The sequence below is a fragment of the Martes martes genome, assembly GCF_963455335.1.
Source record: "Martes martes genome assembly, chromosome: 2".
Lineage (NCBI taxonomy): Eukaryota > Metazoa > Chordata > Mammalia > Carnivora > Mustelidae > Martes > Martes martes.
This window is the reverse complement of record NC_137889.1, coordinates 88,451,767-88,740,124: the sequence shown is the minus strand read 5'-3', so window position 1 is coordinate 88,740,124 and position 288,358 is coordinate 88,451,767. Positions and strand designations below refer to the sequence as shown.

Genomic DNA, 288,358 nt, shown 5'->3' with positions numbered 1-288,358 from the left:
TATTTATTTAATTATTTATTTATTTTAAAGATTTTATTTATTTATTTGACAGACAGAAATCACAAGTAGGCAGAAAGGCAGGCAGAGAGAGAGGGGGAGACAGGCTCCCTGCTGAGCAGAGAGCCTGATGCAGGGCTCGATCCCAGGACCCTGGGATCATGACCTGAGCTGAAGGTAGAGGCTTTAACCCACTGAGCTACCCAGGCACCCCTATTTATTTATTTTTTAAAGATTTAATTTATTTATTTGACAGACAAAGATCACATATAGGCGGAGAGGCAGGCGGGGTGGGGGAGCAGGCTCCCTGCAGAGCAGAGAGCCCGACATGGGGCTCGATCCCAGGACCCTGAGACCATGACCTGAGCCAAAGGCAGAGGCTCAATCCACCGAGCCACCCAGGCACCCCTAGTTTTTTAAAATTTATTTGAGAGAGAGAGAGAACCCGGGAGGGGCTGAGGGAGAAGGAGAGAGAATCTCAAGCAGACTCCACAATGAGTGTAGAGACCGAAGCAGGATGACCTGAATGAGTGAGAAGACATTCCATGCCTTTGGGTTGGATAACTTATTATAAAGATAGTAACTTTCCCAAATTAATCTATAAATTCAATGCAAACTCCATCAAAATTTTAGCAGAAAATTTTAAGGAACTTGATAAACTCACTCATAGATAAGAGTAAAAGTCTGTAAATAGCTAAGTCAACCCTGGAAAAGTTGAATAAAAAGTAGATCTTTCTTTATCAGATATTAGGGCATATCACAAAGAAATAGTAATAAATGCTGGATGTTGTTGACATAGAAATAAGTAAGAAATGAGACTGCCATATGGATACAATAAAACTGGATCCCTTCCTATTATTATGTACAAAGGTAAACTAAAGATAATTTAACAGCATAGATATGAAAGATAAAAAATATATTTTAATAGAAGTAAAAGTAGAATTTTTTTGGAGCAAGGAACTTGGAAGGTGAGAGCTAATCATAGGCAGTGGCTGTGGGGACGTAAGGGTCAAGATATTTAGGAGGTTACCACTGACAGACTTCTATCTTTCTCTGCCTTATATTGCTGTTTCAAAGTTTGGAGGAGATAGCTGAAGTGGGTATAAATTATAAATGTATACAAATATACATTGCTTTATATTATATAGTTATGTGTGGTAGTTTTATGGCACAGTGTTACAGAGGCTTGGTGTAAGAAGACCTGAGTTCAAGTCATGGATCTGTCATTGACTTAGTGTGACCATGACCCTTAGTTTTCTTAGCTCCATAAAGTAGATGGTCAAAAAAAGATAAAAGTTGTTACGTACTAACTAAAGAGCTCAACCTACCAATACCCTGTTTTTCCACTTGGACATCCTCCTTCCTATTATAGTTGATCTTTGGTGTATGTCTGTATCTGGGAATATTCTTTCTTTCACACAATAGATAGCTCAATTCAAACAGGACTTAACAAAAAAGACAAAAAGGGGAAGGGGAATTATTAGCTCTTGTAGATTCAAAATCCATGAATAGATCTAACTTCTAACATGCTGAATTCAGATGCTCAAAATATATTTCAGGAAGCTGTCCCACTTCATGTCCTGGCTCTGTTCTTCATGGGTTAGGTATGTCCTGTCTGCTGTTCCCAGGAGTTTCAGGCTTTTATTTCCATAGTTCCAAGATGGAAAGAGGACTTTTTGCAGCAAACTCTCCCAAAAGTTCTGGGATATACGCTGTTTGGGTTAACTTGATTCCGTCTTTCATCCTTGAGTCGGTTGCTGTAGTCAAGCTGGTGGTATTTTTGTTGATCAGCTTATGCCAATGTCATGTGATCATTCCTAGAATCTGGGGTGGGGTCAGGTGCACCCAAACTATGAGTACTAGAAGTGGGATGGGAGTGGTTTCCAAGGAAACACAGGACTCTATAATAAAAAAAGGAGAGGAGGAGGAGGAGGTGTGTGGGAGAGAAAAACAATATTTATTGAATCTTTTCCCTTTTCTCTGTCTTTAGCATTCATTTTGACAGGAAAATGTCTATGAAAATGTTGCAGGAACCAGAGACCTGGTGATGAGCCCTTGGAGAGGAACCTGACTTGAATTCAAGGACAGCTGGGTATATGAGAGACAGGGTTGTGCAGGAGGAGTAACTTGGAAACTGATAAAGACCCTTCCCTCACCTCCACAGCATACAGAGAGTGTCTTTCTTTAATGAACTTATTCAGATATGGTTCATACCAATGGTTCACTAATTTACAATGCACAAGTCAACAGTTTTTTGTAATATACAGAGTTGTGTGACCATGATCACCATCAATTTTAGAACACTTCAGCATCCCCAGGAGAAACTCTGTATCCTTTAGCTATCATTCCATCTCCCCTTAATTCCCCCATCTCCACCAGCCTTAGGCAAACATTACTTTTTGTCTCTATAGATTTCCTTATTCTAGACATTCAATATAAATGGAATAATATATATGATCTTTGGTGACTGGCAGCTTTTATTTAGCATGATGTTTCCAAGTTTCATGTATGTTGCTGCATCTATTAGTACTTAATTTCTTTTAATGGTTCAAGAATAGTCCTTTATATAGATATACCGTATCTTGTTTATTCCATTCATTAGTTGATGCATGTTTGGGTTGTTTCCAGCTTTGGGTATTGCTTTTGGGTGGAAATATGTTTTGATTTCCCTTAGGTATATATTTAAGGGTAGAATTGCTGGGTTACATGGTAACACTGTTTAACTTTTTGAGGAACTGCCTGATTGTTTTCCCAAATGGCTTTATCATTTTACATTCATAACAAGAATGTAGGAAAGCTCCAATTTCCCCACATTATAGCATGATCTCTCTATTATCTGTGTTTTAAAAAAATCACAGCCATACTAGTAGATGTTATAGTTTTGCTTTGTATTTCCCTAATGGCTAATGATGTTGAGCACCTTTTCGAGTAATTGTTGGCCATTTGTATATCTTCATTGGAAGAAGGTCTGTTCAAATGTATATATATATGATATGTATATATATATATGATTTGCAATTTTTTCCCATTCTGTGGATTGTCTTTCTACTTTCTCGACAGTGTCCTTTGAAGCACAAATTTAAAAATTTTGAAGTCCAATTTATCCATTTTTCCTTTTGCCGCTTGATTTTTATTTTTATTTATTTTTTATTTTTTTTAAAAAATATTTTCTTTATTTATTTGACAGACAGAGATCACAAGTAGGCAGAAAGGCAGGCAGAGAGAGAGGGGGAAGCAGGCTCCCTGCTGAGCAGAGAGCCCGATGCTGGGCTCGATCCCAGGACCCTGAGATCATGACCTGAGCCGAAGGCAGAGGCCTTAACCCACTGAGCCACCCAGGTGCCCCTCGAACTTGATTTTTAACATGCCACACTGCTTTTTTGTGTGTGTGTGTGATTTTTTTTTATTTGAATATAGTTGACTTCAGGTGTAAAACTTTTTAGTATTTATTTATTTATCACCCTTGCTGCTTTTAAACCTGATCCTTTATACAAAAGCTAATCTCTGTTTCTTTTACACATAAGATCTCACAAGTACTTAGGTGAATCCTAAGAATGTTAAAAAAAAAAAAAAAGACTCATAAGCATGGGACATCAAAGCCTGAATAAGGTGAGAAGGATATCCACCCAGGGGTGGCCAGATATGAAGGGTCAGACAGAAGCTAGGAGGACATCCATGTATGGGAGTGTTTCAGAACTGGGTGCTGGACCAAGAAAGGAAGGCATCCACACACACAGGAGCAGCCTGGTGGTGGAGTCAGAACCTGAACGTGCAATGAAAGTCATTCATGCTGGGGAGGGGGGGCATCTCAGTGCACTTGAGAGCCCAAACGGTGGGAGAGGGCTTTCATACTGAGGGTGGAATAACCTGGAATAGAGCATGGACTACAAGTGAGATAAACAGGGTATCTGCATGGGGGAGAGGGTGGTGGAGGTTTTGGGACAGTGACTATATTCAGGAATATTGATCAAATATTAAGGATAATAAGGGGCAGGTTTTTCACTATTGGAGAAGGGATTAAAAATATAGAAAGGAAGAAAATTGGAATGAAATTTGTGGTGGATTAGGATTGGAGGTATTGGTTTAAACTCACAGTTTTTGATATATAGAGATCAATACACAAATGTAGATATAAATACATATGCCTGCATTTACATATATGTATTCACATATACATGTCCATCCATGCATAACACATATGTACACACATGTATTGATGAGATATGTCTCCTGAAAGAACTTGGGAGTAGTGGTGTCCCCATAGCTATGAGCAAAACCAGTCCCCAGATACTGGTCTCTAAATACCATTTTGAGAGCAGGTGAAGCAGCTTGCATAAGGATAAAGCCAGGCATTGACTATTGGGAAACTGTTCATTCTAGGAATGTAGAGTGGAGCTGCTCACAGTGGGAGCACAGGGTCCTATAGTTGTTTGGGGACCAACTTTGGATCCGCACCAAGACTGAGCTGGATCTCAGCTTTGGATTTATCAGTTAAATGGTGTATTGACAACAGCGTTATCTTTAACATTTCCAAGCCTCAGCTCTTCATTTGTAAATAGGACACTATAAGCATAGAAAGGGAAAAAATAAGTCAAATGTCTGGTAGGTTATTAGCACTCAGTATTCTTTTTTTTTTTTTTTTTTGAAGATTTTATTTATTTATTTGACAGAGAGAGAGAGATCACAAGTAGGCAGAGAGAGAGGAGGAAGTAGGCTCCCTGCTGAGCAGAGAGCCCGATGCGGGGCTTGATCCCAGGACTCTGGGATCATGAACTGAGCCGAAGGCAGAGGCCTTAACCCACTAAGTCGCCCAGGTGCCCTGAGCACTCAGTATTCTTAATGAGAACACCAGGAAGGCATGCTGCAGCAGTGAAAAAATAAATCACAGAAATAAACAAAAACAAAAGGACTCTGAAAACTTTCCAAAATCTTCATCTAAGCTCAGAAGGCCAGGAACTTAGTGGAGTTCTAGGGGCTTTTCAGTCCCATATACCAGCTATGAAATTAATCTGTAATGCTTTTATGTTAATTAAGCCTATTAATATAAAATTTATGGTAGGAGATCTGACCTGTGTGTTGGATTGTCCCAAGAGTGGGGTGTCAGATGGGGTGGGATAAGAGGAATTATTCCAGTTTGACTTTATTCCATAGAACTAATGAGCTAGGGAAATTCCTATGAAAATGGGCTGACCCTGGGATCTTGCTACTGCTCAAAACAAGAGTTTTCTCAGCTTCCTCCCTCCCTCAGTAGTGCTTACACCCAACAAGTCACCGAGCCTTTCTCCTCAGTTTCCCCACAGTTCTCCTTCTCTTCACCTCCACTCTGGTTCCAGCCTTCCCTTCTGACTTGGTTATTTCGTGCAAAACTTTCTAACTGGTCTTCCTGCCCCTGGTTATTGTTTCCGAATCATTCTCCATCCTGCCACATAGTGATTTCCATTTTCTCAAGGATTAATCTGATTGCACAATGTCCACAGTAAAACTCCTTATATCCTATTTCTTCCATGATAAATTTTGCCCTCCTTAGATGGCATTCAAGGACCTCCTGCCACATAAACAGCTACAACCAATAGAGGTCACTCACTCCCTGTCCTTTGGGACCATATTTCACATTTCTTTTTTAAAAAGAAATTATTTATTTATTTATTTATTTGAGGGAGAGAACATGAGGTGGGGGTGTAGAAGCAGAGGAGGAGGGAGAGGGAGGGGAAAAAAAAATCTCAAGCAGACTTCTGGCTGGGTGGGGAGCCCAATGCCGGGCTCAATCTCACCACCCTGAGATCACAACCTTAGCTGAAACCAAGAGTCAGACACTTAACTGAGGAGCTGCCCAGGAGCCCCCATATTTCACTTTTTTAAAAAATATTTCACATTTCTACCTAAACTTTTTGCCTAAGCCTTCCTTCCTTTTCCTTTTGCAGTGATTGTTTTTTTATATCCTGTCATTAGAATGTTTTAAATCATAGTTTAAAATGCCCACAGCAAAACAAAGAATATAAAAATCGTGATATAAACATCAGTCTCCTATGTATCACATATCCTATTTCTTGGCGACTACAACTTTTATTCCTGTGGTTATTTTCATATCGTCCTCCATATTTCTAAATAAAATGCTTATGTTGTTACTCAATTAAAAAATTTTCAAACAAACAGAGGTCCAGGACCAGACATCTTTACAAGGGAATTCTACCAAACATTTGAAGGTTATTTATTTATTCATGAGAGACAGAGAGACAGAGAGAGAGAGAGGCAGAGGCAGAGGCAGAAACAGGCTCCCCGTGGAGCAGGGAGCCCAGTGCTGGACTTAATCCCAGGACTCTGGGATCCTGACCTGAGCTGAAGGCAACACTTAACTGATTGAGCCACCCAGGCACCCAAAACATTGTAGGTTTTAAACTCTACCAAACATTTATTTATTTATTTATTTATTTATTTATTTAATTTTATTTTTTTAAAAGATTTTATTTATTTGACAGAAATCACAAGTAGGCAGAGAGGCAGGCAGAGAGAGGAGGAAGCAGGCTCCTCACTGAGCAGAGAGCCCAATGTGGCGCTCGATCCCAGGACCCTGGGATCATGACTTGAGCCGAAGGCAGAGGCTTTAACCCACTGAGCCACCCAGGCGCCCCAAACATTTATTTATTTTTTAAAAAAGATTTTTACTTATTTATTTGAGAGAGTGAGAGCATGAGAGGGGGAGGGTCAGATGGAGAGGCAGACTCCCTGCTGAGCAGGGAGCCTGATGTGGGACTCAATCCGGGGACTCCAAAATCATAACCTGAGCTGAAGGTAGTTGCTTAACCAACTGAGCCACCCAGGGACCCTCTACCAAACATTTAAAGAACAGTTAATATCTATTCTTTTCTAACTATTTAAAAAAAATAGAAAGGAAAGAAAATTTCCAAATTCATTCTATGAGGCAGCATAACACAGATATCAGAAGAAGATAAATATACCACAAAAAAGAACTATAATCCAACATCTCTGATGAACATGGATACAAAAACCCTCAACAAAATACTAGCAAACTGAACCCAAAAATACATTTAAAAAAATCATTCACCACGATCAAGTGGAATTTATTTCTGGGATGCAAAAGTGCTTTAATATTCACAAATCAATCAATGTGCTACTCACATCAGTAAGAGAAAGGATAAAAACCATCTGATCATTTTTTGAACCATATGATCATTTCTTTCTTTCTTTCTTTTTTTTTTTGGTTAAAGATATTATTTATTTATTTGACAGAGAGAGACACAGCAAGAGAGGGAACACAAACAGGGGGAGTGGAGAGGGAGAAGCAGGCTTCCTGGTGATAGGGAGCCAGACCTGGGGCTTAATCCCAGGACCCTGGGATCATGACCTGAGCTGAAGGCAGACACTTAACCAACTGAGCCACCCAGGCATCCCTGATCATTTCAATAGATGCAGAAAAAGTACTTGATAAATATCGATCTGTTCATGACAAAAACCCTCAACAAGCAGGTTTAGGGAGAACATATCTCAACATAATAAAGGCCTTATACGAAAACCCACAGCTAATACCATACTCAATGAGGAAAAACTGAGAGCCTTTCCCCTAAGTTCAGGAAGAAGACAAGGATGTCTATGCTCACCACTTTCATTCAGCATAGTATTAGAAGTTCTCGCCACAACAATCAGACAAGAAAAGAAATAAAAGGCATCCAAATAGGTAAGGAAGAAGTAAAACTTTCACTATCTGCACATGACATGATACTATACAGAGAAAACCTTAAAGATTCCACCAAAAAAACTGCTAGAACTGATACATGAATTCAGTAAAGTTGCAGGATACAAATCAATGTAGAGAAATCTGTTGCATTTCTATACACCAATAATGAAGCAGCAGAAAGAGAAATGAAGAAAACAATCCCATTTGCAATGACAACAAAGATAACAAAATACCTAGGAATAAATTTTACCAAAGAGGTAAAAGACCTGTACTCTGAAAACTATAAAATATTGATGAAAGAAATTGAAGACAACACAAAGAAATAGACATTTCATGCTCATGGATTGGAAGAACAAATTGGTTAAAATGCTTATATTACTCAAAGCAATCTACAGAATTAATGCAATCCTTCTAAAAACACCAACAGTATTTTTCATAGAACTGGAACAAACAGTCCTAAAATTTGTATGGAATCATAGAAGATCCTGAATAGCCAAAGCAATCTTGAAAACAAGAACAAAACTGGAGGTATTGCAATTCCAGACTTCAAGTTATACTACAAAGCTGTAGTAATCAAAACATTTCATGGTACTGGCACCAAAATGGACACATAGATTAACAGAACAGAATAGAAAACCCAGAAACAAATCCATGATTATGTGGCCATTTAATCTTCAACAAAGCAGGAAAGAATATCCAAAGGGAAAAAGACAGTCTCTTCAGCAAATGGTATCGGGAAAACTGGACATGCAAAAGAATGAAACCGGAACATTTCCTTACCCCATATACATGAACATTTTTCCAAAGAGAGATATGGCCAACATGAAAAGATGCTCAACATCACTTATCATCAGAGAAATGCAAATCAAAACTACCATGAGCTATCCCCTCACTCCTCTCAGAACTGCTGAAATTAAAAAAACACAAGAAACAACAATCGTTGGTGAGGATGTGGAGAAAATGAACCCTTGTGCAATACTGATGGGAAAGCAAACTGCTGCAGGCACGTGAGAAACAGTATGGAGTTTCCTCAAAAAATTAAAAATAGAAATATAATGTGATCCAGTAATTGTACTACTGGGTATTTACCCCCAAAACACCAAGACACTAATTCAAAGGGATACATGCATCCCTATGTTTATAGCAACATTATTAAATAGCCGAATTATGGAAGCAGCTCATGTCCATTGATAGATGAATGGATGAAGAAGAGGTGGTATATATATATATATGAATTTATATATATGAAATTAAATCGTAAAAAATAATGAAATCTTGCCATTTGCAACAACATGGAGGGAGCTAGAGAGTATAATGCTAAACGAAGTCAGTCAGAGAAAGATAAATACCATGATTTCATTCTTATGTGGAATTCAAGAAACAAAACAAATGAATGAAGGGAAAAAAAGAGAAATAAACAAACCAAGAAACAGACTCTTAACTAAAGAGAACTGATGGTTGGTTACCAGGGGGGAGGCAGGTGGAAGATGGGGGAAGTAGGTGAAGAGGGTTACGAGTATACTTATTACGAGGAGCACTGTGTAATGTATAGAATTGTATATATGCAATTCTAAAGTACAGAATGAATGTAATATTGTAGGTTAACTATATTGGAATTAAAGTAAAAAAATAAAAAAATTAGGTATCTATGGACTTTCTACTACTGAAAATTTCACTCTTCTTTCACACACACTCACATTTTTCCCAACTTTCCTGTCCACATATCCTGCCAGGTGCTAAAGGTGTTTTCCCCTTATAGAAGTGCCCTCAGAGTTTGCCCACCATTACCTTTCTGGGACCTTTCCTCACTTCCCATGATGAAAGTCTTATTTACTTACAGTACCTGTCTTCTCATGACGGAGGTCTGGTCTTTTCTCCTGGATTCTATGTCTTTCTCTTGTGATGGTTTACTCCTTTGTTTTGAGAAGCACATTCTTTCTACTTTCCTATAAAGAATTCAATGTAGGTATATATTTGAAAACTTCTGTGTATTAAAATATCCCCATTCTACCTTCATACTTAAATAATAATTTGGCGGTGCACCTGGGTGGCTCAGCCAGTTAAGTGTTTGCCTTCAGCTGAGGTCATGATTCCAGGGTCCTAGGTTGGAGCCCTGCATTGGGCTCCCTGCTCAGTGGGGAGCCCGCTTCTCCCTTCCCTGCTTTTCCCTGCTTGTGCTCTCTCTCTCTTTCTGTCAAATAAATATTAAAATATTTTATTTTATTTTATTTTTTATTTTTTTTTTTTAAAGATTTTATTTATTTATTTGTCAGAGAGAGTGAGCACAGGCAGACAGAGAGGCAGGCAGAGGCAGAGGGAGAAGCAGGCTCCCTGCTGAGCAAGGAGCCCGATGTGGGACTCGATCCCAGGACGCTGGGATCATGACCCGAGCCGAAGGCAGCCGCTTAACCAACTGAGCCACCCAGGCGTCCCAAATATTAAAATATTTTAAATAATAATAACAATAATTTGGCAGATCTGAAAATTCTGTATTGGAAAACCTTTTCCTTTACAATTTCATGATCTAGCTTTTGGGGTTGTTGTTAAGTCTTATTTCATTCTGACTCCTATTTCTGTGTATGGAATCTCATCTGCTTGTCTTTCTAGCCTTAATTTCTACTATATTCCGTTTTGTTTGATTTGCCTTCAGCAGCAAGTAAATGAAAACTGTGGTTTAAAACATAAGATTTATCTCATATAATTAGTTTATATAATTTACATAATTATTTTATATTAATTTATATAATTAGTTTAAATGCAGGATGGCTCCAAGGATAGTTAATTCACTGATGAATGAATGAATGAATGAATTGAACCCAGTCTGTCCATTTTCTAGCTTTTCCCTCCTCTTTTTTCCTTAGATTAGCTTCCTTATGTTCATGAAATGGCTACAGCTATTACAGGTGTATCCAATATCCAGATATTCAGAAGGTATAAAGGAAAGGTAATAAAGGTATAAAGGAGGTATAAAGGAAAAGGTAATCTCTTCATCAGTATCTTTTCTAGGAAAGAAGAAACCTTTCCCCAAAACACCCAGTTGATTTTACCTCACGTCTCATTGGTGAGAATGTATCACCTGCCCAAGCCTATGTGAGAGATAAAGGGCATGGCCCTACACTGATTGGCTTAGATTAATCAGGGTTCATCTTCAGGAGCTTCGGAAGCAGCTGGCATCCACACACACACATGACCAAGTGGAGGAGCAGAGACCCCTGAACAAAACCAGAGCTCTAAGAGTTAAGAAGAGGGGAAACGGTTTTGGAAGGGAATCAACAATGTGTACTTCAACTCCTGGACATATTTTGTTTCAGTAATCCTGACTTTATTACAGTTTCCCCAATGCTCCTATTTTTAGGCCCCTACTTTGCATTGGCTCCTGCTGTTCTTGTCACGGCAGGAAGCTGATTTCTAGAGTCTCCCTAGGAAGCTATTTATCTCCGTACACTTGACTAGCATTAGATTAACCTTGTCCTCTCTAAAGTCCGAGTGTTGAAACGGGGTGCTTCCTTACCCACTGAGATGGGGTCCTGGTTGCAGGTTTGTACTGAAGTGCTCCTGTTCTCCCATCACCACCAAGGTTAACTGGATTAAGGAGAGACTACTGAACCCAAGTTTAACTAAGCAGATTCTCTCCCTATTTGCTGTTAGGACTGAAAGAAAGTCAGTCTCCATTTGATTCAAACTATCCCTTCAAACTCAAGAGGGGCAGCCATATTCCATCTCGTGCTTTGAGGAACAGAGAAATCTTGGCAGGGAGAAGGAGCAAATGCACAGAGAGAAGCAGGAATGAGATGGAGTGAGTGTTCCTGGCTTCCTACTTCTTGAATTCAGCCCCTGTCTGGAGGCTGGCTGCATTCCTTGTGTCTTGTGAGACAGGCAAGTATCCTTGTTTTAAATTCCCATTTTGATTTAAACTCGTTCCCTGGAAGTTCTGTTATTTTTAACTACATCATCTCAACTTAAGGAGTTATGACTGATCCTTCTGGACTAGGGCTATGAAACCTGAGGGCTTGTGACTTTATCTTGTAGCTCAGGGTCTCTTTCTCCCTTATCATCAGGTTTTATTTATTGTAAACCTTGTGGGAGATCTGGTGTGTTCGGGAAGGGGAGCTGAGGTGTTCTAAGCAAGAACCGGTAGAAGGGCGTGTGCTTGGTTCATGCAGCGACTAGTAGGATGTTTCAGTTTTCTTCCATGCAGCATAAAGCAAGCATTAATAAATATTTGAACAGATAAGCAGTCTATATCTCATAAATCTGAATCTGATAAAAAATTAAATCTTACAGTAATTGTTAATAGCTTTTGTGTCACACTGAGAGAAAAACTCAGTGGTCATCTGTAATTGTTGCACCTGTGGTCACTGTGTTGGGGTATCAGACTTACATTTTATAAGCTGACTTCACCTTCATGTTATGCAACCAGTTCGTTGTAGGTAGGACAAGTCTAGTGTTGACACAGGAGACCACACTTAGAGTCTGGAGGAATTACAAAGGGCTTGGGATCTGAACAAGCACTTTTGCTCAGAACCTTTGCATTGTGTCACCTTTAATCATGCACTGACCTCTCAGCCAACTGTCATCCCTTCTTGACCCAATTCCTCATATGTATGGTGTCACTTTGGACGAACTGGAACTATAGTTCCCAGAATCCCCTTCCTTGCGTGATTTGCCTTAGAGTTGAAAAAAATAGCCCAAGCATGAGATTTGGTAGGTAGTAGAGAAAGAGCAGTCATGCTCTGGAAGAAACACACAGAGAGGTTTGTATATGTTGGTTGTCCCCACTCTCCCCTATACCAGTGGCGGGTTCTGTATGTTCTTGCTCTTGCCTGGCCCATACCTGGCTCTTCTCTCAAGTGCAGGCCCTGCTGACCAGCAGTGACTCCTGGCTGGGCCGTTCCACCCCCACAGCTGAAGCGCCTGGCTTCTCAGTTGGCTTTGTAAGCTCCATCTTGTCCACCTCTGCCAGCACTAAAGGGGGGGGGGGGCGGTGACTTTTCCCTGATCCTTCAACTTCTGCTTTTCCCTTAATTCTCCTGCTTCTTCAACAATAGTAGGTAGAAGTCATTATCGCTTTTAGCATATAATGAATCCTCAATAAACATTTACTAAACAAATAAAATCCTAAAACAAACAAACAAACTAAAAGGGGCGCCTGGGTGGCTCAGTGGGTTAAGCCTCTGCCTTTGGCTCAGGTCATGATCTCAGGGTCCTGGGATGGAGCCCCGCATCGGGCTCTCTGCTCTGCAGGGAGCCTGCTTCCCCCTCTCTCTCTGCCTGCCTCTCTGCCTACTTGTGATCTCTCTGTCAAACAAATAAAATTTTAAAAACAAAACAAAACAAAACAAAACTAAAATAAACATTTACTAAATGATCTTTTGTTTACAGAAAGAAGTAGAGAAAGAAAGAAACTATTTGGGGCATCTGGGTGGCTCAGTTGGTTAAGCGTCTGCCTTTGGTTCAAGTCATGATCCCAGGGTCCTGGAATCGAGTCCTGAGTCAGGCTCTCTGTTCAGTGGTGAGCCTGCTTCTTCCTCTCCTTCTGCTGCTCCTCATGCTTATGCTCTCTCTCTCTCTCTCTCTGTCAAAATAATAAAATAAAATAAAATAAATAAATAAAATAAATAAAATATTAAAAATAAACAACAAGAAAACCAACTCATTGAACTGGCCTAGATGCCAGATGGTGGAGATTCTCTTCACAATTTTGACTAAGAGGAAAAGGTGCTTTCCAAACTCTTATTACTTATTTCTTAAAATAATTCCACAAGGCATATTCCTTAAAATAAGAAAAAAAAGAGGCACAGTTGAAATAGAGAAATGAAAGTAGCATACTTAAGATCCTGGGGCAAAAGAGGAAGTAAACCAAAATTAGAACTTGTGGTTATGTTTTCCCGAGCTTACAACTGAAGTTTGGTTAGCAGCTCATTAAGATTTATCTTCCCTACTTTATCACACCCACTTTTGTTCACCATGACCTCTTCTGCACCTTGCAGAAACATATGTATGTTTCTCTAAACATCACCAGGAAAAAAATATATCAAAGTTTATGGAAGTACTTGTTGAAAGTATGGTTCTTCAAAGAGGAATATATTCAAGTCAATTTAAAAAATATTTATTGAGCATCTACGTGTAAGAAAACTTAGACTGCAGGCCAAGTAAGGATGAATAGAGAGTCAATGTGCTGCGGTGTTCCCATTGGAGAAAGATTATAAAGATTCTTTGGTGTGGAACCATTGTTGGTTATTACTCAAATCCTGTTCTCAGTACCCTGTCTCTTTCTCATTCCTTAGGTGAGTCTTGGGGTTGTGGTTTTCCATGAACATACACCCAAAGTAGCTTAATGGGATTTAGCAGAAAGAGGTCCTCCAGGCCTTGCCCCACCTAAGAGAATATTTTATTATTTCCTAGGCAGGTAGTTCTTAAAATTTACCACTAAACTTTCACCTGGAAAGCCTCTTTAAAATGTGGAATCCAGGTTGCTGGGGAAGCATGGCTGGGTTATAGACACCAGGGAGGTATGTGCTATGGTGAGTGCTGTGAACTGTGTAAGACTCATGATTCACAGATCTGTACCCCTGGGGCAAACAATACATTATATGTTAATAAAAAAAAATACATAGTTATGGAATAGAACGTGGGGAGGATTGGAGAGAAATTAAGAAAATTTTTACTTATTTATAATGAAATTTTGAAGAATGATAATAAGTCAAGGTATCGTAATGTAGTGGTATAATATATTGGGGAAAACACCAAAGTAAAAATTTTGCAGAATTTGTTTCTATCCATATTTCCTAATAAATAGCTGAGTGATCTTAAAAAAAAAAAGTAGAATCCAGGGGTGTCTGGCTGGCTCAGTTGGAGAAGCATGTTACTCTTGATCTCGGGGTCATGACTTCAAGTCTCATGTTGGATATAGAGATCACTTAAAAATAAATAAACTTAAAAAGGATAAAATAAAATGCAGAATCCTGGGCTTCCTTCCTCACACTTCCCCAACAACTCTGCTCCTGCTGATTAAAATTCAGGTTATCTACAGAATTTCTATTTTTCATAAGACTCCAGGCCCTCATCTGATGCAATGGTCTCCAGGCCAGTTTCAGGGAAATGTCCAAAAACACCTGAAAGAGAATCAGCTGGGCACTTATTTTTTTGAAAGCTGATTCTCGATCCCTCTGAATTAGAATTTTGGTGGCAGGGCCTGGGAATATTCATTTTAAATTCATCTCCCACTTGATTTTTACGAATTCCCAGATGCCCTTTGAGAAGAATTAGTAGATCTCCTACTTTATATTTAAAGCCCAGTTTAGATACAAAGTCCTCTGGAGAGAGAAACAGAAAAAAGAGAAGGCTTTCCTTGCTAGTAAACATTGATTTTAGAATCATTCCTTCCTAGCCCTTAGAATCCATTCCCGGCTTATTGCTATTCTAAGTATTTCCTGGGAAAAGTCTGGGTTCCCAAGGTCAGGCAGTTCTTATACCCTCTGAGGTAGGCAGGACTGCTGGTGGGCTCATCTGAGGCAGCCCTGATTTGCAGATCAAGCACAGGCAGGCCCATCAAACAGTAATGGGAGCCACAGAAACACTGGGGGTTGTTAGGCAGTGCCTTCCTAAAGAATGGGGCCAAGGTCTTTCTGGGGCCAACATCAGGACACCTGCCTGCTTCCCTGACCCATCCCATTCTGACATTCCTCATTCCCAAAGCCATGTCTAACATTCCAGATGCCAGTTCTGTAAAACAGGCACTTATCATTCAGATCATTTGAAAAGGGTATGAAGTAGCCGTGGGGAGTGAAACAAGCATCCTGAGATGGATATGGGTTTGAATCTTGGCCTCCCCTGCTTAGCAGGCCTGAGTGTGGACCAGCTACTGAGCCTCAAAGGTAACTGCTGGGAGGGGCCGTGTGAAGTCTGGAAAGCTGGTGTGTGAGAGCAATTGAGAGGGACCGGAGACATGGGACATTCCTCTCTTTCTGACTCCCTAGTTCCTTTCATCCTCATTCATTCCTCCTTATTCCATCTCTCACCCTCCCTGCTCCAGACAGCTGGACTGGCTTGTAAATTTGAGAAGGCTTTCTTCAGCCCCTCCCCTCTTCACGTTGTGGAGGACTCTGCTTAGGCACTACTTGTTCTCACTAGCCTCCCATAACCAGAGCAACTTCTTGGTCATCTTTGCTGTACCCCAACCTGCTCCAAGGACTGACAGGGAACATTTGCCGAGCACCAGGCAAGTGCCAAGTGCCAAGAACTGAAGACACTATAGGAAAAGTGCTTAGGGCAGTGGCTGGCTTATTTAGTAAATTATAGTTATTACTCACCATTGTTTTGTTTCTCAAAGTGAGCCTGGCTGGGGCGCCTAGGTGGCTAAGCCGGTTAAGGGTCTGCCTTCAGCTCAGGTCATGATCCCGGGCTCCTAGGATCCAGCCCCACATTATCAGACTCCCTGGTCAGTGGGGAGTCTGCTTCTCTTCCTCTCGCTCTGTTCCCTATGCCCCCTCCGTGTGTGTGTGTGTGTGTGTGTGTGTGTGCACTCTCTCAAATAAATAAATAAATCTTAAAAATAAAAACGACAAAAAAAAGAGAGACTGGAGAGTAGGTCCTGACTGCTGTTCTGCTCTTTATAGGTGAAAAACCTGAAGCCCAGAAGAAACTAAGTAACTTGCTCCCAATCACATAGCTATGAAGTGGTGGAATTAGAATTTTAACCCAGTCTAGAGACAGCTGCAAAATCCATACTTTTTCAACTGCCATTATTAAGATCTCCGTATGAGGTCTTACATTCAGAACAAATATGGGAAAACTTCAGAAAAAGCTGCTAGCTCTGGAGATGTACACATTTTCATTTTTTTGTGTGAAAAATTAAAGTGCCTTATAAATAACTTCAAAAAAGTCACACAGTATTTGTGGGGAAAGTGACAACACTAAACAAGAATGGAAATCCATTGATAAGCTGCTGACATTGGGTGATGTGTAGATGGAGATTCGGTATGCGCATCTCTTTGCCTTTGCATATTTTTGAAATTTTCTTCATTGAAGAGTTAAAAACCAAATTCATTTCATGTCTGTCCAAAATATGGTGATTGTGTATGGTAGCAGATTATCCGCTACTCTAAATTTGTAGTTGATAGACTTCACATTTTGTGAGGATTCTGTGATTTTTGAAGATTTGGAAGACTAAGTTTTTAGTTTTTAAACTCTCAAAATATGCGAAATTATATTTGCTGTATATTTGTTGTATAAAATAATACAAAATATTTATATTTGTTGTATAATAATTTGTTGTTTAATATAATTTGTTGTATAAAATTTGTTGTGGCCATGACAGCTCTATGGGGAAAGTCTAATTATCTCCATCTTGCAGATGAAACATTGCAGCCCTGAGGGAACTCCCTGGCTGGAGGACTCTTAGCTAGGGGGAGGGGTTTCTGAACTCAGGTGGAATTCTCAGGTCCACACATATTTTGTTGTTTGCCTTGAGGGCACCATGAATACTTATTCATTTTAAGCCTCAGTTGGGAATGATTTTTACCACAAATACGGGAAACCATACTATAGCTTAAGTGGCTTAATCAAAAAAGAGCATTAATATTCTCACGTAATAGGAGATTGGAATGAGGCATTTCAGGCGTGATGCCACCCCTCAGACATGCCTCGGTGGCTCTAGGTGCTTTCCGTCCTTATGCTCAGTCACCCCTGTTGATGCTTTCCCATTGTTACACCTATCTTCACATTGGCAGGAGACAGTGGCCTCACACAACTTTTCAATGCACTTGTGACACAGGAAGAAAGGTCAGGGGCAGTGCTAGGGAATTCTTAAGGGTTTTTCTCTCCTTAGCAGGAAGCAGAATATTTCACAGAGACTCCCAGTAGACTTCCCCTTTGTCTCATTGGCCAGAGCTTTGTCCGTGGTCACTCCTAGTGAGAAGAAAAACTAGGAAATCGAGGATCTAGTAAAGAAGGATAAAATTACTGGGGTTGAATTTGATAAGAGGTTCGTGAGCCTGAGGACACATTAAATCACTGCGAAGTTGAATTATTGCTATTATTTAAAGATATATAGATCTTTACTTAAAGTTTTTTTAGGAACACAGGGGAGAGATTTATACCAAATACCACAGCAAAGTTTCTGAAATACACATTTTAACATTTCTCTATCCCCAGAGTCTCGCTTCTTATATCAGTTACCCTAGCTTCATACTGTCTCTCCAAAAACATGAACACCTTTGGAATTCTTCTTACTACATTCTCTTTCTATTTCTTTCTCCTCTTAACTCTTAATCATTTCCAGATCTTTCCTTATACTTCTCTTTATCTCTTTCTCATGTAGGAGTCATCTAGCCTATTGTGTTAATTACCTATTGGTGTAACAGATTAGTCCCAATTTAGTGGCTTAAAATAGCCAGGTTATCTCACAGATTCTGTGGGCCAGGACTTTGAGGGCAGCTTAGTTGGATGTCTGTGGCTCAGTGTCTCTCATGAGGTTACAATTAAGACGTGTGCAAGGGCTACAGTCATCTAAAAGCTTGACTCAGGATGGAGGATCCCTTTCTAAGATGGCTCACTCATATAGCTGTTGACTTGAGGCCCGACTTCCCCGCTCCATGGCCTTTCTGTAGGTCTGCTCAACATGGTGGCTGGCTTCTCCCAAAGACAGTGATCTGAAGGTAGCCATAGTGCCTTTTCTGACAGAGTCTCTGTGGTCTACACTGTCACTTTTATTTTATTCTATTTGTTAGAAGAGGGTCGCATTCAAGGAGAGGAGACTTAAGCACTCTCACTACACACACGCCCCCCCACACACCCCCACACAAACCATGTTAATTATTAACTATGTTGGGTGGTGGATTATCTCAATCTTGGTAATCATTTTATTTTATATGAGTTTTTAAAATTTTTTCAAATATTTTATTTATTTGAGATAGAGAGTGGAGCGAGAGAGCAGGAGCAGGAGAGTAGAGGGAGAGGGAGAAGCAGGCTCTCTGCTGAGCAGGAAGCCAGATGTGGGGTCCAATCCCCAAACCCTGGGATCATGACCTGAGCTGAAGGCAGAGGGTTAACTGACTGAGCCACCCAGGTGTCCCTTGGTAATCATTTCACACTGTGCATGCATAGCAAATCATTACATTGTACACTTTATTTATTTATTTTTAAAAAGATTTTATTTATTTATTTGACAGAGCGAGGTCACAAGTAGGCAGAGAGGCAGGCAGAGAGAGAGAGAGAGGAGGAAGCAGGCTCCCTGCCAGGCAGAGAGCCCGATGCGGGGCTCGATCCCAGGACCCTGGGATCATGACCTGAGCCGAAGGCAGAGCCCTAACCCACTGAGCCACCCAGGCGCCCCTACATTGTATACTTTAAATATATATAGTAATATTAGCCAATTTTCTCTCAATACAATAAAAAAAGAACTTATCTTGGAAAATCAAGCAGATGGAAAAAGAATTAAGGAGTAAAATTCACAGACAGTTTTATCATTAGGAAGTCAGTGTTTAAGCAAGTCCAAGAAGTTCTACACTTTGAAATAATTTCTCTTAAATCCTGAATTTAAGTAGATTGTGATTTAATGTCTATGGGGGCTTATAGACATTCTCATTTTAGATTTTGGCTTAAAAAGGGCATCTTAACTCTTTCAAGATGACTTTAACAACTGACAGAAAGGGTGGTGATAATTTCTTTTTCCACATTTCTCTAAGCTGAGAATGTATATTTTTCATAATTGACGTACATCTTCACGGGAAAAGAAAGCTTTACTTGTTTTACTTTTTGTATTGAACAATAACTGACATACAATATTGTATTAGTTTCAGGTGTGCAACTTAGTGACTTGATATTTATATACACTAAGAAATGGTCACCATGGTACATCTAGTTACTATCTATCACCATATAGTTTTTACAATATTATCGACTATATTCCCATTGTTGTACTTCTAATCCCTGTGGATCATTTATTTTATAACTAGAAGATCATTAACCTTCCTCTCTTTTTTTGTTCACACCCCCTGTTCTCTTCTTCTCTGGCAACAAACAGTTCATTCTCTATATCTGAGTCTGTTTCTGTTTTGTTTTGCTTCTTCATTTGCTTTATATTTAGATTGCACATATAAGTGAAATCATGTGGTATTTGTCTTTGTATGAGTTATTTCACATAGCAGAGTACACTTTGGGTCTTTCCATGTGGTTGCAATTGACAAGATTTCATTCTTTTTAATGGCTGTGTAATATTCTATTTTTTAATGTATACATATATATGTATGTGTGTGTGTGTGTGAGTATACATACCACATCTTTATCCATTCACCTACTGATGGACACTTAGGTTGTTTCCCTATCTTGAATATTGTCAATAGTGCTGCAATAAACATAGGGGGTGCATATGTCTTTTTTAGTGTTTTCATTTTCTTTGGCTAAACATCCAGAAGTGGAATTGCTGGATCATATGGTATTTCTATTTTTAATTTTTCGAGGAACCTCCATATTGTTTTCCATAGTGGGTACACCAATGTACATTCCCACAAAAGAGTTTCCTTTTCTCCTCTTCCTTGTCAACACTTGTAATTTCTTATCTTTTTTCCCCCTTGTCTTTTTGATACTAGCCATTCTGACCCTTGTGGGGTGATACCTCATTGAGGTTTTGATTTGCACTTCCCTGATGGTTAGTGATATTTAGTATCTTTGTGTCTGTTGGCTATCTGGATGTCTTCTATGAAAAAATGTGTATTCAGAGCCCCTGTCCATTTTTTGGAGAAAGATTTATTTATTTCTTTATTTTAGAGAAGTTGGAGGGAGAGAGGGAGGGAGTGAGAGTCCCAAGCAGACTCCACCTTGAACGCAGAGCCCAACACGGGGCTTGATCTCACAACCCTGAGATCACAACCTGAGCCGAAACCAAGAGTCAGATGCTTAACCAACTGTACCACCCAGGTGACATTTCTGTCCATTTTTTAATTGTACTGTTTGTTTTTCTGATATTGAGTTCTATGAGTTCTTTATATATTTTGGATGTTAGCCGTGTATGGGATATATATAATTTATAAACATCTTTTACCATTCAGTAGACTGTCTTTTTGTTTTGTTGATGGTTTCCTTTGCTTTGCAAAAGCTTTTTAGTTTGATGTAGTCACAATAGTTTATTTTTGCTTTTGCTGTTTTTGCCTCCGGAGATAGATCCAAAAATATATTGCTAAAAGTGATGTCACAGAGTTTACCTCCTATGTTTTCTTCTAGGAATTTTATGGTTTCAGGTCTTACATTTAAGTCTTTAATTCATTTTGAATTTATTTTTGTATATGGTGTAAAAAAGTGGTTCACTTTCATTCTTTTTGCATGTAACTGAAAAACTCTAAAAGAGCTTTTCTTACATATGGGGGGAGGGGGAAAGGAGGGACAAATTTTAGACTATGGGGTCAATCACAAAGCTTTGCATACAGAAAGTGCTCAATAGAGGTGTGTTAAATTGGCTTGAATCTAATTGAATGAAAGCTTATGAAGAACTATGAACCACTGAGATGAATAAAATTAAAAGGGCTATATGGATATCATAAGCCAGGGATATAAATCTTTAAAAAAAGAAGGATAGGGCAAATAAACTTTATATCCTATATGAACTTTAATGAATTCTTTTCTGTTTACTTATTTTTAAGTAATATCTCTGCCCAACATGGGGTTTGAACTTCAGACCCCACGATCAAGAGTCACATGTTCTACCTACTGAACCAGCCAGGCACCCTGAACTTTAATGAATTCTTTACATAAATATGTCAAAATACGAAATAGGTAAATTTATTAAAAGTCATTTGCTAACTAATTAACACTGTTAACTAATTAACTAATTAGCACGGTAATTACGTGAAAGATTTAGATTCATGCAATCAATCATAAAAATATTTTGGGGTATTACTGGTTTGGTTTCATAAATGACACAAAGGCTTGGACACTTTTCATATTTTTTCCTTTTTTTTTAAATTTGACAGAGAGAGATCACAAGTAGGCAGAGAGAGAGAGAGAGAGAGGAGGAAGCGGGATCCCTGCGGAGCAGAGAGCCAGATGCGGGGCCAGATCCCAGGACCCTGGGATCATGACCTGAGCTGAAGGCAGAGGCTTCAACCCACCGAGCCACCCAGGCACCCCAGACACTTTTCATATTTATAAAGGGTCTCTAGCCTAGGTTTTCTTTATTCCTAGTTAGACCTCTTCTATCAAAGCATATCACCTCTTCATCTGGTATGTATTTCCTCAGGAAAAATCTCAATTGATTAGATTTATTATTTACCTGAAAAGTCAATAAAATGTGACTAATTTTAACAAATATTTAATGAATAACTGGAGATCTCATCTTAATTTTCTAATTGTTCCTACTTTCCTAGTTATTATAAGTTAGCATGAAATTGAAATCCAACTGGACTAAAGTAGATAAATCCTTTGTTTAAATTAGTACTTTGTAAGGTGACATTGTAACACTCCAAAGCCCTCGTATATTATGATGTGTAAAGAAATACCTTTCTTCCTGTTCTTACAACTTATGCCTTATGCCTGTACAGTGGAGCAATTCCAGTGTAGCTGTCGGAGGCTAGCTATCCTGATGTGACCTGCTCCATGGCAGATGCAGGTTCATGGTGTCTGCCAGGGAGTCAGTCAGGAAATCCTTACTGCTCTAGATTTTGTCCTGGGGAGAATCCTAGGCTGTAAATCTCATGCCATAGTCTTGGATTAGGGAATAGATTCTGACCTGCTTTGCCTCCCAAAGAACAGGAGTTTATCAATTGGGCACCTGGGAAATTGTAATTTATATCTCTAAGGAGAGCAGAGGAGTCTGGACAACTAGCTGTGGCTATTATTTTCTGTATGTACAGAAACCTACTCTGTTGGGGGGCCTGGGGGGCCTGGGGGGCTCCAGTCGGTTAAGCGTCTATCTTTGGCTCAGGTCATGGTTCCAGGAGCCTGGGATGGAGCCCCAAGTTGGGTTCCCTGCTCAGCAGGGAGTCTGCTTCTTCCTTCCCCTCTGCTGCTGCCCCTGCTTATGCTCTCTTTCTCAAATAAATAAATAAAATCTTAAAAAAAAAAAAGAAAACTATTCTCTCAATTTCAAATAAAATGGGCAGGTTGTCAATGTTATTGTAAAGATGCAATGGACATTTCAGAGACAGAGGGATATATAATTCAATCAGGGGATCCAGAGAACTCAAAGGAGGTATAGGTCAGGAGTGAAATTGACCTGGGCTAAATTAGGTTCTGCAGTTTATTAGTTGTGTAATTGTAAGCAAGTCATTTAGTAGCCCTATAAACCCTTTTCTTCCTTAACTGTCCTAGGGAAACTATTATCTTCTTCTCCATTAAACTGTGAGGTTCAGATTGCAGGGAGAAGAATGATTGCTGGCATGTAGTAGGTGCCCGAAATATTTTGTTAATCTATGTATGATGAGAAATTAAAAGAATATTTGAAAAGGGCAGTTGCAAAAATATTTATAAGTTTATATCTTAAAACCTTGCCTTAATTACAATTCTGGGAGAATGTACAGTATGGTACAGAGAAAAATATCAGAATTGCATAGTCTTGGGTCAAGTTCTGTGACTTTGGAAAATTTTTCCTGCTTGAGGTGCCTCAGTTTTTACTTCTCTAATATCCCTAAAAATCACACCATTAAATTTATAATAGCATCTATGGTTGTGATAATTAGGTGAGGCAATGTGTAGGAAGTACCTTGAACAGTGCCCCAAATGTAGTAAACACACTACTATTGCTTTTCTGTTGTTACAAGATTGTTAACCTCGTCTCTTTGCATACCTGTTTGTACCTCAGTTCTAACAGTAGGTGGCAGCAATGCTCTCTTAACCAATTTGAACGAACCCTGCCAATTTTTTGGAATAATTAGTGAAGGCTCACTGTGTGTAGGGCACCAGAAAAGCAGGGGGATAGAGATCATAAAGAAAAGAATGGAAGGGAGGAGGAGGAAAGAAGTAACAGGGGGTGGATGGGAGACAAAGAAATGTTTAGAAATGATGTGATAATTCGAAAGAAAATACTAAAGTAGTCTTTATGGGGGTGGAGCAAGAACCAGATCTCTATTGGATATCTTTCTACCTTATAGGATTTAATGTTATTTTTTAAAAAATATTTTATTTATTTATTTGACACAGAGAGATCACAAGTAGGCAGAGAGGCAGGCAGAGAGAGAGAGAGAGAAGGAAGCAGGTTCCCTGCCGAGCAGAGAACCCGACGTGGGACTCGATCCCAGGACCCTGAGATCATGACCCGAGCCGTAGGCAGAAGCTCAACTCACTGAGCCACCCAGGCACCCTTGTTATTTTTGTTTTTAAAGACATGTGGGAGAGTGGTACTTACCACATATTTTCTGTGTTGACAATTTTTAAGTCTCTCTTAACTGGTCCTAGATGAGATTTTAGCTGCCCAGAAGGAATCTATAAAGCATAAGATGTTTTACCCTTCATTTTTATCAAATTATTAATCTCAATTATAAAAATATGGCTATTTTCCTCTGTGTAAAATACTCCTTCTACAATAATACACTTAGTGTATATTAGTTATCTGCTGCTCTGTAACAAATAGTCTAAAGGTGGGTGGCTTAAAATGATAAGCATTCATTTTCATATTTTCTGAGGGCCACGAATCCTGGAGTGGCTTAGTTAGGTGGTTCTCACTCAGGGTCTCCCATGAAGTTTCAGTGAAGACATCAGCTGGGGCTACAGTCATCTGAAAGCTTGATGGAGGCTTGGAGGATCTGCTTCCAAGCAGGCTCACTCACATGGGTGGTGGCAAGAGGCCTCAGCACCTCACCAGTTGTTGGCTAGAGGCCTCTATCCCTTTGCCTGTGAGTTTCTCCATAAGGTGACTTGAGATTGCCCTAACATGGCATCTGATCTCTTCTAGGGTTAGTGATCCAAAAGACACCACAAGAAGGGAGCCACAATACCTTTTATGACTTGGTTTCAGAAGTCATACTCTGAAACTTCTACTGTATTTGTTCAAAATGAGTCACCTAGGAAGTAACTAAACACCATTCTCAGGAATCATACACATATACAGGAAGTGAGGTTCAAAAATGGAGAAATCACAGGCTGTCTAATCTCTCTCAGTGGGGCCCTGGACATATATATCATCCTCTCCCTGGAGCTTAATTTCTTCCTCCATATAAAGAGAACAGCCATAGCATCTTGAGCCACAACTCTAAAGTGGCCCATCTCTGCTCCATCTAGGTGTGATTTCAGTTAACAACTTGGTCTCTATTTTTTCATCTCTAAAATGAAATGATCTTAGACAGTGGCTTTCACACTTTTTAGACCCATTGTGAGAACTATATTTTATATTGAAACTGCATACATGCAGGCAAGAAAAAGAGTCTATATGGATAACAAAAAAAGTAAGTTCCATAAAACAATTACTTATTCTCATGATGTAGTCACATTCACTAGCCTCTGCCCCATTCTATGTTAATTTGTTTGAAAAAAATTCAGTTCAAGATCTACCACACTGATGTTATAGCCCATTGATGGGTTCAACATTCCTTGTGTTAAAAGCTAACACCCACTCTCACTCTTTGAGGCTCCTTTTTCAATGGTATTAGAACAGAAATGTTAAAGAGTGAAGGAGTTCTCACCTTCTAGTTTTGGGGAAGCAAAAGCACCTTCAAAGGGGGTTCAAGCCTACCAGCCTATCCTAATTGGACAGGAGCTAGTATCAGAGGCATCTTGTTAGGGTGGAAAGGGTATGGTGTTTAGCTTCAAAAGCTGGCCCTGTGACTCATGAGCTCTGCCACCTCAGGCAGTCCCTTAACCTGAGTTCATTCCTCCCTTCCATAATTGGAATAGTAAGTATCCCTTGCCTATCTCATAAAGTTGTTAGTAGGCACAAAATGAGACTATTAGTCACTTACCATGTTGGCAGAGAAATGACAGACATGATCTTTAATCCTCACAAGGACCCTGCAAGATACAGAGTATGACACTTGTTTTACAGATGGAGAAATTGAGGATTAGAGAATTTACACGGGCAAGACCTTAAAGTTAGCGAGTGGCAGAGTGCCAAGCCCGTTCTGACTTCCAAGACCTATGGGAAGGAGGCAGGCTATCTTCATTTGACGTTTAAGTGGTGGCCATCGGACGTATTAAAATATAGATTCATCCTGAATCACCTCAGTGTAATGACTTCAGAAACTGGTCCATGAGTCTACCTTTTCTAATCTGTCATGTCCTGACTACGACAACACGTAACTTATCACAGGTAGGCTTGGGGCTTTTTCGCGTTTCTAGCTGCCTTGACCCACCAGGGACAGCGAACATTGACAATACCGCCTCGCTCACACTGAACACGTCAACACTGAGCACATTTCTTTAAGCGGTACCCCCAAATGGTCCCCACAACTAATTCCCGGGTCGCCTCAAACTCCCTGACATTTAAAAGTGTCATTTTCAGAGAAAGGCCTAGCTTACATCTCTTTCGCTCCTAAGTTTTGTTCCGTCAAGGGTGTGCGAGCCTTGGCCGCTTAACCCGAGGGCCTCCGCAGGACCCCGTCCCGGGCTTGGCTCCCCTAGCCCCCGGCGGGCGGGACTGGCACCACAAAGCCCTTTATTGAGGCCTCTGCGTGACGCGAGGCACCCCGCTCCTGGGCGCTGCCCGCAACTCGGGAGCGAGCAGGAAGAAGGTGTGTGCCCGCGGCGCGGGCCCGCAGCTGTGCGCGGCCATGGGCGCCTAATCGGGCGCGCGCTCCGAGACCAGCGAGAGCGGATAATCAGGCGCGGGCGCCCGCTCCCCCTCCCCGGATCCCAGAGACCCGCCCTCAGGCCCCGGCTGACTGGGCGTGCCGGCCGCGCGTCGGGTGGGGTTGGGAGGAGGGGCGGGGCGCCGGCGTGGGAAGGGGCTCTGGGAGGGCCCGCTCCTCCGCCCTCCGCCTCGGGCTCTGCAGGCGGCCGAGGCTCCACAAGCTTCCTGGAGCGGAGTCCCGCTCCGAACTGCGCCCCGGGGCGGCGGGGAGGCTTGCCCCTCCGAAGGGTGCTTGCGAGGCGGGTGGAAGGGGTTCGTACGGTGGGCCGCTTCCGGGTAAGCTGAGATTTCGGAAAAAGGGAAAACCCGGGAAGGTCAGCATTCCTTTAAAGGGCTCGGGCGGGGAACGGGAAGTTCCCGTGTCCGCAGAGCTTTTCGTCGCTTAACGTTGCCCAAGTCAGACACGTTTGGGTGCGGTGTTGGAGCCAGTTTGGCAGGTTGGGCAGTGACGGAATGCTTTTTCTTGGCTTTTTCTCCGTCCTCGGTAAGAAAGGACCAAATGAGTTCATGGAAAATGAAAGAGAACACGGTTGTACCTTAGGGGTTCAGCTTCAAGGAATATTTATTTGTTAGGAATGTTCTGACATCCAGAAATGCTCTTTCTAAATCTTTTTATTGTGTGGGTATTAAAGTGAAAGCCATTAATTCTGTCAGTTGCAAACATTACAGGTAAAGCGAACAGAGTATGCCAGTCATTCCATCAGGCACCTATGTTAGGAAATTGGACCGTGGTGATTCACCATGGCTTACGGCTTGCCAAGAAAGAACACAGTGAAAACCATATTGCGGGGCAGTTGTTATAACGTGTAAGTGTTTTCATCACGGTGAGCATTGACTGGGGGTCGGGAGTGTCCTTGGTAAAATAAAAGTATCGGAAGCCTTATGTTCCCCATTAGATACTGGGCTAGGCGTTTTCAGTTATCTGAATAGTGATTTTTTTTTTTTTTAAAGGGAAATGCCTTTTTTTTTTTTTTTTTAAAAGATCTTTACTTTTTTATTCGACAGAAAGAGATCACAAGTAGGCAGAGAGGCAGGCAGAGAGGTGGGGGGGAAGCAGGCTCCCCGCTGAGCAGAGAGTCTGATGTGGGGCTCCATCCCAGGACTCTGGGATCATGACCTGAGCCAAGGCAGAGGCTTAACCCACTGAGCCACCCAGGCGTTCCTAAAGGGAAATGTGTTGTTGTTGTTGTTGTTTTTTTTTCAAAATCACACAGTCATGAAGTAAACATGTGACAGGGATGGAAGTCTGTGTTCTTACTCGGAAGCAATATCTACTACTGTCAGCTACATTAAAATTCCTCTGTAGAGAGTGTAAATCTACCTAAAAATGTCTTCGTGTCAGGTATATCTTTTTCCCCCTCCTTAGGATTTTTTTTTTTTTTCAAATTATTTACTTGAGAGAGAGTGACAGGGAGAACGATGGAGTACAAGCAGTGGGGAGCTATGAACTTTGCTCCCTCTCCCACCATATCTTGTGTAGCCTAATGGGTAAGACCTCAGATTCTAGAGTCTGACTTTCTGGGTTCAAATCCTAAACCCATGAGCACAACAGCCTTGTGATCTTGAGCAAGTTGTTCTACTCCTGTTTCCTAATCCTTCAAATGAGCATAATAATAGCACCTGCCTACCTCACAGGGTTGCTGTGGCAATTAAAAGTGTTCATATATGCAAACTGATTAAAATAGTGCCCAGCATACAGTAAATGCTAGATAAAAATTAGGTGTTTTATTCCTCATCTTTCAAAATCAACATGTAAGGATAAACCTCATTCTTTCATTCTGTGTATGTACCACAGTGTGTTTAACCAGGCTCTTCCTGATAGACATTAAGGCTATTTTGTGAGATTTTTTGGACAAAGAATGTTTCAGTGAACATTCTTATAAATACATCTTTGTGCCCTTGTTCAAATGCACTTATAAGAATTGTAGACTTCAAGTCCCTCCTTGAAGTTAGATGATGAAGTGGCAAGGAAGCTGGAAGAGGAAAACAAGTAGACCCATGTACAGAACACTCTCATTTCCCTGATTTGTACCAAAGCAGGTCTTCTACCTTTCCTAGTGCGTATGAACTCATATAGACTCTATGAGATGAGAATCATGTAGTTGATATTTTAAATTTCCAAACTAGAACATATAAAACAAATCATTTGAAGTTCATGGTGATTATTTTTAGTATTATAGTTTGGGATTTCCTCCCCTTCTCCAGTTTTCTGAGGATTCTCTTGGTACTAGTGCTTCTAAATAACTACTCCTAGGCTAAGTACCAGCTCTGGTTCTTAATTAACTTCTGAGTCTCTGTTTCTTTGTCTACCTGCATGGTGGTTATAAAGATTGAAATAAGATCACACACTCAAAGCCTTTGTGTATGTCAAGCACCCTGCTCAATGCTTGATTCTTCCCCTTTTCCCTTCCCTAATATGACCCTAGTAGTGATCAGCCATAAAAGACTAGGAGCGTACAGTTCTTCTCTTTTTTTTTTTAATTTAGGATTTTATTTATTCATCTGTCAGAGAGAGAGAAAGAGCACAAGCAAGGGGAGAGGCAGGCAGAGGGAATAGCAGGCTCTCCACTGAGCAAGGAGCCTGATCTGGGACTCAATTCCAAGATGCTGAAATCATGACCGGAGCCCAAGGCAGATGATTAACCAACTAAGCCACCCAGGCATCCCTGAGCATACAGTTCTTAATCACATCCTCTTAAAAGAGATGGAAAGATTGGACTGACTGCAGGGAGGCTATTTTTGAGCAAAACTTCCTGCCATAAAAATTCATAATTTTTCAATATATCTCTATGTTTGAATATATGTATGTATGTGTGTGTGTGTATATATATATATATATATATACATATACATATTACATTATACATTTATTTTATTTTTAAAAAGATTTTATTTATTTATTTGACAGAGATAGAGATCACAAGTAGGCAGAGAGGCAGGCAGATAGAGAGTGGGAAGCAGGCTCCCCACCAAGCAGAGAGCCTGATGCGGAGCTCCATTCTAGGACCCTGGGATATGACCTGAGCTGAAAGGCTTAACCCACTGAGCCATCCAGGTGCCCCTACATTATACATTTAATGTAAGGCTCTTTCTCCTGGCTAAATATGCAACTCTGGAAAATCCTGAAATCTCCCCTTAAGCGAAAATGTCTAGTGGAAAATAGAACTGAGAATTAAGATATCTTCTGAATATCCCACAATAGATGCTCAGTAAATACTTTTTGAATGAATTAATGAATTTTTGCTCCAGACAGGAACCTTGGGAACTTGCGCTGCTTACAGAGACCTGGTACACGAACCTAGCCAACATCAAGGTGCCATTCTTGGGAGAAATTTCATTTGGTAGTCCTTTACACCTCAAAAAAACTAAAACCATTAAGAATGCTCTGCTTCCTTCTGCAGAATGTAAGTTCTATAAAAGCTACTTTAGCAAATAGCAAATTTTATGTGTTATTTTGCTTATTATCAGAGAAATGTTTAAATGTACTCATCTACACCATATCCCTCATCTATGTAGCCCTTCTTGTTTAGTATCGAAGAATGTGGATTTTGCCGTGTGATTCAGTGTTCATTTTTAACAATATTATGTCTGGTGAAAAAGGTCGTTGGATTGCTCCATATATTTTATTTTCCAGCTGTGAAACTTGAAAGGGAGTATGAAATGAAGCGCTTGAATCGCCTGAAATGTCAGGAGAATGTAGCTGAGGAAATTCAGCTTTCCCTAAGGGAAAGGCAAGTTGGTTTGAGAAGACCTCTTCCACCTAAGTGATATCATCTTGTAATTGAACCTGTACTCAGGGCTTTCCACATCCAAAGGCAATGAAGGTCTCCAGCCTTTTGCTGTGTGAAGTTGGGTGCAGACCTACAAATGTCCACTGGTGGACGAGCCAGCTCCTATGGGTTGGTGGACAGCTCTGACGGATCTTCTGTGTTCCTGCCACTTACTTCTTCCTTTGTACCACACGTGACAACACTGTAAGTAGATGAAAAAGTAGCTGGAATTAAGTTGTTTATGTGATTAGTCATTGTGATTTTTGTAAAATTGCACCAAGGGAGGAGGAAACTCCTTGTCAGAGATGTTATTTTGAATTTGCATCTTTGAGACACCAAAAAGGAGAGAGAAAAATTCTGTTTTTTGTTTTTTTTTAAGATTTTATTTTTCAGTAATCTTCATATCCAACATGGGGCTTGAACTCACAACCATAAGATTAAGAGTCACAGGTTCCAATGACAGAGCCAGCCAGGCATCCAGAGAAAAATTCCTCTAAACATGGTAGACTGAAAAATTTTATTTGGTTAAGAAAAATTTTAGGTTTCATTTCAGTAACTCTTTAGTTTCCAATGTTCAGTAACACATCAATTACTATTCTCATGCCATACTTTATTTTTATTTATTTATCTATCTATCTATCTAGGCTCCATGCCCAGCATGGAGCCCAGTGTGCAGCTTGAACTCACAACTCTGATATCAAGACCTGAGCTAAATCAAGAGTTGGAGACTCATCTGACTGAGCCACCCAGGGACCCCTCTCATGTGGTACTTTTAAAGTGGCAAGTAGAACTTACTTTCTGCTTGCGTTTTCCCAAAAAACCGTCCTTTCGCTTTTGGTTAATTTCGTGTTGTCTCTCTGGGATGTCCTTGGAGCATGTGAAACACACACAAATATATGCAGATGACATGAAAATGCAAAGACCTGATTTTAAGGAAAATGGTTATTTACAGAGAGGTTAGAGAATGGGGACTTAATAAGCTGAAAAATGTTGGACTAGCATAAACCAGTTTTCCTAGAATTTGAATCCAGCATGGCACAGTTGGATATGAAAGTTATATTTGAGAGGTGCCTGGGTGGCTCAGTCACGAAGCGTCTGCTGTTGGCTCAGGTCATGATCCCAGGGTCCTGGGATCGAGCCTGCATCAGGCTCCCTGCTAAGTGGGAAGCCTGCTTCTCCCTCTCCCACTCCCCCTGCTAGTGTTCTTTCTCTCACTGTCTCTCTCTGTCAAATAAATAAATTTTTAAAATCTTAAAAAAAATGAAAGTTATATTTGAGCACAATTTAGTGTTTGTTAGATAAATCAGTAGGGGTTTTGTGTCTTCTGTTATCTTAGTCTCATTCCAAAAGGTCTCATGGCCTTGTTAAGAGTTCATGCTTGACACTTGGTGGCCTTCTTCAGCTCTCAGCTTGGCTGCTTCTAGCGTTGTGACCTGGGGAGAGTTGCTTTATGTCTCTGAGTTTCAGTTTTCTTTCATGTAAAACAGGAATGTTACTGGTACCTACTACACAGTTGTCTTGAGGATTAAATGGAAACTGGTCCATGGTGAGAATTATTCCAGTAGTTATTCTGGTAATCACTGTGAGCATCACTGCCTTTTTACTGCTATAATCTCTGAGTATCAGCCTGACTTTGTTGACCTTTGTGGAGATCAAAAGTCTTGAATTTTCAAGAATTGGGTTTTGTTCTTGTCAATGTATATATACTCACCAGACCATACATGAGCTGATTTTTTAGTTCAGAATCTGGCCACTGTACCTATGGCATCTCCTGATTATTTCTGTTTAAAAACAATAATCTCTGATGATCTGTTTGTCATTTCTGTCTTTTTTTTAGTAAAGATTTTTTTAAAAAAATATTTTGTTTATTTATTTGACAGACAGAGATCACAAGTAGGCAGAGAAGCAGGCAGAGAGAGAGGAGGAAGCAGGCTCCCCGCTGAGCAGAGAGCCCGATGTGGGGCTCGATCCCAGGACCCTGGGGTCATGACCTGAGCCGAAGGCAGAGGCTCCAACCCACTGAGCCACCCAGACGCCCCTTTAGTAAAGATTTTTTTTTAATTCAATTCACAGAGAGAGACGCAGCAAGAGAGGGAGCACAAGCAGGGGAAGTGGGAGAGGGAGAAGCAGGCTTCCAATTGGGCAGGGAGCCTGATGTGGTGCTGGATCCCAGGACCCTGGGATCATGACCCGAGGTGAACGCAGACACCAAATGACTGAGCCACCCCGGTGCCCCATTTTTTTTTTTTTTTTAAGATTTTTGTTGATTTATTTGACAGAGCACAAACACAAGTCTTGTCTTGCTTTACCCTGAACTGTTTATTTCCACACGGTTACGTAGCTCCCTCTGATTTCTATGTTATCATCATGGGTATTCACTTCACACTCTTTGACATCGGTGCTCCTGTTTCTTCTGTGTCTGACCATCCTCTTTCTTGGTTTATTTATTTATTTTTATTACAGTGGAGCATATCCTCCAGTGGTTACCTGAGAAAGGGTGCATGTGAGGAAATTTTTTTGAGGTCTTATTGTCCAAAGTTTGTATTTTATTCTCAGATTTCATTGATAGATTGGCTGAGTGTAGAATTGTAGGTTGTAAATAATGTTTCTTTAAAATTGTGGAGGATTTGTGTGTTTCTTTTTAGTTTTTGGTATTGTTAGTGAGCATTCCAAAGTCATTTTTACTTTGGATGCTTTCCCTGAAACCTTCTTTTTTCTCTTTGGAAGCTATGGCATTTTCTAGATCGCACTGTTGTGATAGGAATCATGGTGTAAGACTAATAATCCGATATAACATGGTCATGTAGAGCCCTGGGCATAGAGCACACACCACCGGGATTGAATGCTGGTTTCACCGCTTATTAAGCTGTGTTGTCTGGGACAAATTATTTAATTTTCCTGTGCTTTAGTTCCTTCCCCTGTAAAAGTCGGTGGTGATAGGGGCGCCTAGGTGGCTCAGTCGATTAAATGTCCGACTCTCGATTTTGGCTCAGGTCATGATATCAGGGTCGTGAGATCTAGCCCTGCATTGGGCTCTGTGCTGGATGTGGAGCCTGCTTAAGATTCTCTCTCTGCCTCTGACCCTCCCCCAACTCACGTGCTCTCTCTCTTAAAAAAAAAAAAATTAAAAAGTGGGTAGTGTTAGTTGTGACAAGTAAATGAGTTAAATATGTGAAGCACCTAGGACAGTGCCTGGCACAGAGTAAACACTAACAGATAGCAGTAACTACTCTTACCAGTACCTGTTGTGCTTGTTACTACACAGGCCCTGCAATCTGAAAATTCATTGCCTTCAGTTGTGGGAAATTATATTAATTTTTTGGTACATATTTCTACTTTATCATTTTCTCAACACATTCTAGAAGTACTATTAATATATGCTACATCTTCTGTACTGGCCTTCTAATTTTTTAATTTCTCTCTTGTTTTCCAACCTTTTGTCTTTTGCTTCAGTTTCTGGAAGAAGCTCTGAGTTTTATCCTCTAACCATTATAAGTTTTTAATTTCTGGTCTCCTATTTTTTTCCTCTGAAGGTTTGCTCCTCTCTTTTTTAAAAAGTAACCTTTTTTATTCATGATTGCCTATCTTCCCTTAGCTCTCTGAGGACATGAGATAGATTCTTCTCCCTGAATTGTATGTGTTTCCCCAACACTGTTTTTCTGTTAATTTTTATTTCTGTCTTTCACGTGAAGAGCTCTCCCAGTAATCCAGGTGTGACTATGCGTAACTTAAGGAAATAGAGGTGGCATGGCTACTATAGGCCTGACTCAGGGGTCATGGAAGAAGTAGAAACCACAAGATAGTGTCATTGATTGGATGTGGTTGAGTGAGGGGATGTGGGTGAATGAAAGAGAGGAATTTAGGGTGAATTCCAGACTGTGGGTTTGGGAAGGGAAGAATTGTCTTGGGTGTGTAGGAGCTATGTTAATTTTAGGTAAGTTGGTATTGGAAGTTCTTGGTAGACATGAGTGGTGGGTTTTACAGGGAGGAGTGGGTATAGGGAAGAAAGGTGAAACCATGGGTATCTTTGAGCTCATCAGGAGGAGTACGAAGAATGAACAAAGAGTGGTAGTGAACGTTCTGAAACTTTGGTTGGCAGTGTAGAAGACACATACCTTTAAGGGAAAATAGCTTAGATACTGAAACCCTAGGTGAATTGCACGCTGTATTTTATTTTATTTATTTTATTTTACTTTTTAAAAGATTTTACTTATTTATTTGACAGACAGAGATCACAAGTAGGCAGAGAGGCAGACAGAGAGAGGAAAGGAAGCAGACTCTCTGCTGTGCAGAGAGCCCGACGTGGGGCTCGATCCCAGGACCCTGGGATCACGACCTGAGCCGAAGGCAGAGGCTCCAACCCACTGAGCCACCCAGGTGCCCCTGTATTTTATTTTTAATGAAAAATATTGTAGTATAGAATTTTAACAGTAAATAGCTGAAATTTTTGGAAAGAATCTTCATTTTTTTCAGTTGATAAAAATTGTCTTCAATGAAAACATTTTATCAAGGGTCAGAAGAGGAGGAGAGAGAAGGGAAAGGAGAAAAGAAAAAAACCCATATAATGAAATCTTAGATGTAGAAACTCTTTCAGTTGCTCTATTTATATCCTGTAGTCCTCACAATGACCCTGCAAGAAAGAAAGGACAATAACAAAGCAGAGCAGAGTTCTAACATCAGAGGGGGAAAGTTTGTGGACGGGGCTGGGCCAGGATCTTGATGAGGCGGAACTTTCACCAATGGCTGACAGGGCAGCAAGCATAAAGGGGAAAAAAAGAACTCTCCCTTTGTTCACTATCTTTAAGTACTATATTTATATCCAGTGTAGAACAGATTTAGAGCTTTAGGTGTAGGGCATGGACCACCCAGGACTGAATACCAGTCCCACCCCTTAATAGCTGTGTCATCTCAGATAAATTATTGGGCTCTTGCTTTCACTTGGGTTCTCTAGCCTCTTTTTATTGTGGTTTTAAGAATGGTTATCTTCTTTTTCGTTCCAGTAAATGGTGCAGTTTCCATTCTGTTATGTAGGCCAAAAACCTAGTGTCCCTTGCCTCCTCTTTCCTCCCAGTTCAATCCATCTGCAACTCTTGTTGGGTCTGTCTTCAGAAAATATCCCACATGTATCCATTCTTTCTCTACCTCTGTCACACTTATCTACCCCTCCACCGTCTCTTGTTTGGAACACGGAACCATAACTGATCTCCTTGCATTTGTCTTTGGCTTTCTTTAGTCTTCCCTTCGCAGCCATAGTGATTTTTTTTTTTAAGATTTTATTTATTTATTTGACAGAGATCACAAGTAGGCAGAGAGGCAGGCAGAGAGAGAGAGGAGGAAACAGGCTCCCTGCCGAGCAGAGAGCCATCCCAGGACCCTGAGATCATGACCTGAACCGAAGGCAGAGGCTTAACCCACTGAGCCACCCAGGTGCCCCAGCCATAGTGATTTTTTAAGGGCACTCATGCAGAGGTCCCTGGCTGACTCAGTCGGAAGAACATGGACTCTTGATCTCAGGATCATGACTTTTGAGCCCCACCATGGATGCAGAGATTACTTAAAAAACAAACAAAACTTAAAAAAGTAGCATTCATATCATTGCCGAAAAGATCACCTCTTTCCCCCGAGTAATACCCCTTCCTGCGTCCTATGTTTGTTATTTGATACTTGCTTTCCTTTTGGACCTGTTCCTCCCACTCATCTCTCAGTCCTACTGGGTGCAAAACATTAACCTAATTCTGTATCTGACATATCAGACTTGTTTCTGCCTTGGAACATTTGCTCTTGCTGTTTATTTTCCCCAAGGTTGTCTTCCCTCAGACTGTCACAGATGTTCCCTAACTATTTAGGGCCCATTCAAATGACATCTCTGGAGGGAGGCTTATTATGACCACCCCTCACCCCTGATAAATTGGACTTTCTTTTTACTCAGTCACTTTCTGTGATGGCACTCTCTTTTAATTCCTTTACAGCACTCATGCAGTTATCTGCAATTATTTATTTGGTTACTTGTTTGTTATTTCTCCGTGGTGTCTCTGTTGTCTACAATAGTATCTACCCATAGTAGCCATTTTATCAATATTTCTTTAATGAATGAGTGTATTACCTTAAAAATTGTTGAAAAGGTGTCACTTTTGTATATGTGCTGCCAAAGCGAGCATGAAAAGGTGTCACTTTTGGAGAGAGTGATCAGATTGACTTCTGCTGTTTCCTCCCTATATCCTTTTTTTTTTTTTTTTTTTAAAGTAATCTCTAGGAGCACCTGGGTGGCTCAGGCAGTTAAGCCTCTACTTTGGGCTCAGTTCATGATCCCAGGGTCTTGGGATCGAGCCCCATGTAGGGCTACCTGCTCAGCGGGAGTCTACTTCTCCTTCTCCCTCTGCTCCTCTCCTCTGCTTGTGTTGTCTCTTTCTCTCTCTCAAATAAATAAATAAAAATTAAAAAAAAAAAAAAGGTAATCTCTACACCCAATGTGGGGCTTGAGCTCACAAACCAGAGATCAAGAGTCACATGCCCTGCTGAATGAGCCAGCCAGGAGCCCCTTCCTATATATGCTTTGACACACATTTTTTTTTTTTTCAGTTTTATTGGGTATGATTGGATATACCATAAACTGTACATATTTGAATTACAAGGTAATGAGTTTTGACACCTGTGGGATCATCATCACGATCAAGGTAATGAACATAGTCATCCCCTCAAGAGTTTTCTTGTGCCCTTGTAATCCATCCCTTTTCACTGCTCTTCTCTCCTCAACCCCCACCCTGCATGCCCCCCACCCCCACCCCAAGCAATCACTGATCTAGCTGCGTTCAGGCACAATAGGTTAATTTGTGTTTTTGAGGATTTTATATACATGGAATCGTACAATATGTACTTTTTTGGAGTCTGGCTTCTTTTACTCAGCATATTTGAGAGTCATCTGTGTTGTCGTACATGTATTCCTTTTCATTGCTGAGTGGTATTCCATTGCATGGATATCCTACCCTTTGTTTGTCCATAAACTTGTTGATCAGTTTCTAGTTCTGAGCCCTTATAAATACAGCTTCCGTGAGTGTTGTATGGGCATGTTCTTTCGTTTATTTTGAATGAGCACCTCAAGGAGAGGAATGGCTGGGTTGTATGCCAGGTACATGTTTAACCTTGTCCATTTCCAGATCCCTCTTTTAGTTTTGAAGGAATCAGGGGTTAGGTGAAGGATTTGTAACCTCCCTATGGTGACACAGCTTTAAAAGAGGCGGAATTGAGATGGAATTCTAGATCCATGTGAATTCAAAGTCTAACCTTTTTCCCAAGACTATGCTTGGGGTGCCTGGGTCGCTGAGTTGTTAAGCATCTGCCTTCGGCTTGCGCCATGATCCTGGGATCCTGGGATCGAGCCCTGCATCAAGCTCCCTGCTCAGCAGGGAGTCTGCTTCTCCCTCTCCCTCTCCTCCTCCTTGTTTCCTCTCTCAATATCTCTCTCTCTCAAATAAATGAATAAAATCTTTAAAAAAAAAAAAAGACTATGCTTGGTCCACCTTTGGCCCAATGTCTATGGCTTGTTGAGAAAGTGAATATTGGAAAATATGGCTGGTATGGGGCAAGTAGGTCCTTTACTAAAATTTGGAGTGAGGGATGAGTTTAGCTCAATGGTTTGCCATGAAGAGTGATTTTTTGCCTTCCTCCCCCCTCAGGACATTTGGCGATGTCTGTAAACATTTTTGGCTAACTTAACTATAGGGTATCATAAAGGCATCTAATGGGTAAAGTCCAGGGATGCCACCAACAACTATCCTACAACACACAGGACATCCCCCCCCACCCCGACAACAAAGAGATTTCCAGCCCCAAATGTCAATGGTGTCAAGGCTGCGAGACCCTGATTTAGCTGATTGGTTTAAGCTACTCAGGACACATTGCTGAAACAGAAGTTTGGGTCAAACTGCATGGCTGAGAATCCTGAGGTGTGGGGGTATTTCCCCAAAAGAAATGCAGCCCATGACAAGAAGAGGAGGAATGCTGGACAGCAATTAGCATGAGCTAGATGTCTCCAGTTCTCTTTTGGCTACTTACATTCAATCATACTCTTCTTTCCATATTATAAAACCTCAAATTATAAAATTCTCAAAATTGTATCGAGTTATACAACAGCTCTGCGTCCAGAATTTCAGTGGTCTTGAGTCTGGATCTTGCAACCAATGGCTAAATAATACACCATTAACCCTAACACAATTGATAACACCATGATGGAGAGAAGACAGGATGGATATGTATAAAGATAAAGTTTGGCCCTTTAGTCTTCGAGGAGATCGTGGGCCACAGACCTGGCGTTCCTTCTTCGGTATTTGGGGACAGATGGCCAAGGGGTTGCTGAAACTATTCCAACTTCACTGAGTCATCAATCCATCATCAGGGACCTCAAGTTGAAATTCAATTATAGTTTTCTTTTGCTTCATTTGGGAGATAAAGGGGAAGGGATCAGGCAATAGGGGCATTGATAGGGAAGTTTATGGATGTTTTCATTGTACCTCAGAACTAATATAACCTATGAGAAGAACCTAGGAATCTTGGCTTACTTTATTTGAAATTATGGGCATCATATAGTAGTCTTAATTAGTCCCTAGGGAAGGCAATGTTGCCAACGTATCCGGAGTCTCAGGCTCTGTTTTCGAATTTTCTAGTAGGCTTCTGCCTTCCATTCATATTTCCTTTCAGTTTCAGTCCCTCTCCTTCTCCTTGAATTATCCGTCTCCACTCTACGGACTTGTTCTGCACCTTGCAACTTTCACAGCATTGAAATGTGGGTGTCGTCACCTCCCTGGGCTGCAGTTGGCAGGTGGCATTTTTTTTCTTACGTGGAATTACATTTCTGTCAAAGCAAATCCTTCCCAGTTCCAGAAGCAGACTTCCTCTCTCAGGTTTCAGAGTTTGCTCACAAGAGGACTATTTACTGTTGGCATTTATTCTCCTGCTTTCCACCACATACGTAGAACAGGTAAGATAAGCACAACGTGAACCCAACACACAACTGTATACTGGGCCGCCTTCCCTGCACCACCTCCTTCCCAGAAGCTCTGTCGTATCAGAGCTCAGGTGTTCCCAGGAGGCTGACCATCAGAAAGCTAGCAGGGCAGTTTAACAACAGTGAAATTGCTTCACACGAGTCGTGGAAATAGCTAGCATGATTTCCTTCAAGATAAGAGGAGGGTTATTTCCTAATTTTGGTTTTATTTTCTCATGCAGTCACATGACAAGTATATATATATCTTTTATCCCTTATGGCTCTCTTAGTATTTGAAAGAAATTTTCTAAGCTGTAACAAAAGGTTTTGAAAAACAAATCAGAAAATTGGAAGCAGGAGCAAAGGAGAATTTATTTATTTTTTGATACTGACATTGTTATTTTTCTGGGTGAGATGCAACAATGCTATTGATAATAATAACCAACACAATAGCTAATATTTATTGAGTGCTTCGACTGTTCCAGGCACCGTAGCTAGAAAATATCAGATCAAAAAGCTAGAAGTTCAGACCAGATGCTTGCCATTGAGGCCTGGTTTTCCTGTAAAATGCAGATGCTTGAGCTCAGCAGCAGCCTTTATTTTGATTGATTTCGGCTAGAGTACTAGGTGCATGGCCTCTGGCTTAGCAATGGAGGGTGGAGAAAAAAACACTTCTGATCCTTTTCCAGCCAAGGCTTGAGGGCTTAACCTCTGTTGAAAGTACATAAAAGTATATAAAGCATATAAAGAACCCTTTTCAGCATTACTGAAAAGTATCTTGCTTTCTCTGCTCCTACCTTTCTTCCTGGGGGTAGTTGGGGTATATGGTCAAGGATCTGTTTTGCTTATATATTCTTTTAGGGAGGCTGCTATGAAATAGCTTACAACCTTCAGCGAATGCTAGGTCAGATTCCTTGAATTTAGAATCCTGCGTGTTTGACTCAGGTAGCTACTTCAAAATAAGAGTTGCTCAGCCGTGGGAATTAGGACGTTCCTCTCTTTGGCATGGCTGTTGTTCTTTCACAATGTCAGTCAACACCTTTTCTGTGCACCTGCTGCCTCATCTGAAAAGGCACATGAGTTAAGGGTTTAGGAAGGTGAAGAAGAATGATCACGACGTAACATATAGTTTGAGTGGCAGGAATAATATTTTATACGAGTGGAACTCGTGAACTCTCATGATTTCGTCTATTTTTCATGTATGGTATAGACCCCAAATTTGACTCCTGTGATCTCGCCTTATCATTTCCTAGCTTAGCCCCTGGAAGGTTGTTTAACTTCTATAAGTTTCTCCCCATTCCTGAGTAAATGAGGGTAATAATGGTACCTGAGTGATAAGATTGTTGGGAGGATTAACTGAGATTTTTTTTTTCTTCCCCATCTTGGACTCTGTAGCTGGGGCCCTGTAAACTAGACAAAAAGATTAATGAGGGAAAGGAAGTTTATTAACATGTGCATTGCAAATACACATGGGCACACTCAGAGATGAGTAACTCAAAGAGTTAACTAACTCTAACTTACAGAGTTAGAATTTGGGCTTATATAAAAGAACAAGAGAGAAGTGACAAGACAAAGAAAAAGGACTTTGAGCCTGTAGGGGTGGCAAATTGTGGGAAGGCAAATATATGGGCAAACTAACTGTAGATAAGGCCTAGTTTTAGCAAGGTTTTTTCTGTAGATTCCTCTGGGATAGATTTCTCTGGGCTAGTAGGGTCTAGAGGGGTCTCTTGGGGTTAGCTTCTGTCCTTCCTGGTAGAGAGGGAAAGGGAGACACCGGTACACATTAATGTCCTATTTCCAGGCATATAGAGGGAGGGCAGGGAGCTGTGTTTGTATCTGTTTCTTCTCAATTGTCTTCTGCTCAAAATAATCCTTATGCGAAAGTGGCATATTTTGGGGTGGCGTGTTCTTCCACCCTACACATATAGAGACCTATCACAGGGCCTGGTACATAGGAAAGACTCAATACATGCTAGTTGGTTTTACTGTTATCATCACAGAAAATCAGTATCAGTTATTTCTCCAATGGCTGACAAATCCCATTAATCTTACCCATTACAAGATTTTCTTATAATTCTAGGGGTCAAACACTCTGAAAAAATTTTATTTTATCTTTTTTAAAGATTTTGTTTATTTTTTTGACAGAGAAAGAGAGATAGTGAGAGAGGGAACACAAACAGAGGGAGTGGGAGAGGGAGAACCAGGCTTCCTGCTGAGTAGGGAGCCCGATGGGGGCGCTTGATCCCAGGACCCTGGGATCATGACCTGAGCTGAAGACAGACACTTAATGCCTGAGCCACCCAGGCGCCCCCTTCAAGTTTTTTTTTTAAGATTTTATTTATTTGAGAGAGAGCGAGAGCAAGAGCACAAGCGGTGGAGCAGCAGAGGTGGAGGGAGAGAGAGTCTGAAGCAGACTCTGCGCCAAGCGCAGAGCCCGGGTGGATCTTGATCCCAGGACCCCAAATCATGACCTGAGCTGAAACTAAGAATTGGATGCTTAGCCGACTGAGCCACCCAGGTGCCCCAACAGTCCATGAAAATTTATGGTTGTAATCTCTCTCTCTCTTTTTTTTATGGTTATAATCTTTTTTTAAAAAGATTTTATTTATTTATTTGACAGACAGAGATCACAAGTAGGCAGAGAGGCAGGCAGAGAGAGAGAGAGGGAAGCAGGCTCCCTGCTGAGCAGAGAATCCAATGTGGGGCTCGATCCCAGGACCCTGGAATCATGACCCGAGCCGAAGGCAGAGGCTTTTAACACACTGAGCCACCCAGGTGCCCCTTATGGTTATAATCTTAATAATATCTGATCTGACGAGCTGAGGCCAGAAAAGGTTGTTGGGAAAAGGACCACAAATACTATTATAACTAGCATGCCACCTGTGCAGGTAAACACATCTTTCCAGTTGATTCCAGGTGCTTCATTTTCCCTTCTGGTTATTTTATTCTGAAGGTGGAGGGGTGCTGTTTCAGGGTAAACACTTTGTCAGCCCTCTTTTCTATGTCCTGACTTGGCCCGTCAGTTCTTCTCACGCCCTTACATTCCATTTTCTGCAGGTATCTCTTACCTGGAAGCTTTGGTATTTGTGAGTCTCCCTTATAAAAACCTAAGAACAAAGGCAGTGATTGAGTCATCTCAGCAGTCTGGCTCCTCAGAGTCATCAGGCTCTTATCACGTTTTAGGAGCTTCTTGAAATAACCACAACTTTGTCTGTCTCTGTTCCTTTTTCCTTAATTATAAAACAGTAATTCATGGCCATTTTAAAGGTATGACATAGTACCGAAAGTATAATGAAAAAAAAATCATCCATAATCCTACATACAGAAGCAATCACTGAATTTTTTCAGTTGAATTTGGTCTCTTAATGTTATTATTATTTATTATTTTAAGTTTTCGTTTATTAAGTATTCTCTACATCCAATGTGGGACTCGAACTCACAACCCCAAGATCAAAAGCCCGATGCTCTTCTGACTGAGCCAGCCAGGTACCCCTATGTGCTTATTATTTTAACATGGCTGGGAGCATTCTATCTGTACCTATCTATATCTTTTTTTTTTTTTTTTTGCTTTACCTTCTAATATAAACATTTCTCATTGTCAAAATATTTACATTTTAAATAGCTCCACAGTATCTCATTGTATCATAGTTTACTTAAATTAGTCTCACTTTGGGAATTTAAATTCCCAGTTTTCTGGATCTATAAATAGCAATGGTAATATAAATAAGAATGTATTTATAAATAACAACGTTGGGGCACCTGGGTGGCTCAGTCTGTTAAGTGTCAGCCTTCAACTCAGGTCATGATCCCAGGGTCCTGGGCTTGAGCCACACATCAGGCTCCCTGCTCAGTAGGGAGTCTGCGTCTCCCTCCCCTGCTCCCCTTGCTTGTGCTCTCTCTGTCAAATCAATCAATCAATCAATCTTAAAACAAACCAACAAACAATGCTATTATGGAATCATTTGCCCCAAATGGAATCATTTGCCCCAATAAATTTCTGCCAGTATTGAAGGTTATTTATGAAGACAGGGTTTTTAGACTTTCAGTGACAAAGGCTCTGTGACATAGTGCCATACTTTTCCCTGAAAGTTTACATGAATTTTCAATCCTACCTACAGTATATGAGAATATACTTTCACTCAACTTTTATCAACAAGGAACATTCACCTTTAAATCGTTTTCTTAGTTATAGGCAACATGTATTATCTTATTTTAATATACTTAAAAATTATTACTGTTGTTGATTTCTATGTTTTTTCACCCTATGATTGTTAACTGCTGTTTTGTGAATTTTCTGTTCAAGTACTGGGCTGTTTTTTTCCCTGCAAGGTGATAGCATTTTTATTTTTGAGGTTTGGCTTTTTAAAAAAATATATAGAATTAGGTTTTTTACCTTATGTCATGTAACAGTCTATTGTCTTACTGACAATTTCCTTTAATTTTGGGTTGGATAAATAATTAATTTGGATTAAATTAATAATAAATAATTAGTTTGGATTAAATACATAATTTCCTTTTGTTTTGGATCTATCTCACGAGTTTACCTAAGCTCTTGGAACCTATAGGATCTTTTTTTTTTAATATTTTATTTATTTATTTGACAGAAAGATCACAAGTAGGCAGAGAGGCAGCGGGTCGGGGAGGGGGGGAGCAGGCTCCCTGCTGAGCAGAGAGCCCGACTCGGGGCTCTATCCCAGGATCCCGGGATCATGACCTGAGCTGAAGGCAGAGGCTTAACCCACTGAGCCACCCAGGTGCCCCCCCCCTTTTAAAAGATTTTATTTATTTATGTGACAGACAGAGATCACAAGTAGGCAGAGAGGCAGGTAGAGAGAGAGAGGAGGAAGCAGGCTCCCCGCCAAGCAGAGAGCCTGATTCGGGGCTCGATCCCAGGACCCTGAGATCACGACCTGAGCTGAAGGCAGAGCCTTAACCCACTGAGACACCCAGCGCCCCCCCCCCCGCCCTTTTAAAAGTAATCTCTAGCCCAACATGGGGCTTGAACTCAAGACCCTAAGATCAAGAGTTACATGCTCTACAAACTGAGCCAGCCAGGCACCCTGGAACCTATAGGATTCTTTATGTCCCTCAAGCATCTAGATGTTTCCCCTTATGCTAATTTTCAGAGTTTGCTGAACAATTCCTTAGCCATGTTGAATTACCTTTCATTTTGGCACATTCCCTTCAACCTTTATATTCCTAGACAGAAGAGGCTGGCTTTTCAGTTTGTTCTTGAAGAGTATCTTTCACTTTAATTCTATTTGCAGAGAGTAGAAATACAGGAAATATTTCCTGTGGTTTGTATAGCTGGATCTCAAAATTAAGGTGTATATATGTGGCACAGATTCAGGTACATTTTAAGCTTGTGAGTACGTGAGATAAATTGAGAAATTAGGGATTAGTTGGTTTATTTCTCCATGTTTATTCCAAATTGTGATATTTTATACCTCAGCTATGTTTAACTGATTGTCAGTTTTTTCAGAATGATTCTGTTATCGACTGCTTTCATTGCTTCCCATCAATGTATTCCCGGGAAATGAGGATAGGCTGAGAATTAGCCTAGGATTTTAATCCTAATGTTAATTGACTTGTCTAATAACTCTGGACAAATTATAGGACCCTAGTAGACCTTTGTTTCCTTATCTGTGAAGCAGGAATGGTAGTAGTTACCTCTTAGAATGGATGTGAAGATTGAATGGGATCTCATGAACTGCTTCACTAACTTAGGGTATAAATTTGGTCATTCCTTTTAAAAATTTTTAATCACTTGAATTCCTATATGCCAATTACATTTAGGATCCCCTATTTAAAATCTCCTTTACAATTTTTTAAAAAGATTTTTATTTATTTATTTTAGAGAGACAGAGAGATCGTGAGTGGGGAGAGGGATTAAGGGAGATGGAGAGAGGGGCACCTGGGTGGCTCAGTGGCTTAAGCCTCTGCCTTTGGCTCAGGTCATGATCTCAGGGTCCTGGGATCGAGCCCCGCATCGGGCTCTCTGCTCAGCGGGGAGCCTGCTTCTTCCTCTCTCTCTGCCTGCCTCTCTGCCTACTTATGATCTCTCTCTCTGTCCAATAAATAAATAAGTAAAATCTTTAAAAAAAAAAAAAAGGGAGATGGAGAGAGAGAATCCCAGGCAGAATTTGCGCTGAGCTTGATCCCAGGACCCTGAGATCATGACCTGGAGCTGAAATCAAGAGTCTAATGCTGAACCAACTGAGTCACCCAGGTGCTCCTAAAATCTCTTTTACAAACTGACAAGAACTCCAGGGGCTTACTCTTTCAAGGGAGTTTCCTTCCCAGGATGGGGACAAACTGGGAAAAACCTGGCATCCACTGGTAGGCCCTGTTTGCAGCTGCTGCTGCTTTGTTGGGACCTTTTCTTTCTTTCTTTCTTTTTTTTTTTTTTAAGATTTTATTTATTTGCCAGAGAGAGAGAGTACACACAAGCAGTCAGAGAGGCAGGCAGAGGCAGCGAGAGAAGCAGGCTCCCTGCGGAGCAAGGAGCCCGATGCGGGACTCGATCCCAGGACCCTGGGATCATGACCTGAGCTGAAGGCAGCGGCTTAACCAACTGAGCCACCCAGGCGTCCCTGTTGGGACCTTTCAATCAGCTGTTTCCACCCAGTCGGATGGTCTGTTGCGCACTGCTGCCTTGCCCCTTCTAGTCCAGATCTTTGCATACAACATGGCAGTGCAGAAGCTTGACCTCTCAAGGTTACTTTTTTTTAGGTTATATCCACATACTCAGTCACTGTGCCCTGTATCATCCTGTGATGTCTGTACCAGGATGACTTGATCTAGAGGAAATTGTCCAGACACCCCTTGCTTTCATGGTGGGTCATTGGACTTTAGTATCTTTTCCTGACAGTGGACCTCAGTTGAAACCATCCTAACTCATTTGAGAAATTCTGATAGCACTTTATTTCAAAGGGTAAAAGTCCAAGGTCACTTTCCCTTTCAGGAAGCTCCTAACATCCACTATGCAATGGAGCCCCTTTCTTCCCAGCTATAAGAGCTGAGTACCAAGCAAAAGTTCCTATCAGATCCTTGATGATGAATGTCTCATTAAACTCAAATTTGGTTAACTAAGAAGGGCCTTTGAGTGACTTCCAGGAACAAAGAGGGTCTGTCAAAGGCCTTTTGACATTATCCAGACAGAAATAATGTGATACCTTCTTTCACTAAAGTAAAAACCAAAAAAGTTCTGCTTCACTAGACACAGACACGTATGTGTGAAGGACCCAGCATACCGTCACCTAGTAGGTGCTTAGAAAATGTTCTGTCTTCCTCCTCCATTCTTCCTCAGCTCGACCACATCTCTGCCCCCTTCAGCTGGAAACACAAAGCTTTCCAAAGACCTAACTCATTCCTAACTGTCCATTTCTCTGCTGAGATTTTCACTGATATAGCACAGGTGGTTCTGGGTTGTCTTCTTTTTTTTTTTTTTTTGTTAAGGATTTTATTTATTCATTTGTTTGTCTATCAGAGAGAGAGAGAAAGAGAGAGCATACAAGCAGGGGGAGCAGCAGGCAGAGGGAGAAGCAGGCTGCAGGACTCGATCCCAGGATCCTGGGATCATGACCTGAGCTGAAGGCAGACGTTGAACTTACTAAGCCACCCGGCGCCCCCTGGGTTGTCTTCTGACAGGCTCACCAAGCTTGGTGTAAATGCTGGCTTATTCTTGGGCTTGAATCAAGAGTTGGTGGCAGTAGGTCCTCATGCTGACCTCTGACGGCTTCCAGCGAGTTTCTATGTTCAGAGCTGCTTTTACGGTGTCTTTGCCTAAGCCAGTTTATACTCTCCACTTTCTTCAAATAGTCAGATTTTTCTTAAAGATTTATTTCTTTATTTTAGTGGGCGAGGGGCAGAGGGAGAGGGAGAGACTCTCAAGCAGACTCCCCGCTGAGTGTGAAGCCCCTGGTTCAATCTCACAACCCTGAGATCATGACCCGAGCTAAAACCAAGGTTTGGAAGGTCAACCAACTGAGCCACCTAGGTGCCCCTCATATTGTCAGATTTTATTTCACATTTGTATTTAATTTGTATTTTTTCAAGATTTTATTTATTTATTTGAGAGAGAGACAGAGAGCACAAGCAGAGGGAGGGGCAGAGAGAGAAGCAGACTCCCCTCTGAGTGGGGAGCCTGTTGTGGGACTTGATCCCAGGACCCCAGGATCATGACCTGAGCTGAAGGCAGACGCTTAACCAACTGAGCCACCCAGGTGCTCCTTAATTTGTATTTTTATGTAGCAAACATGCTCAGAGCATTTTGTCATGGAAAATAATTTGCTAATCCAAAAATAAACAATGCATAGCTAATATTCCTCTTAAGACAGGTAGAGGTGTTTTATAAAGTGTACCTTGTCACCAACCATTACCCCATACATAAACTTTCTGCTCTCTGTGAGAAAGGGTGTGGCATCTGCTCTTTTGTAGGTTTAGTTTCATGGAACCATATTTTCCTTGTCTGGTTTTCCAATGAGGTGTGTGTCTGTGTGGTTAAGACAAAGAGAAGGGCCCCTGGGCCATTGCGGTCAGAGGCTGGCCTTCGACTATCCCCAGCCTTCAAGACAAGCTCTTTATTACATTCTCTTCCAGAATTCCCAGACCTCATCACGAGACCCAGGGGTGTGGCATCCTAAAGCCGACTCTGTTCTCCAAAAGAAAGTGACAGCTTCCTTGTATTATTTTGGGTACAGAAATGAGTTTCCACATGTTCAGTGAAACAAATTAGGTGTTTAATACCATATTATTCATACAGGTGTTTAATTACTGGCTTCAGATACAAATTCTAGTGGAAAAAGAAGACAAACTGAGGGGTGCCTGGCTGGCTCAGTTAGTAGAGCATGCAACTCCTGACCTCAGGGTCCTGAGTTCAAGCCCTAGGTTGGGTTTGGAGCGTACTTTAAAAAAAAAAAAGAGAGAGAGAGAAATCAATAAAGAAGAAAAATTGAGACCAATTCTGAAGCACTCCTGAAATGATCCTTGCTCCCTCCTGACATTTTCTTAACTGAACTTTTGCTTTAATATTTTCAACAGAAATGTTTTGCTAATGCGAAGGGGAGTGGCTTTGGCTTAGCGCCTTTGTTTTTTCCAGTTAGCCTTCCTCTCCACAAAGCATTGCATCCTGGTTCTTTGAAATCTCCATTGAATTTGGACAAATTATGCCTTGGCACTCAACCCATTTTCCTGGAACACAATGTGATGCTGACGACACAGCCTAGTCACTCCACTTGACAATAAATTTGCTTGTCTCATTTCACTTGAATATTCTGTGGTGAGTAAGAACAGAAGTGGAAAGCCTTACTTACTGCAGTTTATTATATGTTTTCGTGCCCATGATAATTACTTTTATAATGCCATTCATGAATGCATTGATCAGATTAGGCTGAATCACCTGGCTGGCCAATAAGCATTGGAATGATTCTCCATGCATGACTTGGTTGCATTATTACAAAACGTGGCCGAGACCTGCCCAGCCATCGCTGCAGACGTTCATTTGTGATGCTGCCTTAAGGAGATGAAGAGATGAGAGCCAACTGTTCCAGCAGCTCAGCCTGTGCTGCTAACAGTTCAGAGGAGGAGCTGCCGGTGGGATCGGAGGTACATGGGAACCTCGAACTCGTTTTCACAGTGGTGTCAGCCGTGATGATGGGTCTGCTCATGTTCTCCCTGGGATGCTCTGTGGAGTTCCAGAAGCTCTGGGCACACATCAGGAGACCCTGGGGCATTGCTGTGGGACTCCTCTGCCAGTTTGGCCTCATGCCTCTCACAGCCTATCTCCTGGCCATCAGTTTCTCTCTGAAGCCTGTCCAAGCTATTGCTGTTCTCGTCATGGGGTGCTGCCCTGGGGGAACCATCTCTAACATTTTCACCTTCTGGGTCGAAGGAGATATGGATCTCAGGTAAGGTACACTAAGGGAAGGCCAGAAGTCTCCCCCGATAGCCCTGACACCTTTGTGTTTAAATTCTGCTGATCTTTAGGTAGAGGTTCCAGTGGGCAGTGTTTCATGGACTCCAGTCCTAGAAAAAAAGAAAGGACTTTCCTTTCTGAGCTTAAAATGTGCTGGGCTGTGTTACTGGCAGCTGCTTCTCTGAGTAGTAGGGCTCGGTTCATGTGTAATAGTGGAGGCAGGTTTCCTCCTCCCCCGATGGCCCGTCCTAGGCATGAACTCATTCTCGCCCACACTGGCAGTGTTAACAGTCTTGGTTCCCAGTCTCCCAGGACATAGGCTGAGCATCCCAGAAAGCTCATGGCAGGGGTCTCTTTGGTGGTGGTGGGAGTGGTGGTGGCAGAACTGGAATGACACCCCTGTAGCTCTAGTCAGCAGGTGTTACCTTTACATCTATTTTATGAAGCAAGTGTTTGGGGGCACTGGGTAAAGGAGCTTTTGGGGTATGTGATAGACATAGCCTGTTTTAAGTGCTGCTGGAGTTAGTTGAGTTGACCTGGGGAACAACATAAAGACTTTTATGACTGAAAATGTTCTTGTTGGTTTGCAGACTGAACATTCATCATTAGCGTCTCATTCTTTTGGGTTAAGCCAGGGACCTTACCCGGTTGTGTAAATAAATGCTCCCTGGGAGACACTAGGCTTTATTATTCATTTACACTTTAATGAGGATGAAATAATCACATATCTTTGGGAGTACCTCTTTTGATGCTGAAAAAAGGGCATTTGAAGAAAGAATAGAGGGAATGCTTGGGTGGCTCAGTTGGTTAAGCATCTGCAGCCTTCAACTCAGGTCATAATCCCAGGTCCTGGGATCAAGCCCTGAGTTGGGCTCCCTGCTCAATGGAGAGAATACTTCTCCCTTTGCCTGCTGCTCTCCCCATTTGTGCTCTCTCTCTCTCTGACAAACAAACAAAATACTTTTTTTTTTTTCAAGAGAAAGAATAGAGAAGGCACAGTTGGGAAAATAAAAGCAAAAAACAGTGGTCTTTCTAGATTCTTTGTTTACTTACGAACTGTTTCACCTCCTGTGCAAGGGGAGGATGAGTTATGAATGTAAATCTTTGCTCGATGTGTATGTCATGTAGTTGAGATTTATTATGCACTGCACGGCGAATCCGAGGTGCTGGTAGTGCTGGGAGTTGGCATCAGTGGAGCCCCTACAGGTCTGGGTTTCCAGTTCCCTGCATGTGCTGAATGCTTAGCAGACAAACTGTTTCACCTGTGAATTTTAATGGGTTCATTCCACGCGGAAGAGTCAATTTTCATATGACAATGCTTTGAGTTACTTATTGGGGGTTTGAAAAGAATCACTAATTCAAAAAAATACATTAATATGCACTGCTAATGCTGATTACATAAAGTTGATCATTAACATGAAAATTGGAAGATGATAAGTATTCTTTACGCAGTCTACATATCAGTGGTAAGTTGTGGGACCTAAATATTCTTGGAAAGGAAAAGGACATTGTACGAATTGAGTGAGTATGTTGTGAGGCATGAGGTAGATGCTTTCTGTACTCTTTCTCTTCTTTCGTGGTTCTCATAATAACTTTGTAAGTGACCCTCTCTTATCCTGAGTGTTAACAGCTGAGAAAATGGGGACTCAGATTGGTTAAGGAGTTTGCCAAATGCTACAGCCAAGTATGGAAGAAGGCAGATGGGAATTTACATCTGTTTCTCATCAGCCCGAAATTTAGGCATTTTCTTCCATGCCATTTATTAACACAACTCAATCTTCTCTTCTGAGTAGGAGCATAAATCTTAAAGCAGTGTTCTCAAACACTTCTGCTCTGGGAAAGAGAACATTTATTAACTTCATCTCTTATTAGTCGACATTGTAATAAAAGTACCAGTGAATAGGAAGTCTATAAAAGATAAAGCTCATTTTACTTCCTTTTGCCAACTCTGTCCTTAATTAGCTTCATGTTAGTCAAATTATTTAACCTATATACCTCATCTCCTCATTTGTAAAATGGGTTACAATTACCTATTCTCCACAAGACTGTATTTTAAGGAGGAAATATACATTCAGGGTGCCAGGCACATGGTAGATATGTAATAAATATTAACTACTTCTCCCCCTTTTTAGAAATTTTGACCGTGAACCTCACAAACAAAAAATAAGCAAGAAACAAAACAGAACCAAACCCTGTAAGAAATGAAATTTTAAAACGGTGACTAAACATTAGATTTTCAAAAGCTTATTGATAACGAGTAACAAAAATCTTAATTCTCAGTGAAAATTGCAACTAGGAGAAAATTCAGTGTTCTTGATTGAGTGTCCAAGTTCATTACATTTCTTCCCACTTGATTACCAACAAAAATAACTTTCAAGACAAAAAAAAAATCGGATAGTCCTTTTTTTTTTTTTTTTAAAGATTTTATTTATTTATTTGTCAGAGAGAGTGAGCACAGGCAGACAGAGAGGCAGGCAGAGGCAGAGGGAGAAGCAGGCTCCCTGCTGAGCAAGGAGCCCGATGTGGGACTCGATCCCAGGACGCTGGGATCATGACCTGAGCCGAAGGCAGCCGCTTAACCAACTGAGCCACCCAGGCGTCCCCGGATAGTCCTTTGTAGCAATTCTGTTTTCATGCTAGATAAAATCCATAGGACTTTAGAAGAACATCTTTGTTTCACAAAAGAGGAAATTGAGGTCTAGCTTTGTGCAGATCGCCCAAACATATTTCTCATGTCTTAATTCTGTACTTCATTCAGTCTACCTGCAGTTCTCCAGGTGTTCACCCCAAGCAGGGCGTTTCAGAATCAACATGTATAAACCAGTTTCTGCATTCTGTGTGTGAGACGATAACACCCATCGCTGTCTCAGTCACCTGGGCTCACCACCTAAGCATTCCCCTGTGGCTCCTTTCATTCTTCAGCTCATTCACTCAGTCCGTTGTTTAGACCTGTGGCCCGTCCTCTCGCTTGTCACTCACAGCCAATGCTTCCTCCTCCTCTCCACTGCCAGTTCCTTAGGGGAGGCCCTCATAATTCCTTTCCTGGCCAATTGTAGCATCTTCACAGTCTTCTCTCCATCTTGGGTCTCTCCACCATGGTTTTAGAGTATGTGGATGAGGCAGCTCTGGGGTCAGACTGTCTATATTTAAATCCTGACGTGGTAACTCTTTCCTGTAACTGGAAATAATAACACTTCCCTATGGTATTGTAATCAGAAATGGACATGTTATGCATATAAAGGCTTCTCAACACCTAGAGACCTGGGTAGACATTAAGCCAGGTCTAACCTACTTCTCGGGGTTTTTTTCCCAATAAGCACAAACCAGTCTGTAGTGAAAATGGACTACTCACTGTTCTCTGAACATATCCCACACTTTCCCAACTTCCATTCCCTCAGCCTGGAATGCCTATTCGGTCCCTTCTAGTCATAATACTGTTCTTCATTATAATTGTTCTGGAAAGCAAGAGGCTGGTGTATATATATGAAGAGCCTAAAAAATTACCCCATTCCTGGACTGAGCTCAGCTTGTCTTGGCTAGGTTCTATTACATGTGTGACGACTGGATAAATGTAGATTGGTCTTGGATGGCCTCATCTGGGACTACTGGATTCTCTTCCACAAGGCCTCTCATTCTCCAGCAGGCTAGCCTAGACCTGATCATATGATAGAAGCAGGGTTTTGAAAAAGAGGAAGCATACAAGGTCTCTTGATATCTGGGCTGGAAACCAGTTCGTCATCATTTCTACCGCATCCCATTGGCCAGTGCATTTTGCAAGACCAGCCCAGATTCAAGGAATGGAGAATTAGTTTCTGCCTCTTGATGGGTGAGGTGCAAGGTCAAATTGCAGAGGGCATGGCTAAGAACGGGGTGAAGAATTGGGGACCTTTTTTTTTTTTTCTTAAAGATTTTATTTATTCACTTGACACAGAGAGAGATCACAAGTAGGCAGAGAGGCAGGCAGAGACAGAGAAGAGGAAGCAGGATCCCCGCTGAGCAGAGATCCTGATGCGGGGCTCGATCCCAGGACCCCAGGACCCCAGGACCATGACCCGAGCCGAAAGCAGAGGCTTTAACCCACCGAGCCACCCAGGTGCCCCACTTGGGGACCTTTTTACAATCTACTGTACTAAAGATGGACAGAATTCTTGCCTTTGAGGGTAGGATGTGAAAACTAGGATTTGGCATTATACTGTAATGGTTAAGTGCACCCTGTGGCCAGCAAGCAGAGCTGTCACTTACTAACTGGGTCATCTTGGCAGATTATATAAATTCTTTATGCTTCAGGGGCACCTGGGTGGCTCAGTTGGTTTAAGTGTCCGACTTGACTTCAGGTCATCATCTCATAGTTGTAAGAACTAGCCCCGCCTTGGACTCCACGTCCAGTGTGGAGCCTGCTTAAGATTCTCTGTCTCCCTCTGCTCCCCCTCCTCACTTGTGTGCTCTCTCTCTCTCTCAAAAATTAAAAAAAAAAATTCTTTATGCTTCAGTATCCTCACTTCTAAAATAGGGGGAAGCATAACCTGCCTCATGGGTGGTTCTGAGGGTTGAATGAATATATATGAAGTGCTTAGAATCTCAGCTGGCACGAAATGCTATGCGTCTTTGTATGGGGCCGGCAAAAGAGCACCGTGTCAGGGTCTGTGTTTTCGTCTCTGCTCAAGAAGCTGTGTGACTTTGAATAATTACTTCTGTGGACCTCAATTTCCTCTTTCGTAGAATCAATGCATTAGACTCTCTGAGGTCCTTTTAAAATGTACAGAACATAAAGTCGACCATTTTAATCATTTTCAAGGGTACAGTTCAGTGGCATTAGTCCACTGCCTTTGCTGTGGATCAGCAGCGGCCATCTCACCATAGTTCTTATCTTCTCAGACTGAAACTCTCTACTCATTACACGATAACCCTCTTCCCCTTCAGACCCTGTCAACCACAAGCTCCCTTCTGTCTCTTTGAATTGGACTACATGTCTCACCTAAGTGAAATCGTACAATATCTGTCCTTTTCTGACTTATTTCACTTAACATAATGTCTCCAGCGTGCATCCATGTTGTATCATGTGTCAGAGTATCCTTCCTTTTTAAGGCTGTATATTGTGTGTATAGATCCCGTATATACATATGCATGTGCAGATCGCCAGGTCCATTCATCTGTCCACGGACACTGCGTCGATTCCATCGTTTGGCTTTGTGAATAATGCTGCTATGAATGTGCATATCTGTTGGAGTTCCTGCTTTCAGTTCTTTTGGGTATAAAGCAAAGTAGATCTGAGGCCTTTTTAAAGTTTTAAGTATTTTGGACAATAGGAAAAGAAAAGCAGTTTGTAAAGTCTGTGTCCCTTGCCCCCCACCCCAGTTTTCAGTGTTCTTTCTGAAACTATTTGACAGAGATGCCTGCCCTCTTTGTCCCCACAGCACCAAATATGTACTACTACTACTACTTCTTTTTTTTTTTTTTTAAGATTTTATTATTTATTTGACAGAGAGAGACAGCAAGAGAGGGAACACAAGCAGAGGGGAGTGGGAGAGGGAGAAGAAGCAGGCTCCCCGCTGAGCAGGGAGCCCCATGCGGGGCTCGATCCCAGGACCCCAGATGCTCAATGACTGAGCCACTGAGGCCCCCCCAAATATGTACTGCTTGTGATCTGTAGGAGGGCATGGCATGCCCTAAGCTACTCATCTGCCTGACCCATGACTTCTGCGGTCTCCTTGAGGGCTTGCTCACCTCTGCATGCTCAGTGCCAGCCTGGTGTGGGAAGGGCTCCACAAATGCCGAGTGAACAACTGAAGGGAACTTTCTGATTGCCTGTGTGTGATATAAAAACCCCTCTGGAAATGCGGTCTGTTTACTGGTGTAACTCAGGACCACCCACACTGTCTTTAGTTCGACAACTTTTGATATTCAAGGTCCATTCTTCCCCAAGGATTTAGATGTGTCCTGGAGCCTGAGGGGTTCAGTGGCCAGTTTTGGCCTTTGACCTTTAAAGTAGCTCTTGGTCCTTCAGCAGACACCTGAAAAATAGAACTTTGGATTCTTCAGGTCAGGCTGATATGGTCTGGTAGGGAACTGAAGATCATCTTAGGAGACAGAACTTCGGGGCGCCTGGATGGCTCAGTTGGTTAAATATCTGCCTTCAGCTCAGGTCATGATCTCAGGGTCTTGGAATGGAGTCCTGCATTGAGCTCCTTGCTCAGCAGGGAGTCTACTTTTCCCTCAGCCTCTGCCTCTGTTCCTCCCCCCTGTGCTCTCTCTTTCCCTCTCAAATAAATAAATAAAATCTTAAAAAAAAAAAAGAGGCAGAACTTCGATTGAATCCATATGACTCCATGGACATCCATGATCTCAGAGTCCTGAGATTGAGCCCTATGTCGGACCCCTAGCTCAGCCCAGAGTTGGCTTAAGACTGTCTTTCCCCCACCCTACCTCTACCCCTCCGTACTTCTAAAATAAATAAATAAATCTTAAAAAATACCTATTATATGGTTACTGTATAGATGAAAAGGGAACATATACCTAAAAGCATGAGGTATAATACTTAGCAGGTGATGCTCAACAAATGCTAGTTATTGTTATGAAGAGGCAGTAGACAGGAATAACATTTAGATTGGGGGATAGAAAACCTGGCCTTGAACTCTTTTCTAAGGCCAAGTTGGTTGACCTGAGCTGAGAGCATACTCCATGTCCATTTGCCTAGCCACATGGTTTTTAATTTTTTTCCACTAGAGAAGCAAGTGTGTACTTTCATAGTTTTGAATGTTAGAATTCCTAATTTTATTAGTTTGATACAAAAACAACCTTTACATAATTTAAATCCAATTGCAAAATGGTATGCTTATAGACACTGTGTTTTCCTATACTGCATATATATGTCATTTCCTTGTTTTAATGGAGGGGCAGGATTTACCTGTTTGTCCAGACTTGCTGAAGCTGTCTCATTATTCTCTGTAAGGGTTTGGGGAGGGTGATACCATTCTTCTCAGCGCAAGTGGAATCTTGTTATACTGAAGTCAGCTTTTGCCAACAGTTTTCCTAAATGTGAACAGCAAAGAGACCCAGTTAGCCATATCCTCCATTTATGCTACATTGGGATTTCATGGCAGTAAAAGGAAAGGTGTGACTTCTACTGTACTCTCACATGTTCACTGTGTGCTTTTACAGCTTTGTGGGTATTTCTTTTTTTTTTTTTTTAAGATTTTATTTATTCATTTGAGAGAGAGACAGAGAGACAGACAGAGATCACACAAGCAGGGGAGGGGACTGAGGGAGAGGCAGAAGCAGACTCCCCACTGAGCAGGGAGACCAACATGTGGCTCAATCCCAGGACTGGAGATCATGACCTGAGTCCAAGGTGGACGCTTAACTGACTGAGCCAACCAGGTGCCCCATTATTTTTTATTTTTTATTTTTATTTATTTATTTTTATTTTTATTTTTTTAAAGATTTTATTTATTCATTTGACAGACAGAGATCACAAGTAGGCAGAGAGGCAAGCAGAGAGAGAGGAAGGGAAGCAGGCTCCTCACTGAACAGAGAGCCTGATGCGGGGCTCAATCCCAGGACCCTGAGATCATGACCTGAGCTGAAGGCAGAGGCTTTAACCCACTGAGCCACCCAGGTGCCCCAGGTGCCCCATTTTTAAAAAATATTTTATTTACTCATTTGAGGGAGAGAGAAAAAACTTCGTGGGTATTTCTAACAGTTGGCAGAGCACCATCTATCAAGCACCATGGGCTTGAACATTTGTGTAAAGGACAGAAGCAGAAACCTACGTAATCAGGGATAAAGATTCAGTCTGATAGAAATCTCACATTTGCTTCCCACAGTTATGAATCTTGCTTCTCTGCTGTTTGTGCCAAAGCAATTCAGTGGGAAAGTGCTATGCAACTTCTCCAGAAGTTCAAGATTAAAGCGATGTAATGTGGAATTTCTTTCAGGTCTTGGTAATATCAAGAGCCAAGGAATGTGGCATTATCAGAGGTTAAGAATTTGGAAGAGCTTCCCTTATGCCCTCTTTGTGGATAGAGTTTTGAGAGCTGTGGCAAATTGCTTTTCTTCCTTTCTCTGTTCTCTAGGTAGGAAGAAGTCTGCTCCAAGTAATCTTTGTTAATAGGATAAAATAATTTTAAACTTCATATAGAACAAAAATATATGCAAAAACTGCTAAGAAAAGTTTGAAAAGAAATATTTAAGTGGAGGGGCGCATGGGTGGCTCAGTGGATTAAAGCCTTTGCCTTCGGCTCAGGTCATGGTCCCAGGGTCCTGGGATTGAGCCCCCCGTTGGGCTCTCTGCTTGGCGGGGAGCCTGCCTCCCTTCCTCTCTCTCTGCCTGCCTCTCTGCCTACTTGTGATCTCTGTTTGTCAAATAAATAAAATCTTAAAAAAGAAATTTAAATGGAAGTATTTGCTCTAGTATATGTGAAAACACACTATGAAAACACTGTAATTAGGAGTCTGGTATTTGCTTAGGAAAAAAATACACTGAATACTTTTGGACATTTAACATATAAGGAGGTTGGCACTTCAATTTACAGGAGAATTATTTATTTAAAGAATAGTATTTGACATACTTGCCCCTCAATATAGAAGACATAGATTAGCCTCAGACCTTTCACCATATAAAATAAAAATGTTAAATGAGCTAAAAATATAAATATAAAGTATCAACCTACAAAAAGTAAGAAGTGGGGACAACATTTGAATACCCTTAGGATAGGAGGAAATCTTTAACAAGAGAATCTCAGAAGCCATTAAAAAAATGGACAGAGGGCGCCTGGTTGGCTCAGTCTTTAAGTGTCTGCCTTTGGCTCAGGTCATGATCCTGGGGTCCTGGGATAGAGCCCTGCATCAGGAAGCCTGCTTCTCCCTCTCCCACTCCCCCTGCTTGTGTTCCCTCTCTTGCTGTTTCGCTCTCTGTCAAATAAATACAATGTTTTAAAAAAATGGACAGATAAGAGTATCTCAGTGTATTGCCATGAGTGTAGTAAAAAATATACAAGTTTGCAGAAGCTATTTTGTATTATACATGATGATACATAATCTAATTTTAAAAGAGCTCCTACAAGTAGAGAAGAAAAAGTCAGACAAACAAAGCTGTTTACAGAGGACATCCAAGAAGTCAGTAAGTATGAAAGAAAGCACAAGCTCATAGAGAAGTGTATAATAAAATAACAGGTATATTTTTCTTTTTTTTTTAGATTTTATTTATTTGAGAGAGAGAATGAGAGAGAGAAAGCATGAGAGGGGGGAGGGGCAGAGGGAGAAGCAGATTTATTTCCCACTGAGCAGGGAGTGAGATGCAGGACTGGATCCTGGAACTCCAGGATCATGACCTAAGCCAAAGGCAGTCACTTAACCAGCTGAGCCACCCAGGCCCCCTAACAGGTGTATTTTTCAATGTTCTCATGAGAATTAAAAGGGATTGATTGTATCCAGTACTGGGCAAGATTGTGAAATGTAACAGTCTTTTTAGAGAATAATATGGTGGTATCTATTGAAATAAAAACCAGACCTTTGACATAGCAATTCCATTTTGAGGAATCTATTCTACAGAAATAAAAGAATTATTTCAAGTGAAATACATATAAGAATGTTTATCATAACTTTCTTTATAGTGGAAAAGCACTCAAAGCAATTTATTCATCACTAATGAAGTGATTGAAGACATGGCATATTTAGATTATGGTGTACTCTGCATTCTTTAAGTGAAAGAATTTAAGCTACATGTATTGCCCTGAAGGGATATCTATGATTAAGGGGAAGAAAAAAGCAACCAAGCCACAGAGTAAGGTGTACTGTGTGATTGCTTTAAAAAGAAAAAACAAAGCTAAAAAGAAAGAAGAAAGAAAAAGCCTCTATTCATTGAAACAAGCAACTATAAAATAGGAGTGTGTAAAAGAAAAACTTAAGGAAACAAAAAACTAAAGAAAATAGAAGGACTGATTAAAAGAAATAAGAGAAGGGAAATATATATTCACTTGTGAATTACCTAGGTCTGAGTTTCTTTTTTTTTTTTTAATTAAAAAATTTTTAAAGATTTTATTTATTTGAGAGACACAGAAAGCATGAGTGGGGGGCGGGAGGTGAGAGGCAGAGGGAGAAGGAGAAGCAGTCTCCTTGCTGAGTAGGCAGCCCCAGAGGGGACTCAGTCCCAGGACCTGAGATCATGACCTGAGCCAAAGGCAGACACTTAACCGACTGAGCCACCCAGGTGCCCCCTAAGTCTGGAGTTCTGAAAAGGGTACCCATCAGCTAAATATTTGCTCCTTAAAATGTTATTTATATTTGTAATTGAAAAAGCTTGATTTTAGTTATTTAGTAGAAAATCTGTCTTTTTCTGGATTACTACTGAGAGGTTTGCCACTGCAATTCAGTGTAAAGGGATCATTTCACTAAGATTTTCAAGGTTCACTTTCAGATACATGACATAGGAGGAAGGCAGAGAGAGCATTGTCCTAGCACCAATGTACTGACACATTGGTTCTTTCTTTGATTCATACATTTATTCAGTAATTATTTAAAGAACTCCTCCAGTGTGCCATAGCATGAGACTGCCAGGTTCAAAGCCAATAAGGTCCTTGTCCTCAAGCAACTCACAGTTAGCCAGCCTGCCACACATCGACAGGTAACAAGCACTGGTGTAGGGTATGGTATATGAGGTAAGGCCAATAAAAATGTCTAGAGGGCAATGCCAGCTGTTCCTCCAGGGTGAACATTCTAAGTGCAGAGAGCTACACCATGGCACTGAGAAAGGATAAGCCCATGGCCAGCCAGGTTTGGGTGGAAAATGCTTTCAATATCCCCAAGCCATGTATGCATCATACTATATTTACAGCAAAGCCCCTCAATGTAGAATCTGATAGAAAAAATCCTGAATCTTCAGACTGGGAGCTGTGCTAATCAGTTTCCCATAAAGGTGCGCTCCTGAGGTGGGCTGGAAAGTGGTGTGCCTCTCAGTCTCTTGGCCATTTGTGCCCAGGACGCAGAGTGGGTGTGTACTCTGCACAAGGCAGTCTGCGGTGAGCACTCAAACAATGACTCTTCAAAGGTTTCCAGACTCCCGGATCCGGAGTTGAGGTGGACAGACTCTAGCTCTACCCCCGGGTTGTGTTATGTGATGCTCTATTTGCCTCACCTCATCAAACAGAGCAGCATTAATTGTCTAGAAACAGTTTGTATGTGCTTAGACAGGTTGTGTAATTTTGCCCTGCAATAAAAAATATTTTATTGGCCTGGAGGACATCTGATTTCCATTTACCTAGTTCCCCTAATTTTAATGACTCTTTCACTGGTTCCGTCACCCAGAGGGGACAAAGGACAGCCCATGCTTGGGAGTTGGGAGCGGAGGTGAAGGAGGAAAGGATGGTTCTGAGGTGGAGGCACAAAAAACTGGGGGAAGGTTGGATGGTCCCAAATCCACTTCTTGGGCTCTCATCCTTTTTGATCTTCTGTTGGCATTTAGCTTTCATTCAAAGGCTCTTTTTTCTCAGCTTTCAAGAAGCATGTTCTCCTAGCTCTCCGTCCACTCCTCTGCTCTTTCTCTACATGCACCGTGGCTCCCCTCCCTTGCCCCTGTCCAGAGTAGGGGGTCTGCTCCCTGAGCCCCTAGTCTCTCATTATGCATGCTTTCCTCCTTGCACGAAGCTGTGCATTTTACTGTGTGACTAATTCCTGTTCTCCAGTTAGGAAATGTAAAGACTTAGAAAAATAAGACTTTATATATTTGGAAAAAATAGAAATAACATATTATAAATTTATGAAGCAATAGCATTCTGTACGATGCAATAAAACTGTGGTAGTCAAGAGTTTTCATAGGTCATGATCTCAGGGTCGTGAGATTGAGCCCCACAAGGGCTCAACACGGGGCATGGAGCCTGCTTATTCTCTCCATCCCTCTCACTCTGCCTCTCCCCGTCTTCTTAAAAAAAAAAAAAAAGAAGAAAAGGAAAAAGGATCTTTAAAGGTTCTAAACTAAAGGATTTTTACTCCTATATATTAATGTACTTGCAAATCCTCAAGACTCACAGTACTAAATTTGTTATCCTTTTCACTTGGAGACAATCTCAATCACAACAAAGAGAAATGAATCGTCTACCAGAAATCATTCCAGCTTTGGGGTGGCTGGGTGGCTCAGTCATTAAGCGTCTGCCTTTGGCTCAGGTCCTAATCCCGGGGTCCTGGGGTGGAGCCCCACATAGGGCTCCCTGCTCGGCGGGAAGCCTGCTTCTCCCTCTCCTTCTCCCTCTGCTTGTGTTCCCTCTCTCACTGTGTCTCTCTCTGTCAAATACATAAATAAAATCTTAAAAAAAAATAAAAAGAAATTATTCCAGCTTTGTTTAACCAAGACCAAAACTCTGTTCTGATTATTGTCATTTTTTCCCCAGTAAAGCTGTGTGGCGTGGCTGTGGTCAGGCTGTTTGCATTTGGTTCTTTCAGCTCCTGCACCTACATTTCACTTCCCAATATGGTCAGATTCCCAAGTCTAGTGCTGACAGCAGCTGTGGTCCTGAGTTTTCCTTTGCCCACCCAGGATATTTCTGATGCATGTCCTGTTGTCATCCCTAACTTAATGTGTACCCCCCCCCCCCAGGTTGTTGCTAAGTGACCAGTTCTTTTGTCAACTACAGCACCACTTTGTAGTCCAGAAATCTTACTTTCGATTGCAACGCACCACTCCAATTCCTCTTTCTAATCATGGGATTATACAATGTTAGAATTCAAAGCAGACTTCTAATTGAGTCTAGCATCCCACATCAATTCTTTCTTGCTATGGTTCTGTAAATTCTCTGGCTCTGTCCAGCTTGTTCTGTCTGAGAATCTGTGCTGGGGGGTCCCTTTTGTGTCCCTTGGAATCTTCTTGGTGCATGCGGTGTTTGGGTAACTTCTTCTGACAGATATTTATAGCACTTCACGCTGGGCAAATGCTTAGCCTTGTGGCAGACTTGCCCTATTTCCATTTCGTGGTAGCAAAATTAGACAAAGAAATTATGCAAGCACAAAGCTACAGACCAATATTCCTTATGAATATTTATGCAAACTTCTAAAAATACAAACATTTTAAAAAAAGATTTACTTATTTGAGAGAAAGAGAACAGGGGAGGCTGGAGGGGGAGAGAATAGCCAAGCAGACGGCTGCTGAATATGGAGCTCTACATGGGGCTTGATCCTAGGACCCATGAGATCATGACCTGAGCCGACGCCAAGAGTCGGACGCTCAACCGACTGAGCCACCCAGGCGTTCCTAAGGCAAACATTTTTAACAGGACACCTTCATGGATTGATGGCAGGTGTGTAAAATGGTGCAGCTGCTTTGGAAATAGCATTTCCTGAGCAAGTTCAGCTGTGCTCCAGCAGTTCCACTCCTGGTATCCACCTGAGAGAACTGAATTCATGTCTGCACAAAAAATTGTGCACACATATTCATAGCTGCATTATTCATAATAGCCCAAAATTGGAAACTCCTCAAATGTCTCTCAGTTAATGGAAGGGCAGCAATAATGTGGTCTACCCAAGCAATAGACTATTACTTTATCATGAAAAGGAATGGCGTGCTGATACATGCTAAAATGTGGCTGAGGGGCGCCTGGGTGGCTCAGTGGGTTAAGCCTCTGCCTTCAGCTCAGGTCATGATCTCAGGGTCGTGGGATCGAGCCCCACATTGGGCTTTCTGCTCGGTGGGGAGCCTGCTTCTCCCTCTCCCTCTGCCTTCCTCTCTGCCTACTTGTGATCTCTCTATCAAATAAATAAAATTTAAAAAAAGAAAAAAAAATAAAGTGTGGCTGAAGCTCAAAAAATTATGCTAAGTGAAAGGGCCAGACACACAAAAAAGGCCACATATTGTATGACAGTATTCATATGAAAGGTCCAGAATGGGAAATCCTATAAAGACAGAAAGTGGATCACTGGTTGCCAGGGACAAGGAAAAGAAGAGCATGAGGAGCAACAGCTAAGGGGGTGGGGTTTCTTTTTGGGTTGATAAAAAATTATGGAAATAGAGAATGTTGCACAGTCTTGTGAATATATTAAAACACTTGAAATAATGAATTTTATGCTTTATGAATTATAGCTCAATAGGGAAAAAAACTGTATAAAGCAAAAACAACAACAACAACAACAACAACAACAACAAAAACCCTTATGGTACCTACCAGAACACTGAGGACGAGTAGGTTCTCAAATAAATATGGGTTAATGGATGAGTGTCAAATACTGCTGGAAATCTCTTTATAGACCACAAATACAGCTGTCATTTGTTGAGTCACAAGACAGGAGTGAGCTTCAAGTAACTTGCCCCATGAAATCTCTAAGGTGTGCCCTGGGTGTTGCTTTTGGTCAGGACTTAAATCCATCATTTCAAACTCTTCCTCTTTTTTTTTTTTTTTTTTTTTAAAGTAGGCTCCATGCCCAGTGTGGGGCTTGAACTCATGACCCTGAGATCAAGAGTCACACGCTCCACTGACTGAGCAAGCCAGGCACCCCTCAAACTTCTTTTAAGCATCATTTTAATTTCACTTTCAGCATCACCATGACAACCTGTTCCACAGTGGCCGCTCTGGGAATGATGCCGCTCTGCCTGTATGTCTACACCTTGTCCTGGAATCTTGAGCAGAATCTTACCATCCCGTATCAGAACATAGGTCTGTATGGGGCTGATGGAACAGAATAGTAATAGTAATAGTAATGGTGATGGGAATGATAAGAGCTGGCATTTGTTACGCGTGTCTTCTCTGTGGGTTTCTAAATGAACACATTCTCCGACACTTCTATATAGATTCTATGACCGGTTCCACTTCCTAGGTTTTTAGGATCATAGAATCTGTTAAGTAACCTTACCAAGTTTGTGCTGCTGATGAGTGAAGAATTGAATTCTGACTCAGGGATCTGATGGCAAAATCCAAGCTTTTAACCTTACAAGAGTTCCCATCTGAAAATAAAGAAAGAGAAGTTACTTATTGAAAGCACGCTTATATAGCGCACTACAAAGCCATTGGTCTTGTTAAGATCCAAAGGTTAACTGGATCACAGTGGGTCTAATGAGACCTTACTTCCCCAAAGTAAGCCTGTGAGCCTTGACATTTTTACTGATCCAACATGAATGACTCCTTTCTATTATTAGAGCGCATCCTCATGCCACAACCATACCCATACTTCTTCCATAGCTCCTTTCAAAACCGTCATTTCTCATTAAACTCTGTCCCCCATTTTAAAAAGATTTTAGGGGCACCTGGTGGCTCAGTGGGTTAAGCCTCTGCCTTCAGCTCGGGTCATGATCTCAGGGTCCTGGGATCAAGCCCTGCATCGGGCTCTCTGCTCAGCGGGGAGCCTGCTTCCTCCTCTCTCTCTCTGCCTGCCTCTCTGCCTACTTGAGCTCTCTCTCTCTCTCTCTGTCCAAAAAAAAGAGAAGACTTTGTTTATTTATTTGACAGAGAGTGAGAGAGGGAACACAAGCAGGGGGAGTGGGAGAAGGAGAAGCAGGCTTCCAGTAGAGTGGGACACCCGACACCGTCCTCGATCCCAGGACCCGGGGATCATGACCTGAGCCAAAAACAGATGCTTAAAGACTGAGCCACCCCGGTGCCCCAGACTCTTCCCTTTTTCTAGAGATCTCAGTTGACTTACTAGCCTGGGAAGAAAGCCTTGGTAAAATGATCTGGTTATTCTCCTTTGCTCAGAGTCTTTGGAGAATTGGCTGAAACTGTGATTCTTAAAATTATCTTGTCTGGAGTCTCAAATAATCACTTGGAGAGCTTTACAGCCCAGGGCCCACAGTTCAAAAACACAAATAGAGCCATGTTCTCCTAACCACTGGAGCCTACTGAGTTTGTAAAATTTGAGTGAAATATTGGAAATCATAATTTTATGCACAACTTTTTCCAATTAGTAAGTTGTTTACATATTCCGTTTAGATAATATACTCTAAAAGGCACTTGTGAACAAAACCCAACATATTAGGAGCAACTCATATAACTTTGCAGCCAGTTTTTCAGGCATTTGGCCAGATTTGGAAGCAAGTGGATCTCTGCTCTTCGGAGCCTGCCTTCAATGCTTTTATTCACTTGCGCTAATTAGAAGGCATTTCTTTCCCCGCCCACCTTTGGGTTACTTGGCTACACTTGCAGAATATGAGAAATTGTTTTGGTATGTGGAATAGACGCTGTTTTTATATCTGCAATAGGTATTCTTTACTTTGTGAAACAGATGACCCGTTGGCTTTAAATGGGGAAGTAGGAGCTGTGGTCATAGAGGGGTGACCCCCTGCGTAGCAATCAAAGAAGTTTGCTGACTCCTCCTGTTTTCTAATTTTTACATTTCTGTTCATCTCTAAAATTCCACGTCGTCATCAGAGGGATTTTGAGAGAGAAATGATGGGACATGAACAGTGGCATTCAGTCATAATGTATACCCTTCAAACACCGTCTTCCAGAGGTTTTTTTTTCTTACTTTACATTTGGAGGCAGATCCAGAAATAAAATGCAGCATTAATTAAAGCTTTTATCTAATGGAAATAGAAATGGTTGAGGACTGGGCAGTCCAGGGGAGAGGGGATACCGTCTGATGGATATTTCTTCTCCCCAGGAATCACCCTTGTGTGCCTGACCATCCCCGTGGCCTTCGGAATCTATGTGAATTACAGGTGGCCTAAGCAATCCAAAATCATCCTCAAGGTAAGCAGCTCCCGATGGTGGTAAATGCATCCTTACACGCAGAGACTGGAAAGACGGATGGAGACAGTGACTGAACAGACGGGCCAGTCGGATAGAGCCCCACCCCCAGCAATTGTCCTTACGTGTCCTGTATTTTTGGGTCTAGCCTCCCTATTTCTTCCACTCTTGTCAGCCATGCTCTGTCATTCCCTTTGGCCCACACACTGAGGCTTAGGACACACTGGCGAGTGTGGGACTCTTGCTTTAGTGACTATAAAGCTACGGCGTGTGTGTGGCCAGAGAGAACCCAGAGCCCATGTCTTTACCAGGCTCCACATGAGTGCTGTTGAGGTCAATGCTGGTCAGGTGTGCAGGGGTGGAGGCCCAGGGTGAAGAGTAGGGGTGTTTCCATGAAAAAGGGGGGGGTTTCAGAAGCATTCCCAAAGAAGCTTCCGAGATTGTAGTTTGTGCACACAAACAAGGGCTGCTGACCACGTGAACAATTGTCAAAGTGAAATTGTGCAGAATGCACTGAGGAGTCTGGCCATGGAGTGATGGCAGCTAGAACCTCCTACCTCTTCTTGACTTCCCAGCATTGTCCTCTGTCTGCTGGAGGAACAGGCACATGCCTTGTGTGAAAAAGATCTCTAAAATAACTTTTAAAAATACCTAAAAATGACTTCTAAGAATATAAGAATAGCTTTAAAAAATGTTGAGGCATTCTCAACAAATGTGTCAACAACCTAGGGTGTTTTCAATTTTTCCAAGTATGAATCATTTTGGAGGATGTAAAATTGTGTCATGTGCTGCTTAATGAAGATTTTTACGATGCCCTACTTACATTTTACATTTCTAGAGAAACAGACATTTGGGGCTAATTGGAGGTTCAACGAATACATCTCAGTTCATTTGAGTTCGGGGTTTATGATTTCATTCTTGCCCTGTAGCCCCACATGCCTCTCCATGTACCCACACCAAAGGCTGCTGTTTTCTCCTTTCGGCACAAGACGGAACAACTCCCACGATTCCTCCAGTGAGATGAAGTGGGGAAGAGGAGTTGACAAGCAGACAGAGAGCTGGAGGAAGGCTTCAGTGTTGCACATTTGGATTGCATTTGAGTGTGAGACTGTTATTTCAGTGGGAGAGAATGGCCAGCGTGGTAGTGTATGCTGTAATTTTGTTTGCAAAGCAAGAGGACGGAGTGTGATCATGGGAACCTCTTACTTTTCAAATACTCTATTTCTGATAAAGTACTATCACGTACTCTGTTTTGTTAATTTTGGTGTTTCCAGATCCTCTGTTAGTCCCTTAGTGTCAGTGGAGAAATCACGTAAATTTTCTGTAGGTGACATTTATTGTATGTAAAGAGCAGATTTAAAACCCCTTTCTTTTGCCTATTTCATAGGCTGTGTGGCAAAAAATATTTAATAATATGCATAAATATTCTGGAGCACCTTAGTAGAAAACTAGGATAAGTTAATCATTATTCTGATATAGTTTCATTTTCTGTTCTTGGTCCTTTGTTAATTTTAGATATGACATATTTTCTGAACACATTGCTCTTGGTAAATTTTTAGACTTTGAAATCCTTTTATGATAGAAAGACAAAGAGGGATTCTAACAATCAGAGGACTTCTTTGTGTGTTCTAGCATCTTCTCATTAAGCGGCAGCCCAGACTGTCTTTGTGTTGAGCAGTAAAAATAATCTTGGAGCAGGTCTACGGTGCATTGGCTTGTTTTGGCTTTGTTCTGCTCTCTGTGTTCTTCCATACCTCAAAACATTTCAAATCCCAATTGATGCCGTACTAGGTTGTCTACATACTTTGTTGTCTACATGGTATGAAGTCTTAATTTCCTCCAAATATTCTGGGTCTGGCTTCCTTTCTCTCTGATCTAAAACTCAAACTATTGGAAATTCCTTTTTGTTGGTTTCTTGTTTTTGCTGAACAATACAAGGGAGAATAGTATTCATTTGGGAGAGGAAAGAGGTATCTCTTAGTACTTATGTTACATTAATGTCAGCCCAGATTGTCTAGTAAAGAATGTGTGCATTTCACTTGGAGGAGAGAAGGGCAGGGATCAAGTAAGGAGCCACTGGAAGTCGAGGGGGTGGTAGGAAGAGAGTGGCAGATGGCGAGGCAGCGCAGACCTCAGACAAGAGGTTACCAGTGAAGGATCTGAGAAGTGCCTGTAGCAGGGTATTGGAGACTTATTGCCAGATTTCACTTGTCTCATGAGTTTGTCCTATCCAAGAAAATCTTCACTACCCGTTCCTTCTGGCAAAATCCTCTACTTCAAGGCAAACAATACATAAAATAAGACTTAGATTGTGTCAAGCCTCACCAGTTTCCAGCTTAGACAAGTCAGTTGACCAGTTTGGAGCTTAAGTTTCTTTTCCGTAAAATGAGATTGGATTTGGTGGTAAGTCCCCTCTTTGTTCCGAAACACCTAGGTTCCTGGCTTCTTAGAACAGTGATGGACTTTTCAAAATAGAACTAAAAGACCACAATGTTTACATGTATTTTATTGGTTTGCTTTAGATTGGGGCCATTGTTGGTGGGGTCCTCCTTTTGGTGGTCGCAGTTGCTGGTGTGGTGTTGGCAAAAGGATCTTGGAATTCAGACATCACTCTTCTGACCATCAGTTTCATCTTTCCTTTGATTGGCCATGTCACGGGCTTTCTGCTGGCACTTCTTACCCACCAGTCTTGGCAGAGGTACAGTTCAATGATCCCTACACTTTTTTGGAGGAGGATAAAGTAAACAGTCAGCCCCTGGCAGGTTTGCTGCCTGGCTGTGTCAGGAGACATGAAGAGTTTTGACTTACAAGGTGGATGGAACAGGATAACTCAACACAGAGAGGGTGAAAAGATCATGGTAGTTCTTACGTAAATGAGAGTAAAGGCCAGGTTGATGGGAAATTGTAGTCTATGAAATTAGGATTGGGGTGTTAACACCGTGTGTTGAAATCTGGACACATTTCTCTTCTTATTCTAGTAACCAGATAGGGGTAAGATGGTCTCTTTAAATATAGAGATCATTCTAGAGTATGAGCAAAATTCAAGAGATAAAACATTTATCCACAGCTTATGCCAAATTCTATAAAAGTGCTAGTTCTAAGGGACAAGAGGAGAAAGGACAAACTGGAGACATAAGAAAGGAATTTATCTGACATATTATCATTACAAGTTGGGGCATATAATTTATAAATTTGTGAAACATTAAAAATGGTAGTACTCCATGTTGTTATATCTATAGATGAGTATTAACATACAATGTTGGAGGGAACATAAATTGGCAAAAACTCACCAGAAGGCAGTTTAGTCATATCAGTAGTCTTATACATATTTATAGCTGTTCACTCAGTGATTTTACTTCTAGAAATCTGTCCTGAAGCTAGGACTCTCAGATAAGCACACAAATATTGATGTGCAAGGATGTTAATTGCAGTGTTATTTATAAATCTAAAAATAGAAACAATTAAATATCTAACAATAGGGAGATACTTAATTCATGGTGTGTCTATGTGATGGAATATGATGCATCAATTTTAATGCTTTTGGAAAATACTTAAAAGATAAATTTAAAAGAGAATAGAAAATGGGATACATTTTGATTCCCATTTTGTGGAAGAAAGCAAAAGAACTTTATGCATGGAAAAATACTAGAAGAACTACACCATATGCTAATACTGTTTAATTTTGAGTAGTAGGATTAAGAGTAATTTTAGTTTACTAAGTTTTGGAGTATATTTCCTGAGGTTTCCAATAAGTATATACCACTTCTGAAGTTAAAAAAGAATAACTGAAGAAAAGTGAACTAGATGGTTGAACTTCAGAGGTGGAGTTTGGGAGATGAAAAAGCTTCAAAGATAGATTTAAGTAAAAGAGAACAGAAAGTGGTATGTATTTTGATTTTTATTTTGTAGTAGAAATCTCTTTTTAGTCTACTTGGGGAACATTTAGGATCATCCCAGGTATAGGGTAAGACTCTGTGCTATCTCATTTACTTTTTACTACAAGCCTGAGAAGTAGTTATGATTAGTACTCTCATTCTACAGATGAGCGAATCCTTCAAGACATTAAGTAACGTGACCAAGTTCACAGAGCCAGAATGTGGCGGAGTTAGGAATTGAACTGGGTTTTTTTGCAAAGCCAATAGTCAGGAACACAGACTGCTGAGTGGTTGAAATATAACTGAATCTGGAGAGGAAGTATTCCTATGGCCAAAGGTAGTTAACAATCTTGTTTTTTTTTCATACCTGATGGCTAGAGAAGGATCAGGATTGATATACTGCATTTGCCTTGTGAATGGTCCAGGTTTGAGGTCCAGCTTTGCAGCTTAATCATCTCAAGTAATTGGTAGGGTCTGAAAGGAGAGTGGTCTAAAGAAAGCAAAGCAAAGCAAGCCAGAGAGAAAGCACAAATAAAAAAAGAGCTGCAGAACTTGCCCTGTACCAGTATTTTCATGCCCACATTATACCTCCCCTGGTTACCTCCATATTCCACACCAGCTTGTAGAGAGATGCTGGTTTATATTCGGAAACACCTCTTTCCTCTCTTCACTTCCATCTATGGAAACCCGAAGGCCCCCTTTATAAACTGAAGACAGATGAAACTGCTTAACCCAACCCATGATGTCCTGCTAATGTCTTCCTTTTACTCCCTCTTGATTTTTCTATTTCAAGTGAGGCTTATCTCTCTCTCTCTCTCTCTCTCTCTCTTTTTGCAATTAGAAAACTACAGAAAAGTAGAAAGAAGGAAAATTGCGTTCCTAAACTCTTTCACCAAAGAATTTTAGATAGGTGGTTTTAGACATTGACTTTCATTTAGGGTTTTTATGTTTACCTTCAAGTTTTATTTCATTCCTACTGTTTCATATCTCTGTTCACCTTTCCATTCTCCTCTCCAATCCTCACTCCATGTAGACTGGCTCACGGCACATGTACTGCCTCCTAGTAGGCACAGCTCATACCTGTCCCTGGAACGTTAATTGCAGCCACCGTCCCACATTCAGTGACTCTCCCACCATCACTGTTTCATCTGCCTTTGCTTCTTTAAAGCCTTCTCTAACCATTTATGCCACTTTTCTGAAATTTTTTTTAAACTTTTTTTTTTTTAAAGATTTTATTTATTCGCTTGACAGAGATCACAAGTAGGCAAAGAGGCAGGCAGAGAGAGAGGAGGAAGCAGGCTCCCTACTGAGCAGAGAGCACGATGCGGGGCTCGATCCCAGGACCCTGGGATCATGACCTGAGCCGAAGGCATAGGCTTTAACCCACTGAGCCAACCCAGGCGCCCCCTACTTTTCTGAATTTTTATAGCATCTCCCTGACCCACGATCATATTTTGTCTTGTGTTGTTACTGGACCTTTCCTGTGTGTCGATCATGTCTTTCCACCCAGATTCCTCAGGTAGGTTCCTAGGGTCCTGTTCTGAAGTGCCTCTCAGGAAGGCCACCTGCAGAGCAGACACACTCAGCAAATAATTATTAAATGAGTAAACATTTTTAGTGGCCTAACCTCATAGCTTACATTTATTGCTATATAGAAGAGAAAAATTTAAGAGTCCTTATTGCTAGTAACTTTTGAAAAATGCTTTCCTTGGTAGGTGCAGGACGATTTCCTTAGAAACTGGAGCTCAGAATATTCAGATGTGTGTCACCATGCTCCAGCTGTCTTTCACCACCAAGCAGTTGGTCCAGATGCTTAGTTTCCCATTGGCCTATGGACTCTTCCAGCTGTTGGATGGATTTCTCATTGTTGCAGGTGAGGAGAGCCTCCATTGGGTAGATTTGGTTGAAAATTGTCAGTCCAGTTTACTAACTTCTTTTTCAATCTGAACATGCACGTGCTACTCTTGTGGTACATTGTTAGCCTGCCATTTTTGGGGAAAACAAAGTGTACACATTCCTTTGCTTTCATAACAAAAATATTAAAATATGTGAAAGTAAACTTATAAACAAACATGCTTCACAAAAAACAGTGTACTATTAGAACTTGGATGCTAGGACTTGATAAGTTTCCAGGAGCAATAATTTATCTTCAAAATGACATTTGTTATGTTTCATCAAGAGCCGTGAAGTCTTCCAAATGCCAAGTTATTTCACAATGCTTCTGTGACTAAGAATTGTGCTGAATGGTTGTGAAATATTTTCCAACAATGAAATATGAAACATACACAGATATTGAATTACACACTTGTATACACGGGTATCATATATATGGGATATATAAAAATCCATACAGCCAAATATACATCATTTTAGAGTCAGTCCTTAGGTGCGTTCACAGAAAGTAAATTTAAAAAGATACCAATGAGGGCACCTGGATGGCTCAATCGGTTAAGCATCTTGACTCTTGGTTTCGGCTCAGGTCATGGTCTCAGGGTTGGGAGATTGAGCCCCATGTCAGGCACTGCACTCAGCAGGGAGTCTGCTTGAAGATTCCCTCTGCTCATACCCCCTCCCAAGTAAATAAACAAGTCTTTTTAAAAAAAGACGTCAGTACATACACACACATATATTTTCATCTTGGGCCATTGTAATTTTTCGCTGTTATCAGGAGACAGGGTCTGAGTTATACTCATTCATACTGATATGACTGATTATACACTGATTGCTTATATAACAGTCGACATAAGGAATACTTGGGGTTTAATTTTGCCACAAAATAAGAGAAATCTTCACAGAGTAAAACTCATTGGTCTTAGATCTAAGTTTTAATTTCTTCTCTTTAGTGCGGTTGTGAAGGAAGGAACATGTCAGGCTTGTTCCCAGCTATCTCCCAGCACTCAGGGGAGCACCTGACTCATAGCGAGCAAGCACTCCACAGGTTTTGCTGGTTGACTGACTGACTGACTGAATAAATGAATGAATAGATGAGCCACCAGTGGCCTGAAAGAATGTATGCGTGAGCTGTCAGTGACCTCAATCGCAAATGGTCCATTCCAGATAGAAATAGCCATTTTTTTTTTAATTTTTTTATTTTAATAAACATATAATGTATTTTTATCCCCAGGGGTACAGGTCTGTGAATCGCCAGGTTTACACATTTCACAGCACTCATCATAGCACATACCCTCCCCAATGTCCATTTCCCCACCACCCTCTCCCATCCCCCTTCCCCCCCGCAACCCTCAGTCTGTTTCTTGAGATTGAGTCTTTTATGGTTTGTCTCCCTCCCAATCCCATCTTTTCATTTTTTCTTTTCCTACCTCCCCCCAAACCCCCCCACCTTGCATCTCCACTTCCTCATATCAAAGAGATCATATGATAGTTATATTTCTCCGATTGACTTATTTCGCTAAGCATGATACCCTCTAGTTCCATCCACGTCGTCGCAAATGGCAAGATTTCATGTCTTTTGATGGCTGCATAGTATTCCATTGTGTATATATACCACATCTTCTTTATCCATTCATCTGTTGATGGACATCTAGGCGCTTTCCACAGTTTGGCTAGAAATAGCCATTTTGATACACCGAGTTCTTTTGCTCCATAGTCCCACCTTCCTTTTTTTATTGAGGTATACTTGACATACATTATATTAGTTTCAGGTATACAACAAATGATTCATATTTGTATATATTATGATCACCACAGTAAGTCCAGTTAACTTCCGCCCCATATGTAGAGGTTTTTTTTTCATTGTGATGAGAACTTTTAAAGACTTACTCTCTTGGCAACTTTCAACTGTATAATACAGTATTATCAACTACAGACACCATGCTGTACTTTGCATCCCCATGACTCACAGATTTGATAACTGGAAGTTTGTACCTTTTGACTCCCTTCACTCATACCCCCCACCCTCCAGCCCCGGGCAACCACTTATTTATTCTCTATCTCTGTGAGCTTGGTTTTGGTATGTTGTATTTCCATTTTTCTTTGTCTCAGGTGTTTTCTTTCACTTCTCATTTCTTTGTTGACCCATTGGTTTTTCAACAGCATGTTGTTTAGTCTCCACATATTTGCGAATTTTCAGTTTTCTTCTTGCAGTTGATTTCTAGTTTCATACCATTGTGGTCAGAAAAGATGCTAGCTATGATTTTAATCTTTTCAAATTTGTTAAGACTTGTTTTGTGGCCTAACATATGGTCTACCCTGGAGAATGTTCCATGAGCTCTTGAGAAGAATATATATTCTGTTGCTTTTGGATGGAATGTTCTTTATATATCTGTTAAGCCCATGTGGTCTAATGTGTCATTCAAGGCCAATGTTTCTTTATTGATTTTCTGTCTGGATATTCTATTCATTGATGTAAGTGGGGTATCAAAGTCCCATATTATTATTGTATTGCTCATAATTTCTCCCTTTAGGTAATATTTGCTTTATATATTTAGGTATTCCTATGTTATGTGCATATATTTAAGTGTTATATCCTCTTGTTGGATTGACCACTTTGCCATTAGGGAATGCCCTTGTCTCTCTTTACAGGTTTTGTTTTAAAGTGTATTTTGTTCGATATGAGTATAGCTACCCCAGCTTTCTTTTGGTTTCTACTTGCATGAAACGTCTTTCTCCATCACTTCACTTTTCAGTGTGTCCTTAAATCTGAAGTGAGTCTCCTGTGGGCAACATAGAATTGGGTCTTGTTTTTTAATCTATTCAGCCACTCTTTAATCTTTTGTTCGAAGACTTTAGTCCATTTACATTTAAAATAACTAGGCATGCAGTTACTGACATTGACATTGTTTTCTGGCTCTTTCTAGGTCCTTTCTTCTTCTGTTCCTTTCTTCTCCTCTGTGGTTTGATGACTTTCTTTAGCGGTCTGTTTAGACTCCTTTCTCCTTTTTTGTGTATCTACTGTAGATTTCTGCTTGGTGGTTATCATGAGGCTTATATGTAACAACTTGTATTTATAATAGTCTATTTTAAGTTGGTAACAACCTAAATTTGAACACATTCTAAAGCCCTACATTTTTATTCCCCCTCCATTTTTTTTTTAGGTCATATTTTACATCTTTTTATTTTGTGTATTTCTTAACTCATTACTTTGATTAGTTTTACAACTTTTGTCTTTTAACCTTCATACTAGCTCTATAAGTGATTAATTCACTACTTTTCTGTATGTTTATCTTTACCAGTGAGATTTATACTTTCATATGTTTTCTCATTACTAGTTAGCACCCTTTCTTTTCAGCTTAAGGATGTCCCTTTAATATTTCTTGTAAGTGTTGATGAACTCCTTTAGATTTTGCCTGTCTGGAAAACTCTTTATTTCACCTCTGCTTCTGAATGATAATTCTGCTGGGTAGAGTGTTCCTCACTGGAAGTTTTTTCCTTTCAGCACTTTGAATGTATCATGACATTCCTTCTGGCCTGCGAAGTTTCTGCTGAAAAATCTGTGGATAGTCTTATGGGGTTCCCCCTGTATGCAACAAGTTGTTTTTCTCTTGCTGCTTTTATGATTCTCTTTTGTTTTTAACTTTTAATATTTTAATTATAATGTGTCTTGGTATGGCTCTCTTTGAGTTTGTCTTATTATGGAACTCTCTTCCTGGACCTAGATGTCTGTTTCTTTTCCTGCGCCTCAGTCTGATGCTGTAAAATGAGGAAATGAGTCTCTTCTGCATAAAGTTCTGGGCATTTTTCAAGGGGCTGCTCCTGTGCTGCGCCCTGGGGCAGGACAGTTGGTTTGCAGTTCCTCCATTCACCACAGATCTGTGGTTCTCATGTGCTCCAGACCTGTTGGTCTTAAAAGCCAGATGTTTTGGGGGCTTGTTTCTCAGATACCTGTATTAAAAGTTGGGGTGCCTAATCTGGGGTATGAGTCCTTGGCTTCTGAGGGAAACGGTCCATGTTTTGAGTTCCCTCCTGATTGTGGGTGGCCTGTCTGGGGTGAGGCTTATGGCGAGTTTTCATCTCAGTCTTTCCTACCCACTTTCACGTGGTTTCCCTCCCTTTTGTCTGATGTTATGGGGTTGTTCGGACCATTTTTAGGGTTTTTTCCCCAGAGAAACTTAATGTGTCTGTGGGAGGAGATGAGTTTAGGATCTGCTTATGTTGTTGTCGTCGTCGTCTTCTTCTTCTTTTTTTTTTTTTTAGGATTTTATTTATTTATTTGAGAGAGAGGAGAGAGAGACAGAGAGAACATGCAAGCATGAGCAGGGGAGAGAGGCAGAAGCAGAGGGAAAAGCAGCCTCTCCTCTGAGCAGAGACCCTGATTCGGGACTCAATCCTAGGTGCCTGGGATCATGACCTGAGCCAAAGACACATGTTTAACCAACTGAGCCACTCAGGCGTCCTGCTTATGTTGCCTTTTTGAACTAGAACCCCATTTTCCATCTCTTTTCCCTCTTCATTTCTGTGTGTTTACACATATGTGACCCAAAGCAAACAGGGCCCCAAAGTACACGATATCACAATATTACAGTCTTTGCTAAAGTGATTTTTCAATACTTGCATGTTTTAACACCCAGCATACAAGTTGTACAAGAGGAGACTGAAGAATGAACACAGAAAAAGAGACACAGGTTGTGCAGAAGGCTGCCATAAAAAGAAATCTGCTTCTCTCAAAGAGACCAGTGCTTTCTTGGAGGTGAATGAAGAAGTTGCCTTAACTCCTGGACCCTCAGTGCCGATGGATCTCCACACAGCTCTTGAGCCATCCGGCCACATCTCCTCTTGTACCTAGTAAGGGTTGCTGGCCTGCCCGGTCTCCGTCTTCCTCAGCGGCCAGTAAAGACAGTGCAGAGCTGATGCGTGGATCTCATTGGCAGGGCCTGTGGGAATATTTGAATATTTATATTTTCATGTGGTTTGTGAATTGTCATTGGATCCATTTTTGAAAATGTATTTCACTTACTTCAGGGAGTTTTTTTTGGGGGGGGTGTTGCTCAATATATTTACTGGCTGCTGTGTGTGTTCTTGTCTTCCCATGCAGTGAAGAGTAACCCCTGTTGTTATGAGAAGTCATTCTGGATTAGATGTCACCTCCCACTGCATACAGCTCTCATAAAAAAATGTGGTCATTTCTGAAACGGTTGTTATTTTTTAAGGGCTTGGAAATCTTTTGGGATTATAGATGTAATACAGTGTAGAGGGAATTAATGACCACTTGAGGTCAAAATGTGAATGCCCCATATTTTCACTCTCTAATGAAAAGCACATGTATAGCCTTCTAATTTTTGTTTGTTATATCATTTTAAGAAACATTGAGATCATTCCATATATACTGTTTCATAAGTCATTTAATGACATAGTATGGAGAATCTTGTCATGTCAGTTTTTGTTGATCTACCTCATTCTTTAGAACAGTGGCTTCACAGAAGTATTCCATTGCATAGAAGGACTGTAACTTATTAAACCATTCCTTATTTGTGGACATTTAGATAGCTTTGAACTTATTGGTATTATAATGCTGCTGCAAATACCCGAACTGTTGTGCAAGTATTTTTAGAGGATCCCTTCCTACAACTTGAAATGTCAGGCCAAACTCACATTAAAATGTTGGGCAGGCCGCTGTCGGATGATGTACAGCAGTGACCGAATGGGGCTGGCTTCCCACAGCTGCACCAGTCTGAAGAATGATCAATTCCGATTTGTGAAAATATCTCATTTAAGATTGCATTTAAAAAATTATGACTGAAGTAGAGTATTTTTCATGATCACTTGCCTATTCATGTCCTTTGCTTGCCTTTCTATTTGCTTTCTTTTTTGATTGATACATTGTAACACATGACAAATAATGACCCTTTGTCCTGTTTTGTCAACATTTTACCTACTTTTAATCTTTTTTGTTTTCCTATGTCTTTTGTCATATAGAAGCTTTGTATTTTTTACATGAATTAGTCTTTTTAAAAATGCTTTTTGACCTTGGTATCTGTCAAATGTAGAATATTTATGTTTTTGTGTAGGTTATGAATTGTGAAAGTATTTCTTTTTGAGAATGTATTTGCAGGAAGTTCTGTTTGGGGGTTTGCTCAACAAGTTTACCCTCTGCTGTGTGTACTGTCTGGCATAGGCAAAATCCATCCCCCTCTCTTCAAATATTATTAAAAATATTTCTCATATATTTTCCTATGACTTTTATGAACTAAATATGTAAATGGTTATTCCATTTTGCATCTACATTTTTGTGTGGTGTGTTAAGAATCTAATTTTCTATGGTTAATTAATTGATCCAACATCATATATTGAATCATTCATCTTTCCTGATTTGAAGTGCTGCTTTTCTCATACAACTTCCTATATAATGTGGTACTCTACTTAGTTCCATTTTTCTCTATTTTTATTTGTAAGTTTTGAAATGTGTAAGAAAGTGTATTATTTGAGATTTAGTGCTTTATAATTTTAATTTGTAAGTATTCCCAAGAACCTGTGGGTTAATATGATGGTAATGATAATTGTGGCATATTCACGACAATTAAGAATGCCTTTGTGGTAGTACAGAAAGAGCCCCATTAGGTCACAAGTATATTTCTATGGAAAATAACTATGTAGACTGTGACATGTTTGTTGGTTCTCAACAGCTGCTTTATTACTTGAGGATTCCATTTATCTACCTGATGAATGTTTATGTGTCAAGAAACTAGTCCGTGCTGTGTCCAGGCCCATGAGACATGCAGCCGTAACACACAGGAGGGGTTCCTGCTGGCAGGGTCATAGTCAGTGGGAATAGATCCCTGCAATGAGTTTTCGCTTTGGCAGCACATATACTAGATCCCTGCAATAAGGAGTCAGTGGAGCTGGGCACTAACCCAAACCCCCAGTTCTAAAATGAGCATTAACATGAACTTTAAAGAATCCACAAAAAATGGATTTCTAGATTGTTTCTTTAAATAGGCACCTAACACAAAGTGGTGAAATCCAATGCTCCGTTCTGAAGATATTAAGTACATGGTCATTATTGACTATGGGGACAAGACCACCAAAAGCCACACTTTAAGATAGTCACAACACAAATCTAGGTAACGGGTTTGAAAGTAGTCCTGTCAGAAAATGGTCATCTCCAGAAGTGGTTTGTGAACGTGGTACTGAGAACTGGACACAGTCAAGTTGTCCCGGAGGCTACACATTATCTTTCTTATGGAGAATGTAGCTGGAAAAGAAAAAAAAGCTCTAGCTGAATAAATTGTATTCTAACTGATCTAAATAATCACGGGTTCATGGGGGCGCCTGGGTGACTCAGTCAGTTAAGCATCCACCTTCAGCTCAGGTCATGACCCAGGGTCCTGAGATCAAGACCCCTGTTGGGCTCCCCACTCAGCAGGGAGTCTGATTCTCCCTCTGCCCCGCAGCCCCCCCAACTCCCCTGTGCTCTCTCTCTCTCAAATAAGTTAAAAAAAAAATCTTCAAGCAACAACAAAATAATCATGGGTTCATGAAAGCCAGAACCTAAATGAAGCTCAGAAGTGGGGCCAGAGAAATAATATTAAGAATGCGGGGCCCCTGGATTGCTTGGTGGGTTGGGCCTCTGCTTTCGGCTCAGGTTGTGGTCCCAGGGTCCTGGAATTGGCCGGCATGGGGCTCTCTGCTCCGTGGGGGGCCTGCTCCCCCCGCCACTCTCTGCCTGCCTCTCTGCTTACTTGTGATCTCTGTCAAATAAATAAATAAAATCTTTAATAATAAAAAAAAAAGGAATGCGTTCAGCTCTACGTCTGAAAAAGAGCTGCTGGACAGTTGAGGCAGCAGAGCCTCAACTTTCCTCCAGAGGGAAGAACATGGGCTTTGCCAGGGCTACTCACTGTATTCCACTTACAGAGCTAGGACACTTTGGGAGTTGGGGGTTGAAGTTAGGCTGACTTCGAATTGAATTCCAACTCTGTTATTTGGGCAACACGGGGCAAGTGACTGTCCCCCTGAACTTTAGTTTCCTCTCTTAAAAAGAGGGTGATAACATTGAATCCTAAACACCCCGAGAGTAGAAAACACTTGGTATGATGTGTGGGAAGTGTGCAGTAAGTGTGAACTGTTCCCTTCCTCCTGCAGCCACAATACATCCTAGAGTACAAAGCGGAGTTCAGCCTAATCCCCACAGCCAGTTTAATAAATCGATTTAAAAAAAAAAGATTTTATTAATTTGAAGGAGAGAGAGAGCGTGTGCAAGCACAAGGTGGAGAGGGGCAGAAGTTGGCTCCCCGCCGAGCAGGGAGACCACATGGGGTTCAATCCCAGGACCCCGAGATCATGACCTGAGGCATGATCATGATCATGACCAAAGGCAGACACTTAACGCACTGAGCCACCCAGGTGCCTCAATGAATCGTATTTTAGCTACTGAGCAATCTTCTGACCACAAAGTACACACCTGTGTGTACTTTGTCCACCTGGAGGGGCCCCACCTGAATAATTACTCATTCTGCTGGATAGAGCTAAGCCAAACACTTGGTAAGTATCCAGAGAGTTTGCTTAGCACGACCTCTAGAATATAAAGGTGAATGGATAAAAATACGTAGTCTTCATGAAGCTGAAGACTACTTTCAAATACTTCCTGTCTGTGAATTTTCAAGTTATAAATTCAGGTATTTCTGGGGTTAGGAGGATCTTAAACAACTGAACAGTGTTAGCTACTAAGGAATGGTGGAAACTGGCAGAAGTGGAAAGGCACATGCTGCTTGCTGCTACCCTATATCTACTGTTCCTTTTGCCCTTATTAACAGAACCGAGATTTTGTTCAGGACAGCAATGACTGGCTAAAAATAGCTTTCTTGGAGTTATAGATGGTTATGTGACACAGTTCTTGTTATTAAGACACAAGTGGGGAAGTCTGCTTGTGATTTCTGGAAAATTTTGCTTTCTTGCTCCAGGCACTGATTGACCCTTTCTCCTTGTCAATCCTATTTCCTTCCTGGAATGTGGATGTAATAGCTGGAGCTGAAGCAGCCATTTTCAGGCAGTGAAGGCAAGGCCAGGATAATCATGTATCTGTTGACATTCTTGAACTGTAGAACCAACCCCAGCAACTGTCTGCTTTTGAATTTGTTTTCTTAGGGAAAGAAATCTCTGATTTGTAGAAGCCTATTTGGTTAGTTTTTCGCAACTTGCAGTCAAATGCAATTCCAAATTAATATATTACAATTTGCATTGGCTTTAAAATATTATGCAGGTTAATGCATAATTTGTTAACAATTATCTCTGCCATAACAAAGTACCTTGAATATTTCTGAATTATGTAAAATGGGAACACATTCTCTCAATGTCAAGGTATCTATCACCAGAGGATAACTTTTAACTTCTTGAATATATCAGATTGCATTTAGATAACTAGTCATTTTAAAAGCAAGAGATCTAGTACGCTAACTGGAACCACAGATAGGAACACCTGATTTTTACGTAACAGCCATTTTTCTCCTTTAACAATGGTAATTCAGAAATATTTTTATTAGTGGCACTTACCGAAGTTTTGATTTGGGGACAAATGCTGTTTCTAATCCTGCAATGCTTAGGACTATACTTAAGAAACCATTCTTTTAGGGTGTCTGGGTGGCTCAGTTGGCTGGGTGTCTGCCTTCAGCTCAGGTCATGGTCCTGGGATCAAGTCCCACCTCGGGCTCTGCTTAGTGGGGAACCTACTTCTCCCTCTCCCTCTCCCTCTGACTCTCCTCCCTGCTTCTGCGTTCTCTGTCTCAAATAAAGAAATAAAATCTTAATAAAAGATACCATTCATTTATAACATACAATTTCAGTTTTAGAAATAGATTCCATCACAATTTATGCTTCCCTTCTGTAGCACAGAACTGTCATGGGCAAACAGCTCAGCCAACTCATTTCCCAGCTTCCTTGCACTTGGGGGCACCATTTGGCCAGTTCTTGCTGATGGAATGGGTGGCAATGATGTGCTTTGCTTCTACGCCTGCCCAGCTCATAAAATCCCCCATGGGTGGTCCTCTATGCTCTTTCCGGTTTCTGGCTGGGGGAATGGAGACAATTCCCAGGATGACTTTGGAAGTTGTGTGTTGATTATAGAACCTCCATCAGCGTGGGTTCCTGGAAATTGGAGAGAGAGCTATCTTGCTGAGCTGTTCATTTGCCCAGAGCCGTTGGGCACACGAGAAATAAGCTTCTATCACGTTTGAGCTCTTACATCTCCTGGTGTATATTTTATAGTACTTAGCTATCTAATGTGTGTTCAGAGCCACATGGTATTTATCCATTCATCTGATACCTGAGTGCCCCCTGCGTGCCACTTGGCTCGGTGGCCTTACCACGCAAGTGCCATGCACTTTCTAACCAGAGTGGCCCTAGCCAATGTCTCATCCCATTCCATGGTAGTGGTGCCAGGTCCCAGATGAGGGTGGTAACATGTTTGCTATAATGAAGTTTCCATTCAGGGGTCGTAAACTGAAACCACATTTTCTTGCCACAGTTTCCATTTCCTAGCTACATTCTTTCCAGAAAAAGGATCCTTCTTCAGCTTTCCCCTCTCCCCTCTCTGTTGTTGACTGCAGCTGATAGCTAATCACCTCCAGCTGTACTGGCTCCCAGGGCCCTGCTGGCCTGGTTTCCTGTGCTTATGACAGGAAAACAAGGACTCAGGATTCCAACGGGCTCAGAACATTAGTTTCCAAATATCTTTTAAAGCAGCAGAGCCCTTTTTTCAAATGAAATGTTCAGCTACAATGTAATCTATAAAAGCTGTTCTGATTGAAGCAGGAACGGTGGTGGTGATTCTCTTGCCAGATTTGGAGCCACTTTGGACCAGGTGGGGAGTCAAACATGTGGTGGTGGGGTTCTGTGCATTTACTGCTGTCTTCTCCCTCAAACAGCCTCTGATACTCAGGGTTGGATTCCTGCAAATCGTTGCATTTGAAGATCAGAAATTCAAGTTTACGAGTTCCAATGCATTAGTCCCATGAGGACGAATCAAGCAGTCTCCTGGGTTTCGCAGGAGCATCACTCGTGGCTGAGTGGAAAACTGCTGGCAGAATTAGGACTGAGGGAAAGGCGGTCAGCACTGGGAATCAGAAGCAGGCTCTTTGAGGCAGATCACTTTCCCTTAAGGCAGAACCAAGTATAACCTCCCAGGAAATGTGATATTGTTTTCTTCTGATTAACCCTTGTCAGCTTAGATATTCTGAGTTTTACTTCAATTAGAACTTGAAAGTAAAAAAAAAAAAAAGAACTTGAAAGTATTCTGATTTATGCATCAGGCACAGTAAGCTGGAAGGCAGGGAGGCAGAAGGCAGGGAGACTGAATGTCTTCGCTACTATTGGTCAGTAAAGAACCCACAAGTCACACCCTGATGATTTACCAGGATTTCCAACAACACTCTTGGTCCCTGTGGCTGCCATGACTGGGACCAAGTGGGGAGTGGGAAATTGGGGTTCAAAAGTTCTTGCTTCCCCCGAGGCCTGGGTATTAAGAAGTAACACACTGGAGGGAGATGGGTGGGGGGATGGGGTAACTGGGTGATGGGCATTAAGGAGGGCACTTGATGGAATGAGCACTGGGTATTAGATGCAACTGATGAATCACTAAGTTCTACCCCAGTAACTAATACTACAGTATATATTAACCAAATTGAATTTAAATTAAAACACACACACACGCACACGCACACACACTGAAGGAACATCTGGGTGGTTTAGTCGGTTAAGCGTCTGACTCTTGATCTCAGCTCAGGTCTTGATCTCAGGTTTTGAGTTCAAGCCTGGAGTTGGGCTCCACACTGGGGGTAGAGCCTACTTAAAAAAAAAAAAAAAAAAAAAAAAGAAGAAAGAAAGAACACATTGCTGAAAATGTTTGCATACACTTTGGTTTGTTCATATTTTTAAGATGTATTTTTATTTACAAAGTGAGATGATGCATAACAAATATAATGCAGTTACAAATGTATCTGATAACTCCATTTTCATGAAAAAGTATATAAATATATTACAGGAAATTCTATATAGTAAACATTAGAAACTGATACAGTAAACATTTGCTACCTTTTTTCTATGCCAATATTACTGTCACTTAAAGCTTAAATACTGGTTTCAAGTATCCCCTATAAAATAACTCTATTAAAATACTGGGAAATAATTTTGCTATAAACAAGATTGGTGGATTAAAAATAGAGTCGGCGTGTCCTTGCAACATCAGCTATAATCAAAAGCTGCCTTAATCACCCCTAAGATCTGCACTGTTCGGTTAGTGTCAAAACATTTTAAATTATCACAGGCTAAAGGAGCTGTAAAAATACAGCATTTCAATATTATTTATTGTTGTGAAGAATGCCCCTCTAAGGTAGAGGAGAATAAGCGTAATGATCTTGTATGGACTGGCTGCCCTGTGATCTTCATTTTAAGCAGATAACAGGAACACCTGTTGGAGGTTGGGAGCGAGAGGAAGCATCCAGAAGGCTGTTCTCTTCATGTTATTTCAGAAGCTGTGGTTGTTCTTTTTGCTCTTCTTCAGCTTGAAGACGTGTCAGCACATAAAGGATGACTTGATAGCAGAAAATATATTGATCCTATGGCAAGAAAAAAAAGAGAGAGAGAAAGAGAGAGCGGACTCTGGTATAATATGAAATATATATATATTATATATATATATATAATGAGTAATTTTGAAAATACGGAAAACTTTTGTGATAATGTTTAATATAAGAAGCAGGATACAGAATTGTGCAGTGTCATCAAAATGATAAGAAACTGAACCAGACTGACAAAATGAGGAGGGGAAAAGCCTTGGGGGTGAGTGAGTAGGCAGGGGGCAATACCCCAGAGTCCTAACTGAACTTGTCTGTGGTAGGACACATTTATTTCTGTGCTTTGGGAATATTTATGATTTGCTCTTACAATGGAAAAATAAAGTTCCTACAAAATTTCCTCTAGATTTATTGAACTCCTCTTGATGTTTTGAATTGTCAAGAAATTAATACCCAAGAAGCTATACAAAATAATACTCTTTAAATATTTGGAACAAAAGAATATGAAAATCAAAGTTTTTGGGAAATTAACTCTTTTTTTGGTGAAATTACTCTGTTAAGTTGACAGTGCAGGGATCTGAGTTCTTTTTAATATACTTTTCAAGGAATTAATGAGTCTGAGGGTGGACAGAAAAAATTCACAATATACTAAATGGAAAGCAACAAAACACTAATGATAGTTGAATCTCATTTAAAATGGTTGGGTGTATGTGAGCATTCATGCCTGTTACACGTGCTTAGTCTAAAGAATGTAAGAATGTTGTTTAAAACATGCGCAGTTCTGAGAGATAGGAATGTGGGTAACCCTTTTATTTCCTTGGTGCTCCTCTGTACTTTAACTTTTCCTACATTTGCACACGATCATCCTTGACTTTCTCTCAGGCCACCAACAATCTATTAGCAAACCTACTTCACATCATGGCCTCTTCTCCCTATATCCACACACTCCAGGCTGGGCCCACTGCCTGCCGCCAAACTGACCTCCCTGCTTCTAACCCTGCATCCTCCTCCCCAAGTCGGTCTCTAACACAGCAACCAGAGAGGACCTTTACAAGGACCTTTACAATGTAAGCCAGGTCACGTCAGTCCACACTGATAATGCTGTGCTGTCTCCATTTCCCTCAGAGGAGAGCCCAGGCCCTGGCCCTGTGACCTCCCCTTTTCACCTCAGCCACCCCAACCATGGCCATTCTAGGGCACACCAGGCCTGCTCCTGCCTCAGAGCAGATGGCTTTGTCTGCCTGAAATACTCCTACTCTTGGATAGCCTCATGTGCCCACTATATCTCCTTCAAGTCTTTGCTTCAGTGTTACTTCCTTGGGGCTGCTACCCTATTTAAAATACCTCCCCCAGCCTGCCAAGCCTTGACCTCTTTGCCTCGCTCTATTTTTTTTTTTTTTCTTAATATCTGCCTTCCTCATCACCACCTCATGAGGGGGTCTTTGTCCAAACATGGATGTGCTCCAAGCGCCTACAAGAGTGCCTGGTCCACAGCAGGCCCTCAGTAAGTACCTGTTGAATGAGTCAGTTTCCTGGGTCTAAGGAACCGCTTATACAGATCAGTATGCTTTCTTAACCTAAAAAGTGTGCAAATCAGCTTAATATTTAGGAGGTTTAACTTGAATTAAAAAGGTATCTGAAGGCAAAGGAGGCAAATTTTAATTTTAAAGATGGTAAACTTCTATATTCTTCAAGAGGTAGAGAAATGTGAATTTATGAGATATGAAAATAGCTTCCATATCCCTCCTCACACTACGAACAGTAAGGATAGTTGAACCACTGAGAGCAGACAGATACTCTACAAAATGTAGTTCCTGTGAAAGACATATCTGTAGGTCAGCCTGTGATACAACCCATGGTTTGATTTCAGGTAAGAGAAATAGAAAACATTATCAAAACACAGGATACACAAACCTACCCATTCACTCTCCCCCAAGAGTGTCTTCTTTAAGCTAAGCAACTCTATCCTGCCTTCTGGACTTCTTGTCAATGCTGCTGAAACCATTCCCCCCCCAGGGAATTTCTGTTGCAAGAATGTTACCTTCTTTAAAGTTGGAAATGGGGAAAGAATGCCACTAAATTATATGCTATTTTATACCAACCCAAACTACCCCCCCAACATGCTGCCCCATTCTCTATATATTGTTAAGTGCAAATACTGCATTTTCTCATTTCCTGCATTTAAATTAAAGGCAAAATATAATGTATCTTTGAAGTATTTCAATTTTTTTCTGAATTAGTCCTCATGCTTAAAAAAAAGTCCCTTATTACCATAAATCTTTGGTTTTATATTATAATGTGGGGACCATTTAAGAAGAGAACCAGAATTTTGAAAACATCAGAATCTTCACGAAAATCCTCATTAGAAGACACCAACCAAGACTCACCTCTGTCTGAACCATTCCATGTCTTTGCAGCCTCATGCAGCGCACTAAGTCAGAGATGTCAAACTGCCAAAGAAAACAGGGTCTGTGTGTTAGATAAAAAGGGTTACTGAATTTGAACCCCAAAGATTCCATACCTCCTCCTCCTCCTCCTTTTAGCAGTCTTGGGAAACTGTTCTGGACAAAAGTCAGTGAACTGACCCTGTCAACGTTTGATAATTTTATTTATGATCTTTGTTAAGAATTAGGGGAGGTTATTCTACTTGAAAATCCCCAACAAAAAACATCCCTAAAAGAAATTCTCTCCCCTCTGGAATTTGACTAATCTCTCTCTCTTTTTAATTTTTTTAAAGATTTTATTTATTTATTTGTCAGACAGAGAGAGACAGAGACCACACAGGCAGGGGGAGCAGCAGGCAGAGGGAGAGGTAGGCTCCCCACTGAGCAAGGAGCCTGATATGGGACTTGATCCCAGGCCCCTGGCATCATGACCTGAGTCAAAGGCAGATACTTAACCTGACTGAGGTTAACCTGACTGAGCCACCGAGGCATCCCAGGAATTTGACTATTTTCTAATATCAACATTTAAAAAAAAAAAGGTAAACTATTTTTCCTACAGTTTGCTTTTCAGATTGAAATTCCTGATCTTTTTATTTTCACTGATATTGCCACTTCGAAAGAAGGGAGAAATAGACTTTGTTTCATTCTACTTAAATTATTATGGTAGACACGATAGTGTGTGTAGAGCAAGACAGAACTGCTTTTAGCGAAAATTCTTTAAGAGATCATGATTTTACAGTAAGATATTCTAACATTTTAAGTAAGGTTTATACTAATTTAGATTTTAAATAAGATTATACTCATTAATTTTGTTTACTTAGTAATATTTTTTAAAGTGGGAATAATTGTTTAGAGACTAGCATCAATTTGTAGAACAAAGTATACATTTCCCACTCATAGGTAAACAATAACAAAAATATGTCTTTTTATTTCATAAATATACTTTCTTTTATGCTTCTCTCTCTACATATATTTCTAAAGATTTTTATTTATTCACTTGAGAGAGAGTGAGCGCAAGAGCACACAAGTGAGGGGAAGGACAGAGGGACAAGCAGGCTCCCTGCTGAGAAAGGAGCATACCTCAGGGCCAGATACTAGGACCATGAGATCATGACCTGAGCCATAGTCAGACACTTAACTGACTGAACCACCCAGGTGCCCATATGTATACACACACACACACACACACCCACACCATATTTTTAAAGTAAGCTCTGCACCCAGTGTGAGGCTTGCACTCAGAACCCCAAGGTCAAGAGCTGCATGTTCTACCGACTGAACTATCCAGGCACCCAGTGCTTCAATATTTCTATCTCTAAGTGTGACAGTGAAACTGACTTTACCGTATAGAAGCTTGCAGACTATAAAGAGTAAATCTAATACTGCATAAGAAATTTTAAGCACATGGTTAAAACCAGTAGAACAAATATAAAATTGAAATATTATTTCTTCTTGATTATGGTCTGAGTAGTTTTGAACATTAACTAAAATAAAAAAAAAATTTTAAAAGATTTAATTTGGGGTGCCTGGGTGGCTCAGATGGTTGAGTGTCTTTTTGACTCAGGTCGTGATCCCCGGGTCTTGGGATTGAGCCCCCAGTTGGGCTCCCTGCTCAGTGGGAAGTCTGCTTCTCCTTCTCCCTATGCCTGCTGCTCCCCTTGCTTGTGCTCTCTCTCTTTCTGTCAGATAAATAAATAAAATCTTAAAAAAACAAAAAAGAGTAGATTGTCCTTTAAAAAAAGATTTAATGTATTTATTTGAGAGAGAGAGATCATGCGCATGAGTTGGGGGAAGGGGCAGAGGGAGAGGGAGAAGCAGACTCCCTGCTGAGCTGGGAGCCCTATGTAGGGCTCGATCCTAGGACCCCAAGATCGTGACCTAAGCCAAAGGCAGACACTGAACCAACTGAGTCATCCAGGCACCCTTAAAATACAATTTGATATAGTAATAAAATTAAGGCATTCATAAAAGCTACTAAACAGGGGTGTCTGGCTGCCTCAGTTGGAACATGTGACTCTTGATCTTGGGGTTGGTAGGATTGAGCCCCACATCAGGTATAGAGATTACTCACAAAAAATCTTAAGATTTTACCTAAGTAACCCCCCAAAACCCCTGCTAAATAAAAAAATTCCAAGATCATAACACAGTATTAAAAATTAGATTCCACTGTTAATTCTGGTTGACTGGTAGTTCAGCCTGTATGTTGTACTCACTTCCAGATCTTGACTGATTAATCCTAAGACCACATCTATGCATATCAGGGTCCCTGAACGTCCGATGCCAGCGCTGCAGTGTGTGATGATTGGTCCGGATCTATGAATGTATCTCATGTAAGAGATAAAAGTGAGCAAGTCGTCTGGCTGAGAAGGTGTATCGTGGTCTGGCCAGGCAGTGAAATTCAGATGAGAAATATGTCGTATCTCTCCTGTCTGAAATTGTACAATACAAGAAATAGATAAATACTGTATTGTTCACACATATGTTTTAGTTCTTCATAACATACAATCCTTTCAAACTTTGACTTGTCCATTGGATCAAATCAAAGGACAGATGCAGAAGACAAGAAGACTTGGTCCCATGACACAGGGAAGGTCTTTATCAAGGAGATTGCGAATCCACATTTTTTTTTTAATTCTTTTTGAGATTTTATTTATTTATTTGACAGAGAGAGAGATCACAAGTAGGCAGAGAGGCAGGCAGAGAGAGAGGCGGGGAAGCAGGCTCCCTGCTGAGCAGAGAGCCCGATGTGGGGCTCGATCCCAGGACACTGAGATCATGACCTGAACTGAAGGCAGAGCCTTAACCCACTGAGCAACCCAGGTGCCCCTAAATCCACATTTTAAACACTGGTAACAACTTCTTTTGAAACCCTAAAAGCAGATTACATTGATATGAATAACAACCTTTCTAAATGACTCCACCTCAAACCCACTCTAGATAAAAGCCATTGTCAATGCAATGGCTTACAAGCCCTTGGCCCAGCTCCTTCTCAGACCTGACCTGTTCCCGGTAGTCGCTTTGCTCCACCACAGGGACCTCTCTGTGGTTCTTTGAAAACACGAGGTACAGTTCAAGTCGGGGCCTTTGCACTTGCTGTTTCTGACTGAAATCCCTCCCTGCCCCCTCATCCCTTGGCTCAATCAACTCCTTTAGAGTTTTTTCCACAGCATCATCAACACTAGTGTTTCCTCATTAAAAAGTGAACTCCATGGGGCGCCTGGGTGGCTCAGTGGGTTAAGCCTCTGCCTTCGGCTCCCGTCATGATCTCAGGGTCCAGGGATCAAGCCCCACATTGGGCTTTCTGCTCAGCAGGGAGCCTGCTTCCCCATCCCCATCTCTCTCTCTGCCTGCTGCTCTGCCTACTTGTGATCTCTGTCTGTATCTCTGTCAAGTAAATAAATAAAAATGTTAAAAAAAAAAAAAGTGAACTCCATGAGGTCAGGGATTTCTTTTTGTCTGTATGGCTAACTGCTGAATCCCTAGATTCCATAACAGGGCCCAGGCTGTACAAACCTTCTATTAATTAAACAAATCATTTAAGGAATACTGAACGACTGCATTAGCATAAGTAATGGGTAGGTTGGTGTGAATGAATAAGAAGGTATAATCTTTAGTTATTTATAAAATCACATAAAAAACCATGAAGGAAATCATTAGACTATGTTTACATGTGACCAATAGAATCAAGTCCAAGTCCAAAAGGAAACCCATTAGGGTTGAGCATCAAACAACATGGGTTTGAACTATACGGGTCCACTTATATGCCAGTTTTTTTATAGTACAGTACTGTAAATATTTTCTCTTCCTTATGATTTCCTTGACATTTTTTTTTCTTTAGCTTAGTTTGTTGTAAGAATCAGTCTATAATACATATAATGTATAAAATATGTGTTAAAGTCCTATTCATATTACGAGTAAGACTTTAGGTCAACAGTAGGCTGTTAGTAGTTAAGTTTATGGAGAGTCCAAAGTTATATGTGGATTTTGGACTGCATGGGAGTCAGTACCCCTAACTCCTGTTTCGCTCAAGGGTCAACCATACTTAGATTTAAGCTAGTACTACTGGGAGGAGGGTGAAATTGAGGGAGAGTGGAAGTGAGGAAAAGTAGCAGCTTTACTTAAGGTATATCCACTTATCTAATTCAAGCTAAATTGATTCAATGGTGAGGTGGCTTGTAGAAGGAATTACCCAAATGACATACACTTATGCTACAATTGTCCATGCATTACCAAATATGTTGTGCTTATGGGGGAATATTTGCTACTTAGAGATTTTTTTTTTTAAAGATTTTATTTATTTATTTGACACAGAGAGAGAGATCACAAGTAGGCAGAGAGGCAGGTGTGGGTGGGTGGGAAGCAGGCTCCCTGCTGAGTGAGAGCCCGATGTGGGGCTCGATCCCAGGACCCTGGGATCATGACCTGAGCTGAAGGCAGAGGCTTTAACCCACTGAGCCACCCAGGCGCCCCTACTCAGAGATTTTTTAATTGATTGTTTTATTCATTCTTCTTAGAGGTTTGACCTTAAAAAAACAAAAACAAAAACACATTTCTAGCACATAGCTTCTGAGCCATTCTGTTCTATCACTAAGCAAAGGATGATGGATGGTCACCTTAAAGGCGTGTATTCTCATTTCATCCTAACACAGTATGCATTGGAGGAAACCGGCAGTAAGAAGGTCACATTTAAGTGTCTGTTAGATAAAAAATAATGGGTGACATTAGTTCCACTGAAATGAGAAGCCCCAAGTTGCTGGCTTTCATTTATAAATATACTGATGTGGAAAGTGCCCAGGCCTGCGTTCCAACTAGGAGATAAGCCTTAGGAACGGAAAGATTTAACTCACTTACCTGAATCTCTTCTAGGGCCATTGCTCTTACTACAAAGCCCTTCAGCTGCTGTATTCTCACGAGAGCCAGCCGAAGCCTGTCACTGACCATTGTTGTTTGGCCTAGGATGTTCGGCCAGTAGCGCTGGCATTTTATTTTTTCCCCTTCTACTTCTTGGGTCATCATGGCTATCACTGTGGATTTTTGTTCCCAAATCATCTGCCAGAAATCTCCAACAGTTGTAGGGAGAGGTCCTTGGCAGGCAATGTAAACGAACTCTTCTTTTCCCACGGGTATCTTAATGAAGCTGGCGTTGATATAGCCGCCTTCATCTCCAAGAGGAACTCTTGTGGCATCATCTGTGAATTTCCCACCACAAAACAGAGCTATCTATATCATGCATTTTTTAACAAGAACCTCATAAACAGCGTGAGTCAAAAATTACGAGAAATTCCTCAGAACCATAAATGAAATCATATTTTTTAATGAAGGCATATTTTCAAATTACAGTCAAATCATTTTATATTTACTCATTTTGCTCTTGTTACAAGTACATCTAAGATGTCAACTCAGTGAGTTTCTGACAATTTGATATTATTTACACAGATTTGGTTAATTAAAATTAATAAATCAATTTATACATTTAGAACTTAAGTTCCTAGAGAAACAAACATAACTTTGCTACTTCTTATCCATCCTTTTTTTTTTTTTTTAAGATTTTATTTATTTATTTGACAGAGAGAAATCACAAGTAGACAGAGAGGCAGGCAGAGAAAGAGGAAGGGAAGCAGGCTCCCTGCTGAGCAGAGAGCCCGATGCAGGGCTTGATCCCAGGACCCTGAGATCATGACTTGAGTCGAAGACAGAGGCTTAACCCACTGAGCTACCCAGGCACCCCTTATCCATCCTTATTTTTAATGACGATAATGATGAATTTAATGAATGACAATGTCAGAAGATTACTTCATAAAATAGAAATTAGTATTATAATCAAACTATTCAAATACTTATTACAAATATAATTGGCATAATTACCTCTTGTTCATCTAATTAAATTATATACTTTTAAATTAGCAGCCAAAGTATTAACCCAATAAATAAAAAGGTAACTCACTTTATTCTCCAGGCATACAGGCCCCCGTCTTTGTCTGATTGTAATTTCATAGTCAAAATATAAATTTTCAAACCAGTGAAAACTATATGTAAGCCAACTTGTCCAAGAGAATTAATCAGTATGTACTGTATGTACATCAAAAGTCATTTCTATTTAAAACATTTATAAATTTAACTGGTAATTTCTATTATTATCAAATTATGACTTCAGTAATGTTTCAAAATCCTCCATCAATCGCCCTTCAATTACTTGACTTCTACCTCTGAGTCCATGGAAAAAATCTACTCAGTAGTTTTGGATTTATGGCTTATCTCATCTGACTTTGAGTTTGGCCATTTTGGGGGGGGTGCTGAAATAATTCTTACCTACTTTATGCTGAACCATTATTGATTTCATTTTAAAATGCTAAGATTCAGTTTTCACAGGAAGTTTTCCAAAATAAATTTTGTGTCTTACAACTTGATTGAAAAAATTCAGTTGTATTGTTACTTATTATATGATTTGCCCCTATTCTATTTTAGATTTTTGAATTTATGACTTCCTGGTAAAGATAGGATTGTTGTATCATACATGGTAGAACCCAGTGTGCTGATAAATATAAATATGGCTGATGATTACTGTAAGAAGTTGCTTAAAAAAAAAGTTGCTTGACATTAATATTTTGGCTATATCCCTATATATTAAAAAAATCACATGTTGATTGGTGAAATTAGTAAAATGTGGTAAAAAAAATTCCCTTTTTTCCTCCTAGTATCTGAACAATTCAAACTCTAATGCAACTTGGTAGTACCATTGTTGATACCATTGCAGCCACATGCATGTATAATGTATCATAGAAATTTCTCTGAAGTTAGAATGAGTGGAATAAATAGATGTTGGTGTGACACATGAATTAAGAAACTGCTCATGCTGAAGTGAATTCATGAATGACAATTTTTAAAAAAAAAGTTTAAATTTATTTTTTTTTAAAGAAGGCTCCACACCCAATGTAGGGCTTGAACTCATGACCCTGAGATCCAGAGTCATATAGTCTAGCAACCAAGCCAACTAGGCACCCCTTCCTGTAGAAGCTGATTCATATTTTTTTTTTTAAAGATTTTGTTTATTTATTTGTCAGAGAGACAGCAAGAGAGCACAAGCAAGGGGAGCAGCAGGCAGAGGGAGAAGCAGACTCCCCACTGAGCCAGGAGCCCGATGTGAAACTCGATCCCAGGACTCCAGGATCATGACCTGAGCGGAAAGCAGATGCTTAACTGACCGAGCCACCCAGGTGCCCCAATTCATATATTTAAAAAAAAAAAGATTTTATTTATTTGACAGAGAGAGAGAGAGATCACAAGTAGGCAGAGAGGCAGGCAGAGAGAGAGGGGCAAGCAGGCTCCCTGCTTCCTGAGATCACAACCTGAGCCCGAGCCAAAAGCAGAGGCTTACCCACTGAGCCACCCAGATGCCCCCCAATTCATAGTCTTAAGAAGACCTTAAATTACTGATTTGGGGTGTCTGGGTGGCTTAGTCGGTTAAGAATTGGATTCTTGATTTTGGTTCAGGTCATGATCTCAGAGTTATGAGGTGGAGCTCAGGCTCTGCACTTAGCAGGGAGTCTGCTTGAGATTCTCTCTCTCTCCCGCTCCTTCGGTCTCTTCCCTCTCCTCACACATATGCATGCTCTCTTTCTCAGATAGATAAATAAATATTTAAAAATAATAAAACTACTGATTTGGCATCATTGATTAATTTCTTTTTTTTTTTTATTAAAGATTTTATTTATTTATTTGTCAGAGAGAGAGAGGGAGAGAGAGAGAGCGAGCACAGGCAGAGGCAGAGGGAGAAGCAGGCTCCCCACCAAGCAAGGAGCCCGATGTGGGACTTGATCCCAGGACGCTGGGATCATGACCTGAGCCGAAGGCAGCTGCTTAACCAACTGAGCCACCCAGGCGTCCCATCACTGATTAATTTCTAATACTATGCTGCAAAATCCATGAATGTCTGAATAAGTAGTTTAGATTCTTCTGATTGATTTTTCAGAATATATAGTTTAAAAAGGAATTTACATTGTATATCTAAATGTATTTGTTACTGATATAAATCTCTGAATATGTGTTTGTGTATGTGTGTGCACACTTGTGTTAGAGATAGGGTAAACTAGCACAAAAGTTTCAAATCAGTTCCAATTAGACATATATTTGATTTGAAGCCAAATTAAACTTACAGGGAAGTATATTTTTATATCGATTCTTTCTTCTGTTTTCCTTAGTTTGTCCAATCAGACACTGATCCAAAGGTTTTAATTCTTGAAGATTCTGCAAGAAAAAATGGAAATAAAGTTAAATTTGTTGAGATAAGCAGTAATTCAGTAACAATTGCAAAAGCTTTAAATATGCAGGGTGTAAAATTGGCTACTGATCAGGGCAGACTTTGAGTGTTAAGAAATAGGTATGTTCTGTTAAGATAAGTGAGTCTAAAATCCCAAAACTAATCTGATATACCACTTGTTGAAATATATTGTTGCAAATATCTTTAACATGTAGTCAACTAAATTTGTGAGGCTGCAATTCGTACCTTAATTTTAAATTTCAGTTTAAAGAGATCTATAATTATATTTTAGGAAAAAAAAATAAAAGCAACTTTGGCTTAAAGTAATGAGCTGGAGCAGAATTTCTTGACAATATTGTCTATGGGATCATAGAATAGCCCATGTGGTAGAGTTGTGGTTAGACAGTCCTAGGTTTTTAAAGCCAACTTTCACTTTTCATTCACTCATTAATCCATCCATTTATCTACCATCCACACAAATATATATTAAAAATGCCTACTAGATGCAGGACACTGTAATAAGTGCTAGGAATACAGTGGTGAGAAAGGAGATATGATTCTGGTTCTCCTTGAGCTTACAGACTACTGGGAGAAAGAATCAGTAAAGAAGTAAACAAAAGCTGTGATAAATGCTTTGAAGAAATTAACAAGCTGTATGTTAGAAAAAAAAATAAAGATCTACTTTATAAAGTGTTGTGATGGCAGGTCTTTGGGATGGTGACATTTAAACTTAAGCCTTTAATAAGAAATTGCTGTAAAATGGAGAGGAAGTATTGTGAACTTGTTTCCAAATACATTAATGCGATTTACATTATTTTGAATATTAAATACAAAGCATCTATCACATTCCAGAAGCTCTCAGAAGAAGTTAGCTCCTTTCACTTCAGTGGTTATGAAAAGCTCAGGAAGTGGGCAAAGTAAGCAAATAGTTTGAGGGAGATGAACAAGGTAAACCTCAAAACCACAGTGGTGCTACATTCCTCTTTGGCCTAGTGGTAAATATGGACGTTGCCACAAAGACCACATGAGCAAGGGCTCTAAACCACTGCTGCACTGAATGGAGGGGCATATTTCTGGAGCTATACTAAACTAGAAACTGTTACTAATAAACCATATCAACAGTATTTTAATTATAAATTTTAGTAGATGGTTGGAATTGACACTTGACTTAAAAAAAAGTCTATCTCTACTCTGAGGCAGGAAAGTTAATCTTTGGAGAGATTTATCAAGCTCCAATGTGGTGAAAGAGATCTCTTTAAAACAATACAACTAGGATCCTAATTGGGAGAATTAATTTCCTGCGGATAGAACAAGATGGTGCTCTTAGTTGGAAGTAAAGTTGTAAAGTAATGGACATTTAAAAAATTTCTCCTAATTTTGCATAAAACTTTGTTTGGGAAAGAAATATTGGCAGAAGCCACTTACCTCCAGCTCCTTAGAAGGAATTCCTTGATCTAATAAACCTCTCAATGATCGAATGACTGATTTCAACTTGGTACCAGTGTATTTACCAGAGGGGAGCACTTTGACGATGGGGAGTGCAGCAAGCTCCTCATTTGTCAGAAAGGGATCATCTAACAAGAAGACAATAGTTGATTTTTTAAAAAAAGATTTCATTTACTTATTTATATAGAGAGAAAGCACAAGGATGGGGGGTTGGGGCAGTGGGAGAGAGAGAAGCAGACTCCCAGCTGAGCAGGGAGCCCAACGTGGGGCTTTATCCCAGGACCCTGAGATCATGACCCGAACTGAAGACAGACACTTAACTGACAGAGTCATCCAGGTGCACTGACAGCAGTTGTTTAAAAAAAAAAAAAAAAAAAAAATCCCCTCAAAGTGACTTAGCTAATAAGGGAACTGATTTGAGCCTATTCTCACCTCATCTTTTTACAAAAGCAAGAGTCTTCAGAATTAATAAGGCAAGAGAACAGGCAGGCAGATACCTACAATTAACACAAGAAAATCTTGGCCATATAGCAAGGCCCTTGTACCCAACTTTTAAGGAAACACCTCGCTGACTGCTCAGAAATTCTTAAGGCTCTTGGCTCTCATGTACTTACAGTTTCTAGAAGAGTTTCAAAATATATCTATCTAGTCCTGGTATTGCTTTGCACTTAAATTAGCTTCTAAGCACATTCGGGAAAAGATGAAGGGAGGTGCTTCAGAAATTCCTTATAATGGGACATGCACTAGAAACACGGATGCCTCCTCTCTCTACCCTGGTTTGGTACTCAGTGCCTGTATCCTGGGCATTTGAAAGCTTTTGCAATACAAATTAAAACTGGGGGGTCTCCAGGAGCTTATCAAATGAGTGATATCAGTGTCTTGGAAGAAGTATGTATCTAATTTACGACCTGCTCTATGGAAGCTGCTTATACCAGAAGGCAACTATTATCCTGGAAAAAAGCAGGAGAGAGTTCTTGCTATAGTCTTGCAGCTGCAAGTATAGCTTCCTGATGATGCAGCTACTAGGTAGGCAACAATAACACTGGCTCTGTGGGGTATACAGAGCTGTACAAGATACTTCGAGAAGCTGAACATCTGGTGGGGTGAAGGCTACCTGTAAATACAGAGTCCACTTACAAAAAATAACTCTAAACTTTTACAGAACAAAGTGTAAAGGCAACAGGAGCCCAAAGGCTGGAGATGAGCGTGGGCTACAGGATTTGACAAGAGCATCATCGCTGATACCAACAGTTTACTTAAATCGAGAAAGTGTTAATTCAACTTTAATTTCCTTTAACAACTAAGACTTCAGATTATGAACCATGTCTTTCATTGCATTAGTATAACATTGCCTTTATAAAAAAAGAAATGATATACTAGATAGAGCCTCATTTCTCCACTGCCTCAGTTATAAAATAAAAGAGGCAGTACTAGGACAGAGCAAATGACTCTTAGTTTTAAAAAATGAGGTTGAGATGCAAGGGTATTAATTTCCTATTTTTGAGCTATTCTACCTATTTTATTATAAACAAAATGCGTTTCTCGACTCTTGTCCAGAATGGCAAAATTGTGTGACTTTGTGTTTCTATTTACATGTTTATTTGTGTGTTTTACTTTAAGCCACTGAGAGTTTTAGCCTACACCTGTGCAAATATCTAGTTATAAAACTGAATGTTGATGTCTGTGTGATTTTACTTTATGTATGGAACCAAATAATGTACACATACAGTGAAATAACACATCCATATAGTCTGAAAACTAATTTTTGAGTGCTTTTTTTGATCTATTATTTTTTTTATTTTTCTTTAAAACATTTTTAAATTTTATTTTAATAAACATATAATGTATTTTTATCCCCAGGGGTACAGGGATCTATTTTTTTTTAACTTAAAAAAATTTTTTTATAAACATATCATGTATTATTAGCCCCAGGGGTACAAGTCTGTGAATCGCCAAGTTTACACACTTCACAGCACTCACCATAGCACATACCCTCCCTAATGTCCATAACCCAACCACCCTCTCCCAGTCTATTATTTTTGATGAGAAAATAACTCAGAAAATTCTTGCCTTTATCGGAATCTTCATGGTTTGTTGTTTCTATTGGCAATTCATCACTTCCCCATGTTATCTCGTCGTCATCATCAGGCTTCCTCTCTTGTGACTTTTGAATCAAGCTATGACAACAAAACACAGTGGTAATATTTTATTCAGTTTTGTCCCTGAAATAAATTTAAATATTATGTCTTTGATCCCCTTGTTTCCTCTACAATTTCATAATATTTAAAAATAGATCATCTGATTAAAAAAACCCAAGTCCATAATTCCTAAAATTCATTGGTCAGTGGAAATTAAACTCAAGTACAGAATTGTTTAATATAGTCTAAAATTAATCCTCAAACAAAACCTGTCTTTGAACCTTAGATTGAAGGAGTCCTCTCTGGGATAGAGAGTGGTTGGTTTCCGCCCTTCAGCATGGATAACCCATTATAATTGTGTGAGAATAGCTCATCTTTTTTTTTTTTTTTTTTCTTTTTAAGTAGGCTCAATGCCCAGCGTGGACCCCAATGTGGGGCTTGAACTCACTACCCTGAGATCAAGACCTGAGCTGAAATCAAGAGTTGGATACTTAACTGACTGAGCCACCCAGGCAACCCTCTCTTGTCATTTTAAAAAAAAAAATATTTTATTTATTTATTTGACAGAGATCACAAGTAGGCAGAGAGGCAGGCAGAGAGAGAGGAGGAAGCAGGCTCCCCGTGGAGCAGAGAGCCTGATGTGGGGCTTGATCCCAGGACCCTGGGATCATGACCTGAGCCGAAGGCAGAGGCTTAAGCACCCCTTGTATAACTTTTTTAAAACACTAAACAATGTATTGGGACAAATCCTCCTTTGTATTAGAAACTGTTTTCAACAAGAGACAAAATTTTGGGATTTTAAAATGTTTCTTATCTTATTTGGCTTTATTTTAATCCTTTTAGAAGATAATCACTATCATCATTGTTGGCACATTCCCTTTTAGACCTTTCTTTCAGTTTTCCCATGGTCAAGGATATACTTATTTTTTGGAGGCATGTTTTACTAAACACCCTATCACATGTCAGTAGAACCTCTTTGTAGCTGTATTTTAAGAATAATCTTAATATTCAAGCATAGGTCCATAATTTAGTCAAATATTCTCCTTTCATTGGAAAATAATAAATTAATTTCAAAAGCAACATCTAAATGAAAATCTTCATGGCATTTCTTTCTTTCTTTCTTTGACAGACAGAGATCACAAGTAGGCAGAGAGGCAGGCAGAGGGGGTGGGGGAAGCAGGCTCCCTGCTGAGCAGAGAGCCCGATGCAGGGCTCGATCCCAGGACTCTGAGATCATGACCTGAGCCAAAGGCAGAGGCTTTAACCCACTGAGCCACCAAGGTGCCCCCTTCATGGCACTTCTAAAAAGGAATGGAATCGTTATACTTTAAAAGATTATTTTCTTACCTTTCACTTTTTACTTTTTCTTCACCATATTCTTCACAGCCGTTCATTTTGACAGACTGAAATAAAGAGAAATTAAAAATCCCTTCAGCCCATTGTTAAAAAAAATCAATCTCACAATGTTCAATTTTTTCCTGTTAATTATTTCCTGTATTTACTGTTATGTCCATCCTCCTGTAACAAAGACACGTATGATGTTCAATTAAAGTCAAACTGTGGCTAAGGCATCTTCAGTGACCCAAGAGTTTTTGCTGGTTCCACCTATTCACCTTCACACTCATCTTGGCTTTTCATTTCTTATGTAAGGGTATTAACAGCATAGAGGTTAAGGAGAAAGCAAGATGAAAAGCTAAAGTATGATTACTTAGATATGCATATTCGGTACATACTTTTACATGACTTCATAAAAAAAAAGAATTTATTTATTTGAGAGAGAAAGAGGGAGAGAGAAAAGAAAGATAGAGAGACTCAGACTCCCTGCTGAGCAGGGAGCCGATGCGGGGCTCCATCCCAGGACCCTGAGATCATGACCTGGACGGAAGGTAGACACTTAACCAGCTGAGCCACCCAGGCGCCCTACACTACTTCAGTATTAAAATCTGAAAATGGGCTCTTCAGAAATGTCTTAGTAATTTTCAATGTATTAAATTATTTTTCCCTTTTATTATTAAAGTGAGGAGTCTCTCCATGGAGAACATTGATCAATCAGCATGTATTCTAACGGAGTATGGTGTCTCAGAGACCCAAATACTGCAGGAGCAATTTGCTACAACTAGAAGAATATGCTAAATTTCATTATTACATGGTTAATAAATCTTACATTTCAATCTTTTTAAAAAATATTTTTTAAAGATTCCATTTATTTATTTGACAGAGACAGACAAAGCGGGAGAGAGAACACACGCAGGGGAAGTGGGAGACGGAGAAGCAGGCTTCTTGCTAAGCAGGGAGCCCGACATGGGGCTCGATTCCAGGACTCTGGGATCAGGACCTGAGCTGAAGTCAGATGCCTAACAACTGAGCCACCCAGGGGCCCCCATTTCAATCTTTAGTAGGACAAATTACCTTAACAATTATTTTTACAAATGCCTGTATGGTCGCTATTATTCCCTTGTTCTTTAAAACACCCTGTGAGGGGTGCCTGGGTGGCTCAGTGGGTAGAGCCTCTGTCTTTAGCTCAAGTCATGATCTCAGGGTCTTGGGATCGAGCCCCTCATTGGGCTCTCTGCTCAGCAGGGAGCCTGCTTCTGGCTCTCTGCCTACTTGTGATCTCTCTCTCTCTCTGTCAAATAAATAAATAACATCTTTAAAAAGAAATAAATAAAACACTCTGAATCCCATATAAACATTTATCAGGACATGTTTTTATTATAGTTTAAAAAAAAATTACACTTACTTATTTACATGTGTACAACTCCCAAGTTGACTACTAGACCATACAAGCAAATTTAGGATGGAAACCCTGACATACCTTCTTTTTTTTTTTTTTTAAAGATTTTATTTATTTATTTGACAGACAGAGATCACAAGTAAGCAGGGAGGCAGGCAGAGAGAGAGGAGGAAGCAGGCTCCCTGCTCGGCAGGGAGCCTGATGCAGGGCTTGATCTCAGGACCCTGAGATCATGACCTGAGCCGAAGGCAGAGGCTTAACCCACTGAGCCACCCAGGTGCCCCCTGACATACCTTCTTACCCTGTTACCCCAGCTTAATCAGAGTCAAACAAGTCCAGTAATAGCTAAATGAATAGTTTTGAAAGTTTACTTGATAATTTACACTATGTATATGACTGGCATTCATTCCTTCATTCATAAATAAGACTCAGACATGGGACTTAAGTATTTCATTAAGAAGTAGTCAAGTAGGGACGCCTGGGTGGCTCAGTTGATTAAGCGGCTGCCTTCGGCTCAGGTCATGATCCCAGCGTCCTGGGATCGAGTCCCACATCGGGCTCCTTGCTCCACAAGGAGCCTGCTTCTCCCTCTGCCACTCTGTCTGCCTGTGCTCAGTCACTCTCTCTCTCTGACAAATAAATTAAAAAAAAAAAAAAAAAAAAAGACTTTAGAAGTAGTCAAGTATATGGGGCACCTGGGTGGCTCAGTGGGTTAAGGCCTCTGCCTTCGGCTCGGGTCATGGTCCCAGGGTCCTGGGATTGAGCCCTGCGTCGGGCTCTCTGCTCGGCGGGGAGTCTACTTCCTCCTCTCTGCCTGCTTTTCTGCCTACTTGTGATCTCTCTCTCTGTGTCAAATAAATAAATAAATAAATAAATCTTTAAAAAAAAAAAAAAAGAAGTAGTCAAGTATAGAGTGACAAATTACAGTTGAGTGACAAATAACTGTGGGTTATACTACACTCTTCATAATACAATGATTAGTAACTTAACTTTTGGCCCATAGGGTTAAAACCCTAAAACTTTCCGGGTTGTACATATAATCTATTTATTCCACTACTGGGTATTTACTTAAAAAAATGAAAACATGAATTTGAAAAGAAGTACCCCTATGTTTATGGCAGGTTTTTTTTTTTTTTAAGTAAGCTTTACACCCAAAATGGGGCTTGAACTCACAATCCCGAGATCAAGAGTCTCATGTTCCATCATCTGAGCCAGTCAGTGCCCCTACTGCAGCATTATTTACAATAGCCAAGATATGGAAGCAACCCAAGTATCCACCGATAGAGGAATAAAAAAGATGAGATCTTGGCATTTGTGACAACATGGATAGACCAACAGGGTATCATGTTAAGTGAAATAAGACAAAGACAAATACCATATGATTTCACTGAGATGTGGAATCTAAAAAATAAATGAACAAACAAATAACAGAAAGAGACTCATAAATACAGAGAAGAAACTGGTGGTTGCCAGAGTGGACAGGGGTGGGAGTATGGGCAAAACAGGTGAAGGAGATTAAGAGCTACAAACTTTTAGTTATAAAATAAGTAAGTCATGAAGATGAAAAGTACAGCACTGGAAATGGAGTCAGTAATACTGTAATAACTTTGTATGGTTACAGGTGATAAATTACACTTAATGGGGTAAGCACTGAATAATGTATACAATTGTTAAATCACTATGTCGTATAACTAAAATGACTGTAACATTATATTTCAACTATATTTCAATAAAAAAACTAAAAAAAAAACAACCCAAAAGCTTCCAGCGTTGTAGAATACACTGTTAAGAACTGATGCAGTTGTGGGGCGCCTGGGTGGCTCAGTGGATTAAAGCCTCTGCCTTCAGCTCAGGTCATGATCCCAGGGTCCTGGGGTCGAGCCCCACATCGGGCTCTCTGCTCACCAGGGGAGCCTGCTTCCCTCTCTCTCTGCCTGCCTCTCTGACTACTTGTGATCTCTGTCTGTCAAATAAACAAATAAAATCTTAACAAAAAAAAAAAACAACTGATGCAGTTGGGGCGCCTGGGTGGCTCAGTGGGTTAAAGCCTCTGCCTTTGGCTCAGGTCATGATCCCAGAGTCCTGGGATCGAGCCCCGCATTGGGGGGGGGGTCTCTGCTCAGCAGGGAGCCTGCTTCCCCCTCTCTCTCTGCCTACTTGTGATCTCTGTCAAATAAATAAATAAATAAATCTTAAAAAAAAAAAAAAAAGAACTGATGCAGTAAATAATCTGCAATTCGTTTACAGTGATCCCGAAGAGATGCACTTATGAAAAACTGAATATTTTCAGAAGTTGTAAGAAACTTAAAATTAGGGCTCCTGGGTGGCTCAGTGGGTTAAAGCCTCTGTCTTCGACTCGGGTCATGATCTCAGAGTCCTGGGATTGAGCCCCACATCAGACTCTCTGCTCAGCAGGGAGCTTGCTTCCCTCCCCCCCCCACCCCAACTCTCTGCCTGCCTCTCTGCCTGCTTGTGATCTCTCTCTCTGTCAAATAAATAAATAAAATCTTAAAAAAAAAAAAAAGAAACTTAAAATTACTCCAATACAGGCACTATTCTAGAATTATAAGATGAAACAGAAAACTCTTCCAGAATATTGGCTTAGTCTTCCTTTCAGCTATGGAGGTTAGTCTTATTTGTCTTTTTTGAATTTGTCTGCTTATGAATATAAATTCCACAGTGATTTTAACACATTTAGAGTTTGGTACAAATGAAACTTCATGTTTTTATCTCAGTACTTTGTTTCCTCCTTTCTTGAATTTGTTTTTTTTACTTTCTTTGTTTTGCTTACTCTTAGTTAAAATCTCTTCTGAAGCAGAAGTTTCATATATTCAAGTGTCAATTTATTAATTTTAAGGATGGACTGACCCAAAATATTTGGTCTTAAACATCTTGAATTCTCAAGGTGCAAATTTGTGGGATTTATCTGTACTTTGGTGGTAGAGCAACTATATGATATGAACGTTAATTAAGTAATTAATTAACTAAAGCTTTATTTATTTGAGAGAGAGAGCATGAGTTCTCTCATGGAAGGGAGGAACAAAGGGAAAGGGAGAAGCAGACTCCTCACTGGGCAGGGAGCTCAATGTAGGGCCTTAATCTTAGGACCCTGAATTCATGACCTGAGCTGAAGGCAGACCTTTAATTGCATGAGCCACCCAGATGCCCCTGAACTTTAATTTTTAGATTTGTACTGGATAGTTTTACATACTAATTTCTTCCAAGTGAAATTTAATATCATTTTATTTCAGTATTTTGTTTCCTCCTTTCTTGAATTTGTTTTTTTACTTTCTTACTTTTTTTACTTTTTTACACTCTGCTTCTCATTAAAAAAAAGTTGAAAGATTTTTATGGGATAGTATTTAATTTATGGGTAAATCTAGGGAGAATTTAAACTTTAGGTAAAAAGAATAGAAATATTTAATATTTCTTTTGCTTCTTTGCAGAGCTTTAAGGTATTTATAATATAGGTCTTACACATTTTGGGTTGAATTTATGCTTCATAGTTTTTTTTGTTTTTAACTACTGTGAATGAAATTTTATTTAATTACATATTTTATAACTGGTTAAAGCAAAGACTTTGTTATGGTCTGAATTGTGATTCCCCCAGAATTCAGAGGTTGAAGCCCTACTCCCAATGTGACAATGTTTGGAGATAGGGTCTTTATGGTGGTAATTAAGGCTAAATGAGGTCATAAGGATGGGGCACCAATCCAACAGAACTGATGCCCTTGTAAGAAAAGGAAGAAATACCAGGAGTGCACAAACACAGAGGCCATGTGAGGACATAATGAAAAGCTGGCCATCTGCAAGCCAAGGAGAGAGGTCTCATCAGAAACCAACCCTGCTGGCACATTGATCCTGGACTTCCGTCTCCAAAATTGTGAGAAAATGAATTTCTGTACTTTAAGCCACCCAGTTGGTGGTATTTTGCGATGGCAGTCCAAGCACATGACCACAGGCTGCAAACTCAAATGTCTATGGGAACAAGACAGATAAATATAAACCTGTGAATGCCAGGGTCAGGGCAGGGGGTGAGCAGTGCTGGGAAATTGGAAACGGAGAGGCAGGGGAGGCAGAGGGAAGGCCTCAGCAGAGAAAGCAAGCTTTCAGTAGGGAGATACATAATTCTAACAAGATACAGCATCCTAGAGTGTTTATCTAGGTATTATCCTTACCTCTGTAAAATCTTCAGGTAACGGTGAACCGTCACAGTCTGTGTCTTCTGCTCTCTCTTCAGATAACTTCCCATTGGTTTTCAAAGAACCTGGGAGAGAAATAAATGGACCAAAAAGAATTAAAATGCTCCCCAGAGGCCTTTTTGTATTCCTTAGTATACCGACTTCTTCCCTCTGGTTCATCTACCTGGAACACAGGCTTCTCCTGCTGCGTTATTTTGGTTTAAAAGATTCTGGGCTTCCTCATCCACAACATCCAGCAGAGACTGAATGACTTCAGCTTCTTGAGGATCATCATAGATATCATCTTCTGGTACATTAGATTCTTGGAAAACAGGAATTCACATGAGATTTTACTATAAAAATACTGACATGAGAAAGAGACACTGTGTCAAATCAAGGATAGTACGTCTTTCGGATTTTAAGCCTCGCCTTTGAAAAGCAGCCAGGACGGGAAAAGCAGTTTACACTCGTGGAACCTAGTCATTTTAGTCCCAGCACGACTCTGGCTGCCATGACGAAAGACCACACAAATACAACTTAAAAAGAATAAACCAAAATCTATGTCTGTGAAGCAATAACTTAATGCTTATTTTCCTAAATTAATCCCAAATTATTAATTTATGAAAGTAACTCAACTAAGGACGTTATGTTACAAAGATTAAGGATATACAAGAGCGCCTGGATGGGTCAGTTGGTTAAGGGTCCAATTCTTGGTTTTCGGCTCAGGTCAGGATATCGGGGTCATGAGATCGAGCCCCCACGTCCCACACTGTGTTGGGGGTGGAGCCTGCTTAAGATTCTCTCACACCCTCTCTCTCTGCCCAACCCCCACACTGCCATGTGTGCTCTTGCGCACATACTCTTTCTTCAAAAAAAAAAAAGAAATAAAATTTACAAAGATTAAGGATATAAGAGAGCAGCCCAAACATACTCAAGAAACATTTTCTAAATTATTAGTGAATTGCTGTTTCAAAGAATATAAGCAACACTATCAAACAAAAACAGCTGTCTTTTCTAACATTTAAAAATATTTTTAATATTAGAGATGAGAATGAATACAGGACATTTGTACAGTAATGCTGCTAACAATAATTTTACATTATTCTTTTATTTCTTTGAACAACAGTCCTTCCTTTTTACACTACAGAAACATGTATGCCCAATAGCTAATATTTCTTTATTACCTGAATTATTAAGGCATTTAGAGTAACTGGATGATTGATGTGGAAAGCTACCTTTGGAAAGAACCAAGTTTGTGGATCCCTTCATTTGATAAGTAGAGCATTTTCCTTCAGGGTACAAAACTTCAGTTATTTCTTCCCCATTAACCTAAGGTATGAAACCAGAGCAAATCATTAGTTTATATTTTACTGATTTCCAGGATTAAGGAGGGACTGTAGATTAACCCCACCATGTCCTTCTCTCCCTCTTTCTTAGTATAAAATCCATTTTATATCTACCCATAATAGATCAGTGTTTCTAGGAAACATTGGTACAATGGAATGTACAAAGAGGATGGGACTATCCATCACCGAAAATCTCTGGAAACAGATTATACTAAATGAAATCATTATTTTTATGCCAAGAATTCTCACAATGTTTACTATTACAAATTTTGAGTTGCCAAAGAAAACTTTATTACATAGTATTTCCTAAATCTGTTTGACTGCAGAAATCTTTTTTTTGAGGCATATTTTATGGGATTTATCTTTCATATAACTTTTTAGGAAAGTTTTATAGGATCAGTAAACTTAGAAGTTTAGGGAAAGGGAAAAAAATTGTCTTTTAGGGGCACCTGGGTGGCTCAGTGGGTTGAGCCTCTGCCTTTGGCTTGGGTCATGATCTCAGGGTCCTGGGATCAAGCCCCGCATCGGGCTCTCTGCTTGGTGGGGAGCCTGCTCCCCCCCACTCTCTGCCTCCCTCTCTGCCTACTTGTGATCTCTCTCTCTGTCAAATAAATAAATAAAATCTTAAAAAAAATTGTCTTTTAAGTATTAGTGAAGCTGTGACTTGGACAGACTCTAGGTTAGCATTCTGGTCAACTGCTGGGTATAAAGATTTTCAAATCTAGTCTAAATCTCACCTCAATTTGAGAAAAGTAAAAATGGGTGCATAACTATAATTATTGAATAGAATGTAACTTTCTAATTCCATGGTAAATTGCGAACACTTCATGGTACATGGCCTATTGAAAGAAAACTGATTTGAGCAAAAATGCATCATTAAATGACTAGAATAAATTAAAATAAATATATATAAATAAAAGATGGTTTGCTCTGAAGATTTTACTCTTTTCATCAAGACAAAAGTAGAAATGGTAGATGCAACAGAATTGTTTCTTTATAACTACTGTTTATATAATGTCAATTTTACTGGGTTGTGAAACTTTAATCTTTATGAGAAATTCATAGTACAGACATTAGCATCAAGGACAGAACATTGTTTGAACAACTTCCTGGAATATTTGAACTCCAACAAAAAATGTTTGCAACCATGAATAATAAAGGTCCTAGTTTTTAAGGGTTTTATATAATTTAAACAGAAATTCTCCCCATCTCCCTTTCAACAACATGCTGATATTTAAAAAGAAAATGAACATCATACAGCATGACTAACACTAGAAATGCACGAAAATTCAGGTGGTCCAGCTGTGTGTAATTGCAGACCTTTCAAACAAACAGAGAATAGTGGGTGTTGCTCTATCTCAATTATTTTTGTGTCCCAATCATTTCGGCCTAATAATTCTTCTACTACAATATCTTTTCAGAATTTGCTAGACCAGTGAGCTGAAAGACATAGAATTTTGACCTTCTGGTCACCAAATTTTCCTACTATACTATATCCAGCTCTTACCCAGAAATCTTGTTGAGATGATAGGATTTTCAGATTCCTAGGGGACCAATGCCTCAGCTCTGGATCTTACATGGAAAGACTTTCAGATAGTGGGGTTCAGAACAGACTGTATGGGATGTGTGTGGGATTAAACAATTCCACAAAATGAAGACCCAGCTGGGATCATTTTAGAATGTACATTACATGCCAGAAGAAAATCTTAAAAAGAAATGCTAACCAAACAAATGGGCATATGTAAGGCCTTAAAGAAAAAGCTCGAAGTGGAATTTAGTTACATATTAAAGCAGTTTTGTTAAACCACCTTCAGATTTATCTGTGCTAATCTTAAATAATTAAGTTCTTACATTTGATTATGCGGTAAAGCATTTCCCATGTCTTTTAAAAAGCAAATAAGCCTATATCTTCTGTCAGTGCATCTGTACTAGCAGTACAGAACTGTCATTTGAGAGTCACTGCTGGTCAACATTAACCCAAAGGACCAATTCTGCTCTTAATTATGTATGTTCTTCTCTCCTGGGGAGTAAGATACAACCAAAAGAATTGTGCACATTAATAAAAAAAATCCCAGCGCTAAAGCTATCTGTACAAGTAATTAGCTTATACAAGACCTAAATATGTGCCAAATATCGGAGGGTTGGTTGTGTGGGGGCTTTTCACTGTGTGCTTTCCTTAGCAAGGCCATGAGTTCACTAAAATAGATTCCAACTTTCACAACATGTATCTAAAAAAAGCAAATATTCAAATGTGAAATCAGTTTGGTTGGAGACAAACAAGTTGGTCACATAGCTAAGGAAGTATGACACAAAGAAGGCGGCCTTTTCCTTACCTTGGAGAATGAATTACTAGGAGTGAGGACAGGTTTGCAGCAAGACTCCACAGGGTGATGACCTGGAAGGGACAAAACAGAAAGTCAGGGAAGAGCCAGCTGGAACCCCAACAGGGACATCAAAGGAGTGAAAGAAAGCCCACATTTCTGTGCATATTCTTATTTTTTTAAAAAAGATTTTATTTATTTATTTGACAGAGAGAGAGGTCACAGTAGGCAGAGAGGCAGGCAGAGAGAGAGGAGGAAGCAGGCTCCCTGCTGAGCAGAGAGCCCAACATAGGGCTCGATCCCAGGACCCTGAGATCATGACCTGAGCCGAAGGCAGAGGCTTAACCCGCTGAGCCGCCCAAGTGCCCTTCTGTGTATATTCTTATTTTTATTAGTGTATCAGAAGAGGTCATAGTACAAAGTGATTTAAAACCAACTAGAAGGAACCAAATATTACAAAATGGTTTATCCCAAGGAAAAAGCTAATTTCTTGAAAGAAAATACTATAATTTGCACGAGAGCTCAGTTTGGGCTGAATGGTTTTACTTTGAGATACTGAATATAAATTATCCCGACTGAATGGGAGAGAGAACACATTATTATGTGACATATGCTCACTTTACTACTTAAGGGAAGGTAGCAAGCCATGTATATCATTTCATAAAGGGTATCAGTTTAACACAGTAAAATAAGTTATGGATACAACTAAATAGAACTTTTAACATATGTCTAAGCCAAATGTTAATTTTAACTCTTAGCCATCAGCACGAAGATTTAATACATATACTAAAATGAAATGATCTTTCTTACAGTTAAAAAGTCATATTTAAAAATCATTTGCTTTATTAAATTATATTTTTAAGAGATTTTCTGAAAGATATAGTAGAGTTTGGAAAAGTTAAAAAGGAAAAAAAAAATAGAAAAGAAAAAAATACAAATAAGTGTATTCAAGGGCGTCTATTTGAGAATGACCTGAAAGTAATTCTACCTAGAGGGGCGTGTGGGTGGCTCAGTGGGTTAAGTGGCAGACTGGTGATTTTGGCTCAGCTCATGATCTCATGGGTGGTGAGGTCAAGCTCAGTGTGGGGCTCTGTGCTCAGTGGGGACTCAGCTTGAGAATCTCTTCCTCTGTCCCTGCCCTGACTTGTGTGTGCGCTCAGTCAAATGAATAAATGAATCTTTAAAAAAAAAAAAAATCACCTAGAAAGATGAAGGATGACATGAAATTTGTAGGGATAAATTTCTATGATCATGTGGATGATGTTATGAAGAGCTAAGAATGCCTTTTCATATCATTTCCAGGAGATACAATACATTATTAAACTTCCAGGAAAAATACTGAAAGAATGCACCAATAATAGACTACTGGTTCAAAAAATCATCCCGGAATAGTACAAAACACAACAGTTTATTATTTGCAATCTCTCCCTTCTGTTCCCCTAACTGCCCCTCACCTTCTTTGTCTCCAAGCAACCACTAATCTGCTTTGTCACTATAATTTGCATTTTCTATAATTTTGTATAAATGGAATAATATAGTATCAACTCTTTTCTGTCTGGCTTCTTTCATTCCAGGATCTTATTTCGAGGTTATTTTGATTATGTTGCTAAATGTCTCAACAGGCCATTTTTATTACTAAGTAGTATACTTAGTATACTGTTGTTTGGATATATTGGTTCATTCATTCAATAGTTTTTGGACATTTGAGTGGTTTGTGATTTTGATTTTTACAAAGGAAGCTGCTAAAACATTCATGTACAGGTTTCTGTGTCTGGATATATGCTTTCTTTTCTCTTGAGTAAACAAACAGAGGAGTGGAAAGGCTGGATCATATGGGAGGCACTTGTTTAAATTTTTAAGAAATTGTCTGTTTTATAAAATGGCTATACCATTTTATATTCTCATCACTATAAGAGGGTTCCTATTATTGATAACTATATGATTTTCAGAACTCATAAAGAAATCAGTTCTGTGGAAGTCAAATCAGAGAATCCCATAAAGACAGATCGCTGGGCAATTTCTACAAGGGGGGGTGGCAGGGCACAGCTCTCTTTAGTTACAGATGACCCAGAGGTTATTAGAAAATGCTCTTCTGACATTTCTATGAGATAGTCCGACTCTAATGTGAACTGGAACTATTAGAGAGTAGTAAGGATCCCTAAGGCCTTCAAGACAACAGAGCAGGAGGTGAAGAGATGTGCTTTAGTATTTAGCAGATCAATCAGAACTGCAGTAGTGAGATTCTTTTGGTATTTAGATACTACTGCCTGATAACCTAAAAGTTTACTTGTGTATGAAGTACTGAATTCACATTTCAAATACATTAATTTCACATTCCCCTGTGTCTATCATTCTTATTATTACAATAACACTAGCATTTAAAAGCTACACTTACTGAGCCCAACTATGTAAACGAGAGCATGGAATCAGACACCCCAGGTTTAAATTCTGGCTTTACATTTACTAACTCTGTGGGCTTGGGCGAGTTGTCAGACTTCTCTGTCTCGATTTCCCCTCTTATTAATGGAGGATTATAATAACACTATTCTCACAGAGTTGTTGTGAGGACTAAAGCAATTAAAAGAATGCTTAGTCCAGGGTAAGCATTAAATTTATGTTAGCGACTGCCACAATTACTAACACTACAATTTCTATTATTACGCTAAAATGTAAGGCAGATACTTTGTATATTTGTTGCCTTATTCACAGTGTCCACACCAACACCTGGCACAATGAAGAGATTCAATAATTGTCTGAATAAATTATTACGTGACAGTTATTATGATAAGCATTTCACATATTATCATCCTATTTATCCTTCATTATAAACTTATAAGATAGCTACTATTAATATTCTTATTTTACTGATAGGAAATAGAGGCTTAGATAGGGACCAAGTAACTTGCTAAGGTCACATAGAACTTATAAAGTCAGGTCTATTTTGGCCATAAATCCCATGGTCCATGCTGCTCTACTATTTCAATGTTTTTATTTAAATGTAATTTTTTGCACTTAGAGAGATCCTGAAAAACACCCTACTCTGGAAGGGGAATAAAAACATTGTAGTGATAGTCTTCAAACTTGCTTTTGGGAAAAAAAAATATTTCTCTCTGCATAACTACTTGTGTCATAAAACAAATGTATCCTTACCATTGGCTTTGGTTGACTGAGTTGAAAAGGTAGACCTCTTAGAACTTGGGACTACTGGATGACCATCTCTGTGTTATTAAAAAAAAAGAAAGAAAGAAAAGGCAATTCCAAATTAATATGTTTATTTAAATACCCTTTGAACCATCTGCTAACTATTGAGCTTCAGGAATTTTATTTTAGTTGGGCTCCAGAGGGAGGACTGGGCACCCTTGAGACTGTAGACAAAATTTGTATCAATTTACATCTACGTATTCTCTGGAGAGAGATATTCTTAACTGAAAAAAGATTAAGACTCACTTCTTTACATGATATTTCTCTAGGTCTCAGTTTAACACATTACCACATTTCCCCTCTCGTTAAAACACTTGTAATATTCTGATCTAATTAATTAGTTCACTATACTCAGGCGATAAGTTCAAAGATAACTTAGGAATTATAGTATTGATCACTACGTTTCACATATCCGAGGCCCTTGATACGTGTTTTTTAAAAATTATTTAAAATGAAACCTAGACAAAATATATATGTTCAAAGGATCATAAGAAGGATAGTACCACCCAATGTGAAAATCTGTCAAAAAGACAGCACCTTGGACTAGTATGCAATCTTCTCATTGCTAGTACTTGAGAGAAAAGAGAGTCTGCCTAAAGTATACAGTGCTGGGAGAAGCAATTTGGGTTCTGTATGTTCTTCCTGGGTACTCCAGGAGTGCAAGTCCCTGACTGCTTTTTATCTGGGCCAATTCTCAAGGCTATGTTTGTGGTGAGAAAGCTTGAGGGATGAGGCAGCCTCTCTCTCCAAATAAAAAGCAGGTTTTCTTACAGGGTGACATAAAGGGGCAGGTTCTCTCTTCTCCTCATGGTATTCAATGATATGACCCACTACATGTTCTGGAATCCACTGGGCCCACATGTGCCATCTTCGGGAGACTTAGAAGATGTGTGGAATTGACACTGATACCACACCCATGCTGCTCGTGGTGGTTACTCAAAAAATATTTTGTCTCTGATCCAGGAGTTTCATACCTTCTACCAGCACCCAAGAAACAGTAACTGAGTGGTTTATTAGCTTGCAAGTCAGGTAAGATGACAGACCCTGTACAGTTCTTGACACACAGACAAATCTCTATCCCTCCGTTATAGCTACCCCTTGGACTCTGAAGAGGACAGATATGTATACAGTAGTGGAGAAAGCTGGAGGAAGAAAGAAGGGGAAAGTAGTTGTGGCTAGCACCACTATAACTGTAGTGACTATGTAAAGATATAAGCAGAAAGGCAAAAGAAAGTGATTTTAGGGCTGGGGTAAAGGGTACTCTATGGATTTTGAGGCCAAAAAATTCGGCTAGATCTATGATTAGAGGAGATGTTAATTTTCACAAAAATATTTTCCAGGTTGTTTGAACACTTTCCTCCTCCACTAACTTACATTCAGCTACATCTATGAAAATAAATGCAAGCCAATCAAATTTTTAGAAATATAGGAGGGAACGAGATCAGGGATTACATTTAAAGAATTAAAGTTTGAGAAGGAACAAATGTTTATGATCAAATGATTTAATTATAGTTCCTGTACTTTGAAAGACATACTATGTAAAACTCACCATGTATCACAGATACAAATGTAACATAAATCTGTAATCCAGAAAGCCTGGTTGTATGTACATTGTAGTAGGCAGAATAATAGTCCCACAAAGATGTCTACATTCTAATCCTCCAAACCTGTGAATATGTTACCTTACATGGTAGAAGGGATTTTGCAGATGTACGTTAAGGATCTAAAGATGGGGCGATTATCTTGTACGATCTGGGTGGGCCCAGTGTGATCACAGGGGCCCTTATAAGTGAAATAAGAAGGCAGGAAAGGCAGAGTCAGGGAAAGAGATGTGACAGCAGAGGTAGAGTGCTGCGGCTGTTCGCTTTAAAGACGGAAGAGGGCCATGATCCAAGGGATACAGGGAATCTCTAGAAGGTAGAAAAGGCAAGAAAATGGATTTTCTTCTAGAGCGTACAGGAATGCGGCCCTGATAGCAACTTGATTTTCGCCCAGTGAAACCCACTTTGTATTTCTGCTTCCAGAACTATTAAGATAATAAACTTCCATCATTTAAGCCACTATATTTGTAGGAGTTTGAAATGAATACATCCATTTTTTTTCTAATTTATTTCTATTATTAAGTGAGAGAAAAGTGCCTATTAGCACTTCTTATAATGTGAAATTGTTATAAGGTGTAGTGAAAGTGATAATTCTATGCCCCAATGGTTGTAGACATGAGGTTTGGGTAGGACTGACTTTGCCCCAGCTCCAGGAATGGGCCAGGACTGGTCTAGGCCAATCAGTCAGTTCAGGGACCGGCCTTAATTTAGGTCTACGGCAATCAGCAGACAGTCCTTGCTTTATCATGGTTACTGGGGAGACTTGTCAGAAGATTGTTCTGGGTAGTGCAGTATGTAGGTGTGAGACATGAAACTGACAGAGACATTTAACAATCATGAAGGAAACACAGAAAAGGAATAACTGAAAACAGCCAAAAATGGAACCAGAGCCCAGATCAAATTTTACCTAATGACCAGCTCATCTTTGGACTTTTAAAATCATATAAACCCTTTACTGTTTAAACCAAGTTGAGTTGTATTTTTCCTGTTTACTTACAACTGAAAACATCCTGACGACAATGGTAACCACCCTCTTAGCAACTGCAAACACATAACCAAACACTAATCCACTTAAGGTGCTCTTGGAATCTCCTATCACTTAGTCTATTCTGGGGGTGCCTGGCTGGTTCAGTTGGAAGGGCATGCGACTCTTGATCTTGGGGTTGTGAGTTTGAGCCCCATGTCAGGTGTAGAGATTACTTAAATAAATAAAAAATGTCAAAAAAGAAGTCTGTTCTAACTTTATTAACTCTTACCAGTTTAGCTGTGAGTTACTAATTTAGAAGTAGTTTTTTAAATTAGCCTAAGTGTAATCGACAGCCTGGTACTTGTGTAAACACACAAAACCCACAAGTAATTGCAGAGTACCTTGTTGCTTTTAGCACCACTGAAGGAAGTGACATGTCTAATGCTCGCTTAGCTTCTTCCAAGGTCATTCCTTGTGTGCTGACTCCATTCACATAGTGGATGATGTCCAACAGCTGGAGGTTACCCTCAATGGCTGCCACTGACCTTGGGTTAATATCACTAATATATACCACTTGATGAAGGCTGTCATGACCTCCAGATAAGGAAAAACCTTCAGGGAATAGAAAATATTGGTTTCCTTAGTCTTAAGAGTACTTATTTTAACCTAGCCAAGAAAATCACAGCACACAAAGCTTGATTGTGCATTACCCAACTCCTCCTTGTTGCATGTTAATGTAATGTCAGGTAGCAAATGAGGCAGCATTGGCATCCTGGGTAATTCTAGAACTCGTCCTAGAACTAATCTGACTGTCTTGGGTGCAGCGCGGAGCAGATTCACTGCATCTGTGTGAGTCATGTTTGTAACATCCGTATCATTAACCTATAAAAATGAGAAATAGGCAAAACAGGATTGGAAGTTGCTATGGAAATACAGTAATCTCCCTACCTGGATATTAGCCAGTAAAAGAGTGGTCTCCAATTTATTGCTAATTTCCTTTATTGTGGAAATCATAAATACAACGATCAAATAATTACATGCAAAGTAATAATGTAAAATACAAATGCATCATTATTTTGCAAATATAGGAAATTTATCCTCATAGTAGTTTAAGAAACTTTCTGTCCCTGATACCCAAGATAGCTTATTTAATGCTTTAACTGAGATTAGAGGGACTTCCTAATTAAAAAGGAACTGTAAACATTCCTTGCTAATTAAAAAGGAACTGTAAGTATTCTTACATTCAACTGTAAGAAACTGTTAACTGTATAAGGCCTTTATCATCAAGAAGTGGAGATGGGAAGTATAAACCAAACAATAAATGTATTGTTATATTAACTCAACCTTCTTGTTCTTCCTTCTCCAGCCTTGGCTTAGTTTTTGGCTACATCTGTACGAATCCATTCTGGTAATGTCTCACCTTTATAAGCCGGTCCCCAGGTCTTAGCCTTCCATCACTTTTGGCTGGATCTTGAATGACATCATGAACATAACAACCAATACTCTGATTGCCTTTGGTTACTGTAAAACCCAGGCTTCCTTTTTCTGATTTAATTAGGGTAATGAGGAGTTCTACTTCCTAAGGAAAGAAAACAGTGACTCTTTAGGTTGTCTATTTTTGCCCATCAACACACAGAGAGGACTATAAACTTTAAAAGGTTACTGAGCTTAACCAAGTGAAGAAGCTTAGGTCTACCTGATTCTAGATAGAATGTATCCCCATTTAAAAGTTGGGTTTAGATATAGTACTATGTGTTTGTCTAAAGACAGCTGAGACAAAACCTCCTCATGCTTCAATTTTTGTATTTTCAGGATAACAAGGACTCATACTCATTAGTGGTTATACTTTGATGATCAAAGAACACATTTTCCGTGGAAGGTTCAGAAAAATTCTTCATATATTTCTAAACAGTCAAGATAGATGCCAAGCGTCATAAAAGAAAAGGTTTTCTTGTAAAAACATGAAGCCTTTGGGCGACTAAATATTATAGCTTCATTTAATTGCATAAATAATTTTTTAAAAAAAGATTTTGAATAAGATATGAAGGTTGCTTATAGCTTTTCTAAAGGAAATCATTCAAAGATTTTCTTCTCTCTGAGAAAAGATTATTTTCTACTGCTGAAAATGAAACTGAAGATATAGATGTCACACACACACACACACACACACGCAAACCAAGTATCTGGAGAGATTAATTCCAAAATATTTATGATTTTTAGGTGGTGAGATTATCAGTGATTTTAATCATTTTTTCTTTGTTTTTTAATTTTCCTATAACAAATATTTATTACTTGGATAATAAAAACAATATTGAAGAAGGCTGATTTCAATCAATGTAAAGGATATTATTCTTGGAAATTTGGCTTCCAAACTGAATGTAAGGGTTAGAAGTCCTAGGGCTATTAGTGCAATGTAAAGGATTCCATTTGGGCACACACAAAAGTGTAGAGAAGAAAAAAATTACATTCAAAGTTGATTAAAAATTAAATAGTCAACTCATCAGAATTTGGGAAATAGACACTATTTTAGGTACTCTACATATATTTCATTTAATCCTTACTTACTTGAGAAAATATGGAGTTTTCTTAATACAGAGGAAACAACTCACCAGCTCAAAGTCTTCAAAGTGGTTTTCCAAGTCATTTTTCAAAGATGTCAAGTTTTCTTGTCTAGCTGGTTCAGAAATGTGATATATATGATATTTATCCATTGAATTAGTGCAAGCAGATTCTGCTTGGGGTTGATAGCTCTGTCCAAGAGTCATGTCCGATGGTAGAGGGGAAGGAGGATTGCTACAGAAAGAAGCAAAACTATTTTCAAATACATTTCAATCTAATATAGTAAGATGTGCCACAAACAGAAAATGCTTAACAAATATTCATGGCTGCATTTGGTTGTGATCCTGACTCTGGATTTTTGCCTGCCTCTGGACTATGAATTTATTCATATTTGTTATATGCAAACATTACCAATTTTTTATTCTCTGTCTGGGTGTTATTATGAAGCTCTTTAAGCTGCATAAATTACTAAGACAGGTCAAGTAAATATACTTTTGATTCCTAGTTGTTAATTCAAGGCTGAAGCTAATGTTATCAGAAGCCTAATGTGTGTTTCAGCAGAATAAGGAAAAAAAAGAAATAAGAAAATAATGCAAGGCTCATTTCGGTAGTTATTTTTGATGATACAATGGGGGAAAAAAACCCCAAACACCCAAGAACTTGAACAAATATGGTTGCAATGGGATATACACAAAGATGTAGCCAAACAATAAAATGGGTGAATAATTGTTAGAGGTATAAATGTAGTCTTTCTTCTTGCTTTTGTTCTTTCAGTCATCTTTCCCCACCTTCTGCAGTTTCATATCTGACCTTTTTAAACTCTATGTCTCTTCCCTCCCAATCACTTCTGTTTATATTTGTATTCCCTACTCTCCTGCCCATCACTATCTAAACAGGTCTCTTCTCTTTAAGTAATATGAATGATGATGAAATGCAAACAACTTTCCCGATTTTTGAGATACATGCTCAAGAGATCAGCAAGTCTCAGTTTAAAAGGCTAAAAAGCTTACTGGTTTGCTAACTAACGCCGTCAGGCACAGTAACTAGATACCTAATACAGTCATCATCTGCCTGATCACTGTGGAGCTCATTCACACACAGACGCATTTCATCCTTAGAGAAATGCAGGTTGCTGCTCCCATTACTCACAATAACCAGTTGCTCTGAGTGTGACCCATAATATTGACAATACCTGTCCTCGAGTTCTGGTTTACTGGGTGTTTTCTGAGGGTAGTAAAACATGGTACAAATGGTATCTTCTTGACTTTTAGATGCTTCATGTTGACTTTGTGCCTGGGATACCATGTTGTTAAGAGTCTGATGCAAAGATGAACTCCAGCTCATATTCGGTATTTTTGCTGGAGCTTTCACCAAGTCCTCTTCTCCACTCCCACTACTGTCACTATAACTGTCTCTCCTGGATGGGGATGTGCATGACTTCTTGCTTGTGTCGTACATCTCATTTTCATCTGAGCTGGTGCCCTGCTCCACACATGCTGGTTGAGAAGAGTCTTTCGTGTTGTTTGGGAGCACTTGTGCTGGAGAGTGCAGTGGGGTCTGTAATGCACACAGTGAAAAAGAAAGAGTCTGATGACTTATATTAACTTCAGAACACTTAATTGAGGGGCGCCTTGGTGGCTCAGTCAGTTAAGCATCTGACTTCGGCTCAGGTTGTGACCTGGGGATGCAGGGATGGAGATCTGAGTTGGGCTCTGGACTCAGAGGGGAGTCTGCTTTTGCCCCTCCCTCTGCCTGTGCACGCTCTCTCTCACCCAAATAAATAAAATCTTAAAAAGGAGATGCCTGGGTGGCTCAGTCAGTTTAGTGGCTGCCTTCAGCTCAGGTCATGATCCCAGGGTTCTGGGATCGGGTCCTGCATTGGGTGGGTGGGTGGGTGGGTGGGGGGTCCTTGCTCAGCGGGGAGCCTGCTTCTGTCTCTGCCTACTGTTCTCTCTGCTTGTGCCTGCTCTCTTGCGCTCTCTCTGACAAATAAATAAAATCTTTAAAAAAACAAAATCTTAAAAAAAAATGAACACTTAAATGAAAAGGAACATGTTGAACAACAGCACTTTCCATTAAAATATTCACTTATATTTTGATAATAAAGGTAATTTATGCTCATTGGAGAGCAAAATCATACATAAATATCATATATAAAAATAACTCTTGGGCACCTGGGTGGCTCAGTGGGTTAAGCCTCTGCTTTCGGCTCAGGTCATGATCTCAGAGTCCTGGGATCGAAGCCGGCATTGGCTCTCTGCTCGGCGGGGAGCCTGCTTCCCCTTCTCTCTCTCTGCCTGCCTCTCTGCCTACTTGTGACCTCTCTCTCTCTGTCAAATAAATAAATAAAATCTTTAAAAAAAAAGACTGTTAATATTACATGACTTATACTATATATTATAATTTGTATCCTTTGTTTTAGGATTTTATTTTTAAGTACTCTCTCTATCTAATGTGGGGCTCAAACTCAGGACCCTGAGGTCAAGGGTTGCATGCTTCACTGACTGAAATAGCCAGGCACCCCTGTAAATTACTTTCAAATTTAGGTTTCTATCATGAGTACTTTCTGAAGTCCTTACATATGCTTTGAAAAAAACTGCATAAAACTGCGTAATGATCCCACAATGGCTATGCCATTTATCGGAATTGTTGCTAACTTTTTACTATTAACAGAAATCCAGAGATTCTTTGTATGTACATTTCCACCCCAGTTTCTCATTATTTCCTTATAATTTTCTATTTTTTTAAAAAAAGATTTTATTTATTTATTTGAGAGAGAGAGAGAGAGAGACAGAGATAGCAACAGAGAGCACAAACAGGAAAGAGACGAAGAATCAGGCTTCCTGCTGGACAGGAAGCCTGACATGGGGCGGATCCCAGGACCCTGGGATCATGACTTGAGCCCAAGGTAGCTGCTCAACTGAGCCACCCAGGTGTCCCTCCCTGCAATTGTCCATTTAATAATCAGCACATAGGATGTTCTTAAAGGCCTCATTAATATTTCCAGATTGCTTTCTGGAAGGATTGTATCAATTTATACACTCATTAAGAGAGTTCCACTCAGTTCTTCTTATCTGGTGCTCAAAATCAATGAAATGCTCATAAAATGCTGTTTAAAATACACCTTCAGAAAGGATGCTTTCCTAGTAATGTCCTAACACTACCCCACTCCCTGATAATAAAAGCCAAGGTTTCTGGGGCTAGACATTCCTGCCTTTCATACCCAGGAGTCATGTTTATTTTTAATGGAATACCCTTTTAAGTAGACAGGACAAAATCTGTCTTTCTTCGGTTATATTATTATTCATCTAAGTATGGATTCCTACCTTTCAGAATAATAACCATCAGAATAGATTTTGGATCCTTTAACTGTTTCCTTGACATAAGAAAGGGAAAGGGACAAACATATTGCTTACTCTGTAATTTCTGAAATTAAAAATAAAGGCATAAATTCTTTTTTTTATTTTTTAATTTTATTTATTTATTTATTTATTTTATTTTATTTTTTTATTAAATTTTTTATTTTAATAAACATATAATGTATTTTTATCCCCAGGGGTACAGGTCTGTGAATCGCCAGGTTTACACATTTCACAGCACTCATCATAGCACATACCCTCCCCGATGTCCATTTCCCCACCACCCTCTCCCATCCCCCCTCCCCCCAGCAACCCTCAGTCTGTTTCTTGAGATTGAGTCTTTTATGGTTTGTCTCCCTCCCAATCCCATCTTTTCATTTTTTTTCCTACCTCCCCCCAACCCCCCCCGCCTTGCATCTCCACTTCCTCATATCAAAGAGATCATATGATAGTTGTCTTTCTCCGATTGACTTATTTCGCTAAGCATGATACCCTCTAGTTCCATCCACGTCGTTGCAAATGGCAAGATTTCATGTCTTTTGATGGCTGCATAGTATTCCATTGTGTATATATACCACAACTTCTTTATCCATTCATCTGTTGATGGACACCTAGGCTCTTTCCACAGTTTGGCTATTGTGGACATTGCTGCTATAAACATTCGGGTGCACGTGCCCCTTCGGAGCACCATCTTTTTTTTTTTTTTTAAGATTTTATTCACTTATTTGACAGAGAGAGACATAGAGAGGGAATACAAGAAGGGGGAGTGGGAGAGGGAGAAGCAGGCCTCTTGCTTAGCAGAGAGCCCGATGCGGGGCTCAGGACCCTCATGATCCCCAGGACCCTGGGATCATGACCTAAGCCGAAGGCAGATGCTGACTGAGCCACCCAGGCACCCCTAAAGGCAGAAATTCTTAAATAATTTTCATTTTTATCTAAACTAGCTCAGAAGGAGAATTATGCTTTCCAGTTTGGTTCAATGAAGAAACGGACAGAAGGGTTTTGTAACCATTATTTTGTATCTTTTCCTAATTACGCTTAGAAAACAAACTCCTACAATTCTAGAATTCCAGAAGTGGAAAGGAGAGAAAGGAAAGTGAATTGAATTACTTTATATTACAAATGCAGAATGCACTCAGAGGCTCCGACTCCTAGCTAAAGAATAAGGTAGGATGAAACCCAGGAGCCACCAATCAATGATGAAACCACTGTAGCTGAATTAACCACTCAACTGCTATTCTATAAAAATACAGACTTTTCACAGGTCTCACCAAAAGAGCAGGGTCAATTTCCGGTAGCACACCAGGTGAAGGTCTACAGAGCAGCAAGGATACTTCTGGGGATGTACCCCTGAGAGCAGATATGACTTCCTAGGGGTACCACGAATGACAAACAAAGATACAGTTCAGCCAGAATTATGAAATCATTATGAAAGGCCAATCCATCTCATTATGAAAAGTGCTACATTTAACACCTGGGGGCTCACCTGCTGAGACAGTCCTTTCAAAGAGGCTCCATTCACTTTCAAGATAACATCTCCCACATCAATTTTTCCACTTTCTGCTGCTGGCTGTCCAGGAAAGAGCTTTTTAACCCTTACTATGCTGGCATTCATTTGTTCAGGAATCAGACTGTCTTCTCGAGAAAAACTGAATCCTAGACCTGAGCTATTTTTAAACAATTTTACTTCAAACATATTCTCTGGAGAGAAAAAAAAAGATATAAAAAACTTAAATATTCTTAACATGCTATCTTGAGATGAATATATGAATATACAAACATATATACTTTAAGACACATCTTAAAAAAGCCCATTTTCTCAGAAAATTTACAGCTTTATAGGCACTTACTGTACTTTTATTCTATATTCAAATCCTACCTCACAGTCTTTTTTGTTAAGAAAACTTAATAAACTAAGCTGCATGAACTAAGCTACTTGAACAGGAGAGGGTTTTGATATTAAGGTTCTGAAAATAAAACTATGTTTTAATCCCATGTATTTTAAAAGACTGTAGAATAACATAAAAAAAAGAGAGAAAAACCTGGGAAAGGAGAGGAATGAGGAAAATTTGGGTACATAATGGGAGAGAGATGGTAAGAAGAGCAAAACAAATGTTAGAGGAGGGTAGAGGATAGTAAGTGGACATTCTAATGTTTTAGTGAGGCATACTTTACTCCAGTAAACTGCAACAGCATTTTGAAGAAATTCTCATCAACAAAACAAGCTGAAAGAATAATAACCAGGAAAGAACGAAAAAACACATTTAAAGGAGTGAAAAAAAACAAAGAATACCAGGTAATAAGATAAAATGAGTATGCTAATTTTGTTTTCATAATGAGATAAAATAATACAGGTTGGGCTAATTTTTCTCCTTACATTTGTGACTAATTCAGAGGTACTAACATTTGGCAATCGAAAAAGGATTTAAAATAAAAGACAACAATGACTATATATCACCACCATCATTTATAAAGTAAAGGACATCTATGCCCCTAAAAATGAGATAAATGGAATCTCAGAATAAAGGGTACTTTTGTATTATGAACACTTTTAGCCTTATGAAAGGCTACATCATTCTTAATTTTCTTATTTTCCTACCAAGTAGTGTTATGTCCAAGGACTTGCAAAATTTTTAAGAAAGACCACTATCTGGCAACTATGAGGTGAATTTCTGCCTAGGGTTAGCTTGACAGATTCATAAAATTAAAGCAAAATATAGAAAATGTTGAGTCAAGGTTTCATATGGATTTAAAGTCATTCTTGGCAATTATTTGTATTTATTTTTTCCTTCGAAAATTTCATTTGAATTTTACACTATTGAAAGCATTAGGTGGCCATAATTTGTCTTATGCATGACTTCATTAACCAAGGTCTTTCAAACTCTAAGAGGTTGCACATATGTGTCTTAAAAAATTGCTATAGTGCTCCATCAGATTATTTACAGTTGACAAGAGTAATTAGAGAAACTCAACCATGAATTATGATCCAATATATAAAAATTAAATTTTGAGTAAGTCAGTAAGAAGTTAAAGGTGAGATGACAGTCTCTCAAGGCCTGACCTTCAGTGACAAAGCTGTAGTCTTTGACATGAGTCATTTTCTTCGTTTTTTCTGGGGCTTGACCTTGGACATCTGGATCTGGAAGGGTACACTGTGGGGACAGGGGGACACGTTCTTTGGATGCTGGAGACTGCCCCTTTTCTAATAACAGGTGAACCACCTGGACAAATGGAATAGCACTTCATTTACTAAGAAGAATTATAAGAAAGTAGATAATTTTTTTGTAGAGTTGTTGGTATAAAATCATTTACAGTAACTACTTGGTCCACCAAAATATAGGTAGAGGAAGAAAAAAAATGAAGAAACAAAGCAAGGGATTGAAAATTTCAAAATCAAGGTTTTCTTTTTCTCGCCCCCTCTGCCCTTCTCTTGCTTTCTTTTTCTTAAAAAAATTTTTTTCTCTTCTAGAATGAACATAAACATGTTATAGAAAACGTGGGCACTAGAATAAAATCACCACTATAATATACAGACCATTACAAATAATTTGGTAAACTTCAGAAAAAAAATTTAGCCTTTGGCTGAAAAATGACTAGAAATGAAAATCAATAGGTATTTGTAGATGTTTACAAAAAATTTTAAAGATGCAATCCCCACCATTTCTCCTGTCATATCTGGTAACAATAGGGCTAAATATGATATAGAAAGCCAAGTTTCCTCAGTGAAAAATCTCTGTCATAATACTTGCTTCCCAATTTGAAGGGAAAGAAAATATCAGAACACTTACAGGAATCAGGCTTGGTTTTTTGACTAATAAATTTGGAGACCTAAGCGAGACAGATATTATTCACACATTATTATGTTCTTCTAACATATCTTAAAAGGTTGGTATAATGAGCTATTATTACTTGTCCAGTATTTCTCAGCGTTTCCACAGCCTGCTTGTGGGTAGCTCCTTCCAGACTAACTCCATTGACGGCAAGGACACGATCACCTATAAGTTAAGCAGTAATTTTGAAAAAGCAAAATTATAAGATAAAGATTCTATATGCTTTTTAATATCTTGTGCTATTGTTTTATATTAATTTATTTGAGAGACTCAAAAATTATGGACAAACTCAAGTCACAGAGTCTCTTTAATACATATCTACTTTCCAAATTCTATGACTAATCTTAAATACAATTTTGAACAAGATATTATTGTATGTATTACAGAATCAATTTCAATCATGGGAAAAGATAAACTGACTACAAATGTAGAGAGATTGGAAGGAACTAACCTAGTTAGTTTTTATTAAAAATGTAGACGTCAGTGTTTTTACAAGGGCACTACTCCTTTCCCATTTTCTGGCAATTTGCTTCTTCAAAAGTACAAAACACGAAATAAAATATTGTCAAGATATTTTCTGATACTAGAGAATAGGCTGAAAAGAAGAGTTTTTAGAATGACATCAGGGAGTTTTTTAACACTTAAGTCTTAAAATAATTGCACATGTTTTTATTTTATATTATGAATATTTGAAGTCTCTATCAACTTTCTAATTTCTTATTTATTTGTTGAAGTGATAATCCTATGTATAATTCTTGTACACACACAAACACTCTACCTTTGTGAATTCTACCATCGGACTCAGCTGCTCCCTTGGGAATAACAGCTTTCACATAAATGCCACCATGTCTGACACTGGTATTCACACCTCCCTAAGTGGAAAAAGACAAATAAAATAACATTTTGTCATATGGATAATTTCACACTCCATCTTTCAAATCTGAGACCTAGAAAGCATTCAGTTCTTCAGCCAAAGCAGCAGCACATCAGCACATGCAATTAATTCAAAACCCAAGAATATTTCTAGCCAGGTTTTCCAAATGTAAAGCAGTTACTCTTTAGAAAAACTCTTTACTCAGAAAACAACATGCTGGGTCTTGAGTATATGAATTGCTCTCCCTCTGCAAGTCTACATCATGCATTATGAGCAAGCAGAAAGCAAAACCCATCTATGCAAAATTAGTATGAGAACATGACTGTCAGAAAAAAACAGCATACAGAGTAATTTACTTCAGATCATATTTGCTAAACCGCAACTTGCAAATCTATGAGTCAAGGAACTTTTTTTTAAATTTTAAAAGGCTTTGGTAGGTTAGTTTTGTTATGCTGTAAATGAGATTTAAAGAATAGATTCTTCATCTCTTGTGAATGCACAGGTTTTAGCTCCCTTCACAACAGGAAGATAATAAAATTCTAAAGAAGTCAAAGGCAAGAGGTAAAGAGTTACAATATTTTAAAAAGTGCTTGAAAATTAGGTTTTCTTTTTCACTTCTATATGTTAATAGTGCTATTTCTACCATGTTTTGAAATGGCTTTTCCTAACTAACAATATCCTTTAAATGTCATAAAGATAAACAAACAATTTAGAATTAATAGACTAGAATTCTAAAGTATTTTCAGTAAGCAGCCTATGCTTATATTTAAATACTGTAAAAGTACATATGTTCCTTGGGAACCTCTAATTTTAATATACTAGTCATGTTTACAATTAGGATATATTATGGGGAGAAGGGGAATGTAAATACACATTAGAATTTATTTATGATGTAGGTTAAAGTGTGTTACCCAATGTTCATGTAGAAGTGTCAAATGTATGTAAAACATACTAATTTTATATTTTCTTAGTCTTGTATTCAGATTAAGCATTATGAAATCTATGTAGTTTAAGTAAGTAGAATTTGTCTAATTTCTTTTAAACCACAGGAAAAAGTCACTAGCACACAGCTTTTTAAAAAAGTTTTAAGATATAATTTCAATTTGTAATTTGGGAAATTATTTGACAGGTTTCCCTTCAGAAGCAAAATAAATTAATAAGTTGGCATACAATAGGCTGCTGGAAATGGAGAAGAGAAAACATTTGAAAACCTTGTCAAACAGTACCGTGACACTTATCCCCAAGCTGTTATCATTTTTAGCCAGTTCAACCTCAAAGATATCTCCAGGTTTAGGAGGTGATGAAGAAAAAGTTTTAAAATTCATTTTGTTGGATGTATTCATTGAGGAGGAAGATTCCTTAACAAAGAAAAACAAACAAAAGGATTTCTTGTTAGAGTCAAAATGAATTACTACTAGAAGATCAATATATGTTTTTTGGAAAAATTAAGGAAAGCAAGATATTAAGGGATAGACTAAATTCAAAGATCATGAGGGCTGGAAGCCATCTCAGAGATCATCTAATCCAATGCCTTTATATTTTATGGTTGAGGAAATTGAGGTCTAGAGATTAAAGGGCTTGCTTCAGGTCAAACAGCTAGATAAGGCAGAGTGAAGCCCAGAATCCAGTTCAAACCTGGCTTTTACATAATCCTTGTCCAATGTTTTTTATGCTCTCACATTCAGAAAGTATTTCTATTTCCTTAAAAATCAATATATATCAAGCAGCAGCTTTCAATCGGGACCTCTAAGATGAAGGAGATTCATGCTTACTTTGGTTACATTTACAAATCCAGTATAAACAGAGGCACAACAGCTAAGCCCCATTTGTAAGGGCATAACCCTCTTATGCGGAATGTTGGTTCCTCCATGAATCAAGAGCTTAAGGTTCTTTTCTGAATCCGCTTGTGAATGTGAGTTTACATTTACATCATTTCTAGGAAATGAGCAATTCTGTATGTTGTTGTTCTTATTATTTTCATATGTTCAGAACTTCAGAAGAATTTAGGCTATCCACATAGTCAACTGCCCATTATACGAACTGTTTAGGAACAACTATTCCAGATATTAAATTCTTATTGATATAAACATTAAGTATGCAAAAGACAAACAACCTGTAGAAAATAATCATAACCTGATTATTCATTCCTTTCCCAACTTCCAGGTTGCAAGTATCCAGTATCATAGCCATTTTAGAGTTAGTATTCAAAGCTGCTAAATTGTCTGAAAGTTAGCATCAAATGCAGTAGCAGTTAGTAACACAGGACATAAACTATTCCTCCTTTCCAGAATAAGGTAAGCCGTTTACAGTAGGTTATTCTCCTCTGTAATATATTCACTGTTGTTTGCTTTATTCAATGAAAAAAAAAAAAAAACCACCCAAAAACAACAAACCCAGAGATTCAAATTAAACTATGCCTTTTTTGGTGTTTGATGATCCTGACTGCTTGAGTAAGTAGCTTCATCCATGTCTGAATCTCCGCGGTCAGAGTAATCTGTTGCGTCAGAAATGCCTGTTTTTTTTGTTTTGCTTCGGTTACTGTCCGTAGCAGTCCTCTTTTTCTCAATGGTTTTGGATATCACTGAAGGGGAAGGGCTGCCGCGCTGTGTTTCCTGCCAGGTTCGGTCACCTGCAGGGCTGGCAAAGAAACCATTGACCTGGCTCTGGGACAAGCTGGCACTTTCAGTCCTGGAATCCTGAGAACTCAGGCTTCCTTCCCGCAGGCCCCCAGACAGTCCAAAAGAGCTCTCTGAGATGTGCCTTGGGGTACCCTGTGGCCAGCGGTGATCCTCAGAAGAATCTATAGCACTGTCTTGCATGTAGGAAGGTTTCTTCACGTAGTTTTTCATGCCATTGGCCATGTGCACAGGAGTAGAAGGCACTAGAAGTCAAAATCCATCAAGGGGAATAACAGGTTAGTAACACACATACCTGTGCTTACATACTTGCACAGTGTTTGTTAATGATCGTGAAAGGATTTTACACAGAGTAACATATTTATAACACCTAATCTGGGGCCTGGAGCCAAAATGAGGACCTGACAAATGTCGCAGGTGCTATTTTCTTTGCCCCTTCTTTTGATCATTTCTGTTGCATCTTCTATAAAAGTGCATACCCCCCTTGCCTTATCTCCCCCTTTCCATTCTCCAATATGTATTTCAAGTCAGTCTCCTCTATGAAGACTTCGATTCCCTAACTAGAAATAATCTGAGTCATCAAAACTCCTTGCTCCTTATTTAATGGTTATTTATTTACTTATCTTATATTGTCCTTCCAGACTGTATTTTTTAGATTCCAAATAATTATCAAGGCAACCCCAAATTCCTTATATATATGGTTCTTATCAAGAGCCATCTAAAGCTTTCCTAAGTAAGACACAAATCAAAGATTTCAGAAAAAAAAATTACAGTTGTAAATTTATAAAAAATTAAAAGTTCTTTGTGACCAAGTGAAACCAAGGGAAATTTAAAAGAGGAATGAGCAACTGGAGAGAAAATGTTTGCAAAAATAACAAAAAATAATCAATTATCCCTAACAAAGAGTTTCTAAAATTAAGAAAGAGATTTAAAACTCCTGTACAACAAGGGTATGAAATGTAGACTAGAAATTCAGAGTGAAATACAAATCATAAGTATATGAAAAGATATTCTCATGTTGCTCAGGGATGTGCAGTTTAATGCAGTTTTCTAGCTCTGTGGCTGATGTAAATGAGAATGACTGATAATTTCTCACACCACTGTTGGTGTGAGGAGAGCACTGTCACATGTACATGGCTGACTAAACATTAATAAAACTTGGGCAATAGATAGCACTTGTCGAAAATTCAAATGGGCATATGCAATATGTACATTTTCCAGTGGTGTATATAGAAGTGTGTTTGTTGGAAACCACATTTATAAAAGAATTCTAGATAACCTGAATATACAATAAAAGAAAAACATTACATTTTGATGCACCCATGACATGAAATATATCGCCACATGAAAAAAATGTATATTCATGGATGTTTAGAATATAGAGTATGCAACTTGCAAACTGATATTTAGATTAAAAAAAAAGTGTATGTGTCTATGTGTGTGTGTGTGTATGTGTACACAAGAGGCAGTATTTTTTTCCCCCAAATTTATCTCTAATATACAGAGAATGACATAGACATCAAAGAGTCTCCCTAGAGAATGGGGATAAGGGAACTTTTACTTTTTACTTCATTGATTTCTGTATAAATTGGATTTATTTTAACTAACTAGTATGTATTCTATAACTTTAAATATATTAGCAAACAAAGAAAAATAAAAACTTTCCCCTTTGGTGGTTGATACTTGAGACGGAAAGCCCAAGGTATATACTGGTAATGTTCTAGGTTCTTTGAGTTTTATTTCAAGTTACAATACAGTATAGCTAAACATATGGTAAGATTAATCTAGCTTTCTGAAGTAACAGTTTCACAGAACTATACTTTAACATTATGCTTTTAACTTTTATTAAGAATGAATAGTAAAAAATAAAATAACCACATGAAAGTCTGCTAAAAAGAAAAGCTTTATTGGCCCCTACACTAGGTAAAGTTTCTCTGCTAAATGCTTTCAGTACCTTGGACTTCTTTTTAACATTTGTCATAGTTACAATGAGACATTTGTTTAGTTAGTTGTTCAATATTTGCCTTCCCTGACAAAGTGTAAGTCCCATGAGGCTACCAGAGTTTGTGTCCCGCACATCACAGGCAATCAGTAAACATCTGTTGAACAAATGAATGCATTTTATATAAAATATCTATTGAAAAGAAAATCAAGAGGGGAGTCCCTTAGAGCTTTATTTAGACGGAAAGTGAGTTTCTTCTGAATTCATATGCTTCTTTTGCTAAAAAAGGGTGAATAAAAGATCCCATTTTTTTTTCCTTTTTTTTTGGTCTTGGCTTCTTGAAAAGAAGTATGCTGCATTTTCAAATGTAATCATCTTCCTCTGCCTAAGATGATCGGGCTACAATTAGATTATAAGGCTTTTTTGGGCAGTGATGGTGTTTTCTATTTGTTGTGTTTGTTCAAGTAACAAGTACAGAAAACATTATATGTACATATTTTGTATACACACACACACACTATATATATAAAATACTTAGTGAATAAAAGAAACCGCAGTCAAAATAACTCATCTGTATACAATCTGAGAAAGTTTTATGTCACAACATATGGTAAAAAATGTTTTCTTTTTGTTTCTATTGTATCTTAATTGTCTGAAATTATGCCAAAAATCCACTATCTAAACTTGTTTTACATGTAACATTGAAATATTCTTTTACATATTTCTCAGTATCTTTGGGATGAAGGTAACTTGCACATAATTAGCACTACAATGTTTTTGAAAAATACTGTTAAAAATGACAACTAAAACTCACATTTAAGTGCTTAATAGGTACCAGGCAATGTGCTAATTCTTTACATGTATTATCTCATGTAATTTTCAAAACCTATAAGATAAGCACTTCCGTATTCAGCATTAAATATATAAGTGGATTGAGGTATAGCAAATTCAAGTGATTTGCTCGGGGTATACGGTATTAAGCAGTGGAGACAGAATCTGACCCTAGACTTTGGAGCTCTTCCCACTGCACGTGCTGTGTGTCCTTCTCTCACAAACACTGCCTCACGACTGCAGCCCCCGAACAACTCTGTGCAAGGCAGACAAGGCAGAGCTAACATCACTGTCATCCTTAATGAAAAACAACCATGGCTCAAACTCAGGTCATCTCATCTTGGTCAAGGGCCTTTTCTCCCACAACATGCTAATGGCAGGAATTATGAGACAAAATGGTATGGTCTTGTTTTAAAATTTTTGATGTTTTTATTTTTTAATTTTTTACAGTCTTGTTCAGGTTAGGACCTTGTAGATAACAATTACATAGTTATATTAATTAGACAAGGGTAAAGAGTTTTATTTCTGATTGGGCCTAGGAAGTGATGGAATGTGGCAAGTACTCAGGATTTACTTAAGTGACATCGATTTGGCACAACAAATCCACTTTTATGCATAGAGTACTGAAGATGAATGAGATAGAAAATTTCAGAAGTGATGAATGAAAAGTTACACTAATGTATAATATTAAACAGAGCTACATATATTAAATTTTCAGGAAAGAAATAAGGACCTTAAAGCCACCTGGAGCTTTAATCCAATCCATGATATGGAAGTACTTGTGAAAAGTGAAACAGAATACACAGCTAAGAAACATCCAAAACATTACCTTTGGGTATCTTCTCTTTTGGCTGAGAGATAACGAGAGTCACATCTTCAGGAGCTTTTTGCAAAATTTCAATCGCGGCATGGTGGCTGACCCCCTCGAGACTCACACTATTCACAGATATCAAACGGTCTCCTGTAAAAACAGACAATCCAGTATTTTCTTTTTTTTTTTTTTTTAAAGATTTTATTTATTTATTTGACAGACAGAGATTACAAGTAGGCAGAGAGGCAGGCAGAGAGAGGGGGAAGCAGTCTCCCTGCCAAGCAGAGAGCCCCATGTGGGACTCGATCCCAGGACCTGAGATCATTACCCGAGCTGAAGGCAGAGGCTTTAACCCACTGAGCCACCCAGGCGCCCAACAATCCAGTATTTTCAAAAACAAAGAGAAATTCATGGTAAGTCTTAGAAATGCTACTGCCGACATTATTTTTCACTACCTTTGTTTTTCCTGAGTTCTACTTTTGCCATCTGTGCAAATTCATGCCTGTCAGTTAAGTACTTAGGAAATCACCTAAATGTGAAGTACCTGGCTTTAAGCATCCATCCAAGTCAGCTGGTCCTCCAGGGGTAACTGAACTAATAAATACACCTAGATCCAGTCTTCCCATCTTCTCTCCACCAATGATTTGAAATCCTGTGAAACAATACATTTAAGAAAGATCTTCATGACACTGGTGCTTTCAAGGACTAATGAGCAGTCTGTCTGATGCAGAGAAGTATAGGGATTCTCAGATCAGATATGATCAGTAAGTAACCCATGTGAAATGGGACTGTTGAATTTGGTATAAGTTTTGCTTGTGAGCATTTCATCTTTCACATTTCCTGACTCGGTGGGTGGGGTGAAGGGGCTGTAGGGAGGCAACCAGTATCTTGATCTGTGGTGGGCTGGTGCCTTAATGCCAATGTTATACTACAGAATGTTTCTCTTTGAACTCTTACTCCCTTGAAGAATCTCAGTGACTTACCTAAGCCATACTTTGCATCTTTTTTCAGGTTCACCAAGGTGATCTCCCTTTCTGGTGAAGATACTATGCTCCATCTTTTGTGTAGCACATCTATTGGAAAAGTATAATGTTAAGATAAAAGAAACATAACACCCTCAGGCATTAAAACCATCTGCTTGTCCCAATTTAAATGTTAATAAAATTCATTAATAGATTACTTGGTCACTTTCAAATTCTCTTTCAAGTAATATTACGCCATCATCTTGTATATTGAATGTGATTGATAGTTGACAAAAGGACTGATTATCATCACATGGTTCAATATGTGACTATCATGCCACTGACATCATCATGTTAATTCCTCATAAATGATTCCCTGTGAAATAAGTATATTTCAGGTACGAATGAGCAAATAACTCTCAAGAGTTTAATAAATGATTTAAGCAGGTTTACTCAGCTAGTGCAGGCAAGAGCTGAACCTTAAACTTAAGTTTTCTGACACTGTTTTTCTGTTACATCATAGGCGACTTCCTGAATATGACAATGCTCACTATACTAAGAATTTTCCAGTAACTAGTGGTTCACATTTTTACTTGTAATGAATAAAATATTCACTGTCAGTTGTATGGCAAAACAGCAACAAAAGGAAAATGCATTTACTTTTAAAAATCCTGTTAATAATGACTTGGATAGCACATTTATGTTCTCAAAGGACTTTTATCTACTTATTTGTGGAGCAGTCTTATGAGTTAGGTAAAGAGATTTTAAATTACAGCTTTGCAGATGGAGAATAATAGCTCATGACTTGTTCAACATTACAGCTAGTATCACTCCCAGTAAAATGCCTTTGGCAGGCTTTCTCTTTTTCGCCGCCATCCTGCTGTGTGTGGCTGACTGTTTCTCACCATGTCTTCTCACAAGCGATTCCCAGCCAAGAAACAAAAGCAGAATCGTCCCATTCCCCAGTGGATTCGGACGAAAACTCGTAATAAAATCAGGTACAACTCCATGAGGAGGTGCTGGAGAAGAACCAGGCTGGGTCTAGAAGGTGTCACACATCATGGGATGACACCTCTGACTGGCACACATATTTACTTAAGTTGCATGAAGATCATGTGTTCTATCCTGTCACTCTGTAAACATCCTTCCTACCTGGCCAATAGACACATTTTATCAGGAAATAAATGTGAGACCTTTTGGCTCTAAGAAAAAAAAAAAAAAAAAGCCTTAGTCAGTACTTGATAAATGCTAGTTAAATAAATTGAGGGAATGTTAGCATCAGAGCTAGAATTCACTTCTCTTATTTCCACTGAGGGCTTTTTTTTTTTTTTTTTTTTGAGTAGGCTGATCATTCACAAATATCACCTAAATTAAAGCAATAAATATGCTACTTAAGTGTCATGTTAATAAAATTACTTCATTTACTTAGCAATCTGAGCAATGTGAACACACACACACACACACACACACACACTTTCTTTCATCTCTATTAGGGGCTGAATTGTGTCCCTTTACCCCCACCCCCAAATTTATATGTTGAACCCCTGACTCCTAGTACCTCAGAACTTAACTGTATTTGGAGATAGATTAAGAAATAATTAACATGAGTTCTTTAGGGCAAATCCTAATCCAGTAGGACTGGTGTCCTTATAAGAGGGAATTTGAATACTGACATGTACATGCCTGTGGGCACACAGAGGGAAAACCATAAAGACAGGGAGAAGACTGCCCTCTACAAGCTAAGGAGAGAGGTCACAGAAGAAATCAATGCTGTCAACATCTTGATCTCAAACTTCTAGCCTCCAGAACTGTGAGAAAATAAATTTCCATTCTTTCTAGCCTCCAGAATTGTGAGAAAATAAATTTCCATTCTTTAAGTCACCCAGTCTGTGGGACCTTGTTTTAGCAGCTCTAGCAAATTAATATACTTATTAATATCAATTATAATTCGATAGTTCCAACTGGTTTGTGTGAAAGTGGTGGTACTGATGGTAGATGAAGGCAACACATTAGGGAAGATATTTCTGTAAATGAAACTTTCAAATTAATCTCTACATAGTTCTTGAGCATACTGAAGCTTTTCGAAAATTACAGATTATTTGCCAACATATGACTATCTGTGGATTTAAAACTGTATGAATAAGTTATAAAATAAGTAGTAATTTTGTTACATAACATGTATTAATGCTTAAATGATGCAAAGGTGATACTTCATATTCTAGAAATAAACCACTTTAATACCAGAAAAAAAAACAGGAATCATTTGCTCTCTTGAGTAAATTAATTTTATCCCTTAAACACTAAGAATTAATGCAAGTTGGCTAGCTCTCTGTAGAATACGTGTCCCTATTTCATTGTTTCTTTTTGCCTAAGACTTAGTTATAATAAGAGTAGTAGTAGTTCATTATTTCTAATTAATTTATAAGATTTCAAAAAGAAAAAAAAATCACTGGACAATGGTGTGAAAGACCATTATGTATCGGACATAGGTATATATATGTATATACCTATATACACATACATATAAGAATAAAGCCCATGAATCAGTTAATGCCTAGCTTAATATCATCATCTTTTATCCTAAAATAGACAATAAAATACTTTTATCCTAAAATAGACAAGTACCTCTAATTTTCAGCTCAGACGAACAAAATACAACAGGACAAACCCATAAAATAAAGTGAAACAAATAAAAGGATAAGGTTAGGTTAAGTATTAAATGTATAGTTTTATCCCCATTGTGGAGACAAATTCCTTTTGCTTTATGCAAAGTATTTTGTCCTCAATTATAAAACTGCTCAATAGTCTTAATGTGCCTAGAGTACCTGTAACAAGTCAAAGGTATGGATTCAAAGTATAAAATCCCATTTTCTTTTCCAACGTATGTACTCACAATATTGGTTATTTATCTTTCTTATTTGGCTAGTGTGTGTGTGTGTGTGTATGTGTGTGTGTTTGAAAAGGTATTTCCCAGATAAACATTATTAGAATATGTATATAAAATACACACACTAAATGTGCACTGTTTTTATGTACTTGTGTCTGGAGGCAACAGATGCAGCTCTCTTCAGTCAAGGATTCACCAGTAGGATTTGTGTAATCATTCAGTTGATTACTTTTTCATCCTTCAAACGTTGACTGAACAACTTTCCTGTCAAAGTCCCTCACTAGGCAATTTGGGAAAATAAAATGAGATAATATATATATGAAATTTGGTGCATAGTAAATGTGAGCTTGAGAATCAGTTCCGCTACAAGAGCAAAGATCTAGCCTGAGTAATGGAAATGTTACCACAGTCAATGAAACAGCTGCATTACAAAGGCATGATGAGTCAGGCCAGTTAAACAGGAGAGCCTTCTTCCTGCCAGAAATAAAGACTTTAAGGAAACGGGGTAGAATTTTAGTAAGTGGATTATGGAGATGGTTATACAGCAATATAAGGCATTAGGAAAGGCTGAGATGGAAAGAAGGTAGAAAGGTTCTGGAGAAATGTCACAGATCAGTTTGGCTAGAGTACAAGACTTGAGTAGGGCGGAGATAAATATCCTTTTGGAAAGGGGGCTGTGTGCACCCATTCTTTTTAACAGGGTTGTCCTCCTCTGCACCCCCACCGATATACAGTAAGATACTAATGTGAGCACAGAAAGAAGGCAGGACGGCGTGCAGCTGTGTTACTCCACAGTACTGTGCACATGCCCAGTTTCTGTCTGTATTCTATATGTATTCTCCTCATGTAGATGCTCAAAATACTTTCCCCTTGGTTAAAAAAAAAAAAAAAGACAGGAGGAAGTATCTGAGGTAAATAGTACAGGACAACTCAAGTAAACTGAAAGAAATGAATAGAATTTATGAATCTGAAAGTAAGGCAGCCAGGTATTTTCAGAACCAAGACATTTCTGAGTTATTTGTATTATTATATAAAAATAAGCTTTAATATTGAAGGAGTACATATTTTTAAATCCTAAAAAAGATTTTCTTTCTTTTCCCATTAGTATACTCTAGAAACACAGAAAATTCTACAAACACTTTAAAGTGAAAAAGAGCTTCAACTTCAAATGTCCACTTCTTTAAGTAGCATATGCTGGTGTCATTCCCAGTAATGTTTACCTGGGAAATATCTTTAGAATAATTGTTAAATGTAAACTTTAGAAAATGTAAACCCTCTCTGCATTAGATACATTTGTTTCACTGTTGCCTTCTCATCTCTCTTAAGGTTCATGTGGGCATATATAGTCCCTGACTAAAATAACTGTACATACTAATGGAAGATAGATCTACGATTAAACTAAATTTCCTACTAAGACTTTATTTCTGATAAGGCCAAGTCATGTAATCAGAGTATGAGTCAACAATTTTTTTTTGCAAGAAAAACTGATTTTATTGGTTACAGATATAGGTCCTTTTCAAGTGTCAGACAGCTCCGTGCTATCCAATCTATGAGGAACTGGAGGTGGAGATGACTCTGGATAAATCCATCAGTCATTCCAGGGGAAAAGGCCCATTTCAAATCTTCGAGATGATGGGTCAGCAGCACCATATTGATATAAAAATAAAGATAGGTATTTTTCATTATTATACTACCTAATATACTAACTGCTCCAATGGTAGGGAAAGGGGGATAATAATGGAAACATCAGTGTTTTATTTCTGTGCCAGCACTAATTAGCTAAATAAATTGGGGCCACATAACATCTCTGGGACTTATTAAATTCACCCATAGAATGTAAAGGCTTGGTTTGAATACACTTTAAAGTTCCTTTCAGTTTCAACTTAGTTGACTCTGTTTTGCTTCCAGTCAATTCCTATGTCTGTTGAAACCTTCTGTGAGCACTTTGGACTTCAATTTTTATTATAATTTTCAACTTTGTATGTATTCTAATTAAGACTTACATGGAAAAATCTAGCATTAACATTACACTTGTCCTTGACATCTGACTAAACAAAGTGTTTTAAAATGTGCTTATGTAACATTTTATTACTTGGAATAGAGGTTGTTCACAAGGACAATAATCAGTCTTAATATTGGGGAAAAAAGCTTATTTCAGTGTCTGTACCAGGTTACTCTGCACTCGAATAACCTACTTTACATGAGCTTTTTGTTTTGTGCATCTTGTTTTTTTTTTTTTTTAAAGAATGACTACAGGACCCATTATACACCTATCCAAAAAAACCCCACAACAGATGGCCAACACACAGGAAAAGATAACTGATCAACATCGCTAATTTTCAAAGAAATGCAGACCTGAAAAATAAAAAAAATTTTTTTTGAAGATTAGAATACACTGAATGTCCTTGCATCCAAATATGAGAGATCTTCCCTATGTGTTGAAAGTCCAATGAATGAAATATTCTAATCTCCAAAATGATTTAGGGATTCTTTTTTTTTTTTAATTTATTTATTTGACGGACAGAGATCACAAGTAGGCAGAGAGGCAGACAGAGAGAGAGGGGGAAGCAGGCTCCCCGCCGAGCAGAGAGCCCGATGTGGGGCTCGATCCCAGGACCCTGGGATCATGACCTGAGCCGAAGGCAGAGGCTTTAACCCACTGAGCCACCCAGGTGCCCCGATTTAGGGATTCTTAAAGTAAGTGTATGTACTTACCAAAGAGTAGTGCGTCTCATTTTTAAGAGTCTCGTGTTTGACCCATTTTTATGGTTTGGATAGGAAGGAAGGTAATAAATTTAGCTAAGAGTTACTTTTCAATTACATAGTAATCCTGATTTATAGTAAGACAAGAAACACTGAAAACCAATTTTACATAATTGTTGCATCAGTTCTACATTTTCTTTTTTTGGTTTTTACTCTCTTGGGAAGAAGAACTATAAGAAATGTGTGTATATTTTTTAAAGATGAAGGAACTTTTTTTTTGAAATCACAACCAGAGGTTTGTAATCCTTTTCATATCTCTGTCTTATTAGAAGATTCATGTCTTTTTTTCTTTTAACTTCTTTGTCAAGTTTCACATTATTTAAGGGTCTCTGAAAGTCACAAAAGGTTAAGATTGAATTCTATTTGTTGGTTCTTGTATTAAATGGTGAATAATTCAGTATTAACTGATGCTAAGTTCTAATTGTCTTCTAATAATCCTGACCAGCAAGGAAGAACACTGAAATTAATAAGAAGTCTTACATTTGATTCATGGGCAAGTAATTTAATTTTTGGATACTCAGTTACCTTATTTGGAAAAATGTGTTTGCCATGTTCTTTTCTATGAATTTTGGACTTGATTCTCAATAAAGCACTAAGTCAGGACTAGATGGGCAGGTTCTAAGAGAACTTTGAAGAAAACAAACTTGTCTGCAAGCCAACTGGCGTACACCTCCACAGGAAGGTGGGTCCTTAGCTGGGGACCCTAACCTCAGAAGATGAGGTTTCTGAAGGTTTAAACAGAGCAACTACCCTGCACATTTTGCTCATTTGGTGTCTACTGCAAATTCATATTCTTTCCCATCAGAACCTAGGTTTAAACACATTTCAGGTTCTCATCTTTTATTAGATCATTATCCAGCTTCTTTCAAAAGATTAGCTTGGAGAAACAATACCTACAAATGATTAGGCATTATTATGCTAGGACACAGTCTAAAGACTAAACTAGAGTATGGGCTCGGGAAACACAGATCATGTGTTCAAATCATGGCTCCAGCACTTGCCAGCTCCTTGACATTTGCACAACTCAACCTCTCTATGCTTTGGTTTCTCATTTGTGAAAAGGAAATAATATTACCACCTGCCTCATAGGATTATTGTGGGAATTAAATGAGGGATTAAACATAAAGCACTTAGAACACTGTCTGGCACATGTAAGCACTCAATAACTATTAGTCAAAATTTTTACCAGTATGGACTCTTTAATATTGAGCTATTTTGGACACAGAGGTATTCTAAACTCAGACCATGCAAGACATTTGGTCACTGTAAAGCTATATATGATGGTCTTAGTAACTTTTTAAAAAAAAAGATTTTAATTTTTTATTTGACAGAGAGAGAGAGAGAGAGAGCATAAGTAGGCAGAGCGGCAGGCAAGAGGGAGAGGTAGGCTCCCCACTAAACAGAGAGCCTGATGTGGGGCTCAATCCCAGGGACTGGGATCATGACCTGAGCCAAAGGCAGATGCTTAACTGAATGAGCCATCTAGGCACCCCCAAATTCTTTTTTTAAAAGAAGATTTGAGAGAGAGTGCACCCATGCACAAGTGGGGGGAGGGGCAATGGGAGAGGGAGAGAATCTCAAGATGACACTGCACTGAGCGCGGAGCTGCATACCGGTTTGATCCCAGGACCCATGAGATCATGACCTGAGCTGAAACCAAGAGATAGTTGTTCAACCGACTGAGCCACCCAGGCGCCCCTTCAAATTCTTTCAATAATATTAAGAATAAGACTTGGAGCTAGTCTCTATTTAGTTCTCCAGCATCACTCTGGCCCCACATGTCTCCATACTGAGACTCTTGCAGTTCCCTGAATCTGTTACCCTCTCACTTGTACCCCTGTCTGATTACACTATGACCTTGTTCTGGAATGCATACCCACAACATTCTGTTTGAATTTCCTCCTTTTATCTCAAGAGCCACCTCAAGCATCCTCAGTTAAAATAACTGCCTCAGTTAAAACTCTTTTTAGTCAAGATTATCCTCCACCTGAACTACTATCTTATTAGCTCTCCAGGTGTCCTTATTTATAATCCATCATTTCTCTAGTTCATCATCTAGTCTACATCACAGGTCCCATCACATCACCATGGTGCTGAAAATCAAAACTCTCCTTTGACTCCAGAGTAAGACCTAAAATTCTTCGAATGGAATTGAAGACTCTTCAATATTATGTCCAAGACTATCTCATAAGGTACAAGAGAAAAGATAGGATGGAAAGGAGGGGAAACATTTTGTAAACCTACCATTTTCTTTTAAGGGTACTTGGGATGAAGAATTTCCAGAACTATGCAAAGTCATTCCTGTGGCATAAATTAAATTATTAGACAGTTTATAAAATGGTCAGTAATTTCTGTTAAATTCATAAAAATCAATAAAACATTAAGGTGGCAACATTTTTAAAAATTTACAATCAGAAAAATGTTTTCCCAAAATGGGCTTATGTATTATTTTTAATGTCTAAGTAAAGCATATCAGCTTGTTTTGCAGAATAAATTTAAACACAAATGTATTGTTTCTGGCAATGACATTTCTATATGTCAAATATGAAATGAAACTGAAATGAGTTTTAAAAGCATTTGTTCAAATGTTAAAAGAAAATTTAATATTCAGTAAGAATGAGTAACCTTAATCAAAAAACAAATGCAGAAAATAAATTTTCTTTCATGAGTGAGTTTTACTCTGTGTTTTTCAATGAAATATTTACTCTTCTACATCTGATATGTGCTGGATTTTTATGTAGACGAAAGCATTTCTAATGAAAATAGCTTAGAATCTACAAGGGATCCCATTATATATGAATACATTTTGAAAAGTATTTTCTAAAAGATTGAACTAGTGTCTTCTTAGGCTATTTTCAACATATAGGGTGGTGACCTATAAGGAGAAACCTTGCCTTTTATCTCTTTATGGTTTTTCACCAATTCAATTTAGTTGATGCTGGTGTCATCTTTAAAAGCTGTGGAAACCCACACTGATAATGTAATGTTGCTTTCTGTAAAGATCTACCTACTGTAGAGCTCTCTTTTGACTTCATTTACTAAACAGATCTTTAACCCAGCTACAGATAAAAAAGCATTTTTTAACTTTGTGTAATTAGGGTTAAATGATCAAATGTTGGTCTAAGCGAGAGTTAACAAGTATTACTTGGTAAAATAGCAGCAGAAGAGGGTGTTCTTCTTGTTTCTCTTTTGTCTCCCCAGCTGCCTCCTATTCCGAGTAGTCATTCACACCTCTGTGCTTAAATATCTACTCCTCTGAAAGAGTCCAGTTGCATTTCCCTTTTACGGTGCATTAAGCAACAGGAAACCTGAGCTATTTATCTTACAAGATAGTATGTGCTTATAAACTTCTATACTTAAATACATCCCAGCTAGATGGGGGAATTGGAAAAAAACTTAAATCAACTAAGAATTTCTACCTACCAAACATAGCACATTTCATAAAATTATCTGGTTTGAGAGATAACTGCATTCCTGCTAAGCTGAAAGTACCCTAAATAAACCTTTCTTTAAAAAATACAGAATGAGTGGAGCCCACTCCCACAAGCTTGTATGGAAAATCCAAAGGAAGGCTGTCCAAAGCCATGGTACCAGACTGTCTGGGTTCTCTCAGTACGACCATCACGGTTTTTAACTGTGACCAAGAGAAAATGAAGTAACAGTCTGTGCCTTGAAGTAATCACCTGTTAATTCAGCTTTTGATTTGACTTGGTGCATTTTAAGTAGCCTAAAATTTCATATTCATAAGCAGTTTTGGCAACTAGGACATCGGAAAAAAATAATATATTGGTCACTAACATTATTTCGTTCATTTCACTATGAGCATAAGGTACGGGAGAAAGAAGGTAAGCTTGTTTATGCTGACCTATAACATATGCTTGCCCCGGGTCTTCAAAGGATGAGGAGTCTGATTCCTGTTTCCTCCTTTCAGGACTTCTATTTAAACTTGCAACAGACTTTGAACTAAAGAGGGAAAAGGAAGGTAGGAGGGGAATGTGTCAATGTAAAAAAATATGGTGAAAATAATAAAACGTCAAAACAAAAACAAATGTATGAAATGTAGAATTTTCACATATGTATTTGGGTAATTATGTTCTTACTTATTAAGTTTTGTGAATCCTGCCAAAGATTCTGTATCAGATCTCGCCATCTGGTGTAATGGTTTTCCTACCAACTCCGCAATGCTCTGTGGTGGGGATTCCATGTTAACAGTGACATTTTTCCGATAAGGGTAGAGAGAGGCCTGACTGAGATCGTGGTATGATTTACTCATCCCTCTAGGCTTTTCCTCCCATGAAGCTTTGTCACTCTTCTCTTTTGCACTGTTTTGCAATGGCTGGTAAAGCGACAGCTCTGAGCAGGAGAGCCTCTTCAGAATCTCAGCTTGAACTGACAGAGGTCGAACGGCAAGTTTGTTCAGGGTGCTGCTGGCCAGACTGCCAGTGCTGATTGCTCGTCCCATATTAAATCCTCTAATGGACTCCGCTTGGAGATTCAGGCTCCTAAACGAAGCTCTCTCTACAAGGAAATAGGATGGCTTTACACGATGGAAACACCGCAGTACCTTTATGAGAAGCGTTAGTTCAATAAATAAAATACAGCATGCACTTTTTAATTGTTTTGATTGCCAACATAAGTAGCAGCTTTCCAAGTGTGGCAATCGAGGATAGGAAAAAGGAGTTGGGTTTTCAAACCATCTCTCCATCCTTGTAGCTCTTTTGCAGCCAGGGCCTGGTCAGCATTTCCTACCCCATCTAGTGAATCCTGAGCATCTAATAATGTTTGGGCTTCAGGCTTGCTGAGTCCAAATTCCCAATTACGGGTTTCAGTTAAAAATGAAAACAGCATTTCACACAGAAATTTGAACCCCAGTGGTGTCTCTGCTAAAATGCCTGCAAGCCAAGGATGGGGAGAGGGAGAGCTGGAACCTGGAAAGGCTAACATGAAAAGGAAGCTATGCAGAGAAGAATGTTGCCCAGAGAAAAAGTTCTTGAGTACTACTATATTTTTTAAAGCTCATGGCAGATTGTGATGGTTGTGCCACCCTGTGAATATACTGAAAACCACTGAATTGTATACTTCCAGTGGGCAAACTATAGAGCATGGGAATTATGTCTCAATAAAACTGTTACCAAAAAAAGAAGAAAAAAAGCTTTTACAGAAAATTATTTCAAAATTTTATTTTATTTTTTCAGTGTTCCAAGATTCATTGTTTATGCACCACACCCAGTGCCAGAAAATGATTTTTTTTTGATATTTCATTACTATGCCAAACTCACCTGGGTTCCCACTTGGTTGATTTTTCATGATTTAACTGAGGCACAAGAGCCATTGGAGAATCAAGTATTACGTGCCTTCTTTCATTTTATTGGTTTCGGTTAATAAACGGGATCAAGGAGCAGGGGTTCTCATTATGCTTAAATTCCTTTCACTCCTAAATACACACCCAAAGTCTTTTAGAGGCTGAATTTGGAGATACTCTATGACAAATGCTTGGCTTCCTCTATTTTGTGAGAGCCAATGTAATGGCAATATTTGAGGCTATCAACAAAAGCACTATATCACAGAATTTTAGCATCAAAGTCCTTTCAAGTAAATAAAGGGCCAGGAGCACAAAATTTCAAATGATTTAGTTCATGCATTGGTAATCCACATTCCAAGGCACTCCCAATTTGGTGCCTTCATGGAAAGTACCAACCCTGTGTTGCACACTATAAGGAATATAGCTTGACCACTATGTAAAACGGCTGCAAAAACTTCCTTTAAAAAAAAAAAAAAAAAAAAAGTCGGGCGCCTGGGTGGCTCAGTGGGTTAAAGCCACTGCCTTCGGCTCAGGTCATGATCCCGGCGTCCTGGGATCGAGCCCCGCATCGGGCTCTCTGCTCAGCAGGGAGCCTGCTTCCTCCCTTCTCTCTCTGCCTGCCTCTCTGCCTACTTGTGATCTGTCTGTCAAATAAATAAATAAAATCTTAAAAAAAAAAAAAAAAAAGTCAAATGTTGTTGACTTAGATCTTTAGATTCTGTTTCATTTACCTTCTAATTCCCAGGAGGATTAATAATTAATAGTTTATGTCAGGCATAAAGAGATAGGAAAACACTGAAGATTTTTAAAATGTATGAGAATGAAGTTTAAATAAACATGTTTCATTGTCAACATGAAAATTCAATGTCCTTTCACAGAATTGGAAGTGGACATCAAATTAAAACATTTTAGAATAAAAATAAGATATTGGTTTAAAAATTCCCAGAATGATCTTTAGCTTAAAATACAGTTTTATTAGAGCAGATCACATGATTTTTATTTTCCTTTGCTTTGAGAGTAGACTGTAATCAAAGATGCAAAACTGAGTCTTACACAGATTCAACTACCAGGAAATGCCTTTATACCCAACAGGTTTCTTCACCCTTAAGGAAGATGTAGACCACACTTTGGTAGAAAAAAGGACAGACTGTTTTGTAAACATACCCAAGATTATGCTAGACAAATCCATTCACAGCCTAGTCCTGGGAAAGACTTAAAATGCTGCATATATCCATTGGATGGGAGCATAAACCATCCATTTATCTGATCTATTGTTCATCACTTTCACCTGGAAAGGACTCCAGTTTGGATTGCCAGGATGGAAAAGGATATTAGAATGAGTCTACATTCTCATACTAATGTTTCAGATTTGAACCAAAGGTTGGCTGTTCTACACGGAACCTGCCATCCACACTACCTAACCTCTGCTTGTGCTATCATTCAGTCCTTTGTATGGTTTGGTATTTCCTTCTATCATCAACTTAATTGTATCCTCTTTTGAGGACAGCGACTTCATTGATTTCTGTTATTTCACAGCACTCAGCATTATCTCTTCCAAGTAGTAAGTGCTCAGTAAATGATTATTAATCTAAATTTCATTCTATGCAAATTAGTTTTTTGAAAACTAATCAAATAAAAATTAAGAGATCAGGGTTCCAGCCTCATTTGACCTCTATGACACTGTGCTCTGACCCTGTTTCCTCATCAGTAAAATTTGGGACTAAAAGGCCTCTAGGATTCTAGCGCCAACATTCTATGATGCTAAAGAAGTAACATACATTTGTTAACCCATCAACCTCCTATGGACAACACCAGTTATTTTCACTTGTCTAGTACAGATAGGTAAGTAGGCAGGTAGTTATTTCTATGCCATTAGAACCAAAAAAAATAATTCCTTTAAAGGTTTAACAAAATCTGGGAAAAGATGTAGATAATACCGTCTTAAAGTGCTTTCACATATGAGTTCAAGGATACACAGCTGTTGTGTTCCTTGGCGCAAACCTGTGAGATACATAGGGTGTTCCCACTTTGTGGATGAGGAAAATGAGACTCCTAGAAATCAGTTATTTTCCTATGGGGTCATTATATTACTACTACTATTTCTATTAGTGGTAGTAGTGGTAAAACAATGTTGATGATGGTGAAGATAACAATAATGAGTATTTATTCGATACTTACTCTGTGCCAGGCACCTTGAAGGGGCTTACATGTATGAAGTCATTTAATCTTCACAACAACCTCATGATATAGGTATTATCATTATGACTATCATTTTACAGACAAGAACTAAGGTAGAGTGCCTGCCTAAGGTTTCAGAGCTTGTAAGTAAGAGAGCAAGGTTTGGATCCTGACAGTCTGATTCCAGAAGTTCACGCTGTTAACTAACTACTATTTTGTTCTTCAGTATAAGAAACACTGATGATGAAAGGCTGGCTTTGTAGTTTTGTCTTCTGATTTTTTTCATAATAGCACATTATACCACATCTGTAAGGATGCAACCTTCAATTGTTTAATTTTGGTTTGTTATTGACTGGAGTATTAGTCCAAGTAGGAATATTGATAGCTCTAAAAAGTTTGATATTTCACTGCACTTTTAAAATATGCAAGATCATACAATTTTTTAGCAGAGCAAAGTAGGTAAAGAAAAGGAATAATGAGATTACTTTAATAATGAGATTACTTTACAGTAGTAGTTACCATATTCTAGCATGCATAAAAGAACAAAGCCTGTTAAAACGCAGATTCCAGGGACCCAATACACAAAGATGGTGATTCACCAAGTTTTTAAAATTTTTTTAAAGATTTTATTTATTTATTTGACAAACAGATCACAAGCAGGCAGAGAGGCAGGCAGAGAGAGAGGAGGAAACAGGCTCCCTGCTGAGCAGTGAGCCTGATGTGGGGCTCGATCCCAGGACCCCGGGATCATGACCTGAGCCGAAGGCAGAGGCTTTAACCCACTGAGCCACCCAGGCGCCCCTGATTCACCAAGTTTTAGGTAGGTTTCTGGAATCTTCATTTTTAATAAGCATACACCCCTACCGTCTTAACTCTGAAAGGCTGAGAAACATCTAGTCATAGGCTGCCATCACCTCAATCTGATCCAACGGGGAATACATTTTTTGTAAGATTTCAGGATGTGAGAGAGTTTGGATACAGAATTCATACGACTTTGCCGCACAAGTTCATCAGTGCTATTTCATGAAATTTAAAAATCTAATTCTTCAGAGTATTTCACAGAAGTTTACAAGAATTTACTATGCAGAACTAGACTTTGTATAACTTTAATCTCTACATGCGGTGTTCCAGAGTAAGCTTTCAATATTTCAGTTCTGTTGGAGATACATATATTTTTAAATTTTTAATTAATTAATTAATTATATTTTTGGATATATTTTTTAGAGCTGAATCAGTTTCTTCTGCTGGTTCCTTTTCAAAAGGAACTGAAACCACTCTCCTGAGCATTTATACTGGGTATGCGGGTTACTGATTTCAGTCTCTGAAGAGGGACACACTCAAGTAAAAGTAACAGGTGGGGCATCTGCCACCCCCAAACCATTACAGTACGTAACTTCACTGTCCTGGGTGCACACTCCCCTTGCCCCCTTCCTCATTTCTTGTGTTTTTTACCCTCACCTGGAAAGCCCTTCCATTTATCTTAGTTATTTTTGTCTTCAAATTCCAGTTCAAGTGTCACCACTACAGTATTCTGGCCTCTGATCTCCCCCTCTCTTACCGCAGATCATGTAGTCTGTATGATCTAATCTGTTATTAAAACCTGGACCCTCTAATGTGTATTATTGCTTCATGCACATTGGTTTTACCTTCCCCAAAAGTATGTAATTCTACTATGGGTAGAGACTATGACCCAAATGTCATATTTACATCAGTTAACTTCATGATTTGCACGAAATAGACACTTCAACAGGTACTCCCTGACTGATCTGGGGGGCTGTTTTCAAAATGAACATGAAGTTGAAATCCCGGCTTTATGTGTGGCACCTTTAAAAAGTTGACTTAGTCATTAAACATCTATATATCTTGTAATGTTCATCCTAGACATGGAAAGTCTTAAAATTTGTGGCAAAAACCAAGCTTGCACCCTGATCATCTGGCACAATGTGTTTCTCCTTACCAATATCCTGGGCATCTTGGTTGCTCTGTCTTGCTCTCATCTGCAGCTGGAACTTATGCTGGGAAGAGCAGAGGTGGAGCAGGTACTGGCAAACCTTACTGTTGTCTGTCTGGAAAGCATGTTTTATCCCATCCGATGTATTTTGCAATGTGATTTTCTTTTTCTACAATATTAATCAGGGGTGTTAATAATTAGGATGCTTTCCTACCACATGACTGAATTCTGTAACCAATAATTATGAAGTACAGATATTATTTTTATTTTTCATTTAACACTCATTAAGCATGAGTGTTCCTTGACCTGCATCTAATATAAACAGGACCTTGTTATTATAACAGAGTCAGCAAATAAATCAAATTAATATCACTTGTCACTTTCAAATATTATAGCTTAAATCGGACAGTATACAAGCTACCAGAGGCGAAAAAATTTCTTTTAATGAGATTATTGATATTTTTACTATATTGCAACATTTGCAAACACTGTAACTATTTGAAAAAGACATTACAAAAATATATTCTTCTTGGGTACGAAAATGAAGTTCAAAAAAATTGATTTATTGATATATAAGAGCTATGATTCTGCCAAAAAGAATCTTGATGGCCTGAAGGCTGGTATGGAAATTGTGAGAAGTTAAAAGAAAATGTGAGAATAGAGAGGCACCGGGTAACATGGCTGCTGGAATGAGAGATAAAACACATCAACATTTAGAGACTGAGCGATTCTTGCATTCAAATTCAGGGGAAACAGGAGAACCACCAATTAGTGTTATCTCTTCTATGTTTCTTGAGAAATAAACGTGTCTTGTGTAAGAGGGCATCCCAAAATGTTGCAACCTCTGGGGTGAGGCTTGCAGATGATCTGTATGTCTTAAAAGACTAGCATTCAGCATGCTAGGAATCTGAGACTAATGTCTTTGGAGAATTACTTGAGTCCAATTAGGTTTTACTCCAGCTCTTGGCTGCTTCTACTGTGCAAATTATTCCCTCTACTCATGTCCCTTGTCTTCAAATGCAGAAACATTTGGTGATGTTCACAAATGACACAATAACAGAGTATTACTCAAACTTCAATTGTGCAGGTTTGCCTTCTTCATAATTTCTGGTCTTGTTAAACTATAAATTTTTAAATTGACTTTGTTTATATAAATTCACTAAAACTTTATATCAAAACTATAAATAGAAAACCACTATGCCATAAATAGAATCCAGGTATTAAAAATAGGTAATCGGGGTGCCCAGGTTGTTCAGTTGGTTAAGCACCTGCCTTCAGCTCAGGTCATGATCCCAGGATCCTGGGATCGAGCCCTGCATGGGGCTCCCTGTTAAGCAGGGTGTCTGCTTCTCTCTCTCCCTCTGCCCCTGGCTCCTGCTCATGCTCTCTCTCTCTCTCTAGCTCAAATAAATAAATAAATAAATAAAATCTTTAAAAAAGTGTATGTAATCAATGCAATAAAAGCAAAATAAGGTTATTAAATTCTAGCTGGGTATGTTGCCAGTGAAATCTCTGGGACCCCGTTCTCTCTTTCTTAAAAAAGGAACTCAGCAAGTATTAAAGTGGAATTAAAGACTCAGTAGTACCTAACTAGTACATTGACTAGCAGTAGCATACCTAGTGAATTGAAATGGTTGGGGAATTTTTTCCCCAAACAAACATAACCACTGCCAAGTAATTCCCTAGGATATTGTTCTCCAAAGTTGTAAAGCTGTACAGGTTCGAAACAAATTATAAGAATATTCTAAGTGTTCACTGAAAAACTGGACAAGAGATGTGTCCAAGGGAATTTAGTTCTGAGAGATGAGAAAAGGCGAAGGAGGGTGACATTTCCATCTCCCCAGAGGCTAGTGGGGGTGGAGAGAAAGGAGGGTTTAAAAGGGCTCTGTGTTGGAGAAGGAAGTTTGGGATAAACAAGTTTTGTTAAACACAAGAACAGTCTGCGTGGGAATGCGATCTCTTCTCTGTTACTGGAGATCTTTAAAAATGAGCTAATCACAGCTAGTTCTACATATGGCAGGGCTGGTGTGCTAGCTTGGCAAACAACAGAGAGCTGAATGCTAGATAATTTATTAGATTTTTTGCCTTTTCTAAATCGGTCCAAATTAGATTTGTAGTTAATTGATCTAAGTTTTCCTCCAGATATTTGCTCTGTCAGCATTTCCACTGGGGAAGGTAAATTATACCAGGGCAATTTCCTGGTCTTGACAATCTTGGGAAGAGGAGGCTGTCTGGGCTTTCCTGAGAGAACACATTATTATCTGGTAACCTTAGTGGTACCTCTGGGTTTCACAGGAAACCAACCAACTAACCATCAAGTCTAGAACTGATTTCAAAGGTCTCTAGGTTGAAAATTAACCAGAGTAAATTGGGACCTTGAGATTGGTATCCTTATAAACAGTGTTCTAGTGGGACTGTATTTTAGCCCAAATATGGGATCTAGTAGTCCTTAGAGATCTCAGTAGTCCTTGCATACCATTAGGAAAACAAATGCATATCTTAACATATTTTTTTATTCATCTCTGGGGCTTCCCAATTGCATTTCAATGTTCAGAACTTCAACGACTTCCAAAATCAAAACACGCCTTTATGGCTTACTATCTTTCATAAACATGATACTCTACAACTTTATCTCCACATGGAGTATACACTAAAACTTAAAACTACAGAAAGTTCTTGGACATTAAAAATTTTTTTTAGTTCATAAAATCCAATAAATCTCTGGGTTGCTGAAATTCAAACATAGTTGCTGTGAGGGTGCCACTACTGAGCTAGACAAAATTTACTAGGGTTAAAATAATTATTTTCAAATATATATTAGAGAGATTTCTCCATGTGAGAAGTTAGTAACCCAGAATAGATTCTGAATTAATAGAAAGTCAACTTGGTTGTAATTTAACTAAGTTAACTGAGCGTGTAACCAGCTAGGAATGTATACTATTCTTTTAAAAATCACTTCCTGATAAAACTAAGACCAAATAAAAATCTCAATAATACTTCCTACAACTGAGAAGAGTTAAATAGTATTAAAATGTATTAGCCCTACTGAATAGAAGAATCTAAAGGTTATTAAGGATAATCAATTAATAGGTTACATTTGAAATTGACAACACGTATTTTAAAATATAATGAAAAGGAGTTTAAATGGACATACGGAAAAAGAAATCTTCTTGGTTTCCCTCCATGGAAAGCGAAGGACCAGTGTGCGAACTCCATTGTGAACCTCAAACACAAGGACACCTTTAGAACAGACTCCAAGCAATATTCCAGTTTGTGACTTTTTCTCAGGGTGCACTCGATGAAAATGAACTCCATATTCTGTCAGTCTTTGGCAGATCTGTTGGAACAATAGCACATCACAGCAATGTACCTTGGTAGAAGGTGACAAAGATATAGAAAGTTGTACCACTGTAGTTTGATACGGAGAGTCTTTTCAACAAATGGTGCTGAGGGGTGCCTGGGTGGCTCAGTCGTTAAGCGTCTGCCTTCGGCTCAGGTCATGATCCCAAGGGTCCTCGGATCCAGCCCCGATAGGTGGGAAACCTGCTTCTCCCTCTCCCACTCCCGCTGCTTGTGTTCCCTCTCTCGCTGTCTTTCTCAGTCAAATAATTAAATAAAATTAAACAAAACAAAACAAATGGTGCCGAAACAAATGGGTACTCACAGGTAAGAAAATGAATCTTGACCCTTATTACACCGAATATATGAAAATTAACCCCAAACGGGTCATAGGCCTAAATACAGGAACTACAACCATAAAGATAGAAAATCTTTATGGGTATGGATTTGAAAGAAATTTCTTTGTGGGACATAAAAAACATGAACTATAAAATAAAAAATTGGTAAACTGAAACATTTGCTCTTCAAAAGTCAGTGATAAGAAATATAAATGCAATGGGGTGCCTGGGTGGCTCAACCAGTTAAGTGTCTGACTCTTGATTTCAGCTCAGGTCATGATCTCAGGGTTGTGAGATCAAGCCCTGCTCTGTGCTCAGTGGGGAGTCTGCTGTTTAAGATTCTCTCTCTTACCCTCTCAATCTCCCTCTCTTAAAAAAAAAAAAAAAAAAAAGGGAAAAGAAAATATAAAGGCAGGCTACATACTGGGAGATAAACATATTATATATCTGAGAAAGGAACTGTACCCAGAACATATAGAAAGCATGTATTTCTTAGCAATAAGGAGACACATAACCAGATACAGAGATCGGCAAAAGGTTTTATTAGACACTTCGATGAAGAAGATACATGAATGGCAAATAAACACATGAAAAGATGCTCACCGTAAATAGTAATTAGGGAAATACACATTAAAACCACAATGATATACTGTTACTTACCTATTTCCATAGTTAAAAAGACTGTGTATACCAAGTATTTTGAGGCTGTGGAGCAGCTAGAAATCTCACACATTACTGGTAGTACTGTAACATTGGACAATCACTTTAGAACAATCTGGCAATTTCTTATAAAGTGAAACATACACTTCCCAAAGATCCCAGCAAACCTACTCTTAGGTAATTACTCAAAAGAAGTAAAAACCATATGCTCACATAAAAATGTGTATTTGAAAGTTTACAGAAGCTTTACATCCATCAACTAATGAAAAAATAAATAGGTCGTGTATCTTGTAGAAAGAGAAACTACCCAGCAAAAAAAAAAAAAAAAAAAAAAACCAAACAAAAAACCAACAAGAAATCCCCCCCGCCAACAACAACAGCAAAAAAACCCAACAATAACAAAAACTGCTGATATGCATCATATCATGGATGAATCTCAAAAGTATTGTTTCTAAGTGAAAAGAGCCAGATACAGAAGACTACTACATAATACGTAATTCTTTTTAAGAAATTCTAGACAAGAAAAAACTATGGTGATAGAAGATCAGTAGTTGCCAAGGGCTGGCATAGTGGTGGTGGGGGGTTGACTGCAAAGGGACACGAGGAAGTTTTTTGGTGTTGGAAATGTTTTATGTCAGGGGTTGGCCAATCTTTGTCTTTAAAGGACCAGATATGGGATACCTGGCTGTCTCGGTCCAAAGAGCATGATTTGCAGAAAGATGTAAAAGAAGTATAAATTTAAAAAGGTGTATTAATGTGATTTGAAAAACTCAGGTTAGAAGAAAGATGCTAAAGTTAAAGAGAATGGAGTAACAGGATATATTATTAGAAGGAGTAGGGCAACCCACTTATGCATGAAGCACACTACTTACAGGGAGAACACTAAAGCTCAGGAAGGTTAAATATATTGTCCAAGTTCACACAGCTGGTTGAAACAAGAATTCAAATGCAAGACTGTCTGACTACAAATTCCCAAGCAAATTCTTACCACTATGCTAATCTGCTTTCTACCTTTATTAATAAAAATACAACTTTTTATGTCCTTCAAGTATAAAAATGTCATAACTAAAGGAAAACGTAACTACATAATTCAATGTCTTTAAATGTTGACTCAACTTAAATAAAACAAACCCCCTTATATTTCTTAGCACAAACCCTAGATTAAAGGTGATGTAAATGGGTGAGTGCAACCCCTTCATAGATACTTATAGGGCTGGGAACCTTAGTTCCCTTCAATATGGAGCAAATGGAAGGCACACTGTTACATACTAGGGAGCTAAATCAGGAGGATGTTCTGAAAGTTTGTCTTCTCAACAGAATACTATACTTGCTATTCTCATTGGAAGTTAACACAATACTATCTTTCCTGATCGTAAGTGGACAATTTATCTGAGGTCTCAAAGAAAGCTGGTGGCAGACCTGGAACCATAAGGCCATTTTTTCTGACCCCATTTCATTATGTGAATTAGTCGGCATTTGTGAAACTCTATTTTTAGAGGATGTAATTGTATTTTAAGCGTTTTAAGAAAAAACGAAGCAAAATAATTCTAGAATCCATATGACCTCCCCTCTTTTAGTCAGTCAAAAAATTCAGTTGTTACTTCTTTACAATGTATCTTGATACATTTATAGTGTATCTTGAGTATGGAACTGAATAAAAGCAGAGAATCTATAGCCATACAGGTATGGGTTCGAATCAGTTTTGCCCCACATACCAGCCATTGACTTTGGGAATATTACATTTGCTCTTTGAGCTTTAGTCCTCTCTTTCACAAGATTATTAAAATGCCATGGTTTTAGCCAGGAATAAGTGAGATAATTCATAGTATCAGTTATTGGCACTTGAGCTTTTAGATACATATGTTCTCCATTTCTTGCTTACTTTGAAAAAGATAGGAACTTTATCATTTGTAATTTTGCATGCTTACCTTTAAAAATTCTAACTCTGTCTCTTTTTCAGAAGCTCCTGCGTAGGTATTATGCAATTTTGGTAACTCTTCTTTAACATAGGATAAATCAAGTTTCTCCATCACTCTGGGAGGCAAATAATGTTCCAGTCTAAAATAAGACATACCATGAACCTAGAAGAGAGAATGTTTTTATAAGCAATTGTTTGCCCTCTTCCTTCTATCTTAAAGTTCTTGCCTCAACCAAGAGGTAAGACACTTTTATTTAGACTTCTCCCTGAGGAGTGAGTTTTAGAGGAAATGTATCATTCTTTCTCTTTCATCCAGTGAGGTAAAATGACTGAACTGATTAGCAAGCTTAAAGAGACCAACAACAAGGGCCAAATGTCACTACAGTTGGGGTTAATGTTAAGAAGGATGCTACTCAAGTGGCACTGATTCTTGCCCCTTGCTTCCTCTTAGATCCACTTTTTTCAGGAATGATTGGCCACAAACATCTGTTCTCTGTACAGTGAACTCTGCTAGCTTCTCAGCCCGTCACAGCATGGATCCATGTGGAAGGCAGTCTTCCCTTTGATCCAGATTTGGCTTGTAACCCTTGTGCCCAGTATCCATTAATTAGAAATTGGGAGAAGGAAGGGTAAATGCTAGATATCCTGAAATTGTGAAGCAAGAAATTTTACACAGAAAAAAAGAGAGAGAGAGAGAGAGAGAGAGAGAAAGCTACACTGTATGATTTTATATACCGATGTACGTGGGGAACCTAGTCACTCTAAGGTACCAAACTAGCCTCAAAAATCTCCAGATCTTGGGGCACCTTGGTGGTGCAGTTGGTTGAGCATCTGACTCTTGATTTCAACTCAGGTCATGATCTCAGGGTTGTGGGACTGGAACCTTGTGTCAAGCTCTATGCTCAGTGCGGAGGCTGCTTGAGATTGTTACTTGATCTCCCTCTGCCTCTCCCACTCTCTTTCTCTCTCCAATAGATAAATCTTAAAAAAAACCAACAACAACTCCAGACCTAAATAGCAAACACATCAACCAGGTTCAGTTTTTAATTATGCCGAGGATAAAAATATCAATATAAAAGTGGCTCCTGGAGAAAAAAACCAAATCCTACCTCTGGTTGATAATCTCCATATTCAGCTTGGAGAGCCAAGGATGCCAGCAATAAAGAAGTCTCATCATCACAGTGCATCCTCTCCTCCAAGATATCCTTTCGCAGTTGAAGATAATACTGATGACAGGTCAGAGTATGTCTAGAAAAACAAATGCACACTAAACATCTATGCTTTATCATGAATCTGCAGAGATTCTTATTATTTGCATATAAGTTGAGTTCCTAAGATGGTTTATTATCAAGCTTTTAAGGCACAAGAATTTAATAAATTATGTTGAAGGAAATATTTCTTTGATGATAGAGAAGACATTTTCATTGATCATATTCAAGTAATTCAGTATCAGTAAACTAAAGGGTCCAAAGACCAGAAGCCAAAAAGACAAGAATAGAAACTTGTGTACTCACTGTATCAAACTAACATCATCCATGAAAAATTTAATTCGGAAAAACAAAGTAAAATTAACCGCGGCTTTGCTCTTTTTCTTTGGCTCTTCTTTCCATCCCTCTGGGGCCACTTTGGTTAATTTTAAATCAGGATCAACAAAGAAATATTCATTATCTAAAACAGAATGAGAAAACATTCAGATAAAAATACTTCAGTGTTTTCTTCTGATTCCTTTGTGGGTTTTTTTGGGGAGGTCGACTTGCACAAAATAGTTCCACATAAGAATAAAATAAGAAAAAAAAAGAATAAGATAAGATTGTTAAGAAGTATGGCAGGGAATGCTGAGGGCAACTGCATGCAGTGGGGGCAATATGATGTGGCTGAGTCTTTTAAGACTGAGGGTTTTAAGGGCAGACAGAACTGGATTCAACTCCACCGCATCATTTACTATCTGCATAACACTGAATAAATTATTTAACCTTTCTAGACATTAGTTTTCTTGTCTGTAAAATCAGGATAGTGATAATTCCTGCATTATTGTATTACTGTAGGGATCAAATGATCTAAGGCATATAAAACACTTGGTAAAGCATGCAGCATATGGTAAGCATTCAATAAATATTAGTTATTATTTACTATTATTGAGTTTTCAACTGAAACCTAGAAGAAAAAATACTCGTCATTTTATTTTTTCATTCTATAATTCCATCTAAATATTATTGACTCCAAATAAAAGTTTATTCAATAAAATCTGACTTATCCAGAACGTTCAAGAAATTAGGTGTATTATAAACAGAAATTGTGATTAATTATTCATATGAATGGTATTACCTGATTAGTCTAAACTTGTAACTAGTAAAGTGACAGGACATTAGTAGGCACTAATTGAATGTTTATTGGATGACTCTACAAAGTGACCTATTTTTAAGAAACGAGAATTCAATAAACTAAATTGAAGGAAACATTTCTTCTGTGACAAAGAAGACATTATTCTAATCTTGTAGGGTTTTAAGATAATTTGATCCTCAGCTGCAATAGACCGTACTCTGTTGTCTAAGCTAAGTTAAATTTTGAGGTAAATAGGAATTTGATATATTGAAGAGTAATTTATAAATATAATGATTTAGTAAAGCCCAACTTCAAAGCAATAAGAAGCTATGGAAATTCTAACTGATAAATAGGAGTGATTTCTACCGAAGCTATGCTCTGAGACCATTGGGAATGTCACAAAGTTCAGTGCACATCCGTAAAGCTTAAAAAATACGTAAAATGATGTATTTGCTGTCATGAAGTGAAAACATTTAAAAAAGACACTGTATGTTTTAAGGATTGTAGGCTAAAGAAGCTGATGTGGAGATTCAGAAATGGGATCCTGCTATATATTTAAATTCAGATTAGCAGGATACTAATATCTAGAGTACATATGTAGGCAATTGACATATATAATGATCCCCAAAATATAATAATTAAAATCCACTTTAGTATACTGAGCTAAAGAAAAATCTTCACCATCAGGTAGAGAAGACGCTAAAAGACAAACTGTTAAAACAATGAACCTAACTCCTCCTTCTCAATGCTGACGTGTTCATGTAGTTAACATTTCCCAAAACAAGTTGGGCAATAACAGGTATGGAAGTCAGCTTGTTGCCAAGTTTCCACACTCCACACTGAACTTAAAATATCTTGGTACCTTTGAGGGTAGCTAAAGCAAACAAATGATGTTCCACTAAGCCAATGTGTGCCACGACCATATCAAACACATCTTTACATATAGTTTTGGTATCACAAGTCAGTTCCAGTCTCTGCCCGCTCAGAAGCATTATGTTTACTTTTCTTCGGTTATCTTCATTCTTCCCTTTCTTGGCCTACGATTGAAAAAAAAATGAATGACATTTATTAAAGTAAACCATATAAGAATTTTAACTGCTTTTTAAAAAGTCATTATTGGAATTATTTTCCAAGAGTAACACAAATTGGTTTTATTACTTACAAGGATAGACCGTGGCAAATCCAAAGATATAAATGGTTCAATCGTCATCTTCACAAACTCAGGGCCAAAGAAATTCTGCAAATTACATAAGTAGAATCAACAGTTTTTACCTTTTAACCTAGGTCTTTCCTTAACAGGCAAAGAATGTAATAATCATGATAATGATAATAATAATAAAGTACATGTAAAGCACCCACAACAGAACCAGGTGATCTGAAACAAACGTAGGAACTTTAAATAAAAAAGTATGGTGGATTTTATAAAGAACAGGAATGGAATATGCCCTACACCAAATGTAAACAGAAGTTCTTCCTCAGTTTCCTTTTCTACCAGTGATGTCAAATGTAAAGCCTTGCTTCATACAGTTTTATAAGTTTTTCATTTTTTGGCCTTCAGATAAACTCAGAGTCTCAAAAAAAAGAATAGTGGTCTTAATTAGTGAAGAGTTATCAAGCTCATGATAAGGATTTGGTTTAGTACTGCGAAGATGTGAAAAGATTGAACACAATCTCATTTTCCTTTAGAGAGTGATACTTCCTGTATCCTAAAATAAATGTAGTTAAAGGACAACATCTACTTTGTAATTACAAAATACACATATCGATTCATAAACATGTGTTTGGAAGCCTGTGACACTCATTGTCTTTTTTTTTTTTTTTTATAAGTAGTTGACAGCTAAGGATATTACAGATATCAACCTTTGTATCCCATTGCTGTTTCCAGTGAGAAAACATTATCTCAGGAAATAGGGGAGACTGAGGAGCTGGGGAAAGTGGAGTCCACACACTTCATTTACTGCTTCTTAATCTACTTCTTCGCTGAATGTCTTGCATATCCGGAAGTTTCTGCCAAGAGTGGATAACTGGTTGAGGAAATTACTTAAAATGTTAGACTCCAGGTGAGAGCAGGATTCAGAACAGACTGAAAGATTAGGTCGAAATGGACAAAAAGTAAAATGAAATGGCTAATCTTGAGGCCAAAGTCAGGTGGTGCGTGTGTGCACATATGCACTAATGCACATGAGACGTTTGCACTCATGAAGGTTACTGGAGTTTTATTTTTGTTGGTTTCTCTCTTTTATTGCTTGGTGTCGGAATTCTATCCGGTTAACCAAGTGTGGAACAGGTGACAGATACCATTTAAGTAAAACTTTAACATTAGGGTTTGTTAATACTCAACGAACCAGTAGGACACATTTTAAATGAGAACAGAAATAAAGCAGAAAAAATGAAAATGGTCTGCCTTGGGAAATATAGAATCCAATACAGATAAACTAATGCAACAGTGTATAAACAAGTTAAAAGGCGTCTGCAGCCAAAAGTAATATAGAAAAAATTAGGGGCGCCTGGGTGGCTCAGTTGTTGAACGTCTGCCTTTAGCTATGTCATGATCCCAGGGTCCTGGGATCCAGCCCACATCAGGCTCCCTGCTCGGTGGGGAGCCTGTTTCTCCCTCTACCACTCCCCATGCTTGTGTTCCCTCTCTTGCTGTGTCTCTGTTAAATAAATAAATAAAATTAAAAAAAAAAAGAAAAAATAAAATACTTATATTTTGGGAAAGAACATTAATTAAATGGGATGATTGTTCCTTCAACTACTAACACTGCTTTTCAGCACCAAAAACATACCCTTCCTGCTCTTCTCAGAAAAAACACGTGGTCCTTTGAGGACCACCAGTTCACATTCTGTAGTCACTGATACAGTAAGTCTTTGAGCCATGTTCAGCATTAGCTCTCTGAAATTATGATTTATGAAAAAGGTATATATGTACGTGCTCTTTATGCTTTATGCATTCCTTTAATTATTAGAAGCCCACACTATTTTGTATGATATCCTGCCTAGTGTTTAATTTTGACAACGGTATTGGTGATAATGATGAATCGATGAGGCCTTATGGACTTTCTTCCTTTCTGTTTAATCATATTTTATTGGACTCGAGCAACTTTAAAAGTGGACAATATCTTATAAATTACAACCCAATTCCACATTTAAAAAATTAGCATAATAAAGAACAAAGTGGTTTAAAAATTTGGCTAAAATCATATAACAGCATTATTAACAATAGAAACCAAGTCTTCGAATTTGTGGTTCAAAAATTTTTTACCACCCAGTACAATTTCTTCTCCTTAGAAAACAATGAGGGAAATTTGAATTCTATGAACTCCAGAGCATATATATATGCTTTTAAGACAATTCTTTGAACTCTTTATCTCACAAAACAAACTGAGGGTTGCTGGGGGTAGGGGGCTAGGGAGAGATGGCTGGGTTATGGACATTGGGGAGGGTATATGCTATGGTGAGTGCTGTGAAGTGTTGTAAGCCTGACGACTCACAGACCTGTATCCCTGGGGCTAATCATACATTATATGTTAATTAAAAAAAAAAAGACAATTCTTTGAAAAAAGCAACAAAAAACCAAAACAGAATGTGGGTAATAAACAGTACAGAACTAAAAAGAAAAAATTCATCCTAGATTTTTATCACATTAACTACTTGTTTGAAGAATTATTTGTATAGGGACATTACAAACAAGATACCACCTCATGTATCACATTGGTGATGATGAAAGAATAGAAAGACAATATCCTGGGTAGGTAAGACTATGGTGAAAGAGGCATGATCACAGGAAGCATAAAATCGTACAAAATGTTTTGAAGCGCAATCTGACAAGATGAATCAAATGTCTTAAAAGGTGTTTGCCTGGGGCACCTGGGTGGCTCAGTGGGTTAAAGCCTCTGCCTTCAGCTCGGGTCATGATCCCAGAGTCCTGGGATCGAGCCCCACGTCGGGCTCTCTGCTCAGCAGGGAGCCTGCTTCCCCCTCCCTCTCTGCCTACTTGTGATCTCCCTCTCTCTCAAATAAATAAATAAAATCTTTAAAAAAAAAAAAAAGGCGTTTGCCTTTCACTTGACTATTCTACTTGGATGAAGTTACCTGAAAAGATTTAGCTAAAGGGATGTTCATCAAAGCATTGCTTGCAATAGCAACAATAACAAATTAGAAGTATTTCCAGTGTCCAGGAGCGCCTGGGTGGCTCAGTCGGTTAAGCATCTGCCTTCGTTGCAGGTCATGATCTTGTGGTTCTGGGATTGAGCCAGGTTTGGAGTCCCTCATTGCATCAGGTTCCCTGCTCAGTGGGAAGTCTGCTTCTTCTGTTCCCTTTTCCTTCCTATCCCTCACTCCTGCTCTCTCTCAAATAAATAAATAAAAACTTTGAAAGAAAAAAAAAAGAAATATTTTCAATGTCCAATAACTGGAAACTGATTGAAGAAATCATGGTACCTGATAAATTCACATAATGAAGTACTTGACAGCTCTTAATAGTAATACTATAGAAGTTGTAAAATGTTCAAGACATTTTACATGAGGACTGTTCTTTTTAAGCTTGGTTTAGAAAAATACATATGTTGAAAGAAAAATAAACACATTCAAAAAAATCCCCCCTGATATATAAGACACAGATTTTTTCCTTTTGTCTTTCAATATTGTAATACAAAGATACGATGTTTGAAGCTCATGTGATCATCTTTTGATTACACAGTAAGTTACTATCAAAAATCTGAGAATGGCAGAGCAGAAAGATGGAATATATGTGATAACATTCTTGAGCTTCTGAACCAACCCTTCACTCTCTATTCCTGATTTTCTTGGTTTGTGAGATAATAAATTTCTTAATATTAAAAGATAATCCCCTACAATACTGAATAAATCCAGTTGACTTTAAGGATCATGAATATACTTTAAAAATAAACAGTATATTTAGAATATATTATTCTAAGTCCATCTCATGTTATTTTAAAAATGAAATAATGAAGCAGCTAAATATTTATTAGCAACCAACATTTAACACCAGTGTAATAATTTTTTTTTTAAAGATTTTATTTATTTATCTGACAGACAGAGATCACAAGTAGGCAGAGAGGCAGGCAGAGAGAGAGGAAGGGAAGCAGTCTCCCCGCCGAGCAGAGAGCCTGATGCGGGGCTGGATTCCAGGACCCTGGGATCATGACCCAAGCCGAAGGCAGAGGCTTTAACCCACTGAGCCACTCAGGCGCCCCCACCAGTGTAATTATTACGGAATTTCGATTTCATCTACAGGCAACTTTAGGACACCTACAGAATTTAAAAGTGTTTTGCATAACATTTTCCTGTGAATATGTTAACTAACTGGAATTTTTTAAAAAAAGATTTTATTTACTTATTTAAGAGAAAGAGCATGAGAGAGAGAGAGCATGAGCAGGCGGAGAGGCAGAAGGAGAGGGAGAAGTAGACTCCCCACTGAGCAGGGAGCCTGACACTGGGCTTGATCCCAGGATCCCGAGATCATGACCTGAGCTGAAGGCAGATGCTTAACAGACTGAGCCACCCAGGCACCCAACCAACTGGAATTTAAGTAAAAACTTAAAAAAAGAAATTTCTCTGTGAGACCACATTTAAATGCAGTAATCTGAGAATTAACTTACCCTTAGTTTTCTTTGGGTCATGGCTGTTTCAAGGGCCATTTCTCGTAAGGGATCCCTGCTGATGTCAAGCATAGAGGCTTTGATTGTGTCTCCCGGATACAGGCTCAGCCGAGACTGTCTAAGGGCCATTCTGGCTTGCAGCTGCATCATTTCTTCTTCTTGCCGTTTTAGCATAATCTCTTGATTAATTACATTGCCTTCAAGGGGTGTTTCATATTGTCTACTACAGAGAAAAGAGAAGAAAACGATTATTTTGGCCTAATTCAAGAAAGAAAAACAGGTGAAGTAAGGTATCATGAATTTAAACAATTTTTATTTAGTCATCTCACAAGAACCCCTGCAGTAACATTTCAATCCTACTTTTACTTTATTGATAATTGTATGCTGTCCTGTTTCCACCGGATAGATCTACATGCTCCAACTCTTCTCTAAACATTCTAGCATCCTCTGACGGAGAAAGGGGATCCCTCCTACACTGTTGGTGGGAATGCAAGCTGGTGCAACCACTCTGGAAAACAGCATGGAGGTTCCTCAAAAAGTTGAAAATAGAGCTACCCTATGACCCAGCAGTCACACTACTGGGTATTTGCCCTAAAGATACAAAAGTAGTGATCCGAAGGGGCACGTGCACCCAAATGTTTATAGCAGCAATGTCCACAATAGCCAAACTAAGGAAAGAACCTAGAGGTCCATCAACAGATGAATGGATAAAGAAGATGTGGTATATATATACAATGGAATACTATGCAGCCATCGAAAGAAATGAAATCTTGCCATTTGCAACGACGTGGATGGAACTAGAGGGTATTATGCTTAGTGAAATAAGTCAATCAGAGAAAGACAACTATCCTATGATCTCCTGATATGAGGAAGTGGAGAGGCAATGTGGGGGGTTTGGGGGTAGGAAAAGAATAAATGAAACAAGATGGGATCGGGAGGGAGACAAACCATAACAGACTCTTAATCTCAGAAAACAAACTGAGGGTTGCTGGGGGCAGGGGGGTAGGGAGAGAGTGGTGGGGTTATGGATGTTGGGGAGGGCATGTGCTATGGTGAGTGCTGCGAAGTATGTAAACCTGACAATTCACAGACCTGCACCCCTGGGGCTAATAATACATTATATGTTTTTAAAAAAATTAAAAAATTAAAACAACAACAAAAAAACATTCTAGCATCCTCTGAAACTGCTTCTACTGCAGTTCTCTTCAGATGCGGCTGTTTATTTTTATAGTCCTGTACCACTGGGCCTGCAGATGGGATAGAGTTTCCCCTTAATTCATTTTTTTTTAAAGATTTATTTATTTATTTGAGAGACAGAGAGTGAGAAAGAACGAGTACAAGCAGGAGGGCAGAGGGAGAGGGAGCGAGAATCCGAAGCAGACTCCATGTGGAGCACAGAGTCTGACGTGGGACTAGATCTCATAATTCTGAGACCACAACCCTAGCTGAATCCAAGAGCTGGACGCTCAACTGACTGTGCCACCCAGTGCCCCTAGATTCCCTTAACTCTTATTTCTGCTTCCAGACCATTGCTGACCTACAAGAGCCCCCAGCTTCCCTGAAGTACATGATAGGAAATCACTTATTCCCCTGCTCTGCTTTTGCTCTAGACATTTAGTTGTTCTACTGGTCAACTCTCCCTTATTCATTAGACATTTAAGTACCTGACGTCAGGACTCCTGTTGTCATTCAAGATTGTGTTACAGAGGCTGGGGAGTCCTCCAACACTCTAGCCTCTCACACCCCAGCCAGCCAGTCATCTACTTCCAAGGTTGTGTCGCCTACAAACAGTAACAGCACTACCTCTAAAAATGTCCTATTTCCATCCTCCAATGAACTCTCTATATAATCTTATCTTTTTCGCTCACTACCTCTTATACCATTCTTCAAATAATTCACTGACTCCACCACTTTCTCTATTACCCATCTTTTACCCTCACACTGAATTCCAAGGGCCATCATTAAAATCACTCTTTTTCTTTTTAAAAATATTTTACTTATTTCTTTGACAGAGAAAGACACAGCAAGAGAGGGAACACAAGCAGGGGAGTGGGAGAGGGAGAAGCAGGCTTCCCGCCAAGCAGGGAGCCTGGTGCGGGACTCGATCCCAGGACCCTGGGACCACTCTTTTGCAGACAAACTCAACTCTCATGAAACTGCAGAACCATGCTGACCGATCTCACTGGGCTCTCAGCGCTGTCTGGTAACTCATTTTCTCAGAGAACTACTTTATACCTTCTTCGCCTTCCCTTTTCTTTTCAAAGCTCAAATACTCTCTCCCTCTTTCTCTCCACTGATGACCTTTCCTCAGTTTTCTTGGTGAACGAAGAAGCAATCAGGAAAAAGCTCCCTCAACCTTCTGCCACCAAACTTTTCAGACCTACACCCATATGTTCTGTCTTCTCTTCTGTAACCGTGATGGATCTCCTGCACCCTTACAGAGGCCTGACACCTCTCCAGGGCATGGAATTCCATCCCCTCTCCTACTCAGAGACTTTGCCCTTGCAGTTATCCCCTCACATGCATTCATACTATCGTACAATATGTTATTGTCATTAGTCTACAAACACGATATACTATTTCCTACTCAGAACAAAAACAAATTCTCCTTTGGTTGTACATCCTCTTTTGGACTCCATCCCCATTTTTTCCTGCTGTCTTTTAGAGTAAATTTCTTCGCATCATTTAAGTTTTATCTTCACTTCATCTCCCACTCTCTTGGACTCAGACCAACAGTTTTAGTCCATACTATTTCACCAAAGCTGTTCACAAAAATGACTGACCTCATCATTGTCGAGGTCCAAGGATAATCCTTAATTTTCATTTTACTTGACCTCTAAGCACCAAAAGACACAGTTGCTCAGTCTTTCCTATTCTTTTTGTTTGTTTTGTTTCAGAGGCAGGGAGGGGCAGAGGGAGAGGGAGAAAGAATCCTAAGCAGGCTCCACACGCAGCATGATGTAGGACATGGAGCTGAGCTCATGACCCTGAGATCATGACCTAAGCCGAAATCAAGACACTGGACGCTTAAATGACGGAGCCACCCAGGTGTAGTCTTTCCTAGTCTTAAAATATTTTCCTTCTGGAAAACCATGCTCTTTATTTTCCTTCTACCTTATTGGCTTTTCCTTTTTGGCTCTTTTGTTGGTGCCTCCTTCATTTCTAATCTCCTAGTGTTTGACGACAATAGTGCTCAAACCTCCAGATTTTCCTAGTCTCCATATATACTCCATACCTACATGATCTTATCTGCTTACATAGCCTTAATTACATTATATATGCCTATAACTCAGTCTCTCCTCTAAATTCTAATTTTATTTGCCTAGGTGAGTGTTCTACTTGGATGTTAATACGCATCTTTAGGCTAATATGTCTCAAATCAGATTCTTGATATTTTTTCCCTTGTCCAATTTTTCTCATTCACCAGTTGCTTCACAACACAACTGGGGATCATTCTTGATTTCTCTATCCTACAGATCTCCTATCTAATTGAGCAGCAAATCCTGAAAGCACAACCTTGAAAATATCTATATCTGACTCTTCTCTATCACTAGCAATCTAATCTGGGCTATATCCATCCAAATAGATGTGGGGCTAGATCTCACTATCATTACATTCTAACTGGGCTTTTACTCCTGTAATCTGTTCTTCAGAGAACAGAACAGAGTAATCCCATTAAATGTAAATCAGACCTATGTTTTCAAGCCACCCAATGGCTTCTGATCATACATCCAAAGTGTTCACTTAAGCTCCTGAGGTATGAGACGATTTGGATTCTGGTTACTACCCACTCTGCCTTTCTCTCATCCTGCTGCACCCACACGTCCTTCCTGTATTCCTCTGACATACAACACATCTCTCGTAATGCAAGGCCTCTGCTCTTGACACTCCCTTTGCCTGGAAGGAACCCTCTGTCTCCCGATATCTGCATAGTTCACCCTGTCACCTAAAATAGTTTTCTGTTAAAATATGATCCTTGGGAAAGGCCTCCTCTAATCACCCTACCTATGTAAAATAGAACTTGGACATCACAACCCTGTACTCTCTATCCCTTCATCCTGCTTTCTTTTTTTTTTAATGTCTTTTTAAATTAAATTTTTTAGTATTGAAGTGTAGTTGATATACAATGGTATAGTTTCAGGTGAACAACACAGGGTTATGACAATTCTATATCACTCAATGCTCACCATGTCAAGTATAGTCAGCATACAAAGTTATTACAATATTATAGACTATATTCTCAATGCTGTACTTTTCATTTCTGTGACTTACTTATTTTATAGCTGAAAGAATGTACCTCTTAATCCTCTTCATTTATTTCACTCCCTCCCCACTTTCACAATCAATAGTTTGTAGGGGCGCCTGGGTGACTCAGTGGGTTAAAGCCTCTGCTTTTGGCTCAGGTCATGTTCTCGGGGTCCTGGGATTCAGCCCCACATCGGGCTCTCTGCTCAGTGGGGCACTTGCTTCCCCCTCTCTCTCTGCCAGCCTCTCTGCCTACTTGTGACCTCTCTCTGTCAAATAAATAAATAAAGTCTTTCAAAAAAACAAGAAAAAAATAGTTTGTTCTCTGTATTAAGGTCTGTTTCTGTTTTGTTAGTTCATTTGTTTTGTTTATTTTTTTAGATTCCACATATAAATGAAATCATATGGTATTCACCTTTCTCTGTTTGACTTATTTCACTCAGCATAATACCCTCTAGGTCCATCCATGTGGTTGCAAATGGCAAGATCTCATTATTTTTTATGGCTGAGTAATATTCGTGTGTGTGTGTGTGTGTGTGTGTATGTGTCTTCTCTATCCATTCATCTACTGATGGGCACTTGGGTTGCTTCCATTTCTTGGCTATTGTAAATAGTGTTGTAGTAAACACAGAGGTACAAATATGTTTTTAAACTGGTGTTTTCCATTTCCTTTGGGTAAATATCCACTAGTGGAATTATTGGATCATATGGTATTTCTACTTTTAATTTTTTGAGAACTCTCCATACTGTTTCCCACAATGGTTGCACCACTTTACATTCCCACCAACTGTACACCAGATTCCTTTTTCTCCACCTTCTCGCCAACACTTGTTTCTTGTCTTTTTGATTTCAGGCATTCTGGCAGGGGTGAGGTGATACCACATTGTGGTTTTGATTTGCATTTCCCTGATAATTAATGATGTTGAGCATCTTCTCATGTGCCTATCAGCCATCTGTATGTGTTCTTTGGAAAAAATGTCTATTCAGGTCCGCTGCCCATTTTTAAATTGGATCACTTGGCCTCTTCTTGGTGTGAATTGTATAATTTCTTTACCTATCCTGGATATGATTCCTTATCAGAAATATCACTTATAGATATCTTCTCCCATTCAGTAGGTTGACTTTTCACTTTGTTGATCAGTTTCCCTCTGTGTGCACTTTCTATCCCCTTAGCCTGCTTTATTTTTCTTTAAAGCACCATCATTATCTAATGGTGATTACTCACTTGTTTTTTAATGGTTTATTGGCTATCTCTCAGCCCCAGAAATTCCTTGAGGGACACTTTTTCTTGATTTTGTTTATGATTCTATCTCCAGTACCTAAAAGTTCCCAGTACATGGTAGGTGCACAGCAATCACTTCTTGAGAAAATGATAAAATTTAATTTTGTGGCTCTCTCACTTAGTGAGGGGTCAAGGATAATAATGAGAATATGAATCTATACATTTTAACTTGCACCTAACATATTCATTAAATATATTAACTTTCTTGTTCAAATTATTTTATACTAGAGTTACAAACAGGTAGAAAAAATGACTATCAGTTTATCTCTTTCAACACAGTATTTGGTAGAGTTCCTATAAAGGCTAAAACGTTTGAGAGACAACAAAATAAAAAATAAAACCTAAACAAAGCAAACAAATGAACAAAAAACAAAGAAAATCTGGATCATTTAGGAATGAATAAGTAGGTTGCTTTAAGTCAGAAAAATAGGTTACCTCGTCAAGCAGATAGGCACAGAAGCAGTGGGAATTGTATTATGTATAAACTGTACTTCAAAAGTTAACACAGAAAAAACTTAGAGATGTTCTTTGGAAAACAGCTTTGAATATCCTCTTTGGTCACTGAAAGACACTTTTGATAACTCAGAATCAAAAAATTACTCATTCTGCTGTATCTGACTCATAATTTCCTGTTAATTTCCCCCCACCCCCTATGATACAAATCAATAGCACTGCCTGGATCTGTTTTTCCATTTCATTTTAGCTAAAGGGAATGGAAATTTTTATAAAGAAACATGCGAACGTGTCTAAATAGAGGACTATTTATAGATCTCACAAATATATGACCTAAAGAACAAAACAGGGCCTCCTAATTGTACGCCAACATGCTAAGAATGTTATCAGAAACCTTTGTTCATATTCAGAAAATTCTGCACTGAAATAAGGAATTTAGAGTATTTTAGTTAATGTGTTTTTCTGTGGGCAGAAAAAGGGGGTGAAATTTGTCTAAAAGAAGTAGAGTTTAGCATCTTACATGAAATATAGCATATACAGAGACTTAACAATCTACTTTTCCTTGAAATACTTTTTTATATATGTCATTATCTAATGGAGAGGCTATAATGCCATATTGAGTTTTTCTTTCCCTTTTAAAGTGTGAAATAAAAGATAGTTTATAATTAGAATATGATTTAGGTGGCTTTAAAGTTAATGTGCCCTAAAAATAAAACTTGGAAACAGTTGAAACAAATATTCTCTCATAATCTCTTGATGTAACTTATTAAGAAAATTGAAATAAGAGTCACAAAATGATTTAATTTTATTTGGAGGAACATGTTTTTAAACAACTAATAAATGAACTATAAAATCAATTTATTTTTATTTATTTTTAAAGATTTTATTTTTTATTTATTTGAAAGAGATAGAAAGCACACAAGCAGGGGGAGTGGCAGGCAGAGAGAGGGAGAAGGAGAAGCAGACTTCCTAGTGAGTAGGGAGTCTGATGTGGGACTCAATCCTAGGACCCTGGGATTGTGACCTGAGCTGAGGGCAGATGCTCAACGACTGAGCCACCCAGGCGCCCCTATAAAATCAATTTTTAATACAAAAGCCCAATAATTCTCCAGTTGTTATCTTTAACATGTTTTCATTGAGTTGAAGAGCATCATACTATTTATATAAATTTTCTCCAAATTAAATATATAGAGAGGAGTGACTCCCTCAATTCACCACAGAACTGACTACATTTCAATATTTGCTTTGTATTGCTGTTCATCCCAAAATGCTTTTGTGTCTTTAAGAAAACCGTGTAACATCAAACATAAACCTATTTTTGTCTCTTACCCCTTCGTTCAAAATTACCCAATCATGGTTATCACCACAATGGGGTCCTAGTAATATAAAATTCTATTATGCAAATAAAATACTGCTTTAGGTAAATAAATGCTTATTAGAGCTTTCCTCCAAGGAAATAAAGTTATCATGGATTATTTTAAAAGGCATAAGAGAGAAGAGAAAAAGACATAAATTTAATAAAAACTGCAATATTAAAAGGAATAACTTTAGTGTAATGTATTTAATTACTTGGAGTCTAAACCCTAGATAAATTGTCTCTTTTAATCACATGGCTAGGGTTACCTGGTCTATTAATAGTTTACAGGTTTGAAACACTGTCTGCCAGAATTAATTAGCTAAGGGGCAAGTTTTTGTTAATCTCCAAATGATTCTTTTGTATATGGTGATACTTGAATTAAAGGAACTAAGATATCAAATTTAAAAGGATTTCCATAGTTTGGGAGTAAATTCTGAAGCAACACCTGGTTCTGTAATAACATATTACAAATGTCAAATTAATGTTTAACATTAACAATATGCTTTTATTCATGTAAGGGACCTGTGCACACATGAAAAGAAAATACATCAAAATATTCAGTATTGACTTGACACTTTCCAGTTTAAACAAAGTAAATCAATATATAACTATAATACCACCATCCTAAGCACAGCACAAGAATAATACCTAACACCTTATAAGAAAGCTGAATATTTTGGGGCGCCTGGGTGGCTCAGTGGGTTAAAGCCTCTGCCTTCGGCTCAGGTCATGATCCCAGGATCCTGGGATCGAGCCTCACATCGGGCTCTCTGCTTAGCAGGGAGCCTGCTTCCCCCTCTCTCTCTGCCTGCCTCTCTGCCTACTTGTGATCTCTGTCTGTCAAATGAATAAAAAATCTTAAAAAAAAAGAAAGAAAGCTGAATATTTCAGTATGAAAATGAACTTGAAAGTCCAAATTGAACTTAAAAAAAAAAAAACAAAAAAAAACAAGATAACCTCTTTTAAGCCAGTAAATATGTAGTGAATAGTTAACTTTTTACATAATAGGTTACTTAGTAGTAACCTAGTCATTACTCATTCAACAAAAAGTACTCCCTGAAAACCTGCTTGTTAAGCCTATTCAAATTTTCGAAAGAGAAATTATTCTCTTAGAAATCAAGGCTTACTACCTTCTCACAGATTCTTGATGCCATCCCTTCAGAATTTCCTGCTAGTAAGTTATTTTAGATACATACTGACAATTTTAATTTCAAGCACAAACTCTAAATAATCACAGCCAATTCTAATTTTAAAAGATTCCAATAACTCAAACACAAACAACTACAATGTCTTCCACGTAATTGAATGGATTTTCAAGAACTCAAAGAAGAGGTAAAGAAAAAGGAAAATAGAGACTATAGAGAAAAGAGGATAATTTTCAAAAATTCTCCCTGATTCTAATTTAAAAAACCTGCCATTGGCAATTTATTGTTACTATTTTTTCATATTACATACCTTGGTCTCTGTGACTGGCTTTGACTTGGGTTTTCATCTACCCCTGTAAGACCACTGCCGGATTCAAACCTCTTGGAAGCTTCACTTTTTCGTACTAATTAAAGAATGAAAAAAGGAATGAATAAAGAGAAAACTGCACAGGTGATAAAAATATGAAGTAGCCTTATTTAAAACTCAAATATTTAGCAGATACGCTAAGGTAATTTTAACAAATCACGTTCATACCATCAAATTAATGACATAATGTCATTAAACTCTTCAGAGACAAGTCACATTATTTTCGAAGACAATGAATTATTTCCCATTATGAAAATGACTATATTGTTGTTTGATGATGTTTGATGCTATTAAGCTCCTAAAATACTGTTAAAAAGAGTAATCAGCTGTTTTTTATAATTTTTATATTTATATAGAATTATTCTTTTGACACCTTATATCTTAACATCACTGAAAAAGAAGGACGTTCATGGTTTCTTAAAAACATTTTGGTTACTCAAATGCCTCTCACCTTGTCGGAAATCTGATTCAGAGGAAATGATAGATGGACTTTCACTGGAGGTGCTAAAGATATCACTGTGGTAAGTTTTGTATCTTCGAATTGGTTCTAAGAGGATTAAAACAAAAACATTAAAAAGCAAATGCATTAACTGTTCCACACAAATCAAATCAAATATTACATTTACTCTTATGAGATTAGAACATTTTATATATTGCTTTAAATTTACCAATTGCTGGATGGTATTCAAACAACATAATTCCAATTTCGAGGCAGTTTGGCATACTGGTTAAGAATCTGGACTCTGACACCAGATTATCTGGGCTTGGATCTCAGCTCACTACTTGCCAGCTCTGTGACATGTTAGGAACTTTCCAGAAATGAGAATCTGAGCATATTACTATTATTTCTTAAAGTCTTCAGGATTCAGTTTAAAATCTCCTTCGCTTGGTATCCAAAGCCTTTCATAACCTGGTCTCTGACTACATTTACAGCTGTGGCTCTTAATCCTGTGGAGTCACAGATTCATTTGTTAGAATTTGATGAAAACTACAGACCTCTCTCCACCCACTCCCCAAAACATACAGAAGCACAAATATTTAAATAGAACATTAAAAATTTAATGTAAGAAAAAGTAGACTGAATGAGTTATCTGAGTCTTTGTGGCAGGGTGGGATGTCTAAGCAGGATGTTATTGGATGATAAGCCTGCAGATTGAGAGAGACTGAAGTTGTAAATGATGGTGGGGAAAATTGATGAAAAAAAAGTGAAGGAAACAGAATATGAAAAACAAAACAAAACAAAACCCCAACACACATGGATTGTCATTTTGGCAAAGAGGAAGAACTTTTTCTTCTTAAGAAATGATGGACAAAGGAAAGAGTGAAAATATAGAAGGAATCACAAGATACCCATATCAGAGGTTGCCTTACTCCCGGTAATAAAACGTGTGTCACTTCCTGGGAGCCAGTGGCCGGGAGCTTGAGAAGAGTAAAGAAATTCTGCTATGAAGAATGTGATAAGAGTCAGTAAAAACCACATGAAAACTTTTATATAGCCATTGAGGGTTTAGATTAGGCTGGAATGCATGAATTTCACTGGAACCAGTCGGAATGGTTTTGCGGCTTTTTATTGGCACCAGAGAGAAAACCGTGGGAAACACCTAGAACTGAGGGAGGAGACATGGGATGTATGACGGCACACGATGGATATATGGGAGGGATTCTTTTCCACTAGTTTGCAAACTTGAGAACAGGAACTTCACAAAATGAATTGACTTATTCCTGGTGCTGCAAGGTGTTCAGTAGAGATTGTTAAAAGAAAAAGGGATGAATAAATTAATGAAATAGTCAAATGACACCGCAGGAACCAGGCTTGTAGAACCACGATGAAGATGATGGGCTGGAGGAATAAGGAGGTCACGCTGAGACAAAGAAGGAAAAAATGGCCACTTGCTAGAGAGGAAGTTGCACATCGTTCTTGGGGCAATATTTACCTGAGGATGCAGGCATTATACAGAACACCCCTATTTTGTTCAGCTTTGTACACACTGAATATGAGTAAGAAATAATACCATAATTAATGAAAAGAGTTTTGGGATTGAAAATCCAAATATTTACTAGTACTTTAAAAAAATTATTCCATTCTACCACAAGGAAGTGTGATGGTAAATAAGATAATTTTTAAAAAATTTCTCTGGTTTAAGATAAATATGATTGGAAAAGATTTTAGAAGACGTCAAATAATGTTTTTTTCTAGTTCTATTTAAACTTAACCAATTAAGTAATTGTTACTTAAGTTAATTGGTTACTTAAGAAGAACCGCTATTTTCCAAGGGCACTGAAGAAGTTTGTTTTATTGTTATAGAACTGCCATGTTAAATTTTTGAGGGATTCCCCAAAGTAACTTCAACAGCAAACCTGGCATTGCAATGTACAGGACAGTAAATGAAACCAACAAGGCCAAGGAGAGGACTCAAATGTACAGAGGCAATATGGTTTTTACCTTACAAAGAAAAGTACACAGTATCAATAAGCCTATTTAGTAGAGTAGAGAACTTCAGTCACTTGGATGTTATGCTATGCAATAACAATTTCGCACCCCACACTAAATTTACTTTTTTTAAAATTAATTAATTTGTCAGACAAAGAGAGAGAGCATGCAAGTATGCACAAGCCGGGGAAGCGGCTGGCAGAGGGAGAAGCAGGCTTCCCATTGAGCAAGGAGCCTGACTTGGGGCTCGAACCCAGGACCCTGGGATCATGACCTGAGCCAAAGGCAGACGCTTAACCAACAAACCACCTAGGTGTCCCATGAATTTACTGCTTTATAACTATTTCTGCCAAGTGGGTGTTAAGTTAGTAAAAAAATTTTAAGTTGAATTTCCGTTCTTTGGTGGTGCTTCATTACTGTTCTTACATTATTTCATGAATCCATGTTCCCTTTCCTTTTTTCAATTTTTGGGTTCCTTCTGTGAGTCAAATTAATGTAATATTGATTATCCCCTTTTATTTTTTTTTTTTTTTTTTTTTTTTTTTTTTTAAAGATTTTATTTATTTATTTGACAGAGGGAGAGAGATCACAAGTAGGCAGAAAGGCAGGCAGAGAGAGAGGGGGAAGCAGGCTCCCCGCTGAGCAGAGAGCCCGATGCGGGGCTCGATCCCAGGACCCTGAGATCATGACCTGAGCCGAAGGCAGAGGCTTTAACCCACTGAGCCACCCAGGCGCCCCATGATTATCCCCTTTTAAATGCATAACAATAACTCACTTTCCCTTGATGAACTGTTGGTTTGTAAATGTTCTCAGTATTACACCTGCAGGGATGGAGGGCACTGACATATGATGCCTTATTGTTTTATAGTAATGGGGTACTGGTACTCCAGAAACATGGAGAGGATGACTAGATTTGCAGCACTACTAGGGAATAGAAGACGTTCTTTTCTTCTTCAAAGACTGGGGTAGGAGTGGAAGTCTGTGTTAATTAAAGTGTAGGAATCGCTTTTGTAAGCTTCTTGTATCCTGGAATGTATCTTTTAAAAATGCTGTCAGCCACGTTCCTTTCATGTAGGGGCACGGCCAGATTAAAATTCCCAGGCATTATTTACTACTCAGTTATGCTTAGGAGAAAGGCTAGCTTGGCTTTCCATTTCTGAATTAAATAATAAATTTAACCATTTCAAGAATTATTACAAAATTCCCTGCAAACATAAAATTATTACAAACACCTCCTTTACCAAGAGTGTAACTTGCATTGGTGTATATGGAGAGCCATATTTTGCATGCTTACAGATCAAGTGATCTGATAGAACATTGCTTGGTTTTCTGAGATGACCTACTTAAAGGCATCCAGTAGACACTAACTAGTTCCAGAGTAGATTTTGTCCACTGTTCTGGTCTGCAGAAGAAGGGTGATCCCTAATTACCCATGCATTGTCTTTACATTATAGACGACTCTTTTTTTTTTGAAGGATCCAGATATCACAGATATGTTTTCTATCTATATTTAAATGTATAACTGACGTACTTAAGATTTGGTCCAGATCTTAGGAATGGGGTATTAACTGAATGATTAAAAAAGAAAAAAAAAACCATTTTTATTATGAAAACTTCTACAGAGACACAAAAACAGAAAGCACAGTACATCCTCACATACCCATCTTCCAGATCAATAAAATCTACTGATTGCTATTTTAATTAAAAAGTATCAGACTATTTTTTTAAACAAAGAAGTGCTTCTAAGTATTTATAGTATACACAAAGTTTTATGAATGCCAAAATTCTTGAACCATGTGAAATGGACTTATTAAGAATATTCAAATACGCTTTTTATAAAATGCACATAAGGCCACCTTCACTGCAATGTTAAAATTGTTAAGAGCAAAATTTTAAGCTTTTGCCATTATAATTGCAGAACTGTATTTGACTTTTGTGGGATAGAATTAGATTCAATATCTGATTTGTTGACTTGCAAATTCCACAGTTAGTAAATATTTAAATGAAGTTTACATTGTACAAATCAGTGTTCCGGGGTCCATTTAGGGTCATGATTATTCTTCATTTCACTAGACAATTTCCTTCTCTTTGATTTCCTATGAGTACTTAGTTTTTAGATATGGAAAGTGAAGTTGTGGGAAAGAATCTTAGTGTAGAAATAATGAGTGCAGAAGAATAAATGAGAGCGTAAAATTAGCCTCGATACATGTCGCCAAAAAAAGCAGCACCAAACTGGGCATATGTGAGTCTATGTATATAAACACATAGAACACAAACGAACATATTCTCTCCAAAAGCATTCTGTAGACTAGCGGAGAAAAATGAGAAGAATAGGATCCACAGAAGGATGGCTTAAGGAATTAACATTTGGAGAGAAGTCTAGTTATAGAGATTTTGTAATCATACATACTCTGACAATTGAAGACATCTTTTCATTTCTAGCACTATTTTACCACAATTGAAAGTATACTTTTTTTTTGTCAGAATACAAGATATAAAAATCTGAGGTATTTTATTATTCTTTAACCATAATCTGATCCTTTAAACAAAAATCACTCCAGCCCTAATATCCTATCGACTTCACTTACATAGTAACAATAAGAGGCAGCTTTTCAATAGGCTAGAGCATTTAGCCATAGTTCTTGGCAGTTAGAGTCACAATTTCTACCACCACTTACCACACTTAACACTTCAAACATATAAAGCTATAGTATGTGATCATGAACACTATACTTTTAATATTTAGCATATTATGGAGATTTACATGATATTCCAAGCTCACATAAAGTTATTTCAGAGGAAATGTTCAAATCTATAATATTCACATTAAAATCAAACTAAGCTTGCACAAACTATAATCTAAAAACATAATTTACAAGTGATACATATTCAAGCTTAGACAAGTGACAGGCAGAAAGTGAGACTCAAGACAACTGCAGCATCAGGAACTAAATAACTATAAAATTTTTTTAAACTCTGCATTTTTAAGGTTATCGCCCTAATGAAATATTTCAATTTTCAAATACACCAAAGAAACAAAAATAATAACATTATGTTTTCATATATGAAGTGTTTTTCTCTGCTTTTTTCCAGGGGATTCATTTTTAGGGAATAAAGATTATTCCTTTTATATGTTCACTAGAGTCCACTGTATTCTATGTTATATCATGCTACATGATAAATGAATAGAACATATTCTAAAATCCCTTGAGAACTAGACATGGCAAATAAAATTTTTAATCAGGAGGAACAGAACTCATGCAAGGGTAAAAATACATAATTGAGGAAAAATATATGGAGATATACTGTGCCCTGCAAATTACTTTATAGATGTAAAATTTGTGCAGAGTAAAAACAGCAGAAAGAATGAAGTTTCCAGTTCCCTCAATCTGGAGCAGTTTTATATAATGTAGTAGCTACCAATCTGGGCTGTGTCTTGCATCTGGGCTGGCTATACCACTCTTCTAGAATCCTCCAGGATCCTGTGTTATAATGACTTCACTGCCCCTTCTAAGGCTTTCAAAGAGTCCAGAGCTCTAAAGGAAGTTGACTGCATTAGATGTTGGTTGGTAAGGTTATGACTTTCTTGGATTTGGACAAAACACAGGAGAAGGAGTTAGGATGTCTCCTAACTACACAGAATTCATCAGAGAATGTCATATCACATATCTGAAAAAACACTTACCAAATATTTAATATTAATAGCTACATTGCAATATTCAATTTAGATTAATACCATCACATAGGATATAGTGGTTGATACTAAGGACATAGCTATGAATTAGACCATGCCAACTTTCTTCTTTTATTTTTTTTCTTTAAAGATTTTATTTATTCATTCATTTGACAGAGAGAGAGAGAGAGAGAGAGAGTGAACGAGCACAAGAAGGGGGAGGGGTACAGGGAGAGGGAGAAGCAACCCCCCAGCTCAGCAGGGAGCCAGAGTTGGGGCTTGATCCTAGGACCCGGGGATCCTGACCCGAGCTGAAGGCAGACACTTAACTGAGTGAGCCATCCAGGCACCCCCAGACCATGTCAAATTTCTGATGTTTATGACGAGAAACAAGCTCCTCAAAACAAAAAATTTCAATGAAAATAGGACATCATCCTACATTGGTAAGGTGAGACAAGGCTTCCTGAACCTGGTTATAAATGAAAGTTTTTTTTTTTTTAATTAATTTATTTCAGGGAGAGAGAGAGAGAGAGAGACGGAGAGCACATGAAAGTGGGGAGGGGTGTACCGACAGAGAGGGAGAGAAAGAATCTTAAGCAGGCTCCACGCCCAGCATAGAGTGAATGTGGGGCTCGAGCTCAGGACTGAGATCACGACCTGAGCCGAAATCGAGTCAGATGTTTAACTTACTAAGCCACCCAGGCGCCCCAGTTTTGGATTTTAAAACAGAGCTAAGTTTTGAAAAATTTCTCTCTTCATAACATGTCATGAGAAGTATCCTGCATGCTGAACTGTAGTATTTATAAACCCATCCCCTTGTTTTTCTGAAACGCAACTATAAAAACATGTGAACTTTCAGATTCAATCTTCTCATGACAATGAAACATTAAGGTGCCTCAGTAATCAGCGCAGGCTCACATACTTGAGCATTTACATATTCTAGTTGCACAACACAGAGTTTAAGCTGCATTCACAGGCACAGAACAGCAAACCTAGGCTCGACCAGAGGTCACAACACTGTCGTCTTTAAACGATAGTTAAGGTTGAAGGAAAGTAGATTGACTTAAAACCCCTTACATAGTAATATTTAACCATAGTCATTTTTGAAGGATTTAATTATATCTGTTTTTCATATTCCCTTCTAGTATTTATACAGAATGCAGAGGATTTTGACTGTTGGAAGCAAAATGCTATTCATGGTCCCCGCCCAGGGTGTGGAGTGCTGTTCATACTATACTGACAGTACTGGCTCCAAGTCAGTCTCTCATAATCAGGAATGTGTTGCCAACCCACACGGCAATGTTAGATAGGGAGCATGTGGTAATTACATACAAGAGAGACGGTGACAGATACTTCTATAAGAAAACACTATATATCAGATTTTGAGATGGAGTAAAAAGGTGGAATAAAGATACTAGGAACAAGAGAGAAAGGGAGAAAGTAGACTAGGATAGTCCTCTGCTGAGGTGAAAACAGTGGAATGAAGAGAATAAAGCAAAAAAAGAGTCACATTAAATTTTACAACTAGTTTCCACAAGATAAACCTATTATGTTTCTTCCTGCCCCTTCCTTACTCTTTTTCATACGTAGAAAACTATCTGAAAGATTAAGTACTAACTTAGTAAGTATATAAAGAGTCTCATATTTATAATTTTTAAACTTCAACTACGGTTTCTTTCTCAGGGTCTTTTCTGTTCTTTTCTGATTTTGTTCTCAAGGAAATCAGAACACTCAATGTTAGTAGTTTACACCCTTATTTCATTGGCTACAGGATAACCATCTTACAAGATCCTACTATAGGAAAGCTCCATTAAAATACTCTCTACCACAATAGAGCATGAGACATCATAGAGCTCCATCTTAACCCCTATCCAGTATGGTTTGCTGCAGAAAGAACAAAAACTGCCTCATTTGAGCCTTTTTTCATTTTACTATCTCATTTTACTGTATTAAAATTTATATAATTTTTTTAAGGAAGAGACTGAAGGGGTTTGTTAGTTAGTTAGCTGAATGCCCAACCTTCCAGTCAGTAAAAAATTTTCTGCTTGAAATCAGAATGGCAGAGTGGAAAAAATCTTTCTCTGGGTTTCAAGAGATCTGGATTCTAAATACAGCTCTGTTACAAATTACGAATTATGTATCTCCTTTGGCAACCTAGACTACTCTGGGCTTTTGAAAGTGAGAGGTTTGGTTTAAATAGTATCCAGACTCCTTCTAGTACCAAACTCTGCTCTTCCCTGTGTTAGTTGGCTGGTCGATGTTGTCAGCTAAGGAAATGCTATAGAGATGATTTAGGAAAAGGCTCCTTTTAAGAGGATGGACTAAGGAAAGGGCTATACATCTGAGGTTGAAGCACACAACTGTCTTTCTTTTTTTTTTTTCTTAAAGATTTTATTTATTTGAGATAGAGAAAGAGGGAGTGGGACAGAGAGAGACCGCAGAAAGAGCAGAGGGAAAGGGAGAAGCAGATTCTGTGGTGAGTGCACAGCTGTACACGGTGATCAATCCCACAACCCTGAGGTCATGACCTGAGCTGAAATCAAGAGTCAGATGCTGAACTGACTGAGCCATCCAGGCATCCCAGACAACTGTCTCTCCTATTAGTTCAATGAGCTTCCTTGCATGCTTAAAAGGACAACCCAAAATTTAGCAGTTACGTTTCTTCCAGTTGCTGTATTAACTCAATGAACATTGGAACACATCTTTTTTAAAAATTAGGAAGTAACAGAGATTTGGAAATTCTTAGACTAGAGCTCTGAAATCTAGATGGAAATCCACAATTTCCCATAACAATGGAAACGCTATCATTAACTAGTTACGTGGTCTTGGGTAAGTTATTAAATCTTCATGAGCTCAGGAATATGTACTCCAAGACCTCTTCTAATTCTATAATTACTGATAGCCAGTAGCAACTGTCAGATTTAAAGATCACAAAAATTGTATAGAGCACTATTAGTATTTTTAAATGGCTTAAAACAAGAATATTTAAAAAGAAATGTGTACATTAGCAATATCCACTGTTTTGCTTGATTTCTCACACATAAAAGGGAGCAGCGAAGCCTATTTTTCATGAGAATTAAATGAGATAAATGGGATTTGTATTGTTTTTCACTTTTTCTTTTTTGTACACTAGCTAAAATCTTTATATTAACAATCTGCACTTTTGTTTGAACAGCTAACATAAATTATTTCACTTTTAGAACATGCACAGTATAAAACCAGCAAATTACTCAACTAAATAACTAGGAATTATTGCTTTTGAATTCCAAACATCAAACATTCATTTTGAAGAATACCTTTAGTTTAAAGCAAATATAACTTATTACTAGTTGAAAGTTATTATATAATAATGGAGTTTATTTAAGATGGTGTAAGCACTTCCATAATATACCAACATTTTCAAGGTGTTTGTTTAACTTGGTTATAAAATACACTCTGGGAAAAATGGGTAGGTTCTTTGTGAGAACAAATGCTTTTGAAAACTTCAATAGCGGGGCACCTGGGTGGCTCAGTGGGTTAAGCCTCTGCTTTTAGCTCAGGTCATGATCTCAGGGTCCTGAAATCGAGCCCCACATCGGTCTCTCTGCTCAGCAGGGAGCCTGCTTCCCCCCTCTCTCTGCCTGCCTCTCTGCCTACTTGTGATCTCTGTCTGTCAAATAAATAAATAAAATCTTAAAAAAAAAAAAAAGAAAACTTCAATAGCAAACTAAGATTTCAGGGTGAAAATGGTCCTATATCAAACAATTCAAAGCATATTTTATTTTTAAAAAGAAATCTTTTCCTTTTCTTCTTTTCTTGAATCTCTTGTAATGAATATAAAACTTCCAAATTTAGAAGTAAGGTTTGTAACAAGTTACCATTTTAATAAATAAGGTCAATAACATTATACATCATCTTTGTAGATATATGTGCATATTTGGAAACAAGTTGTCAACAAATTTGTATATATGAATTTCTTTAACACATGTGCCTGCACACATTTCCTAACAAGATAAAAGCCTCATATGCAAACTAGGAGATACTTTTGCTTACTGCTCATTTTATATGTAATAAAAAAAATCACCTATTCAAACAAAGTATATCAGACTAGTGTAGCATAATTTTACACATTAAATATATTTCCATTAGTGTCTGATTACTTTACTGTTTAGCTCTCAAACCAAAGTTCAAGTGTAAAAATAACACTTTTCTCAGAATTCACTAAATCATACAACTATTAATTTAACAAATATGAAGTAAATAATCTTTTATTTATTTACTTATTTTTTAAAGATTTATTTGACAGAGAGAGACACAGTAAGAGAGGGAACACATACAGGGGGAGTGGGAGAGGGAGAAGCAGGCCTCCCGCCAAGCAGAGAGCCTGATGTGGAGCTCAATCCCAGAACCTTGGGACCCTGACCTGAGCTGAAGGCAGACACTTAACGACTGAGCCACCCAGGCGCCCCTGAAGTAAACAGTCTTTTAAAACACACACATGAGAACATAAGAAATAAGGATTTAATTTTTAATATTCACATGTTAATTACCCAATTTCTTAAATGTTAGAAATAGACATCTACATCAATAGGTAGCTTTGCTATTTATACTCTGAGACTATCACAGTTTTATCTATTTGAATAAGTAAGGGTTTGGTTTTTTTTTCCCCCCCACAAAGGGCAAAAATTCTTCACATAAACCTCTCTACGAGGGCATGTTCATAAGAAGGTCAGGCTGTTATTCATATGCTAGTTGTTGTACAACATTAAATAATCATGATGTACAACTTATGAAAGAGGAGACTTTAAGCTACAGAAAGTGCCTTTTCTGGTTTTCAACTCTAAAAACTTACTGATCAGAGTTAAACAGTAAAATCATGTATAAAACAAATTTCTAAGCTATTTTCTGTCCTTGAAAGTATTCAGATCAAGATTAAATATAACCATCTCATAAAGCTGGCTAGTGTTTATTTATTTATTTATTTACTAAGTGCTCACTTCAGCAGCACATATATTTATTTATTAAGATTTTACTTATTTATTTGACAGAGAGATAGAGAGAGAGCACAAGCAGCAGAGTAGCAGGCAGAGCAACTGGGAGAAGCACAATGTGTAGATTATGTTCAGTCCAGAGCTAAACTTAACCTTAAGTAAACAGAACAAACCAGTGGCAGAGCACTTTAAAAATCAAAAATATTCCACTGGAACAATGGCCTTATAAATGAATATGACCCTTTATTACGCCACTACTCTTGTTGAACTAGAAACACCTTAAAGTTCTCTCTCAGCTATGTCCTAAAATTTGTCTACAAGGCAAGGCACCAGTCTATAAATGCATTGAGACATTTTAATCTTCAAAAATATAGAGGATTGGATTGACAATTCTAATTTTGTTTTCTCTTCCATTTATTTATGTTAAAAAAGGCCTCTATCCATGTCTAACACATAATTTTATTATACTCAATATATTGAGGTTTGTGTGCCAATCAGGTATTTTTGAACAAGAGCTATGCTCTGCAAATAAGAATTCATCATCGATAAAGTTGTTTTTTATGCACCTCATACTAATATTGTGATACTTTGACTTGTTAATCACCTTACATTCATTACCGAATCTACGTTTGTTAAGCACCTTTCACAGATGGGGTAACTTACCCTTGAAGGGATTGAGCCCAGTTGCTGAAGAAAGGATCACACTGCTACCGATGCAGTAAATAATTCAAGCTTGGGCTGTCTGCCTCTAAATCTATAAACCTACACACCATAACTTCTAAAATATAGATTTAAAACTTCATTCCAGACCAAACAAATTATGTCCTCCAAGAGTTGTGTCCCCTATGTTTCTTTTTTGAAGTGGGTGGTGTGGGAGCCAATGCACTCTTACCAGGCTATTCTGCCTCCCTAGAATTGCTGATTTGGATTACTGTCTCTTATTTCCATTAACCAGTCCTGTAGGGAAGCCTCTTTTGAGAGTGCAAGATACAGGGGGTGTCTGGGTGGCTCAGTGGGTTAAAGCTTCTGCCTTTGGCTCAGGTCATGATCTCAGGGTCCTGGGATTGAGCCCCGCATCGGGCTCTCTGCTCAGCGGGGAGCTTGCTTCCCCCTCTCTCTCTGCCTGCCTCTCTGTCTGCTTGTGATCTCTCTCTCTGTCAAAAAAAGAAATAAAATCTTAAAAAAAAAAAAAAAGAGTGCAAGATGCACAATGCTGTGGAGGAGTAAAACAAGTAGGAAACACGGCTCCTGCCTTGAGAAGCTTACAATCTAAAAACATGCTACCCAAAATATTTAAGTGCTATACAATGCCTGGACGGGGATGCTTACTAGAGATGACTAGATGACTAGAGACGACTAGAGATGAGTAGTGTTGTTTGATTAGGGTTTCGGTGGAGAGGACAGAAACTGACAGAGAAGAGGCTAACCTGGTAGAAAGCTTTGGCAGTGGAAATAAGACTTGTGGAATGGTTTAATAACCCTTCTTTATTTCAAAACACAATTTTAAATATTTCATTTCAATTCTCTCTCAAACACATACAAAATTACTAACCTTCTACATTCATGGCTTCTCTCAGAACGTGAAGTTTCTTTTGTCTCTCTCGAATTCGGTCCAAAGCGCTTGATATTGCTGAGGAAGTGGGCAATTCTCTCACGTGAAACATTGGATCCACTTTCTGAGGGCCAAAGATATCCAAGGCTATGCTTCCATCTGAGTATCTTGCTTCCTTTTTTCTAGGAGTAGTTGAAGTCCGCACTGTTACTGCCTCAGGGAGGTACTGTAGGAATCCACCAGTTTCCCCAGAAAAGTCTCTGTCGGCTGTGCAAAGCAAGTCCATGGATGAAGCCCAAATCTTCTTCTTGGGAAGCACATCAATGCCAGGGAGAGTTTTTTTTTCTGGGCCACTAGTTTTGAACTGGTAAGGGGAGCAGGCATTTTCAGAATCTTCGTGTCTGGAATTATTATCTGATGAAATGTCCTTGAAATAATCTTCCTCATCTTGTGTGTCTCTGATGGACAGAAATCCCATAGATTTACTAAGCCCTTTGTTAAGAAAGGTCTGATGAGAGAATGGAGACTTGTGTATGTCTAGTACATCAGAAGTAGTGCTTCTTCCTGGAATGATAAGAATCTATCATGTATGCACAGAAGTTTTAGAAAATAACTGGAATGTAACCTTACTATTGACAGTGAAAGTGCTGGTAATTTCCTAAATCTTCCTAATGGAGGATCAGAGATGAAATGGATAGCAGCAATAATGAAAGTGGAAAGAGATGCTGTGTTTGTACAACTTTTCATAGTCCAGTGTTTCTTACCCAGTGAAAACAATGATGTGTTGAACTGACTTCTTTGAGTAGTAGTATTTTATATTCACCAAAGGTGAATTATTTGGTTTTTAAAAATAGACAAAGTAAAAAAAAAATAGGCTAAAGTTTCTGATACTATTCAATTTGGCAGAATATTAATTTAATCCATGAAATGATTTGGGATAAGAATAGAATGTAGAGTATACTCCTTTAACTTCTAAAGATATAATTCAACCACGTATCACTTCAACATGAAGACTTGGTATGTTCTGGTCGTTTAAATATTTTTAAAGAAGAAACAGAATTCTTGCTATATTCTGGACGAAAAAAAGATTGCAGCATTTGGAATTCTTAAGTATCAAAGTTTTATTATGATTAAATATGTTTTCAGAAAATTTGACTGTTTGAAATCCAGATAATCTGATTGTTTAAATTATGTAAGAAACTTAATTTTTCCAGGGCAGACCATCACGTATTAAAATAGCTTTTACTCTTGAACATAAATGCATCAATATTTGTCAATTGGAATTAAGTACTAATTCCTTTTATTCTTTAGTCCTTGTGTCTTGATGTAGTTAAAAATCAGTAAGGCATTCTAATTTTTTTTTATGGCACCAGTCTATAAATGCATTGAGACACAGCAAAAATGTCCAACCAGAAATTAATTTTTGGAATTCAGCATCAATAACACAAAAAATCATATATATATGTATACTGTATATTTTATATATATATGTATATGTATGTATGTATATGGCTCCACTATAGAAAAAGAAATGTAGAAAAATACTTCAGAGTTACTAACCCAAAAGCCCATAAACACTGAAGATTTCCTGTTTGACCTTCTGTGATCCCTCTTAATAACTTGTTTGCTATATATACAATATCAAATAATGACTAAAACTTTCCTAGTAGTAATAAATTGCCTAGTAATTCATCCGAATAAGTCAATTTCCTCTTCAGGGTGATAGCTATAAGCTTTAATTACCTGACTCCACATTTCACCTTAAAAATCTTAGAAAAGCAAATTCATTTCAGAATGGTCAACAAATAACTTCTTACTGGAAAATTAGACTCAAACATTTTGCTTTTCTTGCAACTCATCTTCCCTGGACATGGATCCACTTAAGTGCAGATAAGGATAACACCAATATTTGGGCCATGTCATATAAAGAACATTGAGAATATACCACACCACAATTAGACATAGATTGTCACCCTCTAGCTTCTAATCTAATTTAAAACTGATAAACACATCTATTTTGTAGTATTTTAGAAGTAAATTACATTCTTAAACAAACCTCATATTGAAACTCATTAATTTAAGATTTTATTAAGAAATAGAGAACAGAGATATACTTGAAAATTAGGTAAAAAATAAGAATTGAAAGGACTTAAGGATCATACAACCATAGATAAGCTCAACAATCTGTCTTCTTTTACTGCCTTGATTCCCAAAAAGTAGCCAAAACTTAGAGAAAATCCAACAAATGAGGATTTTGGCAACATCATAAGTCCATAGTCAAACACCTTGGACCCTCATCAATGTGTTAACAGTAATTTCACTCACTCTCCACAATGCTTCACTTTTCCTCATTCTTCAAATTTCCCACATTAATTCCGTCTTGTCTTTTCTGATGATCTTGTCTCATATTTCATCAAGAAAATAGAATCTGTCAAAAGAAAGCTTCTCATCTTCCCATGGCTAATTTTATACATCTACTTGTGTCTGTCTATCTTTTCTTTTGTCTCAAAAGATGAAATTTTCTATCAGTTGAAGGCCAATTCCCAATATGTGTCCAATCCCCCTCTCCTTTCATGTTATCAGAGATTTTACTTCTTTGGTTAATGTCTGCCCTCAATCCTAACTAACCCCCTTCTCTCTTGAGTCATTCCCATTAGTATCTCTATAATAAACAAAATCTCTCCCCTGTTACCACATTTCCTTCTAGCTCCCTTTGTCATCAAATTCTTATTTTCCATTAGTACTCTACTGACTTTAGTCAACTTCCAACTCCTCCACACTTTGGGAACTTCCATTATGTAAAACTAATGACCTCCATACTGCTAAATCCAACAGATATTTTGCATCTATATCTTACTTATCTCTCAGCAACAACTGATGGTGATGACAGTTACTTACTGAAGTACTTTCATCTCTTTACAAGACTGGTTTTCTCCTACTTCTTAGACTGCTCATTCTTAGTTTTTGCTTTTTCCTCCTCTATTGGAGGATATCTAAATGTTGGAATTCCTCAGGTATCAGTTTCAGAACCTTATCTTTTCACTCTTTTCTTGTATAATTTCATCTACTAACAAAGCTTTAAATAATTAACTACATACTGATAACTCCCAAGTTTATATTCTTGGCACCAACATCTTCTGGGAGCTCCAATCTCATATAATTGGGACTTCTATTAGTATATCTTAAAAGCACCTCAAACTGAACATGCTTAACACTTTTTTTTTGCTTGCCACATCCAGAGATGTCCACCAACTTCAATCTTCCCAATTTCAGTGAGTGGCATCACTACCTAACTGATGGCTCAAAACATCAGTTTTGAGCACCATCCTGAAATCCTTCAACATCCTTATTGCTTGTATCAAATCCATCAGAAGTGCTGGCTATTTAACTTCTCAAAGATATCTTACTCCATGTGATTATTTCCTTTTTCACTGGCATTGCCCTATTCCCAGTTAAGATTATCACTTGACTAGAAAACTGCAATAGCTTCTGGATAGGCCTCCCTTCTTTCTTCATGCAACTACTCCCCTACTCGGCAGCCAGTGTTATCTTCTCAAACTACATATTCCATGATGCCACTACCCTTTTAAATATGTCTCAAAGGCATACTATCACACTCAAAATAAAATCAAGACTCCTTTCAGATCTGCCATTTGAATCTTTTAGTCTCATCTCCACTTCTTCTATTCTATCCGGGCCACAGGTTTTCCTGTTAAGTTCTCTTATATGTTAGGACCTTTATACATAAATTTTTCTATGCCCTGAATGGTCCAGACCTTTCTCATGGTTAGTTTTTCTTATTCTATACTTTTATTTTAAATATGACAGTGAGGCCTACCCCAACCACTATTGAAATAATCACTTCCTAAGTGTATCATGAGTCTATTCCATTCCTAACAGGTAGATTTATCATTAGTATTTGTTGACAATATATTAATGGGCCATGGTATCCTAAAAGAGCCATGTCTTCTCACCAGCCATATGAGACTTAAAACTAATTGCTAATAAGGTGGCTCTTGGATAACTACTGCTCTATAAATGCTAAGCTTTTGCTTTATGCAAATTAGTAGATATAAAAAATATTCCAATTCCCATTTATTGGAAGTCCAGAAAGTTAAAAGAAAAGGCCAGAACATTACCATTTTTAGACTCTGTAAGGTAGTACAAAATTGTAATGAAAATAATTCATTTAGAAGTTTGCACTACCTTCCTATTCTGCTTCTACAAAATACACCAAATTTAACTATTTCTCAATTTGCTCTACACGCCTGAAAATCCCATTATGATAGCCAGCTTAAAATTTCATGACCATTATTTATAAAAGATTTTTTAACCATAATAAGGTCTCTTCTAGTAGCCAATAAAATAAACAAAGGAATGGGTAAATAGGAAGAGGAGTGAGAGAGACAGAAGGGGTTGGGAGGGATTGATACTTCTGGGAAAATGGGCCAAAAATTATGGAGGTGTGAAACAAAGTTCAGAGTGATATGTATATACCTGTTAGACATGGCCTAAAGTAAAATTCTAAGAGCTCTGAGCCACAAAAGCATTAAAGGGAGAAACTGAGTGTGGATCACCTTTTGAAGAAAGAAAACGGTAGTGGTAGAAAAGAGATGTTTGGGCCTCACAGGCCTGCACCTGCCTAAGGGTCAGGGAAGCCAGTCATACCTAATGGTGGGAGGCAGTAACCCCTGCTTCTCTTCCACAGGCAGGAGAGTTAGACAGCCTCTCAAAACACTGTGAAAGATAACTGATAGCAAGAGACTACTACATACCCATCTTTTATGCAGATTTTCAATTATCCTAAGCATCTTCAGTCCATCATTCTTCTTGGAGAACTTTTCAATATTGGAAACACACTTGACATGGTTGGGCATCTGTTCTGTTTTTGTAACTGCCGTCAAGCTAGTATTATATTTAGTAGTGAAACCAAATACATCCACTAAAAGAAGTTCATTATCATACAAGATGACCAGATTTTTGAAATGCTGTATCTAATTTCTTATGTGATGTTTCTTCTTTCACATAAATTTTGTTCTACATGGAGCTCCACTCACAGAGTTGGTGTTGGACACATTTTCATTTGCAGTTATTTTGTCTACTTTTACTACTGTACCTTTTTCAGGTTTGTTAGAACCAAACATCAAAGCACGGCTAAGAATTTTCAGTAGAAATGGAGTCACCATTTGGGAGAACAGTCTTCAGATCATTATAATTTCTAGCTCTATAGGAACATGGCTTGGAGCCTTTTCTAGTCCACTCAATTGGGAAAGACTGTCGCAGATACGGCCCATCTCCTGTACACTTGGAGTGACTTTTGGCTACATGGCTGGCCTTGTGATTTCACCATTGTGGATACACTGGAATAAAAAGCAACTTACATACAAGAACAATTAACTGGAGCAAAGGGAGAGAAGATATTTCTTTGTGCAGATTCCATATAGACTGTGCAGACACATGTATATGGGTCTAAGCCAGGCAGTTCCATTTATAGCACCGTTTTTTTATGTAGTTACAACATGATGTGACTGTTTATGTAGTTACAACATGATGTGCTTTTCTAACCCCTGAGAGATTGTACCTTCTAGTTGAAATAAAATATTTATGATAGAAAAAATAAAAAAAGGAAAGAGATGTTTGGAGCTAAGTGCTTTTTCCAGTCGGTCTAATATCTTAGGACTGCTTTTGTTTGCCCTTTTTTTTTTTTGTAATTTTATTTATTATTTTTTTCAGTGTTCCAAGATTCATTGTTGTGTTTGCTTTTTTGGATGAAAAAGGAGACATACCTTTATCTAGGCAACAGAAATGTGGATTTTGGCTTGTATAAACACACCCTTTTTAAGTCACATATTCTTAACTGGCTCTCAATGCATTTTGTCCTATCAGTGATCCTATCTTCAGCTGTACATCTGGATATGGAATTGCATGATTAACACTTCACAAGTGGATAAAATATATATAGCATCACATATCATCATGGTTGCCTTATATTGCTAAAGTATTACTGAAAAAGTTTCACTAATCTGGGAACTAAAAATGAGAGCTCAGCTATAGAATATGGCTCTTTAAATGAGGAGAAAAAGGAATTCTAGGCTCATTTTATCAGGTGCATAGGCTGCTAGACCAGTGAAAACAATGTACTGTTGTTAGTACCAGCGCTCCTTACTTACTAACTTCATTTGAGACTAGATAAAATGCAATTTCTACACCCGCTTTCCAAATCTTTCTGAACATGTGCTCAGCTATTATTATTATTTTATTTACAGGCAATAAACAGCACTGAAATCATTAAGTACATCTAATAGCTGTGCTCACTACCCATTTTGATCACAAGAAGTTAATGTTATTTTTGAGGGCAATGCCACTGGAGCGACTCTTAAAGGGTTTCAGGTAGAAACTTCTTTAATATTTTCTCATCCTGGGAGAGTTACTAGCTCCTTCCACTATACTCACAGAGCATGCTGGCCCTCTCTTAGGACATTTCTTTCACTATATTAAAATTATCTGTTATATTCGATATCTGTCATCACTCCCACTCGTTTCCTCAGTCCACTCCCAACTGGAACAGTAACATAAGAAACCATGTCTTACCTGTTTCTGTATTTCTAGTTCTTGATTAAAGACATTCCAAAACAATGCTTATAGAATGGATTATTACATAACTTTTTGAAACCTTTTAAACCCAATTTAGGTAGCATAATCTACCAGAAAGATTACTGTCAAAACACCTGTCAAAACTACCAAAATTACCAAAATTACTGTCAAAACTACCAAATTCAATCCATGAGGTTGGGCAAGCCACTTAATTTCCATATTTCTCACTTCCTTCATCTACAATATTGTGGACATTACTTATTATACCTTCTTCTTAAAGATGACAGGATAAATGTACTAACACCCAATGAAATATAATGAGCTCTTCTAAACAAGGGCAACATAAAATTCTAAATTCCACCTCCTTTTTGTTTTTGTCTTGTTTTCTTCAGCATATCATTATCTACCCAGGGGGAATTTAAAAGTTCTTTTGAGAGGAAATCATGAAACCAGAAATCAAAAGATCTCCTACAAAAGTTTTAGATCCTATTACTTAAAAAATCAAATTATTCAAAACAGGATAAACGGTGACTATAGGTGGATTTTACATCTCTTGAAAAGGCTCTGAGTTCAAAGAGAGTTTACAAACAACATTAGATTACATACAATTATAAGTATCCAAATAGAAAATCAAACTATAAACATTCTCCTTGCTAAAAACTAAATGGGGGAAAAATAAATAAAAATAAAATATTTTAAGAACATAAAAAGTCTTCATAATAGGACATATACCGTTTATTTCAGTCAAATTGAAAAAAATCTCCCTTGTAGAGTACATTTTAACTATATTTGTTAAATATGATTAACATCAGCCTTAATTGGATATCATCATTCACCTTTCCCCTCATACAAGACTCAAAAGACTTAAGCATCTCTTAGAAGCTAACTTCAAAATGAATTTCAGTATTAAAAGAGGTTTCCCAATTCCCCATCTGTCCTCACAAGTGTGTTCAAGTACACACAAAAAAGAAACATGATATTGTCAATACACCCAAGTTCTGAAGCACTATCATGCTGATCTGATCATGGTGTAGGTTTCCGCCTTGAGCTTGGCAGGAAATGTTTGATTTCTTTTTGCTGAGTGAAGCCATTTTATCAGCATTGGCAGTATAAAATAACAAAATGGGGGCAGACAGCCCGCAAGTTAAGGCCTTTGCTTTTGTTAACAGATCTGAGAGGTAAGATATAAAGAGACACCTTTCAAGGTCATTGACTCGTAGATAAAAAAATGTTATTGTTAAGTTTCAGTTGAAGAATCAAATCACTTACACACAAGGCATTATCCCTAAAATTGTTTACTTCTTTTAACTTAATTCTGTATCTCAATGCCCATTTTGACATCTTCTTTATTGAAAACTACGGCCAGGAGCCTAATAAACTAAAGCTATCAGTACATAAAGGTTTCAGGTTGGTTTGCAAAGAGAATGCTTTTGTACCGATGTAGTTTAACAAGGCTCTTTGTTACAAGTGACCACTGACAGGGAAGAACTGCACTGCCCAAAACTAACATTTGGGTCCTAAAAAATATTTCTTCTTCACAAGTCCATTTTTTTAATCTTAAGGTTTTTCTTTTACATTAGTATAAGCCATTGACTATTCGCTGCTAATTGCTTGTCTGGTAATGAGTATAATTAGTACATTATGTCAATTTGGTCTTTGAGATGTGGTTTTATACATGTGCTGAAGGCAAATTAAGACAGCCCTTGAGCAGTACTACTGCGGAAAGCAATGCCTAAGAAGAATTGAAGAATTCTCTTGTATTACACTTGATCTCAAAAAGGCTATTAAGTGTAAGGACCTCTAATTCTACCCAAAATGTAAATATAAACAAAATCTGGTGTATCTTGAGTGACAAATTGTAATTCCTTAAAAATTTCCTTGAGTTCCCATATAGGGAAGATGTAACTCTCCAGTAGAGGGATAGGACTATTAGAAAATAAAATCAATGGACAGTCCATCTACAGATTTCTCTGTTAAATTATTAAAGTTACTTGTGTCAGTTCTAGATTATCTGCATTTGGAAAGTCTGTTAGTCAAAAGAATTCTCAAGAGCTATTAGACAATAATATTAAATATTTCTTAATATTGTAAAAAATCACAAAAGGCATTAATAATTTGGTTTAAAACTTCTGATATATTTGTTGTTACAGTGAGAAAATAGTCTATGTTAACACTTGAGTCTTTAAAATTTGGTAAACTAAATATAGCAGAGTAATTTTTTTCTTTTCTATAAAATTTATGTTGGATATGGATAAAATGGGGGTCTCATATATATAGCAACATTTCTGATTTTTAGGAAAAAATGAAGTATATTTAAAAATTAATAATCAATAATATAACATTATTGTTACTAACTCAACAAATAACAAACAAGCAAACCAACTTCAATTCCATACCAGGGCCATTTAATGATATTAGGAGAAGACAGAAGGAAAGTCCAGAAAGTAAGTAATGAACAGGAAGAGAAATAAGGAAGGAAGGGAGAGAGGAATGGAGATGCAGACAGAGAGTGAGGGAGGGAGAAGGACTGGTGGAAGGGAAAGAAATTAGAAACATGATAAATAAGAGAAAGAGAAATCATTGAAATCTAATTCACTTATTAAAATGCTCATTATGTCTCCTTGAAAAAAAACTTTCTACTTGCTATTGACATTTAACTGTAATTTTCTATTATTCAGTTTTAAAACAGGAGTCTCACTGGAAATTTGGTGGATTAACAAAGTGCTGCTCTTCTTGGCACCAAGGTTCACACTATAGCATATCTCAAATCCTTAAAGGGAAAGCAAGGGCCTGTGTTATGATGAGCACTGGGTGTTACATGCAACTAATGAATTGTTAAACACTAGATCAGAAACTAATGATGTAAAAACAAACAAACAAACAAACAAAACAACTAATGATGTACTCTATGCTGGCTAACTGAACATAATAATAATAAAAAAAGGGAAATATTATTCCCTACAAGAAGGTGTGTCTATACATATATTTCCTCACTATGCTTATGCCTCTCTCTATATACACACAAATATAGAGAGTCCTAAAATTAACTTAGAGGGTCATTGATTCCCATAAAAAAAAGAGAGAACTAGAATAGAAAACAGAGTGCAGCAAAAATAATGTTGCTTTCTGAAACTTTGATTCAGTACTGTTTCACCTTGCTTTAAAATATATTTTTAATATAAAATTCCATGACACAGATGATAAAGTAAAAGTTATTACTGTAATAATACTGGAAAGGAAATGATTTACTGTGGGAGTTCTGTCTTAGTAATGTTTTTTGCATAATTTTAATGGGTTTCTATATTAATACAGTTAGTGCTCTTGTCTGTTCCTTGTCTCCACCTTGCATACTTATGTTCTAGTTATGGTCACAATTATCAGATTTCAAAGTCAGGTAAGTATGATTTCATTAAAAGAAACAATGAAATAAGGTTAAAACAAAGATTTCCTACTAATATACTCTTACCTGTTGGTAATCCTTTTCCTCTCAATCGGTCTCGAATAGCTTGACTTCGATCAGGCTTTTGTTCATTGTTATGGGAAAGTTGATCTGTCTGTACATAGTAATAAAAAATCAAAGTTGACAAAAGAATCTTCCCTTCATTTTCATGGTAATTATCTACAGAATGACACTAGTTAGACAATTTTTGGAGAGTACAGTGTTAAGTAAAACACTCCACATTTGCTATTCTTAATTTGTTTTTCTTCACAGGATTTATGTAGCTCAGTGCTGGCCAATCCATCTTCAGGAAATGAAAGACAAGACAGAAGAATTATCTACTAACTAGGAAACAAAGTTAGCTGAACCGAAGTAATTAAAATGAGCTCCATCCGAAAACAATAAACTAGAGGAGTCTTCTTCTCCCTGATAACTATGTTAATTGCTCAAGTTCGATTGTGATTTTAAAAACACATTAATTCTGGTATAATAAAGCTTTCTCCTGATTATAACTAAGCATTGAGGGTACTGACTTAAATTATTTTCAAAAGTAATTTTCTAGATTTTTCCTGCCAGAAATTACATTTTTGAAATGCTTTAAGCCAAATGGACATACTGAGAGATGATAATTAAATTTAAATCAATGATCTTTTGAATATCCTTTATAACACAATGCTTGAATAGTCTTAGGCTTTAATAACTTTAACTGAGGGTACTCATTTAAAATAAAGCATATCGGGCACCTGGGTGGCTCAGTGGGTTAAGCCTCTGCCTTCGGCTCAGGTCATGATCTCAGGAACCTGAGATCGAGTTCCGCGTGGGGCTCTCTGCTCAGCAGGGAGCCTGATCCCCCCCCCCCTCGTCTCTCTCTGCCTGCCTCTCTGCCTACTTGTGATCTCTCTCTCTGTGTCAAATAAATAAATGAAATCTTTAAAAAAAAAAAAAAAGCATATCACTTTTTTCTCCCTAGCTGCTTGAACCTCAGCTGCCATTATGAGTGACACAGTAACTGTCCAGTCCAGGAAGTTCGGACCAACTGACTTCTTCAGCTGAAACAAATGGTCATTGATGTTCTTCATTCTGTAAAGGCAACAGTACCTAAGACAGAAATTCGGGAAAAGCTAGCCAAAATGTACAAAACCACACCAGATGTCATCTTTGTGTTTGGACTCAGAACCCATTTTCGTGGTGGCAAGACAAGTGGCTTTGACATGATTTATGATTCAGTAGATTATGCAAAGAAAAATGAACCCAAATCAGACTTGCAAGACATGGACCATATGAGAAGAAAAATACCTCAAGAAAACAGGTAAAGAAACACAAGAACAGAATGAAGAAAGTCAGGGGGATTGCAAAAGCCAATGTTGGTGCTGGCAAAAAGAAATGAAGTGTCTAGCAGTGAGCTGGAGATTGGACAACAGAAAAGGAGTAAAGATTCTGCAGTGACTTTATCTGTGGTGATTATGCAGATATTTCATAAGAGGATTAATTAACAAAGAGCTTTTAAAAAAATTAATAAAATAAAGCATATCAGAGGGGAAGTGTGTGAGGGGATGGGTGAAACAGGCAAAGGAGATTAAAAGTACGCTTATGATTAGCACTTGAGCACAGAGTAATGATGTACAGAATTGTTAAATCACTATATTGTACACCTGAAACTAATCTAACACTGTATGTTAACTATACTGGAATTAAAAATAGAAACATAAAAAATGTATTAATGGAAAAAAGCATATTACCTTTAAAAAACAAAATAAAAGTGTATCAAATTTGATCAAATTCCACATTATAAGGGATTAAAAATTAGAACACTGGGCTTATTTAGATGACCGAGTAGAAGCTTGAAGAAATAAACAAAGGAGGGCGCCTGGGTGGCTCAGTTGGTTAAAGCCATTGCCTTCGGCTCAGCTCATGATCCCAGAGTCCAGGGATAGAGTCCCACATTGGGCTCTCAGCTCCATGGGGAGTCTGCTTCTCCCTCTGACCTTCTCCCCTCTCATGCTCTCTCTCTCTCTCTCTCTCAAATAAATAAATACAATCTTAAAAAAAAAAAAAAGAAATAAACGAAGGAGAGATAATGATGAAGAGATATTACTTAAAGTCTAGCATCAAGAGCATGCATACATATTTGTTTATACACGTAGATACACAATCATTTTAATATTCTTCCATTAGTGAAACTTGTTTGACTATGGATTAAAAATCCACTTATGGTGTCAGTAGTTGAAGAGATAAGGAACATCCTGCATCTGGGAATGCCAGCATTGACACTACTATTAATAACAGTTGTCGTTTATTGAGCAATTACTATAAAGCAGGCACTTCTTTAGGGGCTTTACTTACTTTATTTAATCCTCAAAACCCATATGTGGTAGGGTTATTAACCGCATACTGCCGACAAAGAGATAAATAGTAAGGAAACTTCTAAGAACCTTGAAGAAGCTCCTCAACATTGAAATAATTATCTTCACAACTGTTCAGTAATACGAGTGGATGGTATGTGTTACTATTCCTATTTTACGGTTAAGTGGAATCGAGGTCAAAGATGCTGTAACTTTAAATCAGTAGAAGAACCAAGACAAGTAAGCTGGCCTGCAGACTTTACACTCTACGCTAATTAACTTTAGGTAGATAAGAGTGATGGTCACCTGAAATGAGTTTCACCCTGAGCAAAAGACTAAATCATTCTCTTAGCTCCTGGAGGCAAAACAGTGTCAGAGGAGCAAAACGGCTAACAGCTTGGGCTCTGGGGCCAGAGAGATCTGGGCTCGAACTGTGTCTGTAATTTACAAAGTGCGTGGTCACGGGCAGATTATTTAATCTTTCTAAGCTTTAGTTTTGTTATCTCTAAAACGAGGGTCAAAGTATCTTTCGTAACCTAAGACTGTTAGGATGAGCAAAAGTGGAAGAGTGCATAAGCCATTTAGCACAGTGCCTGGCATAAAATAAACATTAAAAAAAAAAAAAAAAGGTAGCTGTTGGAGCTCTGTCTGTTGGATGATGACCAGGAGTCTAGCAAGAGCAACGGAAAGATGAGGGGAACAATGTTATTTCTTCTTAGTAGAAATCTGCCTCTGGAAAGGCAGGCTATCCATATACTAACTCTGACGGACCCTTCTATTCTTCTCTCCTACCCAACAATCCCACGACACACCCCATATCAGACTTAATACTGTTCCTCAAATATATCCCGCTCTTGACTATTTCACAGCATTCATCCAGGCTTACTTCCCTCTGCCTAGATTACATTCTATCAGACTACTGGATCTAGTTCAAAGTGCTATTTTTCGATGCAGTCATAACTTATATCCTTCCCCTCAAAACTTTGTAACTCTTAAAATTCTTCCTGTGTTGCTTTTCATATCTTCCTCTGCATTTTATAATTAAGCAAATGGTTGTAGAACTTTAAGAGCTCCTAGAAGGTAGAGCAAGTATTTTATTCAAAGCTGTACTTTCTGTAGTATCCAGACAGATTTCACATATAGATGAGCAATATTAGTTACTGTAATAAACTGGCTTAAATACTAAATGTAAAGAGATGAAGATCTTTTATTTAATAAGGGCAACTATTAGAGGGACAACAGAATTCCAAGAGGGACTATTTCTTCATTGAAAGAAGGAAGAAAAAATAATTCCAGTAATTTTACTATAGGGATAAAATCAGCAAGACAAGACTTAGAGGAGATGTGGTAAAATAGAAAGATCCCTGGACTAATAGGAAATATGTGTCCCATAAACTGTGTGAGTTTCAATTTCCTTATTTAAAAAGTGAAGGAATTAGTATAGATCACTATTTCTCGAAGGAAGTTTTATGGAACATTAGTATTATGAGAAAAACGGTAAAAAAAAGAAAAAAAAAAGGGAGACCCAAATAAGTTTGGGGAATGTTTTATCTATGTGTGCATCACTCTTGAAGGTGAGTAATATAATCTAGTATATTAAAGGCTCCGAGCAATTCTGCAGTGAAAATACATTTTAATTGCTCTTATACAGGTTTTCCTCAAACTTATTTGATCACAAAAGAATTTTTTTAAAAGATTTTATTTATTTATTTATTTGACAGACAGAGATCACAAGTAGGCAGAGAGGCAGGCAGAAAAAGAGGAAGGGAAGCAGGCTCCCCGCTGAGCAGAGAGCCTGATGCAGGGCTCAATCCCAGGACCCTGGGATCACCACCTGAGCCCAAGGCAGAGGCTTAACCCACTAAGCCACCCAGGCGCCCCGATCACAAAAGAATTTTTAAAAACAAAACTGTATTTGATAATACGTAGGAAACTTTGCTTTGGATAGGTGGCTTTCATAGCTTTTTCGTAGCTTCACCTTTGTTCAAAAAAAAAAAAAATCAGATGCAGGAATATAAACAAGTAAATTAAGACTGTAGCAGCTCTAGATAAGGAGGAGAAACAAGCAGGCAAGAACCCATTCACTCAGCCTCTACTACCCATATTCCTTTCATAGAAGTACCAAGGCTGCACAGGGTACAGTTTACAAACCATTTGCCTGGAAGAATCTATGAGCCTGTTTCTTGTCAACTAGCAAACTTCATGGAATGTGGATATACCCCTGCCAGCCGTACAACATCCTGGTTAAGAGAGCAAAACTTACAAGTAAGAAGCCATCAAGAACACTATGCGACAGTGGCAAATTGTAGTTCACAGAAAGAAGAAGGACCTCACTCAGGTACCACAACTCTAAAGGGTAAGAGCAGAAAAAGTTTGGATCTAGATCAGATATCAAAAACCAAGGAGTATCCAAGTACTATATATTCAGGTCTTTTTGTCCTAGATAAAGTATTACTATTACACATGATTTGCAGAGATAGGACTACAGATACAGGGTTTGTTGTTCTTGGGATTTTTCATATCTATGGCAATGGAGAGGCACAGGTCTTGGGGCAATCTTGTGGGGATACAAGCATGTATCACCTCCTACACACCAGATAACAGTATCCATAGAAGATGGGGAGAGTTTTGGGAATACTTAAGGGGTCCAGACAAATAAGTGGCCAAGAAAGGTGTATAAAGTAACAGAAAGTGCATTATTAATGCTAAAACCCGTTTTGTATGTTAATGTATTTTTCACAATAGACAGGACCACTTGCTGGAAGCTCCTTATGATGTAAGAAAGGAAGCAAGAGTCCATATCTGGGCTCTCTATTCTGTTTCACTGATCTATGTGTCTATTTTTGTGCCAGTACGGTAAGGGCCTATATAGCCAGAGCGACTCCAGCTTGGTTAAACAGCCATTTTGTTGTTTGTGCAGTAAACTTAAAATTGACCCTGCCTCCCAGAGAAACTTACTTAAAAGCAAGTCCAGGAAACCAGTAAAATGTAGTCGGCTGGTTCCCGATAACATAGCCCAGAATACAAGGACGAGTCAGGCCAGATGGAGACATCTAATTAGTATGAAGTACTGTTTGTAACAGTGAGAAGGTCTTGCCCAAACCAAAATGACTCCATCTTGGGAAGGACGACCATCTTATTATTCACACGGAATATGTTAGCTGATTAAGCCTTCCCGGAAAGTACTGTTTGTAACAGTTCCTAGTATGGGATAATCTTGAATAACAAGTCACCAGACCAGATGGAACTAGCCAATCAGCAAGAAACACACAAACCCGGTGGGTTGAGATACCAAGATATGGGTTGCAGTTTTACCCAATAAAAGGTAGGCTGTAAGATTGGGAGGGGTCGCTCTCTTTAGAGGCGGCCCTGACCGGTCAGTTGATTCTTGAGCCTGTAAGCTGGGGGTGGCCACTCTCTTCGGAGATGGACTTGGCCGGTCAGTCTGACTTCTAATGCTTGGCATAGAATAAAGCTTTGCATAACTTTCACTTTGTCTCAGTCTCGTTCCTCTGGCCGATCAGTCTGACTTCTAATACTTGGCATAGAATAAAGCTTTGCATAACTTTCACTTTGTCTCAGTCTCGTTCCTTTGATAACGGACCCCAACAGTACCATGCTGTCTTGATGATCACAGCTTTGTAATATAGCTTGAAATCAGGCAATGTGATGCCCTCAGCAACTCTATGGTCAACTAACCTTCGACAAAGCAAAAAAAAAAATCCAGTGGAAAAAAAGTCTCTTCCTTAAATAGTGCTGGGAAAATTGGACGGCTATGTACACAAGAATGAAACTCAACCATTCTCTTACACCATACACAAAGATAAACTAAAAATGGATGAAAGACTTCAATGTGAGACTGGAATCCATCAAAATCCTAAAGAACATAGGCAGTAGCCTCTTCGACATTGGCCATAGCAACTTCTTTCAAGACATGTCTCCAAAAGCAAGGGAAACAAAAGTGAAAATGAACTTTTGGGACTTCATCAAGATAAAAAGCTTTCAACAAAACAAAGAGGCAACCCACGGAATGGGAGAAGTTATTTGCACATGACACTATAGACAAAGGGCTGATATCCAAGATCTATAAAGAACTACTCAAAAACACCTAAAAAACAAATAATCAAGTCAAAAAATGGGTAGAAGACATGAACAGACAATTCTCTGAAGAAGACATACAAATGGCTAACAGACATGAAAAAATGTTCATCATCAGCCAGCAGGGAAATTCAAATCAGAACCACATTGAAAAAACAAAACAAAACAAAACAAAAAACCACATTGAGATACCACCTTACACCAGTTAGAATGGCAAAAATTGACAAGGCAAGAAAAAACAAGTGTGGGAGAAGTTGTGGAGAAAGGGGAACCCTCTCACACCATTGGTGGGAATGCAAGTTGGTGTAGCCACTTTGGAAAGCAGTGTGGAGGTTCCTCAAAAAATTAAAAATAAAGCTATCCTCTGACCCAGCAATTGCACTACTGGGGTATTTACCCCCAAAATACAGATGTAGTGAAAAGAAGGGCCATTAAGTACCCCAATGTTCATAGGAGTAATGTCCACAATAGCCAAACTGTGGAAAGAGCTGAGATGCCCTTCAACAGATGAATAGATAAAGATGATATGGTCCATATACACAGTGGAATATTACTTAGCCATTAGAAAGGATGAGTATCCAACTTTTGCATCAACATGGATGGGACTGCAGGAGATGATGCTGAGTGAAATAAGTCAAGCAGAGAAAGTCAATTATCATATGGTTTCACTTATTTGTGGAACATAAGGGATAGCATGGAGGACATTAGAAGAAAGGGAAAAATGAAGGGGGATGGGAACTGGAGTGGGAGATGAACCACAAGAGACTATGGGCTCTGGGAAACAAACTGAGGATTTTAGAAGGGAGGGGGATGGTGGGATGGGTGAGCCTGGTGATGGGTATTAAGGAGGGCACAGATTGCATGGAGCACTTGGTGTTCTACACAAACAATGAATCATGGAACACTAGATCAAAAACTAATGATAGGGCGCCTGGGTGGCTCAGTGGGTTAAGCCGCTGCCTTCGGCTCAGGTCATGATCTCAGGGTCCTGGGATCGAGTCCCACATCGGGCTCTCTGCTCAGCGGGGAGCCTGTTTCCCCCTCTCTCTCTGCCTGCCTCTCTGCCTACTTGTGATCTCTCTCTGTCAAATAAATAAATAAAATCTTAAAAAAAAAACAACAACACAAAACTAATGATATACCGTATGGGGACTAACATAACTTAATAAAAAAAAAGAAAGGAGGCAAGAGCAGACATTTTCAGCTCTAACATGTTCTAAAAAAAGACAAATTCTCATAAAATCGAAGAGATTAAGTTACTGCACTGGGCTTCTAAATTTTAAGTCCTGTTTCAAGTAAACAATTAACATTAGAACAAGGAATTTAATGCACTGTTCCTAGTCTTCCTTGAGAAAAGGCTACCTACAGTATCTTTAAAAAGAGTTTTGCTAAATTTTAAAATATGACTATATGTACCAGTTGAAACTGTAGCTTACCCCAGAAAGATTTCCCAGAACCAGTTTTACCAACTGCTTCACATAGGAAAATGAAGGTGCACAATTGCTATTTCTGATGTGCGCACTGCAAGCATCCAGAACGGTCCGAACAGAAACTCGAGCATAAATAACGTCTTCACACATTCCAAGCAGGATGCTGTTGAGATGATCTCCAAGCTTGATAGGCTGAATATAAAGAAAGGAAAACCCACTTTGAAAAGTGTGTGTAAATCTTCTCTAACATGAGACAAGCTATTTCAGGAGTCAGAGGAACCAGACCAAACATACTTCAAATACTTGGAGGAAAGGAACTCCTTGTCTAGCAGCATATATATTTTAGCACATTTTACCTTTTCATAACTCAAAAAAATTATTAGCAGAAAGATGGTTAACATAACTCTCCCAAGATAGGAAGTATTACAGAAAACTCAGTGTTTTGTTTTGCTTTTTTATATGATAAAGAAATGGAATTCCTCAGTTATTCAAGTGTTTTGGTAAGCAGTTACGTGAATGTGAATGCGTATGCACATTTTGGGTGAATAAATGATTTCCTAACAATCAAAAACATGTAATATATTCAATATAATTTGACACTGATGATAACTTAGATTTCAAATACTACAATGACTTAAGATCATTTATATATCAGTTCTCTTTATGCTGGTGAAACAGAGAAACTGTAATGTAAGATTTTTTAATTAGTTGACATATTTGTAGAATATTCTATCCAAATGTCCAATAAGTATACTAAAATATGCAATTAAAACCAAAAAAGAACCACTACACAACTCAACAGAAAGGCTAAAAAGAAAGAAGACTGATAATTTGAAGTACTGATAAGAGAAAAGCATTGCTGGTGGGAGTTTAAACTGGTACAACCATTTTGATGAAGCACGCTCTTCCTGTGACCCTTCCTGTCCACTTCTCATCCACTTGGGTGTTATGTCATCCTTTAGATCTCAGCTTGGATGCAATGCCCTTCAGTAAACTCATCTTAACCCTCTAAGTGTAGTTAGAGGCTCCAACTCTGCTTTTCCACAGCACCCCCCATTTCCCTACCATAGCATTCACACACTGTTATAATTGGCTATTTTTATGCCTGTACTCCTAGATGTACCCCACAGGCATGGGCCATTACATTCCAAGTGTCTAGTACAGTGTCTGACACAAGACAGGGGCTTAATACTTCTGAAGTGGTATTTCCTATTTGTAAAATGATTGTGATTTCTGATAGCAAGATATAAGTTAAAGTTTATACTTCCATTCCAATTATACATTATATTTACTTAATTTTTGGCTCTCTGAAGAGTATAAAGTATTAACCATAGGCTGTGATCACATTTTACACTAAGTTAGGTTGTACAATATAGGACACCGATATTAGTAATAATTTAACTTTTTCACCTATATTTACAAACTTGGAACTGAGGAGAGAGAGTAAATCACAGTATTTTTCATGATACAAAATGAGACCAAACCAAGTTGAAGATGTCATCCATCTCTCATGGATCTTAGGATGTCTGAATTTTAGACTAACAGCCTAAAATGCTTATTACTTCTTAATTTGATAAAAACAGACCAAAACAACCCTTATACCTAGTTATTTCTGGTTTTGACTTCTATATGCCTAAAATAAAACCTAATTCTGTATGTTACATCTTTGCTTTGATGAAATATAGCTATTTTTAAATTTTCAACTTCAAGTTATTATTATTTTTACATTGGGTCTTCAGGAATCTGTTATTTTAGAAAATAAGAACTAGAAACAGCCCAAAGGTCATCAGAACCCAAAACTTCAGAAAGTGTTGCTTTAATGTCGGTGTCTGTTGCCATAGGCTTAGTTAAGTACGATTTTGAAGCATTAAGGAAAAAAATGTAATAAGTATAAACAGACATAGTTAGAGCTACTATTCCTATGTGTCTGCATCAAAAACCATTATCACTTTAGTTCAAGAATGAATCATCAACATTTAGAATCCCTCTTATCAGTCATTACATTAGAAGAAATACATTGGACTCCCATTTCTCTTGCTATAATTTTTGAAGAGGCCACTACATTTCACAGACTAAATTGTATGTAGATAGTAACTGCTATAATTCTAAGAACATTCTGAGAACAATAGTGCCTTTAGTACTTCGTAATTTGAGAGTATGACATTATTAATGTGAACAAATAGCATAGAAATGCTGGTATGCCTCATAACATGCTATAGAACATAAAAATATAAGGAAGAGCTTTCTAAAAAGATGTACAGATGTGACAATTTGACTTACTTGGCTCTGAGGCACTTCGTGATCAGCCCCCCAGTACAAAGTCATTCCAAGAGAATAAATATGGATCTAGAAACAGAATTTAAAAAATCATTTTATGGTGAAACAAAATTTAAAACTTTAGCAAGTACTAAAAAACATGATTTAGTGAGTACTGTATATTCATGACTTTTTTTGGTCCCAGATAAAGTATAACACATGATTTGAGAAAAATCATCATTTCATATTTTATGTAAATGTGAGAGCTTAAAATAGAAAAGAATGGAAATTATCAGAACAGATTTTTCCCCATAATTCCCCAGCCTATCATCTAGGAGTATTTTTGTTACTTCTTATTTAAGTTTCTTTATGCAAACTCATGCAAATATACTTTGTCCCCCCCCCCCTTTTTTAAACTAAGCAATCTCTATGCCAAATATGGGCCTTGAACTCATTACCCCAAGATCAAGACTTGTATGCTTTATAGACTGAGCCAGCCAGGTGCCCCACAAATATATATTTTTATAAATGTCAGAAGCTTTAAAAATCACTCCACACTTGCATTTTTAATTTAACAAGAGATATATGTGATATCATTTTGTACATGCAGCTATTTCTCTCGAATCTCTTGAATTGATTCTCTGGGATTATGTATTGAAGAGTAAGTCATCTGTAGTTTGATACACATTGTTGGATTTCCTACACAGAAGTTGGGGATGTAAAAAACCCATTTTACATTTCTGCCGACAACATATAAGAGATTTTTTTCACAAGACTTGTCTATAGAATGTGCTACAAAGATCTGATTTTTGCCAATGTAGAAAGAGAAAAAAATCTCATGAAAGGTTTTTTTTCCCACTGAAGTTTTGATTAGCATTTTTCATACTAAAAAAGAATGGAGTAATGGATGGAGAAAGAAGCTGGGTGAAAAAAGATATTTTTGCATTGTTTGTATGCTTCTTAAGTTTAGAAAAATAATAGCACATTTTTATGCTCATAGGAGTGATTCAACACAGAAAACTGGAATTGCAGGAGACAGCAGAGGTTGTTGGGTGAAGATTGTTGAGTAAGTGGGAGGAGTGGAAACGAAAGCACAAATGAAGGAGTTGGCTTTATGGAGGAGGACGGATGGTTCATCTATGGTAAGGAGACAGAGAAGATGGGAATTTATGTGAGTAATCTGGTAGTGGTATCCTGTGAGAGGTTTCTCCTGACTGCTTCTACATCTTTTCTGTGAAACAGGAAGTGAGATGAAAGTGAGGACAGTTAATCTTATAAGTAAACATTTCCCATTTTTCCTCCTGTTAAGAAATTCAGAGCTAACCTTTTAGCCCATCTCTATCAATACTGCATAATCTTACTACATGCAATTTTTTTGTACCAGTCTTACTCCAGCACCAGCTTATTTTCTTGCCTTTATTTTCAGTTTGTTCTTATTTTCTCACATTTATTTTTTAACTCTCTAAGCTCTCTCAAATTCTCTTTAGACACAGGTGAGGTATGCACAAATAAAACTGGGTATTCCTTTTTACAATTTCATAGCACTTTAACCTACTCCAACTTTGTCTCCTAAATGATTCTAAATCTCAGATTACAAAAGTTGTTCCTCTTTTCAAATATTTTCATTGCTCCCAATTAAAAAAAAAATCCCAATTCTTTATAATGAGAAACAGGGTCACTCTAACTTGCTTCTACCTCCTTTTTCTAGATAGATTTATAAGTCTTCCTTCTGTTATTACTCCTTCACCTATCATAAACTAAACATTTCAGCACCACTAAATAATTTTCTGTTGCCAAAATCCTTCTGTTTCTCAATTTTTCTTGAACAGTTCTTTCTTTCTTCATTTGACAATAAAATTCCTACACATTATTGATGGTCTAGAGATGTATACAATATAAATTTTCCCAAACAGGATAAAGCATTCTCTTTCATGTAGTTATATTTCACTTGCATCTCTAATGAAACAGTTAACTAATATTGCCTATAATATAGTTAAGATGTGTCCATGTTTGTATTCCTTGAGGAAGTCTTTTTTACATATCTTATAATACCTCTTAGCACCTAACACAGAACTTGCATATAGTATATATTCAATATATGCCTGCTGAACTTCATGAAATGTACATAGCATAGTGCAGGCTATTTGTATATTTCTGTTTAGATTCTTTTTAAAGAACCTCATATGTGAACACCTTTTCAAAGAGCCTCATATATGAAAAACACTTTTCATGGCTTTAGTATAAATAACTAATTATATATTCAAATATATTTCTCTTAACATATTCATATTGATTTCTGATTCTCGAGTGCTTAAGATTCTTTATTATATTATTGCTCAATATGCTAAATGAGTTATTATATTTTAATAATTTTTATACATGACTATATAAAATTAGTAGCACAATTCTTAAAACTAGGTTATAAAATTATATACTTGATGATCATCTATGTATATGGTATAATGATTAATTCTGTATGTCAATTTGACTGGACCATAGGATGCCTAGACAGTTGGTCAAACATTACTCTGGGAATTTTTGTGAGAGTTTTTGGATGAAATGAACAGTTAATTAAGTAGACTGAGTAAAGTAGATTGCTCTCTAATGTGGGTGGGCCTCATCCAATCATTTGAAGGCCTGAGTAGAACAAAATGGTTTACCCATTCCTGAGGAACAAAAACTATCTTTCTGTGTGACTGCATTTGAATGAGGACATCAACTTTTTTCTTGCCTTTGGACTTGAACTGAAACATCAATTCTCCTGTCAATTCTTTCTGTCAGGCCTTCGGAGTTGGAAAGGACTAGAACGGTCAGACTTGGAAAGTGGACTTAAGAAATTCAGGCAATTAAGTAGATATGTGAAAAGGGAGGAGCCAGAGATAAAGATACAATGAAAATGTGACATGGGTAAGAGGACACTTGAGTGAGCTAGTTAATATACCTCATTTGTCTTTACAGTTATAATGGGCTGGAATGTAAACTCCATAAGTGGAAGGAATCTGTCCCACTTACCACCCTATCCCAGGACCTAGAACAGCACTTGACATATACTGGAAATATTTAGTGGGTGTTTACTCTCTGCTGGGTATTGTTCTAAGTAACTTACAGGTATTATTTAACTTTCTAATAACCCTATGAGGCAAGTACTATCATTATCCTTTTACATGTAAGTCACCTGACCCATAGAAAGGTAAGCAAATTGCATGGGGTCACACGTCTTTCAAGTGACAAAGCCAGAAATTTTACTCAGCACCCACACTTGATAAATATTTGTTGAAAAATAAAATGGGATAATATTGAAAACAGTCATCACTGAGAAGGCTCACAGGTGGAAGGTATTCTTCCACCTCTACATCCATTCTCTAAAGAGGAGATGTTAAGTCTTTGAAAACTTAGCTAACTGACCATAAGTCACTGGGTAAGATACTGCAGTCTGCTATGCAGATACCTCCCACCCAGATCTCTATGAAGAAGTAAGAGCTGCTTTATGTGTGCTACATAGTTCCTTTTAGCAAAACCCCTTGGCATTTTGTGGCTATTCACTTAATAGCAACAAAGCATAAACAGCTTTGGGTAAAAAAAATCCTGAATTGTTCCTACTCATTCAACAAATTTTCAGAGCCACTAAGTGGCAGATATGGCATAGACCAACAGTTCTCCAGCTTCAACACAGATCAGTATCATCCGTTAAAACATAGACACAGGGTCCTACGTCTAGGACCTCTGATTTAGTAGATCTGGTGTGGGGCCCGAGAACTTGCTTTTCCCATATGATGCTGATACTTCTAGTCGAGGACAACACTTTGAGAACCACCAGTATAGAGCAGAAGGGAAATAACAATGAGTAGGAAAGGCAGGGTCCCTTCCATCTCAAACCTTCTGCTATAGTAAACAAGACAAGATAATGCGATGTACAAAACAGTATACAGAGAGTACAATTAGTGTAAAAGAAAGCTTTAGATCTACAGGAAAAGTTAGCCAGGCAATGAGGGGATGAGACAAGAGCTGAGATGGCATGAAAGAGTATTGAAGGCTGAAGGAAAGGAATTGCAAAGGCTAAGAAAAAACCAAAGCACTTAGCACATCCAAGACATTGAAGTCCAGAACGGCTGAAGCATAGAGCTTGGGAAAAAGTGTGCTCAGAGGGAAGGCTTGCACAGTACACACTCAAAGGCCATGGTACGGAGTCTAGAGTTTATTCAAGGGAAACAGAGAATCTGAATAATTTTAAACAGCAAAAGGATAAGATGAGACATGGAGTTTCAAAAATGTACTGACTATAGTTTAAAGAACAGACTGGACAAGGTATACTTATATTGTTGTATACCAGAACTCTAAAACTTCTTCATCTTGCAAAACTGAAACTCTATATCCGCTAAACACAAATTCCTCCATCCCTCTCTCACCAGCCCTGGGTAATCACGTTTCTACTTTCCGTTTCTACGGTCTGTCTACTTTAGATATGTCATAGGAGTATAATCATACGGTATTTGTCTTTGTGTGACTGGCTTATTTGCTGAGCATAATGTCCAAAGGGTCACCCATGTTGTAGCATGTGATAGGATTTCCTTCTTTTTAGAGCTGCATAATATTCAGTTGCTTCTTCTGGGGTATTAAGAATAATGCTGCAATGAATGTGGGTATGCAACTATCTCTTCAAGATCTTGCTTTGAATTCTTTTGGATATACAACCAGAAGTTAGATTGTTGGATTACACAGGAATCACACAGGGATGTCCATACTGTTTTCCATAATGGTCACACCATTTTACATAACTAAAAACAGTGCTTAAAAGTTCTGTTGTCTCTGCATCCTTGATAACACTTGTTATTTTTTGTTCTTTTGTTGGTAGCCGTCCTAGTGGGTGTGACATAGATTATCTCCACAACCCCAGCATTTAAAATGCCCAAATTAACGATTTTACTTCATATTAGACTCTGGTACTAGACAGTCCTGGAGTTTTTTGTTTTTTTTTTAAGTGATTTGCATAGTGCCCATCATGTAACAAGTATACTTGTCAAATTTATGGATGAATGAATAGACAAATGGGAAGGAGGGGGAAAAAGAATGCATTAATAAGATTTAATATAAAGCAAATAAATTATAATATGCATAAGGGAATTTGGTCTTTTTTTTTTAAGATTTTATTTTTAAGTAATCTCTACACTCAATGTGGAGCTTGAACTTAGAGCTGTGAGATCAAGAGTCACATGCTCCTCTGACTGAGCCAGCCAGGTGCCCCAGGTATTTTTTTTGACAAGTTCAGTTGAGGCTCCTGCTAGGGTTGGAGAAGTCCAGTATTGTTCTTATAAAAATGACTCATTTTTTTTTTAATGCAGAGAATTTTTTTTTAAAAGATTTTATTTATTTATTTGACAGACAGATCACAAGTAGGCAGAAAGGCAGGCAGAGAGAGAGGAGAAAGCAGGCTCCCCGCTGAGCAGAGAGCCCGATGCGGGGCTGGATCCCAGGATCAGGACCTGAGCCAAAGGCAGAGGCCCAACCCACTGAGCCACCCAGGCACCCCTAAAAATGACTCTTGATATTCAAGAAGCACAAAGATAGTAACAACCATATTTCCTGACATTTAGACAGCAAGTTGGTGGAAACGAACACTTAAAAACGAAGATTCCTTTGGTTTATCAGGGATGTAGTACAAATCCCTGGGGCATATCAATATTCTTGAAGACAAATCAAAACAAGAATTTGATTCAGGTTCCAATCCCATCAAACTGATTTCAAAAGAACTGCCCAATTAAGTACATCATGTGCTATGCAAGCAGGAAGTGAACAATTACCAAGTAAAACAGAAAAGCCAGAGGATCAAAAGCTTAGTGTGACCTGTATAAACCTGTGTAGTTTTAAAGAGGCATGTTATCTTGAAAAGTAAAATTTTAAGGCAAATAAATGAAAGTGCCTATTTATAGAGCTCGTACTGAGGTAAATTTTTTCCAAACATATACAGTTTCCAAACAACTTCCATTGAATAAAGAGAACATTTTTATGCTCAAGGTCTTACTAAGCACTCATTATTATTCACAATACTGTGCTAGGCATTGAGTATTATTTTTAATAATAATAGTAAGCATGTATTGAATGCTAGTTAATGACATATCCTTAACTCATAGAAGTCATGAAATGCAGTTACTACCCTCTTTTTCAGTACACCTCTTCCCCATTAAAATCAGAATATTAGAATGGTGATTTTTAATTTTAATTTCCATACTAACAATCTCAAATTAGTTTCCATGAATTTATTGGCCATTAGTCGTCAAATAGATATATGTTCTTTTGCACCCCACTCCCACCAAAAAAAGAATACTAGAATATAGGATATTCCTCTGACCTTTGCTTATATTTACATTGCAAACAGGAATGGAATCAAGAAAATTGCCTTTGATTTTCTTTATACTTAGAATTACACTGGAGGTTTTGAAGCATGAGTAAACTAGGAGTTCCAATTAGATGCACTAAGAAATCAACTCTACTGCCCATTTTTTGGCATGATTATCTGTTTCGTGTGTGTTGAGTTTGAGGAGTTCTTTATAGATCTTGGATATCAGCCCTTTGTAGTGTCATTTGCAAAATAAACTGAGGGTTTTGGAGGGGAGAGGGATGGGGGGTTGGGTGAACCTGGTGGTGTGTATTAAGGAGGGCACATATTACATGGAGCACTGGGTATGGTGCATAAACAATAAATCTTGGAACACTGAAAAAAAATGAAATTAAATTAAAAAATAAATAAATAAAAATTTAAAAAAAAGAGTATTTGAGTGGCTACTGAGCATATGAAAAGATAAACTTCTACACTGATCATCAAGGAAATGCACATACATATATTTATATATAATATATAGTAAAAAATCATTGCATATATATTTGCATTTCCTTGATGATTAACATGGCAGTATTTCAACCAATTGTTGAAAAGGATGCAAAGCAAATTGAATTCCGACACATTCCTAATGTAAATTTAAATTTGTAAAAATAAATAAATAAGAAATAAATTTGTGCAACCGCTTGGGAAAAAAAAAAAAAAAGAAATCAACTCTACTTTAACATAGTAATGGCAACAATCCCACACCCATCCATCCCGGCTCCTAAGTACTTAGCCTAGTAATAGGTGTCAAATCACTTTCCCAAACATGTGCTCTAACAGTACCTAAACACAGGACAGTTTACTAGTTTGGGTATCTTGACATCATGGGGCAAAAATGGGAAAGCCTTCAGCAAATGAAAAGCACTTGTACACCTGAAATTTCTACTAAGCACTTTTTCCTTTTATTGTGGATTTTCAATACTTTCAAGAATTCATGAACACCTGTGCAAAACTTTTCATAATTAGAAAAAAAACCCTAGTGAAATTCAATAGAAATTTTTTAAACTAAGGCAGGCATGGCTTTATTGCAGTTTTTCTTCATTTTTCTGAGGTCACCAGACCCACCTGAGAGACTGATAAAGTTATGGACACTGTTCTTCAAAAGTGCTCAGACATGCAAAACTTAATTTGCTATTTCATTGGTTTGTAAATATCCTGAACCTCAATTAAGATTTAGAGATCCTGGGGCCCCTGGGTGGCTCAGTCGGTCTCACGTCTGCCTTTGGCTCAGGTCATGATCTCAGGGTCCTGGGATTGTGCCTTATGATGGGCTCTCTGCACGGCGGGATGTCTCTTTGATGATTCTCTCCCTTTGCCCCTCCTCTGGTTCCTGCTCTCTCAAATAACTAAATAACTAAATAACTAAATAAATATACTAAAAAACTAAATAAATAAATAACTTTTTCAAGTAAAATTCACATACTTTTTCATTTAACAATTTTACTATTAGAAAATATTAGGTTAGGGGCGCCTGGGTGGCTCAGTGGGTTAAAGCCTCTGCCTTCGGCTCAGGTCATGATCCCAGGGTCCTGGGATTGAGCCCTGCATCAGGCTCTCTGCTCAGCAGGGAGCCTGCTTCCTCCTGTCTCTCTGCCTGCCTCTCTGCCAACTTGTGATCTCTCTCTGTCAAATAAATAAATAAAATCTTAAAAAAAAAAAAGAAAATATTAGGTTAATTTTTACACTTAACGTGGAATAACGTATGGGAAATGATATTCATACCCAATTCTGAATTCTCCAAGTTCCATATCTAAATTACCACAGTGAGCTGCACACTATCTATCTATTATTTTCATAGCCTAATTAGATCTGATGTCAATGGTATTGCCATCCTCAGATTGGATATTTCTCTCATAAATTTTCCTTAATTGTTCCATCAAATGAACTGTCAAACTTTGCCAGCTTCACTTCCATAGTATCCCCTTCATCCATGCCTTTACATTCCCAAGGCATGACATGATTTTTAGTTCTTCCCCCAGATTATTAAAACACCTCAGTTAGATTTCTATACAGTTCAGTTCCTACACATCCTCTTATTTGTGTGTGAAGTATAGATTCTATATATTGTACAGATTCCTATATAATACAATTCCTATACAATCTTTCATCTTACCTAGTTATCCACTTTTGTCAAACATACCCTCTAAAATCACAAATCACACTATGTCACTGTCCTAAAAATATGACTCAGAAGAAAGTCTCAGGGTCTGACATTCAAAGTTTTCTTTATTATAATCAAATACCTTCTTTCTTTTTATCCACAGCCTTCCTAGCCTAACTGGTCTAACTAAATATTTCCCTATCACAGTGGGCAATTTCTTACCTCTTATCATTGTATGTAGTAATAACCTTGAGAGTAATGCTCATTTCTACCTATTTTTACTTTTCTAAATTCTAGTCATTCTTCATAGCCCAATACAAATACTACCTTTTCTGTAATTATCATTCTAAGCTAAAAATTGCTTTTCTCCAGCATCCTAATATACTCTACCCCTGTATATAGCATTTATTTCAATCCATATATTACAGATTGTTTTACACACATTAATCAGGATCATTTTTCTTCTCCTCCTCCTCCTCCTTCTTCTTCTTCTTCTCCTTCTTTTTTTTAAAGTAGGTTTTACAGTCAGTGCAGAGCCCAGTACGGAGCCTGAACTCATGACCTGGATATTGAGACCTGAGCGGAGATTAAGAGTTGGATGCTTAACTTACTGAGCCACCCAGGTATGCTGATCAGGATCAATTTATAGTTATTTTTGCATTTTTCTCACAAGCACAGTTCTTTATACACAGCAGGCATTTAATAAATATCTTTAAACATGAATTAATAACAGCTCACATTTTAAAAATGTTTTCTTCAATCCATAAATTTTTTTTTAAGATTTTATTTATTTATTTAACAGACAGAGATCACAAGTAGGCAGAGAGGCAGGCAGAGAGAGAGAGGAGGAAGCAGGTTCCCTGCCCAGCAGAGAGCCCGATGTGGGGCTCGATCCCAGGACCCTGGGATCATGAGCTGAGCCGAAGGCAGAGGCTCAACCCACTGAGCCACCCAGGCGCCCCTAATCCATAAATTTTTATAAAACTACTTTGGATTCTTACACAAAATAATGTGAACTTCTTGAATACATAATCATTTAAAATTCAATGGCTGTTTTTTCAGAGGGTTGAGGTAGGGTAGCCAGTGCCTTTTACATTTCCTACTCCACTAAAAAAACAAAAAACAAAAACAAAAACAAAAAATCAAGCAAGAATATTTAAGAATTACCTTTTCAACATCTGAAAGAGAAGTCAGTGACTGATTTTGAAGAACCTCTGGTGCGGTGAATGCACGAAGGTCCTGATCGGAAATATTTTCATCTGTAAACGACACACTACCGGATGGCAGCAACAGCAGAGACCACGGAGAAATGATGAAACCAAGGGCAGCAGGATCAGCTATGCTTACTGGTTTGTAATCACACAGAATAAAAAGGAAAAAAAAACCTGCTTAAAATTATAATCTCAGTATAGATCATTTAAATGACTACCCCAACTTATTCATATTTATGTTAACATGTTAACATACACCAAAGCAACATGCTACAAAGAGAATGGGTTTCATGTATCTACTATTGCTAGCATTATTAACAACATCACCTTGATTTGGCTTAACCTTTTAAAACTTAGATGGTAAACCTTGGAGAGCAGAAATAGAAAATTTTCACTGTCAGTCATAAGAATTAAATTTGGTTCAAAAACTTGACCACAGTGATATATATGAGCATAAGGATGGAGTGGTTCTTTAAACTTTGGGAGGGGGGTGAATCATGGATTCTTTTGAGGATTTGGTGAAAAATATGGTCTCTTTTTTTGAGGATATAGATAAATATAAAACTGCATACAAAAGGGATTCAAGGATCTCCTTACAGCCCACTCATGGACCCTATGTTAAGATTTCCTCATTTAGACTATCGTGTTCTGAAACACAGAAAATAATTCCTTTGATAATTCATCAGATTTGGACTTAGTAAGGTTTCAACTATAGAGAATGTCTCTCATTTTGCATCAAAATAGATATTTGTCTGAATTCAGATTTGTCTTGTTTGCATTTGTTCATTATTTTACCAGAATTTCAGACAGCTTCTGTACTACCAAATGTGATCATTGGGGTCTCTAACATTTTTTTGTTTTAATGTTTGCGTGTATGGGTGCCTAAAAGCACATGTTTAAGAGTATCAAAACCAAACCAAAACAAAACAAAACAACAACAACACACACACACACTCTCACTCTCTCTCTCCTTCGATTTCAGCAGGCCTGCTCGCAAAAGTAAAAGTATACATTAGGCTCAACAAAATAGACTTATTAGAGGTAATTTATCTTGTCCTCCCATTGCAAAAGGAAACTAATCTATGTTTTAAGGTAACTGCAACATGACCTGGATTATGGACTCAAGAAACTGCTAGAGGGGAGTCACAAAAGGTCTGTGACTGCTGGTGCCACTATTTCTCAGCCCAAGAGGCTGTACTGATATCTCTCTACGTTTAAGAAACTGACCAAAGTCTAAGGCACAATTTGTTAAACATACTATAGTATCTATGCTTTCTTTCTTTTTTTTTTTTTTTTAAAGATTTTATTTATTTACTTGACAGAAATCACAAGTAGGCAGAGAGGCAGGCAGAGAGAGAGAGAGGAGGAAGCAGGCTCCCCGCTGAGCAGAGAGTCCAATGCGGGGCTCGATCCCAGGACCCTGGGATCATGACCTGAGCCGAAGGCAGAGGCTTTAACCCACTGAGCCACCCAGGTGCCCCTCTATGCTTTCTTTTTTTTTTTTATTTTTTATTTTTTATTATTATTATTTTTAAGATTTTATTTATTTATTTGACAGACAGAGATCACAACTAGGCAGAGAGGCAGGCAGAGAGAGAGGAGGAAGCAGGCTCCCTGCTGAGCAGTGAGCCTGATGCGGGGCTCGATCCCAGTACCCTGGGATCATGACCTGAGCTGAAGGCAGAGGCCTTAACCCACTGAGCCACCCAGGCGCCCCCCCTCTATGCTTTCTTAAAAACAACTTTTATTAGAATGGAATTATTCATCCTTTCTGACTTTTTAACCAGAATTTGACTTATGTTAATAAAAAGTAAACTACTAAAATTCATTCCTTTTCTGAAGATTAAAAAGACAATTATATGTTCTCCTGTATTTTTTATGAATCTGAAACATGTCTTTATTAACTGTGTCAAGGAAGAAAAACAAGTTTGAATGTATCCTTTCATCAGTGAGCACATCTCCTGTTACACTGAAGCTGAGTCACAGACCAGTGGTCCTTATAGTTCCACCCGATCACACATCAGGCAGCTAAAAACATGGCCTGCAATTCTTATGGTAAAATATATTTTAATGAGTCATCACAGCTGGTAAATCCTAAGTATATTGTCTCTCATAGCCACTTTACACATTTTCTGTTAAAAGCTTCTTCTTGGGTATTTCATGCATAAATATTACACAGTCTGATGAAAGAGAACTCAAACAGGGCAGAACAATATTTTCCTTGCCTAATGATCCTATTCGAAATATTGATATTTCCCATGTTACAGATATTATAAAACTGTCTACAATAAATTCCTTTCAAATTAGCAATAAAATGGAACAAACATTAGGAGACCAATAAGGAAGGCCACCTACTAATATCTGGTATGAGATGATGATGGCCTGGAACCACATAGTGGTAGTAGGAGTGGTGAGAACCTGTTGGAACCCAAATGTATTTTAGAGGTAGCGACAACAGAATTCCTGAAAAACTGGATGTGAAGCAAGAGAATGAGAAGAATCAGGATGACTCCAAGATTTTGGTGTCAGTAATGGGAAGGATGAAGTGTCTTCAACTGAGTTAGAGCATAGGTTGCAGAAGTAGGGGTTGGGAGGTGTTGGTAGGAATCAGAACTTTACTTTGGGACCTACTATGTTTAAGGTAACTATTAGATATTCAAATGGGGGTATCAGTAGGCAGGTGGGTTGGAATTTGGGAGGAAGGTCTGAACTGGAGATACATTTGGGGGGTCAATGGCCTCATAGATGGTGTTCAAAGTCTTGTGCCTGGATGAGCTCAGCAAAAAATGAATTCAGATGGAAAAGAAATCAAGGGCAAGGACCATACCCTCAATGTTAAGACATACTCCAACATTAAGACTAATGGCTCCTTGTCAGTTTTTTTCCCCAGGTTGTTCTCTTGGGCATCTGTGCACGCATGGTGCTATAATCTCCCTCTCACCCTTCTTTCAGTCATCACTGCCAATCTCCACCCCCACTATTTTAAATGATTCTTTTTATTAGCCTTTCTATGCCATTCCCCAGTATCTAATCCTAAATCTAAGAGAGGAGGCTAGGGTTTTAACTCTCATTTCTGATTCCTGTCAGTCTTATTTGGGGGATAGAATTATGATTTTTTTTATACTTGTTACCACTTGAATTTATAAATAATAGGAAATCACAGCTAATGGAGAGGCATAAATACCACTCAGACATCTAAAGGCTATGTCCTGTCTTGCTATATTGGGTGCTAGTGTCCACTTAGACCAGAAAAGAGCTTGCTACACTTCTCCTCCTCATTCGAGGCCACAGACTAACCCTACCCCATCCTTGACAGGGTAGCACAGAACAGAAACTGCTGAAGGTGAGAAGGTAATCCATAATTGCTTAGCACTACAATATTAAGAGATTTATTTACCAGCACAACGTAGGTCAGCAAAACTATTGGTCCTCTGGCAAGACCTTTTATCTTTCAAATTGTACTTTATACAACAGGTTTGTGTTTGTTTGTTTTTACTGAATATCTAAGGTATACCATTATTATAAACAGTATTCATATTTAAACATAACTTTCCCAACATGACAAGTCATTTGCTCGGAGAGCCTACAGTACTACTGGGGAGATAAAATGTATTTATGAATAAATACAAGATAGAAAGCATAAGGTATCTAAAGAGAAAAAAGAACACAAAAGGGAGTTTAAAGGACAGCATAATTACTTCAACTACAATGAAGAAAGAATTAATTTCTTTTTTCTACATGTGGCCCTTTAATATGAGTAAGATTTGATCATGGTTCATGGTTAAGAGGGAGATTCCAAGAAAAGAAACAGCCAAAGCAAAGACATGTGGTCAGGAAATTATTAAGTTTGTACAAGGAACAGCAAGAACTTTGGGCAGAGAAATGGTAGAGAGCAGTGAGAAACAAAATCACCAAGGTGGGTCATATTTTCACTTATTAGAAAACACACACACATAAAGAAATGACAGATATTTTCATTGTTTTCAAATGTGATTTTTAAAGGTCTGGTAATAGAGCTAAAGCAGCTGCAACAACAAACTACATTGCTGTCAAATACCCAAAACACGCACGTACGACATTTAGTATTAGATTCTTTAGAGAACAGTCAAACCACAAAATATATTTTTCAATAGTTGTAAAGGGTTATGCAAACCTACAAGTGAGGAAATTTAGAGTAGTGGCTCAAATCAGTATAATTCACTGTCCTTGTCTAACCACAAGGAAAGAATTTAAAGCAAATGCATGCAAAATCCTTCACAGAATGCTAACAAAAGAATATTTAAAAATGGAATTCCAGAAGCTTGTAATTTGATGTCCTGCGTTTTACTTGTGTGATGATTATCCTCAAGAATGCTATTATTATGAAACAGTAAATCAGATGTGAACTGATTCCAGTAGTCAAATGATTCTATTTATAGACTTTTACCAACATTCCACAGAAAAAGTTGCTTAAACAAGTGGCGAGAGGCAAAGTTAAAAATAAGCAAAAATCTGATATGCAAAGAAATATCTTACTCAGAGCTTCTTTCCAATGTTCCCTTAAAATAAGTCCCATAGCCATGCTTTTATTAAAATTAATTTTTTAAAAAGATTTAGTTTACTTATTTGGGAGAGAGCACAGACCTGTGGGTGAGTACGAGTGAGGGCAAGGGTAGAAGGGGAGGTACAGAGAGAGGGAAAGAGAGAATCTCAAGCAGACTCCAAGCTGTTCATGGACCCCGACATGGGGCGCCATCTCACAACCCTGAGATCATGACCTGAGCCAAAATCAGGAGTCAGATGCTCAACCGACTGAACCACCCAGGTGCCCCACCAGACTGTTTTTCCCTTGAAAGAGTTTACTTTTTATTGTCTCCTTCATTTTATTTTTTGGCCTTCCAATTATGGTATAAAGATTAGGGCAATGACCAAAACCGGTAACAAACATGATAAGAGAACTAAACAGGAATCATCTAAAGACTTAGAACAATGACATCATTTTGGCCTGAAATACCCTTTGCCTATTTAAGTATATATACAGAAATTGTAGTCCTCCTATTCCATATGTTCTATTAGAGTGCTTGTCAAAAATTTATGCAGTGGCCACTGTTCCAAACTCCAAAAAATTTGATGAAGTCACTCTTAATACACAATTCTCAAAAATTCAGTTTGTATGTATATACAAACATATATAGTGTTAAAAAGATCATCTGGTATAACAATGCATAAAAAAAATCAGTTCAGAATGTTTGAACTTTTACTTGATTAGTAAAACTTTGTGAAAAATTACTTAAGATTCACTGGGAATTATAGGCTATGCTACAGATTGATTCCCAATTCAAAATTTGTTGATTCCTCGTAAATTGTTACTACTGTTTTAAAACTTCAGTTTCTCTGACATGGATCAGAATAAAATAGCAATCCTATTTTGAAAAAAAAAGTGTAAATAATTGGAATTAAGACATCTATTTCTCTCTCTCAAATAAATAAATCTTTAAAAATTAAAAAGAAAGAGAGAGAGAGGAAGTATAGTATAATGATTAGGAGTTCAGACGGATGCCAGCAACCCTTGGTTAATATCCTAGGTTTGACTTTTATAGCTTATACTGTGATCTTAAATAAGTTACCTAGCCTCTCTTCGCTTCGACTTCCTCATCTGAATAGGTAAGGTTGTTGTGAGGATTCACGGAAAAAGGCCTTGGAACTGTTCCTGGCACACAGTAAGTACAATACAAAAGTAGTGGCTATTACGCTCTCTTTGGCAGCGCACAGACAACAGTGGTTGCTATTACTATTTAATGTCTTTTCTTTGAAGATACCACATGTAGACAGTACATCTAAGAAAACTCACTGTATTTAAGTTCATCCTCAATCTCCTACTTAGCTCCCCCCACATGCAATGGAACATAAGGAGCATACCATATATAACAGGTACTGTAAATTTCAGAAGAATAGAGCAAATTAGATTTTTAGGAACTTTTTGACATCTCATATCTAGAAGTCATATTAGAAATATGGATAATTTAAAGCATTAAGTATCCTAAAATATTATTTTTTTCTTTAATTCCTTGGGGGAATGTACCTGCTATAAGTGTTCTATTTATTATATTGTATTCCTAGTTAGCAATGTTACCAAATTTAGAAAAACTAGTTTACAATTTTATAATCATCCAGTTTGTACTTACTAACTATTCATGTGAAATTGGTGTTTTACTGTACCTACTGATTATCTTTAGGTATGACATGAATTATTAGATGAAGATGTTTATCTAGGAAGTACACACATCAACTATGTTATCAACATACAGTTTTAAAAATTTTTATTTGTAATAGAAGTGATAGCATGCTGATAAATGAAATTATGCAGACATACCCTTCAAATTGATGTATTTTATAAGCTTTTCTTGACTACAATAGGAAAAAAAGGCATTTTTTTTTTCCAGGATGACATTTACTCAGACTAATTTATGTATTCTTTTTCTTTTTTGCTTTTAAACACTAAACACATCCAAGCCACCTATCCAAACCACAACCACTGGAATCTTGGTATGGCATCTGATCAATTAGGCTTCTAGTAGTTTTGTTTTGTTTATGTACTTGCAAGATTCTTTTTTTTTTTAAGATTTTATTTATTTATTTGGCAGACAGAGATCACAAGTAGGCAGAGAGGCAGGCAGAGAGAGAGGAAGGGAAGCAGGCTCCCTGCCGAGAAGAGAGCCTGATGCGGGGCTCGATCCCAGGACCCTGGGATCATGACCTGAGCCGAAGGCAGAGGCTTTAACCCACTGAGCCACCCAGGTGCCCCTACTTGCAAGATTCTTGAGGTAATTCCAAACCATGCATCTTGTTAACAGAACACCAAAGAGATGTGAATTTTAAAAAGAGGTATATAGGCAATCTATATTAGTAAAACTAAATTGGTTACGATTATTAAAAGCAACAGGGCTTATACAGCTAGAGAATATGAATACAGAAGGAACCAGGTCCCTATGAATTTGCTCTCTACTTCAGCAAACTTTCTTGGCCACCCAATCCAAACAGCATGAAAGAAACAGCAGCAGTTCCTTTCACGTCTTTCATTTGTATCATATTCTGAGGAAGTTGCCTACTTTATTCTTTTCATATATTAAGTTCATCCCCTTTCTTTGCACTCATCAATAAAAACTGCACACCTAAAAATTATACGCCAAAATACTGAACAAAATGCTTTTGTAAGTAACTCTGCGTTCATACATTTCTTCTAGAATGGAAGTGTTTTAAGGATATTAACTATGAATTTTTTAAAAAAGATTTTATTTATTTATTTGTAGAGATCAAGAGAGCAAGCACAAGCAGGGAGAACAGCAAGCAGAGGCAGAAGCAGGCACCCTGCTGAGCAAGGAGCCCAATGTGGGACTTGATTCCAGCACCATGGGATCATGGCCTGAGCTGAAGGCAGATGCTTAACTGACTGAGGCACCCAGGCATCCCTGAATTTCTTAAAGATCAGGTACAATGCAATTACAATGACGTAATTGCAATATTTGAAAAAAAATGAATTTGTTTACAATTCCAACTCCTTACCACAGGTTCACAGTCTTTTAAAGGTGTCCTTCTGCCCTGCTCTGCTATGACAATAATTTGTCAATTTACATTTTGCCAGTCACAAAAAAAGGTTATTTTGGAGCTTCATTATGAAGAAAAACAAAGTTTTCTTTCAATACCAGGTAGTTTAAATTATTCACTGAGAGATTAATCTTTATTCTATTCTTGAATCTTTATTATTATCAGTTATTCCAAGTATGAGTCAAAAGAAGTGTCAGCTTAGTTAATCAGAATATTGAAACAAACTTTAAATTTACAAAGGATCTGCCTTAGATTGAGGTAACACAAGCCTCCTGTCTCCTAGTGTCCTAAGTCTCAGGATTTTGGTGTTAATTTTGGAGATAGGGAACAGGATTCTGCACAGTATTTTTTCTAAAAGCTTCCTGGAGACTCAGATACCTATACCAGTTGAGCTGACACACATATAAGAACTATTACCCTTAAGAGGGTCAATAAAATGGTATCACAGCTAAATTAAGTTGCTTCTTGACCTTGTACTTGTTTCATTTCAATGTCAATTAACGGACTGTAAGAACATCAGGAGATCAGGAGAGTATGTACGAGTTTATATTCTCCCCTAATGCTTAATTTTTTTTCTCAGTTTATAAAGCCACAAAAGAGGCGTTTTTCAAGAGATATGGCAAATGAGTGTTTTATTCAAATTATAATAAAGTCATTTTGTATTAGAAAAGCAGAATGCCTGTCAGAAATAATTTTAGACTAGAAGTAAGACCTAGATAGTTCTTCTTTATTTATAAGGAAGGAGCTGAATAAATGGCACCAAACTGAAGATCCCACTGTGCATTTAGAAATAAGTTGCCTTACTCACCTAATCAAATGATCTTCATTTGGTTTTTTCTTCCTTATCCCCAAAGTAAAGAAAACTACAAATGAACTTCCTATGCATTTTGCTTTTTTAAAAAAAAATATTTTTATTAACATATAATGTATTATTTGCCCCAGGGGTACAGGTCTGCGAATAATCAGCTTACACATTTCATAGCACTCACCATAGCACATACCCTCCCCAATAGCCATAACCCAACCACCCTATCCCACTCCCTCCCACCCCCCAGCAACCTTCAGTTTGTTTTGTGAGATAAGAGTCTCTTTTTGTCTCCCTCCCGATTCCATCTTGTTTCATTTTTTCCTTGCATTTTGCTTCTTTGCCCCTTCCTATAAATCCAGGGAATATCCATGTTGTATCTCTTCAGGCCTTGCAGCGAGCACCTCTGATCTCCTACCTTGTCTGATATATGCATGTATCCTTACATATACAACTTGTATTTAGAAAAGACACTGGGACTAACAACAAATTTTATTTCCTGAAGGAGAGTCCAAATGTCGAGAACAAAACGACTTCCCATATATGTAATCTTTTACACTGCAGACTTCTAAAAGACAAATTTGCTTGAAAGTGGTTTCTTGCTGAAAATACACCAATCATATCTTATTTAACCATCCCATTCAAGTAGTTGTGACAATGCTCATATCGAATGGTAAAATCTATTTCAAAACTTGGTTATATTTTGGAACCCAGTGCCAAACTTCTTAAAGTATTGGCATTTTTTTTTCTTTAAGATTTTATTTATTTGACAGAGAGACAGCGAAAGAGGGAACACAAGCAGGGGGAGTGGGAAAGGGAGAAGCAGGCTCCCATGGAGAAGGGACCTGGATGACGGTCTTGATCCCAGGATCCTGAGATCATGACCTGAGCCGAAGGCAGACGCTTAACAACTGAGCAGCCCAGGTGCCCCTTTCAATGGCATTTCTACTGCTTCCCAGCACCTTCCTGACAGCCTCTGTAGATTATGCAGTGGCTGCATTACATTTCGTCAGACAAATTAAACTATAACCAAGGTAATCAGCAACGGAAATAAATTTTAAATTAAAGGCCATTTATAAAAGATTTTATTTATTTATTTGAGAGAGAGAGAGAGAGTGAGAGAGAGCATGAGAGGGGAGAGGGGAGAAGTCAGATGGAGAAGCAGACTTCCCATGGAGCTGGGAGCCCGATGTGGGACTCAATCCCGGGACTACGGAATCATGACCTGAGCCGAAGACAGTCGCTTAACCAACTGAGCCACCCAGGCACCCAAGGCCATTTATAAAACAGCAAGTTTTATTTTTTCTCCCCACAACACATTTTCAAGTACCTAAAAAAACATCTTTTCCCACTACTGCTATCTGAATAACACTGGGGGGGGAAAAGATTACAAATTTTCAGGAATGAACTCAGCAACTTCTCTTTACTTTCGAGGGCCTGGAATTTATACAATAGCTGAAAAACAAAAAATATAAAGGATGACTGGCATTTATTTCAATTTTTAAGAATTGGATGAAAAAGTTAATGAAGATTAGTTTATATTTTCAATTTCTAGAAAAAGGAAGTACAGAGAGAAACTTTTTTTGCCAGAGAGAAACTGACTTTAATTATGACAACATGATTCCACATAACCGTGATCTGAAGCTATTTATGAAAAATATTTTGTGATTACTAATGCTATTCTCTGCTGCTCTTCAGAAACCCCATCTTATTTACATTTTCAAGAATTTTTCCTTCTGAAGAGAAATGGGAGAAGGAGGCTTATTTGAATGGCAAACGATTCCACTGTCCAAAAAGAAATATTAGGACACATTTCTTGTAAAAATGTAAAACATGACTGATACACATCACCCAAAAAGGTAATAATCTTAACGGGTTACTAAATGATACGAGGCATAAAGCTCCCTTTTAATTTCTGTATTTGAGAATATAGAGAAGTAATCATAAAACGTTTTCTTTAAAAAGCTTGGTCATATAATGTGGATGAATCTCAGAATGTTAAGTAAAAGAATTCGGACACAAAACAGTTTACATTGTATGATTCTATTTATATGATGTTCAAAATCAAGCAAAATTTATCTATGTAACAGGTCATAATAATGATTATTCTTGGTAGTCAAGAATTAACTAGGAAAAGAAAGAAACCCACCCACATGTATATGGCCAAATAATATACAACAAAGGAGACAAGACTATAACATTGGGGGAAGACAGTCTCTTCAACAAATGGTGTTGGGAAAACTCGACAGCTACATGCAGAAGAATGAAGGTGGACCACCTTCTCACACCATACGCAAAAATAAACTCAAAATGGATTAAAGACCTAAGTGTGAGTCCTGAAACCATAAAAATTGTAGAAGAGATCATAGGGAATAATTTCTTTGACATAAGCTATAGCAACGTTTTTCTAGTTATGTCTCCTCAGGAAAGGAAAACAAAAAACCAAAATAAACTACTGGGATTGCATCAATATAAAAAGCTTTTGGGGTGCGTGTGTGGCTCAGTCAGTTAAATGTCTGTCTTTGGCTCAGGTCATTATCCTTGAGTCCTCGGATCAAGCCGGACATCTGCTGGGCTCCCTGCTCCTCCCTCTGCCCCCTGCCCCCTTGTGCTCTCCCTCTCTGACTCTCTCTCAAATAAAGAAATAAAATCTTAAAAAAAAACCATACACACACAAATTAAAAGCTTTTGCACAGTGAAGGAAACCATCAACAAATAAAAAGGCAACCTTCTGAACAGAAGTTATTTGCAAATGATATAGCCAATAACAGATTAAGATCCAAAATATGAAACAAGTTACACAACTCAACACCAAAAAACCAAACAATCTGATTAAAAAATGGACAGAGCTGTATGCCTGAGAGGTTCAGTTGGTTAAGCATCTGCCTTCGGCTTAGGTCATGCTCCTTCCTCTACCTGCCACCCACCCTGCTTATGCTCTTTCTCTCTGATAAATAAATAAATAACATCTTTAAAAATAAAAATGAATAAAAAATAAAAATAAGAAATGGAGAGAGGACCTGAAAAGACATCTTACCAAAGACATACAGTTGGCCAGGAGACACATGAAAAGATGTTCAACATCACTAATCATCAGGGAAATGCAAATCAAAACTACAACCAGATATCATCTTATACCTGTCAGAATGGCTAAAATAAAAAAGACAAGAAATAAGTGTTGGTAAGGATATGGAGAAAAAGGAAAACTGTGCATTATTGGTAGGAATGTAAACTGGTGCAGCCACTATGAAAAACAGTGTGGAGTTTCCTCAAAAAAATTAAAAACAAATATTATATGATCCAGTAATACCACTACTGGGTATTTACCCAAACAAAACAAACAAATAAAAATTCAAAAAAGATACATGCAACTCTATGTTTATTACAGCATTATTTACAATAACCAAGATATGGAAGTAACCTAGATGTCCATTGATAGACAAATGGATAAGGAAGATGTGATACACACACACACACACACATACACACACAAGAATATTACAAGTCACAAAAAAGGATGAGATCTTGCCATTTGTGATGACATGAATGGACCTAGACGGTATTATGCTAAGTAAGTCAGAAAGAGAAAGACAGATACCATAAGATTTTACTCATATGTGGAATCTAAAAAACAAGTAAATAGATAATCAAAAAGCAGAATCAGATCTATACATACAGAGAACAAACCAATGGCTGCCAAAAGGGAGGGGGTGGAGGGTAGGAAAAACGAGTGAAGGAAGTGGGAGACACAGGCTTCCAGTTATGGAATGAATAAGTCATGCCAATAAAAGGCACAGCATAGGTAATACAGTTAATAATATTGTAGGGGCACTTACGTGTCTCAGTAGGTTAAACGTGGAAGTCTTGGTTTCGTCTCAGATCATGATTTTAGGATTATGAGATTGAGCTCTATGTTGGGTGTGGAGCCTGATCGAGAGTCTCTCTCTCTCTCCCTTACCCTCTGCCCCTCCCCCACACTCACAGGCTCTCTTCCCCCCACCCCCAAATTAATAAATATTGTAAGAGGGTTGTATGGCAAAAGATGGTAGCTACATTTGTGCTGAGCGCAGCATAACATATACAGAAGTTGAATCGCTGTGTTGTATACCTGAAACTATGTAACACTGTGTCTCAGCTATAATCAAAGAAGGAGGAGGTGGAGGAGGAGTAAGAAGGAGAACTGAAAGGAAGGAGCGTGAGGGAGACCTCCCAGGTTCTATATCTTGATCTGGGTGGTAGTTATATGGGTGTGTGCTTTCATATAATTCACCAGGATGTACAATTAACAATAATGCTCTTTATTAAGTAGGTGAGGTGGATTAAGAAGTACAAACTTCTAGTTATTAAAAAGAAAAAAGCACAACACTCCTTACTACATACATGATACCTCAATATTAAAAAAAATCCTTAACTATGAAATTCAAACAATACTTATTGTGAGTAAAATTCTTTTTATCAGCCTAGGATGAGGCTAGAAAGCATGACCTGTAGCAACTTTCCTGTTTAAATATATGACTCTTGGGGAGCCTGGTGGCTCAGTCAATTGAATATCTGCCTTTGGCTCAGGTCATGATCCCAGGGTCCTAGGATTTAGCCCCATGTTGGACTCCCTGCTCAGTGGGGGAGCCTGCTTCACCCTCTCCCTCTTTGTGCTCTATCACATGCCCTCTCTGTCAAATAAATTTTTAAAAAATGTATGACTCTTTAAATTTGTAAAATGGTCTGTCACATCTCGAGCCAAAAAAATTTCAAATCAAAACAGTGTACTGACTGTGTATTTATGAGGGGAGGCGTGGTTTACTACAAGTTCTTCATACACTTGTTAAGCAACTGACATTATTCATTTTAAGAATGCTAGATACTAATTTCATGTTTTATGGTTTGTTTCCAGGGAGAGAAATGGGGTAATGTTGTGTGGTTCAAACACACTTAACTTGAAGGACCTGTTCATTGTGGCTTTATAAAGACAGGGCAAGATGTGGCTTGTCAAAGACAACTGATACACCCTGTTAATCAAGAAAATTATGATTGTAGATAATTAGGAATGTAATATGAAGAGACTAGTTAGGATTTGGTCTTTTAAAAGCTGCATAGACTGTACAAAGATTTACTCAAAAGATTTTAATCCATAAAAACTTTCCATATTTACTACAAAGGCTTATAAAACAAACCAACCAAGAAATCAGTTTGAAGTTTAATGCTTTGTCTCTCTTCTCAAGGCTGAGTTCAGTTATTTATTCTCCATTGGTTTTACCAGATTGGAAGTTGCACATTTCTCTCTCTCTCTCTCTCTTTTTTAAAGATTTTATTTATTTGACAGAGAGAGATCACAAGTAGGCAGAGAGGCAGGTAGAGAGAGAGGGGGAAGCAGGCTCCCTGCTGAGCAGAGAGCCAGATGTGGGGCTCAATCCTAGGACCCTGAGATCATGACCTGGGCCGAAGGCAGAGGCCTAACCCACTGAACCACCCAGGCACGCCTGCACATTTCTCTCTTTTTGTTTTCTGATTATCTCACAAATTTTGAAGATATTACTATGCAAGCTCTAAAGTCAATAAACCTATCATTCCCATAAGTCAGACCCTTAAGCTGTTTTAACTCCTATCATTTACCTAAATATTATTATCTGTAAATTTAAATTTGACATCATCTTTCTTGATGTTTTAATATAGACAATGCTTATTTAGATTTGCCATCAAGTTAGCTAATTGTTGTGCTTATCATTCCTTTGTTAAGCCTTCTTCTTCCTTCTGGGTTAAATTTCCTTCTTCTGGAAATACATCTTTTAGTAGTTTCTTCAATGATGTTTCATTGATGGTAAATATTCACCTTTTCATGAAAATGCTTTTGTTTTGCCAGTTTAAGAGGACATTAAATTCTATCTGCACATTCTGGTACAGTAGAGATTAGCCACATACAGCTCTTAAGAACTGGAAATGTGCCTAACATAAGTGAGAAACTGAATTTCACATATATTTTAAATTTTAAAATGAAAGTGCACCTGCGTGGCTCAGTTGGTTAAGTGACTTCTTGATCTCAGGGTCATGTGTTCAAGCCCTGTGTTGGACTCTATGCTGATCATGGAGTCTACTTAAAAAAATAAATAAATTCAAGAATGAATATTTAATCAGTTATTGGGAAACTGCTTAAAGTATGCTTGGAACAGCTTGAGTATGTAAATATACTTTTTCATCAATACATTTCATAAGACCTAAATATTCTTGATGAAATTTAGAGTATATTGAGATGGGTTATGAATATAAAATAGATTTCAAATTAATATAAATAAGTGTACATCTTTTTTTTTTTAAAGATTTTATTTATTTATTTGACAGACAGAGATCACAAGTAGGCAGAGAGGCAGGCAGAGAGAAAGAGGGGGAAGCAGGCTCCCTGCCGAGCAGAGATCCCGATGTGGGGCTCGATCCCAGGACCCTGGGATCATGACCTGAGCCGAAGGCAGAGGCTTTAACCCACTGAGCCACCCAGGCGCCCCAAATAAGTGTACATCTTATTAATACTTTTTTATATTGACTACATATTAGAATATTTTAATAGATTAAATACAGTAAAATTAACTTCATCTATTTCTTTTTAAACCTTTTTAAAAATGGCTCCTAGGAAAAGGGGAACTCTCCTACACTGTTGGTGGGAATGCAAGCTGGTGCAACCACTCTGGAAAACAGCATGGAGTTTCCTCAAAAAGTTGAAAATAGAGCTACCTTATGACCCAGCAATCGCACTACTGGGTATTTACCTTAAAGATACAAATGTAGTGATCCGAAGGTGCATGTGCACCCGAATGTTTATAGCAGCAATGTCCACAATAGCCAAACTAAGGAAAGAACCTAGATGTCCATCAACAGATGAATGGATAAAGAAGATGTGGTATATATATACAATGGAATACTATGCAGCCATCGAAAGAAATGAAATCTTGCCATTTGCAATGACGTGGATGGAACTAGAGGGTATTATGCTAAGTGAAATAAGTCAATCGGAGAAAGACAATTATCATATGATCTCCCTGAAATGAGGAAGTTGAGAGGCAACATGGGGGGTTTTAGGGGTAGGAAGGGAATAAATGAAACAAGATGGGATCGGGAGGGAGATAAACCATAAATCTCACAAAACAAACTGAGGGTTGCCGGGGGTAGGGGGGCAGAGAGAGGGTGGTTGGGTTATGGACATTGGGGAGGGTATGTGATATGGTGAGTGCTGTGAAGTGTATAAACCTGGCGATTCACAGACCTGTACCCCTGGGGCTAATAATACATTATATGTTAATAAAAAAAAAAAGTTTAGCCCTTTTTATTGCTGTGTATTGTTTCATTATATGGACATACTACAATTTGTTATCCATTCACCTGTTGAAGGACATTTGGTTTGCTTCCAGGTTTTGCCTACTGCAAATAAAGCTAAGATGAGTATCTACATACAGGGCTTTGTATGGACGCAGGTTTTAATTTCTTTTGGTTAAGTAATTATAAGTGTATGATAAGTGTATTTTTAACTTTTCAAGAACTTATAAAACAGTTTCTAAAATGTGAAACTGGATCATTTTATATCCCCAGCAGTATATATATTCTAATAGATATGAAATAATATCTTTGCGGCTTTAATCTTACATCTTCCCGATGACTAATGATATTGAGATTTTGTATTTATTTCCCCAAAGTCTAATAATTTCGAGTTATTTGAAATCAGAAATTTGTATATCTTCTTTGGAAAGCGAGCTCTTCAAATATTCTGCCCATTTTGGGGGTTTGCTTGCTCCTTACTATTAAGTTTTGAGAATTCTTTATATATTCTGGATACAAGCCTTTTATCAGTTACATCATTTACAAGTATTTCCTCCCAGTTTGTGACTTCTCCTGTCATTCTCTTAATGTGTTAAGAAGATCTCAGGGTCCTAAGATTGAACACCCTGGGCTCTGTGCTCAGTGTGGAGCCTGCTAAAGATTCTCCTCTCCCTTTCCTTCTGCCGCCCCCATCACTTTCATGCTCTCTCTCACACACACAAATTTTTTTTTGCCTCTATGTTCATGAGTTATATTGGTCTATAGTTTTATTTTCTTTAATATTGTTGTCTGAGGGGCGCCTGGGTGGCTCAGCGGGTTAAAGCCTCTGCCTTCGGCTCAGGTCATGATCCCAGGGTCCTGGGAACGAGTCCTGCATCGGGCTCTCTGCTCAGCAGGGAGCCTGCTTCCTCCTCTCTCTCTGCCTGCCTCTCTGCCTACTTGTGATCTCTGTCTGTCAAATAAATAAATAAAATCTTTAAAAAAAAATATTGTTGTCTGATTTTCTTTAAAAGATTTTACTTATTTATTTGACAGAGAGATCCCAAGTAGGAAGAGAGGCAGACAGAGAGAGAGGGAAACAGGCTCCCCACTGAGCAGAGAGCCCAATGCAGGGCTCAATCCACATTGAGATCATGACCTGAGCGGAAGGCAGAGGCTTAACCCACTGAGCCACCCAGGTGCCCCTTGTTGTCTGATTTTGATATTAATGTTGACCTCACAGACTTAGTTGGGAAGTATTTGCTTCTCTTCAATTTTCTTCAAGTGTTTGATATAGAATTTGCTATTATTTCTTCCATAAATTTTTAGAATTCTCTAGTGAAGCAATGTGGGCTTGGGATTTTCTTTGTGGAACATTTATAAATATACATTCATTCACCTTCATAGATATAGGACAATTCAGGTTGTCTACTCATTCTTGAATGAACTTTGGTACTTTCCATCTTTTAAGGTGTCCATTTCAACTTCAACACTGAATTTCAATTTCCATTTCAATTTTTTCAACATCTTTGGTCCTAACTTTCCCTTATTATTCCTTTAATATCTGTAGAATCTGAAGTGATGCCAATTTTATCCCCTGATGTTACTTCTCTAAACATCCTGAACATCCTAGAACATCCTCTAAACATCCTAGAAAGGCAATCAATTTTTAAACTTTATTGTCATGTATAATGAAGTAATTTTATGGCTCTAAATATGTATTGCTCATAATGACTTATTTTAGGATAGTTATATTAGTTCTGCTCTGCCAACAATTCTTTTAAGTCACTTAAACCAGGCCATGTTTCCTTATCTCTAAAAATGATTAGGTGAAATGCATTAAGATCTTTCCAGATCAAAGATTTTGATTCTATAAATAAAAATATACATGTATGTGTGGTTGAGTTTATGTATCCCTTGTATGTTATTTTTCCCTTTCAGTAGCAAGAAAATTTCGCTAAAAGTATTTACTTTTCTTTTTTTTAAAAAGATTTTATTTATTTATTTGAGAGAGGTAGAGAGAGCATGAGCAGGGAGGAAGGAGAGGGAGAAAGAGATGCTCTGCTGAGGAAGGAGTTCGACATGGGGCTTGATCCCACAACCCTGGGATCCTGATCTGAGCTGAAGGCAGACACAACCAACCGAGCCACCCAGGCACCCTCCCTAAAAGAAAGTTATTTATAGGGGCGCCTGGGTGGCTCAGTGGGTTAAAGCCTCTGCCTTTGGCTCAGGTCATGATCCCAGGGTCCTGGGATTGAGCCCCACGTCACAGGGGCGAGTTGGGGGGGGTGTCTCTGCTCAGTGGGGGGCCTGGTTCCCTCTCTCTCTCTGCCTGTCTCTCTGCCTACTTGTGATCTCTGTCTGTCAAATAAACAAATAAAATCTTTATTAAAAAAAGTTATTTATATATTTATTTACTTATTTATTTTTTACTTACTTACTTATTAATAAATTCATTTATTTATTTGGCACAGATACCTGAGAAAGGGTACACAAGCAGGGGTAGTGGGAGAGGGAGAAGCAGGCTTCCCACTGAGCAGGGAGTCCAATGTGGTGCTCAGTCCTGGGATCATGACCTGAGCCGAAGGCAGATGCTTAACAACTGAGTCACCCAGGCACCCTGAAAGTATTTATTAGTGAAAGCAAATGCACAAAATTAAAAAAAAAAACAAAAAAACTTACATTTCACTTTATTTTGATAATAAAATAATACACAATTCTCTAGTAAGACTGTTTTTTAAAAAGGTATCTACAAATTCTACTTTTTAAAGTAGAATTTTTTTGTTCCTCAAAAAGCGAGGAACAGAGAAGTTTGATATTTGTCCCAGATATCTGTAGTAATTTGTTTTCATTCACGCATATAAGTGTTTACAATGAAATAACCGCCAAAGATGTCTATTTGCCCTGTTCTCTGCAAACTTATTAAAATTTGTTTCCCAGAAAGAAAAAGAAATATAACAGACTTCTCAATCCAAGGATATTTGCTGTTAACTCTTTGTTTTTATTTAGACAGTGAATGTTGCTCATTTTTTAGCACTTTATCAAAATGCTTTATTCTATTTTTAACTATTTATTTAATTTACCCATTTCATTAATTATTATCTTATTTAATAAACAGAGAACCAGAATGACTACACATAAAGGGTTTATATCCTTGTCTCAGTAAGGGAGAATATCTCTTTTCCTCTGATTAGTCATGAAGGGGAAACATTAGCAACAACCAATCATCCACACTAATACTTTAAAATCCCTTAGATTCAAAACATTGTTTTCTGCAAAGAGCAACAGTTCCATAACTAAGAAAAAGAAAATGACAGTTTTGGGGAACTAATATTATAAACTAAATATTCCAGGGCAGCAGTAATTTCATTTCTAAAGATGATGTAGAAAGCATATGAAGATGGCATTGCTTTCTTATTATCTAGGACTACTCAGTTCTTGCAAGAGTTCATCCATGATGTAAAATCTAAAATCTTAAATGAATATATGCCATCCAATCTATTAATAAAGAGCATTGAGAAGCATACAGTTAGAGCGTCACAATATGGAAGGACCCTTAATGAAATTCTTCCAGAACTTCTATTTCACTTTAATATCCTAATTAAAAAATAGGCAAAAAAAGAGAGGGGTGTCCCTGGGTGGCTCAGTCAGTTTAGCATCTGCCTACGGCTCAGGTCATGATCTGGAGTCCTGGGATTGAGCCCCACATTGGGCTTTCTGCTCAACAGAGAGCCTGCTTCCCCCTCTCTCTCTGCCTGCCTCTCTGCCTACTTGTGATCTCTCTCTCTGTTAAATAAATAAATAAAATCTTTAAAAAAAAAAAAAAGACAAAACCAAGAGAAGAAAATACATTTTAGAAAAACAAACTTCTTAGAGACCACTGTATTTTACTTCCTTTTCCATCACTAACATTCCTACTGTTATTCATAAGGGGTGTACTAGAAAACCAAGACCAACACCATTCTTTCACAAACTAAGCAAAGTAATAATTTTTTATTTCAGTTTGTTATAATAGTCAGGAGAAGAATTTGGGCCAAAAAGACACCGTGTTATCAAACAAAGAAATGAAAATCTAAGAGATTTCAGGTAAAAAAAAAAAATCAAATAAGCATAAATTCCCTCCAAATAAATACAAATTTCCAATTGGCAATTACAATAGTTGGTAATTTCTAGACTGCCAAAGAAGCCAAATTCAATTTCTCTGTATTACTGTTGTTTCCCTGTGGATTGGACTGAAGGCCTTATGGTATCCAGCTCCCACTGGACAGTGTTTAAGACCTAAATGCCTCACAGTTCATTTTATAACATAACCAGTCTCTCCATTGTAATGTGCCAATATGCTGTGCAGTAATTTTACCTCAATGATAAGTACTTTACATTCAGACATTCAATCTCTATTAACATTACAAAATTTGAAAGAAGAAAACCCCCAAGTATTTGCAGTGTGCCAGATACTCTGTATGAGTCATGGCCAGGGCAGTGATCCTGCCATTAGTATAATAAAAAGAGGTATTATCTCTCCCTCCTTTGAACATCTCTAGTACTTACTGCCCCAATCATTTATTTGGCACAGTAAACTCTACACATGCATCCTGTCTGATCTGAGTGAACACATAAGGCCAACGGTGTCATCCTCTACTTGGGATCTTCCACACAAAACCTTAGCCAACGCTGTTTCTTAAATATTAAACTGACTATTAGCTAAGGAATGCCACCAACATATCCTTCCTTCAACAACATCTTTGGAGCATGGTAACTGCTCTATATTCTGGAATACCCATACTTCTTAATTGTCTGACAATTAAAATTAAAATGAAGCAAAGACAAGGTCTACTTAAAATAGCTAGATTTAAGTAAGTGGCATTATATAAAATGAAAGCATTTTCTTTAGAGTAATCCTAACTCTAATCAAAGATTCTCAAACACCTAGTTTATAGCAGAATTGGGAGGGCCCTAACACTGTTTCAAATTCCTGTCCCTGGATTAGAATATAAAAGCAACTATGACAAAGCTTTATCACCTGTCTCCAAACATTCTTCCTCTCTGCTCTAGACCTTCTTATACTCAATGAGTGGTCACCCCTACACCTTCCAAAAGGTTCCCATGGCTCATGGTCTTCAGCAATTCCCCTGCATAATGATTCTCTCACAGGTATCAGAATATCCTTAAGGACTTGATAAACATAAATTGCTGGGTTCTACCCCTAGAGTTTCGTATTCAGTAGGTCTAGCACGGGCCTACATTATTTGCATTTCTAACCAGTTTCAGGTGATGGTGATGCTACCCATCCAGACACCATACTTTGAGAAACCATTATATGCTCAAATCTTCCCCCATTTCTGTAATGATTATTGTGTCTGATTAAATTACTCAAAACAGTTTTAAAGTTTAATTCTTCTTTTAGATGAAGCTTGGTTTCTTTATTTACTATTCTGAATAGGTGTTGGCCATGTGGTCTGAATGGTGAATACCATCTTCATGTAGAGTGTTTCAGTAGAGTATTAAATGTTTCTGGAGAGTGACTCCCTAACTTTTCCAGCTCCAGAATGCCACACAGTCATTTGGACCAGGTGATCATCTCTATAGGGAAGCACCAAACTGGTTATTCAGTCTACATTATCCCAATTTGGAGTTACAGGGATACACATAATATTATTTCTGACAGGAATGTTTTCCCCTTCTCCTCTGGTTAACTTCTCTTCTTTCAGATCTTAGCTCAGAGATGACTTATTCAGGGAACTTTCCTTTTCTTCCCCATGACCAGGTCAAATCCTATTAGGGGTCATAGCCACTGATTCCCCTCCTTTGTAGCCCTTGTCATGGTTGCATTTTTTACATTTGCTTATATAAGTATTTTAACTAAGAGCAATTTTCTGCACTGGATTACAAACTCCAGTCAATGTTTTTGGTTTTGATCAGCATTGTATTTTGAGCACCTAGCACAATATGAGGGACAAAGAAGATGTTCAAATGAAGGTAGAGAAGATCTGAGCTTTTTTAGTACAAAGAAAGATAAGAAAAAGTATTCCTTTCTATACTCTTCCTCCTTATGTGTTTTTCACCTATCTGATACTCCAAAAAAAAAAAAAAAAAAAAAAAAAAAAGGACAAAAAGCCTTACCTTTTCTGAATAATTCTTGGAGACTTTCAGCACTTTGATTTAATACAGCCCATATTTCTTCTTCCTGCAGAGGTCCACCCCGCACCTCGAGGGCCTCAGCTAGTGACACGTGCATATTACCTAAGAAGCAAAGGTAACAGATAGGGTACACATCAGCAACTTGTACTGCACTTACAGTAGTGAAGTTCCATACCAGTGATGAGGGACTGAGTTTCCTGGCTACCTAATTTCTCAATATGGTCTTCAATCTAGGTATCACCCTACAGCTCAAATTCATAGAGGATAAAGGAACTGGAGGGAAAAAACCTCAAACCAGCTCCTTGCCCTAGCCCCATAGGGCCAGCTTTTTGGTCTGAACCAGAAAACAGATGATGACTATTTCATGGGAGAAAACAGAGAGTTCAAGGTACCAGGAGGCAGCAAAGTGCAGATGATTACATCAAAACAGCCAGACTGAACACAGAAGGCCTTTCAGATTATAGTTCTAGGCTTCATTCTATGCATCCCAGCTAAAATGAGGACAGGAGCTCCTACAGCCTCAATGTGTGGAGCTGAAATAAGATGGAACACATTTCTTCCATTCACTAACTGATTTCTCTGTCTTCGATATATATAGTATAACTATAAATTTTGCACTGAATGGACTTAAGTACTTCTAGGTCCAACTATGCTGTCAACTTATCATTTGCCCTTGGAGAAGTCATTTCATGTCTAAAACTCAGTTTCTCATCTGTGACACGGGAATAATAATAATAATGCATTTTGGGGTTTATAATGGAGAAAAAGTCTATTCCTGTAAACATGCTTTGTAATCTAACTCTATGGAGAATGAATTAAAAACTCAGAAGGGTGACTTTGTAGGGACATTTTTGTAGGGTCAACTTTTTTCAATGGCATTCAATTAAGTGGGTGATATAATGACAATTTTTAAGGTTTTCTATGGGGCACAATAATCCTATTTTCATTGTGAAAGGTGGGAATGCAGCTACTCAATATCATCATACATTAAGTTTCCTACATTGGCATTTCTTGAAAAGACAATTGCTCTTGATCACTATGATTTCTAACCATCCCAACCCATTTAAGTGTAATGTGCATAATGTATATCTCTTGGTAGGCAGAAACAGATGGGTTTGGAAAAGAAGCTAGAGGAAGTGGAAAATGTTAAATGCTTATTTTCTGTAATTATATCCTTCATTAAATTTTAAAATTAACCTATAAAAAACAGCTGTTTAAGACAAAAGCTGACTTTGTTTATTCAACTAACAAGGATAGCTAATATTTTTTTAAAATTTGTATTTATGTTACTTCAACCCAGACTGGAAAAAAGCAACTCCGCTACAAATGAGGACAACCTTGTCCTGCCACTTTCCTTTTCAAATGTTTACCATAGCATTTTATGCTTAGGAACTGCCTTGAGGAGTATGCACTTAATTGCACAATGTAGTAGTTAAAAGGGAAGATATAAGATATTGCTTAGAAAAAGCCAAAGGCATTTTTACTTAGCTTATACAGAAGTGATTATTTATTCAGGCACCCATCCCCCCCAAAAAAACTCTGTCTCTTATGCACTTGATTAAATGATAGTACATTAAAAAAAAAAAAGAATAAGCTGCATTGCTTTCTAAGAGACATCTGAGTTATTATCTTCTGCATAAAGCACCGTACGAAATTTGAAGTTTCAACAGACACATTAAGATATTATTAAAAATAAGATACCAACAGGATTTGTGAGATAGTGTACCCTGTAGCAAATTTCCAAAGTAAGATGTCTGAGAACTAGTTACCTTGCTCTAAAGCCTACACACAAGATAAAAAGAGTAGAGAGAAAATTGCATATGAAGAATTTCTTTGAAGATAGCTATACTGATTTTCATGCCCCCACCAAAACAGGAGGTGTATAGAAAGGTGCCTTTGTTTGACCCTAGCTGGTAAATGAGGCCTCCATGGGACCCCTATGAGTGCTTCCCTGATATTAGGGAGAATGCCATTGGCAGGACATCACAGACTGGTGCCTGAGGAGGGCACATGAGATTCAAAGTGAGGAAGCATGCTGTTTTGGGGATGGGGAGATGTAAATAAGCAGGACCACACAGATGGCCAGCTTGGAGCTACCAAAATCCTACTCAAATGATGAAAGTGTTACAAAATTCAAGTTGTGGTAATGGTTGCATAACTCCGTGTCTGCACTAAAAACCACTGAAGGTACATTTTAGAAGAGTACATTTTATGATATGTCAATGATATCTCAGGAAAGTTATCTTAAAAAAAAAAAACAAAAAAAACACAAAACCCCAACCCTACTCAGAGTACCTCTTGAGTTCCCAGAGTACCTCCAGAAGGGGGAAGGTGGGGGAAGGGTGGATGAACAGGAAGGATGAGACGGTAGGAATAGAAGGAGGAGAAGGAAAAGGAAAAAGAATTCAGTACTGGCTCATAGGAGGAATCATTTTCTGAAATGTCACAGGAAATATAGCTCCAGTAAAGGTCTCTGAAGAACACACAAAAGTACACGTAAGAGAAAGAGTCAGCCTTAAGAACTTACAAGTTCAAAAAGAGTTACGAGTCAGGTAAAAAATTGTTTGCCTCTACCTTTCTTCCTGCTCCCAGTTTAAATTCTGATGCGATCAGATAAAGCAACTTTCCAGTGGGTAAGGAGATAAGCAACAGAAAGAAAAAGTCAAGCACGCTGCCTTCCACCTATAGCTAACCGTAGCAAGGGGAGGGAATAGTTTTAGCTTTGAATGAGGACATAACTGTGATTAATATACTAACTAGGCACTTTTAATTATGGAATTGACACTGTATTTTCAATGAGTGACTATAGTTATTAAGTGACTATAAGGAGAGAATGATGGACCTGAGTTTTTATTTTTAATAGTTATTTATTTACTTATTTATTTATTTTAAGAGAGAGAGAGTGTGTGTGCCTCCACACGCTTGTGAGTGGGGGAGGGGGCAGAGGGAAAGGAGAGAGAGAATCAAGCAGGCTTCATGCCCAGTGTGGAGCCTTGCGGGCGTTTGATCTCACCACCATGAGGTCATGACCTGAGCCAAAATCAAGTGTCAGACACCTAACTGACTCAGACACCCAGATGCTCCAGACTGAGTTTTTTACATAGAGGCAAGAGAAGAACTTGTCTTATGAAAGGAAGGAAAGAAGGAAGAGAGGAAGGAAGGAAGGAAGGAAGGAAAACAAAATAAATTGCTTATGATTATACCTTATGCATTGTAAAGAAAGTGGTCTGTATCACACACACAAAGTTTTAAATCTCAAGATACAGATTTTTAATTATTTTTAAAGGAATATGTTTTTAAAATATAACTATTTCCTGGAAGAAAATGAAAAAGTAAAAGTAACTTCTCAACCAACAGAATTTTTTCAGTGTTTGACTTCTCTATCTATAAAGATTACTAATTATACTTCTGTTGTTTGACTCAATCAGGTTGAATTATATTTTATTAATCCTCTTAATTTTTATTAAAATTTTTTGTCTATTTAGTGTAGTGGGATCTCTATGCATCTCTGGATGGAACTTTTGGAACTCTAAAACATAGAAGGAACATTGTTTTTTCAAGCAATATTATCTAGCTAACAGAATAGATTGGAAATTTATAATTTATAGTTTGCTAAAAACGAGGCTTAAGATTTTTAAAAACTGCATCACCCTTCTAATCGCCTAGTCTGAAAACTTAATGTAATGTTAAAGCAGCTTTCTAAAAATCAAACACTATACCTTCTAAATTGTCACCATGTTTGGCAATTGCTTACCATCATCATCTTTTTTTCTATTACTTTTATTCACCTTTACTACAAGTTTCCAGATCATTAGTTCTGAAAGACAAGATGAAGGAATGAAAGAAAGGCAGAAGTAGAAGGATGCAAAAAGAAAAAAAAAAAAAAAAAAGAGAAGAAGTGGAGAAAAAGAAGTTTGAAGTCAACCAATAGACGAGGGAAACAATTTGTCAAGAAAATTAATATTTTTTTAAGTTTTTTTTTTTTTTAATTTGACAGAGGGAGCGAAAGCACAAGCAGGGAAAATGGTAGAGACAGAAAGAAGCAGGTTCCTGCTAAGCAGGGAGCTCAATGTGAGGCTGGATCCCACAACCCTGGGATCATGACCTGAGCCGAAGGCAGACGCTTAACTAATGACCCAGGAGCCCTGTCATGAAAATTCTTGAAAGTGTATTACTTTAGTTATTTTCTTTAGGCACAGTACCAGATAACCAGGGGTAGAGATGTATGACTGGAATTATTTTACTATCAAAGAGGTTCTGCTTTATAGTAAATTTAACCGTATTCTTCACTTTTGTTTCCTTGAATGTTGTTGGTTACATAAATAAATTTAAGGGAAGACTTTTAAGTAAGAAAAATTAATTATATTACATAACCAGAATCATTATTGTGTTTTTGTTAACACAAGTATTAACTGTCATGACCTTAAATCTGTGCCCAGTCCAACAAAGACACAAAAGGATTCTAACAGATGTCATTTTAATCCTGAGGGATTTGTGTCACTCACAAATAGGGAGCCCAGAAAAGTGATTCCAGAAAGAATGAAATAGTAAACAGATTAATTGAATCCAATCAAGTCATGTAACAACCTGTCTGGGGGTGGTGGGTAGACTAATGAATTCGGTATGTCTAAGTTGATTCTAAGGAAATAGGGCTATAAGATTACCCTATTTTAGAACAAAAAAACTATAGAGTACAGCTGTGTGTGTGCCACTAGTTTTGGGCAAATATCCACTCACCGTCTTGGCTAAGGACATCTTTGGTCATTAAAAAACCATGAGCTGAGAAGGCAACCCCCAAAATTTTAAGTATCTTTTAACCTAAAAGATTCACAATGAAGTTATTAAAAAGTTTAAGAGAAATAAGCTCATATATTGGTATTTTTGAAAATTAAAGAACCTTTGGGTGGCTCATTTGGTCAAGTGTCCAACTCCAGATTTCGGCTCAGGTCATGATCTCAGGGTCGGGGGATTGAGCCCTCCACGAGGCTCCCCAATGGGTAAGGTGTCTTCTTGAGATTCTCTTTCTCTACCCCTCCTCTTGCTCATGCATATGCTCTCTTTAAAATAAATAAATCTTGGGACACCTGGGTGGCTCAGTTGGTTAAACCACTGTCTTCCGCTCAGGTCATAATCCCAAGGTCCCTGGATCAAGTCCCGCATAGGGTTCCTTGCTCAGCAGGGAGCCTGTTTCTCTCTCTGCCTCTGCCTGCTGCTCCCCCTGCCTGCTTGTGCTCACTCTCTCTCTCTGACAAATAAACAAATAGATAAAATCTTAAAAAAAAATCTTAAAAAATAAAATTAAAGAATCTGTATATATTTGGTATTTAGTTGTTTCTAATGTTTAAGAGAACTAGGTCAAATACAATAACAGATATAATTTGTGATGCCAATTTAAATAAAGTAATTGGGAAAATGAGTTCAGACTTGTATTTTAAAATGTACAAAATGCCACTGGAACATCTAAGAGAACTTAAATCTCAGCATACTTACAAGTTTTCATTCATCACGTTTATTTAAGTACTTGGGAAGGATTTTTTTTTTTTTTTTTGGTCAGTCAGACAACGGAAATATCTTTTATTTTTTAAGATTTATTTATTTTAGAAAGAGAGAGCACAAGTGGAAGAAGCAGAGGAAGAGGTAGAGAGAGAATCTCAAGCCAATTCTGCAATGAGCAAATCTGACACAGGGCTCAATTTCACCATACCGGGATCACTACTGGAGCCAAAACCAAGAGTTAGACGTTCAACCAACTGTGCCACCAAGGTGCCCTTGAAATACTTTAAAAAATTTACTGTTAGTTGTATGAGTGCAATTTAAAATATTTAAGAAAATTTAATTAATAAAGTTTGGAAAATGTGATTACAAACCAAAGAACTCCTTAAGAGTAACTATTAAAATCGTCTACAAGTATAACTAAATTGACCTTAGAAGCTTAAGAACTAGATTTTAGAATTTCTTATTTAATAAAAATTTAAAAATTATTTTCAATAACCTTTTCTGCATACCATAATACCCCGGTGGCCATTTTTAAAAAAACTCTATTTATTTTAGAAAGAGAGAAAGAGAGAGACAGCACACACACAAGTGGGAGGGGCAGAGCGAGACGGAAGGAGTATCTCAAGCAGACTCTTCACTGAGCATGGAGCTGACACAGGGCCGACATGGGGCTCAGTCTCACCACCCTGAGATCAAGACCTGAGCTGAAATCAAGAGTTGGATGTTCAATGAACTTCACCACCCAGGCACCCCAGAGGCCTTTTTTTTTTTTTTTTTAAAGTTAGGAGGAAATCAATTAGACAAACTCTTCTTAGATACAGTATCAAATGGAAAAGGGGACCATCTTGCATGGTTGACAGGAATGCAAACTGGTGTAGCTGCCCTGGGGAACAGTATGGAGGTTCCTCAAAAAGTTAAAAATAGAGCTATCCTATGATCCACCAATTGTACTAGTAGGTATTTACCAAAAGGATACAAAAATACTGATTTAAGGGGCACCTGCACCCCACAATTTATAGCAGCAATGTCCACAATAGCCAAACTATGAAAAGAGCCCAGATGCCCACCTACAGATGAATGGATAAAGGGACACAGTGTGTGTACACACAGATACACACACAGAGACACACACAGACACAGACACAGACAAATATTACGCAGCCATCAAAAAGAATGAAGGCTTGCCATTTGCAACAATGTGGATGAAACTAAGGGGTATTATGCTGAATGAAATAAGTCAGTCAGAGTAAGATCAATACTATATGATTTCACTCATATGTGGAATTTAAGAAATAAAACAGATGAACATAGGGGAAGGAAAGGAAAAATTAAAAAAAAAAAAAGAAAACAGAGAAGGAGACAAACAATTGTCTGAGGATGGCATTGTCCTGTAGGAAGCCTGTGGGAGTGATTATAAAGGGACATGAGAAAATGATTGGAGATGATGGGTATGTTCATTACCTGTATTGTGATGATGATTTCACAACTGCATAAATATTTCATAACTTGCCAAATTGTATACTTTAAATATGTGTAGTTTATTATATACATATGTCAATTATGCATCAATAACACTGTTTAAAAGAGGAAAACCATCTAAACTTGACAAAAGCAAGACAGCAATGCTTTTCTTTGTCTCATGAAGCTGTCTGAATTTTTTTTTTTTACTGTCAGAAGAAACCAACCCCCAACTTAGGTAACACATGCTTTTAAAAACAAAACATGCTGAGCGAAATAAGTCAACCAGAGAAAGACAATTACCATATGATCTCCCTGATATGAGGAATTTGAGAGGTAATGTGGGGGAGGGGGGTTGGGAGGCAGGGAAGGAAAAAATGGAATAAGCTGGGATCAGGAGGGAGACAAACCATAAGAGACTCTGAGTCTCACAAAACAAACTGAGGGTTGTGGTGGGGTATGGGGTAGGAATAGGGTGGTTGGGTTATGGACATTGGGGAAGGTATGTGTTATGGTGAGTGCTGTGAAGTGTGTAAGTCTGACGATTCATAGACCTGTACCCCTGGGGCTAATAATGCATTATATATTAATAAAGAATAAAAAATAAAGTCATATTCTTGCAACAAAACAAAACAAAACACTTGTTTTCTAAGAGTTAACTTCTCCCACTTAAAAAAAAAAATCTATAAGACTACAAAAACAGGGGGCCTGGGTGGCTCAGTGGGTTAAAGCCTCTGCCTTCGGCTCAGGTCGCGATCCCAGGGTCCTGGGATGGAGCCTCACATCGGGCTCTCTGCTCAGGGACCCTGCTTCCCTTCCTCTCTCTCTGTCTACCTCTCTGCCTACTTGTGATCTCTGTCTGTCAAATAAATAAATAAAAATCTTAAAAAAAAAAAAAAAGACTACCAAAACAAAATTTGTGGCTAAGGTCTACAATCTTCCCTCCTCAAACAGCCAAAGCATATCTAAGATGCCATGTAACTTAGACATTGGTAAAATTAGAATTTGTGCTTTGATAACACAATCTTTTTAAAAACCCATTATTCAAGAAAGCAATCCCTTGTTTTTCTCTCAACTTCTAATTTTGTAAGCATTTAGTTAGACCCAAAATGATAAACACAATAATTAGAGGACACATTAAATAGTGTGAGATTATTTTACTTTTTAACTACTGATTCAGAATGGTTGACACCAAAACAGATACACTCAAAGTAGAAATAATAAAAGCATTATTATAACTCTAGAAGACTGAAAGTGAATCTCCCTAAATAAGTGAATAAATACATTACAATTTTTTTCCATTAGGGTATAGGTACAGACAGATTAAAGAGTGGGGAAAAAACATTATTGCCTAATATAGTCCAGAAAGATTAAGGAAGAATTGGGATTTTTTAGGAGAAAAAGAGATAAAACCCAGTGAAGTTTTAATTGGAGGTTGCCACAGAAAAGAAAATAGCATGTGTCTAAACATTTTTATTGAAGTTGGAGCAAGGCTTAATATTTGTCAACTTTTCCATTTTACTTTTCCAGTGAGAGAAGAGAAACTAAAACAAACAAGCCTAAATTGCTTTTCTGAGCCTCTGGCTCATGTCAACCACTTATCTAAACAGAAATCATATATGCCTATTCCCTGCTTTCAAAGACAGCTTCAAAAAACAAGAAGAAAACTCTGGAATTCTTCACTCTCTATATATCACTTAAACTTAGGAGAAAAGTAAAATGGGGGGGTGCCTAGGTGGCTCAGTGGGTTAATCCTCTGCCTTCGGCTTGGGTCATGGTCTCAGGGGTCCCGGGATCGAGCCCCGCATTGGGCTCCCTGCTCACTGCGGAGCCTGCTTTCCTTCCTCTCTCTGCTTCTCTGCCTACTTGTGATCTCTGTCAAATAGACAAATAAAATCTTAAAAAAAAAAAAAAAAAGTAAAATGGGAGGGGGAAATCCCTAATTTCACGTGTTACATTTCTCCTCACCAACTGGGAAGTACCAACAGAAAGTAATGTAATGATAGAATTTCAGTTCTGAGTATTGTCTTTCTACATCACCCCTCCTCCCCACCCACTCACTTTTGCTAAGATCATTGTTTTTGTTTTTGTTTTTGTTTTTCGTCAGACCTTTGGAAATGCCTCCTGAAAGATCATTGCTTTAGAGCACTTACTGGTTGTCCTCAAGAAATGCAGACTTAAAATATATCAGTGGAGGCAGCCACTAAAGGAAACAAATATGCATAAAGCATGAAAGATTAAGAAAAAAATTAAGAAAAAAATTTGTCCCTTATAGCATAATAAACAAATTAGTGTGGTAGGCAGAACTTTGAAATTGCCCTGAACATTCCTTCCATGTTATGAACGGCCTATGTAGTGGGTACATGGCAAAGACCAGGAGTGGCCTACAGGAGCAGGCAGTGTACTCCAGCAAACAACCATTAAGAAAATGGTCCTGCAATCACAAGGAACTGAATTCTAACAACCAGTGAGCATGGCATACGATTCTGAGCCTCCGATGATACTGTAGTCCCAACTGACATCTTGATTTCAGTCTGGTTAGATCCTAAAAGGGGATCCAGTTAATTTACACCCAGACTCCTGACCAACAAGAAAAGTAAAATCATAAATGTGTTGCTTTAAGATGCTAAATTTTAAGCTGATAATTTGTTACACTAGAAAACTAACACAAATTTTGGTACTTGAACAAGGGATGCTATATTAACAATAAAAACCTGAGCATGGCTTTGGAATTGGATATTGAATACAAGCTGTGAGAATTTTGAGACGTGTGATAGGGAAAGTCTAACTTGCCTTGGATAGAATGTTAATAGACATCTGGACCTTACTCTGGATGCTGCTGGTAAGAACTCAAAAGGAAATGAGGAACATGGTACAGGCAGACCTTGGAGATATTGCGGGTACAGTTTCACACCACCGCAATAAAGTGAGTATTGAAATAAAGCAAGTCAAATGAAATTTTTGGTTTCCCAGGGTAGATAAATTATGTTTACACTATAAACTACTAAGTGTATGATAGAGTTATGTTTTTAAAAAAAATCACTGTATATATCTTAACTTTAGTGCTAAAGAATGCTAAGTGCCATCTAAACTTTCAGTGAGTTGTCATCTTTTTGCTGGTAGATGGTCTTGCCTTGATGTTGATGGTGCTGACTGATCAAGGTGGTGGTTGCTAAAGGCTGCAGTGGCTGTGGCAATTTCTTAAAATAAGACAACATTGAAAATGCCACATTGATGGACTCTTTCAGCAAAGCCAAGTTTCTTTTCTTTTTTCTTTTTTTTAAAAGACTGTGTTTAAAAAAAAAAAAAAGAATGTGTTTATTTGTCAGAGACAAAGAGAGCACAAGCAGAGGGAGTGGCGGGCCGAGGGAGAAGCAGGCTCCTCACTGAGCAGGGAGCCCGATGTGGGACTCAGTCCCAGGACCCTGGGATCATGACCTGAGCTGAAGGAAAATGCTCAACTGACTAAGTCACCCAGATGTCCCTGATTTTACTTTTATTTAATTTTTTAAAGATTTTATTTATTTATTTTATAGAGATCACGAGTAGGCAGAGAGGCAGGTGGGAGGGCGGCGGGGAGCAGGCTCCCTGCTGAGCAGAAAGCCTGATGTGGGACTCGATCCCAGGACCCTGAGATCGTGACCTGAGCCGAAGGCAGAGGCTTAATCCACTGAACCACCCAGGTGCCCCCTGATTTTACTTTTAAAGATTTTATTTATTTATTTGACAGACAGAGATCACAAGCAGGCAGAGAGGCAGGCAGAGAGAGAGAGAGGAGGAAGCAGGTTCCCCACTGAGTAGAGAGCCCGATTCGGGGCTTGATCCCAGAACCCTGGGATCATGACCTGAGCCAAAGGCAGAGGCGTTAAACCACTGAGTCACCCAGGTGCCCCTGATTTTACTTTTAAAGTCCAATTTATTTCACTCACCTAAAAACCTTGACACTCATCTTTAGAAACAGATGATTTATATTCACAACAAATAGGTGAGATTTTTCTAGCCTTCACGTGCTTACTTTAAAAAGGATTTTATGTATTTAATTACTGAGAATTCCATAAGCTTGCACTCTGCATTCTGTAATTCTCTCTCAAAACTACAGTATGTTTTCAAAGAGTTACTCTTTACTACCATCAGCCAAAAAGAAAAAAAAATCTAAGCTCAAATAAATGATAAAAAATAATACTTATAACTTATGTTCAGACTGGTCTATAAGGTATGGAATAAGGCAACTGCCTTAGTTTTCATACTGTACCAGTCTAAAGATAAATTCAACAGAATTATACTACGCTGTGTGGTAATTACTCAACCTGTAATTCAGAAGGAATAAAATCAAAATAACCTAATATGACAGGGTTGCAGTATTAAGTCAAATGACCTTTTGGAGACAAGGTAAAAATTTTAAGAAGGAATAGTGTTTCTTTAAGGTTCTGTCTGTTATCAATTCCATTGTAAATAACGAAATACAGAATGTATTAAGGTCAATTAAAATGTATTAAGGGGGGGTGCCTGGCTGACTAGTCCATAAAACACGAGACTCTTGATCTCTGGGTTGTTAAGTTTGAGCCCCATGATGGGTGCAGATTACTTTTTAAAAAATCTGGGGAAAAAAAAGTATTGAGGACAGAACTCCTGGGGTACCTAGGTGGCTCAGTCTGCCTTAGGCTCAGGTCATGATCCCAGGGTCCTAGGATTGGGCCCCACATTGGGCTCCTTGCTCAGTGGGGAGCCTGCTTCTCCCTCTCCCTCTACCTGCTTCTCCTACTACTTGTGTTCTCTCTCACTCTGTCAAATAAACATATAAAACCTTAAAAAAAAAGGACAGAACTCCTAGCACATCTAATATTACTAGTTGGATTATAACTACTGACTTTATTAGAAAAAGGAGGAAGGAAAGAAGAGGAAGAGGGAGAGGGAGAGGGATGGAGAGAAAGGAGAAGATGAAAGAAAGAAATCTAGCTTCACTTTAGCCCTTATGTCTATTTATGTATAGGTTCCCAACCATTCAGGTGAAACTCTGGACCAGCTGTGTTTTCATCATGAGAGTTTCTTAGGGTTTAGAAAACTAATGCTGTGCTTATGCCGTATATTATGAAATATTTCCAGCAAAGGTCTGGATCCAGGTCAGCATCCAGTAGCCCAATACACCAACATTTCTGTGGCAAACTCACTAATATTCAAGCTAAGCAAGATAAATAAAAAACTATAAATAGTCTCAAGTCAAGTCAGGTTTTGTCACCAAAAAAGCTCAGGTCAGGTTTGCCTTCAAATAAGTTACAAAAATGTTTTTGCTTTTTCTGGAATTGCAGATAAGGGCTTGCAAACATAAATTTCATTAAAGATGCTCTCTAGCTTTTCAAGAAATTCTATTACCTTAGGGAACACTTTGGCATAATCCTAGGGACTTGAGAGTGGAATTGAACCCAATTACAATTTATACAGTACAATCAAGTTTATATTCAAAGACTGTTTTTTTTGAAAGTGAAGATTAAAATATTTAAAAAATTAAATATTCTCTTGCCTATTGTGAATGTAAGAATTTTTGGTCCACTAATTGTTAAAGTGATCACACCCCTAACAAAGGACTTTCTGCTTACATTCATAGCTTGCAGTGTGAATCCCACGTCAAACTTTGTCTGTCTTCTGAGTATAAGGAATTCAACAAGCCAGTGAGACACTGGAATGGAAGTACAAGATCCAGTCAGAGGCAGTGGGTAGCCTACACAACAGAAGGTTACGTTAGAAGTCTGCGTTTTAGGGATAAATAGGAGAGGCCTCCAGGGACAATAAGTACATAAACAAAAGAGGTAACTCTTCAACAGTAATCAAGTAGTTGCAAATACTCAGGTAATTAGAGGGAAACAGAGCTGGGGCTACAAAGTTTAATAGTTTTTGGCATTTATTCCTAAACTTACTTCCAAAATAGTGACTTTATCTGTTTGAGAAGATCTAAAGGTATCAGAAGCTGGCTAGGTCTCCAGTAATCTGGGTTGTAGAAACAAGCCTTAAACACTGGCATATGATTAATGAGCGTAGTGGTAAGTTAATTATGTTCTGTGTTTTTATTACTGAAGGAGAGCGTGACTCAGTATATATGAACACTATGATTCAAAGGACATGATGCTTAGTATTTTCTGGGTTTTGTTATTTATATTATATCATATGTGATATTCATGACATCCTAGTCTAAATTGATAGAAACCCTCAAAATCACTTCTGTTGTACTATATAAATAAAATATTTCATGTATCTAATGAATAGATACACACAGATGTTCTCAACTTGAGTCCCTCCTGAAACAGTCCCACTTTCATTTTTAAAGGTATTAAGGCACTGTACAAATACTTCAGAAGATCATTCCTACACAGGTCTCAAGAGGTAGAGTTTTCTTTTTCTTTTAAAAATTCTTCATTTCTAAAGACCTCATTTGAAACTGGGCTTTGGTTAAAGGGACTTAATTTTGTGAAACGTTTTATCTAAGAACACACACTAAATTACTGACATTGTTGAAAATGAAGTATGTTTATTCTCTTCAGTCCTATTGTAAGAACTTTCCAAGTTATAGAATATATTTTTCTCCCTGAGGACAAACTTCAAAACAAACAAACAAAGAAAACCAAAACAAACAAAATGAGAAAGGTTTCACTTTGGAAATGCGCTAATTGGCTGACCGAGTATAATATAGGAGATTAAGCTCAGTAACAGTTTTATTCAATAAGATAGGAAAGAGGGGCCCCTGGGTGGCTCAGTGGGTTAAAGCCTCTGCCTTTGGCACAGGTCATGATCCCAGCATCCTGGGATGGAGCCCCGCATCGGGCTCTCTGCTTCAGCAGGGAGCCTCCTTCCCCCTCTCTCTCTGCCTGCTTGTGATCTCTGTCTGTCAAATAAAGTCTTAAAAAAAAAAAAAAAACACACCACAGAAAGTACTATATTATTTCAACAATTCCATGAGGTAGGTACTATGATTATTTCATGTTACAAATGAGGAGTTGAGGCACAGAGATTACATAACTGGCCCAGGATTATGTAGCTAGTTCATTGTGGAGCTGGGATGTGAACTCAAGCACTATGAATATCTTCATTTGAAAATGGGGATTGCTGAGTTAGTACATGCAATAATGTTTGAACATGTGCCTGGCACATAACAATCGCTTAATAAATGTTAGCTGCTATTATTAAAAATTGGACTACTGACATCTCAATAAAGAAAACTGGATTTTTCAATCTTTCTGGCAGCCCACAGATGGAAATTTGATAAAGAAAAGGGGAATGTAGGCTGCATTTTCGTAAGGAAACTAGCTTGAGATAGGCTGAACTACAGATGAAGAAAGAAAATTCATGCTCTTTGATCTTTTAAATATTTAATACAAGGGTAAATCTTAACTTAAAGAAGAGAAACAGCTGGCTGTTTTAGTAAGCAAACACGCTGAAACTCTATTAAAATACAGACAGAGAAGAGAGAATTCTGGAAGTCTTCCATATTCTGAGGTCTTTCAGTTCTTAGGAGGAGTGGAAAGAGGGCAGTGGGGAAGAGACCTAAATATAACTCCTATCACCATATTATATTTCCATATTTCTAAATGTCTTTTCTACATCTCTTGATTATCTTATTTGACTTACGGTGGGGGTTTTCTTTCTTTTCTTTTTAAGATTTTATATATTTATTTGAAAGAGAGAGAGTGAGAGAGAGCATGAGTGGGGGGAGGGGCAGAGGGAGAAGAACAAGCAGACTCCCTGCTGGGCAGGGAGCCCACTGCTTGATCCCCAGGGTGGCTGGATCCCAGGACCTTAGATCCCAGGACCCAGATCATGACCTGAGCCAAAGGCAGCTGCTTAGCTCCCTGAGTTACCAAGGCGCCCCTACAGTAGGGCTTTTCTAGGAGTAATCTTTATAAATAAGGAGAGAATTTTTGTAGCTAAATTTTAGAAAACTGAATTCCACAATAAGAAGTTACTGTTTTTAATTCTGCTTCAATACTTCTGATTAGGTCATGGAAAAAGTCCCAGGTTAATGCTAGTTTGTTTTACTTGCTAATCTCCCTTTTAACAGAGACAGTCCTGAGCTTGAAACCTTGCTGCACAGGCAGGCCACCCTATCATACTTGACATTTCATAACACGATTATGTTTTCTTATATCAAAATGGAATTGACTTTTGTACTTACCTTCCAGTAATGGGACATTTGACTGGTTCTCCATGTAAGAAAATAATACTGATCTAAGATTTCCTTTTTAAACAAATTCAAGCATGAAAATGAGGTATTTTTAAGATACTAAGTAAATGGCATTAGGATATAGCAAAGATTATAGTATAATGGTAGTACTCAAACAAATACAGTATGAGAAATATAAGCTAATTCTATTCTTAAGGGAAAATAGGTGAAGATGACAGGCATGCCATTTCTACAATTCAGAACTGGGGGCGCCTGGGTGGCTCAGTGGGTTAAGCCTCAGCCTTCAGCTAGGGTCATGATCTCAGGGTACTGGGATCAAGCCCCGTATCAGGCTCTCTGCTCAGCGGGGAGTCTGCTTCCCTTTCTCTCTCTCTGCCTGCCTCTCTGCCTACTTGTGATCTGTCTGTCAAATAAATAAAATCTTTAAAAATAAAAAATAAAATAAAGTAAAATTCAAAACTGGATTTTTTATTTCAACTACTAAACCTCTCCTACAGTGTTCCCCATTTTGAAATGGAACTAAGCCATTTATTCAGGTCACAAACTTTAGAATCACCTGACCTCTATCTCTCCCTCATATCCCATATCCAATCTCTTAGAAAACACTGTTATTTCAAAAATAGGTCCTGAATCCCTCTGACAAGTCTCATGACCTCTATTGCTGTCCTACAATCTTGGCTACTATATATTGTCTAGAAGAACGCTGTCCAGTCAAACTTCCTACGATGATGGATATGTCTTACACTTGTGCTATCTAGTATGATGAAGTTACTAGCCACATGTGGGTATTGAGCCCTTGAAATACAGCTAGTGCAAGAGAGGAACTGAATTTTAAAATTTTACTTAATTTTAGGGCCACCTGGGTGGCTCCTTGGTTAAGCATGTAACTCTTGATTTCAGCTCAGGTCTTAACCTCAGGATCATGAGTTCAAGTCCCACAATTTTTAAGTAAAAACAAACAAAACATTTACTTAGTTTTAATTAATTTAAATGGTCACATAACTTGTGGCAACTGTACTGGACATTGAAAGTCTAGAAGACCATAACAGTGGGGTTATAATGGATCTCTTTGCTTCCTCCCTTACCCCCTTGTACTTTATTCTCAATATAGTAGCTATAGTGATCCAGTTTAAATGCAGATCTAATCATGTAATTCCTCTGCTTCTTGGTTTCGCACCTCACTTAGAATGAAAATCTCAGATCTCTACTTAGTTTTATAGCTTCCTACATAATTTTTCTCCAGGCTACCTCTCCACCTCAACTACTCTCTCACTTTCAGTCCTGACATATTTAATTCTAGTTAGTGACCCAAGACCTTGCATTCGTCTGTAACACTCCTGTCTCAAATATCCACAAGGCTGAGCCTCCTCACTTTATTCAGTCCGTGATCAATTACCTCACAGAAAGGTGTTCCTTGAGCACCCAATCTGAAATAGGAGCATTACCTCCTCCCTAACTCTCACATCCTTATCGAATTACATAATATTTCACAGCATTTACAATACCTGACCATATATTATAGATTTAATCTTTATTGAAATGTCTCTTGCAGCCAAATGTAAAACTCATGAAGACAGAGATTTTGTCTCTATCGTTAAATGGTATATTCCCCAAATATTTATGGAATGACTGAATAAACTTAAATCTCATTTACCCTCTCTTAGCCTCACATTTATTTAACAAATGTTTGTTCAGTGCTCATTATTTATAAGGCATTGCATTAGACAATGTGGGTAGGGGCACCTGGGTGGCTCAGTGGGTTAAAGCCTCTGCCTTTGGCTCAGGTCATGATCCCAGGGTCTTGGGATCAAGCCCCACATCAGGCTCTCTGCTCATCAGGGAGCCTGTTTCCTCCTTTCTCTCTCTCTCTGCCTACCCCTCTGCCTACTTGTGATCTCTGTCAAATAAATAAAATCTTAGACATTGTGGGTAATTGACAGAAGCCTAAACCTTGTAAACTGGATCACCAATGGAAAAAATCTCAAAGTTCCTTAAATCCTAAAATGCTGATTCTATGACTTCAGCTGGAATTAGTTGAAACTTTCTCATGAGGATGAGAGTAGGAATACAGCGCATATCTGTCCTCTAATATTATAACATTTGCCATCTGGCAGGATGCTTGGGTGGCTCAGTCAGTTAAGCATCTGCCTTCGGCTCAGGTCATGATCTCAGAGTCCTGGGACTGGGTCCTACATCGGGCTCCTTACTCAGTAGAGTACTTGCTCCACTCAGTGCTTCTCCCTCTGCCTGCAGCTCCCCCTGCTTCTGCTCTCTTTCTGACAAATAAATAAATAGAATCTTTAAAACATTTGCCATCTGGAAGGAGTAGTCTTTTCACAGTATTCCTAACAGAATGCAGAAATGTGACCAATGTGTTAAAATTAGGTAGATTTCAGTCCAATACATAGACTCTCCAACAATACTGAAAAACTCTTGAGGTAATATCCTGAAGTGGTTAAGCAGAGGGAAATAACTATATGTAGGGGATGACATATTTTCCCTTTCTAGGTGAGTGGGATGGACTTCAGTGACCTCTAACATATTTTCCAGGTCTAACATTATACTACTGACTGTAAAATGCTATAATGAATGCAAGTTAATACATCAGTCATTTTCCGGCAAGTTGCTTCCTGCTTGTTACAAGTAATAAGTCCCAAAGCTGACAAGTAGCAAGTAATGATAATGAGAGTCAAAATAGAGTTAACACACAAATAATCTACTGAACAATGAAGAATACCTTATACCTGTATCATAGAAATATACCCAAGTAACAGGTTGAATCATACGAAATTGGTTACATATGACCATTTTCATGGTTCAACTTAAAAACGTGCTAGATTTTATTACCACAGTCACAGTGTTATTTCCGCATCAGTGCTATTAGAGAGTTAGTCAGTCATTTAAATATATTTGGTTAAGAACAGGGCGCTTGGGTGACTCAGTTGGTTAAGCGTCTTAAGCAATCGGTTCAGGTCACGATCCCAGAGTCCTGGGATCAAGTCCTACACTGGGCTCCCTGCTCAGTGTGAAGTCTGCTTCTCCCTCTGTTCCTCATCCTACTCGTGCTCTCTCACTCTCTCTCAGATAAATACATAAAATCTTTTAAAGATAAATAAATAAATAAAAATATTTGGTTAAAAAAATAAAATTAATTCAACAGCAAATGCTTTTTTCTAAAATTTCACTTAGACAACAAAATAGAGGTCCTTAGTTCAGGCAGTAGACCATAAGAGAGTCGGTCTTAAAATAAACAACAAATAGGTCAATTAATTCTTTTTTTTTTTTAAAGATTATTTATTTATTTATCTGACAGACAGAGATTACAATTAGGCAGAGAGGCAGGCAGAGAGAGAGGAGGAAGCAGGCTCCCTACTGAGCAGAGAGCCCGATGCGGGGCTCGGTCCCAGGACCCTGGGATCATGACCTGAGCTGAAGGCAGAGGCTTTAACCCGCTGAGCCACCCAGGTGCCCTGTCAATTAATTCTTAAGATCTTAAAAAACAGCTAAAACAAATTGTGTACTAAAATATGTGTTAATACTAAACATGCCGTTCAGTAGCAGATTCAAACTTGTTAGTGAATAATCAGAACCTGGACGACAACCTCTTACTTCCATTAGTAATTACATCTTAGGTAATCAGGGCAATTTTGTATTCCTACCAGGTTTTGTCTTCATTCAAAAACCAAGCATAATTTTTAAAGCCTGCTCTTTTATGAAGGGCATTTCAACATTCTTAAACCTAAATCTACATCTTAGCAGTCTAGTGTTAGAGGTATTTCCAAAATCAGCAATACTGTAATTGGCACCATTCATTTAGTACTGAGATTTTTGCATAAGCAAGTTTCACCTTCTCCGTTACAGAACTTTCTGTTTAAATGCATGGCCAACACAGAGCAACTTTCATATCAGGAAATGAATTCTGATGGCTTTTGATTGTAAAAACCCAAAATGATTAAATTTACCTGATAATTCCAACTGATTTTTTTTTTAAGATTGTATTTATTTATTTGATAGAGATTACAAGTAGTCAAAGAGGCAGGCAGAGAGAGAGGAGGAAGCAGGTTCCCTGCTGAGCAGAGAGTCCGATGTGGGGCTCGATCCCAGGACCCCGGGATCATGACCTGAGCCGAAGGCAGAGGCTTTAACCCACTGAGCCACCCAGGCGCCCCCCCCAACTGATTTTTGACTGGAATTGACTAATTAGCCATGACAAAACTACTCTGGCAAAAGCAAAGGAAATACTTAAACATCAAACTGAAGGTAATGACTTCATGAGAAATGATGAAAATTCTTACGACAAATAAGGTGATTCTTGAAGAACGTATCTCATCATTTTGGAAAATTAATCATGACAAAAACTCTTAAATGAAAATAAATTTGCATTATAATACAGAAAATTTCCTTTAAACTAATGAGTCAACCTAAAGAGCAATTTAGAGTGGGGTTACTTTGTTTTGTTTATACATGGGAGTAATGAAGAATTTTGTTTTCCGGTTCAGCTTATTGATAAAAGTTTCACCTTAAACAATGTCTACAAATCTGTCTTATATATTAGAGTACAACAAAGACTACTTTGAATAGCAGAAAATTTGCTGCTATGATGTTTCATACTAAAAGTAAATACTCTTGGTACTTACTTTTCTTAGTCATGTACCTCTTAGTACCTTGCCCTTAAAAATACTAGAACTGACAATTATGAATTAAAAAAATATTCAGTTCCTAACAGACATTCTCCCCAACCACTCTTCTTTTTTCTTGGCAGAATCTGTCTTCCACTATAGGGGCTGGAAATGTTGGATACTTTCCAGACTCCCTCAGTTAGGATATAGGCAGCAACCCAATCTAGCTAACGGTACTGAAACACAATCTAGTGAGAGGAAAACTAGGAAAGACTTTCATCCTAATAAAAAGACACATGAGAGAAAACGTCTTTATTCTTTGTCTATCTATGCAGAAAAAGAGTTAACACAGCAGGCTACTGACGAAGTTGGCCTTTGGCTGGGGTCTGGGAACTTAGATTTTGAGAGGGTTCCCACCATTCCCACAGCTTGGAAGAGTACCTCACTGTCTAAACTTTGTGCAAACAATGTGGTTTATACTAAATACGTGCTTTTCTTCCGGGAGTCTGGAATTTTGTACATGTTAGGCCCAGGGTATCCACCTGACTAGCCCCCAATAAAAATCTGAGCACTGTCTCATGAGTTTCCCTGGTAGACAATATTTAACATGTGTTGTAACAGCTTGTTGCTGAGGGAATTAAGCGCATCCTGTGTGACTCCGCTGGGAGATGGCTCTCCCAAGTATGCTCCTGGTTACCCTTGGCCTTCACCCCATTGCCTTTTCCCTTTGTTGATTTTGTTTAGTATCCTTTTGTTGCGACCAATCTTTTGTGCTGAGTCCTGAGTTCTCCTACCAAATCATGGAACCTGGCTTGGTCTTGGGGCCCCCAAAACACAAGCCAGTTGGGTGTCTAAAGGCAATATTTGGAACCGTAGCAGCCATATTTATAGCAACTACTAGAGGATAAGCCTTAAGAATTGGAGAGAGTATTCAAAAAATGAGTAGGGGGGAAAAGGCAAGCAAGTGCAAGCTATGAACCTTATGAAATGCATGATTGAGCTGCTGAATAAGCCTGTGAACTTCCCACCTCCAGACATTTATGTTTAACATTTCAAAAATAAGACATCTTAGCATTTGCAATGGAAATAATCCTTTAACTTTTCCAAGCTTTCTAAAAAAGTGATCATCTAAAAGTAAAATAGGATTATTTAAAGACATTACTCTTTGGATATTTTAAATTTTAGATTAATTTCTCCAGAAAAGCAAGAAAATAAAAAAAACATAGTTGGAAAACTTCTCATTTCATGGCATTTCTTTAAATAGTAATAACTAAAGTTGGAGAGTGCCTATATTTCAGTAGATTATTAAAAGCATTGTCCATTTCATCTAAGTTACTGAATTTATTGGCAAAAATCATTGATAATATTCCTTTATGATTCTTTTAATAAATGCAGAAACTGTCATGATATGTCACCTCTCCTATTTCTGACACCGGTAATTAGAGTCTTCTCTTTTTCCTGATCAGCCTGGCTAGAAGTTTATACATATACTAGTTCTTCCCAAACAAGCAATTTCAGGTTTCATTAATTTTGTTTGTTTGTTTTCTGTTTGATTTCTGCTCTGATCTTTATTCTTTCTTCTAGTTACTACTTTGTTCCTTTTTCTAGGTGAAGGCTGGTTTGAGACTTTTCCTACTATTGGTGTTTAGCACTGTAAATTTCCCCTTGCTTGTAGAAGCTTACACCCCACCATTTTGACATATTATGTTGTCATTTTTATCCAGAACAATATACTTTCTCATTTCCTCTTGGAACCGTGGGTTCTTTAGAAGTGTTATTTAGTTTTCAAATACTTGAGGATTTTCCAGAGATGCTTTGTACAACTTGAATACATTTAAATGCATTAAAACTCTTTTTATGGGGGCGCTCAGTCAGTTAAGCATCTGCCTTCAATTCAGGTCATGTCCTGGGATCAAGCCCCTGATTCCGGCTCCTGCCCAGTGGGTAGTCTGCTTCTCCCTCTCTCTGCCACACCCCCACTTCTGCTCTCTCTCTCTCTCATATAAATAAATAAAATCTTAAAAAACAAAACAAAACAAAACAAACCCTTCTTCTATGGTCAAGGATATGAACTAACTTGGTGAATATACTGTGTGCACTGTAAGAAAATGTATATTCTGCCATTGTTGGGTGAAGTGTTTTATAAATGTTATTTAGGTCATGTTAGTTGATTGTGATGTTCAAGTATTATACTGTATTGATTTCCTACTTATCCTGTCAGGTATTGAGAGAAACATATTGAAATCTCCAACTGTAATTATGGATGTTTCAATTTCTAGTCACAGTTCTGTTTTTGCTTCGTGTATTTTGAAATTCTGATATTAGATGCATAAGTGTTTAGACCTGCTACATCTTCTTGATATACTGAACTCACTGTCATTTATAAAACAGTATTCTTTTTACCCTGGTAAAATTCTTTGTCCTCAGATCAACTTTGTCCATATTAATACATCTAGTTTTCTTTCAATTAGTTTAGTTGACATACTACATATTTTCTTGCATATAATTGGGTCTTGACTTTTTAATCAAATCTGACAAGCTCTGCTATTTAATTGGGGGTTTTAAATAATTTATAGTAAATGTGATTATTGAGAGAGGTAGGTTTTATCATTTTGTTATTTTTTTATTTGCCTCATCGGCCCCCCCCCCTTTTTCGGATTATTATTTTTTTATACTATCATTTTATCTCCTTTGTTGGCTTTTAGCTGCTAACTGTTTTTTGTTGTTATTTTAGTCACTGCTAAAGGGTTTATAGTGTACACCTTTAACTTATCCACAGTCTACTTCAAGTAACATTACATCAAACTTCCGTAAGAATCTACGTTGTATATTTCCAGTATTCTTCTTCCAACCTGTGTTATTGCCATGCATTTCATTTTTACATGTTAAACCCCCATACTACATTGTTATTTTTGTTTAAAGTCAATTATATTTTTTTAAAAAAGATATTATTATTATTTTTATATTTATAATTTTATAATATTATTTTTAAAAAGATATTATTATTGCACATAAGAAAATGTAAGCACATTAAAAAGTACCAATCTTTATCCATAGGTATTTTTAAAACCATTCCTATGTGACTTCAACATTATTATTAGTACAAGTCAGATTACCCAAATTTAAACTTTTTCTTCCATTTATCTGATCTTCTGAAGTAAAGTCATAAATGTTGCAACTGTTCTTAAAAATGAAAGAGAAAGATTATTAAATTACTTAGGTCTGTAGCCCAAGCATTTAGTGAAACCTGGCTGAGGGAATTCAAGGGTTGGTTCCCTGTCGATAGAGGTTCATCAGTTCCCTGGGACAGACGGAAACATGTTTTTTTCCTCCTTCCATAACTCCAGAGGGCATATTTTGAACTACATAAAGGTAGAAATAGAGATTTTGACTCATTGGCTCTCACATCTGTATAAATTTTTTATCTAAAAAAATATTGGAGTTAAAAGTGCCAACTTGGATGGCCTTGACCATTCCACTAGAAATAATCTGATACATGTGAGGAATTAATGACATCTGCCAAGCTGTCTGCTAACTCCTCTTTTATTCCAACCTCCTTAACTCTTTACTTTGTCTCTTATCCGTATAATCACCTGTTCTGTACTTTCCTCCTTCCCTGGAAAGGCACTGTAGAAAAATGGCAAAGAACCTAAACTGTAGTTAGAGTCAGACAGAATTTATGTCCCAGCTCCTCCATTTACCGTTCTATAATCTCAGAAAATTATTTTGCCTTCCTAGAACTTACTTTCTTCATTTGTAATAGGAAAATAGTAATGGTACTTGATTATAGGACTGCTAGATAGATTAAATCAAATATAGGCAAAACTCCTTGTCCATAGTAAGTTGTCAAATGTCATCCATTATTATTTCTTTACTTCATTTTGGGATTTTTAAAAGTAGGCTTATCAATCTACTTGTTTCAGACTTTCAGCAATTACCTTTTAAAGATATTTAAACAATAAGAAAAACAGGGCATCTATTACCAAGGTAGTTTGCATTTCCAGTGTTCTTCATTTCACTATGTAGATCCATTTGGAATCACTTCCCTTCTGCCTAAAGGACTTCATTTCTTGTAGTGCAGGTTGGTAATGAATTCTTTTAGCTATTTTATCTCTGAAAAAGCCTTTATTTCACCTCAATTTTGAAAGATTTCATTAGGCAGAGATTTAGGCTGACAGTTTCTTTCAGGAAGGATATTGCTGTACTATATTCTTATTTGCATCATTTCTGGCCAGAAATATACTGCCATCCTTTTTTTGTTCTTCCTGTGGATGAATTTTTTTTCTTTGACTACATTTAAGATTTTCCCTTTATCACAGATTTTGAACAGTTTGAATATGAAGTGCCTTGGTGTAATCTTCATACTGGGGTTTATTGAGATTCTGAATCTGTTTACAGCTTTCATCATAGTTGGAAAACTTTCAGCCATTATTTATTAGATTATTTTTTCCATCAGGCCTTCTTTCTCTTCTCCTTTAGAGACTCGAATTTCATGTATATTAGGTCACTTGAAATTATCCTACAACTCAAACATGTTCTGTTCATTTTTAAATTATTTCCCTTTCTTTGTGTGTTTCATTCTGAATCATTTATACTGGTTTGTCTTCCAGTTTACAAATGCTTCCTTCTGCAAAGTTTAATCTGCCATTAATCCCATCCCATCTATTTTTCATCTGACATCATAGTCTTCATCTTTAGAAGTTCACTGTGTTCCTACTTAACTTTTGTACATACGGATTACAGTTACAACTATTATAAAAAATGCACTTATCTGTTGTTTCTAACCTCTGTATCAGTTTGGACTCAGTTTAAATGATTTGTCTTCTCATTATGGGTCTTATTTTCCTGCTTCTTTGCATGCCTCGAAAATTTTCACTGGATGCTGAGTATGTTTGTAAATATTTTTGTGTTTGCTTAGGAATGAAGTTAAATTATTTGAAAACTTGGAAGTTTGATCCTTTTGGGTCTAGCTTTTAAGATTTGTTAGGCTGGCCCGGAGCAATGCTCAGTCCAGGTCTAATTACTCCTTGCTCCTGGAACAGGTTGTTGTGTGTACTCCACCTACTGTCCCATGAATCTTGAGGTTTTCCAGCCTGGTTTGTGGGAACAGGGTCTATTCCTGGCCCTGCTGACAAGGACTGTTTCCTCTCATTCTTTTGTGTGGTTCTTCTCCACTCAGGAAGTGTCCTCCCATACCTGTACTTGTCGAGGACTCTGCTGAGTACTTGAAGGGGACCCTCTGCAGGTCTTTGGGGTTCTCTCTCTGTGCTGTTTTCCCTCTCTATTACTCTGTTCTGTTAACTCTAGTTGCCTCAGTTTTCCTAAACCTTTCAGCAACACCTACTGAATCCAGGGAGTCTACCATGCTCTAACCTGGCTTCCCGTATCTTGCAGCACAGCCCAGAAACCCTCTCAAGGTAGTAAGCTGAGCAATCACAAGGCTCACCTTATTTCCATGTCTCAGGGATATCATTATTTGATGTCTGGTGTCTTAAAAATTTTTTGTTTCACAAATTTTGTCCATTTTTTAGTTGTCATGGGCTGGAGGGTAAATCCCATCCCTGTTATTCCTTCTCGACCAGAAGTCTAAGTTTCACTAGCTTATTATGTTTATTTCTCTGCACTGAACCATTGTAAATGGCATCTCAGTTCAATCATCCCTGATGGATTGGGGTCAAATCTTACACGGTTATGAGGCTGACTCTTTAGATTGTTTCTGTGTGGGTCTTTTCACTAACTGCCTTAAAGGCAGTCATTCTTCTGTTTAAAAAGCACATTTCAAAGAAATAGTACTAAGGCTAAGGAATTTTAATGCTATGGGGAAGAATGTCTAGAAGTTTGTGCAGCTAAGTAAGTCACAAAGTGATTTTCATTCTACAGAGTTTCTATAAGAAGGATTTTTCTTCTTTTATAACTTTTGCAAATGAAAAGAACATTCATGGGAGAAGCAAGGAGATACTGAATGTGGAGGCAGGAAAAAGAAAGAAGAACAGAACTTGAGAAGGGATTGAAAATAAAACTTTCTAAGAAAAATCACAGAAACCAAAAATCTGATACATTTACACAGCAGACTTTGTCTTTTATTTATTTTAGAAAATAGTCTTTTCTTTCTTCCTACACAAAAATCCAATGTTTACTTAACTAATACGCTAGGGTGAAATATTAGTCAAAGCAAATAGCTGGAAGCACGATTATCCCTTAATAAATATGAAAATAAAACATGGCAAGTTCTTGCAAGTGTAAGGTAGTCAAGATGATTCCTATAGCATAGATTTTTATACCTGTAGCCCATGGGCTTTATTTGGCCTGCAGACATGTTGTATATGGCCTATAGAGTAATGGCCACACCATGTTTTACAAAAGTGTTATTTGGCGGCCAATATTAATATATTGGAAGATTTCATGAACTGGAGAGATTTCATATAAAAATCTTGGGGAAAGACAGATGGTAGCACACAAGGTTGGTAACAGATGTCACCTTTAGTTAGAGTCTGAGCCTTTTAGTTCACTACAGTGTCAGTGTTCATCATTCACTACTGTTTTCTCCCTCACTCAACTACCCCTGGCCCTCCTCAGCATTTTAGGTATTTAGGCTAGTGACACCTGATTGAGAGTATGTATGACAATATCCCAGGAAATGTACCTATTTTTTTTTTAACTTAGAAAACAAACATATAAAAGCATCACTATAATATCTTTTTTTTTTTTTTTTTTTGGTAAGGAGAGATGGGATTTTTAGAAAGATACATTGAAAAGAGTACTTATTTCCTACCAATTGTAGGAAAGCTGCACCTGGGGCACGTTTTAAACTGTAGATTGCTGGTGGTATAGGAGGTAACCCAAAATGTTTATTTTTAACTAATTCACAAGTAATTCAGATACAGCTCACATTTGGAAGCCACAACCCACCCTATCTTCTGCCTATGTTTCAAAAAGTACACAAAAAAGGAAGCATAATTACAAAGAGCTAAAACAATGTTATTAGAAAATTGTGCTCTGGCACACTTTTTCTCATATTGCACTCTACTTAAACAGGAAATATGTAAACTTTAGGTATACAGTAAGAATAACTCTGTATTTAGTTTTCAGTATTCACTTCAACCAAGAAAACTAGAAAAGCAAGCATTTTTTTAAAAAGGTGGTATATATCAAATTTCTGTATGTCAAAAATTTCTATACACTGGAGTTTCTTTGCACCTCAGTGCTTTATAAGAGAACTGAAATAAGGGTCCAAGTGCCCCTTCCAACTGTAAAATGATCCAACTTCAGCTATACCCAATATTTGTCAACCTCAGTTAAAAGAAACTTTCAACTTAAACAAAACTGTATTATTACTGATAAGACATTCAAGTTTGCTTTTACTATAACGGATTTTTAAGTACTAATAACAGAATGGGATTAACAGGTCAAAAGTATAAGAAATGTTTGACTAACGGTAAAAACGAAAAGCAGAAAAATTAAGCATACTATTATATAAAAAAAGAAAACTTTATTTGTAAAAATTCTTTTCAAAATCAAATAAATTTTTAGCATATTAAAATGGTACATATTTCACATTAAGGAAGACTAAAACATCAGTATGGCACATCACTCATTAATGTTTCCTCCTGGCTTTGAAGACATTACTGAAAATGAAAGATACAGAAGAGCACTCCAGGGAAGGGACCTGGAGATAAGAATAGAAAGATGACTTACTTTCCAATTGTTGTACATTCCAGTCTTGTACAATATATATGTATTACCTATTCTAAAAAATAAAAAAGTAGTCTTTACCTGCTATAATTAAATTAAAGTCTGTACAACACATCTCCTTCATAGAGCAACAAAATTATTTACTTAACAAAAGAACTACATGATCACTGAAACTATTTGCATGAGAACAGTATACAACTCTTAAGTGCAAAAAAAAAAAAAAGTAAAAAGAAAAAAATGTGAAGGCAGCTAAGGAGAGGGTTAATAAGTGACTTTCTGTCTCAAAAAATGTTAGGATACAAATTTCACTTCTCTAAATAGGAGTGAGTGCCAACCAGCTATGTTGTGAATGAATTTTAAAACCACATGATAAACTAAAACTTAGAAACTTTTGGAGTTCTCCTATCAGATACTTTTTACACCACCACATACAAAGCATGCAGGGCTACTGAAAGAGCTGATTCAAAGGAGAAGAAAAGAAACTTTGTTAACAGTCACCAACAGTTTGGGGCTCTCTAAATAACAGCTGTCAACCAAACCAAAGGACAATTTTTAAATGAACTAAGAATGGAATGGAGAGTGGGTCAAAGTATTCTTAATTACCATACCTCAATAAGATCATTACTTCTAACCCAGAGCTAAAAGTTATAAATGATTCTCACTATTAAAATGTAAAGAGGCTTAAGGGACCAGACGGACGAGATTCACAATGCTGGTTCTCCCACTTAACTGTCTGTACTACTTTGGGCAAATCTCTACCTTGGCTTCTTTACCTGTAAAAATAAAGATAACAGTAGTATCCACCTTAAGGCTGCTTTAAGGATTAAATATTTACTACATTAAACAGTACACTTTATAAATGTGTGTATTATCATTATTATCTAAACATCCTTCTAAAACAATAACCCAGCCTCAAAGTACATCTTCTAGTTGTCTAAATCACTGGCTAAGAGAACTTGATGCATTATAATAAGTAAGCCTCCTCTTTATTTAAAAAATCATGTAAAATATAATGTTTCTCAACAGAGAAATTCTGTATGTCATGAGCTCTTCAAAATCTACTCTTCCCCTTACATAATACCATTTAGAACATTTTTGTTTCTTTCTGGTCTTTTCTAAAATTAAAGTTTTCCTATTTGTATTTACCCAAAGAATACAAAAATACTAATTCAAAGGGATACATGCCCTCTGATACCTATTAGCAGCATTATCTACAATAGCCAAATTATGGAAACAGCCCAAGTGTCCATCGACTGATGAATGAATAAAGAATATGTGGGATACACACACACTCAGAAATACTATTCAGCTGTAAAAAAGAAAGAACTCTTGTCATCTGCAACAACATGGATGGAGCTACAGAGTATAATGCTAAGTGAAATAAGTCAGAGAAAGACAAACAGAATATTATTTCACTCATATGTGGAATTTAAGTAACAATAACAACAACAAAAAAACAAACCAAAACCAAAACCAAAACCAAGTGGATGGGAAAAGAGAGAGGCAAACCAAGAAACAGACTCTTAATTATAGAGAACAAACTCATGGTTACTAGGGTGGAGGTGGATAAAGGATGGGCTGAATGGGTGATGGGGATTAAGGAGGGTACTTGTGATGAGCACCAGGTGTTGTATGGAAGTGTTGAATCACTGTATTATACCTCTGAAATTAATACAACACTATATGTTAACTAACTGGAATTTATTTATTTATTTAAGATTTTATTTATTTATTTGGCAGGCAGAGATCACAAGTAGGCAAGAGGCAGGCAGATAGGGGGAAGCAGGCTCCCCCGCTGAGCAGAGAGCCTGATGCGGGACTTGATCCCAGGACTCTGAGATCATGACCTGAGCCAAATGCAGAGGCTTTAGCCCACTGAGCCACCCAGGTGTCCCACTGACTGGAATTTAAATAAAAACTTTAAAAAACATGAAAATAAATTAAAACCATATCTATCTAAAAAAAAAAGATGTTTTATTTTGGATCAGTCTATTATTAAAGATTTATTATGTTAAATACACTTTAAGACAATTTTTAATAATTTTAAATATATAAGACTAATTTCTCTGTTTTCATTTAATGAGCAATGCATATTATCCAACTAAAATTATATAAGAAAAAAATTAAAGTTTTCATAAAAATTAAACAAAATAAAAACTATGGCTATAATCATGCTTTACTAAGTTTTACCTTTTTTCTATTTAACATATTTCCACATTGTAAACAAACTCTTTTAACCTAAATTTTTGAGGATCACAAAATTCCATTGTAAGGATTTAGAATAATTCATTCCTCCTGTCAGCTACTATATTGTTTCCAATTTTACACCATTACGGATAATGCAGTGATGAGCATTTAAACGTTTTTTAAAGATTTTCAAAAGGGTACTTTATTATCTTTACTTTACTCAACAGTTTATAGAAACTTGACTGCTAAGAAGACCACAGATGAGGAGAAGGAGAGCTTGAGGGAAAAAAAGCTGAAAAGAAAATACACTACCATTCCAAGAATAACTTTTGAAAAGCTCATGAACAATTTCATAAACTTAGATTCCAGCATAGACCATGGAGTTCTCTTACACATTTTCTATGCAAACTGAGGCAATTTCTTCCCTCTCTTTGATACTGTTCATTTTAAGATACTACTCACACAAGAAGCTATGTATGGTTAACATCATTAACTTTGGAGTCAAACAGATTCAAAATCCCCGCTCCACAACCTACTAGCTAGTTGTGTGACCTATGACCACTCATTAAGTCTCTCTAAGCCTTAGTTTTCTCATCTATAATTTAAGAGTAATAGCATCCACCGCACAGGATTGTTGTAAAAATAAATAATATTCTATGTGTCCGATTCTTTTTTTTTTTAAAGATTTTATTTATTTATTTTACACAGAGAGAGAGATCACAAGTAGGCAGAGAGGCAGATAGAGAGAGAGGGGGAAGCAGGCTTCCCGCTGAGCAGAGAGCCCGATGCGGGGCTCGATCCCAGGACCCTGAGACCATGACCAGAGCCGAAGGCAGAGGCTTAACCCACTGAGCCACCCAGGCGCCCCTATGTGTCTGATTCTTAAAATAGTGTCTAGCACATAGTAAATACACAAACAGCATCATATCATTTACTGTTTCCAATATTCAATGTTTTGGTGGTCTCAAAGACATCATAAATATGTGTGGTCTGTGTATAAATTATTGGCTTAATCTATAGATTATGATGGCACAGATAAATATTTACAAACTGATATATTACATAGTTTTAAAAATATTATTCAGTCTAAAAAGCTAATTGTCAAAATATAGAGATATGAAAAGCTCGGGCGCCTGGGGGGCTCAGTTGGTTAAGCAACTGCCTTCAGCTCAGGTCATGATCCTAGAGTCCCAGGATCGAGTCCCATATTGGGCTCCCTGTTCGGCGGGGAGTCTGCTTCTCCCTCTGACCTCTCCCCTCTCACACTCTCTCTTTTTCATTCTCTCTCTCCCTCTCAAAATAAATAAATAAAATCTTAAAAAAAAAAAAGAAAATCTCTGTAAAATCCCTCATTTTTTAAAGATTAAATAATAGTTTTAATGGAATCGTAAGAAATGAATTCTACCATTGAAACAATTTCTCTTCTTGGGGTGCCTGGGTGGCTCAGTTGGTTAAGACTCTGCCTTGGGCTTGGGTCATGATCTCAGAGTCCTGGGATAGAGCCCCGTGTTGGGCTCTTGGCTCAGCCGGGAGTGTCCTTCTCCCCCTCCCCTCTGCTTGTGCTTTTTCTCTCACTATCTCTCTCTCCCTCTCTCTCAAATAAATAAAATCTTAAAAAAAAAAAAAACAAAACTTGTCTTCCGACAGAATAAATTAAGTCCTTTTTTTCACATGATTAAAGGTCAAATATATTCAAAAGGATGCTAAGTGAATTAGGAGTAATTTATAAGCTAGAGTTACATTAATTCTCCTAGGTTTTTTTTTTTTTCTTATAGCTATTTGGTAATAAAAAAGCAGTAGAAAAGGAAAGTGCACCAGCTACCATCATGTACACTTTATGACTTTTTTAAGATTTTATTTTTTTATTTGGCAGAGAGATAGAGAGGGCCAGAGAGCACAAGCTAGGGTGGTGGTGGGGAGGGGATGGCCAAGGGAGAAGGAGACTCCTGATCCCAAGACCCTGGGATCATGACCTGAGCCAAAGGCAGCTACTTAACCCACCAAGCCACCCAGATGCCCCTTATGTACACTTTATTAATCCTTTAGCCCACCTGGCCAGCTGAGACATATTTTGAGAGTCCTATACCGAATTTTGTTATTACTTAACAATCAACTAAGTGATTTAGGCAATCAACTATGTGTAAATAGCCTAGAGGTTTAGCATTATATTGTTTTAGAAATTAAAGAATAAAGCAAGTTCTGAGTTGGTAAAATACTAAATACATTTTAAAATTATACTTCCTACATCACATTTGCTATAGCAGATAAAGTATTTATCTAAATTACAAATGGAAAGAAGGGTTTATTCCACACTTTTTAGGATTTTCTGTCTGCCAAGTATAATGCTAACTTCTACGAGGATTAAAAAAATCTTGTAGCAAAAGCAATTTGCAGACAACATTCCCAATTAATTTTAAGTTTTGAATCCTACAGATAACTATAATCATAATAATTAAGTATAAAAGCTGACATGAAAGTCACATTAGTGGCAAATAAATCGCCTTACAAAGGCAGAACATTAAACAACAGGATGTGATTTTTATTTTAAACACCCTTTCTGAATTTATAGTTTAGATAGCTCACTTTAAATATAATTCCTAATCTCAGAATAAGTGAACCAAACAGTAACTTATGTACAAAGCATTTCCAATTGAACATCAAACATACTTTAGAGTCAAGATCCTTTGTCAGCTTGTCTTGTTAAAGTGGCAGATAGCAACAAATGATAAATATTTTTCAATCAATAGCTGACAAAACTCAGTAAGAACTGAGAAAAATTACTTCCCATTTGACCCAATGCTCCCAGCCTTAGTAAGGTTTCCTCATTATGCTAAGCTTCTTATTTTATTTGACCATCACAGACTGCAATAATCCTTATACTTACTGTTCATTTTCTGCAGACATAGATTAGGGCCATCACTGTTCAAGTTATTACTGTGCTTATTCATTGTTTTCTAATATCTAATGGTTTCCTATCTGCATTTTTTTAAACCTAGGTTTTAAGTTTTTTGGTAGGAACCATTTCCTTTTATTTTTCAACATTTCTCAAAATACAGAAAAAAGTTCTGAAAAGAGTCACAAATACTTTATAGCTATGTAATTCGTTTAGACAAAAACCAAATGACATACAAGACAAAAATAAATTTATGCTACTTATAAAACATTTCTAATTGTTGCTATTTTAACTGTAGTCAAACAATCCTGTGGGTATTTCTTTTTCTACCAATTTCCATATTTTTCACATATTCAAAGGGATATGGCAGATTTCCTCACTTTATTTCCTTTAAAATGTCAACCATTTTAGTCTTAACATGACCTATATGTAGCTACCATGTCTAAAAAGATCTTACATAGGGGCACCTGGATGGGGCATTCAGTTAGGCACCCAACTCTTGGCTTTGGCTCAGGTGGCAATCTCGAGCTATGAGATCAATGTGCACCAGGCTCCTCGCTTAGCGCAGCGTCTGCTTGAAATTCTATCTCCCTCTCCACCCCTCATCTAAAATAAATATCTTTAAAAACCAATAACAATAATAAATAAAATAAATAAAAACATTTACATAAAAAACAATCTGATAACCAAGGCATAAGCCAATGACCTAACCAAGACAATGTATACTAGAGAAGCTGAAATTTGAGTGATAAAGAGATAAACCATGTGTTAAATATCAAGTGGCAAGTCAATAAAACCAAGTTCCCTTCCATCCCCACCAAAACCTAGTGTATGATCTATGATTTATCTATGCATACTACAGTGAAAATCCACTAAACTAGAAACAAATGGAGATCAGACGTTAGGAACTCTGGCAAAAACAATAATTGAATCCCCAATATCCATTCTCCTTAATTAGTTTTGGGATAGCCAGCAAGAAACTAGAATTCCTAGCTTCCATAGCAAGTAGGAAAGGTCAGTATAAATAGAAGTCACCAGGTAAGTCTTTCAGGAAAACTTTTTGAAAGGATCAGACTCATCTGGAAGGCACACCCTGTTTTGCCATTTTTCCCATTTCTTCCATATTCTGCCTGCCTGAAAAGACAACACATTTTGAACAGAATGCTGGCAGTCATTTTGTGACCACAGGCCATCTTGAGGAGGAAAGCCATGCATCAAGGAGGTAGAAAAGAAGAAAGAGGTCTGAGTTCACTACCAGTCTTGAAACTGTCATACTTGCTCTGGAGTATTATGCTTGGATTTTGTGATATGTTATTATTATTTTTTTATTTGTCAGAGAGAAAGAGAGAGAGAGAGAGAGAGAGAGAGAATGAGCACAGGCAGAGGGAGAAGCAGGCTCCCCACTGAGCAAGGAGCCAGATGTGGGACTTGATTCTGGGACGTCGGGATCACGACCTGAGCCGAAGGCAGCCGCTTAACCAACTGAGCCACCCAGGCATCCCTGTGATATGTTAGAGAAAAATATATCCCTAAACCCTCCTACACTGTTGGTGGGAATGCAAGCTGGTGCAACAACTCTGGAAAACAGCATGGAGGTTCCTCAAAAAGTTGAAAATAGAGCTACCCTATGACCCAGCAATTGCACTACTGGGTATTAACCCTAAAGATACAAATGTAGTGATCCGAAAGGGCACGTGCACCCGAATGTTTATAGCAGCAATGTCCACAATAGCCAAACTACGGAAAGAACCTAGATGTCCATCAACAGATGAATGGATAAAGAAGATGTGGTATATATACACAATGGAATACTATGCAGCCATCAAAAGAAATGAAATCTTGCCATTTGTGATGACGTGGATGGAACTAGATGGTATTATGCTTAGCGAAATAAGTGAATTGGAGAAAGACAACTATCATATGATCTCCCTGATATGAGGAAGTCGAGAAGCAACATGGGGGATTTGGGGGGCAGGAAAAGAATAAACGAAACAAGATGGGATCAGGAGGGAGACAAACCATAAGAGACTCTTAATCTCACAAAACTGAGGGTTGCCAGAGGGAGAGGGGTAGGGAGAGGGGGGTTGGGTTATGGACATTGGGGAAGGTATGTGCTACGGTGAGTGCTGTGAAGTGTGTAAACCTGGCAATTCACAGACCTGTACCCTTGGGGCTAATAATACACTATATGTTAATAAAAAGAAAAGAAAAGAAAAGAAAAATATACCCCTAGCTTCTTTAGGCCATTGAACCTTGTACACTGTATTTAGGTTTCTTGTACTAGCAATTTCTAATTGGAAAAAGTGGAACCAACAATTCATTGCATTAGTCTTGGATAGGGCAAGCACAAAGAATATCCCAGGCAGATGTACTATGAGAGATGCTAAGAGATGTACTATGGAACCAACAATTCATTGCATTAGTCTTGGATAGGGCAAGCACAAAGAATATCCCAGGCAGCATTTCTCAAATTAGCACTCCTATTATGAGAGATGCTAAGAGATGTACTATGTAGTTACTGACAAATAAATGAAAAATTACATATATAATGTATATATACACATATATATTATATATAATATATGTATATATTATTATATATAATATTATATATAATATATGTATATGTATATATGTATATGTATATATTATATATAATTATATATTATATGTATATTATATATAATATATACATATATTATATATATAAAATATATAATATATATATGATCTCCCAGATTATATGTAATCTGGGAGACGAATGAGGTTTATTAGCATATTGAAGATTCTAAGCGTGTTCACAGTATTAGTTAGGAAGTGTGCCCAAACATATATTCTAAACAATTTTAGTTTTTATGCTATACAACACTCCCAGGAATACAGTAACCTAAGATTTATAAATATTAGGTAATAGCTCTGTGTGTTTGTGAGATTACAAACATGTATTTTAACATATATTATAAACATGTATTTAAATATACTAGAATTTATATATCTGAGAGTGTTGTATTTCAAAATAGATACTTTAGAAGGATACATACGTTTGTCCTCAAACATAATATCAGAAACATTTCCGGGGCTCTTTTTTAAAATTACATTTAGAGTAATATTTTAAAAATCATTCCTTTTACTTTATAAGCATTTTTCATTTTAATTCAAGTTTAATATTTAATTCCTCTTTAAATACTCACCTTTCTAAAACAATAGCCAATCTTTAATTGAATCAAACCTACTTTCAAAGGTATACTGCCAAAAAGGAGATTCAAAAAAACATGTTATATGTTTCAAAAGTAACTCCAAAACAGGAGATGTAATACTCTAAAAATGAGTACTGTGAAGAGAATGACATTTGTTTTTACAAGTTCCACTAAGTGTATAAAAATCACATATATCAGTAAGTGCAAGATAAGTGAAAGAAACTGTAACCCAAGGAACAAAGTAGTGCCATAAACTGAAACAAAAAAGTATATTAAAGTTCATATATTACATTCACCCGTGTTTAAAAAAAAACAACTGTTATAAATCAGAGTATACCAAAAATAATAACAGGTAGTATTTATTAAATATTTAGTTTGCATTAGGCACTACTTGAAGTGCTTATGTATATTAACTCATTTGGTCCTTAAAAAAATTCCATAAAGGGGCGCCTGGGTGGCTCAGTGGGTTAAAGCATCTGCTTTTGGCTCAGGTCATGATCTCAGGGTCCTGGTAACGAGCCCCGCATTGGGCTTTCTGCTCAGCGGGAAGCCTGCTTCCCCCCTCTCTCTCTCTGCCTGCCTCTCTGCCTACTTGTGATCTCTGTCTGTCAAATAAATAAATAAAATCTTAAAATAATTAATTAATTAATTAAAAAATAAATTTAAAAAAATTCCATAAAAAAGGGGCGCCTAGGTGGCTCATTTGGTTGAGCAACTGCCTTGGCTCAGGTCATGATCCTGGAATCCCAGGATCATGTCCCTCATCGGGCTCCCTGCTCAGCGGGGAGTCTGCTTCTCTCTCTGACCCTCCCCCCTCTGGTGTGCTCTCTCTCTCTCTCTCTCTTATATAAACAACATCTTAAAAAAAAAAAAAATTCTGGGGCACCTGGGTGGCTCAGTGGGTTAAACCTCTGCCTTCAGCTCAGGTCATGATCCCAGGGTCCTGGGATCAAGCCCCACATCTGGTTCTCTGCTCAGCAGGGAGTCTGCTCCCCCCTCCCCACCTGCCTACTTGTGATCTCTGTCAAATAAATAAATAAAATATTTTTTAAAAAATCCTATGAGGGACGCCTGGGTGGCTCAGTTGGTTAAGCGGCTGCCTTCGGTTCGGGTCATGATCCCGGGGTCCTGGGATCGAGTCCTACACCGGGCTCCTTGCTCAGCGGGGAGCCTGCTTCTCCCTCTGCCTCTGCCTGCCTCTCTGTCTGCCTGTGCTCACTCTCTCTGACAAAAAAAAAAAAAAAAAAAAAAAATCCTATGAGAGGCTTGATCATTATCTTCATTTTGCAGATGAGGAAATTAAAGTACACTGAGGTTAAGAAACTTGCACAAGCTAAATCATAGTCAGAAATCAAAACCCAAGCAGACCAGCTCCATTGTCTATGCTCTAAATACCATGCTATTCTGTCTCTCTAAATCAAGCAGGTGTGGTCAACACCATGCACAGTGCATCTAAAAACAATTCATATATACTCAGATAGGTACACATGTGTTCATAAAGTTTTACAAGACAGTTTTACATGTTGTTTAATTTAATCTTCACAGCTGTACTATGTCAGTATATCCTGTCAATAGATGGACTTAGTTGGCATGAATTTAAGTAATTAAAGCTCTGTGGTCATAGATTATTCCACTTATCTGCTCTTAGAAATGTGTCCTTTCTGTGCCTTGTGGAGGGTCTGGCAGAGAAAAGGGATTCAGCGTGTATTTACTGAATAAAGAACAACTAAAAAGGGAGCTGGACGTCAGAATGTGGTCAAATTGGTCCCGATTCATCAATACAACTATTATAAAAACACTTGGCTAGCTTGGCTCATCAACAGTGATTCTTTAGTATCCATTTAGCTGGAAGAACAGTATCACTCATTTTTCAATTAAATCTTAGTATCTCAATACAATCGTAAAATTCCTTTGAAGTCAGAAGTCTTGATGTACTAATATAAACACTAAGACTTAGATGTATACTTAAAAAATGACTCAGGATGGTCTTCATTTACACTATGAGTATGATATATTCTGTGGCCACATTAGAACACTTTCTTTTATTTAAAGGTTAAAGGAAATTCCTATTAAATTTTAATAATGGAGAATATAGTCTAGATTTTTCATTGTAAGAATTGTATCATATGAGTGTTGGAGGGTATGTTAGCTTGAATTATAACTAAAGTAACAGTATTGCTGGGTACTATGTAATAACATAGCTCCTTTTTGCTATTCATTTGTATACACCTCAAAGCAGGGCTAGAATTCCGAAGTTCTGATTGAAGTGAACTGAATGATACATATCTACAATTTAGTTTTATCTATTTTAGTTTTGATAATTGATCATTTCTGAGCTAAAGTTTCTATTCTACTGTATGTATATAGATACATATATTTTAATTATTAGCGTTTTGTTTTTTGCTTTACAACACTTATTCTAGCTTTCATGAAGTACAGCTATTATAGCTTTGGCAGATTTTCACATAATACTTAAAAAATTGAGATATGTTATATTTGAAACACTGCCTGACGCTTATACCTTAAGCTAAGTATAGATACTAGAAGGATGAATTATACTATGTTCAAATAACTCCATAAAATTACATCCCAGCACAAGTCAAGAATATGAAAGATACTGAGGAGGGAATAAGTCAAAACCTTACAATGAGGGAAATTTCTGTACCAAAGTACTGATTTTTTACTTCAAAACTGAATTATATTATGTTCTCCAGAAGAGATAATTGACTACACTAAGACTTAAAATGATCAATCATCTCTTAATAGTTAATGTTTATTTTAAAATTATACTTTTCTAGAAAAAGTGCATTAAGTAATACTTAGTAGTGCTGGGAGAAGCTGAATTTCTTAAAAGCGTTCCCTAATTTTAAAAACTTCCCAGGCTCTATCTCTTTTCCAAAAAACTCCAAAAAGAAACAAATGGAAAACACCAACTTTGAATATTTCTACCACATTATCAAGTTATATAATCATTCTAACCTTAAGTTATTCTACAAGAAAGTTTCATTTTTCCCTCACAGACTACATTAGAGCTAAGTGGAAAAGCATCAAAACATGAAAACAATATTGTATACAAAACATTCCGTCAGGCATCCTTTCAACAAAATAGCTCTCCTTGTCCTGGAGGCAACTTGTGTGATCTGAATAGGTAAAAAAAGCATGTGTTTATGTAAAAGGAAATGTACCATCTACCAATAGAAAAAAAAAAAAAGAATACTTTTAATTGAAAATAATTTGTTTCCATTTCTACTCAGAGAACGCTAAACCAATAAAGAAAACTGATATTTTAGGGGCTTGCAGGGGGTGGTATACAAATGAGATGGACTGCACACATGGTGTATAGTTTCTTCTAAGCTGTGCATTGGTAGTTAACAAGTGGTAAACACCAATAAAATTCATTGACACAGTGTTAGCTTCCAACCACCTCAAATTGTTTAGGAACCTCATTTTTTGTTGAAGGGGATGCTTTCCTTTGTGGGAAAAAATAAAGTATCCCATGCATCTGTATGTTCATGTTAAAACTAATACGATGGCTTTCTGTTGGAAAATTTGATCATATCATGTGACAACTAAGCATTTCTATAGGAAAACAAACAAAAAACAAAAACAGCTTACCAGATAGAAAAACCTAGAATCAAATTCCAACACTTGAATTGAAATGATGACTTTCTCTGTTTCCCAACTTGAAACTGCTCGAGTACACCAGGGCAATGAAGACACTGGTTAGATTCAGGGCATACTGATGCAAATAATACACACAAGTACACTGAAGTTCCACCTCTCAGTTAACTTTGAAAAGGAAAACCTTATAACTAGGTATAGCAGATTGAGAAAAGATGTAATATAAGCACCAAATATGTGGTATTTCTCTGCATTAGAAAAAAAGTATAAAAAGTAATATTATATTTTAAATTATAAATCTGAAGGAAATGAATATACACACTCACTTCAGATGATGAGAAAATGGAATATAAATTTCAAAACCTCTAGGTAGTGTATCAACTATGCAACAATAAAAAACTAAAATTAAAAAAAAATCCTTCAGGTAATACAGAATTTTGTGATTATAGAAATTTTCCATATCTGAGCTGTCTGATAGAGCAGTTACTAGCCACAAGTGGCTACTGAGCACCTCAAATATGGTTCGCGGGAATGAAAACTTGAATCTTAAATTGCGTTTAATTAAATTAATATATATTTGGCCACATGTATCTGGGACTGTAACATTGGACAGTGCAGCACTAAAGAAGTAGAGAGAAATATTTGTACCTTAAATTCTGATTCAAATAGTAAAAGTCTTGTACATGGGCATATACCTGGGTGTTTCTGAGACAGTTTTTTTTTTTTTAAGTTCTTGTGACATATGAAGAGAAAAGGACTATGACACAACATAAAAATGATGCTGCATTTGTGGAGACAAATTTTCTATACTCATTTTCTAGAGAGGACTAGAATATTGGTTTACAAGTTGGCTCCAAGTTGTAATTTTCTTAGGGGGCTTCCAAAAATATGGATGCCTGTGTCTCCTCCCCCACAACCTTCTGGTTTAATTGGTTTGGGTTGGGTCCTGGGCATAAACATTTTTAAAGCTACCTGGTGATTGTAACGTGCAGCCAGAGTTGAGTACCACTAAACTAGAAAGAAAATGAGAAACTGTTTATTAGGCATAGATGCAGTATGCAACTTATAAGAGACATTTCTTTGCTGGTAGGTAAGGAGGGCCTTTGACAACCCAAATTTACGTCAAAACACCTGAGGGTTAAATATGAGCTACACATTCTAAACATTCAGAAATGACTTGGTTATACAATCATAAATTTTTATCAGTGAATAGTATTCAGTTATGTAAAAGAGATGAGAAACGAAGGAAATACACTAAATATTGAGTGTCAACTTGCCTTTGCCAATTTCATGTATATTTAATTTCATCCTCAACTTAACTTGGGAGGTAGATATTACTAATTTGCTTAAAGATGTGGAAAGTAGATTTAAAGATATTCTCTAGGATTGGACATATGTTTGTCAAACAGTAAAGTCCACACTCCACAGTAGAAGGATTCTCTCTGGGGAAGTTTGTTTCAGTAAAATTTCACACTGGAATCAAACAAAAAAAAGGAAAAGAGGAAGAAAGAAAAAGGAGGATTCAGTGGTGGAGCACAGGATAAGGCAAACACACTAAAACAGGTACTTTAACCAGTCCCGGTTCCTGCATTATCCAGGAATCTGACAGCAAACCCTGGGAAAAACAGGTTTGTCTGTGGTTCAAATCTACACCAGCCTCTACACCAGACCATTTAGGAGTAGCTGCCTTTTAGAGTCACACATTCTTCAGACAGGATAGAACAAGATGCTTATTCACAGCTAGTTGCCTGACACTAAACAGGGATAAGATAGGGGTTTTAAAGAATTTTTCATTTTACCCCTCCACTTAAAGGATTATTGGAACTCTCCACAGAGCATGTTGTAGACCACAGTTTTGATATGGTATATTTACACTAAGCATAGAGCTTTTATTTTAACCTAGGCCATGAAAGTCTTACATTAATTTACTCATTAAAAGCCATCTATTAAAAATTCAGTTCCTGAGTTGTTCAACCCATTTTAATTTTCAATTTAAGGGAGAAAGTTTCTCAGAGGAAAAAAAAAAAGGTAAATCCAGAGCAACAAATCCCGCACACCCTACATATCAGGACTAATCCTTTTATGCTGAGACTCGGTATCTTTTCTCCTTTTTCAGGGTCCCACTCTGTAAAGTGACATTAATACAATGGTGTCACATTTAGTTACATCTGAGGTTATAAAGAATATCTTCAGTCACTGTTCTAATTAATGGCACAGACTTCTCCCAAAGCATATTCCAAAATAAGAATACATTGATAGGATTAACTCCTAAATGCACTGGCTTAGGGTATGGTAGTGTTTCATTTCAATTTCAAATGGTATTAATTACTATTTAATTATACACCCAAAAGAAGTTTCATAATTCAAAATTACAAACTCTTGTCAAAAAAGAGGAAGCAGCAGCAGTAGCTTATCCCCAGTAGCCCTTTTCTCCCCAGTATGTTTGAGGATCTGGAAAAAAAAATACTAAGTTGATATAAGAAAAGCTACGATGTTTCCCCATCCAATCCTTAGCCAATTAAAAGTGGACTAAACCAAGGATTAGACCTGTTTTTTCTTAATAATAAACAATACATAAACTCCATTTTTTAAAAGAATGATACCTATTATCTACACAGAAACAAGTGATTAGCCAATTCTCACATTTACTTCCTGCATTGGAGACAGGCCTCCAGAAAAAGACAATGTAAGTTCTACAACTTTTGATCCCTATTATAGTGCCAAAATTCATCCTTTAAATTGGCACTGGTTTTAACAGTTTGTGTATGTGTTACTTGTGACATGAAAAGTTATTTATAAATATTTTTGGATGTTAGTAATCACCCTCCGAAAACTAAGTAGGCTTTACATGCAGTAAACATTTGGTGGCACAAATGTAAATTCAAAATGTAAATTAGGCAAACCTAAAAAAATGGTAAAAGCCATAATTCTCTAATTGTAAAAGTGAAAGTCACTACAAATTAATCTTTTCTTTCTTAATAACTAACCATAGATATTTTTCTAGCCTTAATTCCAGCTTCCATCCTACCTTCTCCCCCACACATACTCCCACAAAGCCTCTAGAACATCAAAGTTAGGACACAATGTTATTATGAAAAAGTAGAATATATTTAGGAGTGGTTAACAGAGCAGTTAGTTTGCCTGTGTATGCAGAACCAATAGAAGCATAGACAATAAAAAATACTAATGATATTAAAAGGAGAAATAATGTTTATTAAAGCACCACCACAGGCAAGCAGTAAACATGATGCAAGTTTTCACTTTGATCCTGCTAACCCAGTCATCACGAATTTGGGAAAATACCAACACTTGTTTCAAAATACAGCGACTTTTCTATATTTTCCAATCCTTAGCAAAAGTCTACAGAGGTAAAATTTTAAGTCTTGCTAATTAGTTACCAGTGCCCTTCATCCCGCAGATTAGTTGTCCTACATTTTGTTTAGGTCTCCGCCTTGAAAACAAACCCGATTGCCCCATTTTCTGAGAGGCAAACTCAGCTCCAAGCAGCTCCCTATGAAGTCACCGCGTTTGTTGTTTCAAAGATGCAATTAAACGAACATGACACAAGGCTGTCGAAGAGATTAGTTGGAAGTGTGTGGAGGTGTCAATCATATATGTGGAAGACCAATGAAAACTGTATTGCTACACATCTATTTTAGTTGTAATATTTCTCCCCATTCCCACTTCTCCAATATACTCACAACATAGGGCAATTAAACTTGGTGAGAACTTACTCGACTTTAGCAAACTTTAGCTTTCCAGCTTTCTGCACTTAGAATCCAGCAATGAGCAAAGGCGGGGTGGGGGTGGGCTTGGGGGATTTAACCCAGGCACCGAGAAGAAAAGCAATAAAAGAGCTTGCATCAGGCAGTGTCTCTCCCTCTGCCCCTCTTCCTCCCTTCCCACCCCCTCTTCTCTAAGCCCTTACATATACACATTCTTCTGGGCGGCCTCTAACCACAGCATGTCCACAGTCATTTACAGAAATTAGAAACAGACTCCGGGATCCCTTCCCATAGCACGCACAGCGCAGAGCTGTACTAGCAGGATGAGGCGATGTCACTCCCTACTACCTCGCAATCTCTTACTCCCCCTCTGGGGTTTCATTCCCAAGAATCCGGCTTTCCTCCACGGAGAAGGTGGGGGAAAATTCAGTGAAATTCCTAATTCACAATGAAATTCCATCTCATCCTTCCCCACCCAGCACCTCACCGCGAAAACCAAAGAAAAGTTCCTTCCCCACCAGGGCAACAGAGGAGTTGGTCTCAGGGGCCAGAGCAAGAGCTGGGAGAGGAGAGGGAGCGTGGTGTACTTGGTTTTGCACTTCTGCATGTCCACACCAGAGCCCAGGGCTGCTCTCGTCCTTACCCGCTCGTCCGGAGACCGGTCCTGCTACTGGAGCGCGAGGCGAGGGCTGAGGGGACGCGGCGTCGGGGCGGGCCGCCGGCAGCAGCCTCGGGCGTCGAGAGCCACCACCTCTTCTTCGCCGAGCGGCTGCGGGCGTGGGCCGAAGGAGCTGAAGAAGGAGCCTGGGGAGGGGGAGAAGAGGAGCAGCATCTCCTCCTCCTCCACGCCTCGGAAACGCCCCTCCAGCGGCGACCCCCGCCGACCGCCTGACCCCCGAGCGCTGGAGTTCTCCGTCCGCCCTCCCGGGCTCCGCGCGCCTCCCAGCGCTACGCCCAGACCCTCCTGTGCGGGGCGGCTCAACTCCTGCGGCCGGCTGCGAGAGCTGCCGAGCGGGCTGAGGCGGACCGGGGAGCGAGGGACTGCCGCGCGCCAGCAAGACCGTCTCTGGGGGCCGTGATCATGGTGCGTGACCCTCGCCGCACCACCGCCGCCGGAGCCACTAGCTCCCAGCACGGCCTCCACCTCAGGCACCCGCGCCGGCCCCGCCCCCGTTCCTGTCACTCAAAAGCCTTCCCGGGCTCCAGGAGGACAGCAATGGGCGCCCGGGCGCTCCCCTCCGCCTCATTGGCCCTCCGGGCCTCCAGTTCCGCCCCCTCCCTAGGGACGAGGTCGCCGGGGAGACCGGCGCCCCGGTTCCCATGACAACCGGTGCCCAGGGCCTGGCTTTTAGTGTTCTGGCTAACTAGACGCTCAGGTTGGTCGCGGGGCAGCGAAGTTCCTATCCCCTGCGGTGCGGACTCCTAATTTCAGGCCACGCTGAGAACGCGGCCGACCGCCCCCACGCTTCCAGCCTCAGAAACAGAACTTTAGGGCCCTAGGGAGAGTGAGGGAGCGTGAAAAATGTCCAACTGCTTGCTCTTCCCCTGTGAGTCTAAGTAACCCCTCCCCCCCTTGTCCTCCCCGGCCTCCAGCCTTGTTTCCATATTCTCACCGGGCGGATTTGGGCTTTCAAAGGGTGAGGAGAAGAGGGAAGAGAGAGAAAGAGCAGGGCTGTGCCAGCTCCCTGCAGCAATATAGCAGCTTGGAAATGGCGAGGTCAACGGAAACAGCTCGGTGAGTTTTCCCACACTTGTAAAGTGATCTCCAAAGGTGTGCTGGCAGCACTTCGTCAACCCCAGATGCCCTCGGGGAACCTCAAACACTCATATTTTTGAAAAAAAAAAAAAAAAAAAAAGGATGTAAATTCTTCTGTTAAAATTCCTGTGAAACTAAGATGATCCTAAAGTTTAAAAAAAAAAAAAGTAAAAGATTCGACGTAATCGAATAAAATAAAGAATACCCATTTTTCCATACAGCGCTACCCATTGCCACTTGGCAAATTTATGTCCTAGCAGCTATCGCCCTCCTGCAGACAGAAAGATTTGGCTTTCCACGATCAACAAGAAAGTCTTCCCGGATACATGAGCAAACAGTATCTTGTCATTTGAGTTTCAAAAGTTTGAATTTACTCTCAGAGGATAAGGTAACCTGGTCCACTCTGGACAGGGGACCTGGGGGTAAACGTAGTCCTGGGCTGACGGTGTTGAGCCCTAGGTGAATCTAAACTTCATGGCTGCTCCAAAATGGAGAGATCTGAGGTAAAATTAAAACTGCAATCCTAGGTTCCCTAGCCCCTGAGGCTGCTGTACATGTATGATGAATGAGGGAATTAATAGTAATGATTTACCTTTGGCGAGCACTTGACTTTTCATTATCTCATTTACTAAATGAATAACTGTGATGGATGTGTTTAGTCAAATATGCCTTGCAAGTATGCACTGAATGTAATTACTCACACTGCTAAATACAATGGAAAATGCACAGCAAAATTTTAAGATAAGGCCCTTGCCCTCAGGGAGCTAACCACAGAGCCTAAGAAAGAAAAGTAGCATTCTTGAAACAATTTGAGATTATGGCTAGAATGTGCAGCCAAACTTTGAGCACAGTAGCAGATGAAAGAAAGTCGGTGGTAGGTTGAATGGGCTGGATTAGTCATATTAAGGAGCTGGGCTCTGAAGAAGGGTAGGTGGTGGGATGAACCAAGCACAGATGAGGAAAGACAGACAATCCAAGGAAACATTAAACCAGGTGCAACAGCAGGAATAGAGAGTGGTGATAGTAATAATAGCGAGAAGACCAGCCCAGTTGAACTAGAGAGAGAAGTGAAGGATTGGAGTTGGAGCCCCCATTTTCTGAAATAGGAGTTTTTGGGTGTTCTGGTTCACGTATAACAGAGCTGAGGTAGAACATGTGCCTCTGTTTGCCACTGAAAGAAAGTTCATATACTTATTAGAAAGAAAAGCAAATCCATAATACTTGGAATAGCTTGCAAATTCAAGTCAAAAAGAAAGTATGAAGAGTACAGTGTTGATAGTGTTGGAAATTTTCTCAAAAGTAGACAAACCAGTGTTGTGAGTATTGGTTCCCCCCCTCCCCCATTAAGACCTTTTTAGGTGGTTGCCCTCAAGGCTTTTTCACCAGTAATCCTTCTGTTTTGTATGAGGTAAAAAGCTGGTTTTAAAATAAATGGCTATGATACTAAAACCTGATGAAGAGTATAAAGAGTACACAACAGAGAAATCTACAAGTTAATCTCTTTTTGGATATAATGTAAAATTAAAATACATACTTAAGATACACTTAGACCCCAGAAGTATGCTAAAAATGCTATGGCAAAATCAGGAGAATTATGCCAGGTATATAAGAATGAATCAGTAATAGAAAACTTACTCATTTTGTTGGCTATATTAATATGTCAAGGAAGAAAAAAAACTGTATGAGTGTTTCAGTTGATGATGAAATGGATTTTGTAAAATCCAACATCATTCCTTAATAAAAACTTTTAAAGAATTTTAGGATACATAATTTAACAATATATATTTTATACCCAATCCAGAAGCTTCCTTTATAATGAAACAATTATTCTCATTAAACATGGCAAGAATGCTCATCATCATACCATGAAAGGATATGATAGCCAATCCAGTGAGACATAGAATAGAAATACAAAATTAAATACTGAACATAAGTTAGGATTGTCATTTACTTGCAAAAAGTAGGAAAACTCTAAGGATCAGTTGAAAAACTTTTACAAGCAATGAAAGGTGAGTTAAGGTAACCAGTTTTAAGAATTAACATACAAAATGAAGAGCTTTCCCATGTACAAATTTTAACCATTTAGAACATACCATATAAAAAAAATCCTATTTATAATGACCACAGTGAAATAGCTAGAAATGAATACTAAAAGAAATTAATAAAACTTACTCTAAAAATGAATTTATGAGACAAAAATGTTTGAATAAATAAGAGATAGGGACACCTGGGTAGCTCACTTGGTTGAGCATCTGACTCTGATCTCAGCTCAGGTTGTGAGTTCAAGCCCTGTGTTGGGTCCACTCTGGGTATGAGCTTACTAAAGAAAGAAAAGAAAGAAAGAAAGAGAAAGAATAAATAAATAAACAAATAAATAAATAAATAAAATCTTTAAAAAAACACATGTGTCTAGTTATATGGCAATATTTATACCAACTACTATTTCTCTCAGGATTAGAATTACAGTAAACATTGCATTTCTGAAATGTTTTTATTTAAAATCTTTACAACAAGTACCTGTCACTTTTGTTATAGAAAGTCTAGGGTGTTAAGAAAACAAACTGCCAGCTATAAAATAAATAAGTCATGTGGGTGTAACGTACACAGTCAGACTGTAGTTAATAATACTGTATTGTATATTTGAGAATTGCTGAGAGTAGATCTTAAAAGTTTTCATCACAAGAAAAAAACTTTTTTGTAAATTAATGAAATTGAAATGAAACAAGAAATTCAGTTCCTCAGTCCTGCTAGACACAAGTGGCTCTTGGCTGCTGAATGGAAGAGCACAGATACAGAGCGTTTCCATTATCACTAGAAGTCCTTTTGGACAATGCTACCTCAGAGGCTAGCATAGCTGATTTTTCTCTTAAAGACTAAATAAAAATGATTTCTCTTTTGCCGGGTTCTATAAACAAACAAACAAAAAGGCCAACAGATTATCATTACTAACATAAAGAAACTAAATAACTGGCGTTAACGCATATTTAATTGGGCTCCCAAGTGGCTCACGGACCTCAGAACACTCATCACTTAGAGACCAACCTTGCATCACACTCTAAGTCAGGAACATTTTATGTGGGGCCCATGGATCGCCCTGTAATGGGCTTCTTGTGATTGTATTTCAGGTATGTGTGTTTGTGCAGTTATCTAGGGAAAGCATCTGTACATTTCAACACATTCAAAAAGGGGTTTATGTCTTTCCAAAAGGTTGAGATTGTGTGCTTTAAATGCCAATGGTTTAAAAATACCACCTTTACCTCAAAGGTTGAAATGAATTCTAAGCTAATCTAAATCTGTAAATAGCCATGTTTTCCCAGCTGGCTTCTTATGTTCATCTCAATATGAAATATTTGTATTCAGGCTTGTATCAACTATGTTCGTGTTTTTCCTCCTTTAAGCCCAGAAACACATTACCCCTCCCTTTTTTTTTTTGCTTACAGAGTAAGGACTGCGATGGGAAATTTGCCCAGGGGAGAAGCAGAAACAAGATAAGTAATCCACCAAAACATGAGCAGGTAATTGGAGCACAAAGTCTGGCAGTGCTTAAGGAAGACTTGGTGAGATGGTACTGACACTTCCAAGTGAACCAAGAATTGGCTGGGGAAAAAATGCAGCAATGGAAACCAGATTGGACTACAATTACCCTCAAGTCCATTGAATAAACAGGTTGTTTTCTTTTGGTGGTAGCTGAACTCTAGAATGTGAGAATTCCCCTAGGATGTAGAGTTACATGACAGCAATGGCACAGATAGCTAAATGTTGGGAGGTGGCCTGGTAGTTCAGTACAGTGAAAGAGCACAGCACTTGCACTCAAAAGACCTATGTGCAAATCTTGACAAGTCACTTCTCTTCTTTGAGTGTCATTTTCCTCATTTGTAAAGTGAAGGAAATAAGAATAGCTGGTATGTCTCACAGAATAGCCTGTAACGTTCTTTCAGTATTCAACAGGATTACATGAAATCTGTGTGTGGAAACTGTGAAGTGTTATTTAAGAAAATCAAAGAACAATAAGAACAAAAGGTATGCAGATTTTTGGTATTAGTTTTAGACTTACTGAGAAAAAATTTTTTTAAAATAGTGTCTTTCATTCTGACAAGAAACTTTAAAAAATATCTATCAGATACCAGGGCTCACTAGTCCCAGGAAAGGTTAAGTCAGAAAAAATTGATTGTGGTGCTCCTGTAACTTCCACTTTTCTTTACCAACAATTCTTAGCTCTTTTCCAATTTATCCCTTGTGGCCCCAGATTGACCAGCGTTTGTTAGTCCCTCTGATAGGGCTGGCGGCATGTTAGGCTAAAAAAACCATCACCCACTCCTGTGTTTGCTAGTTGCTTAATGGCTCTGCCTGAGCCAAAACATTTTCTGAATGCCTTGGCTAGAAACTTTCCCTTTTAGCCACTAACGAGTTAAACTGCAAAGGTGTTAACTTTAGAATGTGGAAGTTAAAATTCACTTTACCTTCCAGCTTTCTCTCTTAGTACTTCAGTATGGATTGGTTTATCAGATTAGGTAGTTTTCACATTAAACCCCGAGGGTGAGAGATACTGGAGCCGTAAACTGTAATTAATGAAGGGGAAGAAGGAAAGAGGGAAGCTAGTTTCAGTGCGAGTGGAAGAGAAAGAGAGAGTGAGAGAGAAGGATTTGGGGTGGGGGAGAGGTGTGTGCTATGAGGGTGACTGGCAGGGTGATGATACCAAGGGAGAGGATCAGGGAAGTACACGTAGTACTAAAGGGGTGTGGCGCTGAAGTCAAACTGCCGAATTCTCAATTTTTACTAGGGCTGGTCCTGTCTCTGACTCATTTCTACTACTTGTCCCGGCAAGTTATGTAACTGCCTATTCAGTTTGGTTGAAGGGAGTATGGCAAATAAGCGTAACCCTTCTGTTTTTTGAAACTAAGCTGTGTTTGAACATACACAAAGAAATTCAATACGAGCATGCTATCATCTAAATCTGACCTATAGGGACTTGCCTTAGGGTTCATGACTGCTACTCTCGATTTTCTTAGGTGTTCCCAGAAATGGAGACCAAATCAGAAATTAAGCTTTCCAGTTTAAGTTGTGTTTTAAAGAGGGTGATTTCACACTGTCTGGTGCGAGTGAGCTGCTGTGCAAGGAAGTTGATCATTAAAGGCTTTATTAGGCCGAGTCGGAGTGTTTAATAAAACAAAGCATCACTTTGTAAAAATTTCTTAAAAGTTGATTGATTCTTGGGGTGCCTGGGTGGCTCAGTGGGTTAAAGCCTCTGCCTTCAGCTCAGATCATGATCCCAGGGTTCTGGGATCAAGTCCTGCATTGGGCTCTCTGCTCAGCAGGGAGCCTGCTTCCTCCTCTCTCTGCCTGCCTCTCTGCATACTTGTGATCTCTGTCTGTCAAATAAATAAATAAAATCTTAAAAAAAAAAAAGTTGATTGATTCTTACATCTCCTCCTGGAATATCTATCTAACAGAAAACTGAGGCGGAAAATAGTCTTATCTGCAGACACCGATGATCAATTTAGGGCTAAATCCTGAGCTAGGATACTCCTATAAACAGGAGAAATGCTGAACCTGCCACATTTTACAACCACAGAAGAGGAAACTTCTTAGAGAGTTGAAGCTATTAGGATGAGTAGTTCTTTAGCTCACTTTAAAGTTAGAGAACGAGGGGCGCCTGGGTGGCTAAAGTTAGAGAATGAGGGGTGCCTGGGTGGCTCAGTGGGTTAAACCTCTGCTTTCGCTCAGGTCATGATCTCAGGGTCCTGGCATCGAGCCCCGAATCGGGCTCTCTGCTCAACAGGGAGCCTGCTTCCCCCTCTCTCTCTGCCTGCCTCTCTGCCTACTTGTGATCTCTCTCTCTGTGTCAAATAAATAAATAAGATCTTTTTAAAAAATTTTTAAAAAAAGAGAAAGATGAAAAATTATACATACGCAAATAAAGTATTTTATTTTTACCAAGAGCCTATCATTATACATTCATTAGCCAATCTCTTGATGTTGGGCCAAGGCTTTTCTGACCATAAATCTGCTGTTGAGAGGTGTAGGTTCTCGTTTTTACATAAACCTTGTGTAAATGCAAAATGTTCAATTTTCTGGTTTCGTTTTTGTTAAAGGAAATGTAGAACTTGAGGACACTTGTGTCATATATTCTAGTTTTCCTGCCTCTGGTAATTCATGGCAGTAACTTGTCTTTCCATAGCATTCAACTTCATTTTTTAAAAAATTGTGCTAAAATATACATAACCCAAAATTCACTACTTTAAGTGTCTTTAAATTTCAACTTTATTTTCACTTTGCACTTTACACTTAATAAAGTATATACAAATTAAATTACCTAATTACATTAGCAAGAATAATTCACATTAAGAATTTGGGAAACTAAAACTTTTTTTTTTTTGGGAAACTAAAACTTTTTAAAAAAGATTTATTTATTTTAGGGAAAGCGGGAGAACCCACGTGCACACGTGATCTGGCTTGGGGGCTGGTGGTGGAGGGGCAGAGGGGGAGGGAGAAAAAGAATCCTTAAGCAGGCTCTCCACTGGGTGCTCAGCCCGATGTGAGACTTGATCCCAGGACATGAGATCATGACCCGAGCCAAAATCAAGAGTCAGCCGCTTAACCAATGGAGCCATGCAGGCATCCCTAAAGAAATTGATTTTTATGTAAGCTTCAGAAGGTCACAATTTTAGTCTGTTTTATTCACTGCTGTGTCCCTGCCTCCTAGAATAGAACCTGCCACAGTGTGGACACTCAGATACTATTAAGGGAATGAATGAATGGCTACTGGTAGTTATAACTCAGCTGGAGGAAGCATAAATGTGCAGGTATGCTATGATATAGCCCATTAATAAACTTTCAGTGGCTACAGACATCAGTCTTTTTTATAGGGGGAATGGAGAACATCAGTTAATCTTACGGTTTTTCTAAACGAAGGTCATTTAATAGAGCTGTTTTCTTTCTTTCTCTCTTTCTTTCTTTTTTTTTGGACTGAACTTTTCTTTAGTAGAGTTATTTTATTTTGAAAAATCCCTATATGGTGTTTAACACAATATCGTATACGCAATAAGTTTCAGAAGATATTAATCTTTGTTGATTGTTGGTTGATCTTTTTATTCTTGTTACTCTGCTGAGGGAAGGGGAGAGAAAAAGGGGTGAGGACAAATAGAAGAGATACTAATATTGCATATATACTCTTGGAGTGTGGAGGGGAAAAGAGACTTTTCTACTCTCTCAAAATAGTTACTGAACTTTGTCATTAATATGAACTCAAAGAATAATGAACTCTCTTCCCTTTGATCAAAGAATATACTCCAATTACTCAGCTTTCAATAAACATTCCCTTGCTTCGTTGTAGTTTGAGTGATCCTCCATTCGCTTGTCCAGTTCTCTGGATGGGGAAGTCTTCTCAGTCCCATCAATGGCAACTTGAATTAGATGAAGAATTAAAGTATCTATCATACAAAAATATGTTAGCTAAAAATCACTGTCTTTAAAATTCTCACCAGCTTGGGCCATAGACTGGATGGATTCCGGTTATATTACTAACACAGATTGACCCCCATCTTCTTCCCTACATAGGACCCTAGACTCCTGAAAATGTAGGCTACCTCCCATACTTCCATTATTCTCCAGGTGATGTTTTACATGTGTTCTGTAATGTCTGACTTTGTGCTGAATACTCAAACTCCTCCTGAAAATCTAATGCCTGAACATCATTTGCGGTAGGGTGCTTGCTTGTACCCTCCATGAGACGATCAGTATTAGTGTCAAGGAGATCATCTCTTGGTGCTCCTGAAGCTGTCAACAATGAGCCAGAGCTGGGCTGGGCTCAACTGCCAAATTAAGGCCACCATTGTGCCATACTTGGTCACGTGATTCTCGAAGCAACACTGCTTATGTTCATTATATCACCATGTCTCTGATGAGGGGCGCCTGGGTGGCTCAGTTAGTTAAGCCTCTGCCTTTGGCTCAGGTCATGATCCCAGGGTCTTGGGATTGAGCTCCACATTGAGCTCCTAGCTCAGGGGGAGTCTGCTTTTCCCTCTCCCTGCTATTCATGCATTCTCTGTCTCACTCGCTCACTCTCGCTCTCTTTCTCAAAAAAATAGATACAATCTTAAAAAATGTCTCTGATGACATTAACTATTTTAAGTAGATGGAGGTGAAGGGAAGTAGTCATCACGACATGCCTTTGCCTTTGTTGTCCCCACCCTACCCACACACTTGCACTCGTACACATACTCTTTCCTTGTTCTTAGGCCAAACATAGGAAGTATTTCTGTGTGTAAACTCTTTCAGATATCATCACCCCTCCCATCCAGCAAATAGTCAGATTCTGATAATCAGAATATTGCTGGAGGATGTGGTGGGGGAATCAGTACCATTCTTTTTTAGATAAGAGAGATAGTCTCTAGTTAGAGCATCATCTTTTACTTTGGACATCAAACAATGTTTTTCTCAGTAGAATATAGACTCTTTGAGGACAGTGCATCAGAAAGGCTATTAGGTCCAAGAAATAAAATACCTGATAAGTAGTGACTTAAACAGAAAGGATTATTTTTCTCATAAGAAGCCACATGGTAGGCAGCTG

General features: G+C 38.1%; 4 protein-coding genes, 1 long non-coding RNA gene and 1 pseudogene across 6 annotated transcripts; 4 read left to right on the top strand and 2 right to left on the bottom strand.

The window, feature by feature from the left end:
- Nucleotides 1-13,028: 13,028 nt before the first annotated feature.
- LOC308339264 lies at nt 13,029-26,474 on the bottom strand. The gene is made up of 4 exons (XR_013966483.1): nt 26,132-26,474; nt 25,576-25,624; nt 24,027-24,103; nt 13,029-13,265 (listed from the first exon to the last, which is right to left on the bottom strand). It is a non-coding gene; the product is annotated as an uncharacterized lncRNA (long non-coding RNA).
- A 369-nt stretch (nt 26,475-26,843) lies between these two features.
- LOC308339263 (uncharacterized protein C4orf36) lies at nt 26,844-30,230 on the top strand (the record flags this gene model as incomplete). Its single annotated transcript, XM_080797747.1, has 4 exons — nt 26,844-26,946; nt 27,132-27,268; nt 29,712-29,866; nt 30,097-30,230. The coding sequence occupies exons 2-4, from the start codon at nt 27,204-27,206 to the stop codon at nt 30,228-30,230; spliced, it is 354 nt and encodes a 117-aa protein (XP_080653873.1). The 5' UTR covers nt 26,844-26,946; nt 27,132-27,203.
- An 18,252-nt stretch (nt 30,231-48,482) lies between these two features.
- On the top strand, nt 48,483-77,832 carry SLC10A6 (solute carrier family 10 member 6). Its single transcript, XM_080797746.1, has 6 exons — nt 48,483-49,120; nt 63,643-63,761; nt 65,701-65,789; nt 68,309-68,484; nt 71,377-71,534; nt 76,189-77,832. Exons 1-6 carry the CDS (start codon nt 48,744-48,746, stop codon nt 76,401-76,403), a joined length of 1,134 nt encoding a protein of 377 aa, XP_080653872.1. The 5' UTR covers nt 48,483-48,743; the 3' UTR covers nt 76,404-77,832.
- Nucleotides 77,833-83,445: 5,613 nt separating this feature from the next.
- PTPN13 (protein tyrosine phosphatase non-receptor type 13) lies at nt 83,446-279,168 on the bottom strand. The gene is made up of 48 exons (XM_080797716.1): nt 278,677-279,168; nt 234,958-235,077; nt 213,127-213,305; nt 203,504-203,569; nt 201,230-201,415; nt 193,381-193,468; nt 183,321-183,884; nt 171,146-171,241; nt 170,638-170,731; nt 161,846-162,068; nt 157,384-157,458; nt 157,084-157,258; nt 155,414-155,567; nt 155,009-155,147; nt 153,910-154,062; nt 150,799-150,981; nt 147,651-147,813; nt 142,314-142,731; nt 142,079-142,176; nt 140,458-140,514; nt 132,585-132,674; nt 132,146-132,253; nt 131,620-131,751; nt 127,799-128,262; nt 126,608-126,739; nt 125,286-125,379; nt 124,587-124,672; nt 123,739-123,898; nt 122,164-122,378; nt 121,949-122,047; nt 118,511-118,875; nt 117,369-117,552; nt 116,180-116,338; nt 115,470-115,641; nt 115,161-115,371; nt 112,141-112,208; nt 109,003-109,064; nt 106,508-106,652; nt 105,508-105,645; nt 105,321-105,409; nt 99,756-99,811; nt 98,341-98,447; nt 96,250-96,398; nt 94,721-94,811; nt 91,419-91,756; nt 88,781-88,996; nt 86,511-86,573; nt 83,446-84,165 (listed from the first exon to the last, which is right to left on the bottom strand). The coding sequence occupies exons 2-48, from the start codon at nt 235,070-235,072 to the stop codon at nt 84,070-84,072; spliced, it is 7,515 nt and encodes a 2,504-aa protein (XP_080653842.1). The 5' UTR covers nt 235,073-235,077; nt 278,677-279,168; the 3' UTR covers nt 83,446-84,069.
- Nucleotides 187,086-188,717, top strand: LOC308339000 (phosphatidylinositol-glycan biosynthesis class F protein-like; the record flags this gene model as incomplete). The annotated part of the gene is given in 4 exon segments (XM_080797369.1): nt 187,086-187,106; nt 188,067-188,315; nt 188,319-188,327; nt 188,331-188,717. Coding segments are annotated over 4 exon segments (666 nt in total).
- LOC308338704 (small ribosomal subunit protein eS24-like) lies at nt 194,347-194,740 on the top strand (annotated as a pseudogene). Its single transcript has one exon. The product of its transcript is annotated as a small ribosomal subunit protein eS24-like (transcript).
- Nucleotides 279,169-288,358: the final 9,190 nt, after the last annotated feature.

Excerpts from the sequence above, each read along its gene's own strand:
- SLC10A6 (XM_080797746.1), top strand. The coding sequence starts at position 48,744 with ATGAGAGCCAACTGTTCCAGCAGCTCAGCCTGTGCTGCTAACAGTTCA. Across the intron at positions 65,790-68,308 it reads AATCCAAAATCATCCTCAAG|ATTGGGGCCATTGTTGGTGG; the intron begins GTAAGCAGCTCC and ends GGTTTGCTTTAG. Across the intron at positions 68,485-71,376 it reads ACCCACCAGTCTTGGCAGAG|GTGCAGGACGATTTCCTTAG; the intron begins GTACAGTTCAAT and ends TTTCCTTGGTAG.
- PTPN13 (XM_080797716.1), bottom strand. The coding sequence starts at position 235,072 with ATGCACGTGTCACTAGCTGAGGCCCTCGAGGTGCGGGGTGGACCTCTG. Across the intron at positions 132,675-140,457 it reads AGTACCCTTAAAAGAAAATG|ATGTGCTACACAAAAGATGG; the intron begins GTAGGTTTACAA and ends CTTTTCCAATAG. Across the intron at positions 96,399-98,340 it reads CCATGAAGATTCCGATAAAG|ATGATCCCTTTCTGACAAAT; the intron begins GCAAGAATTTTC and ends TCTTCTTGTTAG.